The following is a 288,358-nucleotide window of genomic DNA, read 5'->3' on the forward strand; positions in this document are numbered from 1 at the left end:
TTAAGTTAAGTATTCGGAAAAATTCCATTTATATGATTTACAAGAATAGGCAAGTCTAATCTACGGTGATAGAAATCAGAACAGTGTTTTTTTTTGGAAGGGGGACGACAGGAAGGAAACACAAGGGCGCTTTCTGGGGTCATGGCTGGTTACGTGGATTAAACGAGTAGACACGGTGTATAAAGCATGTAGAACTGCACACTTAGGATTGCCTATGTCTGTGTGCGCTTTCCTTTTTCCTTTCTTACGTAGAGTATTATCTTTCACTATGGATCGTAGATTCTGAGTTACTTCAGTAACACTAGCTGCTGAACATCCTCAAAATATATAAAGATTCAAATGTAATAGAAGCTTATTTCTGCTTGTACCCAAGTCAGGGCGCTCTATTCCGAGGAGCGATCCGTGGAGGCAGGCTGCTTCTATGCTGTGCCTCTTCCACCCTCTCGAATGGGACAGTTGTTTGCTCCATGTAAGACGGGGCTAAAAAAAAAAAAAAAAAAAAAAAAAAAAAAAAAAAAAAAAAAAAAAAAAACAACTTGGAGGAAATATATCTTCTTTAAAAAAGCACACATGGCATGGCTGGAAATGGCACACATGAATTCTGGTCATCTGGGGGTGCCGGGGGGCTCGGTCGGTGAGGCCTCTGCCTTCAGCCCAGGCCATGATCCAGGGTCCTGGGATCGAATTCCGCGTTGGGCTCCCCAGTCAGCGGGAGCTGCTTCTCCCCCTGCCCCTACTCATGCTCTCTCGTCCTCTCTCACTTTCTCAAATAAAATCTTAAAATAAGTTCATCTTCTTTTCACTGGACTTACCTAGACCCAGGAGACGCTAGAAAATGTAGTAACTGGTTTAACAGCCACTTATAAATGACAACTCTATTCTGTGAACGGGAGAACAAGAAATTCGTGGAATATCTCAGAATTTCTGACACAATATGGCGTCGCTCTCAAATTTCCTCCTTAACAGTATGCGTTCTTCCACGTCAATAAAGGTTTGGTTCTAAAAGAAATTAATTCTAGTTTTCCACCTTTGCACTATGCCTTGTTTATTTAAGTTTCCCTCACTTTGCATATTTCCCTTTTCTTCAAATTTCAATTTTGAAATAGTATTTAAATTATTGTTGTAAAAAATATTGTATTTCGTATCAGTAGCATATTGAGAAATAGTATTTCTACAACTCTCATTTTCCTTGCAAATTAAGGCCAGTGAATGTGGTATTCGAAGAATAAACACTATTTTTTGAAGGCTCCTGACAGACATTGACTTCTGGAAAGATTATGCCCATTTTATCAGCAAATAACAGTATTGAACAGACCTCATGTCAGGCAGCCGCTGATATTACCGCCGATGGTCAGGGCCGCTACATTTCCTCTCCGTTTCCTCCGCCTCCATCTTTCCTCCTGCTGTTGCTCGAGAATCAGTGAGTACTTCGCAAAGCAAGACACAAAGTTCTCCAAGGGGGAGGGGGTGTCACCTTGTCTGCGTTTATCTGTGGATATATTTGATTTGTGTTCGACTCTTGAATTTAAAATTCATGTTAAAAGAAATGCAGTCAGGTTGGCCTTTGGCTTAAATATCGAACAAGACTTACGCTTCAGAGTTTTACCCTTTAGGTGCAAGGACAATTTTGCGTCAGAAATCTGTTCCTAGGACCAGAAACAAAATTTTCTTTTCTTTTTTTTTTTTTTTTCATGAAAGCATCAGTTTTTACGCACTAAAATCCCTGAGGCAGAAATTAGCCGCACCTCATGGCTGCTCAAGGCTCACCTCACTATACTGTATCTTCTGGAAGCCACAAATATGTTTCTGAAAGTTCTCCTGCATTTATATCGCAGCTATCCTTTTAGAGGAATCACGGAAACGCTTTCTACTTTACCACCCGCCCCCTGCGTCCCCCAATAACATTCTTAGGAAAGCGTGTTTCTTAGTCTTACGTAGAAAATGTAGACGGCCTTTTTCATATAAACTTTAGCTCCCTATCTCAACCAGCCACGAAGCATGGGAACAAGAGTTTTTGGAGTTTTTCTCCAAATACCCCAGGTTCATCCCTACTGTTGGATTTTTCCACTTACGGTGTGTCCTTACTCAAGAACTCCTAATGCCCCCGTACCCACAATTTAGCTTAGCTGTGTCCTTCTTATCATTAGGGATTCAGTTAAAACCAATTTAAATTAACTCTGTCCTTCCCCTTTCTGCACAATGCGCCATCGTATTTTCTTCCTAAGATCTATCGCTGGCTGACACTATCTTAATAGTCATCTTAATAGTTTAAGCCTTACCAGGACAGAAATTTTTGTCTATTTTGTTCCCTGCTGTCAAGTCTAGTTCCTGGATTAGAGCCTAATAACGAATGGATGCTGAGTGGACGGGGGGCGAGGGGGTGTTAAATAAACTAATAGAAGACTGAAGTCCGTAGGCTGGTTTACTTTGCGATAGCTCATTAAACTCCATCCTACCATCCGCGTATTGTTTTAAAAATCACAAAACTCGCTCACAGGCACTGTTCTTCAGGAAACAGAATCATCGGGAATATTGAATGCCGAACTCAAGGAGCAGCCACACGAGCCTCTCAGTTTGCTCTGCCCCCGTGTGTGCATGCACAGCCCACACGCACCCTGCACGCTGATACACACGTTCCACTCACCCCCCAGCACCCGACGCCCGGGGCTTGGCAGGACCACTGTGCTGCTCTTCCAGAGGGGGAGCCAGGAAGGCTCCAGGTCCCAGTGTGTCCCCTGGCCCCATAGGCCCCAGATCCACCTGAACCCCCAGAGGCAGGGCACCGGATCTCCTGGGCCGCCCTGGAGGCCTCGGGGTGGCAGGCCGAGGTCTAGGAGGTCGGTGCCTGAGGGCACACCTGGCTGGGGTGTCAGAAGCTGGCACCGAGCCGGAGGCAGGCCCTTCCCCGCTTCTCTTGGTGGACGTGCACAGCTCCAGTGGGCCCCGGGCGGGGCCTAGGTTGTGTCCCTCTCTGTGCCGTCACCCCTGCTTGACCCCCTGCCCCTCGCCCTCCCGCCCGCTGCCTCAGGTCCTGAGACGTGTTCTCTTACCTGAAGCTTTGCCTCAGCCTCTTTTTCCTTTTTCTTCTTGGAAATCTGGGCTAAGAAACCGGTCCTTGACTTTTCAAAGCATTTGAAATATATTTTTTTCTTCCAACCCATGTTGCAGGACGTTTTGATGAACAGATGCAATTTGATTAATCTCTTGTTGAATCAGAAGGGAAGAGAATAGGGTGAGCCAGGCTGCAGTCCAGGTACCAGGGTCCACGTCTGCGGCAAAGCTTTAGTTACCTGGGAAGGGATTTTTAAAAAAAGGCAAGCTGCAGCCCCCCCCCCCCGCCACCGATCTAGAAAACAGTTGTGTCACGGAGTTGCACATGTCCCCAAAACATGCTTTTTTTCCCCAAGAATACTTTTTAACATATTGAGCACTGATTATTGACTAAGAAGGCAGTTTGGGGTCAGGAGGACCCGTCTCAGGTGGCAAGTCGGCTTTCTCCTGCACCACAGATGGGAAGTCACTGCATGTGCCTCTGAAAGGAAGAGGACAGAGCCACCTCGCTAGACTATTGCAGTGATCACATGCGACGATGTGAATAGGGAACGTAGCCCAGTTTCTAGCTCCAGCTGAGAGGGGTCCGCTTTGCCCGCGTGTAAAGTTTTTGGTCATCTTAGAATCGTGCCTCTCGCAGGACGCGGAGCTGCGCCTTTGCCCCGACTCACCCAGGAGGCCCCTGTCTGTAATTCGTTACCAACGGGACAGAGAGACGGGGCCTCGGGAAGGTAAGAGGTCACAGAAGGTCAGAGGCCGAGCAGCTGTCGACGTGAGACCCAGGACGGGGCTCAAAATGGGGTTCGTTCGTTTTCTCTCCTCAACCACCTGTCGAATCTTCCTCATTAAGGAGCTGGTAGTGGTCACAGGGAAAGGGCACGAGAGGATGCCCTGTGTCGGCTCTTACCTGAGCCCCCCCTTGCTTCATTGTGGGGGCCGTAAAATCCTACCTAATACAGAAATATATATATTATGTATATAATAGATCTCTTTCCTGTTTGTTAATAATATGAACTATTCTTATTTATTATTTTAATCTTAAGCCTATTATAAATCAAAGAAGTTAATGGAAATGTAAAATTTTTTCTAGGTATCAAGCTTACCAATAAGGTGAGAAACTTCATTCTCCAGAAATTAGAATGCCGGGGGGCACCCGGGTGGCTCATCGGTTAAGGATGCGGCTCCTGATTTGGGCTCAGGTCATGGCCTCAGGGTCGTGGCATCCAGCCCGCGTCAGGCTCTGAGCTCAGCCCGGGGTCGGCTTGCGCATCCCCTCCCTCTCCCTCCCCACACTCACCCCACTCATGTGCGAGCATGCTCGCTCTCCATGAAATAAATACATCCTTAGACATTAGGATGCTATTATAGCATTTTGTCACTTCTCCGAGTTCATGGGGATTACCGGTTATAGCTCTGATTTTATTTCTCCCTTTTGTAGAAATAAAGGAAGACTACTCAAATGAAAACAGGCGCAGGGCACTATCCAGAGCTTATTAGGGCAAGAGAGTCAGCTGCCATCCCCTGCATTTGGCAAAGGTTCAAAAACAGACGGGGATGTTCGAGAGCTTCACAGTGAGAAGCAGGGGGTACTTAAGATTTCCTTTTTTTCTTTCTTTCTTTAAGATTTTATGTCTTTCTTTGAGAAACCAAGCACAAGCAGGAGGGAACGGGAGAGGGAGAGGGAGAAGCAGGCTCCCCCCTGAGGTCGCCACCTGAGCTGAAGGCAGGTGCTTAACCGACGGAGCCACCCAGGGGCCTCCGACCTTCTTGCGTAGGCTTTGCTGGCCTGAGGAGGCTGGAGGTGGATTAACTAGAAGCAAGGCCCGTTACGGGATGGACAGAGGAGGACAGTTAGCCTTCTCGGCTTGGTCTGGTGTTGAGAGCAGAGCGACAATCGGGGAAGCCGGGATTTAGAACCATGTTCCAAGCATCCCCAGCTGGTTGTGAGGCTGTGGTTCGGCCTCTGGAGTGGTTGCTGCACAGGTGACGGTTCAGAATTCTTCCGTGGCGCATGGCGTGGCCAGGGCCTGCGCATTCAGTCTCTTGCGGTTCTCACAGAACTGAGAACGAGCTTCTTTCCATGGTGGAGCACGCTCAGCCCCTGCTACTCATCATCTCTTCTCTTCTCTCTTTATGTCCTTTTGTAACTTCGTGATTAAAAGAAACATCACAGGAAGCTGCTGCTTTACAGCTCTGGGAGAATTTCTAGTCTTTTTTTTTTTCCCTCCTCTTCGGTCATTTTCTACTTTCCTTACTGCATGTGGAAATGGCTTTGCTTGAGATGGTTCACCTTGGCAACATCTCACCAATTATTACCTACCTTTTCATAGTTTAGATGTTTAATGCTTGCTCCAGCTGAGAGAAAGCCTAGAAATCTCTTTTTTGTTGTTGTTGGGGAGGGGGCAGTTTCATCCCTTTTAAGAAACCATTTCTTCCTTTCAGAAAGGCCCCTAAGCAAGGGAACAGTAATCATGGTCTGTGATGATAGAAAATAAAACACATTTTTTAAAAGGTCAGTCTTTACCATCACAGTTGTATTCCTGTCCCTCCTCCTCTTTTTCTGCAATGCAGACTTGATAATTGTGTCTGTCCATCGGGGTGGGAAAGAACAAAAACCAACCTTTTGGCCTTCTTTATTCTGGTTTACATGGGCCTTTAATGCAGATTAAAGAATGATTTCTCCAGTTGTTCCAGCCTATATCACCAGCGTTCTTCATCTGGCTGTGGGGACATAATGTCAACCAGTAATAAAGTTTTGCTCTGCTTTGCTCCATCCTTTGTGTTATACGTCTCCCTAGAAGAATTCAAGAGAGGGAATGCTGGCCAAATGCCATCTCAATTTCATCTCACTTTATTATTTCCCAAAGAACAAACTAGATAACATTTCAGCTCCCCGTAAGAAAGCTAATTTATGCAGATTCAAAACAGAATGCAAATGACCCAAGGCTGACAAATGAGAAAAAAGTCTGAAATCCACTTTTGAAAGTTCTTCTTTATATCTTTCTTCCACAGATTTCTTTGTTCGTGTCCATGATACGCTGGGCAGTCTTCTACGGGCAGCGGATACGGCGGGGGGCAGGACAGTTCTATTCTCTACCTTACTTTTTAGAAGATGCTGGAAAACAAATTAACACTAACTTAATATAGTGATCTGTCCTTAAAAACAAAAACCTGTAGCATGGTTTGTCTAGTAAGAAAGGTCTCCAGGAAAGGTACTCTCTTCCCTCTCTCATCCCCTCTTGTCCGGGTGACGGTTTTTCTCATGGAGTGGTACGTGAGCAGGGATCTGAACAGACGAGGGCCCGTCCGTGCCCGTTGAGAAGGACATCACCAGCAGAGAGAACAGCATGCGCAGAAACCTGGGGTCGAATCAACTTTGACATGCTCAGTAAACGGGAAGAAGTCAGTACATCTGCACTAGTGAGTTAGGTTGAGGGTGAAGCAAAGGACAAGAAGACAGGCAAAAGCCAAAACACTTAGGGTCTTGGTGGCTTGTCACTCTTTTTATCTTTGACATCTAAAAAAATAATGATTCAAAAATTTAAATATAAATAATAATAATGATTCAATCATGGTGTGACCTAACACTGTTTTCTCCGCATTTCCAGCCATGATTTCAATTCCTGGAAATCTCTTGTATTAGAAGGTCACAAATCATGAAAAAAGGGGTTTAGGATTTTTGTTCTTTAGATACCGATATGTATGTAGTATCGTACAATTTTGTGCAATAATAAAACTATTTTAGTGTTTTCTCAGATGCCTTTTTCACACTATCAATGTATTTCTCCAACTCTGACCATCCCTGTTCTTTCTCTCCCAATTGATCAATGGATTCAGCATAACCATAAACAAAATCTGTGCAGGCACTGCAGAGAAATTCAGTATAGAAATTCGCAAGCTGATTTTAATATGGAAGTGAAAAGAACAAAATCTGGCCAAGACAAACCAGCAAAATTAAAGAACGCACTTGGAAGGCTACCTGATTTTAAGATACGTGATAAAGCTAGAGTAATCAAGACAGTATGAGATTGGTATCATCGCAAACAAGTCCATCAATTGCACAGAGTTGATAATCCAAGACATGATATATGGAAAACTGATTTTTGGCAGAGGTGCAAAGGCAATTAAATAGATTTTAAAAATAGCCTTTTCAACAGATAGTGTTGGAATAATTGAATATTCATAGCCAAAAATCATTGAACTTTGGTCCATATGTTTAAAAATCTAACTCCTAAATTTGTAGAATTTTTAGGTAAAAACATGGGAGAAAATCTTTGTGACCTAGGGTAAGGCAAATTCTTTTTTTATCAAAGTATATTTGACATACAATACTCTTAGTTTCAGGTGTATGTCATAATGATTCAATATTTTATGTATTACAAAATGATTTCTCGGGTACATCAAAACCATGCTTTGTATAAAGAAAAAATTGATAGGTTGAACTTAATTAAAATTAGAAAACTTCTACTTTTCAAATGGACTGTTAAGAGAGTCAAATTGCAAGCTATAGACTGAAGGAAATATTTTCAAATCATACACCTGATTATACTTATGTGTCCAGACTATTCAAAGACATCTCAAAACCAACAATGAGGAAAACAAACAAGAAACAAACAAAAATAATAAATGGAGAGAGGATTTGATTAGACATTTCACCAGAGAAGAGAGAGCATGAACATACAAAAATATGATCAAAGTCATTACTCATTAAGAAAATGCAAATTAAAAACCACAATGAGATATTACTACATACCTATTAGAGTGGTTAAAAGTAGAAATACTAGCCATATCTAGTGTTAGTGTGTAAAGAAGTAAAGAGTGAGTATTAGGAGTGTGTGGGGAAGAAACAGAGCTCCCGCGTTACCTTGGCCCCTGTTTCCCTCTGTTGTCCCTGCAGTGTGCGTACACTGGCACGGATACGTAATGGCAGCCTTTATTCACTGTCCTATACATATGTATTATATAAAATATATAATGTCTTATATTAATATCATGCATAACACATATTAATATATTTATCACACAACGTGTAATTTTATGTAATATTATTATGTTATATTAATTATATATTATAATATATCCGCATACATTTTTTAAATCGTTGCTAGCACTCTTCTTTCCTTTGTGTAGATCCAAGCTTCCACCTGGTATCATTTCTTTTTTTTTTTATTTTTTATTTTTTTGGTATCATTTCTCTTTACAAAAAAAGTGTAAGATTTCTTAGAGTATAGGTCCATTGGGAACAAATTTTCATGACTTTTATTTGAATGAAGTTATTTTATTTTTCATCTTTTTCTTTTCTAATGATATATAATGGATATTCAGTTAATATCACTCTTTTCTGTGTCTAGTTCTATAAATATAGGGAGTTGTATAACTATCACCACCATCAGGTTCCGGAATAGTTCCATTACCCCACCCCCATCTTCTTTAGGTCCTTTGTAATTGTTTTAAAGGATATATTTTGCTAGATAACAATTTTAGATAAACAGATACTCCTTTATCCCCCCTTTCAGTTGTTTAAAAATGTCATTCCATTGTTTCCCAGTTCACATAGTTTTTTTTCAAATGCCTTCCGTTTAGTCTTCCAGTCATTCCTCTGTACATGTATGTCTTTCCTCCACTGATAGCTTTTGAGATTCTTCTTTCTATTCATGGTTTTCAGAAATTTTATTAACGTGATAAATCTTGGTATGTTTGCATGCATGTTTATACTATTTAAGCTTATTGAGATTTTCAGATCTGTGGGTTTGCAATTTTCCCCCAAATGTGGAAATTTTTCAGCCACCGTATTTTCAAATATTTTTGTGTCTCCCTAGTCTCTCTGATTCTTCTAAGAGACCAATTCTATGTACTGTCTATAGATGGCTTAAGATATTATACAAGTCATAGAGGCTTTTAATTCTTTTCATTCTTTTTTTCTCTTTATTTCATATTGTTTTGAGTCCATTACTGTGTTTTCAAGTTCTCTTAAATTTTATTCTGCAGTATTTTATCCATCAATTCCACCCAGCAATATCTTAATTTCAGATACTGTTTTAATCTATTGCAGTTCCATTCTTTAAATATCTTCAGTTTCTCTCCCCACTATCTTTATGTTTTTACTTAAGTTCCTGTTCATAGATGTAATAGGTATTTGACATCTTTGTCTATTATTGTTTCTTTCATTTCTGTGTCTTTTTCTATTGCTTTTCTTTCTTGGTTATGGGTTACCTTTTTTCTGATTCTTGGCATGTATAAAGTATTTTGATTGAAGGATGGATTTTATGAATCCTATGCTACTGTTTTGGCAGTTAATTTGGGCACTTAGTCACTGTGGAAAAATGTATTACCTTGACCCTGTTTTTAAGATTTTCTAGGGTGTATCTAAGTAGACTTCACTCTAGGGATAATAAAGCCATATATTGGAGATATGACTCTCTTGAGGTCTCCACCAGATGACCTGGCTGATCACCAACGATGCTGGTTAGACTTTGAACAACGGCCTACCTTATTCGAGCTTTGCCATTTTTTAAAATCTTGTAACTTACTGATATTTTTGGCCAAGCCTTTTGGAATTTTACCATGCACATATAGCTAAGTATTTAGCAATGACAAAAGGGAACCCTTATGCAGATTTTTGTAGCTGTGTTTCTACATAGTACCCCTTCCTCCCCTTAGCTCTGTTCTACTACTTCAGTCACTTAAGCCTCCCTAAATCCTGGTCTCTATCTCCTCAACTCAGTGAAATGGCCAGGTTCTTGCTTGTATTCTTGCCCCTCTCTGTGAATGCAATCTAGACATTGCATCTAGGCAAGAAGTTGGGAAAACTGTAGGGTTCAACTCATTTTTCCTTTATTTCAAGGGTCACATTCTAGTATTGTCCAATATGTGAAATCAGTTGTTTGATATATTACATGGAGTTTCATAGTTTTTTTTATGGTGGGAGATTAAGTTCTGTTTCTCTTGCTTCTTCTTGTCCAGAATCAGTTAATGCAAGTCCAGTGTTCATGATCTTCTAATGGCTTAAAAGTGAGAATAACAACAACAACCACAACAACACATACACTCACACACAAGTAAAGCTTGCTGTGGCCTGCAAGGACCTGCATGGTCTGGCTTTAGCTCTCTCTCCAACAGCATATGCCAACAAGCAGTTCTTCTCTCCATTAGCTATGGCCAGAAAGTTGTCTTTCATTTTTCCCAGAACAAAATAAGCCTGGTGTAGGCTCTGAGAACTTGCATTTGGGGTGTCCACTACCTAGAATGCTTTTTTTTTCCCCCAGACGCCTTCAAGGCTCACTTCCTCAATTTACTGAGGTCTCTAGCTAAAGTTATTTGATCAGAGACCTTCTATTACTCCACTACCTAAAATAACCCACTCTCTTTTCACTGCCTTTTCCCTACTTTACTTCTATTTTTCTCAAAACATTTTTCACCACCCAATAATATATTAGAACTTATTTGTTTGTGTTTTTCTATCTCTCTCACTAGGACATATGCTGGTTGAGGAAATAGAATTTTTTTATTGGTTGTCATATTCCCTATGAGTATGTAGTAGTTCCATAATCATTTTTGCTTTAAAGAAATAATACATTTCTTGGATACATACCACCTGTTTGGGATATGTGACTTAAGATATAAGAGGTAAATTAATCAAGATATCTTTCTTATAACAGAAAGTTTCTTAAAATTTGTGTACCTAATTATTTTTTTATGTTGAGACCTCATATTTTTAACATCTCTGTGACCTTTATAAATATAAGTTGTTATTCCTCCTTCTAGTGTTGCAGATTTTAACTGTTACTGATAAGAACATGTTCTGTTTTGAGAGTTGTTCTAGAAGATACTGCTTGTGCTAATTTCAAATTAAGCTCCTTTCACCTTTATTGGTTTTTGAGAACTTATTGAAAAACTACCCTTGGAGCCTCTGTCCACATACAGAGGTGTAAGAATGATCCACTAATGAACAGTGAGTGTTCACTACGGAACTCACTTGCTTCAGTTTGGTACAAACTCTGAGGTAAATTTACTTCCACAATTCCCCCGAAAGATTAGGCTAAAACTATCCTGAAATTTTACCTTTTTTTTGTTTTGTTTTTTGGCTTTTTGCCTTCTGTGTCTACTCCCTTACCAATTTCTTCTGATGGGAGATTTTTAGGAAAATAAGATTCATATGAATCTTTATCTAGTCCAATAGGTCTATTTATCAGGATAGGCTAGTGTCATAGTGCCTTACCAAACAATCCCCAAATCTCAGTGGCTTAATATATGAGGTTTATTTCTTCCTGATGTTACGTGTGCATCATAGGCCCATTGGAGGGAGGCAGTGTTCTTACCTACGTAATACTCCAGGACCTGGTCTGGTTCTATGAGTCAGAGGCTCAGCAGGAAACAAGTGGCATATTTAAATTACTGTAATTCAAGGAATATTTAATAGAGTCAATTTGCTAAGATGTGCCAAGTGTCAGGGGACCACAGGAGCTAGTGCGGTATTAGCAGAGTTGAAGCCATCTTTCACCCACCCTACCTGGAGCATGAGGCTTCTCTGATTTTCAGAGAAGGAAGAAAGACAGAAATCAGGCATCAGCTTTACTGAAAATAATGTACATCAAATTTCTCACACTGTATTAGCCAGATCTTGTCATATGTACCCACCTGACGGTGAAGGGACCAGAAACAAACATTTCCAACCCCTATGGTCTTATTTCTTTTAAATATAATTTATATTGGCATATCTAATATGCAAACCTCAAAGTAAATTCCTTCCCAGAAAGTTGATACTTTTTGCAGAAATTGTGCATTTTCAAACATACTTATCAACTTTTTGAACTTTTATCAGTCTTTAAAGTTAGGTGCCTTCAGCTGTCAAGTTATTATAATCTCTATTTTTGATCAGTATAATTTTTAATTTTTGATCGGTGTCATAACTGAGCATGGCAGATGGGATTCTGGGTAAAATTAATAATTAAATATTTTAAATTAAAGGATTTATAAAGTAACTTTATTTTTACATGATCAAAGTGACAACTTGTTGACAGATAACTGTTACATGCCCTCCAATCTGATGAAATGATCTTTTTGAAGGAAAAGAGCATATCACATCAGTTCATGTTTAATATAAATGCATTCAATATTTGATATTTTATTTTCAACGTATTGCTCCAGAAAATATAAGCCATATATTTCTTATAAATAAAAAAGACAATAAATGTGTCTCTCAGGACAGGTTAGAGTATGCTGTAAGGAGCAAACAGCTCTAAAAATCTCAGTGGATTAAAATAACGAAGACTTTTTCTTGCTCATGATACATGAATAGTACAGAGTAGCCAATAGACAGATTAGGTCTACACCACCCTCATTATGAAGTAGATATGAAGTGGATTCAGTGTCTAGCTGTGCTATCATGCTTGCAAAGACAGAAAAATTAAATATGGGTAATTGCACAATAACTCCTAAAGGTTTCCACCTAGAAGTCATATATGTCATTGCCACTCATACTTCATTGGACAGTATCAGTCACACGGTCACATTGACTTCAAGAGGCAGGGAAATGCGATCCTACTGTCTCAGTGGGAGGAGAACCAGAAGCGTTGGGTGAACCATGCTGAGGAGCCGCCACAGTAAGATATGAAATGTATCCGAATACGTTGAGAATCGCTCTTATCTTTTCAGAAAACTGAAAAATTCATTTAAGTTCTGATAGTCCTATTTAAAACGTGGTTTAAATATGTAATTCTAAAAGAGATTTATTCATCTTATGAATTGATTATAAAAATAGTACAGAGAACATTTTATCTTTTTAAAATAACTCGGGACCACATTTATTTATGTCAATAATTTTATCCTAATACTGGATCGCTCTAAACACTAAATGAAAATGAGGTACATACTGCTTTAGCAATTTTTCTAACTATGAAAAGGAAATTATTCTTTCTTTGAAGCAAAATCAACCAATAAAATGATGTGGGAATTCAGAGAAAAAGAGAATTTATCTGTCCAGGGAAATCATGAATTGTTCATAAAGGGTATGGGTTTTGAGTTTAAAGGATCAGGATAACAATGGTGGCTTTCTGCCGCTGATTTTTTTTTTTGGCTTTAGCTTTTCATTTTTTAGTTGCTTTATTAAGGTATGATTGACCAAAAAAAATAGTTGTATTTATTTAACAGATGCAACTTGATGAGTTTGGAGACAAGTATATGTCTGTGAAACCATTCCCACAATCTATACTATCACCTCCAAAAGTGTCCTCCTACCCTCTTTATTTTTTATTATGTTTTTGTATCTGATAAGAACACTTAAGATATAGTCTCTCAGCAAAATCTTTAAGTTTATAATTCATGATTGTGAACCGCAGGCCCTGCTGCATAGATCTCCAAGACTCAGTCGTGTGGCATAACTGAGATTCAGGACCCTTGGACTGATACCTCTGCATTTCTGCCTGTCCCCCCCCCCCCACCCCAGCTCCTGGAGACTAGGAATCTATGCCCTGCTTCTAGGAGTTTGACTATTTTATCTTCCTCATATATGTCGTATAGTATGTGTCTTTCTTTGTCTAGCTTATCTCCTTTAGCATAATCCATGTTGTCACCAAAGAAGGATTTGCTTCTTTTTAAGAAGGAACATATTCCATGTGTGTATATTCCGCACTTTCTTAATCCATTCGTCCATCAGTGAACACTCAGGTGGGTTCTCCGTATCTTGGCTATTATGAATCGTACGCCAGTGAACGCAAGAGTGCACATAACTCTTCAGGATCCTTTTGCAGTTTCTTTGGATATATAAGTAGATGTGGGATTAATGGATCATATGGTAGGTCTGTGTTTAATATTTTGAGGGACTCTCTCACAGTTCTCCATAGTGATTGCACCAGTGCCATTGCACCTTTAATGCTCCCTTAAAAAAAAAAAAGAGTTGAAACTCAGATACAGTGCTACATCCCTTTCTAAACTTTTATTCATGATAATTTAGATTTATAGGGATATAGCAGGCAGTAGAGGGTTCCCACGGTCCCCAAACCTCATTTCCCATATCCTTATAATTAGTAGGATATATTTGTTACAATTGATGAATGAATGTATTATTATTAACTAAAGTTTGTATTTTATTAAGACATCCTCAGTTTTTTTTTTTCCTAAGAACCTTCTTCTCCTATAGGATCCTGCCCCCGATACTGTTTACGTTTAGTTATCATGACACTATAGCATTCTTTGAGCTTCGAAAGTTTCTCGTACTTGCCTGGTTTTTGATGACCTTGACGGTTTTGAGCAGGTATTTTATAGAAGGACCCACAAATGGGATTTCACTGATCTTCTCGTGATTAGGCTGGAGTTTTGGGGGAGGAATGCCACAGAAGTAAAGTGACATTATCATTAAATCATATCATTATCATCAAATGGTATTAAATCACATCCTTAAACCATTATATATCATATCAGTATGATTTATCACTACTGATGTTGACCTTGGTAAGATAGGCTGAGATAATATTTGTGAGGCGTCTTCACTGTAAGAAGTGAAGAAGGATCTTCTTTTCATAGTTTTCTCCTTAAAATGAAGTCATCATATCTGGTTCATACTTAGGAGTGGGTAGCTATGATTCCTTCCTTGATTATTAAATTATTTGGAATTATTTGTCATGGGAGATTGGTCTCCTCTCCATTTATTTATTTTTGTTGTTATTTATTCATGTCAGTAAAGACTTACATATATTTATTTTATACTTGGAGTTATAGTCCATTACTACTTAATTTGTTGGTTGCTCAAGTTGTCCCAGCTTTGGCCACTGGGAACTCTGAGTTGGCTCCTTTGTCCCTTTAACATAGACTTACTATTACTAGGGGTTTTCTTTTTAGCATTTCCTTAGTGTCTGGCACTAAAAGACATTTCAGATGCCTATATGTCCTTTTCTATTTCTAGGATTAGTTATTTCCCCAAGGACCCCCCCCTTTTTTAAATTAAAAATGGTATTAGGGACCAAGAGCTTAACACAAGATGAGCTCATTGCTACTGGAGTGTTGTTGCTTCTAGGGCGGCGGTGACAGCTTCTTCTTCTTCTTCTTCTTCTTCTTCTTCTTCTTCTTCTTCTTCTTCTTCAGGACTGGAGGGGCAGAGGGAGAGGGAGAGAAAGAGAATCTTAGAAGGCTCCACAGTCAGTGTAGGGCCCATTGTAGGGCTGTATCTCACAACCCTGAGATCTTGATCAAGAGTCAAATGCTTAACCAACTGAGCCACCCAGGGTTCCACTTCTAAGACTTCTTAACTGAGCAAGGAAATATGTGAGCACACGAACATGTACATATACACATATTTATAATATTTATAATTGTAGCCATTTGTATCTATATATAGATGTCACCAGGTAAACTGATGTCACCAACTCTAATCCATTATCACATGGATTATTCTAGCCTTTTCCTCTTGCTTATCTGTACCTCTTACTTCAAAAGTGGCTGCCACTATCTGCAGCAATTATTTAATTCCATTATACAGGTGTAGTGATTTTGAATTTTTAACCTGTAATCCAATGGGAGACAACTTTATTGACTAAAGTACCATGCATATATACAGTTTCTTTTTGCCTTTAGTCTTAGAGATTTCACTCACTTCCAAAGTTATTTAATTCAGCACCTTATTCCCCCCCCCCCCCAGTAAGTTGTTCCATACATTTGTCAGACAGGAAGTTCTATTTTTGGTCACATTCTGTATTATATTTTTAGAACCCCAGCCTCCTAATTTTTTTTGTATATTTTAAGGCTCTCTCTATGTTCTATAATTGCATGCATTTGGGAAAATGTATATTGTCATGTATCCGCTATTACAGTATCATACATAAACATTACCCTGTGTTTCACCTATTCTCCCCCAACTTCTGAATCTAGGCCAACAGCTGACGTTTATCATCTCTGTAATTTTGCTTTTGCTAGAATGTTATATAAGATCATATAGCATGCACCTTTCTCAGGCTGACTCCTTTCACGTAGCAATATGCATTTAAATTTCATCCATGTTTATGTGTGATTTGATGGCTCATCCATTTTATCATTGAATAATATTTCATTGTATAATAAGTGTTCTTACTGCCTTCAGCAGTGTCTGCTTTGGTAAACAATCTCAGCTGTCTTTCTGGAAGGATTCACTGTTGATATGTATATCATTAAATTTGATGAAGATTCTATTAATCATTCTGATTATATTTCATGTTGTATAAAGGATATCCAGAAATAAAGGCCCAAATAAAAATAGTGAATACTTTGTAGGTACAATTTATTTAGAGTTGTTGGGAACTGACAGCTTGTATTATTTTACTGGTGTCCAAGTCCTTTCAAAATATTGATTTGCTATACTGTTGATAACATAAAGTGCAGCTTTAAGATCAGATGCATGCTTTATTATTTCTTTGTTCTGTACCACTCAATTGTCTGCTAACTTGATTTGTTGCTATTTGATTCACTTGCTTAATCAAAAATCCATGTCACCTACCGGAACCTGGACTTCACAGGATTCTACAGTGTTTATGCTGACATAGAAATTACTAACAATTTTTATCAAGAAGGGCAGCCAAATGAAAATTTGTTAAAGATTCACCGAACTCAACTTGCATTTATCTCAATTGATCGATAACACTTACACTAGCAATTTTCACATTTGTTACAATACACACAGAAAAGAAAAATAGCTAAGGTTATAAATTAGTTCATATTTGCTCTAACTACAAACATGAAAGGGAGTACATTAAAGCTAATCATCCTTCTATTACCTTGTCATTGCCACATTTTTACTGATACATGATGTGAAATGTAAAACAGAGAGCTTTGGGAGCATGATAATAATGGAGTGCATGAACGATCAGCTTGTCTTCCTGCTTGCTTCAGCATCTTGTTATTTGGGTTATTTAAATCTGGTTTTAAACCATAGCATTTTGGCCTTTATGACAAAAGATAAAGCCGGGCTTGAGAGGGAGTGAATGATGGAACTTATAAAGTGTTAATATTTTCAAACATTGTCTTCTATAAAGATCAGAAATTCACCATCTCAACTGCATAAAACATTGGCTGTTTAAGAGATTACATACCTATCTCAAAAATTAGAAATGAAATAGCAACATCTAGTAGAAATTATTAGCAGAATCCAATTTAACTGAAAATATGTGTATCAGTATTCAAAGTTCTTGAAGACATAATATTCTTTAGGATCACTTTTTGCCATAAAGTGGAAGCAAGATAAGATTTGTAATAGATGAGCTCAAGTAGATACCAGCAGCCAGACTCTAGTAGGACATTGCAAATAGACTTCCATTCTGAATAAAACAGGAAGACATTGGAAGAGTCCGAATAAAGCAGCTGCAGTTTTAATGGGACCCTTTGGTTGCTGTTTTGAGAATGGAATGTAGGGGAAGGGTAGGAAGTGATACATCACTTAGAAACCGTTGCTATTTAATCGAGATAGGAGATGATGCTGGCTCTGACAAAGGAAATTGTGGGGTGAGGATCAGAATCTGGATATGAGGTTGAGATAGATGATAGATAGATATAGAGATAGATATAGAGATGGGGGGAGAGAATAGAAGGGAGAGAGAGAGAGAGAGAGAGAGAGAGAGAGGAGAGAGATGGACTATATAGATGATATAAACTATCTGTGTGTATATATACAAAATTTGTTGGTGGATTTGGTTGTGGAACTGAATTCAGACTCCATAAGGACAGGTCTTCATTCTGGAGAAGAAAGCTCAGGGAGTGAACATGTATGTATCATTAAATATTTATGAGTAGTTTTTCAACATTCTAGGGGGCCTATTTTTCTTCTACTTGTGGGTGGAAAAATCAATGTCATTTGACAAAAAAAATATAAGATAAATATAAAATAATTACAAAGAAAAAAAGCCATATAGTTATATTCTAACAAGACTATTCTTTTTCAAGGCTCTCTGCCATAAACCTACTCTCTGTTAGATTATGTAAGTTTTAGAATGCTGTTCAGGACATATCAGTGCCAAACTGAATCTTACAATACATTCAAAAGAATTGAAAAATGAAAGATGTCTTTCTCAACATTTTATTTTCTTTCATGTTTTGCTCTCCTACCAACTAAAATCATTTTATGGGTCACATATGGGATGAGTTTTGATCTATGTGAAAAACTGCCCACAGCATTAATGTGCAAGTATATGTAGCCTCACAGTTCTTCATGTTTTTCTTTATGAATTCTGCATAAAATTTATGCATGATTTGCATTAGAATTCTTTCAATTCCTTCCCTGGCCTTTTGTCAGGGCTTCAGCCTTCATCATGATATATTTACAGTCTCCTTATGGGTCTCTGAACAATTCACATATTATTTACTCCTGTATCCTAACCATTTACAGTGAGAAATTAGTTTTAAGTTACTTTTAGGCAACAAAAATCTTGATTTTTTATGATAGAATATAATTTCATAAGAGGTTATACATTTTTAATAACTAGTAATCGAATGTAAAATTATGCTTTTTAAAAATCTATTTCCTGACATAATTATTTAGAAACTGAACTTCAAAAATGAAGTCAGTCATGATTTGCCTCATATGAGTTTACATATTTCCTGTCCCAAAGGCAAATAATGCATCGATTTAGTGAGAACTGACAAACAGAATTTTGAGGTATTTCTTAAGTGCAAAAATATTAGGCACACTTGGTAAAAAGTATATGAAATAAAAATAAGGACTCAAAATAAGAACTACTGATACAAACATTTGTCACTTATTATTATATTTTACATTGGGTAATTCAGTTTTTATTAAGTAACCATTTCCCTTCAGTTAAGTATTGTTTGCATGTATTAGTATCAGAATCACTTCTTACTATTTCAAATCACTTTATGTTCATCATTGAGTAAGACTACCCATCACACTAAAATGTGTTTCCTTGCTGCCATTTGAATCCAGAAATTGAAACAGATGATTGAACAGATTAAAAATGACTGGAACCATCACACACACACACACACACACACACAAATACCAGAATAGTTTTAAATGTTTGTATTTTTTTTCCTCTAAACTAAAAAAATCTTGGGGAGAAAGAGTGTGGACCTTACTACTATGTGCCCAGTGCTTAATGCAGTGCCTAGTACAAAGTAAATCCCAAATAAAAATGTATTCTCTGCAGTGAACAATAGTTCATTGATTGAGTGAATGAATGTTTAAATAATAGTGTGTTTACACACTAATAGGTGTGTTTACCCAAAATAATTTGAAGGAATATTTATTTTTCTCCTGACCACATCCATACTTGTATTATTTGGGTAAAATAAATAAATAAATAAATAAATAAATAAATAAACAAATAAACAAATAAATAAATAAATAAATTTGCATCATGTTTATGGTGAGTTGCGTTTGCAAAAAATATATCTCTTAATTATAAAAAAATAAATAAAAATAATGAGTCATTTCTCCAGCCATGTGAAATTCCATGCATCCTTCATGTTTCAAGAGATAAATGTATTTATTCTATTTCTATACATGAAACTCTGACAACATGATAGCCATTTTATCATATGTTGTGATTTTGTGGGTCAGAAATTCAGGCAGGGCTCAGCTGGGTGGTTTTTCTATCCTCTATGGTGTTGTCACCCTCTGGGTGGTGGCCCGTGGTCTGAAGGGCCCAAGACAATGTAATTCACAGGTCTGATGCCCTGACGGGGAAGGCTCATGTCTCCATTTGGGTAATCTCAGGGTCATGAGACCTCATTTATAGTAGTTTAAGACTTCAAGCGTGAGTTTTCCAAGAAGAAATGCAGAAGCTGCCTAGCCTCTGATGACTTAGCCTCAGAAGTCACTGTGCCACTTCGGCTGTGTTTTAATAGTTAAAACAGTTACAAGCCTGCCCTGATTCAAAGGGAGGGAACTCACCAGACCTCTCATTGGGAACAGTGTCAAAGAATTTGCAGTGATGTTTTAAAACTAGTGGTTTATCTCTAACATTAGATAGATCTCCTGAAATAAAGTTATCAAACACCCTAATTCTATCAAAATGTTACATATCGACAAACATAAGATAACATTAGCCAAATTTTGCATCAAACTATCAACTGTCTTTTATCTTAAAACAGTGAAACCTGAAGTCACATGGTTCTGAATTCTTGCTAGAGTTCCTGAATTCAAGGTGGAAGACAGAGCCAGCCTGTATAAAAAAGCCACTGTGTTGTTGAGCCATGTGAGGCTCGCCATGACTGCAGTTGTGAGCCAAACAAATCCCTAAGCAATCTTAGACCTCGTGGGGATTATGCGAGAAAGCTTTTCTGCTCATCTCCTTGGGTGAAAGACAGGCTTTACCTATTCACAGGTTTAGATGGCTCAGCCTTGAAGCATTTATATGGTTTCTGTATTTCAGTCTAAAGGCATGAGAATAATATACTTTGAATGACTGGACCTCATGACAGTACGGAGCAAACTGACCACTTTACGAACAGAAGCATTGTGAAAGGGTAAGGGAAGAAGAGCGGAGAGCTAAACCTGAAATGTTAGACACAATCAGTGGATCCAGAAGAGAAAACATTTTAATGTTTGTGGACTCTTAAGAGTAATGAGTTGACTCAAAAGGGGAAAAATACAATTATTAATTCTCTCATTTGTGTATTCATGGAGAGTTTAATTTCGGATTAATGGTTTGGCCTCTGAAATCAGGGCAGCAGATGGCCTCATGTTCAAATACTGAGTCCATTTGCTATCACCGTGTCCTTGGGCAAGTTCCATAACCCATCTGACTTGCATCTATCTCACCGATAGAATGGAGATGGAAATAGCATAAAGTTGATTGGATTTAGATTAAATAAATTATATAATATATGTATTAAGAAAGAGAAAATCAATCTCTGACATCCAGGAGCTAGCCTGGCACTTTTGCTAAGCTTTAGTGTTGCTACGCATTTTGGGGGCACTCACTGCTAGACACTATCCTTCAATATCAACATCAGACATAGCCACTCTAGGGTCATGATGGCCAAGACGAAAGCCACTCCATTATCAAGGCTAAAAACTGACCAAACATGAATATTATCCAAGGCACCAAGTACTAAGCAGCCTTTTCTCCTAGCTGGTATGAATGGCTGTTAATTTTTTTTTGACCAAATACAGCTTTAGCCTCCCTTTATTAGTTCACCTTCCCTAAAGATCAGACTTATTGAGAACCCTAATCATAGAACTATCCTTGCTTTCTGACATCCCTCGACCCAGTGCAAGTCCCAGCTTCTTTGGGCCCACCCCAAGTGAACGAGAGCACAAATCCTATCATAAGTCCTACCTACCACAATTTTACTGAGTGATCCCGTGGTGTTCCATGGTGTTCATGTGCTGTGAGTAATAAACTGACTTTTTCAAGCATAGGCGTGCTCCTGGTGGCTTCTGATTGGAGGTCACCGACAGCATGATTGTATGTGAAGTGCTTAATGAAGTAATTATCAATTAAGGTTAGCTGCTCTTACTGCTGGCATCAGAATTCACACTATATCTTCATTTTTCCTTCCTTCTTTCTGGCCATGATAATATATTACACATAGATTATGTGCCATGACCTGTAGTTACAGGAAAGATATTGTTTTAGGATGTGATGCTTGAACGTGCTAGGTAGTATGAGCAAGAGAGAATCTATGAGGACAGAAAAAATGAGGAATAGAAGTATGCGTCAAGGCATGGGATCATAAGCACATGACGTATATCAGGGACAGTAGAAATCTGCCCTAAATACAAATTTCTAGGAAAATTTTCAGTTGAAAGACTTCATCTGATATATTAAGAACACTAATTGTAGTCAATGAATTACAAATAACTACATGGACTAAATGATAGTATGTTGCTTTTTCTGGAAACAAAGTTAGTTCTAATTAAAAATTTATGGTAATTTATGTTTGGGGAATTTGAAGGCAGTTCAAAGTCAATGGCAATTTATCCTACTACATGATCAGTATCATTGATTATGTAATCAGCATATTAGCAAATGCATTCAAAATTTCCTAATATTCATGCAGCTTTAAAGCTTTACTAAGAGGCATAGTTAAATCACTTTGAAAAGAATAGAATCTTCTTAATTGGGGCCTTCCAGTGAATGTACTAGTTTGCATAGTTAGGTGATTTTCAAATAGTTCGCATAAGTTAAACAATCTGAGACATGTTAAACACTATGCCAACACATCTTTAATGAAAAATAAAATATTTTAAAACGTAGCATATTTGTAATGGCACTTGGCGGTCACAGTGCTGGAGCTTTGATATATATGGTTGTAGAACTCCCTATTTATTCACACCTCCAAGTCCTTAACATTAGATTTGTGGAAACAGCACCGAACTGGACTCAAACCCACCTGAATTTTTAATCCTGACCTGCTGCTGACGCTTGTGGCAGCTTTTGTTAGACTCTCTGTGTCTTAGATTTCTTAACTGAAAAATTAAGATCGTGGTATTCAATATGCATACTGACCACGCCTGCTGAGAAGAAAGAATGCCGTATTCTCAGGATTTAGTGTTGCCCACTTAGAGACTAGTAACCTTTCTCTAGGAAACAGAAGCATGTTAGATTGTAAGATTAAGTGTCAGCTGCCTTGATCAATGTGCGTCCACATTCCCATCTCACCAGCATCGGCAACGTTCTTGACCTAAGTGCTAAGTCAGTGCATCTTTGGAGGCCCAGAGATCCAGGCTGAAAAGATCTTATTACAAAGCTGTAGAGTCTTTTTCATGAGATGGTAAGCTCCTTGGTGGTAGGGGGTCCATCCTTGCATCACTACTATTCAGTTTAGTGCAACACTCATTGTAGACAGCCCGTGTTTTTTTAAAGCACAGAACCGCCAATTTTAGGTCCTTAATGAATCATGTACTCTAATTACCTTGTTACTAGATTGACTTGTTTGATCTCTGTGAGCTCCACTTGCCTATTGTTCATCATTGTCCAATATCCTGGAAAAACGTCCTCTCTACTTCACTGATGGTAGCATAAATAGTTACAGGATACAGCATGACCTACTGCAGTGGGTCACCCATGAATTAATTGATGATTTGGGACAAGTCCAGTGAAATCAATCCCCAGGCCATAAATTTCAATCCACAGACATTCAGTGGGCTTTTGTAAAATTGGATGTGAGCTGCTTGAGGACCCATTTTCTCAGTACCTACTTCCTTTTTATATATATCATTTTTTCTTTTCTTTTTTTTAAAAGAGATGCTCTGGTGGGAGAACTTCCTATCTTTCTTTTTAAGATTTTATTTATTAATTTATGAGAGACACAGAGAGAGGCAGAGACACAGGCAGAGGCTCCATGCTTGCTTGGAGGGAGCCCAACATGGGACTTGATCCCAGGACCCCAGGGTTACAACCCGAGCTGAAGGCAGACGCTCAACCACTGAGCCACCCAGGGGCCCATAAACATATCATTTTTCAAAAAGGACTTTTGAAACTTCCTTATAAAGAGTCCTGAGCAGAAAAGGCAAAGGTGCTTCCTTGTTCCTCTCAACAAACACGAGTTGTCTAACCCCACTCCATTCCAAAAGCCACTGGGAACGTGAATTTGCTTTCCGTTCCTCCCCCAGACTAATTTTGTTCTTGTGAAACATCTGCTTAGCTTTTAATCTCCTGGACTAACAGGTCATCACTCATTTGTTTACGGACCAAATGATTCACATCAGCGTAAATAACTCCTGTAATATTGTTCTCTCCATTGAGTGACTCTTCAACAAAGCAATAATGAGTAGGATGTGTAACTTCCGCTCATCTTGTTTATTGTTTGTGGACCATGCCAGCACTTTCAGTTTATTCTGATTTCTGGCAGGAGAACAGGACTTGCAGCCTTCCAACTACAGAGAAGCCTACATTCTTAAGAATCTTGGTAGACATGTTTAAATATAACACTCAAAGCTACAGAATTTCTGCATTCTCCTAGCAGCTCCTAAAGTCTTTATAGTTCTAATCTGCTTTTAGAAATTAGAGCTAAACCGTAACATTTGGCCACTGTCCTCTTGGAACCCAAGTTTTTATACTCTGGCCAACCATATGCATTTCAAGTAAGACTCCCTGATGAGAGGAATTAGGTTCTACATTTCAAGATAGGCATGCACCACTAAATACTATCTGCCTTTTCCCCCAAAGATATTAAAAGGTTCTCTCACACCCTTCCATTCCTTTATTTAAAGCAACATGTTTGCTATTTTCAAGACCATGTTGGTTTGAGTTACCTTAAAGAAATAGAATAGATTAATCAGAGTGGTGACCGGGAAAATTCAAAAAATTTAGTGCATTCTAATATTAATTATGCAACGTCTATACAGCTCTAAATTGTTTATAAAGCATTGAACGCGTAAGGTCAACACATCGCACCTGTTTGATACTCCTGACTCCATTTGTATGAAGTGACACAACAAGAGCAGCTCCCTTTTTGAGATGTTTTGAGGGAAAACTTCTTGGGCTGATGGAAATGTTCTATAATTTGGTCTTGCTGACAGTTAATAAGTGTTTATGCATTTATAGAGTTTCACTGAGCTGTAACCTTTTTCAATTGACATTTTTTAACAAACAAAGAGATTTTTAAAAACTGCCAAAAACGGGGATCCCTGGGTGGTGCAGCGGTTTGGCGCCTGCCTTTGGCCCAGGGCGCGATCCTGGAGACCCGGGATCGAATCCCATGTCGGGCTCTCGGTGCATGGAGCCTGCTTCTCCCTCTGCCTGTGTCTCTGCCTCTCTCTCTCTGTGACTATCATAAAATAAAAATAAAATAAAATTTAAAAACTGCCAAAAACAGATCATGTTCAAAATAAGCTTTTTTATACAGATTTATAACATATACAGAGAACAATCCTAATATTTCAATATTCCCTATGCGTATGCTGTCTTTAACTTATAACAAAAGAATTTTGAAATAAATCAGTAACCAAACGGCTTGTTACGTGCCCACTTCGTGATGGGCACTGCTGGCACCGGGGGCAGAGAGGGAGCGGGCAAAGGCAGGCACAGTCATTGCTCTCACAGGGTTCATAGTTTAGGCGGCCCTTGAGGAACGAGGACAAGATGCAGGATTCCGAGATTTAGAGAGAAGGACGTGACGTCCTGAAAGGGAAAATGGTGCCCATTCTTGCCGCAGCATTCCTGCAGACACGAAGCCCCGACCGGACCTGGAGCTCGTTAAAAGAAGGGGCCTAGGTCCTGGGTTTTACGGGCCCCAAAAGTGTATGCCTGAGCCTGGCACAGAAGACATTCACGCGTGTTTGTCAGACGAGCCCATGAATGCGTGAGAGACACAAAACTACCCCTGAAATACCAAGGAAAAATTAGGGACATTTCAACACAAAGCATCCTTTGATACAGATCTTTTAAGTAAATCACCGATATATCATATAGAATCAGATTGAAATGAGCTCTTGTTGGGACGCCTAGGTGGTTCAGCACCTGCCTTCGGCCCAGGTCATGACCCTGGGGTCCCAGGATCGAGTCCCACGTCGGGCTCCCTGCAGGGAGCCTGCTTCTCCCTCTGCCTGGGTCTCTGCCTCTCTTTCTCTTTCTGTGTCTCTCATGAATAAATAAATAAAATCTTTAAAAAAAAAAAAAACCTGTCTTGTTTTATGTGGGCCTTAAAGTTCCAAAAATCCTCTTGAGCAACGATTCCAAAGGCCAGCAGGCTGGAAATGCTTCATGTCAAAAACCTACACGGGCCTAGAACAGACACGGGGAAAATCAAACCTGAGCGGGTTCGGTGCAAGAACATTGGGACTGGGCCTGTGTTTTCATGGTTCTAATCCATCATAGCCCAGGGGAAGGCAACTCTTGGGAGCGTTAACAAATGTTACACACTCTTTACTTGGTTTGTGTGTGAAGCACTTCATATCTCCGTCCCTTTAGAAGAGAAGCCGATTTGAGCCGAGCCTGGAAAGCTCAGAAACCCACAGAGCAATATTAATGGTTTCCAAGTCTTTGGTGCGGGAACAAAAATAAAATGAAGGCGAAGTTGGGCCCTGAAGGAGTTCGTCGAGTTAATGAATGGTGGCCTCCTTCCATCTTCTGATATTCGATTGAGTCGCAGCAGATGGGCAGGGGCTCCACGGGAAAAATGAATTATGCACATCAGACTGTTGCTACATTTCTCACAATCACATTTTCATCACTTCACCTGTTGTATATCTGGGGCTGATTAGTTATGCATCTCATCTCATGTTGGCAGTCCTGGTTCAGAGACAATCTTTAATTGGTTTTTCCCTCCCGTCTGTGAATCTGTTGAAGGTTTTTGTCTGTTTGTTCCCCCCTCAGACAAAGGCATGTGCCTTAAATTATTTTGGAGAGGCTGATGATGACAGTTGTGATGTTAATATTAATTGAGGGTGGAATAAGTTGTGAGAAAGGTACATTTATATATATATATTATATTGCACAAGACACTGTGTGAACAAAAACAACGGAGTTGGCAAAAGTTACTGTATCAGGGTTAGATCAGGTGTTAGATTAGGCTCTTGCTAAAAGGCACATTCACTTGCTTTTTCTTTGACATCTGCACAAACGCATCATTTTCTCCTCGTGTGACTTTAAGAGCAGATAAGCATTTAATCATCAAGGGAAGCAGGATTGCGTCGTGGGAAGACCTGAGTTTGGTGTTTAGGTCTGATTTTGGATGCTTATTTATAGTGTAGGAGTAGGCAAGCTATTTTACCTCTTTCTAAACCTCAATTTCTGAATAATACTTCCACCTCTAAAGGGCTGATGGGAAGATAAAGCAAAACTGTATGAGTAAAGTCCCTCAAGATACTTGAAGGGGAAAAGAAAGACAAAAAGAACAGATCCATTCAATAAAAGGTTGTTGGACCTGGAAGGATGTAGTAGAGAGTGAATCAGACAAAATAAAAAGTCAATTTTTATCTGAGCCTTTTCTTCAATATTAGAGGAGCAAGTACGTCTATAGAACAATTTTTTTAATGACACAGAATCAGTAAACAGGTAAATATTATAATGATGCTGTTGAAACATGGGTAAGAAGGCCCCATCCCCACCGGTCTGGCTCTCTCCTTGTCTCTACGAGCTGCTGCGCTCTGACACTTTGGCGAAGCAATTTCCCAGATCCTTTTCATCTCTGGAGTCCTCTGAGAAAATTGCAATGCATCAGTATTTCTTTTTTTAAAGATATTTTGTAATGGAAAATAAAACCCTCATGTTGACCAGAGTCCAACCAGGAGAATAAGAGCCACTAAAAGTACAGAAGTCACAGGAGATAAAGTGCTGGGACTCTGTTATGTGGCTGATAGAATTGCTAAGAAGCCAGAAGACCCTGGTGCAACCCAGAGATCGGCAAAAGCGAAAAGCCTGTGCCACCGAGGCAGGAGGAACCAAGAGAAGGACAGGATTGAACTGGAATCACTGACGTGGTTGAGGTGCTACGCAGACCCAACCCGAGGCAGAAAAAGGGGAAAGGAAAATCCCTGGATTCTATTCGTCCCACCCACCGCCGGTCCCCCAGGAGCCAGTGTGTGGGCTCAATCTCTGAGCACAGCTCCAAGTCAACCCACCTGGTAGCCTGCAGAGACGGGCTTCCCTGTCACGTAGGGAGCAGCAGAAAAGGAGCAAGAAATAGATCTGAGGACAAACAGGTCAGGGGCTGGCCCAGATCACCCGGTGCATTAAAGGTAGAAAAGTATTATTTACTATGGGCTTTAGTTAAGTGAAGGGGTTACCCCAAGGCCTCCCAAATCAAGTCCTAGTGGTCACCTCACGCTCTTGCATTACCGGCTGGATAAGTACGTGTAGACAATGCTGCCACATCTACTGCTCTTTTGCTGTCATTGTATTGTGTTTCAGGAATAACCTCATGCACCCACAGAGTGTTGATTGATGATTTTCTCTCATGACTTATTTATATTCATTTATTTTTATTCTGTGACATACTACGATTACAAGGTAATATGGGTTTTTTTTTAACAGATTTATTTATTTTAAAGAAAGAGCACTGAAGGGCAGTGAGGGAGGGGCAGGGAGAGAGGGAAAGAACGTCTCAGACAGACTCTGTGCTCAATGTGGAGCCCAGATGGGGCTCGATCTCACCACCCTAAGATCATGACTCGGGCTAAACCAAGAGTTGGACACTTGGCCGACTGCCACCCAGGCACCCCACAAGGCAATGGTTTTTAAAACTGTTTTGAGGGATCCCTGGGTGGCGCGGCGGTTTGGCGCCTGCCTTTGGCCCAGGGCGCGATCCTGGAGACCCGGGATCGAGTCCCACATCGGGCTCCCGGTGCATGGAGCCTGCTTCTCCCTCTGCCTGTGTCTCTGCCTCTTTCTCTCTCTGTGTCTATCATACATACATAAATAAAAAAAAATTAAAAAAAAATAAAACTGTTATGAGCAAGATTAATATAAGGACAAAAATAATATCTTGAGATCTCAGATCCATTATTTTTTAAATTAATTTTATTCATTTTCTCTCCCCTTCATTCATTGCTTAGGAATGCACACTATTATTTGAAGTACTCTAGTAAGTCCTGCAATTAAAAAGCCTAATTTAATTTAACTTAGAGTTTTCTGATCAGATTCAATGAAAAAAAATTTTTTTTAGAAGCCCCATTAAACCTAACCCGGATCTACTCTTCCATGGTACACACCTTGGGAATATAAGTATAAAATATCTTTGGAAATCTTTCACTTGACACTTTCTTGCCTGAAGTACCTACATGATAGAAACTCAGTTTTATATGAGATGTTCTGTTCCACTTTTGATCACATTTGTAAATTTTTGAAGTAATTTCTTTTATCTTCCAATCACTGCTTTTGTCTTCTTGAAGCAAGTTAAAGAACTAGTAAATAGAAAGTAGCTATTTTCAAGTATCTTGTGAATGAAATCTGTCGTTTGCCCACCTCACATGGGCTCATTCAGAGCTAAACATCACCACTTTCTCCTTCAAACCCCACCAAGTGCTTGGTGTTTTCTTCAACATTTCCACAGAAATGTTACTATTCTCAATATCCCTTCTAATCTATGATTTTCAGATGCTCATACTATGTCAGGTAGGTTCTTACTAACAAAAACTTTTTTAACAAAAAGTCAAACTGAACTATCATTCCATTTCTCTCATTTAAAAATGTTAATTTCACAAAGTTGGTGTGAGAAATCACATTGTGGGGTTACATATCAATTTTGTCAGCCGAACTAATAGAAGGAAACAGACTAGGAAAACGTGGAAGACCCCATGTCTCTTATTCTGTGTAAGTCAGAGTCAGAGATGGATGAGATTCAGGAATCTTGATTCTTAGATTGTTTAATTTCCAGGAAATCTGTGTCTGTCAAGAGTGGGCAGTACAATAGATATTCAACAGATACATCATGTCCCCATGCTCGAGAATCTGGCATTTCCCCATATTTTGGGATAACTGCTATAGTGAGCCATTGTTTCTCATGAGAAGGTGTCGTGTTTCTTGAGTCTGTTGAGGAAGCTAAAACTTCACATCAGCACTTCTCTACATTGTCCTTCGGCCCTCACCCCTGTCATCTATCAGGACCTGATACGTAGGTTCAATTGATTTCCACTGTATTCTGCATGGCCATTTCACTTATTGACCATGGACGACCATCTGATTCAGACCAAGCAAAAATTTGGGTATTTTGTCCTATTCCAGAATAAGAAATACAGTCCCAGTTCCCATATTAAATTCAGAGGCTCAGGGGAAGGTCACAAATTTTAAGTCCTGAGAATTGGAACAAAATAGGAGTATTAAAAACCATAGTTATGATAAAGACAGTGCTGATTTGGGTGGTCTATAAATAAAAATTTCTAGTATGTATATTCTTGCTTGAAAAATATTGCCTATATTTTCTAATACCTAGGCACTGATATACCCAAGTGTATTCTGAAAGGCAGGAAGTGCAGCTTACTAGTACTCTATAAAATGAATAATCATGGGCAAATTATCAAATTATTCATCTAAATATCTAAGTGTGGAATGTGTGTGTGTGTTGTGCATGAATTGGACCCGCCTTATATAGTACACAAAATTCAACTTGATATGGATTTAAGACTTAAACATAAGACCTGAAATCATAAAACTTCTACAAGAAATACAAGGTAAAATCTCCCTGACGTTGATCTTGGCAGTGATTTTTTTTTTGGATATGACACCAAAAACATACATAACAAAAGCAAAAATAAGCATATAAGATTCCACAAAACTAAAAATCTTCTGCACAGCAAAGGATACAACTGATGGAACGAAAAGATGAACTATGGAATGGAGGAAAATATTACAAATCATGAATCTGATAAAGGATTAATATCCAAAATGTATTAGGAACTTCTACAACCATGTATCTATTATATAATATAATACATAAAATAATGTATATATCCTATAACTCTATTTTAAGAAATTGGTCAAAGGACCTGATGATAGACATTCCTTCAGAGTAGACAGGCAAATAGCCAACAGGTATATGAAAAGGAGGTCTCAGCAAATATCCCAGAGACATACACTGAAACCACAATGATCTCCTTATATCCATTGAAAAAAAAAACAGCTATTATTAAGAACACAAAGATAAAAATGTTGGTGAGGATGTGGGAAAAAGGTTATCTTGGTAAACCATTGGTGGGAACGTAAATTGGTATATCCATTAGAGAAAAAGGATGGCGATGCCTCACAAATTAAAACTAGGACTACCATGTGCTCTAGCAAGCCTACTTCTGGGTAGTTATCGAACTGGACTGAAATCAAGATCTCAAAAAGATAACTTCACCCCCTTGTTCATTGCAACATTACAACAGCCAAGGTATGGAAGCAACCAAAGTGTCCATTGATGGGCGAATTAATAAAGAAAACATGGTATATACATATAATGGAATATTATTCAATCTTCACAGGACGATCCTGCCATTTGTGACAACATGGATTAGCCTGAAAGACAACGTGCTAAGTGAAACATGCCAAATACAGGAAGACACTTACTGTATGATCTCACTGATGTGTGGAATCTAGTAAATCTAGACCCATTGGAGCAGAGAGCAGAATGATGATCGCCAGAGGATAGGAGGAGGGGTAAATGAAGCCATAGTCAAAGGTACTGTGGTCAAAGTTTCAGTTACACGAGAGAAAAGCTCTGGAGCCCTTCCTACTGCACAGTGCCCATAGCTGACGATACTGCCTTGTATGTTGCTAAGAGGTTAAATCTTAAGTATCCTTACTACTTATGTGACTGATAACTGAGGCCGGAGGAAACCGGGTGGTGATAGGTATGTCTGTGATCTTGATGATGGGTTGGCACAGGTGTGCACTTATCCATGAACTCATGGAATTGTATATATCAGATATGTAGTCGTCGTTACCTGTCGAGCATACCTTGATAAAGTGGTTTAAAAATGCCTACTTCATACGGGCTTTGTGGACAGTTAAACAAGGTACCCCGTGTATCCACGTAACGAGCTTAGCTGGCAACTTACTTTGCACTGTCTTTATCGACCAGACTCAGCCCTAGGCCCAGGGCTTCATTTTGCTTCACTTACGACAATCATGTTCTTAAAGTTGAAGAAACTGAAGCTCGGAATGGCCTCACTAACCAATGTTGACATTTTCTGGCTGAGTAACTGAGGGTGGAGGAGGCTAAGGAAGTGGGGCTGCAGTCACTGACCACAGTGCCTGTGAAATCATAAAATGGAAGAGCCAGATGGTACATTTTTCTGTTCACTAATTCTGTAGAGTGCAGGTGCCATGCGAGCTGGAAATAATAGCTACTGTGACAACGGCTTATGTGTGTTTGCTTCTTTAAAAAAAAAAAAAAGGTTTTACTTATTTATTTGAGAGAGAGAGCATTCAAGCACCCATGAACTGGAGGAAGGGCAGAGGGAGAGGGACAAGCAGACTCCTCGCTGAGCGTGGAGAGCAATGTGGGGCTCTATCCTGGGACCCTGAGATCATGACTTGAACCAGAGTCAGAGGCTTAACCACCTGAGCCGCCTGCCTGTTTGCTTCTTGATGCTGCTTTGGACAAAATAGCCCCTGCTAAGAATTTAACTTCATGGAAATATTAGTAGACTCTAAAAAATACCCTTTTCCGAAGAGCGGTTGGCCATAATGCATGGCTTACAGGTTTAGGGAGCATAAACTGAGGAAGTTAGAACCTTATATAATGGGAGTCTTATATGACGGTTACTTTGTAGAAAATATAAAACCAATTCTCCTCAATCTGACCTACGCTTTCTCAGTTTTAGAACTGAAAGTCTTGTGTTCCAGAACAGCCTCAGTCTTAGACAAACCAGGACACACGGTTGATCATTATAATCCAGAATGGGATATTTGGGTCATAACTGCATGGAAAACTGTCTTCGTGTATTTCCACGGTCACCATCTTTATTGTCGATTAGACTCCTGGGTTTGGAGTTTCGGTAGCTTCATAGCTGCACGCCATTCTCTGCCAAATAAAGATCGAATCTGTTATTTCCTTCAGGATTTCGTCGTTACTGTTCTCCTTTCTTGTCTTAGTGTATTTGGAATACCAAGTGGATGTTAAAGGTCACGGCATTTCTGTTTGGCCTTACAAGGGCAAAGTCTTCTGCAAGGCCTTCTTGGAAGCCGTAACAGGCACAGGGAGTTTTCTGAATTTAATGATTTGTTATTCAGAAACTGGGAGTGTTAACGTTGTGGCAATGGTACGGCCTTGCAAATAGATCCAGTGGTTTGAACATCGAAAAAAATGAATTTCATTCTTGACTTTTTAATCAACAACCTGCATCTCAAGCTTCCTCTGACTGAAGAGGTTAGTTTCTGCGGGGATAATCAGGTCTATTCTTCTATGAAAAGAAGCTGCCCGTTACACACTTTGAGTTCTCTCTGTTTTTTCCTAAATGGCATTTCCACAAGTGCAATTAATCCTGTGTTGTAACCCGTGCCCCTGGATTTACACCCCACTCCATGAAGCAGTCACAGCCCTGCCTTATGAAGCAGAGTGTTTATTTGATAACTACTCAGTATATATTAGTTGAGTGGCTATGTCGGTGGAGGAGAGGCGGGTGGGCGCAGGTGTGCACGCACCCATGGGTGCTGATGGATGGTTGAGGCGCCGCTAGAGCCAGCCGACCGTGATCACAGGGTCGGTTACAACACTGGCAGGCCCTCGCCATGGATGCACACCTTCCCTGTTTGGATTCGAAGGATCTACCCACTGTTTTCCTTCTTGCCTCCTGATCGAGAGCAAATGTGTGTAAGTGCTACCGTAGCCACACATGGCAGGACAGGAAAGAGTCAGAAAACGTACACCTTCTGCTCAGGATTTAAATGGACTCCTCGTAACGCTTGCGCACTAGTTCTGCCCCCCTTCACACTGGGAAGCTTGAAGTTGAGAGAAATCCTCCAGATCAAACTACTCAAAAACGCTTTTTGAAGGATGAGGAAAAAGAGAACCGGTGTGTTAATTTACCTGCTGAAGGTCCCATGGTACATGGTTGAGGACGTCAACGAGAAAAGCCAGACAGGCCGTGGCCAGCTCCCGGATTCTTCATCCTGTCTCCTCACATGGTCGTAGACCTCTGTAAGGTTCCCTCATTGAGCCCGACTCCCTGAACCGATCCCTTGTCTGCCTGGCCCAGGTTAACAGAATTAACTGGACTTTATTCTTTGACGCTACCTCTTGCTAAACTACGTTTTTCGCCTTCAGCTTCTTCTGGTCAAACTAAGTCCGATTCTCGGGGCCCCGGGGAAAGCATCAGGGAGACGGTTTCAGACCTGTGACACTTGAGAAAAATAACAGCACACCTAGGAAGACTTTCCGGGCGAGCAACAATCCAGTAATCCTTCCCACAAGGATCACACTCCGAAGGATTTCGCATTCACTTTCAAAGCTATGCGATTTATCCATACTTCACGCAGAATTCCGGATTTATATGGAAGACCTCTTTTTCCTATATTCTCTATGAATTGTGAATGCTGTTCCTGAGTTGAAGGTTATCCACAGTAATAGAAATGCAGTCAGGTGGAAATTGTCTACAGCAGGACTATTACTGGGTCCATGGCGTGATATCTCTACATACAATATGCTTTGGGCATAAATGAGGGGAGGAAAAAAAATGGCACTGAAATAGGATTTCCCCTCTAACTAAGGCCATTCTAACTAAGGAAGAAATCACTTTATTGGAAAGATGCCACTAGCTTCTATTCAATATTCATTTAAAAGGAACATTTCTGATAGCTTCATTTCTGCACACTTTCAACAAATAACAATCCAAAGAATCGGAACTTGCCATATTCAATTTTGTGCAGCTCACTAAATGACCAATAAGAGAAAAAGTACTTCTAGCTTTTTCATGCTTAGGTTACTCCAAAATGGGACAATTAACAAATGTAGGCTGCAAGATTTAGACTCTTTTCTTCCAACATTTTGCAGAGATGCCAAAGGCAAAATGCAGACACTTTTGGAAGGCATTATATTTAAGAAAATAATTGGTCTTTATTCTAGGAGCTAATTTGATTGATAATTCCAAACAGGTGGCTTTCGGCCCTGTAAGAAGTAGTATTGTTACTTTGATGGAGAATATTTTCTGATTTTCTTCTAAAAAGTTGGGCAGCCTGGATGCTTAAACTCCACTTAGGCCTGGTACAGTATGAGAAAATGTTCTTGTTGGCTACTTGACAGGGTAAATAAAATAAGGAACTACTGGGAGAAGAGAATATATTGCTCCCTAAAGGTGCAAGTGTTTCTTCGAGCTGAAAATTACACATTTATGAGAAAAGCCAAGTGCCTCCCAGTGGAGAATTGGGTGTCTCAAATCAGCTAAAGTTAAATGAAATACATATATTGACTGGATACGTAAATTCCACAAATGGAACTTCAGGAGATGCACTTTCCCTTGTCAAAACATTGCACATAGATTCAAATAATTAGTGTGAAGCATCATTTCATGGAATTAATTCATTTGAAATAAGTTGGTCAAAAAATCAAGAACAATATTTTAATCAAATTTTTTTCATTCTCTCCCTTTTCCAATTTTCTGTCTCTCTTTCCCTTCCTAGAGGTTTCTAAGAGACTTTGACTAAATACATATCAACGAGTTTTCTAGCTGTTTTCACCCACGGTTGAGATCCCTCAGCTGCCTTTTTGCTGATAGCAAATAACATACATACGCTCCATTTCTTGTTATTGTTCCAAATGTGATTTACACTAGTAAATCAGCACACAAAAATTAACACATCAATATTTAAGGCATCAAAATTTTTTAAATATAAAACAAGCAAAATGGGAAAGGCATAGTTTTGTCCTAAGTACCAAGTGAATGCACGGAGTATCCACCTGGAAGGTCTCTGCAACAAGAGGTGGCCCCATCCTGGCCGTCGAAAAGATCCTGTGATTTTGAACATTATCTCTTTCAACTTGACTGCCTCTTGGAGTTATGTCACTTTCTTTTCTTCCTGTACAATCTCAGCCATCCTGTGTCCTCATCTATTAGTTTTCTCTGATAGTCTCAATGCTAGTGCCCAGATTTTAGACTCTGCTTCTGAGAAGAGCCTGTAGATGATTCCAGCTGGATTTTTGCTGATGTTTCCTAAGTGTCATGTACAAACCTGAGCTCAGGACTTCGTATATGGGCCATGGCCTGTGGTGGGCGTTCACTGTGCCCCACCAGTGAGCTGTGTCAGTTGGAAGGAAGGGCCGCCTTTTCCTCGGCATAACGGCATGGCCTGGTGACCAAGCCATGTGCTTGTGGGACTGCATTTGCCCGGGGGGGGGGGGGGCTGTCTTTTCCCATTTTGCACAGCAATGCTCTGTAGGCTAGTAGGGTCTTTGACTGGACTTCTTTCTTTTCTTTCTCACTCTCCTCTCTTTTTAAATCTCCCATTTCTATTCAAGGTGATCCAAATTTAGAGACTGAAGTCATTTCCCTTACTTTTATCTTCACCTCTCTCCCTATCCGGTTGGTTTCTAGCTTCTGTTAGAGATACCTTACAAATGTATCTGCTATCATCACGGAGGCCTTTCCTCTGTGGAGGAAATGGGAAACTGCAGCCAGGGTTTCACATTGAACATTAAGGCACGTGGAATAAGGCATTTTTCATCAGGAGCTCAGAAACTGCCTCTTTTTTCACTGTTCCCTTTCCTCTAGGCTGGTTCTTTTGCAAACTGGCTCCCACCGTACCAGAGGATTCCTTCTAAAATATAAAGTGCACCACACATCATCTCTCTGCTTACAATATGTGGTAAGCTGAATATTGGTTTCCAGAAGATGTTCATATTCTAATTCCCAAAGGCTGTGCACGCCTTTCACAGTTAAAGGGCTCTGCAGATGTGATTAAGGATCTCAACGGGAAAATAGCCAGGATTATCCAGGTGGGCCCAGTGTAATCACAGAGGTTCTTATCACGGTGAGACAGGAGGCTGAGTGAATAATAGGAGATGTGATGAGGGAAGCAAGCTGAGGAGTAACGTGAGGAGGGGACCATGAATCAAGGAATGAAGGCCAGTCTTGAGAATATAAGAAAGGCAAGAAATCATAATTCTAGAGGAGAATGCAGGCAGCAACCTTTTCGACCTTAGCGGCAGCAACTTCTTATAAGACAGGACTTCAGAGGCAAGAAAAACAAAAGCAATCAGGAACTATTGGGACTTCATCAAGATCAAAAGCTTCTGCACAGCGAAGGAAACAATCAACAAAACCAAAAGGCAACCTATGGAATGGGAGAAGTTACTTGCAAGTGACATATCAGGTAGAGGGTGAGTATTCAAAATCTTTCAAGAACTTATCAAGCTCAACACCCAAATAACAATCCAGTCCATTAATGGAAGACATGAACAGATATTTCTCCAAAGAAGACATACAAATGGGTGACAGACATACGAAAAAAATGCTCAACATCACTCATCATCAGGAAAAATACAAATTAAAACCACAATGACATACCACGTCACCCCTATCAGAATTACTAAAATCAACAACACAAGAAACAACAAGTGTTGGCAAGGACGTGGAGGAAGGGAATGTAAGGGGAACCTGCTTAGATTGTTGGTGGGAATGCAAAGTGGTGCAGCCACTCTGGAAAATAGTATAGAGATGCCTCAAAAAGCAAAAAGTAGAGCTACCCTAACACCCAGCAATTGCACTGCTAAGTATTTACCCACAGGATACAAACACAGCGATTCAAAGGGGCACATTCACCCCAATATATATAGCAGCAATGTCCACAATAGCCAAAATTTGGAAAGAGCCCAGATGTCCATCGACTGATGAGTGGGTAAATAAGATGTGGTGTTAGATGCACAATGGAAGATTACTCAGCCTTCACAGAGAATGAAATCCTGCCATTTGCAATGATGTGACTGGAACTAGAGTATATTATACTAAGTGAAATAAGTCAGAGAAAGACAATTACATGATTTCACTCATGTGGCATATAAGAAACAAAGCTGATGAACATGGGGGAGGGAAAGGCAAAGGAAAATAAGATAAAAACAGAGAGAGCAGCCCTGGTGGCTTAGGGGTTTAGCACCTGCCTTCAGCCCCGGGTGTGATCCTGGAGACCTGGGATCAAGTCCCACATGGGGCTCCCTGCATGGAGCCTGCTTCTCCCTCTGCCTGTGTCTCTGCCTCTGTGTGTGTGTGTGTCTCTCTCACGAATAAATAAATAAAATCTTAAAAAAAAAGATACAAACAGAGAGTGAAGCAAACCATAAGAGACTCTTAACTCTAGGAAACCAACAGGGTTGTTGAAGGCGAGGTGGGCGGGGGGATGGGGTAACTGGGTGATGGGCATTAGGGAGCTCAGTTGATGTAATGAGCACTGGGTGTTGTGTGTAACGGGTGAATCACTAAATTCTACCTCTCAAATTAGTAATAGGCTGTATTTTAACTGACTTGAACTTAAATAAAATCTAAAAAAAGAAAAAAAGAAAAGAAAGAAAAGAAGAAAAAAAAATGTAGCGAACTCTCCACTCAGAGCCTCCAGAAAGTAGCCAAGATGACATTTTTTTTTTTTATTTTAAATGTTTTATTTATTTTTTTTTATTTATTTATGACAGTCACAGAGAGAGAAGGAGAGAGAGGCAGAGACACAGGCAGATGGAGAAGCAGGCTCCATGCACCGGGAGCCCAACGTGGGATTCGATCCCGGGTCTCCAGGATCGCGCCCTGGGCCAAAGGCAGGCGCCAAACCGCTGCGCCACCCAGGGATCAGGGATCCCCCAAGATGACATTTTGACTCTAGGCCAGTGAGACCAAATTTGGGCTTTGACTTCCAGATACGCAAGATAATAAATTCATATAGTTTAAAGCTACTAACTTTGTAGTAATTTGTTATAGCAGCAAGAGAAAACTAATTGCATTATCTTTCACTGGCTCTTTACAATTTTCCAAATAAGTTTCAAGCACTTATTTAGCACCAAATTCCCCGCATGATGTAACAACGCACAGCTCTCTGACCTTATTTTCAGCCATTCACCAAAGATATTTCTTTCTCCAGCTCTCAATTACTCTTAGTTTCTGGAATTTTAAGTTAATAAGCCATGTCAAACTGCTTCCCAGTAAAGGGATTAGGACTACCTCCTCCCTCATTTTATTTTTATTTTCCTCACTAAAGTCTGCTTGTCATTTCCTTCAGGAATCTTTCCTGATACCCCAATCCAGCGTGGAAAATGCACAAATGAAAGAAAAACAAGTAAATAAAAAGTTCAGTGAACAGAACACTTTTTAATTCAACCATTTTCCACAGTTTTAAGGTTCAATTTTTGTCGCCATCTCGATGGAAGTAGAGTTTAAATCTCAGTCTTCGTAAATCATTTTCACACTTCAATGCCCGCTCTTGTGGGGGCTGATTTTCTTTTTTGGAGGATTCATCAAGAAGCAATACACAAACTGTTATTGGAGAAGAGTATTCCTTAGTTCTCTGGGGAGATAATTTTTGTTTCAATGGCCAGGGTTAAATTTCTAGCTTGTGATGATCATTAGAAGATGGTGTCAGATATATGACCCACCCGACTTTTGTTCCTACTAGAGTTATAGTATCCAGAGCAAGGCCCCCATCGAGAGAAACGCCTCTTCTCTGTACACAGCATATACAGCGTGGTGGTGTGTTCTTTGGGAACATGCTGTGGGATCCCCCATTAGAAGGACACTTTAAATGCAACAAGATTCCTCGAAAGACAGCAAGTCTAACAAGAGGGAAGTTCCATTTACACTTAACAATATAGCGAAATAGTAAGTCTGGTAAGCATTAAAAGGGATTCTTGAATATTTAATAGGATCTAATTAAAATTAATAGGAAAAACAGTATGACAAAGTTTAATAAGTACATTTTTCTAGCCCTTTATGAGTGTAAATGTCCAATTCTTAAAACAGACTACTCTAATGCCCGTTTTCAACTTGCCCACGTTTGTTTTCTTTGCTAGCTTTCTTTGTCAAACAATCTAATGTATTTTCAGTCAGTAAACAATTCATGTGATATTTTAAATAACCACAACGTGCTAGATTCTCTGTTAGGTGCTTTTATCATCATTGTCTCACTTTTCCTTTTTCTTGAAACATTCACACAAATGCTAAACGTAGGTGCCATTTTATTCAATATAGAGAATAAAGGGAAATAAATCTCAGTGTGGGCAATGAGGTAGCAAGCAGAAGAGTCTAGTTAGATTTAAATCCGTTTCTCGTTCTTCCAGCTTTAGGGTTTCTCCCCTACTCTACTTTGTCTCTCTTAATAACATCACTGCCAAAAATTTAACTGCTGTTATTTGAGCTAGAAGTTCCCCTATTCTTTCCAGAAAAATTAGTGGATGCCTGTGGCCTAAATACCCCTCCCTCATGTATTGATTTTGACTTCAACACGAGGCGCATTTTCTTCACATTCCAGAGATGTGCCTAATTATAACACCTGTGTAAAGTAATAATTCATGGGGCAGAAAATTGTAAGTAATCAATCAATAAATGTTGGCTTCTGCCATTTGGAATTGTTTTCGCTTGGGTACAATCATGTCTTTCTAACGAGACTTATCAAAAATCATTTATAGTAGCAAATTCCGATGTCAACCACATAATAGATTCTTACAACCGATGAGAGTCAGCATGGGCAGTAGAAGAGGAACTATCTTTAGACACATTGGACATTATTTTGAATCTCCTTGGGTTTTGTTGTTGTGGTGGTGGTGGTTGTTTTGTTGTTGTTTTTTCATACTCTGTGAACTTGGTGTGGTTACACAGTCTGTCTTTGCTTCGTTTTTCTCTACTTTAAAATGAAAGTAGCAATCCTTCGCCTGCTAAGTACATAGGAACTAATATTTTGGTTCTTCAGGTAAAGATAACATATCACATGCACAGGATGCTTAGGCTGTATGATTTCTAATTTAAAATTTTCACAATTGTTTGTCATGGGAACACTGTTCCAGCAGCTGGTAATACCCTGTTTTCAGAGTGAACAACTTCTAGTCTGGCATCACTGCTGTTTCATGAGAAAGGAGAGGGTGGGGGTATTGGACGTGGGAAAAGGGCAATGGAGAAATAAGTCATTTAAGTTGCTTGAAAGAAACACATTCAACCATCTTTTAAAAAGCATAAAGGGTATACAAGAGACTATATGGTTTAAATAATTTGCTTGCTATCTGTATTCACGGCATCATTTCAGATTCTCTCTCTGCCACGTATTAGCTGCTCAAAATCTAAGATATTTAATATCTATTTTCTTCTGTTATTGTATGAAGATATTAATACATACTTCATCAGTTGCTGAGAGCCTTACATGAAATAAAGTATTATTTCTGTCATGCAGCAGCTATAAGGAAATAATGATAATACTAATAATCATCAGGCATAAATGTTCATCTGCTAATGATCATCTTTGGAAACAGAAGAAGATAATTTACTTATCACTCTTTTTCTCACAGGTAGATATTGCTCTTTGTTTACTCTGTGTTATGACGCCCTGTTTCTCTCTCAATTTAGTTTTCTTTATACTGAAATCTATCCTTTAATAGTTCATTAAGTTCATTAAGAGATGCTTTGTGGATATTGGTAAATATTGTAAGTCTTTTAGGACAAAAGTTGTCTTGATTTTACTCTTAATCCTGGATGGTTATTTGGCAGGGTATAGAATGCCAGGTTGACAACCGCCCATGTCACTTAGAAGACACTATTCTATTACATACTTTCCCATCTCTTGCTCCTATTAAATAATCTGCTTTCCACCTTAGAATTGTTTATTTGTACATAATCTATCCTTTTGCTTCATTCAAGATCTCACTTTGCTCTTGTGCTGTCCACGAGAGAGTCCAGGTAGAGAGTAGTCTTATTTCTCTTGCTTGGGACTTGATGTGCTTCTCTGAGTATTCATACTTGCCTCATTTTGGAAAATTCTCAGCCATTATTTCTGCCATTATTCTCATTCATTATTTATATTTTACATTTATATTATTTACATTAAACATTTACATTATTTATATTTTACATTTATATTATTTACATTAAATATTTACATTATTTATATTTTACATTATATTTTACATATATATATGAATATATACATATATATATACACACACATATTTTTTTCCTGCCTTAAAAAGAATAACTTGCCTCAAGATGTAATGGCTCTAAACCACAAACATTTAATGATAGCTCATGATTTTGTGCTTCTTGGGCCCTGCAGGGCTCAGCAGGGTGATGTTTCTGTTCCACGTGGCATAGAAAGAAATCACTCAGTGACAGTCAGCGGTTGAACGGTCTGATCTGGAAGGTCCAAGGAGGCTTCTCAGAGATAATTTGCAGGCCAGCCTCCCCATATAATTTTACGGTCCCTCCAATATGTTGTGTTCAGCCTAGGGCTCCGGGCAGCAAGGGGAAGTAGCTTGTCATCTTAAAAGGGAAGCACAAAACCTGTTTCCTTTTACTCTATTGTTTAAAACAGTCACAGACCAATTTATATTGGACCAATTTATATTCAGTAGGAGGAAAAATGGGTTCTACCCCATAATGGGAAGAATGTTAAAGAGTTTGTGGACATCTTTAACGCTACCGCACTTTTCAATATTTCCTCTTTCTCGTCTCTTTCCTCCATATTTGGAGGAAAAAAATATACATATATATATATTTGGAACAGAAATATATATATATATATATATTATATATGGTTTACATTTCCTCCATATATGTGTGTATACACACACACACACACACACAGACTTCTAGTTCTTAATATGTCTAAATCTCTTTCTGATACTGTCTCTTCATCTCTGCTGAATTGGTAGTCTTCCTAATGATCTCGCAGTCCAGAAATTCTTCAACTGTGGTGAATATAATAAATTTATGTATCCAGTTTTTCAAATGATACAGATATTCATTCCCTGAAGTTCTCATTTGTGTTGTTAAAAATAAGGCTTTTAAAATAATGCCACCTTCTCTTCTCATGACTTAAGGTATATTTGAAGACTCACTTGACCTGAAACCTCAAGTCCCTAGAGTACCAGGAGTAAGCATTCACTCCTGACTTCTACATCTTCCTCATCACCGGGGACACACACACCCCTGGAGTGTGAGATCAATTCAAGTACTTCAGCTCTGTTTCTGGTAACTTTGTTGTGCCTACCAGCTTGGGGATTTTCTTTTTTTTTTTTTTTTTGTAATATTACTTATTTTAAATATTTTCCATGTAGCTTATCTAGCATTTCAACAGACTTGTAGTGAAAGCATATTGATGGTTTCTTATAGGCCATCTTGCTTTAGTGAGAAATTCTGTTTGTTGTGTAATTAAGGAAAAAATAAAGACCATGAAATCAGACTTTATGTTTTCATTTATACCACAACAGAGTGTATAAAAATGTGAAGATCTATAAATTTGGGAAGAATAAAGTCTTGGATTGGTATGGACAACCGAAAAGAAAATCTCAATTCAAAAAACAACCTTTTGAATGAGTTCTATTTAATTAAATAATGGTGAGTTTGAAGCAAGTTCTTTCTGAGAGAGCTTCTTCACTTGATGATGTATGAATGGATATTTTTATAGAAAAATGTTTTACCAAGTTAGCTGCTCTCTGCATTAATATTACAGCCAGAATAATGGAGAACAATAAAATTAGTTCCTGCTACCTAACGTCTCATACTGCATTATGACAAAATAATGTTTCTTAGTTATCTTTTTTCTTTATGCATAATCTTCTGACAATCCCAACTTTTCTTCTGTACATCTGCAACCAAAGAAATGATCAGTTGCTAATAATTTAGCACAACATACACCATTTAATGAATAACGTTGTTCATTTACAAGACCAAGTAATTTTATCCATCTAATAGTTCCCTCAGAGCTCCTCCCCAACCCTCACAAAAAAACCCAACTATGTCAACAATACATTGTTTGTGGGGATTGCAGGGATGCTGTGTGAAAGATTCAGTCTCTTTCTGGCTTTAAGAAAACTGGTATTAGGGGGCACCTGGGTGGCTTAGTCTGTTAAGTGTCTGCCTTGGGCTCAGGTCATGATCTCAGCCCCTGCTCAGTAGGGAGTCTGCTTCACCCTCTGCCCCCACTCTATCTCTTATTCTCTCTCAATAAAAAATAAAATAAAATCTTTTAAAAAAAACTGGTATTAGGAATATTATGACAACAAATATATCAATATTCTTTTCCTTTCAAAATGTGTCTCTGAATAATAGTGCCACTACTACTACATTTTTTGAAGTGAAAGAAAAATGAGTAAACAAAAGAAAAAATATCAAAGTTCAGCCCCAGGCCTTTAAAAGAAGCTAGTTTACCCGCTTCATGGTAATGAACACCAGAATTTAGTAAATGATCTTACTGTAAGCTTCCCAGTCTTGTCTCTAGAATTTGCCAAAAATAATTTATTTTGTCTGCTTCCCTTAATTCCTGTCTTCCTCTTACTGATTACAAAACTTTCTTGTCTCTGTCTCAATATTTTAGTCTCTGCATCAACTCCTTGATCTGCTCTAGAGGAAGTGTAGTCAGAAAAGCCAGCTAAAACTAGGTCCCTTTTAAGAAATTATTATCCTGTTCCTCTGCACAACACATCGCTTTGGTAAGACACATAGATTCCACTAAACACCGCCACAAGAATGACTAATAATTTAGATTATTTTTCCATGCCTTTTTTTTTTTTTTTTTACTTATCTCTTCCAACAATTCTAATTCTCAATTTATGTGCCACTTCCTTTAGGAAGCTTTCCCTGAAAAAAAAAAAAAAAAAAAAAAAAAGGAAGCTTTCCCTGAACTGTGAGGTCAGAGTCAAAGGTACCTGTTTTTAATTCTGTATTGATATATATCACTCGTTCTTTTTTTATAAGCAGGAAAAAAGTTTTTTTTTAAAACAATTGCATATTCTGCATAGAATATGTATAGAATGTATAGCTGTGTAGAATACATAACACAATCACATTTCTAGCATGTAGTAGGCAATTGGAAATTATTTTTAAATGAATAAAGATATCAATCGGTTCATTAATCAACAAATTGACCAAAGATTGTCACACTTAGTGGACAATTAGAATGAAGAAATTTCTGTTAAATATAAATGAGATTTTAATTAATGAGTGAAAACATATAGCTGGTTCTCAATGTCTTCTCAATAAATTCTCAATAAATGATGAGTCTTTTTTTAAATCTCAGTATGTATGCTTTTAATATATATATATATAGTGTGTGTGTGTGTGTATGTGTGTGTGTGTGTGTGTATTAATGATCATGGGAATGAGATCCAAGGGAGAAGGTCATATAAGAATAAAATTCATCTTTGGGCTTATGATCTCCTATTTAGGGCATCTTGTATTGTCATTTTGTCATCCCAGAAATAGAATAACAAGGCTTCTTAAAAATAAAAACTAAGATAATCGTTTTATAACTTTCATAAAACTTTCTGTCTCTCCCTTTCTCTTACATGCACACGCACATACATGCACACACGTGTATGTATATTTCTCACTAGCTTAAAATACTTCAAGAAAATTGCTTGAAAGGGAAGGCAGTAGCCATTGGTGTGTTTTATTGAGGCAGACCAAACAAGCACTGATCACTAATATTTCTTTGCTGGATAAAGCAATTTAAGAATAAAATATATTTTAAAAGACGCCTAATTTTATCTTCATGAGAACTCATTGAGACAGGCAGGGAAAATGCTGCTTTTGTCATCATATTCATGAAAAAGTGGAAGTAAATTCCCTTTATGACAAAACCAATGAGCTGTATACCTGGGGCTTGAACCCCCATCTTCTAGTGATATCAGTAATAACCACAATTATTGAGCCACTTTTATGTTCCATGCTTTATGCTATGTGATTTAAATACCTATATATTCTTTAACTTTCCATATTGAAATAATCATATATTCACAGGAAGTTCCCAATGGTACGGAAAAGGCCCCAATTTCCCCTCAATGGTAGCATCGTACAATACTCTACTACAAAATCAAAATCAAGAATATGGTATTGGCATCATCCAATCCAGAGTTTATTCTGGTTTTGTTGATTCTGAATGTACTCATTTTACGTGGAGGAGCGTGTGTGTGCAACTTTAACGCGTGTAGATTTATGTAGCACCTCCACAACCGAGTAGCTGTTCCCCCATGGTACCTCTTTATATCAACACCCGTTCCCTTCATCTTCTTTTATTCTTAACTCCTGAAAACTACTAATCTGTCTCTACTTCTATGATTTTATCATTTCAAGAATAATCTGTAGAATATCAGAGGGTTTTGATACTGACAGTCTTAACTCAGTATGGTTCTCATGAGGCCCATTCATGTGGGGCATATTGATGGTTTTGCTCCTTTATGTTGCTGTGTAGTATTCCCCGTATGAATATAGCACAGGTCAGTTAACCGTTCACCCTGGGAGGACACATGGGTTGTTTCTAGTGTTTGGCTATTGTAGAAAAGCTGCTGGGAAGAGACACGTACATGTTTTTATATTGGCAGAAATTTTATTTCTCTGGATAAATGTCCAGGGGTGTAGCTGCTAGAACAGAGCTTAAGTATGTTTGTTTTATTATGTTTTTATTTATTATTATTATTATTATTATTATTATTATTATTATTATTATTTTAAATGTCAAACTACTTTCACAAGGGCTGTGCCATTTTACATTTCCATTCACAATGTGTGAAAGATCCAGTTTCTCTGCATCCTTTCCATCATTTGGTATTGTTATTATTTTTTTCTTTTTTCTTTTTTTTTTTTTTTGCATGTGTGTGTTTTAATTTCAGCTGTTCTAATAGATATGTAGTCCTATCCCATCATGGTTATAATTTTCATTTCCATAATGAATTATGATATTGAACAGTTTTGTATACTTACTATTCATGCATGTATCCTCTTTGGTGAAATGTTCACTTTAAAATATTTATATGTAATAGACCTACTTAAGTATATCTATAATTACGTACTCACAATGTTGACCATACCATATCTTCCTTTCATGGAGGAGGTGAGAAAATTACAGAGAAGCCGAGTCATATGCCCAAAGGCACAGTACTAAGAAGCAGCAAAACTAAGTTAAAAATTCCGATTTAATATCAACCTGACTCTATTTCATACACGTATCACACTTTGCTGATTTTTCCATTTGATTATCTTATTGAGCTGGCTACATTGCAGAGATGGCAGGCCAAAATCTTGAAGAAAGAAAACACGTTGCATCTTTACTATGTACTTACAAATATCACTTTTCAAATACTTCACAAGTTAAAAAAATTAGAGATGACAGTGCACATGGAATAGGCATTATATGAGCGTTTTAAACACGCCCTGTATTAATAATCCAGATTAAAATTTACTCTGAGTTTTACTTCACAACTTATGATAGGAACCTAGAATAGAAATATCTATTTAAGGAAATGAAGAAAACAGGTATTTTATTATTTAATTGATATTCTTGAAATCCCATTTAAAGCATGGTAAGAAATGTGGAGTGGGAGCGGAAGTTTGAGAGAGTGTGAAATAGAAGAAAGAACACCGAGAGGCCTGTTTGCAGTTTGCCTTCATTAATCACCTTGCATGTCCTTACGGCAGTGGAGGACTGGAGTGTGGTAGGTGCACATGTTCTTAATTACAGACGGGCAGACCTTCTCCAGCTGAAATCAATTAATTATCTTTCTCTGGGTGGGAGCGGCCCAGTGTGGTTTGAGATGTAGGGTCATGATTCCCTGCATTGGGTTTGTATTTGATTATATTAGTCCTGACAAGCTTTTCACAAAGGACATTATATAGTTCCGTCAATGGCGATATTATTCTTCAGCTATTTCAACACCAAATTACTAAAGATTAATCTTTGATAGCCTTGGTGCTCTGTTTTCTAAGATTCTGGCTCTTGTTCATTAAATATACATATTTTTTCGTTTTTATATGCATTCCTACTTAGAATTATCGTCTGGTGATTGGCATGTCCTATATGAAGATAATTAAACCCTTTCTCACCACATGCAATTTGCAAAAAAAAAAAAAAAAGACAAAAAATGAGGGGGGCTTATTTTAAATCTGAAAGATTATAAATTCTATCGTGGCTAAGCTCGGAAAATCAACAAATGAACATATTAGTACATGTTGTCAGCACATGTCTGGAATAATTCATCCATCCATCCATCCATCTGTCCGTATTGTTGGGCATTTATTAACCAAAGCCATAGGCACACAGTGCTCTCAAGTGGAATCCTACAAGGAGGAGAGCATGGAAGGGCTGGCCAACAAAGCCACAGGGTGCTACCGCCCAACAGCATGCTTGATATTGCCATACAGGAGGAAACATAAATGTCAGTATCTTCTTTTCAGTGGGGGAGCCTTTTTTAGGTCACATACAACTTGGAAGTCATTCCTGTGTGAGTCAGGATCTATGGCAGTCACTGTGACATCAGAGGGTTCTCGGAATAGTGTGAACTCAAACACAGGTAGAAGGTAAATTGCAGCAGGTGTTTTCCAAATCTGACAACGGGAAGTCAGCTCAGCATAGATATTTGCGGTAACCAGTCTGCAACAGGCTGAGTGAATGCGATTGAAATTATCCTTTTTAAAAACATTGAATGTAGTTGAAGAGGTTGAAATATCCCTATGATAAGTATGCCGACTGTATATTGCAGTGAGAACGAATGACCTGAGACACAAAATTTAAAAATGAAGCAGAGAGGAATCAGAGGACAATCTTAGAAATCATTGGTTAAAGAATTCGTCATGATGGATCCCATTGACTCGGCCCCAGGTGGCTAAGGTTTTCTTTAGTGAAGATATCTTAAAAGTTAGTATCAGAATAGTACTAATGTGTAATCTCTCTCTCTCTCTCTCTCAGATTTAATTTATTTTGAGAGGGAGAGAGATGAAAGAGCACAAGTTGGTGGGGGGCAGAGTTAGAGAATCTCAAGCTCAAGACTCTCTGCTGAGCCCAGAGCCAGACTTGGGCTTGATCTCACGACCCCAAGACCACAACCTGAGCAGAAACCAAGTCAGATGCTCACTTGACTGAGCCACCGAGGTGCCTCTCCCTGTCTCTTTATATATCTGTATATACAGCTGAGAAATCAGGCCAGCTGGCCACAGGCCCATCCCAGGTCACAGTCTGCCTTGACTGGTGTTCCATGATGCAAGCTCTGCTCTTCTCCCCAGAATCAGCTTGGTAAAGGCGTGGTCAGGCAATTGAGAGTTCATCAGAATCACGGAGGCTTATTCCAATGAACTGAATTCAAGGCACACTGATGTTTATGAACCTGAATTCCTACTAATTTTGCTTAATGAATATTCCTTTCCTGTAATAAAACATATGTACAATACACATGGCAAATATTCCACATTGTTGAAGTACCTGGGAGAAATAATAACGAGATAGCTTTTGCTACGTGTGAAATCATGACTCGTATAGTCTTGGCTGTAGAAATCCACAGCGAACTGAACGACTTTAAGTTGGTAGACTCTCAGGCGGCATTTACTGACAGTCTCAGCATCACTTAAAAAAGGTGACATCCGTGTGGCTTGAGGAACTTCCCAACTCTGGGCGCAGCAAGACCTAAAGCTGTGTTGATGTGTGCTTCTCCTTCAGGCGACTCATCTTGTCACAGACTTCGTGGAAGTATGACAACGAGCTTGCATTTTTCCCTCACCTTAATCAATCCAGAGGTCTGGAAAATAATGTCGAAACAGTCACCATGGATGGTGATGACTTTTAGACTAGAATGCCACTGGAAGGTAGGGTGTTTGAGCTTTCATCTTTAATGTGAAAAAAAATGCTATGAAGCACCATACGTACCTTTGGACAGTTATTAAATTTCACTCAATCTAATCAGAAAATTGTTAGGAGAAATAGGAAGAGGATGAGTATTCAAGGAAAAAGATAAATCAAGTGCAAAGGTAGCAACAGATGAGAAAATCTGAAACATCAAGATACTGTAAATAAATTAATGCAAAAGGATGGTAAATGGTATTTCATGCAAATGGGAAATGAAAGAAATTGGGGCTAGTGTTGCTTATAACAGACAAAATGGACTTTAGGCCAAAATCAGTAGTAGGAGATTAATAAAGTTTGTTATGTAATGATAAGGGAATTAATTCAATAAGATATAACAATCAGGAGCACCTGGGTGCCTCAGTTCATTTTTAAGCATCTGACTCTTGAATTCGGCTCAGGTCAACATCTCAGGGTTTTTGAGACTGAGCTCCAGGCCAGGCTCCATGGTTAAGACTCTCTCTCTCCCTCTCTCGTATATATATGACATATCATATATGCATCTTTCTCTCTATATATATAACAATAATGAACACATACACACATAAATATGTTGAGCAAATACTAAAGATGTGAAGGAGAGAAATGGACAGTCACACAGCAGTAGTAGCGGCGTCAGCACGTCGCTTTCAGCAATGGACGGCCATCCAGACAGAAAACCAGCGAGGAGACATTGCACTTGAGCCGTATGTTAGGCTGGGGGACCTGACAGGGATGAGCGTGGAAGCACTGAATCCACCAGTAGCAGAATATACGGCCTTCTCCAGCGCGCTCCGAGGGACGCTCATGACTGTTGGTGGGAATGCAAGGTGGAAAGTAAACCCATCGTGGAGAACAGTGTGGAGATGCCCCCAAAATTACAAATAGAAATATCACATTCAACCATCCCACGTCGGTGTGTGTGTATCCAATATACTTGCAGGCCGGGTCTCAAAGGTGCACCCACGTTCGTGACATATTCATTATTCGCAAAAGCCAAGAAGCGAGAGCAGCCCGAATGTCCCTTATTGGATGAGTCGGTGAACGGAATGTGGTACATCCACACGAGGCGGTGTTTCTCAGCCTTCGAAAGGCAATTTTGTCACATGACATAATATGGATGAACTGAAAGCACATTACGGTGAGTGTAACAAGCCAATCACAGAAACCCAAACACCGTATGATTCTGCTTGCATGAGGTACTTAGAGTCGTGCACTTCATAGGAACGGAAAGTAGGATGGGGGTTACCCACGGCTACGAAGAGGGAGGGAATGGGAAGCAGCTGTTTAATGAGTACAGCTGCAGTTTTGCAAGATGAAAAAAGCTTTAGAGACCTTTTGCACAGTAATGTGAATGGTCTTAATGCAATTGAACTGCACACCTGAAATGGTTAAGATGGTAAATTTTGTTATGTATTTTTCACGGCAATTGAAAATAACAATCAAGGAAGAGACGTAAGTCCCAAGTGCCATCAAAAGTTCAGTGGGTTCCTGGGGCACCTGGGTGGCTCAGTGGTGAGTGTCTGACCTCCTTCGGCTCAGGTCATGATCTCGGGGTCCTGGGATCAAGCCCCAGTTTTGGGCTCCTTCCTCACTGGGGAGTCTGCTTTTCCGTCTGCCCCTCCTCCTGCTCCTACTCTCTGTCTACTCTCTCTCTCTCTCTCTCTCTCCCTCAGAAAAGTAGATCCAACCTTTAAGAAATAATCATAATAAAAAAGTTCAGTGGGTTCCAAATGTGATATGGGCACAGGAGTGTGTGAGCGCGCACGTGTGCACGTAGTGAACTGGAAGTGAGGAAACACACTATGTGTTTCAACAGATCTTTGTGAAAAGAGCATTTGAGTACATGGTCTTTCTGTTCCATTTCCATGGGTTTCCCTCAGTGTCCTCTTTCAGGTAGACTTGGACTAGTCATTAAATGTGACTAAGTGTATGTGACCATATTACAATATTAAGGCCTGACCCAAGCCCACAGAGAAATGGGGCTATCTAAGTCGGCTATATGTCTCAGGGAGAGTAGATGCTCTTTTTTTCTGTGCAATCTGAATACTGAGCAGGGTCCGGGATCCCTTGAGAAATTCTTTACCAACTAATAGAGAGCGTTATGGAAAAATCATCAGGAATATTCAAAACTATTCCCACTTGATTTCATTTCACCACATCAGTATTTCCCCAGAGCTATGTGTCAAAGTGTCCCATAAATTATAGGGATCAGCTTCAAATGTTAACCATTGAAATTGATATTCTGTTTAAATTAGTGTTATATCGCTTCAAGGGGATTTGGTTTAAATACTTTAATCAGACACAGAGAAAGGAAGGAAAAAAGAAAAAGATGTGTTTTAGTGTTTCAAGAGCATCAGCTTAGAAGTCAGACAACTGGGTTCCGGTTTTGGCTTGGTCACCATACGTGCTCCTGAAACTTCTTAGGTCTCTATTTTTCTTAACCTGTAAATCGCAGAGAGTAAGTCATACCTCACTGGGTTATTATGAGGTTATCTATGCTCATTAGAGGATCTAGAACACACATGATATTTAGTAAATCATAATAATAATTCCTTATTATTACTGCGTAGTAACGACAAAAGGTAAGTGATTTTAACAGTGATTATAGCATATCACTTTTAAAAGCTTAAAACTATGAAATCAATGTGTAGCTATAATAAATAGTACCTGTGGATTAGAATGATAAATAATATTTATAAATAGTAATGGTACACACGGGTGTTTTAACGTTTACTATTTATCTTCCTGGTTTTTTTTTTTTTAAGATAAGAAATGATGATAAAGTAGTAACACTGAGGATAAATCAAAGCTGCTCTGTGCAGGTTAGACCGTAATCCATAAGTAAATTTCTGTGTCCTTCCATGCACTGTACGCACGATCAGCATATCCCTGAGAGTCACCGCATCAAAAAGAAGGACCCGCCTCAGCCCCCCCGGGGGCTCAGTGGTTGAGCGTCTGCCTTCGGCTCAGGGCATGACCCTGGGGTCCTGGGGTCGAGTCCCGCATCGGGCTCCCTGCATGGAGCCTGCTTCTCCCTCTGCCTGTGTCTCTGCCTCTCTCTGTGTGTCTCTCATGAATTAATAAATACAATTTTAAAAAAAATAAGGACCACCCTCATATCCCTGCCATCCTGTAACTCTCTATGAGATTGTAGCAAGCTGCCCAGACTGTGATTCTGAACTTGGTGGTGATGGTGCTAAAACTGTTCGTAAAATCTTCCCCTGCTTCTCTACACGTAGTCAGTCAATCCACAGCATTTATTGGCCAATAAAGCCAGCGGGACAAGAGCGCGCTCAGGTTTACAGCATAGTAAGACTCTTCCATATTTGCATAACGTTTTGACCATTCATAAAGCTTTTACACGTACGGTAAGTTGTTTGAGCTTCACAACAACTCTATAATTACCTCCACTTTATGACTGAGGAAATAAAGTTCACCAGGAAGTGAAAGAGCTTTCCCCAAATGAGGCAGCAGTGAAACCTTTGACTTGGAGTTTGATCCGTGTAAGTCCAGTGCTTTGTCCGTCATGTCGTTTCTCCTATAGAGCAGAACGTCACCAGGACCACGCTAGAGAAAACTTAGAAAGTCACTGATTTTAGAACTTTTCCAAACTTCCTATGGAAAAACTTTTAGAGTTTTTCCAAACATCCTATGGCAACAGAACTTGCAAAAACTAAAATAAATTTCTGAGACTCTCAATTTTCTGAACTTAAAATGGTATTATTTATACTCATCCTACAAATCAATAGAGGGCGATGCTTTCTTCCCGGTCTAGATCAATTCCAGTTAATCGTATGGAAATATATTGTCAGGAATTTATTTCCTGATCTGCTCGTTGTACAAGTTTGTACAGTTAGCCCCCAGTTAACCCCCACGGTCCGCTGCCTCCCTCATGACACTCAGCTGCGGTGGGCTGCTTGCGTAGTGTGCGGGTCACCGTGGGATTCTTGACAATAGCTGCCCCAGTCATCATACTCCTCTGCATTTACCTCCCTTAAAATGTGAATTTTAGGTTCCTGCATCGTGTCAGATCTGAGCTTCGGCTGTAAGAAGGCTTTCATGTTTCCTTTTTGCCTCTACCGTCATTAGGAGAGGAGCATATGCAGGCAAGCTCGCCAGTCACAGGAAGCGGATAAAGAGTAGCACAGGGCCCGAGTCAGCGGACCTTTAGCTGGTGCCTGGGTATGTGAAAGACCGTGTCAGAAAGGGGTGGATTAAAGACCTCCAAAAATTCTCTGCTGTCTTCCATGAAAGCAAAGGGCACACTGGAAAAATTAGCAATTATCAGAGTGAACATTTTCAGTACTCTGGAAACTCGCTAAAGGCTTGCAGCATTTGGGGGAGCATTCGATTCAAGAAAAATGGCTGACCTCAATAAGGGCAGCGGGCTTTGCTGCCTTTCGACTTGCCTCACTCTCATCATTTCCTGCCCAGCTCCATAATAGACTCAGAAACCTGTAACCCACAATCATAAGAAAACCAGTCGTCCGGCAGCCCCTAGAGGGGATAGAATTGGGTTGGAACATCTTCAAAGGCCCATTTCCAGAGAATTATGATTTTTTGACCTGAGTGGTGGTTCTTTGGGTGACCCCATTCATAATGGGTCCTTATTTGACCTGGCTCAGGGGTTTATCACTGCAAAAGCTTTTTGTCTAGGAGTATTTGTTGAAAAGAAAGAGGCAGTTGTTGAACATCATGGCTTCCTGAGGTAGTGCTTGTCAGCTGGGGAAAACAGCATGTTGGTCAGAATCATAAAAGCCAAATATGTGGAACGACAGGTCCATAGGAAGTTTGGAAAAACTCTGACCTATTTCAGGGAATATAGACACGTGTAGGACTGTGTGAACGTCCAGGAGAGGCCCGTGACAGCCGTACCTGCTCACCTATGGCTTATCATAGGTCCCCGCATGAGCAGGGCGGGAAAATCACGGTGGAGCTGCAAACTGCCCGGCCGAACGTTGACGCGTGTCATCACAGCTACACAAATGGCTCCTGAAAAGACTTGGGGGTTTGTGCTTCTAAAAATTTAAGGCAACATCTGCCCATTCCTCAGCTGGCTGCACACTGGACAGAATTCAATGCTGACGTACAGAAAGGATACAGACTTTACAGAATTGGTTCAGGAAGTCGCAACACAGACAATGAAAGAAACAAGAGTTACAGACTCTGAGGAGAGAGCAGGATCTGATTTCCTCAGCTCTCACATCACCTAAAATGTTCGATTTGCAACACAACAGTTATGAAATATGCCAAGAAACGGGATGTACACGACCCATTTGCCTTAGAGGAAGCAGTCAACAGAAACTGTCTCTGAGGAACCCCAGATGTTGGGCTTACTAGAGAAAGACGTTAACTCAGTCATTCTAAGGATGTCCAAAGCATTAAAGGAAATAACATCCAAAGAAATAAAAGAAAGTCTTTGGACAGTATCTCATCAAGCAGATATCATCAACGAAGATAGAAGTTCTTTTTTTTTTTTTTGATAAAGGAACTGATAGAAATTATAGAGTTGGTAAGTACAGCTGTCATGAAAACTTCGCTGGAGAAGCTCATTATATTTGAGCAAGTAGGAACCTTTCGATCTGCAAGGTTGACAACTGGTCATTTGGGTTGTTGGAGAGAGCCAGTCAAGGGCAGCAGTGCCACTCAGTGGAGCCTCACTTTGGCCAGCAAACACTCAGCCAGTCCCCAGATGCGTGCACTGAGTAAATGCATACCCTCGTGTGCTTCTGAGGTCAGATGCTTGTTATGCAGCATCATAGTGACCCTACGTACTGTCTGGGACACAGACGGTAGGCATTCGGAGGGGCGCTGCTACATCTTCTTGCTCAGTGCTATGAATCCAATGCCTGGCACATAGCAGTTATTCTATAAATATTTGTTTAGAATGATTTGTTTTTCATTGAAAAGTGTCCTCTAATTTTAGCTTTAGTCTCCTCATTCATAGAATAAATATACTGATTTTTTTAATTCTCAGAACTTAAATTGTCAGATTATTTATAAGTTTTCTCTAAAAACTTCATCTCAGCTTCAATTACATTGCATGAAATGAAAAAAGAAAGTTGCACATAAATGAAAGAAAGATGTATTGAATACCCCTAATGACAGATATTGGAAGAGACATGGGAACTATGTCAATATGAACTATGTCATAGGTTTTCCTATGCTTGGGGAAAAAAAAAGAGAAATGTATAAATGGGATATATCTTGTTAATCTCAAGGCCTGATATTTCCTAAATACACAATATGTCTTCTCTGTTAACTTTCCTCTATACAACCAATATATGCTTAGAGGAAAAAAAGACTTTGTCTCTGCAGTTATATTTCAACAGTAACATTTCAGTCTAACTTTATATCACAGTTTTCCTCAAAAAGGTTATAGCCTTGATGAAAAATCAAACTGCATTATTAACTATAAAAGTGTGTTACAGATTTGACTGTAATCCCTTACTGTTGGGGTAAGACAATCTAAACACCCTGTCAACGTTAATGTACAAGAATCAAATTCCTTGGTATATTGTCTGAAGTGTAGCATTTTGAAATTCAGTTCAATATTCAAAACTTATTTTATCTGTTTTGTTAGTCCCAGATGACATCGCTGACAGACCTATTTCTTAAAAGTCACTTTTCATAATTTATACTTAAGACATAATATCAAATCTGTCGCAGTTGGCTGCCTCCTCTTAATTTCAATTTCCTTGTTTCAACTGTAGTTGAGGTGAGACTTACCCATGGTAGAGTATGGAGGTCTTGACCATCTGAACCCTCAGAATCCCTTGTCCCTCTGGGCCATTTCCTATCTTCCCAAATGCAAATAACCCAAATATTTTCTCAATGGATGCTTAACCCCTAGTGGTTCGGAGGCTCAAGATAACGTGCGTGTGCTTAGCACACTGCTTGACATGCTTGACAACTGCTTGCATTGAACATTTATTATTATTTTATTAGTGTTACTCATCGGGACTGAAAGGTGGAATTCAGAGCATATTCTCTCTAGCCATTCCACTTCTCTCCTGGCTTCTTACACTTCACGCTGTCACATTTTCCAGATCTGTTCACAGCACGTTATCCGCTACCTATCAAAAATTCCATGCAGTCTCACTTTATCAGAAGATATAATGTGGTGTATTCATTTCAGTTTCCCATTTAAATGTTGTTTTCCCACAATTTTATTTTCAAGAATATTCATTGGCTCAATGTTCTGGGGATATCTGACTGATCCCCAGAAAATGAGGAAGTAAGTCTGATGATAATTCTATCTTCCTTCTTAATAAGCTTCTTAGCTAATTTGTTGGGGTTATAGTTCTTCCTCTTCCATCCCTTTATCTGGGGAATCATCAAATTCCATTGGCTATTGGAAAGAAGTCCCATATACTCATTATTCGACCAGTGCAATGGTTACACTGTTTGGGACTGGATTTGTACAACATCTTACTACTTGATCATTGTAACTTCAGTCTTCCATATTTCATTTTATTCTTCACTTATCTGACAAATCTTCAAATTTTATGTTCATGTCATACAAGGATCTATAAGAACATTTATGACAGTTAGCTATAGAGTCACCAACCATCACAGTTTTCCTTGAACTGAGAAAGTTCTAGGATGTGAAGCTTCCAATGCTAAAAACAAGAAACTCCTAGGCAGATTGGGAGAACTGGTCACCCTGCCTATGCCTCACCAGACGCACTGTCAGTTTAGACTTCTCTATGTTGTCAGAATGAATCTCATTTTTCCAGCTCTGCAATAGTGATTTTGCTATTTAGAATTCCCATTCCAAAATTTTTCCCACCATGTTTACTTGTAGCAGAGAAAACAGATGAAAAGAGAATATCATGCAGTTAAATAGAATACAATTTAGGTCAATTTTGCAGCTTAAATCTGATTCCAAATGGTGTGTTCTTAGTACTATTCCATACTTCTGGAAATAGGTTCCCTCCCCTCAGGTATGTTCCAGTCTAGAACAGGAGGAACAAAATGGACATTGTTACTTATTTTAAAATGTGCTACTTAAATAAGTACAGGGTACAGTTTGAGTCTAAGATGAAAGAGACTCCAATTTTGCTGGGGAAATAAATCAGGAAAGGTTTCAATGCTGATTAGACATTGAACTAGATCTGTAAATTAGGAAGTAGGACATAACTGGGGCATAAACAAGAATAAATACAAAGATCAAGACAGAGATTTCAGATCAAGGAAAAAATCCAAATAAAAGTATGTAAGTTGGAGACTCAGAGTGCTTTTTTATTTCATTTTTAAATTTCATTTTGAACTTCTGAACCTGATTTTCTATATCTTCAGTCTGAGCTAAAGAATCTTGATCATTTAAGTCCTCTTTACCTATTATTTTGGAATATTTGTCCAAAGTGATGTTTACCATGTGGCAGGGCTGGAGGCAAGTAGAAAGAACTGGATATATCAATTCGGAAGCTGAGTCAGTAACCCAATAAAGAGGTAGCAGTAATACTGTGGTAGTCTATTTGTAAGTCAGAATTATAGGACTTGAGAGAGGATTTTTGACTCTTATTTTTTTCTACCATACATAATCCTTATTTATTAAATGACAGTGATCTTATAAGCACTGTGCTAGGTGCAGCAAAACAAACTTAATGTGAAACATTTTCTTCCTTAAAGAACCATATACCAGAAGAAATAAAAATACACACTATTTATCATAGTCTCAGAAGTCTCCAAGTGATGTCAAATACTTTTTAAAGATTTATTTATTTTAGAGAGAGAGAACATGTGCACAAGTGGGAGGGAGCAAAGGGAGAAGGAGAGAGAATCCCAAGCAGACTCTGCACTGAGCATGGAGCCTGATGTGGGACTCAATCCCAAGACCCTGAGATCATGACCTGAAACCAAGAGTCAGACACTTAACAAAAGGTGCCACTCAGGTGCCTCTAAGCTATATATTAATGACAGATACTCATCCCTTCCTGGGAGATTCAGAAAATGCACTCTGGAAGAAGAAATGCCTGAAATTATTTTTAATCAACTGTAGGAGTTAAGATGCAAAAAAAGAGGAAGAATAACATACTGCATATGTCAGAGATAGAACTCTCAGGCAGAGTGAGCAGTAAGAGGATTCTGAAGCTCTGGCTTTTTATGATTTCACAACAAGAATTAAATGGTAAGAGATGAAACTAGAGAGATAAGGATAGGTAAGCAGAGACCAGGCAACGGGAAAACGTTGTATACCATGATAAAGAACAGCGTGTCTCCTTTCTGGAAATCACAAAGCACTGATGGTATAAGAGAAAAAAAATAGAAGAAGAAGAAGAAGAATGACATGGTCAGAGTTGTTTTTCAGAGAGTACATACCAGAGGTCCTATAGGCAATGTTCATGTAACTAGGTCAAAGCTGGAGGCAAGTAGACTAGCCAGCAGGTATTTCTTGTTCACTAAGAGAAGAAGGGGAAAAAAACACTTAATGATAGCCATAGTAACCTTCTATTTTTGAGGTTTTATTCATAATTCTACATGCAAATGTCATATTTGATGGCTCAACCTCATAACTGATATTTTGTTTAGAATCTTCTTTCATTTTACCTAAATCTCCTCAGTAATAGGCCTGTCTAAAGGAGGGGTTGGTGAGTCTACATTTTAAGAATGGCACCCAGTAACTGAACAGACCAACGAATGGCATTCAATTTAAAATCTGGGCTACTTACCATGCAACAGCAAAGGCACATAAGCTCCCAGAAGATGATTCTCCATGCTTCTGAATACTTTTCCTCTCCTTTGGAGTTGATTCACCGTTCCCAAGAGAGCACACAGAGTGCAAGTTTCAATGCCCCAGAGGGTGATATCAGCAAGATGGAAGAGTAGGAAGTCCCATCCCTTGTTGTCCCACAGAAGCAATGATTTAACAACAATATAAAGAGCAAACCACCTTATAAGAAATTGAGATTCCAGTTAAGAAGTTGCAGTATCCTCAGCAAGCACAGAAATGAATCACTTGTACTTAAATGTGTAAAAAAGCAAATAAACTTTACCTGTAACAGGCCCTTTCCTAAGGCAGGAAGACTCCACCCTAAGAGATCTTGACTATTTCCAGGGGAAGGTGAGGAGAAAGAATGGAGTGAACATTCAACATTCTGGGTATTTCTGTGCACTCCCACAGGTCAGGCTTCTGTCCCGTCACGCACAGGGCACTGAAAGAATGAGCATAGTTTGGATGCCTGGAGCAGCTGGGAGAAGGATATCTTCCTGCAGCCAAATTTGCTCTGTAAGTATCAGAGAAGATACAGAACTGAGGCTTCTTCCCTCACTGGGGGTAGGGGAGGGCGGTGGGAAGGCAGGAGTGGTGTATATACAGTTCCAGGGCCCCAGATTTTCAGTGTGCTGCTTGAGGAGCTAATTTCTGCCTGAACTAAAACAAGAGTTTCTGTAAAGAAACTGACAATAGAGGAGATGAAGTGTGCTGGGAGACATCAACAACAGATTAGGCTCCTGGGACAGCCAGTAACAATGAAGTAATCTAAAGGCAGCCTAATTGGTGAAGGCCTTTCTCAGTCAAAACCAGTCCATGAAGACTGGGAGAGGTGACTCTTTTTTCAAGTGTACAGACATCAATGCAAAGCTAAGAGGAATACAAAGAATCAGGGAAACATGACACAATCAAAATAACAAACAACCCTAAAGCAAACAACAGCAAACAACCCTAAAGAAATGGAGATTTATGAAATAGGCAGTTGACAATTGACAATAAATTGAAAAAAAAAAACAAGTCATCTTGAAGAACCTGAGTTACAGTAGAATGCAGATTAGAAACTAGATAAAATCAGGAAACCAATGTATGAACAAATGAGAAGTTAAATAAACAGATATAAATAATAAAAACAAATTATAGAACTAAAGAGTATAATACCTGAACTAGAAAAACAACAACAACCAAACAAACAAAAACACCTCACTGGAGGGGTTCAACAGAGTTGACCAAGCAGAAAAAAGAATCAGCAAAGAATCAAAAACAAGCCATTTGAAATTATCCAGTTAAAGGATAAAAAAAAAAATGAAAGTGAAGAAAGTCTAAGGGAATTATAAGACAACATTGATCAAAACAATATGTGCGGGGATCCCTGGGTGGCGCAGCAGTTTGGCGCCTGCCTTTGGCCCAGGGCGCGATCCTGGAGACCCAGGATCGAATCCCACGTCGGGCTCCCGGTGCATGGAGCCTGCTTCTCCCTCTGCCTGTGTCTCTACCTTGTCTCTGCCTCTCTCTCTCTCTGTATGACTATCATAAATAAATAATTTTAAAAAATTAAAAAAAATTATAAAAAAACAATATGTGCATTATGGGAGTCTCAGAAAAATGAAAAGTTAGAGGTAAAATTATCTCTCTTTGTAGATGACATGATCTTGCATGTAGAAAATCCTAAAGACTCCACCAAAAAGTTGTTAGAATAATCAAATTCAGTAAAGTTGAAGGATATGAAATCAACATACAAAAATGAGTTATGTTTCTGTACACCAACAACAAACTATCCAAAAAAGACATAAAGAAAATCCTACTGTAATAGCATCAAAAAGAATAAGATACTTAGGCATAAATTTTCATCCCCTAAGGGGATGAAAGACTTACTGAAAACGATAACTAACTGGTGAAAGAAATTTAGGAGACACAAATAATTGGAAAGACATCCCATGTTCATGGATTGGAAGATACACTATTGCTAAAATGTCCATACTACTATCCAAGAGCAATCTACAAATTCAATGAAGTACCTATAATCCCAATGATAATTTTTACCGAAATAGAAAAAAATCCCAAAGTTCATATGGAACCACAGAAGATTTCAAATAGCCAAGGGAAGAACAAAGGTGAAAAGGAAGGAAGGAAGAACAAAACTGGAGGCATTACCTTTCCTGATTTCAAATTATATTATAAAGCTCTTGCAATTAAAACAGCATGATACTGGCATAGAAACAGACATACAGACCCATAGAACAGAATAGGGAGCCCAGAAATAAACCCAGGCATAAATGGTCCACTCATCTTCCACAAGGGTGCCGAGAACACACAAGGAGGAAATGAGAGTCTCTTTAATAAAGGGTATTGTGAAAACTGAATATCCACCCGCAAAGACATATAATTGGGCACTTACCTTACATTTTATTCAAAAATCAACTGAAATTTAAAGATTTGAACACAAGACCTGAACCTATAAAATTCCTTGAAGATACTGTAGGGGAAAAGCTTTAAGGGATTGAGCTTGGCAATGATTTCTTGAATATGACACGAAAAGCACAAGCAACAAAAGCAAAAGGAGACAAGGGGGACTACCTCAAACTAAAAGGTTTCTGCACGGTAGAGAAACAAAACAGCAGTTAAAAGGGAAAGAAGTACTTGCCCACCATACACTTGATAAGGGATTGATAACCATAATATAAAAAGAATTCCTACGAGTCAGCAGCAAAAACTAACTGGATTAAAGATGAACAAAGGACTTGAAGAAACATTTCTCCAAAGACATACCAACAGATACGTGAAAAGGTAATCAACATCAATAATCGCCGAGGAAATGCAAATCAAAACCACAAGATATCGCCTCACACCTGTCAGGGTGACTATTAACAGAAAAACAAGGGCAGCCCTGGTAGCCCAGTGGTTTGGCACTGCCTTTGGCCCGGGGTGTGATCCTGGAGACGGGGCGTCCCGCATTGGAGTCCCTGCATGGAGCCTGCTTCTCTCCCTCTTCCTCTGCCTCTCCTTCACTCTGTCTGTCATGAATAAATAAATAAAATCTTTAAAAATAGTAAAAACTATAAAAAGTATTGGTGAGTAAGTGGAGAAATTGGAATACTTGTAGACTCTCGGTGAAAATGTAAATTGGTGAAGCCATTATAGAAAACAACGGAGAGCTTCCTCAAGAAAACTAAAAAAAATAGAATTAGCATAAGGTCCATCTTGCTCCTGTATACGTCCCCAAAAGAATTGAAATCAGGATCTCACAGAGGTAACTGCACTCTCGTGTTGGCCGCAACAATATCCACAATAGCCAAGATATGAAAAGAAGCTAAATGTTAGAGGATGGATATGGATAAAGAAAATGTGGCATATACATACAATGGAATCGTATCCAACCTTTAAAAATAAGGAAATTCTGTATTTGCGGCAACATTGTTGAACCTAGATGACATCACGCTAAGTGAAAGAAGCCAACCATAAAAGGACAAAAGCTGCAGGATTCCACTTATAGTGTCAGACTATAGAAGCTGAGAATACAACCGGTGGCTACTCTGGGGTGGGAGGAGGGGAAATTGGAGTTTGTTCAATTATATAAAATTTTAGTGATGCAAGAAGACTAAATGCAAAATGAGTAAGATCCGCTTTACACTACGGGTACAGTCAGCAGTACTGTGCTGTGCACTCAGAAATGCATTAGGGCCTTTGGTCTCATGTTCTGTGTTCTTACCACAAACACACAAAAAAGGGACACGGGGAAACTTGTTGGTGGGGGATATGACTATTATGTTGATTGTGGTGATAACTTAATGGGTGTATGAAATATATTCAAACTCATCAAACTGTGCAGTTTTTCTGCACATCAATTATCCTAAATAATGCTTTTTTTTTAATAAAAGGACACAGGGAAACTTGTGGAGGTGTTGGATATATCTATTACCTTGATTGTGGTAATGGGATCGCGGGGGTTTGCATATATCCAAACTCATCAATTTGTGCAAATTAGATATGTGCAGTTCTTTGCATATCAATTATGTCTCAATAAAGCTGTTTTAAAAAAGTTTCAATGTCATAGAATAGGATTTATTTTAGAATAAAAGAATGGAGTGAAAAATAATCTTCATGCAGCAAAATCTCTTTAGACAACTAGAGGGCCTGCTTCGCTTTTAAAGAGCAAGCACTTTGGTCCTTACAAAGTCTGTGAGAAATACATTAAGGATAAAGGGTTAAAAAATTAAAATGCTTTTATTAGAATAGGTATATTTGAAAAATGAGATATAAATACTAAAAAAATGATCATTTTTAGTTTTGGAATTGATTTTTTTGTTCTCTACCAGGATCTTGCAGGAAGGGTGAGAATTCATTTGTTTTTTTTTATTTTTTTTTATTTATTTATGATATTTACACACACACACAGAGAGAGAGAGGCAGAGACATAGACAGAGGGAGAAGCAAGCTCCATGCACCGGGAGCCCGACGTGGGATTCGATCCTGGGTCTCCAGGATCGAAGGGTGAGAATTCAAAAAAAGATACTGACCAACTGAAATCCAATTAAAGACTCTCAAGAGACCATGTAGTCATTCAGGGGAGAGAAAACTGCCAGGTTAACCTCTTTCATTATGCTTGATACTATTCTATTGGAGAAGGTCCACTAATAACCATGCAAAATATTGAAAATCAAACAGCAGAGGCTCTAAAAAGAACAAAAAAAAAAAAAAAAGAAAGAAAGAAAGAAAAAGAAATCTATAGTTCTTGGCCAAAGTACTAAGATAAACTCTAACAATAATTCTCATTAGTCATTAAGGACCCACTGTGAACCAGTGTTAATATGCATTTATTGTCTTAATCCTCTCCGACAGCTTCACAAGTACTTTATAGGCCGACACGTACATTAAGAGATGAGTAAGTGCTTTTCCAGCTCTGACAAAGGAGGGTACGAGGACTACAACACGAATCTGGCTGTTGACTTGAAAGTTCACTTTTTTTTTCCTTTTTTTTTTCTTTTTTTTTTTTTTTTTTTGTTAGTTTCAGAAGTAGAATTTTTTTTTTTCAGAAGTAGAATTTAGCGAATCCTCGGTTGCACACGACACCCAGTGCTCATCACATCACGTGCCCTCCTCCATGCCCATCCCCCATCTACCCCACCAGCAACCCTCACCCACCTCCCCTCCAGCGACCCTCAGGTTGCTTCCTAGTGTTAAGAGTCTCTTATGGTTTGACTCCTTCTCTGTTTTTTGTCTTGTTTTATTTTTCCTTCCCTTCCCCTTTGTTCATCTGTTGAAGGTCTGTTTTCCATCAATATACAGGAAGCGTGTCTTTTAAATCACAATAATTACTCTTTTCAGAAAGGACTACAACGTGAAAATCCTTGCTTTAAGGTCAGTATTTCCCGAATAATAAATATCTATTTTCAGCAAGATGGAACTTGTGCATTAAATGCCACGATAGCAAAGCCAGGTGGGCTGTGTCGTCTCAGTGCTCAGCAAAATTCATTCGCCAGCCAGGGGACTCTTTTGGAACTCCGTCGTCGATGCACACATCTCAAATTTGAGCACCAGGAAAATGACAAATCACCGCATGTCATGTGTCTTCAGGGATGGGCCTGAATAGTCAATGCTATCCTGTTCCATCAGTGAAAGCCAAGGCCCTACTCAATGGCTGGAGAGAAAAATTAGCTATACACAACCCTGAAAGGAATAGAGGTAATTAAAAACACCATGACTTTCAGGATGCTGTTGTTTAATGAGTTAATAATAAAATAACAGCTTTGACAGTGAAGCTGTTTAATCTGCGCAGGAGCAAAACCAACCCTTGCCAGTTATTTAAATGCTTCCAAATCCTTTCAGGCAACCTGAAAACCAGGGTACTAAACAGTTCACGGAAAACTGGAGAAATTTGGGGGCAGCTGAGATAGGGAAGGCTGCTGGCAGAGGACAGAAACAGGAGTAGGGTCGTAGATTCAACCTTTAAAACAAGAATGTACAGAGTCTTTACTTTCAAATTACAAAAAAAAAAAATAAATAACCTTGATCCAACCTCATTTTGAGGACAATAGTAACAAACAAAATCCCAAAAACAAAAACTAGTCCATGTACACCTAGAAAATGCTCAAGGCTCATCAAAAAAAAGATAATTTATGAGGCAAAGAGCTATTCTGTACAAATATAATCCCTGACCACCACTATTTTTGTTATATGGGTTACCGGAGACTCGACTCACATCCACCCCTGAAAGTCTGCAGTATTTAGGAAGAAGTCTCTTGTATGAATGTCTAGTTGAACCCTGAAGTCCTTCCCACCTTGTATAACGAAATAATCCTGAGAAGACCGATGGATTCCAGCCTGGAGAAGAATTCCAGGAAGATCGTCTGAAAAAAGTTCGAGTGGCATTTGCATGACCTCATCCTGTGCTTCCAAAAACCAGCTCGGAGCTGGCTGCTGCGGAGTGCGGAGAGAGGAAAGAAAGAGCAGAGCGCTCGGGTGGAGACAAAAGAAGTCAAGAGGAAGGCACAAGTAGTTTGCTCGCGATTCTCAAGCGTGGTGTTGATATACCATGAGTTTTGCCTTAAATAACTCACCAAAAAAACGCCATTAGAATTCTGGAATTTGTGGAGGATTTTTGTTTTTATTTTTACTATAAATCGGAGCAAAATGAGGGTTATTCTTAAAATGGGTTAGTCTCCCCACAAAAGAGGATGTCAGGGTGTGAGTTAGTGAAAAGAGTGTCGAGAGGGGAGGGTGTGTTTAATAGAGCTTGTAAGAGAAGCTGTCAGGTTTTCAATCAGGGAAGACATCCTATACCAGGGAGGAGACTGCCTTGCAAGAGAAAACCCAAAGTCAGAAACCTTCAGTAGATTCTGAAGAAGGGGGGATTTATGTTTTAAGGTCGCCCCCTCTTTGGGAAGCTGGAAGGAGCCAGAGTGGTGCCAGGGTCCTAGAGGAAGGGGCCTAGGCCACCACGCCGCCCCCTCTTCTTCGGACGGCGCCTTTCCCTGGAGCAGACTCCTTGTCTGCTCTGCTTCTTCCACGTACACGGACACTTGGTTCACATCTGCACCAGCACAGAGAAACTGGAACCCAGCGGGTCTGTGGTTCTGCGCTTGACAATGACGATGACCCAAGAGCACTTACCTGACCCCCGTCGGGCCTGTCGGAGGAAACCAGTCGGCTGGCCGAGCCGGGTGATCACGCTGCTCCGGGTCATTTGTGACATGCGTGGAAATGGCAGCTCCGACGCCCACCCTGGATCCTCTGCTATATCCCATCGGCTGAAGAACAAGGAGGTGCAGCTGAGAAAAGCGGGTGCAGTCCTGGGCAGACCCGGTAGGGAGGACCCCCCACTTGGGCTGCCCCGATACACATTCTCCCTTCACTCATGGGCTCCATCCTCTAAACATCTCTTAATGCCGCCCTTACCTAAGTTTTCTGTTTAATGTCACGTCAGTTTATCTTTTCTGTTTGTATTCACTGTCTCAACCCCGAGTACTCAGTACCTGCACACTGAAATCGTGCTCAAAAGAAAACCGCACTCATGGTGCGAGGCCGGGGGTTGAGCTACACTCACTCCAGGCGCTACCTGCTTGTGGCTGTCACCCCTCCAGAGCAAGGCCGGGCAAGGATCCTGGTGCTGCATATTTTTTGTTTGTTTGCTGTTCCTGTCAGTGTCGAGCCAGCAAATTTCCAGTCCCCAGATTTCCCAACACTCGCAGTGTCAACCTCATCACCTTCTTCTGAAGCTGCAGGATCAACAGCTACTGGTTCCCACCTGGATCCCAAGCAGGTGGGCCTTCCTCTGAGCTCACAGGCGGTGCCATCCGGCTGGTGCCCTCTCTCCGAGGCTGCATCTCTGCTCCAAAGGGCCCCGCACGCAGGCGTCGGAGGTGAGAACCGCAGCCTCCTCCCTTGGTGTCCCCATTCCTAGGGACGGTAGCTGCTTCCTAACGTTTAAACCCTACTTGAGGGTCCTCTTCCTTCTTTTCTGTTTGCTAACAATAGTTTAGAGTAAATGAAATCTGCGTTAAAATAAATGATGTGACCTCTGTTTCCTGACTGACTCCTACCTGACGGCAAGCTAATTTATTCCAGGGTTCACGTCATACCACCTGGGGCACTCACGCCCCAAACGCTTCTAATGAATATTTACTCGTCTGTTGTACCTGGAATATTTGTGTGTTGGGCACAATGCCCACACTCTTCTGATTCAAGTGAACATTTACCAGCTCAACCTTCTAAAAAGGAAAGTTCTGTAGTGTATCAGAAAAGAAAAACCCAGGGACGCCTGGGTGGCTCAGCGGTTGGGCGCCTGCCTTCGGCCCAGGGCGTGACCCCAGGGGTCCCGGGATCGAGTCCCACGTCGGGCTCCCTGCATGGAGCCTGCTTCTCCCCCTGCCTGTGTCTCTGCCTCTCTCTATGTCTCTCATAAATGAATAAATAAAACCTTTTTAAAAAGGCTCTTCTAGGACACTGTTTCTACTGGAAGGCTACCATTGGTTGAGCACCTGCTCCTTTCTATGCCCCATGCTAAATGGTTCATAAACAGATGCAAGATTTTCATGGAAAATAATACTGAGATTCATTTTTTTAACAGTCCTATGAAAAAGCACAAGGCCACATGCTAAGCGACAAAGGGAGATTTCAGTCCGGGTCTGCTTGTTGGATTGGAGAGAATATGGGTCTTGGGGGGGGGGGGTGGTCACCCTACTCTCACCTGAGCGGACGTGTGTTCAGGGGCAGCCTGTGTCCGGCCTTCCGTCATCCTGAAGGAGGGATAGGTCTTCACTGACAGGTTTGCAATGCGGTAGCTGAAGGGTTAACACCAAGGCCACAGAAGAATCTCTCGACGACGGAGATTGTTCAATGACTCTTTAGTGAATTTACCCGTAGAATCGAGGAAAGGTATGATCGAAGTAACAGAACCGGAGGGAGGCTCCGTGAGCTTACTTTGTGTGGGGTTCGGGACAAGAAGAGTAGAAAGATTGATTCTAAATCCAAAAATTTTCGAGGCCCCAAATATTTTGCATTTGAAACTCTAAATTAGAAGTCACAACGATAACCATGCAAGCCACACATGCCGTAGAGACGGATAGAAACACGTGGACACGCCCAGACTTAGCTAGAGACACAGACAGAGGTGCAGGCACGTAGTTAGTTTTCGCCCCAGCTGGGTAACTCCCTCCTTTCTGGAACATACACGTTCCTGCCTAAATCGATCAAAATAATATTATTTACTTTTCCATCTTTAATGAATACTGCCTTCTTTAAACAATTCAAGAATGCTTCTTCCCTTTTGCTTTTAGAGGAAAAACTCCTCAAACCAGATGGTTGATCTTAATTAATTCTTATCGCAGAGACATCTTTGTCATAAAGTATTTTTCACAGATGAACAGGATTATATAAGCGCCTCTGTTTACTGAATTACTAAAAGAATGACTTTTCATGAGGGAAGCAGTCACTGTAATTTTATCTTTTATTTCTTCAACTTCCTTGGCACTTAAAAGCAATTATAACATTTAGGCTAGTGAGTCTTCACTGAAGCAAGAGACGTATTTATTTTAAATGCTTATGTTTTCAAAAAAAAAAAAAGAATTTTTCAGGATTTTTATGTACTGCAGTGTTTAGTTTCAAAATAAATATTGGAAAGGCCACGTTCGTCAGTAGGCGCTCCATCTGTACACTTAAAACCCACACTCATCTTCAAGGCACCCAGGGGATGTTGGGAGTTTTCTTTATTTTTCTTCTCTCCCCCTTGCTTCCCTTCTTGGCCAGAATAAGACCAAGGGAAGCCCATTCCCAGATATTCAGGCCATAAGGAAACAGGACTTTCCTTCAGAGACTGACAGGTACGTAAGGCTTCAATTTGGCTTCATCTAGGAAAGGTGATACAGTTATGATCCATATATCTTAGGAAAACTTTGAGAAAATAAACAACAAACTATGACAAGGTCACATATACACACGCAAACACACACAAAAACTCGGGGTTAAACTTCCCAGAAGAGGGGCTCCTGGGGGGCTCAGTGCGTGAGCGTCTGCCTTGGCTCAGGTCATGATCCCGGGCCCTGGGTTCGAGCCCCGCGTTTCTCCTTCTGCCTGCCACTCCACCTGCTTGTGCTCCCTCTCTCTCCCCGCCCCCCTCTCTCTCATTCTCTGGCAAATAAAATCTTAGTAAATCAATAAATCAACTAAGCAAATTTCCTGGAAGAAGTTTCCCCAGGAGAACCACCCATATGGAAAGAGTGAGTTTCGTGTTCTTCCACATTAACTTCAGTTTTCAGAACAAGCCCTCAAAGTAGGATAAGCGATATCATATGCTGAGTAAATAATAAAGTCGGGATTTGAACACAGATTATATGACCCCAGGAGCGAAAGTTCTCTGCATTAGACCAACCGTGCCTCCATTCCTCTGTGACTGAAAAATATGTTTTTACTGAGTCTCTATTTTTATTTCTGGATTAATGAGGGATTTTTATACAAATTCAAGTAAAAAGAGTAAGTTCATTTTTTTATCTAAATGTCTCATCAGAGAAATATATTCAAACTCATCAAATAACTTTGAATTAATGTGCATGAATGATGGATGTGTGTGTGTGTGTGTGTGTTCTTCATGCTTTATTCTCTTTATATAAAAGCATCATTTACTTATTGGTTAGTCTTATTGGTTAGTGAAGACTCACTCTGTCTTCTTTGCTTCGAGTCATCGTTGACATTTGTCTTGTCAAGTATATTAATTTATCCAAATTTATTCCATTTGGGGAGGATAGTTCACTTACTGATCCCATGGAATACCTCCCCATATTGAAATATAAAAATAATATTATTTTCTGAATAACAAGCACTGAAAATGACAAGAGAGCTTTGTTTTTGTTTCTGCTTTTCCTTTTTCTAATCCACTCCCCCCTTCACTTATTACTTATACTGGAGAAAATGTGGGAGACGTTCAGGGGGATGAACATTTACAAGTTTAAATTAAAAAAAATGATCGATTCATCCACCTAGCAGATACTTAAAAATGAGTGGCTTCTTCGTGCCGGTCATTGCGCTAGGATCAAAGCTGTGATCGTGAGCCCAAACAGGCAAATTATTACAGATTTTATAAAAATGCTTAAAAGGGCCTATAGAAAATGATGGAATACAAAGCACTGTGTGACACTTACTCGGGGCTTTAGTACTTTTTTGAGAGCAAAATAATTTTCATTGTAAAAGGTATAAGCCAATTGTCAACATCATTATCTTACGCATTTAGAGCGTTTGAAATATCTTAAATAATTTATTCAAGCCGGCCAATTAAACCCATAAGGGAAACTATATTGTTTTACAATAACTGACGAGAGGCAGGCATAGGGCACTTTAATCACAAGCAACCTGAGAATTTAAGCTCTGGATGTTCCAGAACAAGAGATGCCTTTTCTGGTTGTTTTGCCTCACAATCAGTGTTGAATAGTACCAGAGGGAGAGAGTACCTGTGTGGCCGTCAGGCACGGCCCACTCTGTTTGGACTTGAGTTTTCTCCTTGGCTCCCAGTGTCCCACATGTTGCAGTTCAGTGGTGAGTGGATGACAGCTTGGGCGCCGACTGTCAGTACGAATTCAGTCGTGTAAGCTGCAAATAGATCACCATGTATAAAATGCCACACTTTTACCTCTGAACTTGTAACAACCAACGATTTGGCTTTTTCTCTGCAGAAAAAAATCATTGGCATCCCTTACATCATTCTCAGTAGTAATTAGGAATTATAATTGCCTTGTATTTCTGAATCCAATGAACCAACTGTTGCAAAAGAGACATTTTATTGTATGAAATCCTGTAGCGGTTACTCTTGTGCTTCTTGATCACACTGTGAAACACTTGAATAGTGAGACCACGGACTTTACCTACATACTTGTATGGGCAGAGAAAAAAATAATAATTTGCAGATATAGAGAGTGTAAAAAAAAAAAAGAAATCCACCTTAAGATTTTGATCAATATTAAAATGTATTATTTTAAAATAGGATTTTTTTTAAATTAAAAAATACAGGAGATGTATTTTGTAAGGAGGTTTGTATACGCTAATGTGTGCCTGGAAATGTTAATGTGTGTTAATGTGTGCCTGCCATATTTTCCTGGTGGAAACAGGAATAATTGTAAGTCAGTAAAGCAGATGAGTACATCTCACTTGACAAGAACGAGTCTTGGTCAGCAAGATTCTTGGAGATCCAGGCATGACGAGAGGAAGAATGCATATATTTAGGATGTTCTTATGGTGGCAAGACAGGAAGATGAACTGGGTGGACTTCGTGAGTCTAAAAACAGGATTGGTTTTGAGGGTCTATACATATCAAAGTTGAAAAAGAATAAAAGCATGCTCAAGAGGGATGATTTTAGGTATTTGATGAAATTTTTATATTATATATATTATGTAGATATTTTCATATAATATATATATAAATATCTAGGTAAGATAGAAATAACAAAGGGTATCCTGTATAATACTTAAAGTCAGTAGCTTAATTTAAATATTAAACCTTGGATATATCACATGAGAATATGAGATTAAAATATCCACCCAAAGATAAAAGATATGATAAATGAAAATATGATAGGATAAAAATATATCATTTTCATCAGTGAGATGCCTGAAGCTACATCCAGATTTGCCTCACTTCAAATATCTTACTTCTTTTTTTTTTTTTTTTTTTTTCGTTGGGACATGGTGTATCAGTTTTCCTCTGAGCAGGTAACAACCAGTGAAGTTACTTGAAGAAGACAGACTGATTTTAGATCAATAATGCTGGGCTGGGATGTCTATGAAAATATCTAGAAAAAGAGAAAAAAAGTGTCATCAGAGGAGAGAGATTAATCAGCTTGATTCAGAGAAAATAATTGGAGAGAGGGAGTGAGAGTGTTGGTACCTATTGCCCTTCCGAACAGTGTCCTTTGAAGATCATTCTTTGATTCATGGATAGAGCTTGCAGGTTCTAGTACCTTCAGTCATCCAAAAGGACGACACCTATCATTGTTCAATACCCTGTAAAGCAGGTCACCTTCAGGGCATGCGCATGATTGTTCTTGGAAGCTGGGTCAGTCCAAGTCGATGCTAACATACGGCCCCTCGCTTTCCCTACTGTTGCTTCATATTTTGACTTTAAAATATTACCTTTTGAAAATTCAACTTTGTGAAATTATTACTTAAAACCTTTTGAATTCCAAGTTAGTGTATCTATCGACATGTATATCAACCATTCAGTGAATGTGGGCTATCATTAAGCTTTTTACACATGATCTTTTATTGACTGTTTATTGAGCATCTATGGAGTTTGCTAACATATATTCTCCACAAAACTGTACAAATTAGGTATTATTTCTTTTAAAGATTTTCTCTATTAGAGCGAGAAAGAGCATGTGAGTGGAGGGAGAAACAGAGAGAGAGAGGAAGAGAGAATCTCAAGCAGACTCCGTGCTGAGCTTGGAGCCCAACTCAAGGTTCAAGCTCCTGACCCTGACATCGTGAATTGAGCCAAGATCAAGAGTCCAATGCTTAACTGCCCCATGAATTAGGCATTATTATTCTACCTAGAAAATTTTAAAAAAAGTTAAAGCTTAGAAAACTTCTACACCTGTACGATGTTCAGCAAATTAGTAGTCAAGCTAAGATTTGGCACCAAATTATGATACCAAAGATTGAATTTTTAATTACTGTTTTACCAGAATGCAATGATATTTCAAATGTGGAATTAATTCAAAAGCAAGTCCACAAGTCAGTTAGCTGAAAGCTATCAGTCTCATACTCCAGTCAGATTTTCATAGACATAATGCATGGCGCAGTCCGTGCGTTGTGGTGGAAACAGCCTATTACCGAGGGCCAGACTAAGCAATCAATGACCTTCCGTTCCACCACAGAGGATGAGTGTGTGAAATCATGAATCTCACTAGATGGGTTTGTTTCTTTATCATTCATGATAACAAAACTGCGGTTGAAGATTATACTATGCTTATGAAGTTCAGAAATCTATCTACCGCTTAGATATTTTTTATGTATTTGTATATATTCTATATTCAGGCTAAAAGAAGGTAAGGAAATAGAAAAAAAACACAAAGAATTGATGGCATAAATTAAAAAAAACACGAGAGTAAGCACAGGTATTGTCTAAACACTTCAGTTAAAAAACAGAAACTGTAATCTGTTAGGATATGAAGCAAGACTCAAGTGCATACTTTCTAGAAGAACTAATTTTAAATAAAAAGATACAGAGACCTTAAAAGCAATGATTTTTAAAAAGCAAAGCATATAAACACTAATCAGGAGAAAGTTGGAGTGTCCTGTTACTGTAAAAAGCAGACATCGGGAAAAGGAATATTATCTAGAATAAAGGTTACATTTCACGATAAAGGGATCAGTTCATCACAAGGACATCTATCACCTAAATGTGTGTGCACATATTAATAGAGCTTTAAAATGCCTGGAGTACATACCGATAGGAGGGAAAGGAGAAACAGACAACCCTACATTTATAGCGGATATTTCATGCAGCTTTCTTGTAAATTCATGTAAAACTAGACAAAGAATAATGACATAGAAGATGTAAATACTGTTAACTAATATGAAGTAACTGGCCTCTACAGGACACGAAAGGCCTATGAATATTATTCTCTAACTTGAAGTAAGTGTCATCTGTAGAAATGCCACAAAGTAACAGAAAAATGCACGTCCTTTTTAAATGCACCCATGAATCTACCAAGATAAAGAGCACATTTTTGGTCACAAGGTAAGTCCCAACAAAATTAAAAGGATTGAAATAACGCAGAGCATATTCTTTTACCACAACATAATTAAAATAAGAATCAATACCAGGAAGATATCTGGAAAATCTTTATGTGTTTGGGAGATTAAACAACAGAATTCTAAATGACCCATGGGTCAAAGAAGAAATCAGAAGGGGAATTAGAAAATATTTTGAAACTGAGTGGGAATGAAAATGCAGCACATCACAGTGTGTGGGATGCAGCTAAGCAGCATTTACAGGGAATATGGAGATTTAAACACTGAACTACGAACAGAAGAGAAGGCTAAAGCCAATGATATAATCTTTCCTGCTAAGCCAGTGAAAGAAGGGGAAATTAAAATGAGAGTAAGTAAATGAAAGCAAATATGGAAGATAAGATAGTTATAAAGAAAGTGGGCAGACAATAGGAATGATCAATAAAAACAGAAGTTTATTCTATGAATGAATCTGTAAAATTGATAAAATTGATAAACATTTATGGACTGATCAAGAAAATGAGAGGACACAGACGATCAGTCCTGGGGAGGGAAGGAGAGATCTTACCTGACTCCTGAGGGACATAAAAGGAATAATTCAGGAATATGATAATTCAGGAATATTATTAACGACTTTGTGCCAATATGGTTGACGACCCAAATGAAATAACTAATTCCTTGAAAGACATGATTATTCCAAAACTGATTCAGGAGTATAAAATTTGAATTGTGTTATATCTGCCACCGATATTTAATTCATAAATAAAAGACTTTTCAGAGAGGAAATGCCAGGCTCAGATGGCTTCACTAGTGAGTTCTGCCAAACATCCGAAAAAGAATATTAGCATTCTTTTCATCAGAAAATAGATGAAGAGGGTATGCTTCCTAACTTATTTATAAGGCCACCATAACCAAGATATCAAAAGTGAAGATGTCACAAAGGTAAAAAATACACAGGCCAGTATCTGTCATGAGCACGGATGCAGAAGTCTGACATGGTATCAACAAGCAGAAGCTCAGCATTAGGTGGGGCTAGCTTCATTCAAGAAGGGCGAGCGTGATTCAACGTCTAGAAATTAAGGTACTTGCCCGTATTAACACAATTAAGGAAAGAACCATGTGATTATCTTAATAGAGGAAGAAGAAAAACCACTTAGGGGGGATCCCTGGGTGGCTCAGCAGTTTAGCACCTGCCTTTGGCCCAGGGCGTGATCCTGGGGTCCCGGGATCGAGTCCCACGTCGGGCTCCCTGCGTGGAGCCTGCTTCTCCCTCTGCCTGTGTCTCTGCTTCTCTCTCTCTCTGTGTGTGTCTCTCATGAATAAATAAATAAAATACTTAAAAAAACATCTAGTAAATTTCAGCATACATTCACGATAAAACTTGAAGCAAACAAGGAATAGAAGGAATATTCCCTGCTTGATGAAAAATATTTATTGGGACGCCCGGATGACTCAGTGGTTGAGCGTCTGTCTCTGGCTCAGGGCGTGATCCTGGTCCCTGGATCGAGTCCCACATCGGGCTCCCCGCAGAATAAATACATACATGAATAAATAAATACAGTCTTTTTAAAATAAATAATAATAATATTTATTTTTTAAAATAAACACAATCTCATGAATAAATGCAATCTTTAAAAAATAAATAATAATATTTATTATTATTATTAGTATTATAAAATAAATAATAATAATTATTTTTTAAAAAATAAATACAATCACATGAATACAATCTTTAAAAAATAAATAATAATATTTATTTAAAAAACAACAAAAACTTATGCCTAACTTGACACTTAGTGCAAAACTAACTGCTTTTGATGTAAGATCAAGAACAAGGCAAGGCTACCCCCCATCACCACTTCCATTCTGCTGTGTAGTGCAAGGCCTCGCCAGTGTACAAGCACAAGACAGGAAAATAAAAAGTGTATAGAAGGGAAGAAAAAAAACAAAATTGTATTCTCAGACCACTTGATAATATACATAGAAAATCCTAGGAAAGCTATAAACAAGGCACTAAAAATAAAAAGGTGAGAGGAGGGGCGCCCAAGTGATGAGCTGCCACGGGGGAGGGAGCCTTTTCATAAAGTGTGGTCAAGATGTGGACACGTAGGTGCGAACACCTGAGGGAACCCTAGATAAATGGAGGGTTAGAGGCGTCTGCTGTGCTGATGGTCACTCTGGCAGGCGGGCTGGCGACGGCTGACGGGTGTGGGGCTAAGTGAACCTTGTGCTTCAGCTCTGCCTGCAATGCTGGCCACCGTGCTCCCGGAGACGCCGCCTCCTGGTCTCGCCCGTGGACATGCCGAGGCATACCTGACCTGTCCTCACTTGGTCTAAGAAGATAGAGGATGCACACACTTGCACACACGTGTGCACAGGCACAGGTAAGAGAGGGCAAGTCTGGGGCAGGAGCGAATGACCCAGCAGATGCTGGCAATGAGTGGATATCACTAAAGCACAAGGCGGAGGTATTTATTTGCCTTACTTTTGTGTTTTTCGGACTTTTCTGTATGTCTGAAATTATTTTCAAAAGAAAAACTAAAGTACGATCCTCGAATGTACGTGACCAACAAGCAATGAAAAGATCAGCACCACAGGACGTCGGTGAAATGTTCAATTAAGTGACTACGATTGTCTAGCACATGCGGATCTGAGTGATTGAGGTTGACGAGCGAGACTGGCACATGGTGGTGAGGACACGGGGTGGCCTGGATCCGCTGGGGAGAATGCAGAGTGGTGCAGGCACTTTGGAAACCAGCCTGGCGGTTTCTTAGAACATGAAACATCTACTCCATGACCCAGCATCTACTGCCAGGTCATCAGGTTAGGGAGGTGAGACCGTGTGTCCCCGCAGAGATGGACTCATGCATGTCCACAGCAGCTGCGCTCACCAATAGCTCCAACCGAGAAAGGGAGTGGCCCGATGACACAGTCGGTGACCTGTGTCACGTTCAGACACAGAGCAATGGAAAGGGACAGTTCACCGACAGACGCAAGGTGAGGAGCCTCAGAAACACGTGTGCTGTGTGATTCCGTTCACGTGAAAGTCCCAAAGAGGCAAACTCCTCTGCAGTCCAGGAAGCGCACAGATGGTTTGACCGCGAGGTATGACGTGCACATCTCCAGGGAAGCAGCAATGTTCTTGTAAGAAAAAAAAAAAAAGGATTTTATTTGTTTATTCATGAAAGACACAGAGAGAGGCAGAGACACAGGCAGAGGGAGAAGCAGGCTCCATGCAGGGAGCCCAATGTGGGACTCTACGCCGGGACCCGGGGTCATGATCTGAGCCCAAGGTGGACGCTCCACCCCTGAGCCCCCCAGGGGTCCCTGGACAGAAATGTTCTTTATTTCAACTGGAGTCTCGATTACACTGGTGTATATAAACACTGGTCAAAATGCACCAGATTGCCCATAAGGGCATGCTGCTAAGTGAGGGAAGGCAGACAGAGGAACACCAATGCTGCGGGTTCTCGCCCATACTGGAATCTGAAAAAGCCACCCTCAGAAATAGAGTCGGGGTCGCAGAGCTGGAGGAGGGCAGGCTGTGGGAGGATGTCATGACCCGTGCGGCTCCCAGCTGCGAGGGACTGTGCTCTGGGGCTTTGAGGGGTAGCAGGTGATGTGTGAACAGCTCGCTATCACACGCTTGTCGTTAGGAGAGCAGATGATGAGATGTTTTCACCACACACACACACACACACAAGGGGGACTGGAGAGGTTGACCAATCGTGCTGTGTCATCATTTCATAATATAGACGTGTGTCAGGTCATCATGTGAGATACCTTAATTTAACATATATTATGCTGATAATGTCTCAATAGAGCAGGAAAAAAGAAAACTGCCACCCAAGAAAAGGAAAAAAGGAAGGGAGGGAGGGAAAGAGGAAGGGAGGGACAGAAGGACAAAGGCATAGAACGTTTTATCAAAACGTTCTTTACCAAAAGAAGGAGGAAGGAGAGAGAAAGCCAGTAAGGAAACTTCTTGCTGAGATTTAAATGGCCTGCACCCTGGTGCTCATGAACAGTCCTGCGCTTACGAAAGGACGACGTCTGCCTCCCGCGGCATGTACCATCGGTCAGGACTTGGAGCTTTGATTAGCCATTTCCAATTCTTCGGTTTTATCCTATACCCAGGACTACATGAAACGTCCCCTCAGGGTCAATATGAAAGGACGTCTACGCGCATTTTCTCAAGGCCCGACTCAGATGCCTGTGTCTATGGGAAGCTGTCGGCAGCTCATTCAGGGATTCTTGATTTCCCCCAATTTGACTCAATTCATACATTTTCTCCATACACGGACTATAATACAGGACTCACAAAGTCCACAGAATAGGAACGGAGACAACAGTCTTGCTATGATACTCAATGGAGAGCATGGGAACTAAATTTCTGAAGTCCTTCCTATATTCCGGGGCCCTTACACACATTGCCTCTTGCAGTCCTCACGCTCTGAAGTCTGTTTTATGATCGTTCTTTTACAGGTGAGGAGCCCGAGGCTCAGTGCAGTTAAGTGGCATTTCCACGGTCATTCAACTAGAAAATGACAACGCCTGAAAGCGACCCTACGTTTTTATGATTGCAAATCCCACGCTGTACTTGAAATACACAAATAATCACATAATTTTAAAACAAGTTAACATGTGCCCTAACAGAGACATACAACAATTTAATTTTTCGACATTTTGTGCAAGATCTATATGTTCCTAAGTTGTATTTCCTGCTACTTATGATGGGACAGATCACACTGTTAAATTTGCCAAGCGGCGGATGAGCAAAAGGTGGGTAAATGCGTACACATTCAGACAATGTCTTCTATTCAAGGGAGTGTAGATAAATTCACTCATTCAAAAAATAAACCTTTACACTATATGAAATATCCAAGGAACGTTCTCTATCAAAAGGAATGGTAATTCCCTGGTCAGTGAGAGTGGGACGTTTCAACGTGTCTCGTGGTCTTGGAGAGTCCAGGGCCCGGTGGGAGTTGGGTGTGCTGACTCTCTCCCACGGGATGTCTGCAAGTATATGCCGACAGCACTTGCCTGAGGCTCCTCCGAGGTACCTGCTGACGTCCTCGTGAGAACCCGGCCTCGCCAGGAGACGGAAAGAAGTGTGGTCCTCAAAGCTGGGGCATGAAGTACGGGAGCTCACGGAAGACATGAATAAACACAAACAAGCAAACAAATAAAAGAGCATGTAGCTGAAAAACACAGATTTCTTTTTCCATGTCTACTCTTTTTTTTTTAATTGTTGTATCCTTCAATTCCTATGACCTTGTTTCCTCACCTTGTCCTCTTGCTACTAAGTGACATAAGAGACAAACAAAAATATAAGACACAAAAATAGAAACCGTTCTATGTCCTCTTAGGTCGGCTGTGAATCATAGTTTTCCGATTTCCTTCCTCCCTTTCATACCTTGCTCTGAGGTATCTTCATCACCCTGTTTAAGTGAGTCTTGGAATTTGAAATCATTTTGAAGTTTCCCGAAGAACAGCTTGAGGGGAAAAGAAATAAAAAGATTACCATGCAAAGAAATATTCCATGCTTGTTTCTGCCATACTTCTGAACTCCAAATGAGCTTTCTTTTCCCTTTATAAACACCCAAATGATGTGTATATAGAATGAAATCCTACAAATCAAGCTCTCCAAGTACTCTCATAGTATAAAACATAAAACTAAACTCTCTTGGTATAAAACATAGTATAAAACATAAAACTCAGTAATATTACACAATAGTGATGGCTTTTGCCTTGCTGTACGCTTTCATCCATTCAGGCTACTCTAATAAATTATCATAAACTCGGCGGCTCATAAACAACAGAAATTTATTTCTCATTGTTCTGAAGGCTGGAGGTCCAGGATGCAATTGCTGCTGTGTATTCAGGTGAAGGCCCATTTTCTGGTTCAGAGCTGCATCTTCTCACTGTGCCCTCCCGCAGTGGAAAGAGCTAGGGGCTCTTTCGTAAGGGCACTAATCCCGTTCATGAGAACTGCAGCCTTAGGATCTGACACTTGCCCACAGCCCCATCTGCTAATACCATCAACTTAAGATTTCAACATAGGAGTTTTGGGAGGACGCGAACTTTCAGAACATAGCACCACCTAATATTTCTTAAATAAAGATCGGCTGGTAAGTGCTTCTAGACTTTATTGTCAACAAAAATACATATCAGATGGTACTGCTTTCTGTTAGAAAAAGAGACTCATAACTCAACAAATTTTCCTTTTAGTGTTAATTTCTAGGAAGTACAGAATGATAGTTAATACTACCTAATAATTAATGTAATAAATACTATATTCCTGGTCCCTAGACATTCATCTACCACTTATTTGGCCAAATTCCCCTTTTTAATATTGTTTAAATCATGTCAAATCCCTTTTAGGTATAGAACATGAGATATTAATGGGATCTAACAAAATTGTGCTGCTATAACCCAACTCAGAGTCTATATGAGTGAGAGAGGATAAAAAAAATTAAAGCTAGGATGGCTGAAGGGAGATCGATTAAAAGTTCAGCATCATCTTTAGCTATATGGAAATGTGTTTGTGGGATCCATAATTTTAATTTATGACTAACTAGAACATATATATTTTTGATTGCCTACAACTACAGGGGCATATTAAGTGCTTTTTTAAAAAGCATCCCCATGTCAATTCTTACATAAAAGAAATATTACTTTGTTTCTCTGCCTCAAAATTCTTTTAAAACTTGGGGCCCCTGGGTGGCTCAGTTGGTTGAGCATCTGACACCTGATTTAGGCTCAGGTCTTGATCTCGGGGTCATGAGATTGAGCCCCGCGTCAGGCTCTGAGCTAGGTGTGGATCCTGCTTAAGATTCTCTTTCCCTTACTGCTTCTAAGTCCATGCTCCCCAAGCCCCGACGTCTCCCCAGCTCCACCATACAGGATCTCTCTCTCAAAAACAATTCTTTTAAAAATTATGTTTTAGAGATAGACAAGCCAATATCTTGCTTCTTTGTTCTTAAGAGAATGCGATGGTAAAGCATCCTTCAGAGGATAAAAGAAATGATCTGTATTCCTTCTTTGGCATGAATGGTTTGGATGACCTTCCTCTTACTAGCGGAGTGTATCGGGTGGCTCTGTACCCACCCCTTTCGTTTTAAATTAAGGAGTATGTTTGTCTCCTTTCTGGATTCTTCTAAATTACTAGCATTCAAGTTCTTCATGATTTCCTTTCAACCCAGCAACAGGGATAGGAAGAAGAAATGTTCTCTAAAGGGCATTTTCCTCATAGGCTCTAGTCATGGTAAGAGGTGAAGCACTCTCTAAGCTAAGAAACCTTCACTTATTTTTAACAGCAAGGAGAGAGGTTTTGTTGTTATTGCTGCTATTGTTGTTGTTTTAAAAAAATCTACCTCAATTTGTATTGGAAAAGGGAGGGAAGAAAGGAAGAAAGAAGAAATCTGTTAATTGGTAAAATTGTGCATCAAATAACTTAAAAATCTACATTCTTTTGTGGCAGTTATTATCAGTAAAAGTAGATTACAGATCTATTCTTAGATATGTGAGCAAATATGTACATATAAGGCTATTGTAATTTTAAAAGTGAAAAACTTTAATAAACCTAAAAATCCAATTAAAGGAGATCATTGAATAAACTCTGGTACACTGATTATTTTCAATCTCATATTATCAGGAAATCTTAAATGAATGATGTTTTATACTTTCTTCCATGCTATATAAACAAGGATAAATATAAATGTAAAAGATGCATATACACATAGAAAAATTTGAGTTATTTCTTAGAGGTAGAAATGAATTTTCAAACTTTTATGTGATACTCAAGAGAACACTAAATTATATATATATATATATATATATATATATATAATAATTTTGGCTTGCATGATTGTGGAGACTGACGAGACCCAGGGGTTGCAGTCAGCACGCTGAGATCCAGGGGAGCTGACACTGTAGTTCCGGCTGAAAGTTGGCAGGTTCCAGACCCAGGAAGAAGCTAACCCTTCGTTTCCATTCTGAAAGGATAAAAAAAAAAAAAAAAAAAAAAAACAATGTCTGAGCTTAAGGTAATCAGGCAAGAATAAATTCCTTCTTGTTTGAGTAAGGGTCAGCCTTTGACTCTATTCAGACCTTGAGTTGATTGGATAAGGCCCACCCGTATTAGAGAGGGAAATCTGCTTTACCTAGTCCATTGATTTTAATGTTAGTTATCCAAAAACACTGTCACAGAAACATACAGAAAAATGTTTGTCCAAATAATCTGGACACTCTGTGGCCCAGTCAAGTTGACACATAAAATTAGCCATCACACAGAGATTCCATTTGAAAAGCAAGTAGCTGCATGCATATTCATAAGGATCATTGACATAGAATTATGGCTGGCCTACTGAATCGCAAGAAAGCATGGATTTCGTCAGTGCTTTTCCTGGAGACAAAGCAAGTTGACACATGTTCTAAAATTGTGTTTTGGGGTCCCTGGGTGGTTTAGTGGGCTAAGCATCCAACCCTTGGTTTCTGCTCAGATCATTATTTTGTGGCTGTGGGATCACGCCCCACATGGAGCTCCTGGCCAAGCACAGAGTCTGCTTCAGGTCCTCTCTCCCTTTCTCTGCCCTTTCCCCCACTCATAAGCATGCTCTCTCTCTCTCTCTCTCTCTCTCTCTCTCTCTCTCTCGCAAATAAACTAAACTAAACTAAAATAAAATAAAATAAAGAAAATAAAATATAAAACAAAATAAAATTGTGTTTCATTCTGTGTATAAGCACTGACCCCTAGTCTTGAGGTTCAAGACTCCCTTCGATGCTCGTATTAAGCCTTCTAAGTAAGGTTTACCAAGACATAGGGACTGTCCATTCATCCCAGTTATCACCAACCTTCTCTCTAGCTTATCACTTTGAAGCTACCAGGGCAAGCTGTCAGAGACCTGGAAATGGGCAGAAGAGAGCGCTAGGTGCACCCTCTAGGGATTACCTGCTTACACAGAGGTGTCTTTCATTGTCTTTGATTGACTAAGCTATTTTATGACTACATAGGGTTAGAAGAAAACTAATAGTAATGTAAATACTTCCTGTCCAGGGCAATGTAAATTATTTCTATTCATAATAATGAACTAAGTTTTGTTTGATAGAGTAAAAATCTCTGTGAATTAAATTCTCATTTGAACCAATTTCAATGTATTTCTGGTTCCCTCATTAATTAACAAATTATATAAAAACTTTGACATATGTTCATTTTATATTGTATAAAATATTTATATTTGCATTGTGCCTTGAACTTCTTTGTTAAATTCACTGTTCTTGTAATTACTTGCTCAAAAATCTGTTTTAGCCAGTGGATTACAAGCTCAGTGAAGGTAAGGACCACATTTGTCTTGTTTATTGCTGTATCCCCAGGGCTTACTATCAGGAATTTAGTAGGGCTTAGAAAATATCCTCATGGTTCCCTGAATTAGTAAATGCAAATGAATCAAAGATATTTCTGAGCAATCAAATGAGTCCCGGGGGAGAAAGTTTCAGTAGTATTAAGAAAGCATTGAATGGCCTCATTAAATCAGAACATGCAAAGTGTTTACATGCAAAATTTATAATGAAAAAGCCACTATTTAAAGAGCTCTTTGAACACCATTGCTGGGAAACTGCAATGTTTTTGGAGAGGAGTCCAATGGTGCCAAAAAGGCACAGACTACACACCATTACAACTTGGAACAGAGACATCTTTGGATAATAATGCAAGATCTTTTTTTCCCCTCTTCTTGTACCTAGGGATTTATCCACACGTTTCTTACTCATTTTCCATCAATTTTTAGATTTTAGTTTTTAAGGATGATTTTTTTGTTATTTTTTAATTAAAAATTTCTGGTTGCGGGATCCCTGGGTGGCGCAGTGGTTTGGCGCCTGCCTTTGGCCCAGAGCGCGATCCTGGAGACCCGGGATCGAATCCCACGTCGGGCTCCTGGTGCATGGAGCCTGCTTCTCCCTCTGCCTGTGTCTCTGCCTCTCTCTCTCTCTCTCTCTCTCTCTCTCTGTGTGACTATCATAAATAAATAAAAATTAAAAAAAAATTCTGGTTGCTAGAGAATATTTTGCAAGGAATTTTAAAAGTCAAGCCCATGAAATATTTGAGTTTTTAACACTTCATCTGGTCAGACTTAGATCTTTTGCAAAAAAAAAAAAATGCAGTTCATTGAGTACTACATAGATGATTTTATAAAGGTTGGTGGAAACTGAAAATGCATCTTTCCTGACAGACTCAGTATTCTTGTTAATATTAATATCTAAACACATAGCTTTCAATAAACATTGGGGGAAAAAAACCTACCATTTATCTGCTCTGTAACACTGGTAATGAAATTTATTATTCTGTGTCTAACTGGTGTTGGTATGTTAGACAGACAGGGAGATGAGATTAAAAGGCTTGCTATGGATGTAGTGCATTTCTTCCACAAAAGACAATAAAAAGAAAAACAACAGGGAAAAAAAGAACTTTGAAAATCAATTTGTAATTCTGATTAGGCATTAGAAAACCAACATTCACAGACCATTAACTTTACATTAAGGTGTTAAAACATCCAAAGATCTTTCCAGTATTGTATCTCTTTACAATTCCTGCTTTAGAGCCACATACATGTTACTTATTGAGAGGTTGTTTTGCCTTGCATCCATATATTCAGCAACTATGAGAATCTTAGCTGCTTTTTTTAGCACAATTCCTGAGTACTTCCTTTTATTTTTTTCCTCCTATCCCAAAACATTTCTGATGAGTTAATTATCAATTCCAAGTAACAAATATCTCCCTCCAATAAATGATATTAGGTAAATTAAATCTGTGATTACCATCTAGATTTGTCTAATTAGTAATTAATATGTTTAAAATTCTAATAAGATGGAAATGGTCAAAGAAAGTGGAGATGGCCTCATTTGCTGTCATGGTTTCTTTTATCTATTTATAAATTCATAACCTGCAGAGATCTAGAAAAGAGACAGCTTGTCTAAGCAAACTTTTTAAATGGAAAATCATAAGGCACTTTGCATCATAATGAGGTGTTCTTCTGGGTGCGTGGAGATCTGAGGTTGAATCCTGAACCCACTCCTTAACCAAGGCCATACAACGATGAACTTCAGAGACATTAACTATAGAAATGGGTTTGGGGAGTTGAATGGGGAAATACATATAAAGCACACTGAACGGTACCTGCCCCATAGCCTGCACTCAATATGGTGGAATCAATGGACTTTGTTAATACTATTGATTAATGAAAGGAGTTGCTTTTGTTACCCAACCCAAGTTCAGGTGCCTATTGTTCAAGAGACTAATACTCAAGAGATGACTACTGATTGGAAAGTAATATGAGCTTTTATTCAGAAGGCTGGCCCCCTGAGGAGAGGGTAGACTGTTGCCTAAAGGCTAACTCCAAGGGTTTTACGTGGTCCAGGGGTTTTTAAAGGGGTGTAGGGTAGTTAGTTCATCAGTAAAGGGAATGCATTGGTCTCTAACATTTTTTGATTATGTGCAGACTCACTGATGCCAGCTGCAGACATTATCTCAGGGCTCGGAGGTTGTGCAAGGGGGTCTGGTTCCTGTATTGTGATTACATAAGTGCTCTGTTCTTTCTAGAAAAGAATGCATGACCTATAAATATACAAAGGAAGATTAGTTAATTGATCACATGGGCTAAGGGCATTTGCTATAGTTTAAAGACTACTGGGTTAGCTGGAGATGATGAGATAGCTTTACTATCTGTCTTCGTAACTGAAATAGTTACTTCAGCCAAAACTATTACACAGATTTCTTTAGAACTAAATAGAAGGGACATCCAGGAAGACTAACCAGAGAGAGAAACAAAGGAAATCAAAACATAAAATGAAAGCCTGATGAATAAAATAAACAAATTGAGACCAAAATAAGATGATGAAGGAAAGAGGAAAAAAAAAAAACAGTCATATTTTGTGTCGAACTAAATTGGTAGAGTTACTCATTTGTTTTTTTTGTTTGTTTGTTTGTTTTTTATAAATTAATTTTTATTGGTGTTCAATTTACCAACATACAGAATAACACCCAGTGCTCATACTCATTTGTTATTTGATTTACTAGCAGTTATATGGCAATGCAATTTACAGTCGAGAGAACTGGATAGTTTGCATAACAACAGAACTGATGGTCCGGAAAACTGAGAGAATTCAACTGTTTATGGTCTGTGTATCTTCAGGCAAGACACTTGATCACTCTGGGTTACTTTGTTCATTTGAGGGTTTTATAGCAAATGCAAACTTAGCTTCTTTCCAACTTGAACATTTCTATAGTCTATGAATAGTTGAGTTCTATGCCCCCAATTTAATCTACTGTGCTGAGTTTTATCTGAGCCATTGGTCAAGTAGTCCAAACTTATACTCTTTAAAGGATTATTTCTACTCCTGTTCCTTTTTCTTAAAGGAAATACTCTTGGTTGGCTTGTGAATGTTGGGGAGGAAGAATTTCCTCTACCATTGAAGGTCCTTCTAGCTGGACTAAGAGTCAAATTGACATGAGACAGATAAAAGATTGATCAAATTTAATAGTGCACATATGGTGAGTCCACAGAAACATGGAATCCCAAAGACAGGCAACATGATACTTATATGAGCTAAGGAGAGGGATAGGAGTGTGAAGATACAAAGGGGAGAAAGACTATTAGCAGAAAGGTGAGAGAAGATGTTTGGAAGATAAAGATTGCCCTGTTTGGCAGATAAGTTTCCTAGGTAAAGAAAAATCTCTGTTCATAACTCTCTTTCTGGTATAAGCAGACAGTCAAGGGGAGGTAATGAGCTTTTTTCTAAATCTTCTAGGTTTGGATTTGAAACATGAATAAGGTTTATGCCAAAGTGGGCCATTTGGGGGCAGCCCGCTCTTGGCCCCTACGCTAGAAGAGGCATATGCATACTTAGAAAATATCTTCAGAGTGAAATGGTGCTTAATCACAAAATTCTTCTGTTATTAATTTGGAAAAACAATGTTGTAATTGGCCAGCCAACCTCACAATCACATGGAAGACAAATATTACAATATTTGTTGTATACTAATGCTGAAGGAAGCCCATGAACTGATTATCTGTGTGATATTGTACGGTCAGCCCCCCTCTAACCCCCCACTGTTCTTTAGAAAACAAAGTTAGAGTCTTGTATCTGTGAACCTCAGAGTTCTAATATGAAAAGAAAAAAAAAATAGGAAACTAGTACATTTTGTGGATCTATTTATGCTTTTGAGATAGATTAAGTGATTAAAAAAATCACATAAGGTGATTGCTGCCTTTTACCATTATTCCCAAACTACAATGTGCAGACAGGTCACTTGAAGGATTATTAAAATCGTGCAGATTCTGATTCCGTAGGTCTAGGGTAGGGCCTGGGCTCCTGAATGTCTAACAAGCTCTTAGGCAATGTTGATGCTGGGGTCAGAGGGCCAGGCTTAGAGTGATGGAGGCCTACATTGTGCATTCAGCCTCACCTGAACTCTCTGTAAGTGCATGTTAAGGTGAAGTAAACATAACCGCTCTACTGTTTTGCTGGAGATGTGCCCGTGTGTAGTTGTTTGGTCTTTCAGTTTCCTTCTTTACAAGAGGATGCAATTCTACTTGTTTTGGCAAACCATTATAATATTCAATGAACACTGATACAAAATGTTTTCAAATGTTGGGTCCCAATCCTTTTAGGAGCTTCCTGGATAAAATCTGAAAATAGCCCCTGTATCTGAAGGGGAGGGAGAGACCAGAGAGAGAGGCAGGCCACTCCAGGTTAGTAGGTGGCAGGTTTCATAAGCAAGGAGAACTTACATAGTAGGCTTCTCTTGGGTGGTAGCGAGACAAATGGATCCCTGCATCCACGAAATCTTAAAAGTTTTATGGCACATCACTGCCTCAGGTCCCAAGATCTCAGCATCATTGTGAGGATTAAATGATATTATGCACATAAAAGATTTTGCGCTCTGGTCATATAGGAAATGTTGTTGTTTTTTTTTTTTTTTTAAATCTAACTGTGAATGTACATATACACTCATCCAAACAAAATAACCAAGTAAGCTAAAACAAAACAAAATTAAACCTCCTGAAAGGGAAGCTGCTTCCTTTGTTAGTCTCCAAGAGCTTAGTTTAAGAACAACATATTTCAAGTATTCATAAGGCAGTCAGTATTAGACGCTGCCAAATTGTTTCTTTTCCTTGAAATCTGGTTAATTCCTGCTGTTTATTGTGCTGGCCACAGGGATGCACTGTGCTTCTTTCAAAATCACTTTGAAAGCGTTATCATTTTGGCTGATGGAACATTTGAGCCAGAATGTAAACTGAGGAAGAACAGCCTGGGAAGATAGTCAATATATAGTAGAAAACACTTGGGACTTAGAGGCAGAGAGATCTGGATGGAAATTCTGGTTCTAGCAAGTGTCAAAACCTCAACAAGTTTCATCTGTAAAATGGAGGACACAAACCTCACTTCAAAGTGAAATTACAAGGATGAAGGCAGAGTGGGCAGAAAAAAATACAAAGGGGATGCCAGATACCTGGTAGAAAATTATCTTGGAAAGCTCCTCATTTTTGCAGAGTCCTGTATGATGAGAATTTCACTTGAGCTTTTCCTGATCCTCATTTCTCAGAGAAATTAGAATTCTGTGACCTAGAATCTCCAAGAGATTGAGGTAGTAAATAAAGGGGTTTTCTGTTCACTTCCAAGTAACTGAAATATCCACCATGTTCACAATCACTTGAATTACTTGAGATTTTGTAATAGGATCACTTCAAAATTGGGATTCACAAGTTAGGTGCATCCTTAACTCTTGCTCCTGGGCTGGTGCTGGCAGCAGAATATAGTGCTCGGCAGCCTATAATCTTGTTTCATTGTCCTTCCAAAGGTCTATGCTTTTCAATATTGGCTCCTCAGCCAGGTGTATTGTCCTGCATCAGGCCATAAGACTTTTCAACATAGAAAGGTAAAACCTGAGATTTCGGATATAGTCAAGATTATGTCCTTAGAACGTTCTCTAAGCCTCAGTAAGAAACACATTTTCAGTAGCACAAGACTAGTCAATATTCAGAGATTTGATAAAAGGACATGCTGATCAAGACATACGATGTGGCACATTTTCTCCTCAAATCTGGGAAACAGATTTTTCCCTTTTTGTCATAATATAACGTACTTTCAATACTATAGTGGAATCCTCTCAGGGTGAAGCCATTTATCACAAGACTAAATGCATGAGCTGTCTTGCTTCACTCTGATCCTCAGACTGGAACTTTCAGTGGACTCTAAAATGTGTAATTAAGATTTGTTTCTAACATTCTGAGGATAACTTTTCTCTCCAGTTCTGACTCCCGGCTACCAGTATAAATTCCATGAATTTCTACCCTAAAATAAAGAAAGTGTTGTGATATAGATAGTAGCTTTTTGCTTATTAAAAAATACAGTTTAAGATAACATGGATTTTAATTTCAAAAAATATGTTTTTGTGCCTAGTTAGCCATAAAAACAACTACGACTATCATTTTTGAGTGAATATGGGTGAGGTCCTTTGCTAAATGCTTCATACATAATTTTGGTTAGTTTTCACTAGAACCCGGCCAGGTAAATGCTTATAGCCTCATTTTATATGTTAGGATACTGAGAAAACTTGAAATCATAGTCTAAGCACAGGAGTGTCTGGTGAAAATGTATATGGCTATTTATGAAGTTTTTCTGAGACTAGTATAATTAGGAGACTTAGAAATGCAATTCAGAGCAGAAACATGTAAAATGAAATGAGAGTATTTCCACTTTGGGGCATATGGAGTAGGTGTCCTTTTTCCAATTTCTCTTGCTATATACAACTAAAACTCCTGAATACACAATAAGACTCTGAAAGTTAAAAGAAAGAAGGCAGACTTACTAGGAACTTTGGGACCCAAGGCATGACACTGTGGTGGGTTCCTTAGATTTTCTTTTACTTCATACTTCTTAGATTTAAAGCCGAAAAAGCTGGCAATCTGGAAATTCCAATAGACAGAAAAAAAGAGTCCAACAAAAACCTATTTTCTCTAACTAAAAGACAAAGGCAGGATGGGCCTACCAAGGCAGAAAAAAAAAACTTTAGACTACAATAATTTTATTTTATCCAAAAAATCTCAGAAAAAGCTGTTGCCCCACTCCTACCCCTACAATTGCAGGCCAAGCGGGGAGCCTAGTTAACACTCGGCTTTAGTGAGGCCAGTGGGGTGGTGTCCAGGAAGCCCCAGTCAGGAGCTATGACTTCCATGACTGCCATGAATAATGAGACCACCCCTCCTTCCCTCTCAGTGAGACCCCATGGGAAGCTTAGACTTGATCCCGCTCTGCAGCAATGGGGTACTTTTCCTCTTGCTCTCCATACTGAGGTGGTCTGACAGGAGACATATGAAATAATGGGGACATTTCACCACTGCCCAGTAATAACAAGGGCACTTCCCAACCTTGGTCTGAGTGAAGTGCACATAAAGAAGAGTGACAAGGCACACCGCCACTACCCGGCCAAGAGGTGTTGGTGGAAGTCTAGTGAAGAGGTGAGAGCTCACTTGCATCAGCTCTAAGGAGGAGTTCCTTTCACGGGTATCAGTGGAGGCCAAGCGGGGAACCTGGATGACTATCCCTGGCAGGACTGAGGCACTGCCACTCCTCCCATTTCCAGAGTAACGTCAGAAGAAACCAGGTGAAGCACATCCAGTCATGATCCAGAGTCTCATAACACACTAACCCCAGTTTCCAGGTTCCAATAAAAAAATCACCTGCATTACCGAGAACCAGAAAGATCTCAAACTGAATGAAGAAGACAATTAACAGACACCAGCAATAAGATGAGAAATGTTCAAATTATTTGGCAAATGACTTAAAACAGCTGTAACAAAATTGCTTCGGTGAATGATGAATACCCGTGAAATAAATTAAAAAATAGAAAGTCACAGCAAGACCTAAACATTCTTCTTAAAGAAATAGAAGAAATAAAAAAGAACCAAGTGGAGATTTATAAAAGTTTCAGGAAATTCAGTAACTGAGATAAAAATACCAAGTGAACTGACTCAACAGCCAAATAGAGGAGACAAAGAGGAAAAAAAAAATAATTGAACTTGACAGAACAATAGACATAACCAATCTGAATAACAAAAAGAAACTACACACAAATAATAAGGGTTTCAGAGACCTATGGGAATATAATAAAAGCTCTCACTATGTCACTGAAGTCCTAGCGGAAGGAGATAAAGAGGGAGGGACTGAAAAAGTATTTGAAGAAATAATGGCTGAAAAATATCTAAATGTGTCAAAAGAAATAAACCTGTAGATTCCAGAATCTGAGAGAAACTCAGGCAGGATAAATCCAAAGATATCCATCCCAAGACATATTATGGTCAAACTTCTAAGAAATAAAGACAAACAAATCTTGAAAGCAGACAAAGAAATAATGCTTTATCTATAAGGGAGAAATAATTCAAACCGCAGAGGAAGTGACACAACGCTTTTTCAAATACTGTAAGAAAAGAATTTCCGACCTAAAATCCTATTATCAGGCCAAAGTTTTCTTCAGGAATGAAGGGAAATGAAGACATTCTCGATGAAGAACGCCGTGTATGATTTTTGCTATTTAGCCCACCTCAAAGCATAGACACATGCACAGTGCGTACTAGTTTGACTGCTACTCTTTTCCTTTCATGTTAGAACTCTGAGGTTCACAGATACGAGATTCTAATTGGTTTTCTAAAGAATGATACAGGGGTGTGGGTTGGTGGGGAGGGCTTGCTGGTAAGATACTACCACACAGATGGTTATTCCATGGACTTACTTCCACATTCGTTATGACCTGTATCTTCTGTGTGGTTGTGAGGTGTGGGTAATTACAATTTTACCCATCCCGGGATATCACACCGCTGGGTAATAAGGCCGAATTCATGTCCTCCTTCTAAGAGCAAAGCTCTTTCCACCACATTTTAATTTCTGAGATGGCCGAAGAAAAAAGAGCTTTCTTCTATGCTTCCCTTACGGTTATTTTCCCCATCGTGTTTAGCACATCTCTTATGTTGTTGAAGCTCAGTAAGTGGGAGTTAAGGAGAATGAGATCATTTTCTTCATGTAGGGCACCTCTCTCCCATATCATGGTCTTACCACCTCATAGTTGAGAATGTAAAACTTGGCAATTTCTATTCACAGCTTTGAATGATTTAGAATTCTATTTTGCATTTCAGTTTTGTCTGAACCCATATGGCAAAGTCAGAGCTCCAAACAAATGTGATAAATTCCATCTTGTGCTAGCCATTCCCTGTGGCTTGGTAAAGCACCGCAAGTTTTTCATTACTTAATTCTTCTTTATTCCATGACCATCTGTATCTCCGTCTTCAGACTTGGATGGGTCTCACAATTGTCTCTGGAAGTCAGTGTAAAAGAGTTCCAGTATGTTCATTTGTTAAGTGTGAGACTTTAAGAGACCAAGACAGAAAATAAACCAACTTGAAAACACAGAGTTTGTAGTGCTTGTGCAGCACGGTACTTCAACACAGGTATGTTCACCTCTACGAGATGGTTCCCAGAGCTAGAGTCCATATTTAGAGTTCATAGATCGTCACTTGGTAGGTAGCATAGATATTTACCAAGTAATTAATATTTACCAGATACTAAGGACTTAGCATATACTGTTGTATTAAATTCTCCAGACAACCCTTTGAACCAAACACTGATGTTATCCCCACTTAATCCTTAACTTAATTTCTTTATAAAAGTGCTGGGCACCCAAAAACTGAGTTATTATTTCCCACAAAGTGTAGGTTGTACATATGAACACTCAGACCAAGATACGGAGGTAGGCTTCAGAGAAGATTTTACATCTGAGCTGTGTCTTGAAGAATGAGTGGGATTTGCACAGACAGAGCATGATAGAAAGGATATTTGGGGATGTAAGACCAATCTGTACCAAAAAATCCAATGAACTCACAATTGAATGGTTTACTCAGACACCAACATGGCAAATCTGTGGCTAGAGAGCATGTGAGAAGGTGTCTGATGACTAGGAAAGTCACTCTGGGCTTCTTGCACGCGGCCTTGAATATGCCAACCGTCCGGGCCTCATTCTCCAGGTGATGGGGAGCTGAAATGGGGGATGCTGTGACTCTGTGGCAGCAGTGGGAATGACCCAACGGAAAGGAATCAGAGACAGGAACACGAGGTAGGTCTTCTCAGACTAATTGGTTGAGGGCGAACATGAGCTTTGAGCTCATTAATATGCTTTGCTCTCTATTAGACTTTATGTCCTGTGGCTCATTAATTCCCTGTTGATATAGCTTCAGGCTGTGTTTCCTTCTCACTGGGTTCATGGGGTAAAGATTTTCCTCTCCCCTTAAAACTGTATCAACACCAAGCTTCGCTGGGCTGTGCAGCATTTGCCAATTCTTTTGTGAGCACCTCTGACCCATAAGTGAGTTCCATTTCGAACTTTAACTCAAAGAGCTAGGGGGAAAAAATTAAATGTGATGAGATTGGGCTGAGATATTCACATCTATTTCTGAGACTTTTTACAAATGAGATACAGTTTCTTTGTTTGTGTCATTGATCTTATTTCTCCAGAGGGTAGAAAGTGTGATCGTTCGGTGCTTTTATCATTCAGCGTGTTTATGTGACGAGAAGGGAGAGACCAGGCCAAAGCAAAGGCCTAGGTAATTGTTTTCTTTTAGAATAAATTGAAAATGCTTATATAATGTATGTGGCTCTTGCTATACATAAACACATAAAATAAAAATAAATTTAAAAAAAATGAATGAAGAAATCAGAATAACTGGAAAACGAGACAGAATGAGATGATAGAAAAGAGAGGAACAGGAGCACTGACGTGGCTCATCCGGTTAAGCACCCAATTCTTGATTTTGGCTCAGGTCATGATCTCAGGGTTGTAGGATCGAGCCCCGCATCAGGCTTCATGCTTCTCCCTCTCGCTCTCCTTTTCTCCCTTTGCCCCTCCCCCGACCCATGGTCATTCTTTCTCTTTCTCTCCCTCTAAAATAAATAAATCTTTTTAAAAAATGCAAGTGATGATAGTACCCACAATGTTGATCTTAAAAACCGGTGTGCCCGTAAGTGGTGGGCCATAAACTGGGTTATGAGTCTTCTTTAACCAACCCAGGGATCCTGAGCCTTTCCAGTGTCCATTAAGCGAGGAAAAGAAGTAAACAAAAACCAAAAGCTTGTAGTCGGGAAGTATGTGATTTGTGTTCTGAGTTCTCCAGTATTCAGTGGTCCCCAGGGGAGTATTACAATCTATAAGGAAAACGGTCCTTCAAAAATGCCCGTGTAGTACAGCTGCCACTTCAGAGAATCCTTCTCAGCTCTACCCATTGGTAGGTGACTGAGATACGTTCAATAACAAATGCTATGAGGTTGGTGGTGGAAGAAAGAATTCAGCAAGGCTGTTCAGATATGAAGTTTTCTAATCATCTTGCATAATAAGAATAGATTTTAAAGCAGCTATCCTTCCCCTCAGGTGATATTGGTCTCTGGAGAATCTTTCCAAGTGTGGGTTGGGGCCCAACACAGATCCATTAGAACATGTCATCTTGGACCAGGTTTCTTTCTGGGGTACCCCCAAAACAAGCTGGATGCAAAACATGCAGCTAAGGAAGCAAACTAGCTAGTTTGAGATATAATAGTAAGCATGTCAGTTCGAATTGGGAGGCCTGGCCAGAATTATTGACTTCGATCTTACAGTGATTAGTTGTGATTTTTGACTTGTTAACTAGGGTGTTTTGACTTCTCCAGGAAATACTCAACTTATTTCTGAAACGAAACCTATGTACAAGGTATTTCTTGGAGTAAAAGACAAGGTGATGAGAGAAAATACTGTCCCTAAGGATCTCAAGTACGTACTACATAGAGAGCTGGGGAGAACTGGAATGGTTTAGAGGCGGACCTCTGCTGCACAGCCTTGCAAGTGGCGATTCCAACTAATGAAACACGGAAATTGGACCCCATCCAGTGGTAGGCTAAAAAACTGGAGAGAGTTGTATTTCTTGCTTTCTCTACTGAGCGTTTTCAGCATCTTTGCTGCACACCCTCACAAAGTTATTTACCACAGGTGTGCTGGTAATTATGATATATTATAAACATTTACGTTGTATAATGGTCCTCAACGTCTTCCACCTGTGACCTGGTGCCTGCATACCAAGCAGTCATGCAAAGCAGGTAGAAAAACAGGCTGCCAACTTAAGATTTGTTTTTCTCCTTTCAAATGTGCCTTTCTCTTAGGGCACGAATGTTTATCTAAGGATTTTTCCCATCGGTTTTCTAAATTGTTGCGGTTAATTGCATTTTTTAAGTCTTAAAATATTAACAATTTAAAATAGAAAACTTTCCAGATGACATGCATGCTTCATTGTCTTCTCAAACCAAGTAAAGTCCAAAAAAACAAATCACGCTTATCTTCTAAATGGCCCAGATCTTATGTTATCAATAATTAGGCCATGATGAAATGAGTCTTTTCAGTGGGTGTTACTGATGCAAAAGCAGGTTTTCCTTGAGCTAAGTGGTCACATATGTCATTGTCTTATGAACGCTCGCCTTTGTTTTTATAATAATAACGAAATCTTCCACTACAGTATGGTCCTACTGCTATTTAGCAGGTTTGTTTGGTGATATCAATGTTTTCGCGTTTGATATCATGCTCCCAGTCCATCCCCATTATAATGAGCATCTCTTTTTCTGAAAGCACGCCTACTAGAATAGCAGCGGCAGTGGTAACAATCAACACCCACAGCACCTAACCAGGGCTAATGGAGTCCAGCGACTCCAGGAGAAACTTTACAGCTAGTGCCTCACTGTCACTCTCTATTGTTTATGAGCTAACAATAGCTCTATTATTAACCCAAGTCAGGGATTTTTTAATATCAGAGAGTTGAGACAAAGAGAACATTTCATGTGTTTGCAATTACTCGGAGTGGAAGTTGGTAGTAAATACAAGCTCCCGTTTCACTATTTTTGAAGCAGCAAGTCCTGAGCATCAACACTTTTGAAAAAAGGAGATAAGAGACTTTACCTCCTGGCTCCGTGGGATGGAGGATATTGGAGATCTACCCTCCAAAGGGGTAAGATTGAATGTGCGAAAATCCTGTGAATAAGATGTCAGATTTTTTTTTCTTCTTGAGAGATCATTAAGTTGCCAGAAAATTAGAAGAGAACACAAATTAACACAGCTCTAGAATCCAAACATTTCAAGATAATAATGTGGTGTTCACAGAGGGGGAAAAGAAAAACAAAAACCCTGAAACAAACACAACAAAATATTCTTTGGAAGGAAATCCATGAGAGCATCTGTCAGACAGGTAGATAAACTAAACCAAATATATCTAAACAAAGAAACTCAAATCCCACACTCACAGGAAATTCCATAGACATGTGAAATGTACATCTACAACATAAAACGATGTAAATTTTGGATTTTCTCAGAAGATAATTGTTGTCTTTAGCTTGGTTCTGTTTACTAACTCCTCCTGAAATCCAGCCTGAGGGTTGGAGGAGGGCCAGGGGTATGGTGAGCAAGAAAGATGAAGAGGCCAAAAAGTCATGATGAGAACACGGTCCTAAGTGCTCAAGATGCTAATAAGAAGCTTCAAGAATCAAGAAAGGGAGTTGGTTTGGGAAAAAGAAGCTCAGTTATTGGCATGTTGATTTTGATGTGCCAGCAGGACATCAGGAAGGCATTCTTCAAGGGCAGTTGGTCATTCTGTTCTTAGGATCCAAGGGAGGAATAGAGTTGGCCCTGGTGACTCAGGAGATGCTTTCACGTGAGAGCTCTGAGAAGGAGATGAGCAGGCGAAGGGAGGAGACAAGAACCCAGGCTAATGCCATATCACAGAAACCATGGATGGAGAAGATCAGAAAAGATGGGGGGGGGGGATGTGTGGTCAGAACTGCCAAATTATTCCTGGAAAAAAAAAATCAACGTATTTTTATGTGAGAATGTGAGTTGAACCCCAGTGTGCTCAGAGAACGTCACGTTTCTTATGGAAAATTCTAGCCTCCCTTTCAAGTTTGCAGTCTTGTTTGACCACTTGTTGAGAACAGTCTGTGAATCCAACTTGTCATGCACCCAGGCCCTCTGGTTTCTAACCTACGTGCTTATCATTGATGCTTTTTACCTTTTTGTCGCTCCTTATAATTACCACTAGGGACCTCTGTCTCAGTTTCCACTTTAACTTCTCTCCACGCTTTTTCTGGTTACTCTTCACCTTGAATTTCTTACAGTTAAAAACGTCCCCTTCACCTGTCCATCCGGTACCATCCTCACAGACGACTTCCCGTGGGACACAGATGTAGACCGGACACCAAAGAGGCAAAACCAGCAGTGTACACACACAACCGAAAAACAGCACAATTATTTTATTAATCAAACTTTTAAGCTGTATCAGAGCCTAAAGGACCCATTTTTACTGTAAAAATACATTCTAAGTACTTATATGTGAATTATGCTCTTTTCCCATTTTATATAGTTGGTAACACTTAGAAAACCTGTTGCCGCCGAAATGTCACATTCTTGTTTTGTTCTGTAGATGAAAACTGAGATGCTTAGATCGAAGAAGACAAAGTTAGCTTCTGGAGAGGGAAATGGGTGTGATCAAAATGCACAGTCTGTCCAGGGTCTTAGCAGCTAGGGCTGCTGTAACAAAGTACCGGAGACTGGGTGGCTTAAACAAGAGACATTAAATCTTACGGTTCTAGAGACCGAGAAAGCCAGAAATCCAACTCACAATGCATTTGATGTGTGGGGAGAACCCTTTCTCCGGCTTGCAGGTGGCATCTTTCTTGTTGTGTCCCCACACGGCCTTTCCTCAGTGCGCCAATCCCATCCTGGGGGTCACAGCCCCATGACTTCACCGAAATCTGGTTATACCCAGAAAGGTTTACCTCCAAATACCATCTCGTGGCAATGAGAGCTTCAGTATATGAATCTGGGGGGAGCCCGAACTTTTAGTCCGTGAAATGCAGTGAGATGAAAATCTCCCACTCCTCACTTCACTTTCCTCTTGTCTCCTCCTCCCTGGCTGACTTCGGTTTCGGTTCGTTTTGTGGTTTTATAAACTGTCACAGCACTCCATGCGGACTGAGGCTCCAGGCGATTGCAATTAAATCAGGAAAAAGATATGCATTCACCAAGGTTAACACAAGCTGCAGCTTAATCAGGACGAAACAAACAGATAAACACATCCAGGACCTCAAAATAAATAGTCTTCTCAATCACATTCTCCTTAGTTTTCTCTCCCCCCCCCCCAGGCCCCCCCCCCCGGTAAACTTGGAAAAACATGCAAAATCAATGCCTAAGTAAATAACTTCCCAAATCAATATATATGTCACTAAAATTTTCAAGCTACAAATGTAATATGTCATTTCAAGTTATGGGCTATTGCTTTGAAAACAGGTTATGCCAGTATTAAAGGCAAATATTGATACAATAGAACCCCCTTATCTATAAATCCAGACAAATACACAAACTTAGTTTTGATCTAATTAACAGATAAATACCTATAATGAGCTCAGTTGCCTTAATCTGTGTTTGAATACACGTGTCCTTTCAAATTTGATTTTCAGATATAAATTTCAGTAAGTCTCATTTGCCGCTTTCCCTAGAGACTTACCTGTCTTACACCTAAGTAGGTGTGCATATCACAGAGACGTTAAGGATGGTCGTTCAAGTATAATAGGAAACACAAACTTGATGTTAATAGATCCTTTCGACGTGGTATCACATGACATTCCTTTGCCATGGTTCTTTAACCAGCCTCCTGTTTCACTCGGTGCTTTCATTCTCCATAAGGAACTCTCCTCACTACTGCCAGTTATTATGCTTAAAAACACAGATTATTTTATGAACAATGTTTTATGTGCCCCTATTTCCCACATACTTTGTTCTAAATTCTTTAGTCTAACTGCTGAAACCATCCATGTTGTGTCCCACACTCTCGTTTTTCCTGATCGAATCATTTTATAGGCATCCACTCCCACGAAGCCCAGACCACACGCGCCTGATAATATTATCTTTGACTTGGCCTCTAGAGCTTGGAGCAGTATCCGCCCTACCCCCATCTCTGCCAATTGTCTACTCTTTCTTCAAGACTGGAGTCGGACCTATCATCTCTGTGGTGCCCGCCTGATGCTCCCGGTTGGGGTTACGCCTTCCTTTCACTGCTCAGCAGTACTTTGTTTATACTTTTTGAAATAGCTTGTGTCTCATCCCCCTGCCTTAGGCTTAGCCGTTTACACGTGCATCTCTTGATCTAAATCTTGAGCATCTTAAATGGGCGATATCCCACTCGTTTTTATACGTGATCTAGAATACCTTCACCGAATCTGGGGCACAACTGGTACCTGGTAGATGCACACTGATTAATTTATCTTTTCATCCACCCATCAATCCACTCATTTAGTCATTATCTCCCACATATGATATCCAGTGGCAATGAGGTAAATGAATAAAAATAGTGGTGATACCTGCCTTAACTTCAATGATACCCTAGCGCAGGAGGCAAAGTAACCAACGGGTAACTGCAGTGAAGCGTGCAGGGGGTGTCAGGCATCGTTGGAACTTTAGGAAGAGGAGAACACCATAATCTAGGGGTAATAAAAGTCCTCCTTGACAAAATGATCTTTAATTTGAATCTCGAGAGATTTGATAATATCTGCCCTTCTAGGAAGTGACAGGAGGAAGAATATGGAGCATTTGAGTACGCTATTCACTCTGAAGAAAGAAAGAGAATGTGGAAATTGGAAAAGATGGAAGGAATTGTTTATGGTTGTTTTCTGAAACAGAAAGTGGAAGGAAAGAGTGAAATAGAAAGACAGAAGACACTGGATTCAAAGTTTTATGGAATAACGTCTCCTAAGGAGGTAGGGAAGCCATTTAAAGTTCCAAAATACGGACGTAAGTAGTAGGATTTGAAAAATATTATATTATGACTTCCCCAAAAGAGGGTGTAAAGAGGATGCTAAGCAATAGTTACCTTGTAAGAAAGTAGGGAAAATAGGAAGTACTTCTTTCTAAAACAGCTTCGGTAAGGCCAAATATGCTTGTTAGCACCAAACAAGACGCGCCTGTGCACTAAACTGGTTGTTCTTGGTAAACTGTGTTCCTGCTTGATTCTCCATCTCAACGACAAGACCCAAAGCTTAGCTGGTGTCCAACAAGTGACTGTTGAGTGAGAGTGAGCATACACCGTTTTGTATATCTTCCAGAACACGTGGCGACTTTAGGGTCGCGCGTTTCTATTGCACCTGTCTGCTCCGTTAGCTTCCAGCCTTGTATTCACACTGAGAGGTCAGCCTGAGAGCAGAATTAGGCGACAGGCGTCTCCCTACGTCAAATGCTATACGGCTCCCCTGCTGCACCATTTCTCCTCAGTGCCCATTTTTTCTGACTTTTCTGATATTAGGATTCTTGACTCTCTCCCTTACCATTCAGGTCTAATGTATTCTCTAAAAAATTACATTCAAGTCAGAATCAGTTCGTATTAAATGCTACCATTTTTTCCTTCCTAATGCTGCCTTCTTTATTTCCTCTTCTGTGTGCTTTCTTTGTTTTTGAAAGAGTTTAAAAAAGCAACTACTTCCCCTCCTTCTCTCAGGCTTAAATCCCCTCTGTGGTAATGCCAACTAGTGGTCATTTCATTCTGTTTAAACAAGTTAGTTATGGAACAGATGGTATCTAATCCCCCAATACTTTGGTGCAGAATTAATTATCAAGATAGTCTTCATTTTAATGAACTGAGTTGGTCTCTTTGTAACCTTTGTAAAAATCGTTCTCCATTATAATCTCCGGAAAAATTAAAATTATTCCCTTTCCTACATCATAGAATCCCAGTATTTTAAAGCAATCTGTATAGCATCGTATCTTCCTCTAAAGACAATCTGGTCCAGAAGACAGGTAAGGTGTCTTGAATCTTTGAGATTTTCATACCTTTATGTCAACCCCTATCTCTTGTTCCATAGAAGTCTAGGTCAACCACCAATGTTTCTGGGATTTTATGGGTCATCTGCATTTTCAGAAGATACCTATGCCTTTGAGCTTGTGCTACCGAATATAGTCGTTTTTATCTAAATGTCGTTAAGACAGAGAACTGAGCACTTTCCTCAGTTTCTTGATTTCGTTTAACCCAAATGATTTACTGAAGAGTGGGATATAAGAGTGGTCTACTTCCCAGCAATGCATCTACTTCAGACTAAACACTTAATATCCCTTTTTTTTTAAAGCCATGCTCTTTTTTTTAATTTTTATTTATTTATGATAGTTACACACACACACACACACAGAGAGAGAGAGAGAGAGAGAGAGAGAGAAAGAGAGAGAGGCAGAGACACAGGCAGAGGGAGAAGCAGGCTCCATGCACCGGGAGCCCGACGTGGGATTCGATCCCGGGTCTCCAGGATCGCGCCCTGGGCCAAAGGCAGGCGCCAAACCGCTGCGCCACCCAGGGATCCCAACACTTAATATTCCTATTCTCATCTCGTCTTTAACTACTCCAAGGCATTTTTCAATGACTGACTTTCTTTCATGTCCTTCTCAACTTCTTTGTCTTCTCATTGGCTCGTCTTCTCATTCTACTATCTTGTCTCTATTCCCTCCTCACTGAAACTGCAGATTCTCTCTTCTCTTCCGTCCTTCCTTCCTTTCTTCCTCCTCCTTTCTCCATCCTCCTTCTCATCTCTTTCTTATTTTACTATTAGTTCTGTCTCACAAATGTAGGTATGAGACTCAAAGAAGTTAGGAGACTTGTGTGAGACTGCCTGGCTAGCAAGTAGTAGAACCAGGATTCAAATGGTCTGTTGGTTTATTTTGGAATAAACGTTACACCGTTTTCAACAGTTAGTCATATGTCATGGTTCAAGGTGAAGCAAGGCAGGACACCTACCTACCTATTGATGCATTGGTGTAGTAACAGCAAATGCTCCTATAGCACTCATTAAGTACTGGATATATAAACCCACTATATCTATAACATATTTAATTCCCACACCGCTCTAAGGACATATTTTTTATCATTTTAATTTTTAAAGGAGCAAATGGACACACATACAGGTTGAATAACTAGCTCTAGTCCTCTAGCCAGTAGGCAGTAGAGCTAGGATTCAATTTCAGGTATTTTAGACTGCCAACCCCTCACTCTTAACCACTATGCTGGGCTACCAGACTGAGGCAGATATTTTTGATATCTTTGGACTGGCTCATTCATGGTCAGCATGCTAGCATACAGACATTGTGTTAAGATGCACACAGATGCTAATAGACATTAGCTTATTTAAATTTTATGTCAGAGATCATGATAGACAAACAACAAAAAATATGTGCTTTCTCTGTATTTAGGCTTATAATCCGATGAAGGAGGTATCCACAAACAGGTATATGCACTCACATTTAATATGTGGACTTCTCATTAGATCCTATGGGGGCTCATATGTGTGGGGACTTTGCAGGTACTCAGAGATGAGAGTGACAACTACTGACTTATAAAATCTAATGAAATATTTTGGACAAAGAAAAGTTGGAGTCCTACCTTGAAAGAAAATATGCATTATCAGGACAACTAGAAGTGGGAGTTTGATGAATGTGATGTCTCGAATATTCTATAAAACCTAAGCTGCATGATCTGAGGCCTGAAAGAATGAGATCAATAGAGGGCAACTCTTTTAAGGCACTTTGAACTTAATTCAATAAAAATTCCCATGATATATCTATATAAGTAGCAGTAATTTTAACCTTGTGTGTGTACTTCTATTTTTGTTTAATTTGACCTTCCTAAAGTTAACGTGGTTAAATCTGACCCCTGATGCCTGCCAGATATATAGTAAGAGACTAGTGGGCTAAATATTTTTTTATCTATTTGGAAATGTAATCAATGTGTCATGGATACCCCTAATAATGAATTGAATAAAAGGCACAACTTTTACTACTGAAGTGAACAAGAGTAAGCTAAAAGCCATATGCTATATCACTGGAATCATTTTTGTTGAATTAAAGTTTTACTAATTAAAGTTCTGACAGAAGAATTGGAAATAGAACATCTTTTTAAACTAGTTATATATTTTACTTTTGGATAACAAAACATGGAAATGAAATACTATACCCGTCATTGTTCCATTGTCTTTAACTTTGAAACTAACTGATGTGTTTATGTAGAAATAAAAGCCTGTTAAGCCACACATGCTTGTACGCAGCACAGAGCTGTGATCAGGCATTTATATGACACATACTGCCGCATAGATTTTCTTTTATATGTCAAATATTTTGTTTGCAACTTTACTTTTGATATAACCACTTTACTTTTGATATAGGAAACTTGCAAACCCCACATTCACATTTCAACAATTGCTTGTTTTGCTGGTTGTGTGTGAAGGTACGTATAAGATAGATGTTACTTGTAAAATAAGCTGCATGATCTAGTTTTATACACACAATTTTTAAAACAAAATATTGGAGAGAAAGTTATAGATATGATGCCTTTTTCCTCTAAATTCCTCACTGCACAATTTCTAAGAGCAAAGGCATTCTGTTACATATGCCCAGCATAGTGATCAAAATTAGGAAGATAGACACTGATGCCAGGCCATTATGTGGTCTACAGTCCATACTTAAATTTTGTTAAGTTTCCCAGTAATGTTTTGTATAGGTATTCCATTCCCAATCCAAGATCCAGTCTGGGATGACCCATCATATTTAGCTTTCGTGTGTCTTTTCTCCTTCATGTGCAACAACTTGTCTACCTTTCTTGGCATTTATTGACTCTGAATTTAGAAGAGTACTAGGTAGTTATTTTAAAGTTTATTTTATTTTAGTTTATAATTTATTTATTTTAGTTTATTTTAAAGTTTATTTTATTTTAGTTTATTTAAGTTTATAGTACTAGGTAGTTTATTTTAAAGTTCTAAATTTGGGTTTGTTTGATTACTCTTAATAACTATATTCATGTATTTGGAGTGCTTGAAAGAATACCACAGAAATAGTACTGGATTCTTCTCAGTGTATCATATCATAAAGCACGTGATGCCAATTAGTGCCGTTATTGGTGACGTTAACTTTGATTACCTGGGGTGTCAGTGGGTTTTCTCTACTATCAAGTTACTACTCTTGTTTCATAATAAGTCATTTGCAGATAAATATTTTTAAATGATTTAACTGTTCTTTTTTCTATCGTATGGTTATTCTATAATTTTAGCAACCATTGGTGATTTTCCAAATCCAGCATTCCCTCTATATTTATTAATTGGCATTCATATATAAGGAAAATCTTTCTTTCTCTATCATATTTCTTTATTTATCCGTGTTACTATGCATTCACGAATCTGTTTACTTCTCCATGAGTCTGTTACCTATTTTATTTTGATGTTCAAATTGTCTCAATTTTGGCCAGTAGAAGTCTTTTCAAACTGGCTACTGTGTGGACATTTGGGACATGCACTTATCCTTCTACAGCCCCTCATTTCCTGGCACATCAAGAGCACCACGTTTTTTGCTAACTCTCCTCGATCCAATGCTGGATTCAGCCTTTCCCCCTAAGTCTCCTTGATTCATTTCAGAGAATAGTCATATTTATTTCTTCAAAAAAAGATTTTATTTATTTATCCATGAGAGAAACAGAGAGAGAGAGAGAGAGAGAGGGAGGCAGAGACACAGGCAGAGAGAGAAGCAGGCTCCATGCAGGGAGCCCGACGTGGGACTTGATCCTGGGCCTCCAGGATCACATCCTGGGTTGAAGGCAGATACTCAACTGCTGAGCCACCGGGGCATCCAGAGGGCAGTTACATTTAAAAGGCAGGTATGCTTTGTAGTACAACCTGAAATCTGGCATTGTGATGCCCCCAGCTATGGTTTTCTTTTTTAAAATTCCCCTGGCTATTCGGGGTCTTTTCTGATTCCACACAAATCTTAAAATAATTTGTTCTAAGTCTCTGAAAAAAGTCCATGGTATTTTGATAGGGATTGCATTGAACGTGTAAATTGCCCTGGGTAGCATTGACATTTTCACAATATTAATTCTGCCAATCCATGAGCATGGAATATTTTTCCATCTCTTTGTGTCTTCCTCAATTTCTTTCAGAAGTGTTCTATAGTTTTTAGGGTATAGATCCTTTACCTCTTTGGTTAGGTTTATTCCTAGGTATCTTATGCTTTTGGGTGCAATTGTAAATGGGATTGACTCCTTAATTTCTCTTTCTTCAGTCTCATTGTTAGTGTATAGGAATGCCATTGATTTCTGGGCATTGATTTTGTATCCTGCCACGCTACCAAATTGCTGTATGAGTTCTAGCAATCTTGGGGTGGAGGCTTTTGGGTTTTCTATGTAGAGTATCATGTCATCGGCGAAGAGGGAGAGTTTGACTTCTTCTTTGCCAATTTGAATGCCTTTAATGTCTTTTTGTTGTCTGATTGCTGAGGCTAGGACTTCCAATACTATGTTGAATAGCAGTGGTGAGAGTGGACATCCCTGTCTGGTTCCTGATCTTAGGGGAAAGGCTCCCAGTGCTTCCCCATTGAGAATGATATTTGCTGTGGGCTTTTCGTAGATGGCTTTTAAGATATCGAGGAAAGTTCCCTCTATCCCTACACTCTGAAGAGTTTTAATCAGGAATGGATGCTGTATTTTGTCAAATGCTTTCTCTGCATCTAATGAGAGGATCATATGGTTCTTGGTTTTTCTCTTGCTGATATGATGAATCACATTGATTGTTTTACGAGTGTTGAACCAGCCTTGCATCCCGGGGATAAATCCTACTTGGTCATGGTGAATAATTTTCTTAATGTGTTGTTGGATCCCATTGGCTAGTATCTTGTTGAGAATTTTTGCATCCATGTTCATCAGGGATATTGGTCTGTAATTCTCCTTTTTGGTGGGGTCTTTGTCTGGTTTTGGAATTAAGGTGATGCTGGCCTCATAGAATGAGTTTGGAAGTACTCCATCTCTTTCTATCTTTCCAAATAGCTTTAGTAGAATAGGTATGATTTCTTCTTTAAACGTTTGATAGAATTCCCCTGGGAAGCCATCTGGCCCTGGACTCTTGTGTCTTGGGAGGTTTTTGATGACTTCTTCAATTTCCTCCCTGGTTATTGGCCTGTTCAGGTTTTCTATTTCTTCCTGCTCCAGTTTTGGTAGTTTGTGGCTTTCCAGGAATGCGTCCATTTCTTCTAGATTGCCTAATTTATTGGCATAGAGCTGTTCATAGTATGTTTTTAAAATCGTTTGTATTTCCTTGGTGTTGGTAGTGATCTCTCCTTTCTCATTCATGATTTTATTAATTTGAGTCTTCTCTCTCTTCTTTTTAATAAGGTTGGCTAATGGTTTATCTATCTTATTAATTCTTTCAAAGAACCAACTCCTGGTTCTATTGATCTGTTCCACAGTTCTTCTGGTCTCAATTTCGTTGAGTTCTGCTCGAATTTTAATTAACTCTCTTCTTCTGCTGGGCGTCGGGTCGATTTGCTGCTTCTTCTCTAGCTCCTTTATGTGTAAGGTTAGCTTTTGTATTTGAGTTCTTTCCAGTTTTTGAATGGATGCTTGTATTGCGATGTATTTCCCCCTCAGGACTGCTTTTGCTGCATCCCAAAGATTTTGAACAGTTGTATCTTCATTCTCATTAGTTTCCATGAATCTTTTTAATTCTTCCTTAATTTCCTGGTTGACCCTTTTATCTTTTAGCAGGATGGTCCTTAACCTCCACGTGTTTGAGGTCCTTCCAAACTTCTTCTTGTGATTGAGTTCTAATTTCAAGGCGTTATGGTCTGAGAATATGCAGGGGACGATCCCAATCTTTTGGTATCGGTTCAGACCCGATTTGTGACCCAGTATGTGGTCTATTCTGGAAAAAGTTCCATGTGCACTTGAGAAGAATGTGTATTCAGTTGAGTTTGGATGTAAAGTTCTGTAGATATCTGTGAAATCTATCTGGTCCAGTGTATCATTTAAAGCTCTCGTTTCTTTGGAGATGTTGTGTTTAGAAGACCTATCAAGGGTAGAGAGAGCTAGATTGAAGTCACCAAGTATAAGTGTATTATTATCTAAGTATTTCTTTACTTTGGTTAATAATTCGTTTAAGTATTTGGCAGCTCCCACATTCGGGGCATATATATTGAGGATTGTTAAGTCCTCTTGTTGGATAGATCCTTTAAGTATGATATAGTGTCCCTCTTCATCTCTCACTACTGTCTTCGGAGTGAATTTTAGTTTATCTGATATAAGGATGGCTACCCCTGCTTTCTTTTGAGAACCATTTGAATGGTAAATGGATTGGCAGAATTAATATTGTGAAAATGTCAATGTTACCCAGGGCAATCTACACGTTCAGTGCAATCCCTATCAAAATACCATGGACTTTCTTCAGAGAGTTGGAACAAATTATTTTAAGATTTGTGTGGAATCAGAAAAGACCCCGAATAGCCAGGGGAATTTTAAAAAAGAAAACCATATCTGGGGGCATCACAATGCCAGATTTCAGGTTGTACTACAAAGCTGTGGTCATCAAGACAGTGTGGTACTGGCACAAAAACAGACACATAGACCAATGGAACAGAATAGAGAATCCAGAAATGGACCCTGAACTTTATGGTCAACTAATATTCGACAAAGGAGGAAAGACGATCCACTGGAAGAAAGACAGTCTCTTCAATAAATGGTGCTGGGAAAATTGGTCATCCACATGCAGAAGAATGAAACTAGACCACTCTCTTGCACCATACACAAAGATAAACTCAAAATGGATGAAAGATTTAAATGTGAGACAAGACTCCATCAAAATCCTAGAGGAGAACACAGGCAACACCCTTTTTGAACTTGGCCACAGTAACTTCTTGCAAGATACATCCACGAAAACAAAAGAAACAAAAGCAAAAATGAACTATTGGGACTTCATCAAGATAAGAAGCTTTTGCACAGCAAAGGATACAGTCAACAAAACTCAAAGACAACCTACAGAATGGGAGAAGATATTTGCAAATAACATATCAGATAAAGGGCTAGTTTCCAAAATCTATAAAGAACTTATTAAACTCAACACCAAAGAAACAAACAATCCAATCATGAAATGGGCAAAAGACATGAAGAGAAATCTCACAGAGGAAGACATAGACATGGCCAACATGCACATGAGAAAATGCTCTGCATCACTTGCCATCAGGGAAATACAAATCAAAACCACAATGAGATACCACCTCACACCAGTGAGAATGGGGAAAATTAACAAGGCAGGAAACAACAAATGTTGGAGAGGATGCGGAGAAAAGGGAACCCTCTTACACTGTTGGTGGGAATGTGAACTGGTGCAGCCACTCTGGAAAACTGTGTGGAGGTTCCTCAAAGAATTAAAAATAGACCTGCCCTACGACCCAGCAATTGCACTGTTAGGGATTTACCCCGAAGATTCAGATGCAATGAAACGCCGGGGCACCTGCACCCCGATGTTTCTAGCAGCCATGTCCACAATAGCCAAACTGTGGAAGGAGCCTCGGTGCCCATCGAAAGATGAATGGATAAAGAAGATGTGGTTTATGTATACAATGGAATATTACTCAGCCATTAGAAACAACAAATACCCACCATTTGCTTCAACGTGGATGGAACTGGAGGGTATTATGCTGAGTGAAGTAAGTCAATCGGAGAAGGACAAACAGTGTATGTTCTCACTTATTTGGGGAATATGAATAATAGTGAAGGGGAATATAAGGGAAGGGAGAAGAAATGTGTGGGAGATATCAGAAAGGGACACAGAACATAAAGACTTCTAACTCTGGGAAATGAACTAGGGGTGGTGGAAGGGGAGGAGGGCGGGGGGTGGGGGTGAATGGGTGACGGGCACGGAGGGGGACACTTGACGGGAGGAGCACTGGGTGTTATTCTGTATGTTGGTAAATTGAACACCAATAAAAATTAATTTATAAAAAAAAAAAAAAAAAAAAAAAAAAAAAGGCAGGTATGAATGCTGGGCGTATTGTTGCTGAGTATATGTAGTTCCTTTCAACCTCTTTCAGTGGAAAAGCAGGGAATGTATGTGCGTGTCTCAGAGGGAGAGAGAGAGAGAGAGAAATCAAAAGGGGAATAAAACATTTACATAATTCTCTCATAAAATGATAAAGCCCATGAATGTATATCTATTCAAGAAAAAAAAAACTCAAGAATTATAACTGGTCTTTAAACATACAGTGTTCTGATTGGTCCCCAAAATATTTCTTGGTTGACAGCAAAAGCTGTTTCTGAAACCCAGTCTAATAACAGTACGGGCTCAGACCTCTTTCCAGAGATTTGGCCAAATCCGGTAGAGGCAAATGAAATGAAAGTGATGAGGTTTCTAGGATAGAGCATATTTTAAAAAGAGTGAGTTTAAGAATAAGTCTAGGAATCTTGGAATATTTAGGCTTTGACTTTAAATTGTGCCCCTGCACATATGAACTAATTTAGGAAATATAACTGACATTTTTGAGTCTCATTTTTCTTTTGTTATTAGCTCTTCTGCTCACTTTCTGTTACCTAAGGCAGATGCCCACCACCATTTCATCTGTAAATAACTAAGATTTCGTTGTCTAAAAAGGCCTTTCTCTGAAAAGTATCCTTAACCTTTTTCACTCCATTCTGATGACCTATAGTAGGGTTTAAAAATTCTATAAATTCGCTTTTTATTCAAACACCCTCTGATGAAATCACACTCTTATGTTCTAGAAAATCATAGTCTGTAAAGAGCTAGGACCATCTGAGCACCTGGGTGGTGCAATGGGTTAAGCAGCTGACTCTTGGGTTCAGCTCAGATTGTGATCTCGGGGTCCTGATATCAAGCCCAGCATTAGGCTCTGCGCTCAGCGGGGAGTCTGCTCGAGATCCTCTCAGTCTCTTCCCCTTCCCCTGCCTCTCCTACCATAAATAAATAGGTAGATAGGTAAGACCCTCTGAGATCTCCCGGTTAGTACGTGGCTGCGTCTAGACTGAAACTTAGCTCTCCCAGTTTTGAATTGTGTGTAACGACTGCCACCACTGTGTCTCTGGTTTTATGCCATGAGTTCCTCCTCTGGATATCAATGGTACAAGTTCTTCCTCAACAAAATGTTTCATGCAAGAACCTCAGAGCAGAACCGCAGCAGATCCTCTCTGGCTGTACATATATAGGACTTTGTTTCTACCATATCAAGTTGGAAGGAAGGAAAGCATTCAGGAGAGGGCCTCTATGCTGCTAGATTGATGTGGAATTTAAATCAATATCTATTAATTGGTGTAGCCTGGTGCTATGCTGGGCACTGGAGAGCGAGTAATACACAGGGACACAGGGCCTTTCTGCATTGGAACACAAAGACTCAGGAGGCCCATGATAAATATTATTTTGCAAACATAAAATATGATACAATGAAAACAGTGAATGATTAAAGAAGGAGTCAGAGAAGCAAGGCTGTCTGGCCAGCATTTTGAAGGATGACTAGGATTTGCCACAGGTAGAGAAGAGTATAATATGGCTTTGCAAACTAATGCGGACACTGCGGTGTTGTGCCCGCACTGCCCCTTAGGACTGAGGCCTTAATTCTCCCATCTGCTTGGACCGCGGTGTGTTGATAGCTCGTAGCTGAACATCTTTCTGTGATTTGCTTTCAGACATAGCAAGATGCCCTGCCCCACGTTACCCCCCTCCTCAGAGTCAGACTACATTCCCTGACAATACTGGCTGAGATTAGGTCAGTCTCCTATTTCAAAGGCTTCCCATCTTGCACTACCCAGTTCTACATCTCTTCATTCATTTTGTTCCAGAAATCACATCCCAATAAATCTACAGTTCCAATAAAGTTCTCTCTGCCTAACACATGGAGAAAGGGACGGTTTTGTTTGAAGGACCAAGGGGATTCAAGAGTGTGGTTGAGCAAGCACAATGTATGGATTTGGTGGGGTTGGAGGAAGGGACGGATAATGTAGCTAAGGGAGAAGAATATAGCCTATTGGCCCTGCTGAAGGCTTCGGAGCTAAGGTAGTGTGTCCTAGGAGACTGGGAAGGTTTTTCACGTGCTAAACAACAAAAAGAGGAAGATCCGTCAAGTGGCCAGCCATTGGCAGGAACACAGATTGCCATGGATCCCAGTTCTGTTTCCTCTTCCCTCATTGGAAGTTTCCATACTGAATCTTGTCTCTTGCTGTTGAGAAAAAAAAAAAATTACTTTTAAAAGATATTATTGCAGTATGTGAAGCAGAAAGTGAGATCTTAGTTTCTCCCGTCAACTTTCAGAAATTATCCGGGTTGCAAAGTATAAGGGAAAAGGTTCACACACAAGAAGGAGAAATACCGTGGAGGGATTTTGAGGAAGACCATAAAAGTAGTCTATGGAAGGATTTTCAGAGCATATTAGATATTTCTTACCCGTCAGGTCTCAGGGAAAATATCATAGAAGACTTTTTTTGTTTTGTTTCTATCAGATAAAAATGTTGTCTTCTTCAATGATATTTTACCTGAGATGGAGGGGTGAGGAGTATTTGAATATTTGAATCAGTCTTTCCACATGCTGATTTCTTTCTCTCTCTCTTTTTTAAAGGTTTTATTTATTTATTCCTGAGAGATGCAGAGAGAGGCAGAGACACAGGCAGAGGGAGAAGCAGGCTCCCTGTAGAGAGCCCAACGTGGGACTCGATCCTGGGACACTGGGTCACGGCCTGAGCCCAAGGTAGACGCTCCAGCCCTGAGCCCCCAGGGGCCCCTCACGAGCTGACTTCACATACTGTTTTCCTTCTTCCTGTCTGGATTTTGTGGTGCAAGGGGCTGCCACGGAAAAATCTCTAGATGTGGGATCACAAGACCTGAATTCTAGTCCCATTTCTTTGTTTTCCCATTAATGCCTATCTAATATGCATAATGATTATCTTACTGCAAGTTTTACATTTTAATAAACACAGCTGTGTTAGTTGCCTCTAGATTTTGAGAAGAATCACTTACTCTTTGGAGCTTCAGGTTTTTGTTGGTTTTTTTTTTTTTATTTTGTTTGAAAGAAAAATGGGGAAATCAATCCTTTTTGGTGTACATCTCAGGATCAAAATCTTTCACGAAAAGCATACGATATAATATGGCTGGGAACCAGGACAGTAAAGTCCTGGACAAATCAAGTAACTCATTTCACAAAGTGTTGGATGACTGAGTTTTAAAGCTTCGAGCTCTTAATATACTATTCAACACCCTGAAAACATAAAGTCGAGAGAGGAGAAAAAGGAGGGAAAGGACTCCAGCTTCTGGGAAGGGGACCTGAATGCCCATTAAGATGCATCTAGCAGAGGACATAAAACCAATGAGAAGGAGCAATTTACTTTTACGGCTGGGGCAGGAGTCATGCAACTATTTTTACTAACTATGGCTGTTCCCGGGTCTATCGGGGTTCCTCAAATATTTATGAGAGCTGTGTGTCTGTGTGAGGCCGTGTCGGCTGCAAGCAGAGAAGCTAACCTGTGGCGGAATGGGTTTGCTGTCGTTTGCTCATCTGATAAGGAAAGCAGTGGAAATGCAGAGGGGCTGAGCAAAACCCTCACAAAACACATCAAGAAAAGAAAAAACAAACAAAAAAAAAACAACCAGGAAGCTGTGGCACCATGCCAGGAGTAAGAGCCCTGCCAACTTGGCACTTTGCCTACGTCGACTTGGGGATTACCCGGTAGTACATTAAAGTATCAGCTTTTTAATTTACCATATTATTTTCCAGATGTTTTTGGTAGAAAGGGACTTCTCGGCAAACACTTGAGTGCTTGTCAGAGAATTACACATTTAATATCACACTACTCATTATTTTAATTAATGACAGGAAGAACTTGCTTGAAGACAATTCTTAGTCACACACAAAAAAAGGATATTAATATTTTATGAGGGGAGGAAATTATCTTTAGCATTGATGAATTAGAATGTTCAGAAATTATAATAGGAATATTACTGAAAAAAAATGGGCCAGTTGTAGTGCTGTTTAATATTACAGGCTAATTCTGATAGAAAGCTGGTCCGCAGACGTCACGATGCAATATTAAGAATAGTGTATAGGGAACTGGCGTGCACCGTGCCTGAAGGTCAGCAAATAATAGTTAGAATTTGGAAATAGATCTATAAATAGTGATGGCTGCAGGGCGCGTAGCTCCTGCCCGCTGGTGTGAGCCTCTCGCGTCCACACTGCCACGGGCCTTGCGGAGCGCTCCCTGCATGGCCTGCCTTGTGTCCTCACTTCACATGCATGTTAGAACTCACGGGAGCCGCTTGTTCTTGCTGAAGAGAGTGAGGCTCATAGAATTTAAATAATTGGTTCAAGTTCATTGAGTAAATAAGTGGGCAATCCATTCCATAGCCTAAGTTTTGAACAGTGTTATAATTACCTTTCTAGGTCTCCTAGAAAAAAATAAATTAAAAAAGCTCAGTGTCTCCAGCTTTCAAGTGAACTGGCTGCTATAGGAATCCAATTGGATCTTGTTTGGCTGTAAAATCCCAAGCTTTCGTGCTCAGTACGAATCTACTAGCTCCTGCTGGACTCTGCCGAACACTGTGCGGCCTGGTCACTGTCATTCCAGGGCGCGCACCACATTCGTCCTCCAGGTCCGAATGGGGTCAGCTGTGTGGAAGCTGCCTTCCTCCTACAAATATCTGGAAAATGAGATGGTAACATTTATAGATGCTTCCCTGACACCGCTGGGGCGAGAAAGAGAAACATATATAACTTGAGACGCATACGATTCCTTCTATAGAAGCCTAACTTTGCCAGATGCTACTTTGCCCACTAACCTCCTTCTGAGTTTGCCATAGAAAGATCAGTTATTTTGATCCTCCTTTGTTCTTTTTAACCAGGCACCACTTTAGTAGCTCTTCCAACAGTTTTTTGTCTTTTTTTTGGGGGGGGGGTTAATTTTAAAGATTATGACCTTCATATTACTTTATGGGTGAGGTGGATCTTGAGAAATGTGACACTAGTGTTAACTGTACCAATCAACAACATGAAAGGAACACCTACTCAACGGGAGAAGATATTTGCAAGTGGTACATCCGATAAGGGGTTACTACCCAAAATATATAAAGAACTTAGAAGCACAGCTCCAGAACAACAAGTGATTCTTTTAAAGAATGGACAGAGGACCTAAATAGACATTTTTCTGTAGAAGACATACTGATGGCCAACAGACGCATGAAAAGATGCTCAACATCACTAACCATCAGGGGACTGAAAATCAAAACTACTGTGACAGGTTCCTGTCAGAACGGCCTGAATCAAAAAGAAAAGAAATAACAAGTGTTGGTGAAGGTGTAGAGAAAAAAAGGAAACTTTGTGCACTATGGTCACAGTGCAAATTGATGCAGCCACTGTGGAAAACAGTATGGAGGTTCCTCAAAAAATTAAAAATAGAAAGACTATATGGTACAGTAATTCCACTCCTGGGTATTTACCCAAAGAAAACAAAAACATGAATTTGAAAGCATTTGCATCCCTATGTCTATTGGTACATTATCTACAATAGCCAAAATTTGGGAACAACCCATGTCCATCTATAGATGAATGCATAAAGAAGATGTGGTGTACACGCAATGGAATATCTCCGAGCCATAGAAAATAATAAGATCATGCCATGGAGACAATATGGATGCACCTAGAAGGTATTATGCTAAGTGAAATAAATCAGACAGAGAACGACAAATAGCACATGATTCCACTCCTATGTGGAATTTAAGAAGCAAAGCAAATGAAAAACAAAGGGGGAAACTAAAAGAGATACACCAAAAAAACAGACTTCTAAATACAGAGAACAAACAGGCGGTTGCCCCATGGGATTTGGGGCGGGCAGGATGAGTGAAATCGATGAAGGAGATTAAGAGATACACAGTTTCAGGCGATCCCTGGGTGGCTCAGCGGTTTAGCGCTGCCTTCTGCCCAGGGCCTCATCCTGGAGACCCAGGACTGAGTCCCACGTCGGGCTCCCTGCATGGAGTCTGCCTGTGTCTCTGCCTCTCTCTGTCTCTCATGAATAAATAAGCAAAATCTTTTTTAAAAAATATTTTAAAAGAGATACACAGTTTCAATTACAAAATAGGTCAGAAAGATGAAAAGAACGACACAGAAAAGTTTCAGTAAGACTGTAGTCATGTTGTTTGATGGCAGTGGTGACTATACCTACTGCAGTGAGCACCTAAGGATGTAGAGAATTGTTGGATCATTGTATTGTATACCTGAAACTAATAACTAAACACTATGTGTTGATTACACTTCAATAAAAAGAACGAAATCTCCTACGAGAGTGTCCTAGTACCACGAGAGCAAGCAGAAGGGAGCGGCGAAGATACCAGGGGCTCTCAAAGCCTTTATTAAGAGGCATTTATTTAAAAAAAAAAAAAAAAACAATGAAATCTTAAGATTTACAACTGTTGTATTCCTTTATTAGTGAGGTGGATATTAGTAACAAGAAATGTTAATAGTAATGTTGGAAGATGATTTCTTTTCATAGTAAACTAATGCAAAAGCAAGTAAGACCCGCGAGGTCACTCTGTAATATAGTGAGACTGCTGTAATACTTGCAACAGGCTCGAGATATAACTCGGTCTTCTAACATGCACATTAGTAGATACAGTCATGGAATTTATTGTTCATTGATGTAAAAATCAACCATCATGTGTTTTGCACTAGAAAAGGGTACGCCTGGTGGCTCTAGCTAAATAGCAAAGTCAATGTGCCTTTTTCTGCAATCTTATAACATTGAACCCATCCAACAGTGACTGCCATGCAAGTTTTCTTTAGGGTCGTGTCATGGGCTGTGAGACTAATACCAACCCTGGCTCATCCCAATCCAAACCACATTATGAGAGCACGTTGAGACATCGATGTTCTACTGCCACCTTCACGCTCACAGGCTTGGCCGATCCTGAGGTTCACTTGTATTCCTGGGTCTCCTTGGCCTAGCGCAGTTCACTTCACCACCCAGCCCCCAGTGCTGGCTTGTATATCACCTTCCTTATCCTAATTACTTTGCTCTTTAGAATGAATTTTTTCTCTTTTAAAAATAATTGTTTCAGCATTTGGAAAGAATCGGATGGAGTATACTTGATGGTTTAAAGGATTTATAAGCAATAAAAGTTTACTTTTAAAACTCAGTGCAAGAACTTTGTGAGCTTTTAGTTCCTCAGCTGTGTAGGGAAAGCCCAAGACAAATGCTGCTTTTCCCATTTCATGTAAATGCTCACATATGTACTAAATAAATACCAGAAGTCAGGCATTAGTAATATTTTAAGGGATATCTGTTATTTAGTTTCAGGACATGAGAGTTAATGTGTAGCTGTCACAAAAACTCCACCTACAGTTCAAGTGTTAATGTCCCCAAATCCATTAGCTGTCGAGTTCTAGAATAATAGTTCTTCTGCCAAGACACTAATCACACTCGAGTCTAAGATGGTTTCTGTCCGTCTTATGAGGAAACTAAACTTCTCAAGAGAGACTAAATACAGTCCCAGCAGTGTTTTACATCCATTTTAGTAGATTATAAAGACACTGGATATTATAGAAGCCAGTCTCATTGCCAGCAAATTGGATAACCTAGAAGAAATGGGTAAATTCTTAGAAACATACAACCTGCCAAGACTAAATCATGAAGACATAGAAAATCTGAACAGACCAATAGCAAGTAAAGAGATTGAATCAATAATCAAAAGACCTCCCAAGAAAGAAAAGCCCAAGACCGGATGGTTTCACTGGTGAATTCTACCAAACATTTAAAGAAGAATTAATGCCAATCCTTCTCAAATATCATGGCTAATCAACGGGAGATGCAATCAAGACCACAGTGAGCTCTCCCCTCACACCTCTTAGAATGGCGAGCATGAGGAAGAAAAAGACAAGAGGTAACAAGTGTTGGCAAGGATGTGGAAAAAAGAATATTTGTGCACATTGGGTGACAATATAAATTGAGGTAGCCACTATTGGAATGATGGTTCCTCAAAAAAGTTAAAAATAGAATTACCATCAAGTATATGATCCAGCAATCGTATTTCTGGCTTCATAGCCAAAGGAAATGGAAACAGGATCTTGGAGAGGTATCTGCACTCTCCCGCTATAGCAGTATTATAGCTTTATTCAAAGTCACCAAGATATGGAAAACAATTTAAGTGTCTGTTAATGGACGAGGGGGTAAAGAAAAGATGTGGGGTGTGTGTGTGCATGTGTGTGTACTTGTGTGCATGTATATGTGTGTATATTATTCAGACGTGAGAAAGAAGGACATCCTGCCATTTGCGACAACACAGGTAGACCTTGAGGGTATTATGCTAGAGTCACAGAGGAGGACAAACACTGTATGATCTTATGATCTTATGTATACATGAACCTTAAAAAAGTTAAGCTCAGGGGTGCCTGGGGGGCTCAGTGGTTGAGCATCTGCCTTCAGCCCAGGGCATGACCCCGGGATCCAGGATCAAGTCCCACATCGGGCTTCCTGCATGGAGCCTGCTTCCCCCTCTGCCTCTCTCTCTCTCTCTCTCTCTCTCCCTCTGTGTGTGTGTGTGTGTGTGTGTTTGTGTCTCACATAGAAATAAATAATCTTTTTTTTTTAAAAAAATGGTCAAGCTCATAGAAACAGAGAATAGAACGGTGGTTACCAAGGCCTGTGGGTCTGGAGAAATGGGAAGATGTCAAGCAATACAAGCTTCCATTTATAAGATGAACAACTTGTGGAGAGCTAATCCAGAGAATGGTGATTATAATGAATGATGCAGTATCATGTATTCAAAAATTGTTAATCTCTCTGACCCTTTCAATGTATACTTAACCTCTCTCAAGGCCCTCCACGCCCCAAATTAAAATCCTATTTAAATATCCACTCAAATTCAAAAATCTTATCCTCTGCAGCAGGTCCAGGCATGGATGAGTTTCCTCAGGTTCCTTAAATACAGCCGTGCTAGTGCAGCTCTTCTCAACCTATAGAGATAAAGAAACAAGGCGTCTGCAGCCCCTGTGCACACGGACACAACACATAATGATGGATCTGATGATACAGGGTCACTGCCATAGAGATCACAATGCCAGGATCTCCTTGATTAGGTCTCCAGGACTAATTCCTCATGTCTCTTTCCTCAATCCTCCAAGATTTGATTCTGACTTCTCAGTTACCCTTCCCATTTCTTGGAAGTTATTACGTGTTTGCAGCTGAGTAATCCTCTCTGCCTACTTCTTGTCAATATAAAGGTGTCTTTTCTGTACTCTTATTCCATTCAGCCCAAACATCTGACTTTTAAAAACTTGGTGGGCCCTCTGTGACTCTTCCTAGGATCTACTCCTTTAGAAAAACAAACACATAACTATCTGTGAGGTAATCCTTTGTCTCTCCCTGCTGCTGGGATTGCTGAGGGCAGTGACCTGAAGCTTCCTCAAAGCTCTACGGTTTGACTCAGAAGATACACACCTTGTGTTGTGTTAGGGGGTAGCTCATCTAGGGCGCTCTGAGGGCCTACCGTCCATCTTTCCGAGGTCTTTTTTTTTAATTTTTATTTATTTATGATAGTCACACACAGAGAGAGAGAGAGAGGCAGAGACACAGGCAGAGGGAGAAGCAGGCTCCATGCAGCGGGAGCCCGACGTGGGATTCGATCCCGGGTCTCCAGGATCGCGCCCTGGGCCAAAGGCAGGCGCTAAACCGCTGCGCCACCCAGGGATCCCTCTTTCCGAGGTCTTAAAGAAAATATGTTCCAATCATACCCTCAGCTTTGACTTTGCATCTTGCTGTTTATCTGTAGAGACTGACGATTTTCAGTCATCAACTTCTGCCTTCTTTTTATTTAACTGTTAATCTTTTATTTTTTCCATCTTCTCTCACGTTTCACTGAAAGCAGCAGGAAGAAACCACTGGGCATGTTCACTATGTTGGAAAATCTCTTTAGATTGCCTGCTTCACTAGGTGCATTTTCCATATTCTGAGTAACTGCAGGCGGCGGTGTTGCTGAATATTCGGCACCTACATAGTTTGCAATAACCTTTACCTCTCTCAAGCCCTCACTGGAATAACTCCTTCAAGACACAAGGCTTTCCCTAAAGTCCTTCTCGAACTCCAACTCCCAGTTCCAAAGCCACGTCTGTATTTCAGATTTCTCCAACAGCTTAGCTCCACCTCCAGGTCCTAGAATCTGAGTTCCTTAGCTATTACAGCACAGCAAATTACCCCAAGATTTAGCAGCTTAAAAGAAAGTATTACTTTACAGTTGTTGTTGATCAGGAATCTGTTAGCAGCTTAGTAGCTAACTGGGGATCTCCCATAAGTTTGCAGTTAAGCTGTTGGCTCTCTTGGGGATGGGAAATCAATTTCCAAACTCACTCACATGGTTGTTGGCATGGGCTCTTGCACAGGGCTGCACAACATTGCAAGTTAACGGAGAAGAAGAGAGTGTGGAGGAGAGAGTGCCCATGACACAAGCTGTGGTCTCGGGAGTGAGAGAGCTTCACTTCCGCTTTATGCACGTGATCACACAGGCCAGTCTTGCCACTGCCAAGGGGTGGTGATAACTGGGGACCACTGTGGGGGCTGGCTGCCAAAGTAGGGCCCAGTCACAGGCAGAGCTTGGGTAGCGAGAGAGATGATGCAGATAGATGACTAGAATGAGGATATTGAAAGTTTACAGAAATTAAATTGATGCCAGGTTCATCCTTCACTGCATTAAAGCTGAGATGCTCAACAGGTTCCAAAGGGACAGGTAGGTGGCATATATGTATCAAGTTAATCTAATTTTTTTGTGTAATAAATGGCTACTAGGGACCCAAGAGCAATTTAACAAAAGACTAACTATATAGAAGATTTAATACTCGGTATTTTTATACAGTGAGACCCTATCGTCTAGTGAGGTGTGAGGCCTATATCCCCAAACTTCGAATGATAATCCTAATATCCCCACTTAGTTTTTTACTTAGTTCCACTTATTTCTCCATTGTGAATCTAGTAATTAAGATACTAGAATGTATCTGAGAAAATATCTAGTTGTCTTCTCACAGATAAAGGATCCTTATAAAGGATTTGATTTGCTCTAAAATGTCCATCCTCGTAGGGAGTTCCTCGTGTTCTGTCCTATATATCCAGAATTAGGAAAGGACTAGGCATGATCAAGTCAATTTATATTTTTCTTAATAAAAAAAAGATAGATTGAGGATGGGTAGTTGTGGGAGAGGGTGGGCAATGGATTTCAAAGGAGCTTTCACTAGTACATTAATTCAAAAATTGTTTTTCTTCTATGATTCCCCAGAACATTCTTGTATATACTAATTCTATTTTTTCCCCTTCACGTGCTATATGCTACATCTCTCTATTCATGGAAATACCCTTTTCCAGGATATAAAACTAAAATACACACTTAAAAGGAATTAAAATATATTAATAATATAGATTAATAAAAAATAAATTTATTGAGATATGCTTGTTACAAAAGGGTCCTAAACAACTACTTTAATGGCTGAGTTATCCAGATTTCTACATTTGTGAACAAGTAGAATATTGACTCTCCTAATTGTGTACCTGATATGAAATTTGCAAAGAAGATGGAAGTGAATATTTAACAATTCGCATATTTACAGGTTTTATATTTTAAAGTAATTCCCTCATCAGCTCTTTTTTGGGGCATTTGCAAATTATAGAAGTCCAGTTTTCCAGTTCACACTAATGCTGAAGATTTCTCATAGTACTTTGGTACTGAATAAATCCAAAAACTTTTCAGAGTCACACCTTCATAGTTATTTGAAGAAGTTAAGGAAAGAAAGAAAAAAAAAAGAAGTTAAGGAAAGAGAATTACTTGATAAAGGTAGGCAGCGTAAGCATGATCTATATTTTCCTTTAAAAGATCAAATATTCTCTGCCAGGGGCTAAAGAATTATTTATTATCTAACTTGGCATGATGTCACAGAGTAAATAATATGGACAAATCTAAACATAAACACTTATATCAAAATTATCGAGGACCATTCATACCTTGGAAATTATTTTACTGAGATCATTAGTTTCTTCTTTAATGTCTGTCTCCTTTATCATTTCTTAAAGATAAAGTAAGGATTCCTTTCAAAACAGTTCTGATGCCTTGACAGCAGAACACATATTGAATAAGGCTCATGGTGTCTTATTCTTGGGGTATTATACTTATCTGGCATATAAGCATGTACATTTTTGTGTCACTGAGGAAGTCTCAATGGGAATAATTAATAGAAAAATTATTCCACTTTGGTAAGAACAATTTTTTTCTTTCTTTCAGTGGAGGACATTTTTTTTCTGATTAATAATTCTCTCTGTACAAAAATATTTCCCAATTTAATCACAATTTTTTTTCTTATTATTATTTTTTTTAACCTCAGACAACTGAGGGAAAGTGATTATGTTGACTGGATTTCAGGGTCTGTTATAATTATATGCTTAACTGCTGTGAATGACAATATAAACCCTTTCTATTGTAGTGCTGAGGAATTATTTTCAGTCCTGATAAAATATTTCTCATTTTAACACACGCGGTGCTTTACATTTGTTAACTGTCGCGGTCCCCATTTTTCTGCAGGTGTTGCTTTTGTTGCTGAACAATAAGCCTAGAGATTCTCTTTGTCACTTGCTTGATTAAAATAATGGAAAACATACAGTGGAAAGAATATTCCACTGCAATTCACTCATTAGCAAAGCTTCCTTTTAGGACCATCCCTCTTCCAGTAGCTTCACAAAGAATATTAGTCTGTGTGCTCAGAGGTGATTTACAAAACTCATTAAAGATATGGAAATTATTTTAGCAGCCATCTAAATTGAATTTAGGAGGGTAATAAATCCGATGTATGATTTCAAACAATACACATATCTTGTAAAGTAAAGCTTTTCAATAAATATGGAAAAATGAGACAGGGTTTTCCAAGACAGACAGCATTTTTAAACTGTTTTTCATGATGCCTTCTTCTAAATGGGAACTCAAAAAAATTGATCATCTCAGTTAGGAAAGAGAATGTGGAAAAGTAGCTAAGGCTATTAACTGGTGGACCAGTTCTACCCTTCGTTGGTTCCTGAATACTATTTACTTCATGGAAAAGGACATATAGTCATTCCTCTGTTTGCACCATTCACTGATTGGCCATTACTCCGAAAAGCAAGATAAAAAAAAAAAAAAAACACAGTTATCTAAGTGGCTCACTAAATCCTATTCACACGTCCGCCTTCTCTGTTACTGTGCACATTCTTAAATCCCTGTAACAACAGTCACACTGAACTTTAAGTCCCACAAAGCGCATGATCCCAGTGCTCTTGGGTTGTCCTGTGAGCTGAAATATTCTGCATTTCCTGATCTCACTTGGCAAACTCCTAATCATACTCCATCCTAATCAGAGTTTCCTAGTGTAAGTAGAATCTAAACTGAACAGGTCTTGCCTTCTTGCTGTAGTCCCTCGTCCTTCCATAGACCATGTCACGTTGAAGTGCATTTTCCTATTCCCTGACCAGAGCCCTTTGATGCATGGAAAGCAGTGTGAAAGCAAGTACCCTGTCTAGCTGGTAGACATTGCATCCCTTACACAAAGATGGTGTTATGGAAAAAAAAAATCAATACTATCAATGATAGTATTGGTTACCTAAAAGAGCAAAGAAAAGGGCCAGTGATTTAAAGAGTCTAACCTGTTTCCCCTTTTTAAATACTTGGTTAAGGTTTGTTAGGACAGTCAGCCAGTTGCCTATTTCCAATCAGTCTCAAGCGCTCTCTCTCTTACCCTCTTCTCATTCTTTACTTCCTCTTCGGGAGCACAACCCTGATATTATTCATGGGTGAAATGTGCCATTTTTCTCCGGTGTGGTCAAGACGTAATGTTTTGGCTAATGTGCTACAAGCAGAAGTGCTGCATGAGATTTCTGTGAAGATTCAAGATTAAAGGCAGAGGAGGTGGGAGGAGCCGTGTTTGCCTCTCTACTTTCTTCCTCCTCCTCAATTCTATGAAAAACAGAATGATTGGAATTCATGGTTGGAAATCTAGTCTCCATCTCCAACCATAGTGACCTTGAAAATAGAAATGATGGCCTAGGATGGCAGAGCAGAAAGGTAGCACAGCTCGAGTCCCTAGTGTCACTAGGAAGCCAACAAACCAGCCCTGGACTGGCTGTGTTCGGGCTCCTTTTACATGACATAAAAGGAGATTTTTATTTTGCTTTAGTTCATGCTGTTTTGCAATGTTCCATTTTCTGCAACTGAAATTTCATCTAAACTTAACATTCTTAGTGAAAATCTCTTGAAATAACCCATGTGAAGTTATTAATACAATGCTGTTAAACATCATTATATCTATTGAAAGAGAAAGAGACATTGTTCTTTTTGTTTTTCTTAAAAATAAACTACCAACCAACTTTATGAGGAAGGGAAGTAAATCTTTATAGCCAAGTGAATAGCCCTGGTCCATGGAACTCATCTTTGAGAAATTACTCTATACTCCCAACCTTATCAAGATGTGGTTAAAATAAATTCTAAAAAATTTTCTGCGAACAGATCGGTGTGATTTTGTAGAATTCTATCCTACATTCTATCCCACGTACCTTAGGATCAGCATAAACATACAGACTGACTAGGCTGCTTTGGGGATGATAGTCATTGAGCAAATTAGGGAAACATTGCAAAAACACAAAGCCCGGGTTCAAACTATTGAAGCCTCATTCACAATAGTCAGTGGATTATTGTCTTAAATATGCAAAAATGCATATTTTTGTTAGTTCCTTGAAATGCTTATTGATAAATGTTTATTTGTACTCGCACTTTTGTCCTTGATTCCAAAGGTACTCTCTTCATCATAAGCTGAAAAAAATGTTTTACTTATGCAAGATGACTAAATTCTAGAGATCTACTATACAACATTGTGCCTGTAGTTAAGGTTGCTGTTTTGTACACTTAAAATTTTGTTGGATGTAGAACTCATGTTAAGTATTCTTAATATGATTTTTTTAAATCTAAAAAATGTATACCTTTCCTAATAGCTTCATGGATTTTTATGTCAAGTGAGTAGATATAAGTAATTGCCTTCATCTGATTTACATGCAGTTTGAGCTTAAGTTTTTATTCATATATTTAAGCCTAAATCACTTCCCCCTTTTGTTCCTAAATATGCAAAAATATAAGCATCCCAGAAAGTACCACCACAGACTATTCCCCTGTTCCTCCAGAGCAGAATGGGTGTTTTAATGACATTTATATTTCAAGTAATATGCACAGTGCCCAGCTTGCTGCAGTACTAAAAAAATATACTAACATGATAGCAGAGTACTTAAAAAAATTATTTTCTTATAAATTTGTTCCAACAGATTAAGCTCTAAATTGATATCTTGTTTCTGATCATTCAGGCTTTTCCAAAGAAATCCTAATAGATTTTCCTTCACCTCTCAAATTATCATCCTTAGTCAGTATTGATTAAGTATCTTTTTTAGCTCTGTTCCTTTGTACACACTGTGCACAAGTTCAATCAGCACTGTTTCTTCTCTTAAGGAGTTTATGCATAAGAGACATACCAATGGTCATTTTTTTGTAAGGTGGTTTTATTAAGGTACAGGGACAGGACCCACAGGCAGAAGGAGCTGTCCCAATGGTCAACTCTTAAGGGACGTAAGGCAGCACATGGTATCCCATTTTTCACCCCAGAGAGGGGATATTTGTTTTTTTTTTTGTTTGTTTGTTTGTTTGTTTTGTTTTATGTTTTGAGAGGGGATATTTGTGAAGCGGAAGAGGGAGAAAGATAGAGATTGAATCGGAGATTTGTGGCTTCCTTGGCTTTGGGTCTTTCTGCAACTCCAACTGCTAACGTCAATGTCTCTGTGAAGAACCAGAGAATATAACACTGTTCTTTGCTTTGAAGAAAACTTCAACTCTGTCAAAGTCCAAGATTTATGATACTGCTTTAGACATAGCTGAGTGCGTAGAGAGCATTCGCTGAAGATGTGATCTCATTTTGTCTCTTCGGGGGCAAGCCTATGATTGTAATGATAATTGTTTCAGGTCCCCTTCTTAGGAAACTCTTTTTTTCTATGTCAGTTTCCCAATTAAACATTTGTGCAGATAGGAGTGAAACCCAGCAGTGAATAGGAACAATGAGTTAAAATGCTTTTCATGCTACGTTTGTAAGAAATTGAACATCATAAAAATCTTAACAATGCAAAATATTTTAAAGATAATAATGGTGATTATGATGTTCACTACAGTCGGTAATATTATCACCAGCGTTTTAAGCTCATACTGGGCTCATACCATCTAAAACGCTCTGTAACTATTATCTTATGTAATTTTTTCAGTAACTCTACATCACGAAGGTCTTCAAGCCAGCTTGGCTACAAAAATTCCTCTAGCGATTTTTCTCTAGATATATTTTTTCTTCACTATAAACCCTCAGTTGGGCAAGGAAGGTTTGTGGTCGTGATGGATATGGTGATGCCCTGAATTCATCTTTCCTGTCAGCAGACAATTTATATCGCCTTGCCAGAAGTTTGTTTTGTTGTTTGTTGGCAACTTGATCTCAGAGGAGAGAATGAAATAACAAACAAAAATGTATCATACATTTTGTGGAATTACTCTTCATGGTAGTAAGCCATGAAAATTCAGTATCAGTTCTTGAAGTTTTTACAAGCCCACTTAAAGTAAAACATGACCAAAATAGACAAAGCAGTAATTAAGTTTTTAAGCATTCATTTTCACAATTATTCTAACCTACATTTCTTCATAACATATTGGTTTCTTCTATGTGTACTTGCAGATTATCGGAAACTTGGGGTTAGTATCATTTCTCAGTTTAAGTGCACTGTATTCAATAAACACTTGAAATAATAGTATTCATTTCATTTTTTTGTTCATTAATGTAATAGTATAGTTCCTATTTGGAATGCACTCCCTCTAAAGGACAAATTGGCAGAAAAATAACGCAGCCTACATAAATAAGCATCAAGGCTGCTAGCTTACAAAATGTCAGGCTGTTCTAGCCAGTAGAATAAAGAGAATATTTACTGGTTAAAAGTAAATATCAGAAATATGCCACAGTGATACGTGGATGTTGTTCACAGAACCCATTCAACATATGTGCTAGCTTCTAAAAAATAATATTATGCTAAAGTCTAGAATAGAAATACTACCATATATTCAGTGAAGAATAGCAGATACTCTTATAGTTCCTTATATTCATTTTTTTAATCCTTGTATAAATCAAATAGTTTAAAGTGTGTTTTCTACTAATGTTAATTTTTCTTTTAAGCCATTCCTTTATGAGGTTGCTATAAAGATTTAAGTATAACATGTTCCTGTGACTCTTACTGAAGACAAACCAAAGGCATCTGGATGGTGACCAAGTTGAACAGTTAGGATATTCACTTTACTTTATATGATGATCCTCTACGCCAAGGATGATGTTACTTGAAATAGAGGTTATATTATTGTTGTTGTTATTCTCAGATACTGCTAACTTAAGATCCTAAAATTTTAATGCTGATGATAGTGCAATTAAAATTATTTTATATGATTTTGAAACGGTGTCCTCAAAACAGAAATTTATGTTGAAAGTTTCAAATCCATGCATATTGCTTTCCACCTAACATATTCAGTGATTAAAACAAATCAATCAGTGAAATTTAAAGCATGTTTGTATAAATGAAATAATTTTATTGGGCTGGTATCTGAGTAATTTAGTTGAAATTTTAAAATGGATGATAATTTTTTTTAAATTCATGCAAATATATTTGATTATTTGGGAGCTCCTGAATTTGCCATAGGTGCATTACAAAATTGACCATAATTTCTTCTCCTTTCTCTGTATCCATGGCCCTCGGAATGTAAGTTTGAATCTTCCGTGAAGAGGTTACATTTATTTCTCACCCCTTGAATCTGTGCTAGCTTTGGGATTTGTTCTGGCCAACAGAATGTGTGAAAGGCAGTGTTTCGGTGTGTGTTTTCCCTGGGAACCCAACCCATTGCCGTGTAAATGAGCTGAAGCTAGTCTGTAGGGTGATGAGAAATAAGTAACTCAGTCACCCCATTGGCCTAGCCAACTGCCATCCAATCAACAGGCATCTGAGTGAAGCTATTCTAGACAGTTCAGTCCCCAGCTGACCTGCCACCGAGTGCTGACTCATGAGCCTGGCCCGAATCATCCTGGTGGCCAATGAACTCATGAGCAAGAATAACTACTTACTCTTTAAAGCCACAGATTTTTAAGATGATTTTTTTTTGAAGATGATTTTTTTACAAGACCTGACTAATACAGCATTTATATGAGAAAAAAAGACTTTAACTTATTTAGAGGATAACAAAAACTTACAAAGAAGTAGTACAGTAACTGAAAACTTATAAGCCTCCTGAATGGAGTCTGTGCCATTTCCAAGAGTTGTGTTTGATTGTCTAACTAAAAGTATTCAAGAGATAAATATCATTTTTCTCATTCCACTAAGGGAAGAAACCATTAAAGATGGAAGCTTAGACTGAGTTCACATTCAAAAAAGCCCTGTGACACTGGCCAAGAAAGGCGGGGATCCTGATATTAACCGTGATTTTGCTCATGACTATAAAGATGACAAAGAACAAGAAACAGCTATCTTGTTACCTGGCTCCATTGGATGAGGGCAAGCATCTGCCCTTCTCAACTCTGGGCTCTTAACGTTTATTGATTTAACTGGCAATCTACTGAGACAGAGAAGACTTTGTTTGAAAACTGCCTTAAACATCTAGGTAATGCAGTGAACTCAGTAGGAGCTGTCATAGGACAATGGGCCTCCTGTTCAGAGAAAAAGAGCGTCAAGGTGAAGGAACATCATTTATCAATATATAAGTGTAGAGGCAAAGATGGGAAGTTTCGAGGGAAGGTATTTATCATGAGATATTGTTCTATTAAGCTGGCTTTATTTTGGTTATGTCAAATGATTGATGTGCTATAGATGTAATCATTTTGTCGAAAAGATGTTAGCCCTGCAAAGTGTCAACTGTTCACTGTACCATTATTAAACAGCTGCATTCTGATTGACTTCTGAACAAGAGACTTTCAAGCTTCTGTTAATCAGAAATAGGCAATCCAAAAGCAAAAGCAAAGTCAAATGGAGTGACAAAAGTACTTGATAGACTTTTAAAGTGTTAAGAGAAAGAACTACATTACATTAAATACAAATTATCGTTAAAGAAAAGGCCAAAAAAATCACATAAGGCAATAATTGGAAAATCATACACTCTGTAACTTTTTTGATAATTGACTTTTTATCATTATCTCTCTTGGGGAAGATAATTAATCTTGGGAAATTGTTGATAGCTTTAAAATTAAATTTCTTTGAAAAAAAACCAAGTAGTAGATTTCATATTAAAAAAAAAAAAAAGCTATTCTGACCTTAGACCTAATTCAAACTGAATATCCTTGAGTTGCTGACATTTAAAAAAGAAAAAAAGAAAAAAAAAAACAGAACTAAAAACAAGAACCTTTGACATTGGGCGAGTCTCCCATGACAGAGACCAGACGTTGAAAAATGTTTCCCTAATTTAAAAAATATAATTAACTTATTCTGAGAGCCTATCCTGAGTGCCACACAGAGTTTCAGGCATTGAAGATGTAACGGTGAATAAAAATGTGACAGTGTAAGGTTTAATTTCCTTTCTTCCTGAATTTAACCAAATTGACTTTGGAAACATTTGATAAGTGCTACTTTTTAAAGACCCTACTAAGTATACTCATGGGTGCCAAACTCCAGGTGGAGCTATATACTTTAGGGATGTAAGTCAGGGAGTTTGGGAAGTATGTGCCAAGAAGTTAGGTCAATCCACAGGATTGATTTATGGCTTCATCATTTCCTAGCTTGTGAATTCTGGCAAGACATAGAACCTTTTTCTCCTCCTTCTTCATCACTAAAGTGGGGATTGTCATCCTTTCTTTATCAGACCATGAAGAGAATCAGGGGTACTTGTTCTCAGTTTTAAAGAAAATATGTGCTAAGTGACTAGGACAGTGACTGCATGTAACAGTTCCTCAACAAATCAAAGTTAATATAAAGTCTTGAGGAAGAAGGTATTTAGATTTGGGGGTTTTATTTGAGATTCTTAATTTTGTTTTTCCTTAAGAAATCCAATATATGACTTGGCTGGGTAAGGGAAGGTGTGGAAGGTTTTAAGACTCATTCCACTATGCGCAACCATGTAGAAAGGAGAGTAGTAGATGTAGAAAGATCTCTAACTGTGCGGAAAAATGCTTTCAAAGGAGAAGAAATTATTTCTGTGACTTTGTTTCGGTCTCTTACGTCCTTCGGTTTTCAGTCTCTCTGTTGGGAAGTCCAGGGTTTGGTCTACTGCGGGGAAAGTGAGATAGTGGCCTCAGGGACACAATTCAAGGAGAAACCAAAACATTCAGCTTTCAAGGTAAATAATATTTCAATGCAGTTTAATTTTTAATTAAAATTAATGTTAAAAAGTCCACAGTTAACACATTAGGATTTTTTTTTTTGAAGACCGACCGAATCATTTAATTTTCCTTTTGTCTCAGGCAACGTATACAGCAAATAGTGTACATTTAGTTTACAGCTCAGTGGATCTCATGGACTAAACACAGTCTTTGAACCTAGTGTTCACTTCAAAACACAGAACATGGTCAGTATTTCCAGAGTCTCTTCATAGTCTCTTCCCATCCCTAAACCCTTTTCCCTGGGGTTACCAAAATCCTGACTTTTAACACCATAAATTAGTCCCACTTATTTTTTGTAATTTATATAATTGTAATCCATCAGTAAGTTCTTTTTTTTTTTTTTTTGGTCTGGCTTCTTCTGCTCAACATCATGTTTGCGAGATTTATCTGTGTTTTTGTGCAGTTACAGGACATGCATTCTCATTGCTGGACAGTGTTCCACTCTGGGAATATAACACATTTTATTCATTTTACTACCGACGGTCATTCGAAGAGTTTCCTGTAGCAACTTAAAAAACAAAAAGAAGGCGGAAATAACAAGACAACAAACAAGTAAACAGAAAGGCAAATCAAACCAAGCAAACAAAACCAAAACACTGGTTATAGGCATTTGCTTCCTTTGTCCTTTTTGTTTTGTTTTGTTTTGTTTGTAATATCCCCTCAAGGATCCTTTGGGAAGCCTCTCCTCCTATATTCCATATTGTGCTGAGGGAAGTCTTTATAACAATGTTTTTTTTTTCCCCCAACTCCCACCCAGGGTGATTTTTGTAACCCAAATTAAAACAAACCCTGGAGGATTAAGGAATGTGCTTGAAGAGTACTGGGTGATGCACGGCATTGTTGGATCACTGTAAGTGTACACCTGAAACTAAAATCATACCGTATGCTAACTAACTGAAATCAAAATAAAGACTTAAAGAATACTAAGATGGCAAAAGAGAGGAAAAACCCAATTCTTGGAATTAACTTCTTAGCATAATAATGAGATTCAGCAAATGATAGCACTAAAAAGAGATGGTGCACAAGTACTTGCTACTCATGTCTTTCAGTATGCCATGATTCTCCTCCTCCCAGATAGCCAGTTGTTCACCTTTCCATTTGATTGTTTGGGCTCCCCAGTGTCCTTTCAATCAATTGCTTGAAAGGATTAAGCTAGCCAAGTTATGTGTCTGTTGCTTGTGTCCAAAGAATCTTAACAGAGAGAGAGGAATTAGAGCATTTCACATGGGAAGAAAAAGACAGCTAACTTGAATAGATATAAAAGGCAGAGAATGTAAAACTGTGTTACTTGTATGTAGGAAGAGTCTTAAAAATTCCCTTAGTATGTATAACAGTATGAATTTAAAATATTTGAAAGATCTAATGAGGATTTATGCTTTAAATGGAATTTTAATCATCACGGCTGGCATCCCGTCTCTGCAGGCTTCGGAAAGTGTAATGACAGTGACTTTTGGAAATGTCTATGCAGATGTTTTTTCACATATTTATAACGGTGTTTCCATAAGTAAGAGCAGGGCGAGAGCCTTATATGAGCAATTCAGTGAGCAGTGTCCTGCAACCGTCCCCTTCTTAGGGACTACACAGCATCTGATCATGGAGACAGGCCTTGGTGTGGCTTCCCCAGGCGGAAAGCCCGTCGGAAACACGATTGGGCGTGACTTTAAGGAAGCACCAAGCCCCAAACGTTGTTGGTAAGAGCTTAGAATACAATCTGTCGCGTTTAGTTTCCCGTCCCTGAAGACTTGGAAACATTCCTGCGGTTTTAAAGAGACATACAATTAGCTCCTCATGGATTGTTGCAGAAGGACTCGTCAATCCAATGAGACTCAGCCGCTTGTCTCTTCGGGATTCCGGGGAAAGTCACTATTCTATTATTTTGAAAGGTAAATATATTTCTTTCTGCCTTTATCTTTTTAAGCCTTTAGATAACTCCTATAACCATGGTACCTGAACTTTCCCTATGATGTCGTGTCTTCCGAGCAGTTGTCAACCATGAGAACATATACGAAAGTCATGGAATAGTCACTAGGAATCTCATCTACTTCATCTCTGTTCTTTTGCATAGAGGAAAAGGCTACTTAATAGAAACCATATGTGCCAGTGTGGAATTTTGGAATAAATAGCTCCGCATTCAAAGGTAGATATTTTGTAGTCAAATTTAGGATGAGCTTTGCATGTAGAAGTGAAATAAATGGAATGCGGTATCTATTTTTTTCTACTTAAAACAGGTTGAATCATCTTGAGGCATCTGTCAGCTTTCTTAAATAGTTTCAAAGCTAGTCTTTGCTTGCAAGGAAAGTGTAGGATGCTGGCTGACTTCTAATACCAGTACTTAATTTTAGTTCTACAAATGAATCACGAACAATACAGCTCCTTGGAAATTAATTTGGACTTTGTAGATGCAGGATAACTTTATGTATCTAGGTTGCTTAAATATTACCTGTTCATCAAATCGGTAGGCCACATGCTCCAGGAAGTCTCCTATGATTGTTTGTTAGTAAACTCAGTAGTCCAATTCCAATCAGAAACAGGAGGTCTGAATTCAAATAAGCTTCTGGTAGTTGTGTGACCTTGAACAAGTCGTTTAGTCTCTTTGAGCATCTGTGTACTTATGTGACACTAGAGGTAAAAATACCTACCTCATTCGGTAGATATGAGGATTAAATGTGATAATATATGTAAAGTGACTGGAAAATGTATGAGGCTTTACATGCTTTTGTGCCATGCTCTCTTCAGCCTCAAAGCCTTTGCATATACTGTTCCCTCAGTCTAGAACGCCCTCTGTCCCCTTCTATTTTCACCTACATAACTCCTATTTATTCCAGTTGCTTCTTAAATGTTCTGAGCCTCCAAACTGAGTTGCATATCATGTGCAATCAGAACCTCCTTAATAGTATTTCTCACAGACACTGATTAGAACATAATATGCAATGTACTGCATTAAAACGCTGAGACTATAAACTCTCTAGTGATAGAGCCCATGTCTATTTTGTTCCCCATTAGATCACAGGATAGAGTTCAGCGTTTGGAACATGGTGGAGGTGGAATCCTCTCTCTTAAAATCACTGCCTTCCCTTAAAGGCCAACATCTCTTCTACTGGTCTTAATTTTTCTGAACAAGATGGTAGTGGTGATGTTGGTAGCAAAGATTTCTATCACTTGAATAATCCCTGGATTGTCTTGGTGAATGAGACACTTTAGATGAGACTTCATAAAAGAACATGGAGGAACTTTCTTGGCCTCCTTCTTCTTTCATAAATTACACAGATCGAGGGTGGAAAAGAGTTTGGCCTGTTGAGATGACCCGATAAGCTGATGCAACAGAACGAAAAGGAAGAGTATCACAGAAGTATTCTTGGGTGGAATCATGGGCTTCCTTTAAGCTTCAATTTGCTTATCTACAAAATGGAGCTAATGGTGATTGCCTACATATCTGATAAAGCTGTCAGAAGACAATGAGCACCCAATATAAAGTTATATGTGTGTTTTAATCCGATACATAAAATGCTAGGCAGTCACATTATACAAAATCACACACACACACACGCATGCATGAATTATATAGTGAGAGAACAATGCACAACCTTGCAAATGGAAAATGCATCTATGTGGAGCCCATGCTCAAGGTCTATGGAACTGAACTTAATTTTTTTTACAGAGAGGGACCCAGATAAGAAGAAGTTTAGCATTTGTTCCACAGCTCACAAGCTGATACTATAGCAAGACTTTAAGCAGGGTTTATTTCAGACCCAATTTGAGCTATTGAGTACATACCAATACGAATGCCAGCATTCATTAGATTTGGGGAGACAGATGGTCTGGACTGAGACAACCAATTAATGTAAAATGTGTTCTTTGTTGGCACTTACCACAAAGGAAGATCTTTTTTTGAAGTACCTTGTTCTTAAAGTTTATTCTATTTTCAGACTAATGTTCCTTTATGTAGAAAGTAAAAGTACTTAAGACATTTATAGGTAAAATTTTACCTAATTTTTATGACATTTATAGAAAGCCAGTGCATATGAATTTACATTTTTTTCATTTTAAAGAATATGAAATAAGATGCTTGTAATATTCTGATATTTCATTAATCACATTTTTTCATCTGGTTAAAAAAAAAAAGCATAAGGAAATTGCTTTCCCAAAGATTGCTCATTGAGGTCCTTTACTGTCTTCCTAAAAATCTTTTATTCAATTGTACAGGTGTCACAGGTTGTAAGAATCATTCTGGGTTGTTTGCAGAAGGGAGAAACCACAAATGCACCCTTTATTTACAACACAAACGCTTTTAGATCCTGTCTATGTGATCAAACCATGGAAAACATTTTTATAGCTAAAAAATGTTCTCAGGGCTCTTTGCCAAATGTCCTGTTATTTAAGTGGTATTGATGCTTGGGTCACACAGTGAGTGTCCCCTTACCCCCTGACCCATGTCAAATCCATGCACAGGAAAGCACGTTTATCTGGAATGACAAAAAATGGGTAGGAGGTAGAACTGGGGCAATATCTTGGTGTCGTGTATTCCACGTTAGACCCTGAAGGCTAAAGTTCAGAGACTGAATGTTATCTTCTGAGTCAAGTGAGGTGAGAAACAGACTTTATTGGGCTGCGGAATGAAAATACTAGAGTATGTTTTTATATATCATCTTTTAAATTTTATTTTTTAAAATATCTTTTCAAATATTTTATTTTCTGCATGTTTTATAACATACAGACATATCCGTGTGGCTGTCAGTCCTTATATATTATGTGCAAATAAACTTGTACATTGGTGATACATGCTCACATATTTTACTGATGAGCCACTGATGAAAAAAGATAAGAAATCACTGAGCTAGGCAAAGGGCAAAGGTATTGCTTTTAGAAAACAATGCAGAAAAAAGAGAAAGAGAGAAAAGGTAGAAGAAATAAACATATATGCATATCACACATCACATGCTCATACATATCAGATGTGTGTAGACTATTAGCGGGTACCATCAGGTATCTGGAAACAACTCAGTATATGGCCCTACAGCACATGAGCATCATAGACGTGAACCATGTTACTCTTTAAAATCAGCTTGATTTTACTCAGCGTGCAAGGAAAAGGTCGTGTAGGCCTTAGATGTCATGTTGCTTTGTGATCCACCGTATGCTGCATTTGTATAATTTTTGTAGTTATTATTTTAAGATTTTATTTATTTGAGAGAAAAAATAAGAACCTGAGCAGAGGGAGGGGTAGAGGGAGAAGGAGACTTCCTGCTGAGTAGGGAGCTGGACTTGGGGCTCGATTCCAGGACCCTGGAATCATGACTTGAGCTTAAGGCAGATGCTTAACTGACTGAGCCACGCGGGCACCCCTGATTTTTATAGTTGTTAATATGCAACACTAGAACATTGTATCTCAGTATAATAGTAGCAAGAAGGTTGAAAGTGCTAAGAAGTGGCTCAAATTATTGCAGAAATGAAAATGGAGATGATGATGCTAAGTATAATTATCAATTCAAAATAGTGAGATTAAAAAAAACAAAAAAAACAAAATGGTGAGATTAATGTTACCTGTCATTATGGAACAAATGGCTTAATATAAAGAATAATTGTGAAGGGGAAACAACAATTCGAGCAAAATATGAATATATCTATGCCTAAGATGTAGGAAAAAAAATATTTGGGGGAAGTGAAGAACGTTACTCTTTGAATTGTCTGATCTCAAAAATTATTCATGGACACACATATATAAACAATATAAAAGAGCTAGATGCACTCACAGCATGTATTTCCCAGGAAAATATAAATGCTGTGGACAGAACATGAAATTTAAATTCAAATGAGGAACTATCTATCTGACTCCAAAGTCTGGCACTAACAAGCTGTTAAATTTGGAGAAGCTACTTAACCTCTCTGAGTTTCAGGTCCATCATCCATTAAGTTGGAATAATAAAATCCAGCTAAGAGTATTTTAAATGATTCATATGAAGTCCCCCGCTTGTGGGAGTATGGGAGGTCTTCAGTGAGTGGAAGCTATTACTGGAAAATGTCTTCTAAGAGTGCAAAGGACCATAAGGGAAGGAGGGGAAACTGAATGGGGGAAAATTAGAGAGAAAGACAAACCATGAGAGACTCTTAACTCTGGGAAACAAACTGAAGGTTTGCGGAGGGGAGGTAGGTGGGAGTTGGGGTAACTGGGTGACGGGCACTGAGGAGGGCACAAGATGTAATGAGCACTGGGTGTTATACTGTATGTTGTCAAATTGAATTTAAATTTTTTAAAAAAGGAAAATGTCTTCTAACGTATAACCATAATAATCAACTACCATAATAAAAATAGTAGGCAGAGGAATATTTCACCATTCCTGGCACTCAGGAAGGCATGCAGTGAATGTTAGTCTTTTCACCTCCTTTTTACTTGTTCTATTAATTCAAGCAGGAAATGCCCCCAAAAAACTGTTTCATAGGGAAATAAAAGATTAATTAGTAATAACTTGCTCATTCTTATACAATGAATGACTGAATTTTTCTCATTTAATGTTTTTTTTTAAACAGTCCCTTCCTAATTCAGAAATGATAGTGTTTTGCCTTAAGAAATTTGATTAGTAAGGAAATATTGGTTGATAGGACTTCTTTTCCATTTTCATTAGAATGGATTTTGCAAAGGTGTTATCAAAAACATGTTTAGACAAAGACAGAAATGGTCACACACTGGGAATGTACATAAGCTCGTGGCTATTAGAGCTGAGCAACGATGACCAGAAAACAGAGCGAATGGGAGAAGACTTTTTAGTCATCGCAAGATTTCCTGAATGTACCTAAGCTAAGGAGCACAGGTAATAGTACACAGTTAAAAGTGGCAGAGCTGGGCACCTGGGTGACTCATCAGTTGAGCGTCTGCCTTCAGCTCGGGTCGTGATCAGGGTTTTGGGATGGTGCCCCGTGTCGGGGTCTCTGCTCAGCAGGGTCTGCTTCCCCCTCTTCCTCCGGCCCTCTCCCTGCTCATACTCATTCTCCCTCAAATAAATAAAATCGTCTTTTAAAAAAGACATGCAGAAAAAGGTCCATTTTGGCGGAGTCAAGCATACTAATGATAGCTAGATGAAGCTGTTTGAGGGCCGTCTACACTGATCTTCTGTTGCGATTCTGGTGGTAAACTAGCACTGGAGTGAAGGAAGTACATCCGCCAGTCTTCAAAATCCCTTGATCTGATTATTTCATCTTTCATTTTATCACGATACTGCACTGAGTTATCTGGGATGAAAATACTTTTGTTATTTATTTTTTTTTAATTTTAATAACATTTTATTTAACCCAGTATATCCAAGATATTATTTCAATAAGTAAACAATATAACAATTATTAGTAAGATATTTTACATTTTTATGCTGAATGTTCAAAATCCAATGTATATTTTACACTCACAACAGATGGCATTTCTTTTTTTTTTAAATAAATTTATTTTTTATTGGAGTTCAATTTGCCAACATATAGAATAACACCCAGTGCTCATCCCATCAAGTGCCCCCCTCAGTGCCCGTCACCCAGTCACCCCCACCCCCCGCCCTCCTCCCCTTCCACCACCCCTAGTTCGTTTCCCAGAGTTAGGAGTCTCTCATGTTCTGTCTCCCTTTCTGATATGTTTTTTCTTTTTATGAAAAACTGAAGGGATCCCTGGGTGGCGCAGCGGTTTAGCGCCTGCCTTTGGCCCAGGGCGCGATCCTGGAGACCCTGGATCGAATCCCACGTCGGGCTCCCGGTGCATGGAGCCTGCTTCTCCCTCTGCCTATGTCTCTGCCTCTCTCTCTCTGTGTGTGTGTGTGACTATCATAAATAAATAAATAAAATTTTTTTTAAAAAAAAAGAAAAACTGAATATTTAATGAATACGGAAGTTAATAAATTTCCTGGACCTTACTCTATGCACTGTACAAAGGAATTTCTACGTGAGCTCGTGTGCATGCGTATTTGCCGTTTCTGAGAAGCACATGGCTGCAGCAAGTGCTGTAAGGAGGGCTCCGTAAGCAGGCAGGAGTGAATGGGGACGCGTCACATCTAACATAATGGCTTTCTCTAGGAAAGGGGGACTGCCCTCTTGTTGACTGAAGAGTTCCAATATGTGTTAACTGGCAATGTATGTGTGGTAGGGGAGATGAAGAGGACTTACCACCAAGTCATTCCTTCGATACCGTATTGCTTTAAAGGTCATAGGCAGGCAAAGGTTATGAATATACTTTCAAGATTAAGCTTCAGAGTATCCAAATTAAACTATGACTGGCGTCGATTTTAAGGTTCACATCAATTCTACAAGAGAAAGTGTTGGTAGAAAGTGTTACTACCATGGGGCAGAGTCACAAACATAGAGTATTTTTTTTTTTTAGAGTTTTTCTAATAGATGCAAAGGTTGCGTGTAGATGGAGTGCCCCTTAGTTGGCAGCCCCTACATTCACACTGATAAACCGTCTTGGCGCCTACTACCTACACCCCTCCGATTTTCCTATATTCTTCACCCCTTGCCATCTTAGACAAAAGCAATCATCTCTAAGGGGCCTGACCAGAACTTGGAGGTATCTGAATTCCTCTCCTAAGACGAGGAGTTCATGTTGTTCCGACTTGACTTTAGAGAGAAGGACACAGTTGGTCCTAAAACCTTAGAACGGAGATGGAAGGTAGTAGATGAAAGCACCCACTTCAAACAAAGGAAGAGCATTTCTGAAACAAAGAATAAATTCATGACTGGTTGAGAGGAAGGGATCAGAGAAACAAGAACACACTCAACTTATTTCCAGGAAGAAGGACAATTTTAAGCAGCCCATAGACAAGGCATGGGATTTTAAGAAATCGTTGTTTTGAGAGGTTCCCCCCGAGGTGGTTAACAGAAGCCCTTCTGAAATTCTATTACCAAGAGCCAACACCTTGCGTTACTGTAGATCCAGTGCCGCGTTCTATTGGTGACTCTAGTGGTGTCTGGTCCGGCGGTGTGATGGAGTGAATTCTGAATAACAGAATTAGAGACAAACAAGATTTGTGAATTGGCTCAAGTCATTTAGAGATTTGCTACTCAACGTGCCAGACCGGCACATTGGAGCTTGTCAAAAATGCAGCATGTCGGGCCCTGCCTCAAGATTGTCGCATCAGAATCTGGGCTGTAGCGGGATCCGTAGGGGAACCATATGCATAATAATTTCATGAACGTGGGTTTAGAGAACTCCTCCATCCCTTATGTTGTTTTTTTGTTTGTTTTTTGTTTTGTTTTATAATTGTTATTGTTGTTTTTTTTAATTTTTTTCTTGTTTCTTTTTTTCTTTTTTTTATTTATGATAGTCACAGAGAGAGAGAGAGAGAGAGAGGCAGAGACACAGGCAGAGGGAGAAGAAGCAGGCTCCATGCACCGGGAGCCCGACATGGGATTCGATCCCGGGTCTCCAGGATCGCGCCCTGGGCCAAAGGCAGGTGCCAAACCGCTGCGCCACCCAGGGATCCCTGTTGTTTTGTTTTTAAGTGATCTCCGCACCCAGTGTGGGGCTCAGATTCTTGACCCTGAGGTTAAGAGTTGACTGAGCCAGCCATGCGCCCCTGAGAAATCTCCCATTTTTTAATGAACAAGTTGTTAAGTGTCTGGCGAGACCTTAGGGATAGCGGCTTGGGTGCATCCTGAACCGGCCCAGCGTCCAGTCACCTCCAGTCATACACTTTAGATTCTGTCCATTGAAAGAGCAACAAAATCCTGCCTTGGGAATCTTGGCATTTGCTTCATTTGAATCTTTTACTAAAAGTGCTAGTGATGAGGTTGGCCTCACAGACGAAAGCTGAGTTTCAACGATCCAAAGTTAGACTCCGGGGGTTTACGACCGCCGCCCTCGTGTAACTAAGAGTGTCCTGTGTTACCCTCAGACATATCTGGCTTGGGGTGGCAACGTACACGGTCACCCGACGAACGGGCCATGTAATTGTGACTTTCATATTTACTGGCTAATAAATGGTTAGGTAGTAAGTGTATGTTTACTTACAAAAAATAGAATGAACACACACAAGACTCTCAAGCTGTTTATGTAGACCACACAGAAAGGTCTCGTTGGCAGCGGTGGGTAACAGAAGACGAGCTTGGGAGGGATACGAGCTGCCCCCCCGGGAGCGGGCCGCCTTCACCTCTGTGCCCCTCCAAAAGGGCAATTCAGCTTGTTTTCCAGGGACAAGTGACAGTCCCCCGCAGACGGCCCTTCAGGCCTCGGACTCTCTCAAGACAGACACATGTTTCCCATTTTTGAAATGTCATTTCTTTGCAGATTCTTCTCATTTTTGGCCTCAAAGGCTTTAAAGATTGTTGGGTCAAGTTTTATTCGGAGTTCAAGTTGAAGGCATTGTGTGCTCCCTGCCTTCCACATTCTCTGAGGGAAGAAAGATTTACCAACTGTTTGGCCAAAAAGCTCAGTCTTTGATGACACGGGTGAGATTTTATTTCTCACCTCCTTTTTGTGTGTGTGTTAGAACGACTGCCGCGACCCCGGTGACACCTTTTTCATGGGTAGTCTAACCCGCTCTCTCAAAAAAGCATTTCTACTTGCTTAAGGGTGAGCGTTGTCACCTTTATTTCTTCGTACCATCTCATTTCCTTTTAAAGTCGAGTAAACCCGTTAGTAAGATCATTATTTTCTCCTACCATCTCCAACAAGGATTTCGAACAAACAAAAATGGTTAGCTCAAGACAAGAACAATGAAGAGAAGAAAACTCCAATGTGAGCCATCTACAGTGAAACTCACATCAAAGGAGAATCATGCACCACAATAAATATTTCTAATAGGGTTTTTTTTTTGATGTATTAAATACTTATTCCACGCAAATCTCAAAATATTATTTGGAGAGACAGAAACATAGTGAAATGGTAGGCATAGTTTTGTAACTAAAACAAAACAAAACAAAAAAAAAAATTCTAGGAGCACCTGGGTGGCTCAGGTCAGGACCCCAGAGTTGTGAGATCGGGCCCTGTTGGGCTCTGCACTAAGCGGGGAGTCTACTTGAGATTCTCCTTCCCTCCCCTCCCCACCATACATGCTCACTCTTGCTCTCTCTCTAAAGTAAATATTTTTTTTAGAAAAATGCTATTTTCCTGGGACAAAGCCAGAAAAATAGTAACAAAGTGCACTGTGCAATGATAATCAATACTACCCATGTGGCCACACAGGCAGTCACCCAAAGTCACTGTTGGGAAAGATCTCTAACACAACGGAGCACGTTCTCAACGTTAGCACCCCCTCATTCTGTGTTATAACCAGCGAAGAGGGCTCGTGGGTGGCTCAGTACTTTGGCTCCAGTCATGATCTCAGGGTCGTGGGAGCCAGCACCCTCCACCCCCACCTCAGGCTCCCTGCTCCGCGGGGAGTCTGCTTCTCCCTCTCCCTCTGCCTTCCGCTCCCCCTGCTTGTGTGCTCTCTCGCTCTCTGTGTCAAAAATAAATAAATAAACAAACAAACAAATAAATAAATAAATAAATAGATAAATAGATAAATAGATAAATAGATAAATAAATAAAATATTTAAAAATCAGCAAAGAGAATAAGATTACCAAGAAGAAAAGATTCACATCAGTACCTGCCTGTATTCTTGCCTTTCCTTTGGAATTAATTATCTGACTCTGGTAGGTGTTTCGTATGTGTTTAAAATCCACAATCTGCTTCTCTTCAAGGCATTCGGAACCGATTACAATAAAGCCACTTTTCTACCACCGTAGAGGGCAGGCCGAGATTCGGAGAAAGAGGGAAGGTGTCGTCAATAGGAGAGCGATGATGCTCTCCCAGGGGCAGAGCTGATACATGGGCCCAGCGTGTTGCACCTGAGCTCCCTGGCAGCCAAGGCAAAGAGGGGGAGGGAGGGAGAGAGGGAGGAAGAAGCAAAGGGGAGAAACGCGGAGAGGAGAGGAGTCTCCTGGTCACTAAAACAGGACAGCGGACGGCCTGCACCTCCCCAGAGAGCTGCACAACTGGGACGACGTCCCCCTGCGGCCCCGGCCTGCCTGTTGGCGCTGTCGTGGGCGAGGAAGATCCATGCGAGGGCACGTGCGTTGCCAGAAATATGGCCCCGTATTTCACTTTCCGGCTTATTACTCACATTTGCTCTTAAATACAGTAGTTTTAACAGCTGTCTCTAGTTTCTATCAAAGTACCCTAAAAATCCTATAATAATGTTTTCCACCTCATTTCCTCCTTTCTTTCCGCGGCGTTGTGATAAAGCACTGTGTCCGATAAGGAAAGTGACAGCCTTGTCAGGCTCTCCAGCAAGCATTTGCATACTGTTATTTTATTCAGATGATTAGAGCAGCCACCAGAAACTGAAGGAATTTACTTTCCCTAAATAATACATTTTCACTGATTATGGTGTTTTATCCTATAATCTGTCACTCACAGACTACCTCTTTTGTAGCTCTGTTTTTCTGGTGGATTTTTTTTTTTTTTGGTAGGGAAAAATGTTCTTTATTTTTTACTATAAAATGTGTTGTTAAGGAAACAAAATCGAGAGAGAGAGAACACTGGGCACCCTCCTTATTGCTGATGAGGGAGTGGGTAACAGTCACTGATGCCAACACAGGGATAAACCTACCAAATAGTCCGCGCCTTTAATCCCGGAAGCTGAGGGCGCCTTACAAATCTTAGGCAAATACTGTAAAGGTCAGTGGTGCTTCTTCAAGAGGCTTTAATAGCTGCTTCAGAAAAATCTTATTTAAAAAAAAAAAAAAAGAAAAAAAGAAAAATCTTACTTCTTGTCCACAAGTCACTTCATAGGACATTTGATCCCTCGCTCACATGTCTCCGTATTACTCGTCCTCAAAAGAGCAGAGTATCTTTTAGTGTTTTCGAGCTTATTTCTCGGGTTCATTCATTCAAAACATGAAACTGGCAGATTCAATGATTTTTCTCATCAGCTTCTGCTGTAGTCGGCCTTGAGGGCCCCACCCGAAGGCTCTCACAGAGATGTGCCAAGAGCTAGGTCCTCCCCTTTAATGACTGTGTGACCGTGTGACGACTAGAAGGCCTACTGCAGGAAGGAAGTGATCTTTGTAGGAGGGGACAGAGGTTTTTACAAATATTCTATGACTTTTGCTTAGAGTCATAGGCCCAGTTTCAACTGTAGTTCCTGTCATTTTGTCCGGTCACGTGCAAAGAGTGAGCGCTGGGATCACACCTACCTGCGTTCAGATTCCTGGCCCCCGGGGGCTCAGTGGTGGAGCGGCCACCCCCAGCTCAGGCTGTGACCCCGGGGTCCCGGGATCGAGTCCCACGTCGGGCTCCCTGCATGGAGCCTGCTTCTCCCTCTGCCTGTGTCTCTGCTTCTCTCTCTGAGTCTCTCATGAATAGATAAATTTTTTTTAAAAAAGTGCATTTACGATTCCTGTTGTTTCCTTGCTGGTTCTGTTTCCTTGGAAAGCCACTCACGTTTTCTGAGTCTATGTTCCCATGTGCAAACTGGGAGAAGCTGCCTGATGGTATTTCTCTGCCGTGCTCAGGAGGGTGTCTTGGATCCGTGACACCGGCAGGTTCACTGCGGGTGACGAGTTCAGGCAAAGCAGTCGACATCCCAGGTGACACCGGACTTTTCTGAACCAGGGGCCTTCATCATGCTCTTCAGCATCCGGGGGCTTCTCTTCAAGGCGAAGCTGCCGTGTGTCTGCGTCTGTCCCTCCGTCTGTCTCCCACTGCAGCCCGACTCGCAGGGTCCTGCGTCCCGGGCGGCGAGGCGCGCACCTGGATGCAGCCAGGCCTGCTGCCGGCCCCGCCGTAGCAGCTCACTGGGACTCGGCGCCCAGCGGCCCAGGCGCAGCGCTGAGCAGCACGTCCCGTATCTGTGAAGCTGGGTCCGTGAGCAGGACGGCAGCGCGGGGTTGGGAGGGTTCAGTCGAACAACTGACATTCGTGACGCAACAGGTGAGGACCGTGAGCCTGGCCCTCGATGGAATGCATGACCCTCGGCGACCCTCGGCGACCCTCGGCTTGCACAGGAGGCCACCGGGTGCTGGAGGCCTGAGGGCCAGGCGGGAGCTCTTCTCCATCTTCCCCTGCACCCCCCCGCCCCCCCCCGTCCCCCGGCCTCTGGGCTCAGGACAGCGTCTGGGCCCCCTCAGCCTCCCCACCACCTCCCTGCCCAGGACCGGTTCCTGCTTCGTGGTCTCCGTCACCCCTGTCACTCCGTCGCCCCGAAGCCAGGAGGCCCCTTGATGACGCTGCGGGTGCCTGAGTCTTGCCCTCAGCGCTGGGTGACAGGAGCGACGGGGCCACGGACTCCCCTCCAACTGGTGGCTCTGGGGCAGGAAACCACAGGGATCTGGCGGGGGACAAAGTCCTTCTCCGACCTGCACCCCCTCAGCCGTGGGGTCTGTCAGGGTCGCCTGCACCCCTCAGCCGTGTCCGTCTGTCCGTGGCCCCGTCCCGCCCCGGGGCGTGGGCCGCAGCCTCGGGTCCGACCTTGGCTTCGAGGAGGCGGAGCTGGTCCTGCTGTCGCTCGAGCCTGGTCGCGTGGGGCGGCCCCGGGGCAGGACCCGGTCCCCGCGGACGCTGGACAGAGGAGGCGCGCGTGGCGAGCAGGTGGCGCCTGGGGCTCCTGCGGGGGCTGCTCAGGGCCCCGCCCGGCGCGGGGCAGGCGTCGGCGGCCTCAGCGCGGCCGGAGGAGGCCGCAGCCGGGCTCGCCCCGCCCAGAGGAGTCCTCAGGGCTGCGGCTGCCGCTGAGCGAGCGGCGGGGGCCTGGGCCGGCCCGTGTGCCTGGTCGACGCCTAGAATTTCTGATTTCACCCAGGACGGAGGCCCTGGAACCCCGTGCGCGTGCGTGCGTGCGGGTGTGGGTCGTTCCGCTCCTTGAGTGCGTGGCACGTGCGGCTCAGCCGCTGCTCCCCAGGCCCGGCGCCCCCTCCCCCGTCCGTCCGTCCGTCCGGCTGCCCGTCCGGCTGCCCGTCCGGCTGCCCGTCGGGACAGGGCTGCGGGCCCAGCGGGCCTGCCTTAGGGTCGCCAAGGCGTTGGGACCCTGTCCCGGTCCGCGGAGGATCCTGATGCCGTCGCTCCTCCCGGAAGGGGGCAGAGTCACCCCTCCAGGCGCGGCACGCGGAGGCCGCGGTGTCCCGGGCGGGGACGAGCCGTCTCCCTGCCCCCGGCGGCCCCTCGACTCTGTCCCAGCCCAACGCGGCCCCGCCTGTTCCCGGCTCGGGCGAGCAGCTCTGTCCTCCCCGCAGGAGGCTTCGTGGCGGGCCGAGCCCCACGGGGCCTGCAGGCGGCCCTCGCCTTACGGAGCGGCCCCGAGGGAGCCCGTTCCCTGGCGCCTGCCCGAGAGCAGACCCGGTGCAAACAAGTCCCTTAGGTCAAGGACCGAAGAGGAGCCGAAGCCGCGCGTGGGCCCGCACAGCCTCAGCAACGGAGACGCTCAGGGTCAGGCGTTTGCGGACCCGAGGAGACGCTGCCGGCAGCTCGCGAGGAGGGAGCCGCGCTGCGACCGAGCGGCCGAGAAGCGGAGGGCAACGAACTACAGACCTGCAGGCCCGTGTGGCGCCGCTGCAACCCGGGAGCGGGCAGGGCGTGACGGGAGGACAGGCCCAGCCCGGGGCTGGGAGCCAAACGTCATCGGCTTGGAATCTCGGCTCCGTGCTCCCTTCGCTTTAAGCCCATCACTTAAGATTTCCAGACCGATTCTTTTTTTTTTTAATGTTTTATTTATTTATTTATTTATTTGTTTATTTGTTTATTTGTTTGTTTGTTTGTTTATTTATGATAGTCACAGAGAGAGAGAGAGAGAGAGAGAGAGAGAGAGGCAGAGACACAGGCAGAGGGAGAAGCAGGCTCCATGCACCGGGAGCCCGACGTGGGATTCGATCCCGGGTCTCCAGGATCGCGCCCTGGGCCAAAGGCAGGCGCCAAACGCTGCGCCACCCAGGGATCCCTCCAAACCGATTCTTGTGCTGCTGTGGTCATTAAACACTGTGATTCAAAAAAAAAAAAAAAAAGAATAAAGAATAAATGAACACTGTGATTCTTACCCACAACGGTTTTGAAGGATCGAACCAGAACATGGGAGCCAAATGCCTAGCGCTCTGTCTGTGGCACCGAGTGGGCCTTCAGGGAGTCCTCCCTTTCCCACTGCTTCTCTCAGAAAATCACACCGATCCTGCCGCCTGTTTTCCCCACCAGAACACTTTGCTGGGACTAAATTAGTCCCCCTCCGTGTTAGCTTCTGACACGAAGGCTTTATCATTTCCCGTATCTCCCCTAATTGTGTGTATGTGTGTGTCCATTCAGTTGCTCTATTTTCAGAGATTTCTGACCTAGGTCGTGCGGGCGACGCAACAGTAAAATTTCAATTTGCAGAGGGAAAATGTGACAGAAGGATTGCTTTGCAGCTCTTCGTTGTCATCCATCAAGAAGTCACTGGTATGTTTTCAAGGGAAATAGCCTTTTTAATTTGTTTTCCTTTACGAAATAAATTATGGAAGTCTGTTTCTTGAAAACTGCCAACGATGGGGAACGTCTCCCATTATTAGAAGTCCATAGAATTATCAGTTCTAATTATTTTGTGTGTGTGTGTGTGTGTGTGTGTGTGTTTCTGACTTTTAATGAAAGTTCCATGGCTCCTATCAGTTCTAATTATTAAAAAAAACAAACAGACAAAATCTTTGGAGTAGGCCAAGATTGTTGCTTCCGAATGCAGAATTATTAGCACTTACAAAGAAGCCTTAAGAAGAAGACACTATTTGAAGAACTGTCAGGGTACACAGGCATTAGAAAAAGATAATTCCCCCTACCTGCCATCTTCTGAATGAAAAAAAGATTTTTATTTATTTCCAAATTGGGTGTAACTTTGAATGACGCATTAATGTTCTAATTCTGGCTTTATAAGCTATAGAACCTTGGGAACTTTTACTGACTTTTCTTCGTGATTCTGTTTCTTTTTTTTTTTTTTAATTTTTTTAATTTTTTATTTATTTATGATAGTCACATAGAATGAGAGAAAGAGAGGCAGAGACACAGGCAGAGGGAGAAGCAGGCTCCATGCACCGGGAGCCCGACGTGGGATTCGATCCCGGGTCTCCAGGATCGCGCCCTGGGCCAAAGGCAGGCGCCAAACCGCTGCGCCACCCAGGGATCCCGATTCTGTTTCTACTTACATGGAAAGTAAGACACATGAAGTTGCATGTAGGCCATGGGGCATCGGTGCCCAATAAATGGTCCTACGGATACCAGCGGAACGAGGGCGGTTGTCTTGTTCATTTCTGACGGAAGTTCTGTGTATTAGACGTTTTAATTCTTGATTTTTCTACTTGGGAAACTAGAGAACTTAACTCAAGGACACCAAAGTAGTCAGTCAGTGGTGGAACCAGGAGCTAGAATCAAGTCCATCACCATCTTTCATACCGTGACACCGTGAGGGCATTAAAGAGTGAGAAGATGGCAAACTCCGCGGTTTCTGAACGGTCTACCTTGATCGGCGCCTGCATGGCCAAGTGAGAGGTAAGGGGGGATGCAGACCTTACACCAAGCAATGTTGTCAACCACACCACACCCCCATATGATCTCTGTGGATGATGAGGGGGGTGAATATTAAGCAAACACAAAAGGTTTGACATTCATCTGTCCACGGCATTTCTGCTGCTTTTCGTTTTTCATTACAGCTTATTGAGATTATTTTGGATCTTGGCTCTGCTATTGATTTAAGATTCACGTGTACGTCGTTTCCATAATTTTATTTAAGACCTAGATCAAGACAAAAAGATGAGACCCCGTAGTGAAATCTATTACAAAGCACTTGCTGAACGTGGTTCTCAGTGAGCTGTAAGGCATGGTTTTCATATTTATGGCGTATTTAGAAGCCCGTTTATCTGGCTCACAGCCTTTTAATGTAAGCTTTTGCTGGTTAAAATAAAGGCATGTTACATCTGTGTCATTTACTTATAGGAACTCTCTTTCAAAGACAAAGGTGGTAACTAATATTCAGAAACAAAAAGGTCCAGGAGACATCTGGTTTGTCAGTTTTATCCCTGGTGTCCAGCACAGTATCTCACAGACATAATTGCTCAATTGATATTCATGAAGTGAATTATTTTTATCAAGCCATAAAATTAGTTATTATAGGCAGTACACCATGATTTGTCCCCTTCTTCTGCTTTCATCTAAGTGCTCGCTAAAGGGACTTTCATCAAATATGTGATGCCAAACAACGCAAAACTAACATCATAAAATTCCTTAAAAAAAAAAAATGTGATGCCAAACACAAAACTAACTTATCATAAAATTCCTAAAAAAAAAAAAAAAAAAAAAAATTCAAAGTCTGTTTTAGGCCATAATAGAGTTAAAACTTGACACTTTGCCCTGTGATCATCTGTCTTTGGCTTCCATAAAACTAAATCTGAATTATAAGTCTTGGGCTCAAAGACCTTGGAGAGATAACCACTGCTTAAGATATATATTGTCATTCAGTCCTCTAGATGTGCCACTGAGGTGTGTACTATTTCTGACCTAGTTTTATAGATCAATAAAATTAAGTTCAAATAATTTGCATTTATCAAGGTCTGCTATTGCTAAGTGTTTATTCTTATGATTGTGTCTTACTTGTAGAACTTGCAAGAGTTTTGAAAAGTTTTAAAGGTTGAAGATGACAAATAAGTGATTAAAAATGAATTTCTCATTAGTCAACTTTCCTAAGCTTGGAAATGTCTATTTAGTGGGCATTAGGAGAGGGGGGTTTCAGGTAAAATAGAGATTTGGAAAATAAAATTTAGCCATTAGTAGATCCAATCCCCACCACCACCACCAAGGAAAGAAATTATCACGAACGAAGAAATGAAAATGTCTAGTATGTATTATCACAATTCACAAGAGAAACCTCATCCTGGTATCAGTATCCATATTTTAAAATGAAAACAAATGTGTAAATAATTTCTCCATTATTTCTTTTGCCTTTACAAAATGAAATTGGTCCCACCATTTGCTTCAATGTGGTTGGAACTGGAGGGTGTGATGCTTGAAAAAAGCCAATCAAAGGACAATCATCATATGGTTCCTCTCATATGTAGAATATAAGAAATAGTGAAAGGGACCATAAGGAAATGGGGGGAACTGAGTGGGAAAAATCAGAGAGGGAGACAGAACGTGAGAGACTCCTAACTCTGGGAAACAAACAAAGGGTCATGGAAGGGGAGGTGGGCGGGGGGACGGGGTGACTGGGTGACAGGCACTGAGGGGGGCACTTGACAGGATGAGCACTGGGGGTTATACTAGATGTTGGCAAATCGAATTTGAATTTTAAAAAATGAAATTGGTTTCTATAAATATATTGTTTTTATTTTCTTGCCATGAAATTACTATTTCATTATAAAACATTTTCCAATATTCTATATACTTACTATTTTGAGAGAATCATGCTCTTATACTATTTTCCCCCATTGCTCAATTTAAGGACAATCACTTAGAATTATGTTTTGACTTTTATCGGGATGATCACACTTTATGAATTTATATACATTATATTGATACACATTTAAATTTATGAAGATATTTTAAAATGTTCTAAATTAAAAAAAAACACTGTAATTAAAAAAACTGTCTCTAGAGGAATTTTTTTTTTTTGTTTTAAGATTTTGTTTATTTATTCATGAGAGACACAGAGAGAGGCAGAGACACAGGCAGAGAGAGAAGCAGGCTCCATGTGGGGAGCCGATGCGGGACTCGATCCTGGGGCCCCAGGATGACAACCTGAGCCAAAGGCAAGTGTTCAACCACTGAGCCACCCAGGTGTCCCCTTAGAGGAATTCTTAAATTGAGTGTCACCAAGTGCTTAATATAGGGTTTGCTAGATGGGTACGCGTAGAGATGTATCTTTTTATTATTATTATTATTTTAAGAGAAGTCACAGTCAGAGAAATGAATGCTAAGGAGATGCTAGCAAAGCAAAAAGGTTAGCATACGTGTCTTTTAGTTAAATGAGCATGCTGTGTGGAAAAGGGATCACTTACGGGTTAATTCACTGAATGGAAAATTCGCTCATAGCTACTCTGAGTTCAATGAAAGTTTGCTTCGAAAGCATTTTAATTGAGTGCTACTAGTTAACTAGAATTGTCTTTATAACATAGATGGTTCTTTCTAACTATTAGATAACATGAGAGTTTTACAACAAAATGATCACTACCTTTATTATCAGTGACATTTTGTGATGCAGATGTTGCATTCTTATGCAAAATGTAATAGATAATTGTTATAAAATACTATGCCAAAATTAGGCTGATTATTCTATTTGATTTAAAATGTCATGTAGTAAAGGTTATTTTCACTCATTAAGATTAAATGCAAGTGGCCATATGTTAGAACAATCTTTTGAATTGAAAGTATACTCAGCTGAAAATTGTCAACAAACTCAGAAATATCCAAAGAAAAATAGCATTCTTTTTTATTTGCCAAAGCATCTTCTCTCAATTACAGTGTCATTATGTTGTACTCATGGATGACACTTCATTATGACAAATCTGATCTTGAAAACAGTAAATCATTCTATATATAAATTTGATGGTGTTTGGATATTAAAAATGCGTAAAATGTGTCAATACTTCAGAAATGGAACATCAGCAAAGAGGATTATTGGTCTACTCAAATAATAATGTAACTGTTAAGAGGATAGCATTTTCCAATTGCAATTACATGCCCTAATTTTAAAGGGGCTATCATTTACAATAATTTGGCAGATTTGGTCCATATTTCTTTCAGAAATTCATTTCTTCATTATGCCTCAAAACAATTTATGGTGCATTTATGTTGGTGAAGATAATTTGCTTATTTTATTGTGAATGGAAATCAGTAATTACATACAATCCCATTTTCTGCAGACATAAAGTTAATTCATGGTAGTAATTTTATACAGAATATTAGCTTGCGTTAGTTATGATGAAAATGTAACTGTGGTAAATGCCTCCGCTATAACTGAATTTCCTTGGACTTGATGGGAAAAGAAATGTTGACTTAGTACTAACAATTCCATAGATGATTTTCTGACAAGCCCGTGGATCACTTTGCCCTCCTCGAAGTGTTTGGGCAAAATTAGAACTGAGTCTGAATCCCACCTTCTCTATTTCTATGCTTTGTGACTTTAGGCAAGGGACAAGGCTTGTCCAAGTCTTAATTTTATCACCTGCAACATAGGAACAGCTGTAATAGCTATTTCATAGGGTTGTTGATAGGGTGAAGTGAGCAGATACATAGTTTGCTTCCCATGTTTATGGGTATACAACCAGGGTTTTAAAAAGTCCTGAAAATGCATTAAAAATATTTATCTCCACTCAATTATCTGACTACAAGATGTTTATATTGGAGGAAAGCACACAGTAAAAGAGAGAAAGACATAGGAAGGAAGGAAAGACAAAAGAAAGAAAGATGAAGAGAGGAGAGGGGAGAGGGGGGAAAGGAAGAAAGAAGCTAAAAAAAGGAAAGAAGAAAACAATGTTGAAAGGAGTAACGGGAGGGATTATTTGAGTCTGGGCTTGCAACCTAATGTTAAAAACAAACACAAACAACCAAACACAACCCCAAAAGGCCCAAAATGGAGTCCTTTGTGTTAAACCTCAAGTCAGCAAAGCAGGATTGATGACCTAACCTAATTGCAGTTTCATTCTCTCCCATCACTAGAATTTTAAACCAATCAGTCTGGAATTGCCTGATTCACACTAGTGAGGAAATCTGCATCACAGACTCCCATTCTTCTCCTAAAGGTACGACCTTGCCTAAAACAATCCTTTCTTTGGTTTATGACTTCCTTGTCCCTGCCCCATTTGGTCTGTAAAAGCCTTCCACTTAAAAAAAAAATCATTGTTATTATTTTTTATTGATGTGTAGTTGACATACAAGGCTACATTAGTGTCAGTTGTGACACTCACCACAAGTGTAGCTACCGTCTGTCACCATGCTACCGCTATTACAATACCACTGACTGTGTGTCCTAGGCTATACCTTTTGTCCTTGTAACTCATATATTCCTTAGCTAGAAGCCTGTACCTCCCACGCACTCCTGTTCACCCATGTTCCCATCTGCCCTTCCCTCCCTTTGGCAATTATCAGTTTCCTGTATTTATGGGTCTGTTTCTACATTTTTGTTTGTCCATTTGCCTTGTTTAGATTCCCCATATAAGTTAAATCTTATGGTTTTGGTCTCTGACTTATTTCACTTAGCATACAATCTTCTATATACATATATATATATCTGCATAATAGATTTATATGTATATATGTGCACACACACACGTATACCACATCTTCTTTATCCACTCATCTATCAGTGGACACTTGGGTTGTTTCCCAATCTTGGCTATTATAAATAATGCTGCAGCAACTATAGGGGTGCATATATCTTTTAGAATTCGGGATCCCTGGGTGGTGCAGCGGTTTGGCACCTGCCTTTGGCCCAGGGCGCGATCCTGGAGACCCGGGATCGAATCCCATGTCGGGCTCCGGTGCATGGAGCCTGCTTCTCCCTCTGCCTGTGTCTCTGCCTCTCTCTCTCTCTCTCTCTGTGTGACTATCATAAATAAATAAAAAAAGAATAAAAAAAATATGTTAAAAAAAACTGTTTAGAATTCATGTGTTTGTTTTCTTTGGGTCAATACCCAGTAATGGGATTACTGGACCATTTGGTATTTCCATTTTTAATTTTTTGAAGAACCTCCATGCTCTTTTCCACAATGGCTGCAGTAATTGCTATTCCCACCAACAGTGCACAAGTGTTCCTTTTTCTCTGTGTTACTGCCAACATTTATTGTCTTTTTGATTCTATCCATTCTGACTGATGTGAGGTGATATCTCATCATGATTGTGATTCGCATTTCTCTGTTGATGAGAGATGTTGAGCATTCTTTTGTGTGCCTGTTGGCCATCTGGATGTCTTCTTTGGAAAAATGTCTATTCGGGTCTTCTGCTCATTTTTTAACCAGACTATGTATTTGGGGTTGAGTTGTATAGTTCTTTTTTTTTTTTTAAGATTTTATTTATTTATCTTGAGGAGAAGGTGTGTGAGTGGAAGGAAGAGCAAAGAGAGAGAGAGAGAGAGAATGTCAAGCAGACTCCATGCCGAACAAGGAGCATGATGTGGGACTAAATCTTACGACCCTGAGATCATGACCTGAACTGAAACTAGTAGTCAAATACTTAACAAATTGAGCAACCCAGGTTCCTGAGTTGTAGAAGTTCTTTATACATTTTGGATATTAACCCCTTATCAGATATATCCTTTGCAAATATCTTCTCCCATCCAGTAGGTTGCCTTTTGGAAACATTTTTTTTTTTTAAGATTTATTTATTTTAGAGACAGAGAAAGAGAGAGAGCATGAGCTGGGGGAGTCGCAGAGGGAGAGGGAGAGAGTCTTGAGCAGACTCGGCCCTGAGCATAGAGCCCTGAGATCATGACCTGAGCTGAAACCAAGAGCTGGATGCTTAATCCACTAAACCACCCAGGCACCCCTAAAAAATTTTTTTAAGATTTTAATTCTAGTATAGTCAACATACAGTGTTATATTAATTTGAGGTGTACAATATAATGATTTAATAATTCTATATGCTATTCAGTCTCATCATGATCAGTGTACTCTTAATCCCCTTCATAATAGATTTCCTTTTCATTTTGTTGATTTTTTTTTTTTTTACTATACAAAATCCTTTTCTTTTGATGTAGTACCAATAGTTTATTTTTGCTTTTGTTTTCCTTGCCTGAGGAGATAAATCTAGAAAAATGTTGCTAAGGCTGATGTGAAAGATATTACCATCCATGCTGTCTTCTAAGAACTTTATGGTTTTTGGGTATTACATTTGCCTCTTTAATCTATTTTGATTATGTATGATTATTTTGTGTATGGTGTTAGAAGGTGATCTGGTTTCTTTTCTTTCTTTCTTTCTTTCTTTCTTTCTTTCTTTCTTTCTCTTTCTTTCTTCTTTCTTTCTTTCTTCTTTCTTTTCTTTTTTCCTTTTTTTTTTTTGCATGTAGCTGTCCAGTTTTCCCACTTATTGGAGAGACTTTCTTTTCCCCATTGTATATCCTTGCCTCCTTGTCATAGATTAATTAATCACATAAGCATGAGCTTATTTCTGGGCTGGCTATCCCATTGCATTAATCAATTTGTTGATTTTTGTGCCAGTACTGCTCTGTTTTGTAGTATATCTTGAAATGTGGGATTGTAGTACCTTCAGCTTTGTTCTTTCTCAAGATTACTTTGTCTATTCAGGATCTTTTATGGTTCTATGCAAATTTTAGGATTATTTTTTTCTCATTCTGTGAAAAATACTATTGGTATTTTGATAGGGGTGGCCTTGAATCCGTAAAAGCCTTGCACTTTCTACAGCATCTTGGAGCTTCTTTCTATGTGCTAGATAAGATGGCTCCTTATTCATGAATCACTGAATAAAGCCAATTAGATCTTCTGTTTTATTCAGTTGAATTTAGTTTCTTAATACTACTAATAAAGAATGGTTCTTAAAAACATTTTATTATTAACAATTGTACCTCTAAAACAGGAGAAAAATTAAAAGTTCATAATATAAATGGGCAAATTACAGGTGGAGTCATTTACAGAAAAATAAAGCATCTTCAATGTAGATGTTCAAATATTAAAGGGGAAGGTAAAAATAATGTGGTTTAACTTTAGATGACAGATCAAAATCCAGAATACATTTTGTAAACTGTATTTCACAGGATACATTGAACAAATTAAATTATAACATTGAAATATACCTGACCCCTGAACAATGTGGGGATTAGGAATGCTGACCCCTCTCATAGCACAAAATCTGCATATGACTTTTGACTCTCCCAAAACTTAACTACCAGAGGTTTGCTGTTAACTGGAAGCCTTGTCAATACCATAAACAGTCAATGAACACGTATTTTGCATGTTACATGTATTATATGCTGTATTCTTACAATAAAGGAAGCTAGAGAAAAGGAAATGTTATTAAGAAAATTAGGAGGAAGGGAAAACACATTTACAATGAGTAAGAGACAAGCAGAGCTGGGTAGGGAGAGATAGGAAGGGGGTTATGGGATCAGGCAAATAAAATAAAAATAAAAAAATAAAAATAAAAATAAAAAATATAAATATATAAATATAAATAATATAAATATAAATATAAATAAAAAGTAGGGTTGAAAGGAAACCAGAGATAAAGAAACAAACTAGACCATCCTGTCTCAGGAGTCAGAGGTGGGGTCTTGTTATAACAGCTTCTCCTGACTAACAAAGAATTACCAGACCCTAAAAAGGAAATAAGCCATTAAAGGTGTTATCACTAGTCTTTAGTCAATGATGCTATCAATAGAGATGTTAAAAGGATTCAAGTTACCTGGTTAGCTTTCAATAAAAGACCAACCCAAAGGTCCTCAGTGACAACCCTGTCGGACCCTCTCACTCTTGAGAGCTTTTTCTATATTCTCACTTAATGAAGCTCTATCACTTTACTTGTCTTCTTTTGTCCTTGAGTTTCATTCTTCAACTGTGTGAGACAAGAACCTCGCTCTCCCACTTCCTCAGTACTGTATTCATTAAAAACTATCTGTATATAAGAGAACCTACAAAATCCAAACCCACGTTGTTCAAAGGTCAAATGTACTATACTCTCTTCTTGGAGACCGTTTTTTCTTTAACTTAACACATTGCGAAAAAAAAAAATTAGAAAATAAATTAATGTCATCTACTCCCTGAGATTGTTAGGAGGAAGTGAAGTCATATATATAAAGTTCTTAAAACACACCAGAAATTCAAAAACTATAAATGTGAGTTATTAAATATTTGTATGTGATTTTCTTTCTTATCTTGGCTCACCAAGATTTTGGGGAGAACAACAATCTCATAGGATAGTTGTTACTATAAAAAAAAAAAAAACCCGGATGTTAAATGGCCAGTCCTTCAGCCAATGACATACCTGCAGATTCTTCATATCCATTGTCGAAAGAACTTATTTCTATTGGAGTGAAGCAGAGAGGGGGCCTTGTTAAACGATTCGTTGGTGGGGTAAGAGTAGTTTTCAATTTTTTGATAAATATATTCACATTCATGTGTGTCTGTGTATGTTCTCCATATATATGGAATCCTGCTGGACATCTCTTTGTCACAACTCTCGATCCACTGGCTATGTTCTTTCCCATATCCTTTGCCCTAGAAGCCTGACCCCTGTGAACTATGTCAGTGATTTTCAAAGTGTGTTCCCCAGACCAGCAGCATCAACGATGCCAGGATCCCTATAGAATATAAATTATTCAGCTCCACTCATATCTGCTGAAACAGAAATTCTGAACTGAGGAACAGCAATATGTGATTTAAAGCTGTTTTGGGTTCCTGGACCCAGTTCTACTGCGTGGGGCCAGTGGGATTCCACCTCCACACGCCACCAAGCAATGTTCAGGACACCGAGTGGGTGTCCTACAATCTCCCCCACTTCAGCCACTAGTCATAAACCCAGGCTGTCACATGTGCTTCTGATCTCCCGGCTGTTTATCAGAGGTTCCCACAACCCCTCCTTGAGTTTGATTAATTTGCCAAAGAGTCTCACAGAACTCAAATATTTTCCTTATTACATCACCAGTTTATAGTAAAAGGATATAATTCAGGAACCCCAGGTGGAAGAGATACCTCGGGCAAGGGATAGGGAAAGGATACAGCGCTCCCATGCCCTCTCTTGGCTCACCACTCCCCCAGTTCTCCATGTGTTGACCAACCCAGAGGCTCTCTGAACTCAGTTTTGGGGCATTTTATGGAAGCTTCATTAAATAGGCCCAGTTCATTAAATCATTGGCCAAGGTCAGGGGAGTGACTGGAAGTCCCAACCTCCTTTAAAAAAAAAAATATATATATATATATATACATATATAATATTTTATATATATTTTATATATTATATATAATATAAAATAATTATATTATATTATAATTTATATATTATATTTTATATATTTTATATTAATATATTTTATGTATTTTTATAAATTTTATATATATATATATATTTTTTGTTTATTCACAAGAGACACAGAGAGAGAGGCGAGACACAGGCAGAGGGAGAAGCAGGCTCCATGCGGGGAGCCCGATGTGGGACTCGATCCTGGGACCCCAGGATCACTCCCTGGGCTGAAGGCAAATGTTCAACCCCTGAGCCCCCCAGACATCCCTGGAAGTTCCAATCTTCTAATCACAAGGTTGGTTTCCCAGGTACTCAACCTCCACCATTAACTGAAGTGCAGATGTCAGCTTAGTAACATAACAAAAGAGACCTCCTTGGCTCTCATCTCTTCCGAAATACCAACGGTTTTCAAAACTCTGTGCCAGAAGCTTGGACCAAGATCAAATGTATACATTTTTATTATAGGTCACAATACCACAAAGTCCTTTAAGTAATCCTGATGCATGCTACACTTTGGGGAACAGTGAAGTACAGAGACAAGATGCCTTGGTTTCTGCCCGAGGTCAGCCAAGGAAGGAACCTGCAGAAGACTGGAGGAAGGAGGGCGGGCGTTTACACTCCAGGATCTCTGCAGGATGACCTCCGCCGGCTGCAGCACGCCGCCCGAGGCTGGGGCTCCTATCAGATTGCTTCAGGTGCTTGTTCCTTCTCAGGAGTTTGGTCTCACTTCCCTCTCCGACTCTTTCATTCGATGAGAGAAGGACATGTTGGCAAGGATGTGGAGTAAGGGGAACCCTCTCGCACCGTGGGTGGGAAGGCAAACTGTGCAGCACTCTGGAAAACACCATGGAGGTTTCTCCAAAAGTCAAAAAAAAAAAAAAAAAAAAAAGTCTACCCCTCCATCCAGCAATTGCACTACTAGGTATTTGCCCAGAGAATGCAAAAATAGTAGTTCGGAGGGATCATGCACCCTGGGGTTTGTAGCACATTATCCAACAGCCAAGTTTTGCAAACAGCCCAGGCGCCCACTGGCCAAGGAATGGATAGAGAGGAGGCGGCACGTATGCACAGTGGACTGAGACCCCGTCGTAGGAAAAGAACGAAGTTGTGACGTGGGGAGAGCTGGACAGTACCATGCTGAGCAAAGTAAGGCGGTCAGAGAAAGACAAACACCGTATGATTTCACTCATGTGTGGAATTTGAGAAACAAAACGAATGAGCAAAGGAGGAGGGGGCAAAGGGGAAAGAGGCAAAGCAGGAGACGGACTCTTAACTACAGAGAAAGAATTGACGGTCCCAGGGAATGTGGGGTGGGGTGGGTGGACTAGGAGAGCCCCGGGTGTGGTGTGGAAGTGTTGACTCCATATTGCACGCCTGAAACTAATATATTTTTTTTTTTAAAAAGATCTTTATTTAAGAGAGGGAGAGAGGGAGGGAGGGAGAGGGAGAGGGAGCCAGGGGAGGGGGCGACCGAGGAGGGAAGCAGACTCCCCTCTGAGCAAAGAGCACAACTCAGGGGGGCTTGATCCCCCGACCCTGGGATCAGGACCTGAGAGGGAGGCAGAGCTTAGCTGAGGGAACCACCCAGGGCCCCACCTGACACTAGCACCACACGGCGGCGTGTCCACTACTGGAATCTGAATAAAAACTTGGAAAACAAGGGAGGGCACCCCACTGCTAATAGCCCTGGGGTGCTGGGTGCCTGCGGTCCTCCTGTTCCAGTGCCTGCACCCCCGTGAATGACCCTTCATAGGAACCTCCTGGGGGACACGGGTCCAATGGGCGGGTTCTTTCTCCCCTCTCCTCCCCTCCCCTGCACTGCCCCGACGGCCTCAGAGCCCGGGACGTGAGGCCTTGAGACCGGGGCCTGCCCCGGAGTCGCCGGGCCCTGCACCTGCTGCGTCTATGGCTCGGCCCTCACATCCAGGAAGAGAGATTCGAACTCCCTAGATCTAACGTGACTTGGGATCTTCCTGAGAGTGTGACTCACGTAGGTATAGCCCGTGTGATGGTCTTGACACACGCGTATGCTTCTGCAGCCCACACCTTAAAACCTGGACCTTCCGTTTGCCCCCAAAGCCCCCTCCCGCGGCCTGGCCAGCCTGCCCAGCCCAGCCCACCCAGCGGCGATCACCTGTGACTGGCCTCGCCTGTCCTAGGGCTTCACGCAGATCGAACCACCCAGAACACCCTCTTCTGTGTCTGGCTTCTTTCACTCACCGTGGAGTTCCTGGAATTCATCCATGTGTTGTGTTTCTCAGTAATTCCTTTTTATTGACAGCTATTTCTCCACGGTCGGATTGCACCCTCATCTCCAAATCCATTTCCTGTGCGTGGACGTGTGGATTAGTTCCCCCTTTTGTCTACTCTGAGTAAGCGGACATGGACACTCATGTACCAGGGTCTGATGGACGGACATGTATCTACTTCTCTTGGACTCAGGTTTCTGGACCCTGTGTGTATGCCTTCAAAACTGCAAAAAAGTTTTCCAGCGTAGCTTTACTATTCTACACTGGGGCATTCATTGCATTTTTTTTTGACGATTTTTATTTATTTATTCATGAGACACCCAGAGCGAGAGAGAGGCAGAGACCCAGACAGAAGGAGAAGCAAGCTCCCTGCAGGGAGCCCGCCGTGGGACTCGATCCCAGGACCCCGGGGTCACAACCTGAGCCCAAGGCGGACGCTCCACCGCTGAGCCCCCCAGGTGTCCCTTCATTTGTATTTCTAATAATATTGAGAACTTTTCCATGGGCTCTTTTGCCATTTACACATCTTCTTTTGTGGGATTTTCTTTTCAAGTCTTTTGATAATCTCCCTTTTTGTTTGTTTATTGGTTTTTAATACTACAAATCTTTAAATCTATATAATTTGAATACCAGGACTTCTTGCAAAAGTTTTCTTTCCTTCTACGCCTTTCTTATTCATTTCTCTAATGGTACTTCTTTGAAAAGAAAAGGTAAATTTTTATGAAGTATCGTTTATCAGGTATTTAAATGGTTTTTATTCCCCGCTCTGTCTCCTAAGCTGTTGCCTCTTCCATTGGTCACAAGATATGCTCCTATGTCTGTGTCAAAATCTTTGAATTTATCTCTATAGATGGATGTAATCCATTTATTTTATTTCAAATTAATTTGTGCATGTGCCGTGAGGTAGAGAGTAGGGTTCGTTATTTTATTACATGTGATACTATACTTATTCTAGCATCACAGTTGTTGAAAATAATTTCCTGGGGTGGCTGGGTGGCTCAGTGGCTGAGCATCTGCTTTTGGCTCAGGTCATGGTCCCAGGGTCCTGGGATCGAGTCCCACGTCGGGCTCCCTGCGTGGAGCCTGCTCCTCCCTCTGCCTGCGTCTCTGCCTCTCTCTGTGTCTCTCATGAATAAATAAATAAAATCTTAAAAAAAAAAGAATATCCTTTCCCAGTTGAATTATTTTGGAGTCATTGGTCACAGTCAGTTAATATTATATACCTATTTGGGGATTTTTCCAGATAATCTTCTATTAATGACTTCTAATATAACAGAGGATATTCTCTGAGTTCAATCCTCTTGTCCTCTTATGCTTATTGAGACCTGCTTTATGGTCCATCTGGAATACTTGGGGAATATTCCTTAAACATCTGAAAATTCTATGTATTTTGCAGGTGTTAGGTCGCGTGTCCAATAGATAGCTAGTGAAGTTGTTTGATGATCTTGTCCACACGGTGAAAAGAGAGTTGTCTGTGAACCTGGAGGCAGATCTGCACCAGACACCGAGTCCGCCAACGCCCTGACCTCGGACTTTTCCACGTCCAGATCTGTGAGAAGCAAATGTTTGCTGTGTGAGCCCCTGGCTCTATGGTGTCCTTGCGGTGGCCCACCTCGTGAACTAGGATGCCGTGTTTTAGTTTGTTTACACTGGTCCCCCAGCAAAACGGTTGGGATTTCAGTCCCAACATTGTATATATATATCGTGATGATTGTGTGAAGCGTGTACCCCCTGGTACCCTACCCCAGCGCAGTAATCACACCACGGATCCCAGGTGGACCGCACATTCAGTGAGCACTCATGTCGTTTGCTCCAAGTCTGTGCATCTGTTGCTCAGGACACACCTAGGCAGCAACGTTTGGAACTGTGTTGCCTCTTGCCTCTCAGTGATAAAGCCATGATATACGTTTCACTAACATGGATAATGGAGCTGCCCCATAAAGATGAAAGTGCTGCAATAACGTTGAAAGTGAAATTCAAATGAAGGGGAAGTGGAATTATAGAAGAAAGAGGGGCTCATGGGTGTGTTGCTTTGCTGCTGCCACTCAAGAGATCCGAGGTATGCAGCCATGGCACTCAGCGGAGAAGGAAACCCACCCGCACCAATGAAAAAGTGGCTCGACGAACAGGATGAAGATGTCCCAGGAGAAGCGACGGAAGCAAAACATCTCCACGTGACATTGAAATTGCAAAGGAAGAACTGTTGGAAGTTGATCTTAACTAAAAAGGGAATGTGACGATCTGCCAAGGCATCGGGAAAAACGTTCATTCCGGAGTGTGTGTTGTACAATGAGATGAAAGTAAACACTGTTCAAATTGCTACTGAAATATTTTTTACCAAGAGTAAAATATTGTCACTCTCACCGATTCCAATATTTGAGTTTACAGCCTACAAAACACACATTAGCTTTACCAGAGTTTTTCCTTTCCGTATGCATTACAGTTGACCCTTGAACAACACAAATTTCAACTGTGTGTGTCTACGTATGTGTGGGTTTTTTTTGCGTACAGTGAAGTAATGTAAATATATCTCCCTTACGACTCTCTTAATAACATTTGCTTTCCTCTAGTTCACTATAAAAATACAGAGTATAATATATATGCAAAGTATATGTTAATCACTCTATACGGTATTGATAAGGTCAACAGTAGGCTCTTAAGAGTTAAGTTCTGGGGACTCGGAAGTTACCTGTGGATTTCCACCTGCACAGGGAGTTGGTGCCCCTAATCTCCACATCGTTCAAGGGCCAGCTGTCTAACCAAATGTGAGTTTGTGACACTTTACAAAATCTTAAAAGGTCGTGAGCGATGATAACCATTCCTTCATTACGAAGATTATTTCGCACAGTTCCGGTTTTGAGGTCGTTTTGATGAGCCTGCATTACCGTACAGAGTAAGGCTGGATTTAATGACTTTATACGATGGCATCAAACTGTTTTCCAGACTGGCTGTACCATCTTGCGTTCCTGTCTGCATTGCATGAGATTTCCAGCTCTCTACTTTTTTCATCAATATTTTATATTGTCAGTCTTTCCAATGCTAGCTATGGTAATGGATGAGGGTAGGTCGTGGAGACTCACTGTGGTTTTAATTTGCATTTCTATGATGCCTGATGATGTGGAACATCTTTCATGTGCTTTATTGACCATTTGAATAGAGGTGTCTTCAGATGTCCCATCAATGTAATTATCAGATTGTCTTCTTGTTACTGACCTATAAGAGTTCTTTATATTCTGGATACAAACCCTTTGTTGGACGGATAATTTTCGAAGATTTTTATCCCAGGGTATGACCTTCCTTTTTCTTTTTCTGATGTTATCTTCTGACTAGGAAAGCCTTTAAATCTTGATCAAAATGTGCACTTGATCATTTTTCCTTTTGTAGCCTGTACTTCTCTTTCATCCTTTAAAAAAAAAAAAATCTGCATGGCATAACTCACAGGGATTTTCTCCTTTATTTTTTCCTAGAAATTAAATGATATTAGCATTTACATTTAGACCAATGATCAGTTTTGAGTTAATTTTCCTATACGGGGTGGATAGGTTGAGGTAAATTTTTTCATACGAATTTCAAGTTCTTTCAATACCATTTTTTGAAAAGACTCTCCCCATTGAATTATCTTGCTGCCTTTGTCAAAAATCAATTGGCCATAGAGGTGACATCACTAAAATGGCATTGTAGGAGACCCCAGCCTCTGACCCCCCCCCCGGAACATCAATTGTGGGTCATGATGGAGGTGTAAGCTAACACCGTAGTGGTAATCATTTTGCAGTGTGTATATAAATGTATCAGACGAACATGCTGTATACTTTAAACACACACCATGCCATCTGTCAATTATATCTCGATTTTTAATACTTTGAATTTACTACTCTGTTCCGATCTATTTGTCTGTCCTCAGACTAACACCATAGTCTTGCTTATTGTAAATTTACAACTTGATTTTGAATGGAGGGTAGTGTAAGTAGTTGACTTTTCTTCCTTTTAAAGGCTGTTTTCATTATTATAAATGCAATACACTTCTATATGCATTTTATAATCAGATTTTAAATTTCTACGGAAATTATTCTTCCCATTTCGTTAGGAATTGCACTGGCATATTAATAATAATGTCTCCAATCACCAATATTTTAATTCTTTTATAAATTTCTCCAAATAGGGATGCCTGGGTGGCTCAGTCAGTTGAGCATCTGCTTCCAGCTCGGGTCAGGACTTATTTTACTTAGCATAATACTCTCTAGTTCTATCCATGTCCTTGGAAATGACAAGATTTCATTCTTTTTATGGCTGAGTAATATTCCGTTGTGTATATAAACCGCATCTTCTTTATCCATTCATCAGTCAATGGACACAGCTGCTTTTATAATATGACTGCTGTAGATAATCTGCCATAAACATCAGTGTCCTATCTCTTCTTGTTTTGTCCTTCTGACTTTTTTGTATTAACCAAGTTCTTTTTTTATTATTATTCTATGTATCTCAGCCGTTCACTTTTTTTTTTTTAGTTTTATCTGTTTGCTTTTAATTTCAGCAAAGGATTTATTCTGAGGATTATAATATTCGGTGTCAACATCTGCAATCTATCTCTATTGGAATTTACCAACTTCACATAATATACCTCACTTCCCAACCATTTTCCTTTTTGTTCAGCTGCTTTTATTCTAATTCTACACTTATTATAAGTCTCCATACATTACTATAGTTTTGCCTTAAACAGTCAATTATCCTTTTAATATTTCTTTTTCTCCACAGGGAATGACTAGTCCTCTATATTTACATACCTGTGTACCAATTTTCTTTTTTGTCACTTAGATGGACCCGATATAGTGTCAGATATTACCTTCCTTTAATCTGAAAAACTTTCTCTAATACTGCTTTTAGTTCCAGTTTTCTGGTGTCAACTTCTCTCAGCTCTTATACTGAAAAATATCTTAATTTTGCTTATATTTTTTAATTCTATTTTCTCTGGACTTATAATTCAAGGATGACTTTTTATTTTTAGTAATTGAAAGATATTCAGTTGGCTCCTCTCTTGCATTGTTCTGATGAAACAGCCCCCATTCTTATCAATATTCTCTTGTGTATGTTTTCATCTTTCTCCATCTGGTTTTATTTTCAAGATTTTCTGGCTCTTCAGTTTTCGGCGACTTAATCAGCAGTGTGCTTAGATTTGTCCTTTTTGCTTACACTGCTTGAGATTTGTTTTGCTTCTCAAATCTGTATGTTAATATGTATGTGAAATTTGGAGATTTTTTTTCTTTCCAAACCTTTCTTTATTTCCACATCCTTTTCTTCTTATTAAATCCTTGAACGTATTCACATGGCTGCTTTAAATGACTCCTCTGCTAATTTTTACAATAGTGTCATCTCTCAGTCTGTTTCTATTGATTGTTTTTTCCTGGTAATGTGTTACAAATTTTTTAATTGCACCATATGTATAAAAAGCTAGATTTCGTACTCAAGAGCTTTGGGTTTTGCTCTGTTGAGCCCCTAATCTACTGTTTGATCAGCTTAATTTCACTGAAGCTAGATTGCAGTTCTGTTCAGAACAGTGTAGAGCAACTCTTATTCTAAGATTATATCAGTTCTATTTATAGGGAAAGCCTTTTCCAGAATTTTCATTGAATGACAGAGTATCCAATGATGTCTCTCTAAATAGTTAATTAGAACTCAAATTCTTCCCAGTACTGTTTGATTTCCGTAAAGAAAGCTGTTCTCTTCCAGTTCTCACAGAATTCCATCCTGCAAATTTGAAGTTAGTATTTGAGGCCAAAAGCCTCAAGAACATCACTATCTAGATATCTGTCCCTCTTCCTCTGTCCCACATTTGCTTGTTCAGCAAATCCCAAACTCTGATTTCATTTCTTTTGCATGAAGTTATTGCTCTCACTCCCCTAGAACAAAGTCTGGAAAAATGCCTCCAGACAGACAGAACCCATGGTAGATATGTAGTTCACATCATGTATTTCCATTCATTTTGTTGTCCAATGCCTACAAATAGCTGCTTCATAAATTGTACCCATTGATATAGTTGTTTATGGTTGGAGTGTGTGTAGGCTATCCATAACTCTTGTCTTCGCCAGAATGGGAATGTAGGTTATCCATAACTCTTGTCTTCCTCAGAATTGGAAATCCATTTTAATTACATTTACTTCCCATTAAATTCTTTTCAACCTATTCAGCATGTTAAAGTAATAGCCCTCTGTTAGGGAGTCTCCCTTCGTTTATATTAGTAAAAGGACTAGATTATTTGGCCAACGTGGATAAATTTTCTGATAAGCATCAGTGACAGCAGGCTTTGAATATGTGTATAGCTTGAAAGTACAAAGAGTCTTTAGACTTGGCAAAATGAAGCCAATGTGTTGTTAAGTGGATTGTCAGGGTTCACAGGACAGGTTTAGTAGGTGAGAGACAGATGTGAGATGAAACCTTAGAACTTCCAAACTCATTCTCTGAGCCTTAATCTTTTGGGCTAAAGTTAGGATGAGGAAATAATAGGAAGTAGCATGGGATGAAGTCACTTAAAGAATGCCACTATCATCAGAGTTAATTGAAGTACATCTCATTTCACACATTGCATCCTTTGTGTCAGATGGGTTAAAAGAATATGTTACACTTGAACTCTGATCACCAGAAAAGAAAAAAACAAACACTTAGAGTTTCCCTAAACTCTTTGTCACACCACAGCGTGTTTCTATGTCACATTCTGTGGCTATTGTTTTGTGTTGTTGTTATTAAGCACCCGCCATCATACATAACCACCAAGATATTTGCAAATGCAGAATCATTGTTTTACTTTTATTGGGTACAGGGTAAACACGAGGACTTATTTAAGGGATTTTCATTTCTTCATCTATTTAATATTTGAAAAATACTATTTAGAAATAAGAGTTAACTATCAATTAAAAATAAAGATATTCTAAGAGAAAAATTCTGATATGATGTACTGCAACTGTAGAATGTTTTCTTGTTCTCCTTGAGAAGTTCTGATTTACATAATATTTTAACTATCACACTTTTTTTTCTTTTAGATAGAAAATTCCCATGCTGGAGTTCTGAATGTGTAACATTAAAAGGCTTGGAATTCATTTCTTTTTTTTTTTTTCTTTTTTAAGTCACTAACTCTGAAGATATAAGAAACAGACTGACACTAACCACTTCAATGTTTTGCTTAGAAATGGAGCAATGGATGGTGCACAATGCAGTTCATTCATGTTAGCAAAGGACTGAACTCCTCAGGGATCCAAAGTGGCAACATTTCTCTTTGTACAATTTTTCACAAATGTTGGACCTGTATTAAATAAAGTTTTTGACACGATGCCCTTGAAAAATTCCAGCCTATTATCAGCCAAGTTCTAGCTAGTTCTAATTATTTTTTTTTTCACAATTTGAGGGACTTTTTCTTCTTCTTCCTCTTCTTCTTTTTTCTTTTTTTGCCTCATAAGACACTGCCAAAGTAGAACTGGGGATGATTTATCTAGAGGGCATGATGATTTGGTTGGCAGAAGCCATTTTCAGAATCCTCTGGGTACATGAAATTATACTTTACACTTTTGACGATGGAAAAGATGCCTGCAGCCTTCTAGGGGGATGGTTGACCCTTTCTGCATATAACTATGAAGGAGATTTGCAAAAGTTTAGCTGAAAATTATTCTACTGTAAACAAACATTTAAGTAGCAGCAAGTTATTTGACCTAAGTTAAAGCCCATTAGTAATTTCAAACGCTCTGTATTACAGTCTTTCCTAGAAGAGGAGAAAGGATGTTGTGTGTTCTTCACAGGGTCAGAATATTTCTTCTTTAATAGGTACCTAACATGAACCCCAAATGATGATAGACAGTTTATATCCATTAATTCTGATTCTCACAAGTAGCCATCTCTTTGAGTTATAATAGCTCCATTCTATACACGGAAAAGAACGTCAGATTAAGAGATGTGTTCCAGTGCATGGAGTGAGTGATGGAACAGAACCCAGATGCAGACGTTAGTAAATGCGATCCTGACCTGACACCCTTTACAGTATACATATTAATTAAATATCTAAGGAGTTAAGAAAAATAACTTAATACCCCCCAAACTAGTCCTCTTTTCTTCTTCACATTTACTGTACTATCACCTCCTCAAACTCAAAAATTTTAAATGATCACTGCTTTTCCCCATTAACATAGCACCCTAGTTACTGCTGTATTCAGTGCCTCTCCCTTATATGCTCTCTCACAAAATGATCATTGGGACCATCTGATTTTTATCCTGTCTTCCTCGAGTTCACTGTGTATGTTTTTGCCTCTTTATGCCCTCTCTCCTCAAAACATAATCCTCCTTACACTTTGTTAATAATCCTTAAGATTTGGGGGGTGCCTCAGTCAGTTAAGCATCTGACTCTCGAGCTGGGCTCAGGATGTGAGATCAGGATTGTGGGATTGAGCCCCCAGTGGGGCTCCTGGCCCAGCAAGGAGTCTCTCTCCCTCTCCTCTGCCCCTTCCCCTACTCGAAAGTGCTCTCTCTAAATATATAAATGATCTTAAAGAAGAATAATCCTTAGGATTGTAATTCCCACCTCACCAGCCTCATCTCTCATCATGTCCTCCAAATCTCTCTCAAACTTGTAACACAGTCTTATTTGCTCTCTGGCTTGTTTATACGTGTTTGTTTCTGTCTCATTTCTAGACTAAACCACAAGCTTGGGGATGATGGGTTTTCTACGCAAACAACATAGTATCATAAACCCATAAGAAAAAGTGGTAAGGACCACTTGGGTGGCTCAGCGGTTGAGCATCTGCCTCGGCTCAGGTTGTGACCCCAGGGACCTCAGTCCCAGGATTGAGTCCTCCCTGCAGGGAGCCTGCTCCTCCCTCTGCCTGTGTCTCTGCCTCTGTGTGTGTGTGTGTGTGTCTCTCATGAATATATAAATAAAATCTCTAAAAACCAAAAGAAAATAAGAGAATAAACATTTTCTGAATGTTTTTTATACTTTGGTGAGAGCATAGGGCTAATTCCTTATGTATTATTTTAGTTAATTCTCTATAAAACATCCAATGTAGATATAAGGACTCTCGTTTTAAAAACTATGAGTGTTTAGTACTCTGCTTTGTTATCCAGATAATGAGGCTGAACCTTTTTTTTTTTTTTTTTTTTTTTTTTTTAAGCACTGGTCTCTCTATTCCAAACCTATGGCCACTTTATTACACCAGAGAGCTTCTTTGACATTTCTGGCTTTTTAACTTCTGTGTTAATTCAGTTTCATGGTGATAGAGGGAGCTTACAAGTCCAAATATTTCAACATAGCATGCCAATTCATACTGATGTTAATGAGTCTAGAAACTCTCAGAGCATGTATTATGAATTTCAGCACTTATTGACAAATCATATAAATTGGAAGAAAATCACATTCTATATAAAATAAGGAGTGTGGAAAATAGAATCAAATAATGAAAAGTATGGTATTAACATGCATCACTTCAACAATATAAGCAGACTCATTACCAAAACAATGAAGTTATTCTAAAAGGTTTCATTAATTTGTAAAATACCAGATTAATTTAAGACTAAACACTAAATTAAGACCATACACACTGAAATCTGTTTGAATTCTTAAACCAATGGAAAGAAACTATAACTAACTTTAAGGGAGATTTGAAGGTGTGAGATGTGGCCTGGGTGATAAATTGAAATCTTCTGTCCTTTTTTATTCATTCTTCTTCATTTTCTGTGGGTAGACAAGGTTTACAGCAAAACCGGCCCAGTAGATACACATACTAACAAGAGGTTATTCTGGCAGGAGAGGTTTAGATTAACTTGCAAATCAAAGGAATTGTTACCAGGAGCAGGATGAGATCAGATTTACTTCTTTAAGCAAAGTTTCTGGAGCTGTGTGTTTATGTCACTAAATAGGTGGAGGCCAACATAATTTACAATGAGAATGACAAAATTTAGAGGAAATAAACTCTATCTATCTTACTAAGCCACAGAAACAGGATTTCAAAAAACTAAAAATAAAAAAGACGAATGAAGATGAAGATGCAGTTGATTTATTTTTTGCATTTTTAAATTTAAATTCAATTTAATTTAAATAACCACCAGCACTCATCCAGTCAAGTGCCCCCCTCAGTGCCCATCACCCAGTCACCCCGTCCCCCCACCCGCCTGCCCTTCTGCAACCCTTTGTTTCCCAGAGTCAGGAGTCTCTCGTGGTTTGTCTCCCTCTCTAATATTTCACAGTTAATTTATTTGGTATTTTTTACTTAAAATACATTGTTTTCTCAATATACTCAATTGTATATTTAAATTTTTTTTTAAATTTTTATTTATTTATGATAGTCACAGAGAGAGAGAGAGAGAGAGAGAGAGAGGCAGAGACACAGGCAGAGGGAGAAGCAGGCTCCATGCACCGGGAGCCCGACGTGGGATTCGATCCCGGGTCTCCAGGATCGCGCCCTGGGCCAAAGGCAGGCGCCAAACCGCTGCACCACCCAGGGATCCCCTCAATTGTATATTTAAAAAAATACCACTAGATCGTCATGTATATTATTTTTAAACATTGCTGGATTTGAATTACTGGTTTTTGAGGATATTTGCACCTGTATTTATAAGAGATTGGGAGTACAGTTTTATTTCCTTGTAATATTTTTGTCAGGTTTTAGTAGCAGGCTGATACTGGTCTCAGAGTGAGTTGAAAAATGTTCTTTCTTTTTCTATTTTTTGAAAGACTTTGAGAAAAATAGTATTCATTTATCTTCAAATAGTAGGATTTACCAGTGCAGCTATTCTCTGGATCTGGCCTTTTTGGGGGGAAGGAAAGTTTTTAAATTGGTAATTGAATATCTTTACTAGTTATGTATGTTTAATTTATTCCTGAGACAGTTTTGATAGTTTCCAGGAATTTTTCCATTTCATCTATATTATCTAATCTATTGGCACAGGGGTTTGCAGTAATTCCTTATAGTCCTTGTTTTATTTTTACAAGGCCAGGAGGGATATCCACTTTCTGATTTTAGTTGTTTGAGTTTCCCTTCATTTTTTTCCTGGGTTGGTTAAGGTAAAGACTTTTCAATTGGACCGACCTTTTCAAAGAACCAGCTATCTCTTATGTTGGTGTTCTGTGTGTTTTCTTTTTTTTAATTCTTCATTAATTCCTGATGTGGTCTTTATGATTTTTTTTCTTTTGCTTTTTCATATTGTTTTCTCTTCCTTCATATTCTCCTCAGGTGAAACGTTATTTTTTTGAAACATTATTTTTTTATTTGATAAACTTCCAAAATATATGCATTTACAGTTATAAATTCTTTTCTAAGCATCATTTTAACTGTATCCTGTAAGTTTTGATGTTTATTTTTTCTTTGATCTCAAAGTATTTTATAACTTTCCTGGTAATCTCTTCTTTGATCCACTGGTTATATAGGAGTATGTTGTGTGATTTCTGCATATTTATCATCCCCCTCCCCACCATTTTTTGGAGTTGCAATGATTTAGACTAGTTTAATTTATAATTTTTTAAGTTTTTAATTCCAGGTAATTAATACATAGTGTCACATTTGTTTCAAGTATACAGCATAGTGATTCTACAATTCCATATAAGTCCCCTCCCCATTTTTGAAAACTTCTAATTTCATGTCACTGTGGTCATAATAAATACTTTGATTTCAATAATTTTAAATTTATGGAACATTTTTATGACCCAGCATATGATCTGTTCAAGAGACTGTTTCGGGTGCATTGAGAAGCGTGTGTACCATGCTGTTCTGAGGTGGAGGGTTTATAATGTATTTATCACGGTTGATTCAAATTCTCCGTTCTTATTGGTCTTCTATCTAGTTTTAGTATCCATTATTAGTGGGGGCTCACTCACGTTTTGATGTTCTACTAGTGACGGTTTTTAAGTTTCTCTCTGTCTTCACTCTAAGCTGATAGGAAAGCTCGGTCTCTCCTTCCTTTGGCGTTGACAGGTAGTGTGCCTCTTGCACCTGAACTTCCACCCCTGCTCTACCCCCAATCAACATAGAAACTCCAAGCCCATCTCCTTTCTCTACTTTCAAGCCATTTTTGGACTTTCGGGGGAAGGTACTCTTGTTCTCCCCAGACAACCTCATTATGTGAGCAATGAACAATTTTACACTCTCTGGGTGTATATGCAGTCATCGGTCTCGACATCCATGCCAGTTCATAGGCGGTGGCCCATCCTGCATCTTTGGGAAGACCACAGTAGAGATTGAACTCTTTGACTGCTGTTGCTCAGTTGTGAATGTCTTCCCTAATTCGGTCAGTTTCTTATTAATATGTTTATGGGTTCTGTCGTTCCATGCACGTATGTTTATGTTCGTTATATGTTCCTGATGGATTGCTCCTTTCGTCATTACAGAATGTCCTTCTTTATCACCGGTAACATTTTTGTTTTGTTTTATAGTCTAAACTATCTTTGCAATTTTTCTGTAAATCTAAAACTGCTCTAAAAAAGCAGTTTAATGAATGTCAAATAAGAAATTTTGTTTTATAGATGAGGAAACTAAGTGCAGAGAAGTGAAGAGAATTGGTAAAAAATTCCAGGATTACTAGATGTTGGTGAAAACTTTCGATTTTCTCACATCATAGTGTACATTACCTCTAACTGTAGCCAGAAAAGCTAATTTCCCTGGGTTTACTTCAATTTCAACCTTGGGAAGAAAATAATTTCTTGCTGCCTAAAGAACTAATGACTGTTAAAAGTCTAAAAGCAACCAGAATAAGATCATTTTGCATGATCCTAAAACAAATAGTCAATTCAATTTAAAAGATTTATAGAAACAGGAGCATCTGAGTTAAAAAAAAAAAAAAAAGCTGGTGCCACAATGATTAAATATGTATTTCTTCAACAAACACAAGAGTATGCCCAGCTTTGTGTGAGATGAAAAGGCAGTTAGGGCACTAGTCCTACCTTTGATGAAACAACATTTGCACATGAAAATGACAGACTGGTGATGTGCAACAAATCAGTCAGAATGAGAAATCTTTTTGCTTCCTTCAAGTTCTCCGTAGTCATCTGGTAGACTTGAAGACCTCAGGTTCAACTTGGGGGATATTCTGTGGTGAGTGAGAATGAAAACAATTTGGGGGGGAACCCGGGGGGCTCAGTGGTTGAACGTCTGCCTTCGGCCCAGGACATGACCCCAGGGTCCTGGGATCGAGTCCCACATCAGGCTCCCTGCAGGGAGCCTGCTTCTCCCTCTGCCTGTGTCTCTGCCTCTCTCTCTCTGTGTCTCTGTATCTCTCATGAATAAATAAATAAGATCTTAAAAAAATAAGAAAAGAAAACAATTTTTTTTTCTGTCAGATGTCCAAATAGGACCTGAAAATTGGGTAGATTACAGAAAGAATGAGCAGAAAGAACTGTTACTTGGATAGTGTTACAGACGTCTAGCCAAGTATTTTTACAATTCGACCTTTATAAGTGATTGATGGAATGTAATTATGTGTTCAAAATTGGTTCAGTTTTGATGTCTCCAAGGAAAAATATATTTGCAAATAGTCACAATATTTCAGCTATCTCTACGAACATCAAATATATAAAAATAATTCTCATGTAAACATTTTATTTTAAAAAGTACACATTATAAAATTTGCATATATTTAGTACATTGCAAAGGGTTTAACATTGAAATCAATTTTTTTTTTTTATTATCCCACCTTTCTCCTTCATTTCATCTGGACTCTTCAACCCTTCTCTGGAGTTAATCACTGTTTATATTTTACTTTAAATTTCTTAAAAGACTTTATTCTAAATTATCTTCATTCTATATAATTGAATACATATTAGTTTCCTTATGAGCCAACTTAAAAAAAAAACTGGATGTTATGTGTCTAAATTCGGAGAAATCACCTTTAAATGTCAAGGACTATATCTGAACTAATTGATAATATATTTGCATTTATGTCATGGTGGCATATTTTTCTGGTTTCTTTTACTGATTATTTAAATTCAATCAGGGTCTTTTTTTTTTAATCGATCCATAAAGACACTAATACATCAATTTTTTAAAAACAACTTACTCTTTTCCAGAATTTTTGATAGAAAAAAAAATGTGTGATCAGATTCCTTCCCATAACTCATTTTGTCTGACTCAGTTCGCAGGCTAGAAAGTAGTTATCTATATTAAACATCAACCACCAAAATGGGGAAGAATTAGCACATGCTAATGCTAATATGAAATCGACTCAGAACTGAATTACCCCATAGTTTGTTGAAGTCTTGACGAAGCACCATGTATGTAGACTATAAGAATACTGTTTTCTGCACTGGTCTCCTACCACATAAAGTCAAAGTGTTCTTGTTTAATTTTTTTCACATCTCTTTAAATTCAAACATTTAGATAAACAAGAATTTTCAGAAGGATTAGATCATAACATCAAAGATGATAGTAATAAGAACCATCTAGTTTCCAATAAATAAATGTTAAGTAAGTACTTAGAATATTGTACTAGATTAGAAAAAAATACTGTCATATTTCACATTGGGCCTACTGGGGAATTTTAGAGCATCAGAATGGTCCTAGTAACACAAGATGGTCTTTCTTTTTTCCACTTTTGTCAATACACTAAACGAAACATCAACATGAAAGTTTTACATATTGCAAGGTCTTCCATATTTTAGGATTTCCATACCTGATTACTGAATACAGATCTTTCCCAGAAAGCTTCATACTAATGCAGTTAATCACTAACTTTTAAAAAGCTCTGAAGTATATCATTGCATATAATTTTGCTTTTTAAAAAAATCTGTTCTGTGGAGGTTTGGGGAAACTTGGAGTAAGTGAAACTATTCTTTTTTGTTTCTAATTCCCCATGAAACCATAGTCATGCTTGGGCTAGTTCATTGCGAGATCGTGAACAATATTTTCCGTACCAGGCGTCCTTCATCTTAAATAAAACTAACACATTTTCTCCACACATAATATGCATTCTCTGGGTGCTTTAAAAATACTACCTGAATAAATAACATTGTTGTGATTAATTAGGCACATCTCAATTTTTATTTAACCGTCATTGGAAAGAATCTGGAATTTTATTAGTACCATCTCCAGCACCCACTTGGTAACAGATATAGCTCTCAAAATAATTGCATATTGTACTTACAGCCCTCTCCTATAAATTCTCCTCACTATCTATAAATAAAATTTAGAGTGAGTCGAGAAAGGACAAGGTAATAAGTCCTTTCACAGATGAAAGAAGACATATGTCGATTTAAATCATGCAGTATAGATGGCAAATATAGACAGGCATAATCTGTAATATAAGTCAATTTACACTGTTTTTCTTTTTTTCTCTTTAACAAATAATATGCCATCTAGTGTGTTTGAAATATCATCTGTTAAATAAAAATATCAATTTGTTCCCTGCTGTACTGGTTATAAATTGCCTAGACATAGTCACGTGTTAACTTCAGAATCTCTTTGCTGTGTAGTATTTTCTACTAGTTCCAATGAAGGCAGGGCACTTATTCAAATGCCTCCTCCCCCCATTATGCACCCAGAAACCTGTATTATGCATAAATCATCTGTCTGAGCAGGAAACAGAAAGTAGCCTCTAAATGATTTGCTCATACAGGCCTCCTAAAAATACAAATTTTGTTTTTGTCTTTTTGGCATCAGCCGAACACTAAATCTAATGCATTAGTTATAGGCCGTCCAATTACATGATTCTGCTTTTGAGGAAAAAAAAAAAAACATTTTTCAAATATTAAAAAAAACGAACCACACGCAAATACTATATAAGCTTTAAAAAAATAAAAAGAACCTTCTCTGTGTCTAGGAATTGCAGAATTACAAGTTTAAGTAATGCCACAGAACACCTCATCAGAAAAACTGATTATCTGTCAATAGAAAAATTGTGAAACAATAAGAATGATAACATTTCAAAATTTTCCCTCTACAGCTCAGAAGTGTTATATTTTAGTAGAGCACAGTTTTAAAACTCTTGTAGGCATATTTGTTTTCCAAAGATGTTGAGCCAAATGTATTTATTTTTAGGCTGACTAAGGAAATATGGGGGGGAAGCAAGGTGATTTGGTAATGCTTATACACATATTTTTGAATAGGCAATAATTATTCAAGTGATGGGATTAAATGCAAGCCTGAAAAGGTTGCTTTATATTTGATTTGCTAAAACAATGAGAATAATCATTCTTGAAGAATGCTATAAAGGTCACTAGACTCGGTAAAGGAGTGCTTCTGCAGTTTCCTTTCCATTGCTCTGTCTTCCCTCATTAATGCATATGATATGTAATTGGGGCTTGGGGTTAAGCTGTGAGTAGATTGTTTTCTTCCCTGCCACCTCTTAAGTATCTTCAATCAATCCTGTTTCTTGGAGACCACAAAAGATAAGTAGGCAGGTAGATGGTTAGATAGATAGAGAGACAGGCAGATAGATTCTTTTTCTTTTTTGCAATGATAGACTCTTTTAAAATTTGAAGAGGGAATCCTGTGGGAGACACCCTGAAGGAATAGCTTTGGCCGTACTCACACACTGGCCACGAGTCAGAGTTCTGTTCCATCACAAGAGCAGCCCAAAGACAGATGCAAAAAATAAAAAGTAAAATTAAAAAGTACCGCGCCTTCTAACGACGGGCGGATTACCTTTCCTTCCTCATGACCTCTTTGAGAAAAGCTGAGTCTACCAACTGCTGCTTCTGTGCTTGGAGTAACTCCACCAGGGCCCCCAGGTCCAAGGAAATTATTTTAGTAAAAGGAAGACTGTTTCAGAAGCTAAATATTCGTGTGCTAATGAACCAACCTGTTTTAGATTTTCTATGTCTTACTTGCTGATCCACTTTTGTCCTAAATACATGTACATATGGACCTTGATACTCCTTTTTTTTTTGTTTGTTTGTTTGTTTGTTTGCTTTGAAAATGTTAATGAATTTCTCAGGGTAACCATTGATTTGAAAAGGACTAGGAGCCCAAGTCATGGTCTGTTGTTATCTGGGCTTATCTACTAGAAAAAGCAAAGAGTGTGAAATGAGGACACCCACACACAGTCCTCTAGCCCGTGGAGTCCTTTGTAAGCATTTAGTTCAAATTTGGTTGAAAAGTTTAGGATAGTGTTCATTTAATTAGGGAAAGTCCAAGCAAGGCATCCAGGATAATATCTGGTAAAAGACTCTGCTTTAAAAACATAGTCACCAGTTTTCAGGGTAATGAAATGGTCTAATATAACCAGTGAGAGTATCTTCCTGGCAAAGATGTCAATAGTCAAAAGCTGGCCTATATTTTTAAACAAACTTTTATTTAAATACAGTTTTTTCACAGTGGTTTTTCTGGGCTCTAGAGTCTACCTGTCTGGGTTTTTATTCCAATATACGTCACCTCTTTGTTTTCACTCTCTTCTTTTAAGTAATGGACATTATTGTTTACCAACATGAAATGGTCAAAGTGAGGACTGACATTTAATTATCCCATGTAATTTACTCTATAACCTATTGCCAGGACATCGGAAAGTGCTCAATAAATTCTACATAATAATGATAATAATCATGACCACAACAATTACAGTGTCTATTGTCTGCACTCAACATTCAGGCATCTAGGTTGAAAAGAAAGAGAAAGAGAAAAGAAAAATAATAGCTCTATCTTTCCAAAGTGCAAGAGTCATTGTAGACAAAAATAATAAAAATTCAGCAACAATTGTGTGACTGAAGTGGAATCTAATCTAATAAAGAATGCTCAAAATCATTACTATCTGGGACTTATCATCATGAAATATTTCCCTCGCCCACTTCAGAATAGATTTTTGCTTGTTGTTCTTTCTTTATTTGCATACAACTTGAAAATGGGTATACGTGGACGATTAGAATTTTTGGAGACTTCCTCTTCTATCTAAAATTGAGTAGCAGGGGTCAAATTTATTCTCCCACCTGAAACAAGCAAGAGATATAGTGATCCTTGGAATATAGGAACAAATGAAGTCAGCTCCATAGTGGCCATGCTTTACCACCTTGAGTTCCAAGCTGAAAGAAATCAAAGATCTAAGCAAACGGAGAGAAATAGCATGTCCATGAATTGGAAGACAACAGAGTTAAGATGCTACTGCCTCCATGCTAATATATATATATATATATATTTAATATAATTTCTATAAAAATATCAACAATATTTTTTGTAAATATAGACATGATTATTCTAAAATTTTATATGGAAAAGAAGAGGAGCTAGAATAACAAAAATAATTTTGAGATAGAAAAGTAAAAAGGAAGAAATCAATTTATTTGATCTTAAGACTTACTCTATAGCCATTGTAACCAAGAATCTGTGACATTGGCAGAGATATAGCAATGGGACAGAAATAGAGAATCAAAAAAAAAAAAAAAAAGAAAAGAAAAGAAACAGAGAACTGAGAAACAGACTCAAACAAATATGCCCAACTGATTTTTGACAATAATACAGGAACAATTCAGCGGAGGAAAGATTACCTTTCAAAAAATGGTTTTGAAAAGACCATGAGAAAAGAACTTTGGCCTCTCATCCCTTACACAAAAAATTAACTCAAAATAAATATAAACTTAATGTAAATCATAAAACTAAAACTATCTGAGAAAAAAAAATTGGGAGATCAAGGACCTGATAAAGAGTTCTAAGATTGACACCAAAAGGACAATCCATGAAAGGGTGGGGGTGGGGGGGAGATAAATTGGACTTTATCAAAATTAAAAGCTTTTCAACATGATCTTTCTTTAAAGAGGGTGGAGACAATAAGTTATAGGATGGGATAAAATATTTATAAACCACATATCCAACAAGGCACTAGTGTCTGGCATATATAAGGAAGTCTCAAAACACAACTATAAGTAAATAAGTAATCCAGTTAAAAATTGGGCAGCAAAGTGATAAAAAAAAATGGCCCACAGTTAATAAAGAGGATGACCTGAATGAATCTCTGAGGAATTATGCTGGATAAAAATAACAGCAAGTCCCATAAGCTTGTAGACTGCATGATTCCATTTATGTAACTTTTTGATATGACAAAATTATGGAAACAGTAAGAGATTAGGAGTTGACAAAGGTAAAGAAGGTGGGGGAGGCAGAAAGGAAACATATGTGGATTGAAAGGGGAACGTGAAGGACCCTTGTTTTGTAAGATGTTACCGTTTGGGAAAGCTGGGCAAAGGTCACTCAGAATTTTTCTGTACTATTTCTTATATTTTCACGTAAATCTATAATGATTTCAAAATTTAAAAGTCTAGGGATCCCTGGGTGGCGCAGCGGTTTGGCGCCTGCCTTTGGCCCAGGGCGCGATCCTGGAGACCCGGGATCGAATCCCACGTCGGGCTCCCGGTGCATGGAGCCTGCTTCTCCCTCTGCCTGTGTCTCTGCCTCTCTCTCTCTCTCTGTGACTATCATAAATAAATAAATAAATAAATAAATAAATAAATAAATAAATAAAAAAAAAAAAACAACAAAATTTAAAAGTCTAATTGAAAAATATCAATATGAATTTTTAAAAATATACTTAGAAAAATGTCAAAATTTAATAAATTATCCTCTAACAAAGAAAAATACTACTAAATAGAGATGTTACACTCAATATATATATATATATTTCACTTGAGATTTAGTGATTGATCCTATAGAACAAGTGAATAAATTGTATCCATTTAAAATAGCAAAAAGATTATAAATCTTAGAAATGAGGGGATCCCTGGATGTGTCTCTCATGAATAAATGAATAAAATCTTTAAAAAGAAAAAAAAGAAATGAAAACATGTGCATACTCTGAATATTCAAAAATTAGAATTGATGGAATGAAAAGTGAACATTTTCTCTTTCCTTCCCATGATTCCTAAATCCCCTTTTAATAGATAACTAACTACTTATAAGAAAGGAATTTAGTATAGAGTTTGGGAGAGGGGCGGGTTTTGTCAATATATTAGCTATTTTCTCTGTGGTATTTTTTATTCAACATGTATTTAAAGACATTTTTATTCATTATATATAGAACTACTATACTATGTACGAAATTCCATAAAACAATACATACTAGGATCTATTTAATCATGACCTTACTTTAAGACATTTGTGGGGTTTTTCTTTTCCCCTCCTATTTAGTAATAATAAAATATTAGGACAATTCAGTAGTGCCCAAGCGGGTACATCAATGTAAGTACACATGGGACTGCTTCTTTTGTTTAGGTTCCAGAAATACATTTTCGGATCTAAGTACATATGCTTCTTTTAAACGTCGTTAAAATGTTGACATCCTTGCTCCCGTACAGCTCTCTGAAAGCGTTCCCTCCGACGCTGGCTCAGCTCTGGGTCAGCGTCATATCTGTTCTTTTACAGGCCCTGCTTTCCACCGGTGGGGTTAAAGGTCCCCAAACCACATTAGGCCACCTGGCAAAGGAAGCAAGTGGCAGGCTGGAGCGTGTGGATTTCTATCCAGGGTTAGTAGTGACTTCTCAAGATTTGCAACAAAAACTCCTTTCTTGAAAAAACAACAACAACAACAACAAAAACTCCTTTCTGGTTGTTGTGTTCCTCCGGACACTCCCACTTTCTTGGTTTTGCTCTTGCCGCCCTTCTTCCAACGCTTCCTAAGAAGTTGCTCCTTCCAAAAACATAAGGGAAATAAGTGCTGTTTCATGGGTGCAGAAGCTCATAGCAGCCTTCCTTTTTTTTTTTATCGATTTTTTATTTATTTATTTATGATAGTCATACAGTGAGAGAGAGAGAGAGAGAGAGGCAGAGACACAGGCAGAGGGGGAAGCAGGGTCCCCGCGGGGAGCCCGGTGCAGACCTCGATCCCAGGACCCAGGGTCACGACAGGGGCTGGAGGCAGATGCTCCACCCCTGAGCCCCCAGGAGCCCCTGGGGACACTACTTTCTTTTTTTTTTAATATTTTATTTATTTATTCATAGAGACAGAGAGAGGCAGAGACACACGCAGAGGGGGAAGCAGGCATCATACAGAGAGCCTGATGTGGGACTCGATCCAGGGTCTCCAGGATCACGCCCTGGGTTGCAGGCAGCGCTAAACCGCTGCGCCACTGGGGCTGCCCATGGGACACTACTTTCTTTCAAGAGACACAACCTCACCCCCAGCACCCACTAGCCCCCCCCCCCCCGAAGAGCTGAGCAGAGGGATCCATGTCGTTGCTGAAACCTGGGCAGTTCCCCGAGACGTTCCATGAAGTATAAATCATTTGTTTTACTTTGGCTTTTTCTTTATATATGGAGCTTTTTTCTTTTTTTTTTTTTTGGATAGCAGTTTCCAATTTCAAGGGTGGAATTCAACCAAAACGTGCATGTTCCTGGGGTATAAGGACTGTGAACGGCTTTTCTTTCTGCTAAAACTACCAAGAGTATGTCAACAAGAGCGAGTCCAATTTCTTGAGGCTAATAGAGAAGCTTAAATCCCTCAGTTGAAAGCTAAGTTTCACTTTTATTTTACTGAAATAACCTGCCTGCCTTATCCTCAGCCTTGTGGAAAGCAGAGCAAGGATCAGGGAGAAGGATTTCTCAAAATAGCCCTATCTTAAAATGCAAAGATTGTTTTCCGTGGGTTAGATCAAATGAGCGGCCCGGCCTCCCGTGTACCTCCGAGCGGAGGCTGCCTCATTGGCTCAGCCGCCTGTTATTTCCCGCTCACCTTTGTACTTGGCTGTGAGTCTTGAAACGACATTAGAACTCTTTATGTTTGGAGATCAAATTAACTATTTAGCCGAATCACTAACGTGGAGGATGTAATGCTCAGAAGTAAGCATTTCATTTGCAAAAACGCGCGTTATCTAATGCAATAAACGGTGATAGTGTGTCTTTAGGCCCTGGTTGTTCCAGTGTTTGGGGAAATAATAAAGACTTCTTATTTTCTCCCTTAGATCATAAGTGCTGTGTTATTAGTGCCGTCTCAGCGTTAAACCAGGTTGCAAGCTGCTTATTCTTCAAAATGAAGCTTTATTTTTCGGTTTAATTGCTTTTTCAGGAGCATTATTAACTTCCAGAAGGGGAGAAAAAAAAAAAAATTAAAGCAGCTGAAGCTGTGGTTCAGTATATTTGAAGCTAAAAAACACATTTCAAAAACCTAATGCAACAATACCGTACCAATTATCAAGAATAATATTAGGGAATATACATAGTGTGATAATTATAGAAAGAAAGATCTCTTAAATACCATGTGTGAACACCATCTGTATTTTTCTGTTCGGAGCTCTTAACACGATGAATAAAGAATCCTCCTGCTATCCTGAGAGACCAGATAATGCCCAAGCGCCCTGAACTTTTCCAAAATAAATCTCCGATCAAACTTTCCATCCCGATCAATCACCAAGTTCTGGACTAAAACAGAAAGCCGGTGTCTAGAATTTCACAGGCGGACGTAACCATCCTTTTGGCTCTCTGGTTTTGAATGGAAGGTTCAAGCCCTGTCTGATATGTCTCCTTGGCTCCAGTTAGGGTAACCTAAGCTCCGGGGCTCCGCGTAGCCTCACCCGGTCACTGTAGGCCTCAGACCTATTACCTGCCCTTGTAGAGCAAGACGGAAGACGGGATGAGGAGGCTGTGAGGCGAGGCGTATGGACAGGCCCAAGGGGGTGGCACAAAGTGCAGGGAGCTTCTATCACAGTCAATGCCTGACGGAGAGCAGGCACCAGAAAGAAAGACAAGGAAGAGACTGGAATGACTCCGGCACTGGGTATCAGCAAGTCTCTGGGGCTTGATCTGCGGACTTCTGAGTGGAGGAGTCAGCGCTGCCCTTGGCCAACGAACACCTGAGATAAGCTTCATAGCCTGGCTTCCCTCTTATCAAATTTGGTTTAGGTCCTGCTAGGGCCTGATGCTCAACCTGTCAGCACAAGGGGCCCATACTGTGCCTCTGATTCGCTGCCGCCCTTCAGGAGAACGGGCAGCCGCTTGATATGGGAAATCGGTAACTGGGCATCCTCTGCCTGGGAAGGGCAGTGATACCCCGTCCCCAGATACTGGCACGTTCTCCACGTGTGCTTGCCTTTCCCGACCCCAGTGCCTAAGCACGAGTCAAGGACTTTCAGAGGTTCTGACCTGCTGACATGAGATCCCGCATGATGCTGCTTTGGACCAAGGAATGGGCCCACTTGAAGACAAAAGAGGAAGAGGCTGGGCACGTGGCCTTGAGATCCACTGGGTGTAAACCACAGCATCTGGGAGTCGCTGCCCTGGGACAGTGGCAGGACGGCCACTGCCACGCGCCCGAGGCGTAGCCGTGAGATGTTGCTCCCTGGGTGTTGCATCTTTCAGGACAGAGTACAGACCTTCAACTGAGACAGATACGTCAACAGGTAGGAAAATGGGTATGGGAGACAAGATTCGAGAAAAACAGGGCCGCTCTCACCGTCCCTTCTACCAATCACTTGACCTATGGGGACTTCCTGCTCCTTCCCCAAATGTGGGTCTGTGGGTCTAGGTTTCCAGGTTCCCGTCTAGTGACTGCTCTTCACATGGAGGACCGTTCCGCTCAATGCCATGTCTGCTCCCTGGCCCCTTTGGGATTGCAGGCCCGCAGACAAAGAAAGGAGTTACAGGACTTTCAACAATTATGCTGCAATATGATGCTGCCAGGGAAGGATAGGTTTGCACCCGGGTGATCCGCTGATATATCTCTTGATATTCCTCAGCCCCATTTAACTGTAAATGGGCAAGGGCAGCAACGATAGCCTGATAAGGGCATGGTAGCAAGGATCTCGTGCCTCTAGGGACGAAGAGTATGATATTCCACCTAGAAAGCGTCTGCACCAGTAGAAGCCCTTGCCAAGGGGGAGGGGAAAGTACAAAGGCAGTGGAAACTGGAGATAATGTGTCAGTTATGGCTTGGCGACCACTGTAGGAACAGAGGAGACTGTCCTATCCACGCTCCTCCTTCACGTTTCTCCCAAAATCATAACCGGTGGGAATCATGGAGAAACCGTGGCTTCATGGAATCAACGTAACGGGAGGAGCAACTCGAGCTAGTGGCGCAGGGTTGTCCTGCCGTAGATGTTGGTGCCTGTCGGGGATCACTGAGGTGGGGCAAGTGTGCCCCTACCCCAGCTGCTAAGTGCATTCACCGTTGACGTCTCACAACTGCACTTTCTATGGAGAATTGCTTTAAGGAGCCATCTCGCTGGGAAGTACCTGAGAGTTTGTGTCCCTCCCTGGGGAAGCTGGCACCCAGTAATTAAGTGATACGGAAATGCACAAAAATCTCTGTCTCCTATTTCCAGGCAGCTTAAAACTATGAGGCCATGTAGACCGCGGAGCTGGGATCAGCCTGAGACAAGACTACAACTGACACTCTATATTTCTTTTAGCTTCTTTCTCTGCTCTATACCGTTTGCCTCACTTTCTTTTAGGTTTCTCCTAAGAACACTCAATAAATGGTTTTCATAAGAACCCCCTCCTTAGGCTCTATGTCTAGGGAAACTGGCCTAAGACATCGCGTCTTTATGAGAGTGAACATTTTAACTCACAAGCATATTTAAAGGACATTGATACATTTTTCTTGTTCCTTAATAATCTACATTTTGGGCACTTAATATTGAAGCCCCATCTTACATTGCAGCTGGAGGGGTTTCTGGTTGTCTTTGTTTTTGGTTTTGTTTTTGGTTTTTCCTTTTCTCTCTCTCTCTCTCTCTCTCTCTCTCTCTCTCTCTCTCTCTCTTTTTTCCTGGTTGTCAAACCATGAGGCTCTCAACTAATTGGCTCTCAAACCATGAGGTGTAGACACTAGTACCCAGAGGAGCAAGCTGAGCAGGTTACCAGAGTGAATGGATGAGTCTCCATCGCATTTTCCATAGCAGTCTGCCTTGGTGAAGATGTCATGAGCAGCGAGGTCACAAGAGTTTGATTACAAGCGCAGCAACCACTGTGAAAGTGGGATGGATGCAGTCAGGTTCCAAGACCCTTAAGGGGTCGCGACCCTCTGGTCGCACTCATTGTCTTGCTGCTGGATATCCCCTCTTTGTACTCAATTTATCTTTAATAGAATTAATGAGATGTTGGTTTTCTAAATACCATGTCACTCTCCTTGGAGGTAGCGTAGTGTTGCTTCTAACGTGCACCAAGAAATACGCCTGAGACCAAGTTGCCTCCTAGGTTTTTTGATAGATTTTTTTTCAATAGTAGCTCTAAAATTGGTTGAAACAGAACTAATGACTCTGGAATAACCAGACATCCATATGCAAAAACACGAATCTAGGGCAGTGGTTTGGCACTGCCTTCAGCCTGGGGTGTGATCCTGGAGACCTGGGATCGAGTCCCACGTGGGGCTCCCTGCATGGAGCCTGCTTCTCCCTCTGCCTGTGTCTCTGCCTCTCTCTCTGTGTCTCTCATGAATAAATAAATAAAATCTTAAAAAAAAAAACCCAGACACAGATCTTCCTTCCTTCACAAAAATTAGTTCAAAATGGATCATAGACCTAAACATAAAATCCCAAACTATAAAACCCCTAGAAGAAAACACAGGAGAAGGCCTGGATGACTGGGATACGGTCATGATTTTTAAACTACAACACCAAAACCATGTTCCATGGAGGAAATAAACAACAAGCTGGTCTTCTTTAAAATTAAAAACTTCTGTTCTACAAGAGACTATCAAGAGAATGAGAAGGCGACCCACAGACTGGGAGAAGTTGTTTGCGGAAAACGTACATGATAAAGAGCCGTTACCCAAAACATGCAGAGAGCTCTTAAAACTCAACGTTAAGAAAGCAAACAACCCGACTGTAATACGAGCCAAAGTCCTGAACAGACACCTCACTAAAGAAGACATTCAGAAGACAAATAAGCACGTGAAAAGATGCTCCATTTGCATTTAGGAAAATGCAAATTAGAACAATAATGAGATATCAGTCCCTGTCTAGCAAGATGGCCAACGCGCGGAGCACGGCCGGTCCCGAAGGCTGTGAGGGCTGGTGCACGTTCACTGCCAGGGCCGCGTGAGGAGGGCCAGCCATTTGGGGGGGGCAACCGGCAGCTCCTGACAAACGTACTGCCACCGCACCATCCAGTCTCAGTCCTTGCTGTTTAGCCAAAGGAAGTGGAAACTTGGGTTCACACGAACACCTGCACGTGCATGGTCACAGCAACGGGGCTCATAACTGCTAACGTGAGAAGCGACCAAGCTGCCCTTCAGTCGACAAATGGATAAATAAACGGTGGCACCTCCCGACAACGGACCATCCTTCAGAGCTAGAAGGAAACGAGCTATTATTCCAGGAAAAGCCACGGGGGAGCCTTGCATTTACATGACTAAGAGAGAGAAGCCAATCTGAGAAGGCTGCACGCTGTGTGATTCCGAGTGCAGGACGTTCTGGAAAAGGCAGAACCACGAGGTTAGTAGAAGGAGCCGAGGTTGTCGAAGGTTAGGGCGGAGGAAGGGACCAGTAGGCAGAGCGCAGCTAACTTTTAGGGCAGTGAAGCTCTTCTGTAGGAAGCAGTGAAGGTGGATACATGTCACTAAATCCGTGCCAGCCCGCGGAACGTGCACCTCCAGGGACGAGCCCTCTTGCACACGCTGAACGTTGACGGTGACATATCAACGCACCAATGCAGGGTCATCGGCAGCGGCGACTCAGGTACCGAGCACTGTGCCCAGGTGGTGTTGAGGAAGCCCGTGGGCGTAGGGTGGCAGCGGATTGCAGGCACGCTCTGCGCCCGTGCCCCACTTGGCTGCGCACTAAAATACTCGAAGAAAGTTAAGTCTGTTTAAAAAATTGGATGCAGCTGAAGGTGGCATTGGAAAGCCATCCGCTCCTTTAGTTATTCCGGCCTCTGTGAGAGAGAGCAGGAAGAGGGAGTCAGTAAAAAGGTATGTATGTCAGTTTAAGAATTTCTTTAAGCTGCCATTCTAATTAGAATCTTCCTTGCCGTATTCATAAAACATCTCGCGCGTCTTATATGTTTATGAAAATTCTCAGTTTTAGTTCACACTTTACGGTAAAGGTGTTTGCACATACATTAGCTTTTTAAGGCACTTCCAACAAGCTGACTGTGGTTTCCCAGCGTCACTTAGTTCTTCCGTGATGGAGATGGGGCACAAACGGATGAGCTGACCCTTTTCTCAAGGGCGACGATGTGAAATTCAACTCAGACACAGAATCTGTTCCAGAACCTGAAAAACAACAGGCGTGTACTAAAATTTCAGTGTACTTGCTAAATAGGTCTAGTCCTCTTTCCATTCTGATTTTCCAAACCCAAGTAATTGGTGGACATTTGCTAGAACATAAGACTAATTTAGAGACCTGTGCTTTCTTGATAAATACATCCACCCTTGAAGGTGTCTAGCGCTTCCAAACTTCATAAATGTTAACGTTAATTAAATACATGCTCCGAAGGAAAAGAATTTCCTTAGATAGCATATGTTACGGTTCAGCTATTTTTGAATATGGTGCAGAAGTTTTATAATGACTACTCTCTGGAATATCACATTGTTTCCCAAACTGCTGGTCTGATGCCAACCGGTGTGATTTGCCACCATGTGGTTCACATGCCCGGGGAAATGTCAAAATCTCTCTGAATTAAGCAGTCGCAATTACGTGACCGCCTCCTCTGCCTTGGCATCGGTTTTTTGAGACCGTTACGTAGAATATCATTATTAAATGAGAGACGTGAGTTTTAAAAGTCTCCACTGATCTCTCAAGTATTAAAAAATCCAGCCATCCTTCTGTGCCTTCCACGTATACATGATGGAATATCTGATACGTTCCTTACCCGGCGGGGCATACGGAGAAAACCTCCACCTTCGCGACCTAATATCCAGAGATTGTGGTTGCAAACACTTATGGGATTCTTACCACGTGTAGGGCAGGAGTGTGTCAGAGGGTCTCTAGCAGATAATTGAAGAAGGGTGTGTTTATATCCAAAGTGAACACTTGAAAGTGCCCGGCTATGCTGTAGGGGGCTACGGGGTGGGGGTACGAAATCCTCAAGAGCAGCTGCGCTGTTTCCGTCTCCGAGCCAGAAGGGATGCGGCAAATCCGGAAAGCAGACGGGGACAGTCGTGTAAGGTCTGGCTAGGCAATCCGTGGTTCACAGAATTGCGATATCTGTGTCACCTTGAAGCTAAACAGGACGGAGAAAGCTCCACTCCAACCCTAGACCTAAGCGTTAAAACTGCACCTTCATCATCTCCCAACGTAATTTGTGGGCACATTAATGCTTGAAAAGTACTGGCATACGGGATGCCCTCCGAAGGTGGTAACCCGGTTGACCTGGGACGCGGCCAGCTCAAGGGGATCGCATACAGGGAACACGGTCCTACTTTGGTGCTTTGGTCCCTGGTAGAGATTGGCACTGACCAAACTTAATAGGATACAAAGAGCAAGAAGAGTTGTTGTGATTTACGAAGATCCGCCACCCGGGGCAGAAGAGTGAAGGAGACAAAGTCCACATGGCCCCGAAGTGCACCTGGATTCGAGCCGGTCCCTGCAGATGTAAAGATGAACAACATGGTCCCCGGACCTCAAATACCCCAACACATTTTTTTTTTTCCTGCAAAGTCATTTTTTATGTTCTGGGCATTCGTAATACTGGAATTGTGATCAAAGGTGGTACTATTCTAACATAATGCCCGGTGGCCTGTTCATCTTGAAGACACTTTGCATAATCCTTTGGCTTTAAGTAAAGATATAAAAAAATGTTCTCTCAGAACAAGCCAGACTGGCTGGAATTCTCACATATATTCTCCTGTTCAACTTCACTTTCAGAAGCGTAGTTTAATTTTTTTTTCCCCCTTACCTTTTGGGAGTGAGTGCCTCATTACTATGATTTCTGATGTCTGGGATTCCCTGCTATGTCTGAGGCTTATTATGTTAGATTAAAAATCTTAGGTACTTTTATCAAGCCAAATTGAAAGTCTGGTAATATGGTAGCATTTCCCACTGTTTGAGCTCAAGACTCTAATCATTCTGTTTCTCAAAGCCTGAATTTACTAGATGAGAGCTTTTTAAATGACGAAATATATCACATAATTATCTGCGCTGGTAAACTAGAGGTGGTACAGGCTCTGCTAAGAAACCCCTGGGGTCCCATGCATATTACCTCCCAAAATGAGATATGTCTTTTATACCAACCGTAAATGGTTGAGGCCGGAAGCTGAGGTTGAGTGGGAATGGGATCCCAGTGAGCACTTACGTTTAATAAGACCTTGAGCTTTCACAAGAATTGGGGCCGGTGTCTGAACACTTTGTCCCTGCAGAAATGTAATGATACAGTAGGACATTAAAAATAACCACTGTATTAATTATCGAGTGCGAGATATACGTCAAGCACATGCAAAATGCTTTATGTATATTGCCTTTTATGCTATTTAAAAACAATTGTGTGCGATGGGTGCACTCACTCAGTCAAAATCATCCTACAGGGACACCAACAGCATCAATGAGAGACCATCCACACCTAACTGTATTTACTTGCTTCTCTCATTAAGCGTGATCCGTACGGGCACGACCTCTTGCCCATCAATCAATCAATCAATCAATCAATCAATCATGTTTGTAACAAAGATCTATTTTTCTTCAAGATGTAATCAGGGTGGATTTTTGATCTATTTGATTTGAGTTCCTTGGGAGCATTGCTTGTATATTATTTTACCTGAATCCTAGTCCTCCAATGACTAGAGCCGTGGACAGAGGATAATGTCTATGTCAAATTACTATGTTGTACACCTGAAAGTAATATAATTGTGTATGTCAAATACACCTCAATTAAAAATAAAAGAGTGTAATATATTAGCCACATTCAAATTTCTAAGGAGAACTCAACATTCCCTCTTTCTCATGTGGAAAAGGCTTCCTTAAGATCAGTTAAGCTCCTTTATGGGATGAGCGTACAGAGAAATAGTTCACTGATCGTAATATTCTATTTCATAGATAAACCACAAATATACTAAGGTAAGTTAAGTTTTTTCATTTGGTAAATGAAAAATTCAGCTTCTACTTTTGTGCTAGAATATTTTGAAATAATATTTACTTTCAGAGTAAATTAAAGTTTACAACAGCATAGTTGCTGTAATCGTGATTATGGAATTATACGTTTTTTTTTTTTTTTTTTTTTTTTTGCATCTTTTCCTCTCATTCCCGTTCTGATGAGTTTCTGGCAGACTGGTGGTAGTAGAGTACATATGAGAATGGTTATTAGGTTGGATGGTAAAAGTCATTATGATTGGATTTTAGAGACTTGTCCGTGTGACCCTACACACAATAACTATCAACAACACCACTTCCTTGTTTTCCGATCCATTTGAATGAAGTATCAGAAAATTGAGGGCTCTAAATATCATCATGTAACATGAAGTAAGAAAAATCCAGTTCATGAGTGGTTTATCCCAGAGAAAGAATATTTTTCCATGAATAATAGACAAAGGACAAAGATCTAGACAGGACAGAGAAGAGACCTCTATTTCCCACTTAAAAGGTAAAGACAAAAATCGAATCGTGGTCAAGAGGCCGAATTCAATGGCCTCCGATTGTGGTTCTGCTCTTTCCAAGCACTGAACAATACCCTGAAACTTTTAATAAATACTTCCATTGTTTATACTTGAGTCTGTTGAAAAACATGCGTCCATCAAGTCAGCTATTAGGCGCCTACTCTGTGGCAGACCCTTCGCCGGTGTTATTGGCGCGGCAGTAGGGAATCGGCTTCTCTGCCTTACGGGAGCTGCACATTCTAACGGAAGGAGACATCACAAGATTTTTTATTAACACCTTTCAGGCGGTGACAGGTACCATGATAAGTCGTATCATGATAAGTGAGTTGGTTAGAAGGGGCTTTCTGCGAGGGAGATACCTGAGTGCGTCCCTCAGCCCAGGCCTGCTCACCGACAGCCTCCTTCACCTCGGGCAACAGGTGCTCACCGAGCACCGTAGACATCAAGGAACGGCAAGCAGGCGCGTTCTGCTCCAGTTCAGTACAAGTGTTCTGTGTTTTTGACTGATTTGCTAAGCCTGGCCACCTTCCCTGAAGGCCTACCAGAGCGTAAGGGTGCTGACCTCCGCTCTGAGTGAGATAGGGACCTATTGGAAGCCCTTTTAGCATCCTGTTTTGTTTTTTTATTTTTTTTATTTATTTATGATAGTCACACACACACACAGAGAGAGAGAGAGGCAGAGACACAGGCAGAGGGAGAAGCAGGCTCCATGCACCGGGAGCCCGACGTGGGATTCGATCCCGGGTCTCCAGGATCGCGCCCTGGGCCAAAGGCAGGCGCCAAACCGCTGCGCCACCCAGGGATCCCCTAGCATCCTGTTTTGAAAGGAATGCTGTGTGTCCTGTCGGGAGAAATCTAGGGAGTCCAGAACAGAGGCAGGAGAGCAATTTAGGAAACAGGGAAGGATGGCAACTTTAACCAAGGTCTTAGCATTATATTTTGCCAGGAGAAGCGACAAAATTTGATGAGGGTTTGCATGCGGTGTTGTGGGAAAATAGAATACTCAAGGAGAGCGTCGATTATTTTGTTGGAACGACTGCGTGGAAAGTTGTCTTCATCTGCCCCTTAAGCCCTGCAGCTTTCTGTCTGCCATGCCAGACCTTTGACTCTCAGGCTGCAAGACTTTGCTCTGCTTCCTCTCGACTTGTTGCTAGGAGTCTCATAACGTGGATCTCGGTATCTAGCGGTGGAGGTCGCGAAGATAGAGGGAAATTGCATCGGCAATTATAGGATGATCTGTAGGCTGGAAGGCGCTACCGGTTAATTCTGTGGGTTCTGTGTGTGTGAGTGTGCACACACATACGTGTACACCTCCTACACCTCCTACGGTTAGCCCCTGAGCAACGGGGATTTGAACTGCGCGCGTCTACTTACATGCGAACTTGTTTTTTTTTTTTTTTTAATTTTTTTTAATTTTTATTTATTTATGATAGTCACAGAGAGAGAGAGAGAGAGGCAGAGACACAGGCAGAGGGAGAAGCAGGCTCCATGCACCGGAAGCCCCATGTGGGATTCGATCCCGGGTCTCCAGGATCGCGCCCTGGGCCAAAGGCAGGCGCCAAACCACTGCGCCACCCAGGGATCCCCGCGAACTTGTTTTTGATAAATGCAGCATAGTACTGTGGATGTACTTTCTCTTCCTTATGATTTCCTCAGTAACATTCTCCTTCCTCTAGCTTTATTCTAAGGGTACAATATACACACGTATGAAAATATATGGTAACTGCATGCGTTATCAGTAAGGCTATTTGTCAACAGGCTATTCATAGTTAGACTTTGGGGGAATCAAAAGTCCCTATACGCAGATTTCTGGCCGTGCAGGGTCCGTGCCTCTCGTCCCCGTGTTGTACAAGGGTCACAGGCATTACAGATAATACGTACGTTTTATATGATTGTATATATACACCCTTCTCTATTTATAAAATTAAGTAGTATTACGAACTGCATGTTTTGGGGGGTGAGGTGGGTGTGCAGCTTGTTTATCTGAAATATAAGTGGGATTTTTTTCAAAGGCAAATGCCAGAAGAGGGGCTATCAGGGTTACTTGTGTATGTGCCTATAGTGCACATCTTCCTTTTACTGAAAACCACACATACCAGGTAGGATTTCAGGCCCGACACACACGGCGTTTAATGAATCTATACAGGAATCTTGACGTGGAAGTCAGGGCTAGCGTTTTTACGTTTTAGTTATAAAATGTAAGAAGAACACCAGAGAAGTTTTTTTTTAAAAAAAAAAAAACCACTTTGTCTCAAGATTACAAAACCAGTTAGTGGCTGGCATAGCTGAGATGAAACTCAGGAGTGCCCGGCTCCGACCTGAGCCAATCCTAAAAGGCCGCTCTCCCCTTTGAGTGCTTGCTACATAGGTTATTTGTACTTTGTCCAGGAAGACCATGCAACTTGTCTTTCTAACTCAGATATTTTGATCTAGGACAGATACTAAACAGGGTAGCGGGGCAACAGGTGTGAACGGAGACGGTTCCAGACATATTGGGACGTGCAGGCACCCTCACTGTATGCAATGAATGTGTGATTGAGTGAGATCACATAATATACCCACCTCGTAGGGTTCTTCTTGAGAATCTGAACTCTTACCTAATCTGCATTTATAAAATGTAGTCTTACAACCAATTTGCAGGAATTATTCATCACAAATGGTTGATTTCCTGCCTTTACTCAGATTTGTGTAAGTGACTCAATTATAATCAAGAAACAGCAGAGCCTGCAACGTAACTGTGCAATCATCAATATGGATCTCGAGCTCTGATGGGACGCTACTTTGATATTGAATAAAAGCTCAGCGGAGGACAGAGAGTAAATGAGGGACTAGCACGTCACAATTTCTGGAACACGAAAAATGTGTGTTCTTTATTTTACCGGGGCATTCCTCAAATTTGCTCTTTTGGTGTATCTAGGTATTCCGGGGGCTTGGGGGGGGGTGGAGAATCAGTGTATGAGTAATAAACAAGCATTGATAGTGAACACTGCAATTATAAATACTGCGTAAGAGAAGTAAGGTTCATCAGTAGTAAAAGTCGATCACTGGCAAATGTATCTTTCTCTTCTTTTGCTGGCATCACATAGGAGAGCTCAGAAAATGATAGGGCTGCCTGGCATCCCATCCCAGGCTTCTGCCTTCTAGAGGGACCTTGGGAATTGCACTCTTCCTCTCTGGACTTCTGTAAAATAAGGCATTTGATCAGTAATTTCCTTCCATAGTGGATTCTAGGAAACAGACTATCAGGACTGCTCTGATCCCAGGCTCATTTATCCAGAGCACTAAAGGAGCAAGGCTTTTCCGGTCCATGGTCTCTTCCATATCAAGACACCTACTAAATGGAACCGGGGCAGCACGCAATTACGTGATCCCTTAGCTGTAGGGACTAGCACGGAGACGGCCACAGTCCCCAAGGAGCTGGCAAATGCAACAGGTTTGGATTTCCAGATTATACCATCTCCTCAAAAGGTCCTTTAGGGGGCACCTGGATGACTCAGCTGGTTAAGCATTTAAAGTCTTGCTCTCAGCTCGGGTCTTGATCTCATGAGTTTGGGCCCCATGTTGGGCTCTGCACTGGGCATCGAGCCTACTTTATTTTTATTTTTTTGAGCCTACTTTAAAAGAAAAAAAAGCCATATTTTGTGCAGAGTAGAAAGAAGAAAGCCCTTTTTGCCAAATGCAGTTTACCTTAAATACCAACATCCTTGACAAACCAGATTTGTGGGTACACCCCTTTGCCCTACCCATGCCTGTCAGTGTAGGAAATGGTCTGAAAGCAACTTTGTACCTCTTAGGCCTTCTTTAGTGGTGACCTTTAATATCCTTAAGGTCAGTTGGTGTCAGTTGATATTAAAGTCAGTCCCTTTTTTTTTAATTTTTATTTATTTATTTATGATAGTCACAGAAAGAGAGAGAGAGAGGCAGAGACACAGGCAGAGGGAGAAGCAGGCTCCATGCACTGGGAGCCTGACGTGGGATTCTATCCCAGGTCTCCAGGATCGCACCCTGGGCCAAAGGCAGGCAGTAAACCGCTGCGCCACCCAGGGATCCCTTCATTCCTTATATATACATATTTTTTCAGCTTTTGACATACTCTGTATTCATCTGATTCTTTAAACAAATTCTTATTCTTTGTAAAACAACCTACAGCCTCCTTTAATATCATCTTATTTCCTATTTGTGGGATGCTTACCTGAGAGCAGGAGATAGTCCCAGGATCCTTCCAGAGAATTAAAAACTCAGAGAGACTAATTCCTTAGCCTGTAGGAACCCAATGACGGATGGCAGGCTTGGAATTGGATAACATGTCAGAGTCAGGAGATTCCAAAAGGGTTTTGTTCGTTTGTCTGCTTCCCACCACACCACGACATCTCTGGGTGCTGAATGTAAACCCCACAAAGTCAAAGATTCTGTGCGATTCCTTCTCGGCTATATCCTTAATATCTAGAAAAGACGGAAACATACAGGAGCGTTCAATCGACGTTCGTTGAAACAGTCACGTTTTCACGGCGTCAGTCAGGAGAGGAATGCCAATGCTCAGATCACCAACAAGAGCATATTGAAGCCAAGTGTTAGGGAAGTGACGTGACCTCAAGATTAAGTTCCTCTAAAAAAAAAAAAAAAAGATTAAGTTCCTCTTTAACATCTGCCTCAAAGTTGAACGCATTTTCTTTTCTGGATACATATTTGTACCTTTTTGCAAGTCTTTCAGAAAACACACGCAACTATGAGAGGCCGCAATCTCCTTGCAACTTTCACAAGGGCTGTTGTGCCCTATAACGTAAGAGGGAGGCAGGTTACGATTCTGTGGTTCTATGTTTGGGGGGGAAATTAGAAGACCTGTTCATTTCACAGGCACCACGTTTTATACACACATTTAAAAGCATTGGAGGATAGCGGCAGAGACCAAAGGAAGATGGTTGGACAGGAAATGTCAAAGGACTCGGGGCATCAGCCTCGAGCGTTAGCCCAGAGAAGAAATTAGCCTCCACCTGATGAAAGCATCTGACTTGGGGGTTTAGAAAGAAACTTCCAAACAATAACCAGAAGAAACAGTTTTAAAAACTTAAAATGGGTTCCCCCCAGGGAACAGATAGATCCCGATGGTAGATTGGGAAAGGACAGAAAAGTCTGTATTTTATAGGGTTGTTCCTTCTGTGTTTAATTTTTGTGTTTTTACTTATGTGTATTTACTCTATTAAATATGTCTGAAAGTGCTTTTTTTTCTTTTTAAAGATCTTTTTTATTTATTCACGAGAGACACAGAAAGAGAGGTAGAGACGCAGGCAGAGGGAGAAGCAGGCTCCGTGCAGGGAGCCCGACACGGGACTCGATCCCGGGACCCCGGGGTCACGCCCTGGGCCAGGGGCAGACCTCAACCGCTGAGTCCCCCAGGCGTCCCTGAAAAGTGTTTAAAAGAAGGTTACGAGTAAATTATTTCCACTGCCGATAAATCGTTCTTTAGGTTTGCTGTGAGTCTGCTGTGGGATTGGGCGTGAAGCATAGATCTTCAGGCCAAAGTACCTCTCGTTAGTGACCAGAGAAGCTCTAACTCTTAAACCTGCGTGAGCCTGGGCCCTTGGTTCTGGGCCTTTGGAACTCACCCATGGCCTGATCCTGTGGCGTCGATCTCCCAACGGGTCTCGCTCCTTGTAGTGGTGCCATCGGTCACCCGGTCATACCTGTACGTGAGCCTGGGCTCAAGGAGAAATGGAATTTTACCCCAAGAAGGAGGAAATGGAAATTTACCCCAAGAAGGAGGTAAATCACAGGCATCAGCCGAAGGGGTTTTGTTTGTAGCACATCAAGGAAAGAGAAGTCTCAGCCTGTTACCACTTTTCTTAAAGAATCACCGAAGTTGGTGCTTACTCGGCTTCCTATACTCCAGCACTTCCAGAACATCTGTCTGCTTGTAGGGTATGTATCTTTGGGGCCCGGCGGGAAGTGTCCGTGGGAGGCAAAGCCTGGCCCCCGGGGGACATCTATAAGGCGCCCGGGGTACCTACCTCCCCCGCAGAGGCACTTGGCCTACGCAGCTACGGCCGCTGACCGGCTGAGCTGAAAATAGGGGGTTATTCGGGAATACCCGGGTGGCCCCACAGAGACACAGGAGCTCTCAAGAGCAGAGGCTTTCCTCCGGCTTGTTGCGGAACAGGCAGGCAGGAGGGGCAGCCGGAGAGCCCGCAGCACCGGGAGCACTCGACGGGGTCACCGGCTCTGGAGACCGGCAGGGCCGGGACCGCAGTCCAGCCGCCACGGACAGGCGCGTTCCGGCGACAAGGTGCATGGCCCCGAGCTCCCGGAGAAGCACCCAGACGGCGGGCACCCTGACTGGGTGCTGTGAGGCTCGAAGCAGAGAACGCAGCTCAGCCTTCCTGGGCCTGAACTCCCAAAAGCCCCGAACCTGCGAGACAATCCGTCCTGTTCCTTGGGGCGCCCGGGGCCCAGCGCTGGAGCACCTGCCTTCGGCCCAGGCCGTGACCCGGGGTCCCGGGATCCAGTCCCACAGGGAGCCTGCTTCTCCCTCTGCCTGGGTCTCCTCCTCTCTCTCTCTGTGTGTGTCTCATGAATAAATAAATAAAATCTTATATATATATAAAAAATATACGTCCGTGTTACTTAAACTGCTGAATTTGTGGTGATGCATCATGACAGCCACAGGAACCGAACACGGGCTCGGTCATCCCCTCATTGAGTTGTAACTGAAATAATGTTTGCAGAATGAAATAATTCATAAATACCGGTGTCCGCGTGCACAAGGCTGGCTGGCGCCAGAGAGGATTCAACTAAGATCTGATTCCCGAGAATTTCGTCTTTGGCTGTAACTTTTTTCTAGGCATAGATTCCTGATTTTTAAGATTCATTCATTTATTCATCCACAACTCGCTGCCTAGTGCTCTGGTAGGCCTGAGCGGTGGTGGCTCCAGGGTCCCAGCTGCATGGATTTACGTAGTCTGATCGGGAAGCCCCATCGGTCACACTAGATGCTGGTAAGAAAGTAAAACGAGTGCACGGAGGGAAAGGGGCCAGAGACAATGAAAGCAAATACCGGAAAGAGCCAACGTAGGCGGAGACGTGGGGCAGAGCTTGCCGGAGGGCCAGGCACCGTGACTTGGATCTGGATGTTGAGCTCTGGCTTCACTTTGCCCACACAGGGAGGTTTCGGTGTGCGAGGGCCTGTGGCCGGAGGAGACAAAGTCATGTCCAAGAAATGGAAAGAGAATGGCTGGGGTGGTCGCTCGCCCACGTGTGAAGAAGGAGCTGTCGGAGCAGAAAAGGCCGCATGGGTCCTGCTAACCGAGGATTTTGATTTTACGCTGAGAAAGAGGAAGCAAGGCCTGCCTAAAAACAGGGGCGCTGGGCTGGGCTGGATGGTTGCTGGGCGCTTGGTGCTGTAGGTGGGCGATGGATCACTGATCCCACGCCAGAAACTGACATTGCGCTGCACGTTCACTACCTAAAATCTAAGTCAAAAAATAAATTCTAAAAATAAAAACGAGATGTGAGGAAATGACGAGGGCAACGAGGAAGGTCTGGTATGGTTCATTTTACGACGTAAGACGTTCACCGCAGCCCCTCAGCAGAGACTAGAGGCGGGAAGTGAGCACGGGCCCGGCGCATGCTCCCGTGCAGATGCGGAGGTCTGGGTGGGAGACGATGGTGGCCCAGCTGGACCCGCGGTTCCCAAACAGGGCGACGGGTTTACACGGAGACTGGCGTGGACCTGGACATGGTCCCCGAGGCCCCGGGGGAGGTCTGTCCTGGGCACAGCGGTCTCCAGACTGGGGCTCTTGCTCGGTCCTGTCCGGTCCCCCTGGGCCTCCTGGGTCTGCCACGGGGACCTGATGTGCTGCAGATCGGGAAAGTGCAGCCCTTGGGATCAGACAAGGTCAATGTGCGTGTCCCCCCCGACTGGCTTCCCCGCACCCCCGGGTTCTTGGCGACAACCAGACGGCCGTCCTAAGTCCCCTGCAGTGACACGCGGGGACAAAGTGGGGGGACGGGGACGCCGCGGTGCCAGGCACCTCACAGCCGCCGGGCGAGCCAGCTGCACCAGGTGTCCTCTGTGACTGCGGTCTCCTGTGTGTCCCCACGTCCTTTGTGTCGGGGGCTGCTTGGAAGGGGTCCTCGGCTTGGGTGCATAGCAGCGATGCCACTGAGCAGAATCTGAACACTAAGGCCCGGGCTCTTCGCCGTCACGCCCGTGTGACAGGCCGGCACGATTCTGACCTGCTCCATCTGCTCCGCCTGCTGGGCACCTGCCACAGCCGCGCCTCGCTCCCCCCTGCTGGGCCACCTGTGGCTGCGGGGCTCCTGCCTCCATTGCACCCCTGGTCCCCCACGATCTCCATAGCCCCCCTGGCCCCCCATAGTCTCCATTGCCCCACTAGCCCCCCATGATCTTCATCACCCCCCTGGCCCCCCATAATCTCCATCGCCCCCTGGCCCCCCATAATCTCCATCGCCCCCTTGGCTCCCCGCAATCTCCATACCCCCCCGGCCCCTCCGCAATCTCCATCGCCCCCTTGGCTCCCCGCAATCTGCATCACTCCCCTGGCCCCCCGCGCCTCCATCGCCCCCCTGAACCCCACAATCTGCGCACCGAGGGGGGACATACCCTCTTACACGAGACACCTGCTCCCAACCATGCGCTGAGCTGGTTACAAAAGTCGCCTCATCGCGCTTCCCAGGCCCCGCACTTTCCTGCCACGACCCTCAGGGATTTCCCCGCCGCAGCCTCAGCTCCCCGTGACCCGGCCTCATACTCAGGGCTGCAGGTGCCCAGCCGTGGGCACCCCCGGGGCTCACCACCCCCTGCCCTCGGCTCCGCCTCCCTAGTCTCCTTTCTTTGCCGAAACAGCTGCTCAACTGCAGCACTTCACCCGGTGTCACCTCCACGGGTGGCCCCCCCGGTCCTTTCTCTCTGCCTCTCACTGTCACCTGATGGCCACGGTCCCCAGAACCAGCGTGCTGAGCTGAGGCCACCCACGTATGAGCACAGCCCTGAGCCCGGCTCTCACCTGCACCCGCATCTCCAGCATCTCCAGCATCTCCAGCACCTCTGCGGGGAGCGGCAAGCCCTGGAGCACTTGCGGGAATGAGCATCGTGTCCCAAGAAGGCAAAGAAGGGAGGAGAGCAAAGGAAACCACGTCTCTTAGTCTTTCTGAGCATCCCCCCGATGCAGGCACCGTGTGAGGTGCCAGGAACTCAGCATAAGCCGAGCCGCGCTTCTGGACATTGAAGATCCAAAGGAAGAGAGAGACGTGAGCACTGACAATCAGGACCCTGTGGTGGGGGCAAGCACAGGCTGCCAGGTGAGCCCGGAGAAAGCTATCCAGGTAAGGTCCCTGGAGAGCAAGGGACGCACCTGGGGGCAGAATACAAGCTTTGAGTTGCTATTGCTATTATTATCAGCTCTACTTAACTAACATTCAATGCTTCTCGCCCTTGACTGAGTTACTGAGGCCGGACTCTGCACCGGGTTGGGTTCCGGGCCTGCAGGATCTTACCTCTGACGGCAACCCCAGGAAGTGACAACGCTGCTTTGCTATTTTATGGCTTGGGGAGGTGGGTGGGGAGACACTGAGGCACAGGGAGGTTATGAACCTGTCACCAGGTCACACCTCCGAAAGGAGATGCAACTGGATTAGAACACGGGCCTTCCTAAGGCCGGAGGCGCTTCAGTTCTCACTGTTCTGCTACAGAAATGTCCCTCCCTCTGATTGAGGACGTTGATCAGGGGAAGAAGGGAGAGAAACATGCACAAAAAGTGAGGGAATTACTTGCAGGTGAGGGGACGCGCTGTGTTTGGGGGAGCTGTAAGGAGCTCGGTGTCGGGGGAGCTGTAAGGAGCTCGGTGTTGCTCAAGAGCTCAGACCGCATAGGAAGTGAAGAAAGAAAGAGAAAGAAAGAAAGAAAGAAAGAAAGAAAGAAAGAAAGAAAGGAAGGAAGGAAGGAAGGAAGGAAGGAAGGAAGGAAGGAAGGAAGGAAGGAAGGAAGGAAGGAAACATCAAAGGCCCAGCCCACTCCAAGCCCGCCCAATCTCATCCCCCCAAGGGGATGCAGCCCCCAGACCCCCAAGGGTCGCACCCTGTAGTGGGCAGCACTGAAGAAAGTAACTGTTGGTTCTCTTGTGTAGAAAGCGCCGCACTGTCCAGGTGTCCTGGAAAATGACAGAGCACCTGGGCCCTTGCTCCTCCTCCTTCGCTGAGGCTAGAGGGGGAGAACGAATAACAGGCGGAAGAAAAGATCAGTGAAGGCCTTGCCTGCAGTGACAGGGAGAAAGTCTCTGGCAGAGGGAAACCATGAATGCGATGGGGCCTCGTTCTTCACCCTTGGAACTGGAGGTCTCCCCCGACCCGAGCATTAACGATCGGCCGTGGCTCTTGCCCCGAGCACAGGTGTCCTCTCCTTACCCAGCGCCCTGCCACCAGGTGGCACGGAAACCCTTTCTGCAAACACCGTGGAGACTTGCCCTGACGGCTAATCCATAAACCTCACAGAGGCCACATTGATCTATCCGGACTCACGCCGCCGACGTTGTACGCAGTAGGGCAGTTACTCCCTCCTTCTTCCCTCGGCAATGACATCACATACAACAAGTTGGCGGGGACCAGGGTGCCCAGGACAACCATCCAGTCGTTTCCCTGCCTCTCTGCCGTGATGGGTGCAAGCGGTCGTGGTTTTCATTCTGAGCTGCTGGGTCCCGTTAGGTTGTGCTGTGGGATGACGGGGCTCCCGCCAGGGCGGGTCCTTGCGCGTGCTGGAGTGAGGCGCTGTCCAGCTGGGTCCAGGAGCCCTTTAGGAACGGACGGGAGCCCTTTGGGGAGCATCCTGGAGAAGGAGCCGAGCGGGTGGGGGAAGGCACCAGAGGCGTCCCCAGGATTCGGTTTGTAATACATCGTCTTTTTTTTTTAATGATGAAATTATTTTTTATTGGTGTTCAATTTGCCAACACACAGAATAACACCCAGTGCTCACCCCGTCAAGTGCCCCCTCAGTGCCCGTCACCCATTCACCCCCACCCCCCGCCCTCCTCCCCCTCCACCACCCCTAGTTCATTTCCCAGAGTTAGGAGTCTTTATGTGCTGTCTGTCCCTTTCTGATATTTCCTACCCATTTCTTCTCCCTTCCCTTCTATTCCCTTTCACTACTATTCATATTCCCCAAATGAATGAGACCATACATGTTTGTCCTTCTCCGATTGACTTACTTCACTCAGCATAATACCCTCCAGGTCCATCCACGTTGAAGCAAATGGTGGGTATTTGTTGTTTCTAATGGCTGAGGAATATTCCATTGTATACACAGGCCACAGCTTCTTCATCCATCCATCTTTCGGCTCTTATATGGAGATGCTCATTTTAAGTAAAAGGCCTAAAAATCTATGAAATCGTGGAGAGGCACATAGCCTGGGAGACTGGGAATCTCTGTCAAGATGTGTGCCGCCCCTAACGCGACCGGCACTAGATCGAAGTTGCTTTATTATTTATTTATTTATTTATTTATTTATTTATTTATTTAATTTTATTTTTTTATTTTTTCGAAGCTGCTTTTCTTCCTCAACTTCATTAGTCTTCTCTCCACCCTGGGCCTAAGGACACTTGTCATCGTCCACTTCGTAGAAGTCCAGGGAGGCTCAGCTGAGATCCTATAAATGAAAGCACCGTGTTACCTGTAGAGTGATGAGTAACTAATAGCAAAACTAGCCACCGCCTTGGGGTACTTCTGGTTACTTGAGCTCCCTTATTTGATGAGATACGTATTAGCAAACATAGTTTACTACATTTTTTTTTTTTTTTGAATCGGTCAGTTCCCACATCTTGTGTGTTGGGGGCAGTGCAGGGAGCAGGAAGGAAGATGCTTAATCCGAGGAAGGACGGTTGTCCTGTCCTAAGGACATTCTCCCACGTAGGGAGAAACTGAGGCAGCCGGCCAAGGACCAGCACCAACTTGTCATCCATGTGAGGGAACCGCCTGGAAAGCAAATCCTCCGGGCCTAGACACACAACTTCATTATGTCCGCGGAATCTTCACTTTGGTAAAATGAGAAAGATCATGAACTCCTTGCAGACGCCCGGTACGTTCGATCCTATGAGAGGATGAAGGTACAAGACTCGACATAACACAGGTGCACGAGGTAGAGTCTCCGTCGTTTGTGTTCGTGTGTCGCACGCTGCGTCTTCCGTGGGAACGCGGGCCTCAGTTTCCCCGTCTGTACGACGGGGATCGTGACACTGACCTCTCTGCGTTGTCGTGGGGTTTGCTTCCCACGTGTGTCGTGGTGAGGACATAGTCACCCACAGCCCTTGGGGTCCACGGGGTCCCAGGTCAACAACGATGGGCACGGGGGTGTCGGGGACCGTTGTAGAATGAAAAGCCCAAGTCCTCTGTCTCGTCTGAGAGTCCTCACCGGAACCTTACCAGGCACCTGATATCCTGTGTGTTTTACAGAAATTGAGTTTGAGGCTGTTTAGGCAGTTTCTGGGAGACCACACAGCTAGGGACCAGGGGGCCAAGATGCCCGTCGGCGCTGTGCGTCCCACAGCCCAGAGCCTCTCACCCCAGAATACGACAGAAGTAGTCGCAATCGGTATTTTTGCAATCTCAGACATTTACAAGAAATATGGGGGATCCCTGGGTGGCGCAGCGGTTTGGCGCCTGCCTTTGGCCCAGGGCGCGATCCTGGAGACCCGGGATCGAATCCCATGTCGGGCTCCCGGTGCATGGAGCCTGCTTCTCCCTCTGCCTGTGTCTCAGCCTCTCTGTCTCTGTGTGACTATCATAAATAAATCAAAAAAAAATCAAAGAAAAAAAAAAGAAATATGGCAGTTGTTTTCCTAACAATCCTAAAAATCCACGGTCCAATGAATGAAAATGTCCTTACCTCCCAATCTGGTTTAATTTGCCTTATTTTTCACCTTAAGGAAAAAAAAAAAAAAAGCAACTTTCTTTTTTCGAGTAACCTCTAGGCCCAACGTGGAGCTCGAGCCCAACGTGGACCCCCAAGATCGAGAGTTGCATAGGCTCTACCGACGGAGCCTTCAGAAAGGCCCCAAAAGGACTCTTTTGACAAAGATTTCTCACCCGTTTTCGTTGCGAGGCCTGCCTGCCTGCCTTCCTCTTTTTTGTTCTTCCTTTCTGAATCTTTTTTTTTCCCCTCTTCTCCACACAAATATTATCTGGCGAGTCTACAAAGTACCCAGGAAAAGCCAAACTCCTGAGGTGACTCAACCCCCTAACTGATGGGGACAGGCGACTTGGGGACCCTCCCCTTCCGCCATCTTGCCCCCCCCAACACCCTAATTGAGAGGCAGGTGAATGTCCGGCGAATGTAATAATTTGGGAAAGTGACATAACATAGGCTGCGGGCTCAGGGCCCTTCCACCTCCACCCACTAGTGTCTCTGAGCGGTGGCGGGACGGTGACAGGTGGTTCAAACCTGAAAGTTAACCCCAGTGCTCCCCATGCGCCTGTGGGGCAGGTTCCACTGCGGAATCCAGGCCGAAAGCTTGGAGATGAACACGAAGGAGCCTGCCAGGGCAGCCGCCCATGAAGTCTTCCTACAGCACATGGCACTGGTGCCCGGAGTCTTGCCGCGGCTTCCTCTTGGGGACGTTTTAGAAACAGCCGAGGAAGGCGTCCGAGTCCTAAAACTGAAGACTGAAGCTGGAGCGGCGAAGGCCTGGGTCCATCGGGAGAGCAGCAGGGCTGCCCCGGAGCTCTGGGCAGGGAACCCGAGATCCTGCTCGGTGCTACCTGCGTGCGTCACTGCAATCCCATTACAATTAGGTTGTCACCGTAGCTAAGGTCTCCGGTCACCGTGCTGGGTGCTGAGTCGATTCCAGCTCCTGACTGATGTCCAAGGTGGCCTGCATGGCTCCGTGGCACAGGAAAGGCGCACCTTGGGGAATTAGAAAGCGCTGCTAGAAACTAGACTGCTGGTCGATCGCACCATTTGTGTGGGGTGTTTTTGTTTTGTTTTGTTTTGTTTTTTTAAGATTCTTTAACTGGGTTTTACCCAAGGCTGCCTTTCAAGAAATGTTGATTCAATTAGGAGGCGAAACGCCCTGTTTACACTCTTCGTTTCTGTGAGTGAATACAAACCACCCATTTGCATAGCAAGAAGGTGTGAAGGTATATGGGATACACGGGATACACGTCTCTATTTTTTTGGGGGGGGGAATACACGTCTCTAAAACAAGGTTCTAACCTATTGGAAAAGGTACGTTACGGAAATACAATCTGAATTGACGCCCGCTGCCCTGCCCCCCACGGATTGATGGCAGGACAATCTATGTAACGTTCTGTTCTCTTTTTTTGAATTTATTTATTTATTTATTTATTTATTTATTTATGTATTTATTTATTTATTTTATTGGTGTTCAATTTGCCAACATACAGCCTAATCCCCAGTGCTCATCCCATCGAGCGCCCCCCTCAGTGCCCGTCACCCAGTCACCCCCACCCCCTGCCCTCCTCCCCGTCCACCACCCCTAGTTCCTTTCTCGCAGTTACATTCTGTTCTAAAGCGACTTTCCCAAACACATGCCAGTTAGAAGAAAAGCAAAATGTTTGAGCCAAGGTCTGCTTCGATTTGATCTCAACCCACCTTTGGAGGATTCTCTCTTCCTACGACGGTCCGGGCATCCTGTCCCTCAACCAAGCCGACCCACTCGCCAAGAAGTTCTGAACTTCTTGCAGCTTTGCCTTTCGCTTTTGCTGCCCCCCCTGCCCCCAGCGTCTGCCATCAGCCCCACCTCTACCCCAATTCTGGAATCGTCTCTATCAGCAAAAATGCCAGTTTCCTTCCGTCTCCTTGCCCAGCACCTCTTCCCTGCCCGACCTTTAAATGCTAGAGTTCCTGAGGGCTCAATTTCAGCTCCTCTAATTCTGAGCCCCTTGCCCAGATAATTTCATTCTCTCAGTTAATTGCCATCTATATGCTGCTGGCTCCAAAATTTATGTGTCTAGCCCAGACATTCCTTCCGGCTCTATCGTCTTGTATCCAACCCCTGGTTTGATGTGATCATGTGAATATCTCCCAGACACCCAAAACTTGGCAGCGTCACAAGCCACACTCCAAATATGATCATTCGCTGGTGGTCTCTGAGACTCTTTCACTGACCTAGTAGCTTGTGCTAAAAATGTGAGAGGTGGTTTTTCGTTCATTTGTTTTTACTACATGTCTTTGCCCCTCACCTCACACTGGATTTCATTCTCGTTGGGTGAGCAACCGGTGTATGAGTATCCGGGTGAGCCTCATCCTTCTATTTCCATCGACGCCCCTCTGACCCACGTCACTGTGTCTTGTTTTAAACATTTAAGTACACTGATTATCTCCTTTGGGATTTATCTCCATTTGATCTATTCTCCACAGATTAGGGGGATCTTTGTCAGTGCATTTCGGGTCCTATCGGCCCTGGAATGCAACTTTCCAGCGACTTCATGTTGCCCCGAAGGTGTGATCGGAAATTCAAGGCAGGTCTACAAAGTTCTACGTAATCAGCCTCCTGCCAACTTGCCTGCATCTCCAACGACTCTTCCTTTACCCTTTCACGGTGAATTCCTGGAACAGGATACTCTCCTCAGCTTCCAATCCTTCTTATAGGCTTGTCCCTCCACTTGGGATGCTTTCATCTCCTCCGGTGCCTCAGTTCATCTTAAATATTACTTCTTCGGAGAAACCTTCTCTAAACCCTAGGCCAGGTTAGGACCCCTTGCTTCTTCTAAGAAAGATCAACTTTTACAAACAGATTCTGTATAATAATTAAAGTGCATCTTGCCCACGAAGTTAGAGTCCGTGAGACCCAGTGCTTTGCCTAATCTGCTGACCATTTAGTCCTCCACCCCTAGCCCAATGGCTGGCCAATGGTCAGCACAAAAATACATCTTTGTCCCTGTTTTTATTGGTTGAATTGTGTCCCCTAAAATTTATGCTGACAGTCTAACCTGCAACCTTATTTGGAAATACGGTTTTCGGGGATCCCTGGGTGGCGCAGCGGTTTGGCGCCTGCCTTTGGCCCAGGGCGCGATCCTGGAGACCCGGGATCGAGTCCCACGTCAGGCTCCCTGCATGGGGCCTGCTTCTCCCTCTGCCTGTGTCTCTGCCTCTCTCTCTCTCTCTCTCTCTCGCTCTGTGTGACTATCATAAATAAATAAAAATTAAAAAAAAAGGAAATACGGTTTTCACGGATGTAAACAGTTAAGACAAGGTCATATTGGTCATATTGGAGTAGGGTGGGGACTTATTCCAATATGACTGGGGTTCTTAAAAGAAGATCATAGGACGGGAGCACCTGGGTGGCTCAGTCGGTTAAGTGCCTGCCTTCAGGTCAGGTCATGATCCCAGAGTCCTGGGATGGAGCCCTGTGTCAGGCTCCCTGCTCTGTGGGGAGTCTGTTTCTCCTTCTCCTTCTGCCTCTCCCCCTGCTTGGACTCTTTTTGTGTCAAATAAATAAATAAAATCCTTAAAAAAAAAAAAAAGACCATGGAGGAGAGGAGGGAGGCAGAGATTGAAGTAGTACAACCCTACAAGCCAAGGAAAGCCACGGATTGACGGCTACCACAGAAGCTAGGAAGAAAAACCAAGGAGGGTTTTGCTCAGAGTTTGCTCAGAGGTTAAGACAGAGCCTTGCACTACTGACTGTTTAATTCTGGATTTCCAGATTCTAGAACCACAAGAGAACACTGTCTGTTGTTTTAAGCCACTCAATTTATGGTACTTTGCTATGGCAGCCTTGGGAAACTAATACTCTCCTTATGTCCATGCATCCATGCATTTACTTAATACACTATGCATTATTCATCTCTGAGTCCTTAGTGTCTGGCACTGCTTGCCACAGAATATGTACTTAATAATAAAATGCTGATAGAGTAATTATGTAGAGACACAGTCAGAATCTATCCATCTGCTTACCTGTGGATAAAAACAAGCAGTTAAGAGCCAAAGTTAAATTTACACTTCCAACGTGACCCCAAAAATCTCACTCCCAGGCCTCTGTCCAAGAAAGCGTGAGTTTATATATAGGAATATTTGTAACGGCGTTCTTCATAGTAGCTAAACACTGGAATCAACCAAAATGTCCTTCAGTGTGTGAATTCACAATCGTGCGCCTTCCCTGCAATGATAGACTACTCAACAATAAAGAGGAGTGGACAACTGGCAAACCGATGAGACAGATGAGTCCCAAATGCATTCTGCTAAGTGAGGGAAGCCAGACTCACAAGGTCATACACGGTACGAATTCATTTGTGCAGCGTTTTAGAAACACTAGACGAAACTCTAGGGGCAGAGAACAGATAAGTGTGGCCTGACTTTGGGGGCGACGAGAGCGTTTGAACACAAAGCTGCAGCACAAAATAAACAGATAAATAAATAAATAAATAAATAAATAAATAAATAAAATTAAAATAATTAAAATTAAAATAAAAAAAAAAGCTGCAGCACAACGGAATTCTTCGAACTGTAGCAACTGTTCTCGTCCCGATTATGGTGGTAGTTGTGTGAATCTAAGTATGGGCTAAAACTCAGAGCGTGGCGTACTTACTTAAAAGCTGAAAGAGAGAAAAACATGGGAGCAATCACAAGAAAGGACATCAGATTAAATGTATGAATTAAGTATGTTTTTTAAAAGAGCTAAAAGAGATGGCGTTTACTACGAAGTGGCGATTCGTCATGAGAAAACGGCCTCGGTCTTTCTTGGACGAATGTCTCTAATTTCAAAAGACGCGCCTAAGGCCCGTGAACCTGGCTAAGGCCCGTAAGCTCCTACGGGGAAGGCCTGGGCTAGGCGGACGGCTTCTCCACCAGCCCTCCCGCTCCGTGTGGCTGAACGGAGGAGGCCCCTCTGGGGCGTTTGTAGAAGTGCTCACGGCGTTTGAGATTCCTTGGCTGGCCCTGAGCAGTAGCGGCTGCGACCCTGTGACCGTTGCCTCCCATTCTGCGGGCTCCGGAGGGTGAACGGCTGGGTGCGGTCCAATTCCTGAGGGACAGGTGTCTCGTATCACAGATGAGCCCTTTGTCACCTGCCGTCAGGCTCAGTGGAGGCCTAAGAGAGAGTGAGCCTCGGAGGCTAAAACACCCTATGGGATGGTCTTGACTTTGACCACTTTTGGTTTTGTCCCCTTCCTTGGTGTTCGCAGACCTCGTGTCACTAGGGACTGGCTCTGCCATGGTTTGCGGAGGACTGGAGCCTTCCAAGATTTTCCCAAAAAAAAAAAAAAAAAAAAAAAAAAAGGGATTCAGGGCCATCGAGCCAACACCTGTTATACAGCAAACACAGAGAGAGCAATTTTCGATCAACTTCTCTTTTTTAACGACCATAGTAAATGCGGTTTTTCAGGTCTTAGTTTCTCTATTAGATCACTTGATGCTGTTTATTTTTCCTTGAACCATTCGCGTGATACCGGCATATCCCCTCCCTTGCTCCAAGGTGACGTTGGCGTCTTCGACATGGTCCGTTGGCGGTGTCTTCCACATCGTCTCGCCACGTGGGCAAGTATGACGGTCCGACTGTTTCCCGCAATCACTGAGGCAGGCAGGCAGGCTGTATTTCAAGATTTCTAGGGCGACATTAACTTATTTTGGTCACTATGACCGAGTTAGTCGTCAGCTTGGCAGGAAGTGAAATTCAACATTGTCAGTGTCCCCAGATGGATAGAACCCAGGAGGCTGACTCCAACAAACAACCTGAGAGAGTGTAGCAGCACCCGAGGATGCATAGGAAGAGCTTGTGCATATTCAATTAAAATGAACCCATTCTGCTGGTTAGAATCCTGCTTTCCGCAGCGTTTTCACCCCTGCCCTCCTCAATGGTGAAAATGTGTGTGGAGAAGCCGACAGTCTCCTGAGGGGTAGATGTGACACCCCTGCCTCCGGTTCAGAGCCACCTATCTTGACCCCTCAGTGAGGACGTGGGGGGTAGCACCGAGCACCGACGCCTTTAAAGGTTTGGATTGTATTGCTTATTTACCGTCAGAAAGGCAGTTGTGTGCTATGGTGGAGGCATTTTCTAGTTTGAGTTACTGCACTGTCTTCTGATAAGTCTTCCCTTCCCGGCTGCAGAAGAAGATCAAACCCTCGGAGTAAGTATCCGTGATCCCCCGACAAGGGCGAGCGCTCCCGCTGCCGGCAGCCCGGCACGACGTGCTCAGGCACAGAGGAAGAAGGGGCAGCCGCTCGCTCAGCCGGACGGAGCGCACCCCGTATTCCTTCCTTGACCTTTCAAGTCTCGGCCTCTGCCTTGTAGCGGGAGAGACGCAGATGGTGCTGGGGGCACCCCATGCGGCACCCAAGTCCGCTGAATCTGATAAACCAGAAAACCCGGTTAAATACTTCTTTGCTGATTCCACGGACATCCTTCGTCCAGTGACTGGGCCGTGTAGCAGGTCGACCCTGATCTCAGTGGTGCCGGCCACATCTGGGCAGGTGATGGAATGGGGCGTGGGGTCCCTGGGGTCATCACCGTCACCATAGAGACATTCCCAACGGGAGTGCACTGGTGAGAAGGGTTTCCAGGTAGGACAGGGCCAGGTGTTGAGGTCTGGGGGCGAGCTTGGGCCCACGGCCGGAGTCGATGCGCTCCTGCTCCATCCCTCCCGGCCGCTGCCTCCTCGGACTTGCTCTGCGCCTATTTCACCACAAAACCCTCCTCTTTCGGCTCTTTCTGTAGCTCCGCCAGCCCCCCGAGACTTGCCTCTGCCTCCCCAGGCTCCGCGAGGCCCCTCGGGCGGCGCCGCGGCTGTCCCCAGGCCCCACACCTTTCCGGGCGGCCGGGCCTCACCCCTCCCCGTGGCTCCTCTCATCCATCGTGTGTGCATTTTGTCTGTTTAATTCTCAAGACAGAAGCTGTTCCTTTGGTTCGAATAGTGAATGTCGATGTTCTGCCTTTGGACAATGTGGCTTCCTCGGTGTGGGTGCTCGCGCGTTCCATCTATGGGCTCCCATGGACCAGCTCTAATTCTAAGTGACACAAGAAAATCATTCTGGGGACATGCTCCTTCTGGTTTGCTTTCTCACGCTTGAAGAGCCTTGGGACTTTCCGAATAAAGGTGCGCTTTACGGGACATTTAAAGGAGATGGGACTGATTGCTCGAGGATAAAATCTAAAGATCGACTCAACCGATGCTTCATACGAAAAAGCACGGATCATTTTTTCTATCCTTATTTTTAAGTGTCCAAATATAACATTCTTTTGAACATGAACTGTTTTTTTTTTCTTTTTTGTTCTCATCGCTAAGACAGAAATAAAGCTGATAATATTTCTGTTAAATATGGCACCTTGGGAAGAGGGGCGCCTGGGTGGCTCGGTGGCTTAACTGTCTGCCTTCGGCTCAAGTTGTGATCCCAGGCCCTGGGGTGGGGCCCCGCGGTGGGAGGGGGGGTCCCTGGTCAACAGGGAGCCTGTTTCTCCCTCTTCCTCTGCTGTGTCTCCTGCTCACCCTCTCTCTCTCCCAAATAAAAATAAATAAATAAATAAATAAATAAATAAATAAATAAATAAATAAAATCTTTAAAAAAAATATGTCTCTTCCAATGAATATACACATAGAAAATACATCCCCATGGGAGGAAAAGAATTCCTCTTCTAAAATGTGTGGGAGATATCAGAAAGGGAGACAGAACATAAAGACTTCTAACTCTGGGAAACGAACTAGGGGTGGTGGAAGGGGAGGAGGGCGGGGGGTGGGGGTGAATGGGTGACGGGCACGGAGGGGGACACTTGATGGGATGAGCACTGGGTGTTATTCTGTATGTTGGTAAATTGAACACCAATAAAAATTAATTTATAAAAAAAAATTAAAAAAAAAAAAAAAAAGAATTCCTCTTCTACAAGCCCTTGCCCAAGCACCTAGAGATCGCTTCTTAAATGTGATCAGATCGTCTCTGTCAGATGTATAATGAAAAAAATATGTAAAAAAATATTTTACATATTTAAATATGTAAGATAACAGCAACGAAAATGGACTTAGGACAGACATGATAGAGGGAGCACAAAAATGTTAGAAAATCTAGCAATTAATATCTTCAGAGAGTGAAGAAAAATCATCACAGGCGTGACTTGGGAAGGCAATTCTCTCTTAAAGGAAGAATCCAAAGACAAGAATAAAAAAGGGCTCTTGCAGATTGAAAGTAAAATAGAAGAAGTATTAAGGGGAAAGAGAAAGAATGTTGGATGGTAGAACTGAGGTAGTAAGTACCCCAGCAAGTACAGCTCAAGACAGATTGAAAATCCAAAGGAAAACAATGGGCAACTTAGAAAACTATTCCAGAAGGCTTCATAGCCAACCGATAAAATTCCACAGTCCCTCTTCTCCTTTCCATCTCTCCAGAATTCCTATAAAACTACTGAGTACTCAGCGATTAGAAACGACAAATACCCACCATTTGCTTCGACGTGGATGGAGCTGGAGGGTATGATGCTGAGTGAAGTGAGTCAATCGGAGAAGGACAAACAGTGTATGTTCTCATTCATTCGGGGAATATAAAAAATAGTGAAAGGGAATAAAGGGAAAAGGAGGAAAAATGAGTGGGAAATCTCAGAAAGGGAGACAGAACATGAGAGACTCCTGACTCTGGGAAACGAACTAGGGGTGGTGGAAAGGGAGGAGGGTGGGGGGTGGGGGTGAATGGGTGACGGGCACTGAGGTGGGCACTTGACGGGATGAGCACTGGGTGTTATTCTGTATGTTGGCAAATCGAACACCAATAAAAAATATTTTTTTTTTAAAAAAAAACTACTGAGTACAAGGAAGCATCTCTGAATTTAGGATACCTTTCCATATTAAGAGGACTCACTCTGTTCAGTGAATGATAAAATAGTCCTGCAATAAGGTGTCCCACCATGAAATTTTAAACACCTGACACAGAGAAGATCTTTAAGAACTCAGAAAGCATTGCGATACAGAAGGACGTTGGATTTTTCAGAGAAAATCTGAAAGCCAAACGATCATGGAGCAAAAATGTTGAACACAGAGACATGGATACTCAAAATTAGATTTTTTTTTCCCCCTCAAACTGAATCCAGTGGAAAGAAGAAATGAAGATACTTAAAAAAAAATGAAAATACTTTTAAATGTGCAAAGTCTCGAAACAGAATTGTCTCTCATAGGCCATTTCTCAGGGGAAACCTAGAAATTTCTTCAGACAACAAAGTAGAGCAACAAGCGGGAAGAAAAGGGCTCAGTGTGGAACCTGCAGCACACGAGAGAAACGAGCACCCGCGGAGAGGGGCAGCCTGGTTCCAGGATGACAGCCCCAGGGCAGGAGGGGGCACCGGTGCAGGCCCGGAGCAGGGGCTTCGGGAGGGCGGGTCAGGCGGGAATGGACCGGAGAGGCAGCCTGGCAAGTCAGCTATCCGCGGGGGCTTGGGATGAGTGGGTGAGAGGTGGACGTCAAGTCACGAAGTTTGGACATTACGACACGACCGTGTGTCCCTTCTGAGCAAAGCGGTTTACTAGGATCACGTTGATGCTACGCTATGGGCATCGCTTTGTGAAAAGTGACCGTAACTGCTCCTTATTTCACCCATCGGAGTCACATAACAGTAGCGAGCGCTTTGTGTGAGGACATTATCGTGCATTTCTTTTTGGAAAATTAATGCCCGACATTGATGAGAGAGGCCATTGCACTGCACACACTTTCAGAAAGTACATTAGGAGAGCTCAGTACCAGAAGGAAGAGCTAAAACAATTCCAAGAACGGTTGCGTTCATAAGCAGAGTGGAGGCTTTGCTCAAAAAACTGTATCGAACTCTACTATTTTGTCTTCATAACTCACGTATATTTTCTTTTTTTTAAGATTTATTTATCCATGTATTTATGATAGACATAGAGAGAGAGAATGAGGCAGAGACACGGGAGGAGGGAGAAGCAGGCTCCATGCCGGGAGCCCGACGTGGGACTCGATCCCGGGGCTCTAGGATCAGGCCCTGGGGCAAAGGCAGGCGCTAAACCGCCGAGCCACCCAGGGATCCCCTCATGTATATTTTCTAAACTGTTTCTTATAGATAAGTTGTTTTTGTGATATATTGGTCATAAAACTGATAAAATACGTGAATATGTATTTAGTAATATTTTGCTAAAATAGTATTTACCATGCCATGTAAATGATTATGTATTTACAGGAAAACATTTAATTATTAAATACCATATAGAGCTTCATAGATGCTACCTTTTATCATGTCAGTTTTTCTGAAAATAACCAATTCCATAATATGTTACTAAATATAAAGTTAATATTAAAACTCAGCTTCAGGGGATCCCCTGGTGGCTCAGCAGTTTAGCACCTGCCTTCAGCCCAAGGCATGATCCTGGGGTCCCGGGATCGAGTCCCATGTCGGGCTCCCTGCATGGAGCCTGCTTCTCCCTCTGCGTGTGTCTCTGCCTCTCCCCCCCCCCATAAATAAACAATCTTAAAAAAAATCTTTAAAAAATAATAATAAAAAAATAAAACTCAGCTTCAAGTTTCAATGACCTTTTATCTGCACAGACTTCCCTAAGTACATCTTCCCACCAATGGATCCAAGCTGGGTAGTTCCTCCTCTATTTATCTAAGATGACAAATTCACACCTTGCTTGGAATCAATACATATTCCCATTTTTTGCATCTACTTTTTGAAAATGAGCCAGCCAATGCCACATCATAAAACAGGCGGGTCATGAGGGGTCTTCGATGAGCAAGAGCAATTCCGCCGTGCAAGGTCTTTCAGGGCAGAGTCACCCACAGGCACAGGAATATAGAACTTGAGTTTTATGGTCCATATCAATATTTTACTGTGGTTACAAATCTGACACAGATGCCAAGATATTTTATGTTGCCAAATGGTTCTTTTATTTTGCGGCACATGTTGTGTGTTCTATTTAGTAGTGAACACATCTGTTAGGACGTTTTCCTTTCCTCTCTCCCTGCATTTTTTTTTTGTTGTTGTTGTTTGTTTGCAATTCTAGTTCCTCTGAAGATACAAACGCATCCATCAGCCCAACACATGTTTTACGACCTATAAACATCGGTAAACGACGCCATTCTACACCTGTGGGGGCGGAAATCGCTGCTTTGGGAAAGGTCCTCTCGGCGGGCGGCAGGGGTGCTGCCCTGCAGGTGGGGCCCGCTTCCGAGGTGGCCAGGGGAGCCTCCGAGGTGGCCAGGGGAGCCTCCGAGGCGGCCAGGGGAGCTTCCGAGGCGGCCAGGGGAGCTTCCAAGTTGGCCAGGGGAGCTTCCGAGGCGGCCAGGGGAGCTTCCCAGGTGGCCAGGGGAGCTTCCGAGGTGGCCAGGTGAGCTTCCCAGGTGGCCAGGGGAGCTTCCGAGGTGGCCAGGTGAGCTTCCCAGGTGGCCAGGGGAGCTTCCGAGGTGGCCAGGGGAGCTTCCGAGGTGGCCAGGGGAGCTTCCGAGGCAGCCAGGGGAGCTTCCAAGGCGGCCAGGGGAGCTTCCCAGGTGGCCAGGGGAGCTTCCCAGGTGGCCAGGGGAGCTTCCGAGGTGGCCAGGGGAGCTTCCGACGTGGCCAGGGGAGCTTCCGTGGTGGCCAGGGGAGCTTCCGAGGCGGCCAGGGGAGCTTCCAAGTTGGCCAGGGGAGCTTCCGAGGCGGCCAGGGGAGCTTCCCAGGTGGCCAGGGGAGCTTCCGAGGTGGCCAGGTGAGCTTCCCAGGTGGCCAGGGGAGCTTCCGAGGTGGCCAGGTGAGCTTCCCAGGTGGCCAGGGGAGCTTCCGAGGTGGCCAGGGGAGCTTCCGAGGTGGCCAGGGGAGCTTCCGAGGCAGCCAGGGGAGCTTCCAAGGCGGCCAGGGGAGCTTCCCAGGTGGCCAGGGGAGCTTCCCAGGTGGCCAGGGGAGCTTCCGAGGTGGCCAGGGGAGCTTCCGACGTGGCCAGGGGAGCTTCCGTGGTGGCCAGGGGAGCTTCCGACGTGGCCAGGGGAGCTTCCAAGGTGGCCAGGGGAGCTTCCGACGTGGCCAGGGGAGCTTCCCAGGTGGCCAGGGGAGCTTCCGAGGTGGCCAGGGGAGCTTCCGACGTGGCCAGGGGAGCTTCCGTGGTGGCCAGGGGAGCTTCCGAGGCGGCCAGGGGAGCTTCCAAGGCGGCCAGGGGAGCTTCCGAGGCGGCCAGGGGAGCTTCCAAGGCGGCCAGGGGAGCTTCCGAGGCGGCCAGGGGAGCTTCCAAGGCGGCCAGGGGAGCTTCCGAGGCGGCCAGGGGAGCTTCCGAGGCGGCCAGGTGAGCTTCCCAGGTGGCCAGGGGAGCTTCCGAGGCGGCCAGGTGAGCTTCCCAGGTGGCCAGGGGAGCTTCCGAGGTGGCCAGGTGAGCTTCCCAGGTGGCCAGGGGAGCTTCCGAGGTGGCCAGGTGAGCTTCCCAGGTGGCCAGGGGAGCTTCCGAGGTGGCCAGGGGAGCTTCCCAGGTGGCCAGGGGAGCTTCCGAGGAGCTCGGGATCGCAAGGATGCGGAGGAGCGCGGGGGTGCCAGGGCACGAGCGGCACCTGGCGGCACAGGGCCGCTCCCCCTCCGCACCGTCCCCGGAGGTGCAGGCCCCCCGGACTCCGCACCCGCAGACACCCCGGGGACAGAGGGGAGGGAAGTTGCCCAAAGAGGGGGCGGGGTCAGGGTGCAGAGCGCGGGTGCAGCCTCTGGCAGGTGCGGCCTCGGGGCTGCTGCCCTGCACACCTGGGGGCCGTGACCCCGCGGCCGCGGGCGGCTCCAGGGACCCAGACGCTCAACCCCTGGGCCCCGGGCACCCCTCATGATCCGGGTCAGGGGCTGCTGGCCCGATGCTCATCTCCTGCCCCCTCCATGACCCGGGTCAGGGGCTGCTGGCCCGATGCTCATCTCCTGCCCCCTCCATGACCCGGGTCAGGGGCTGCTGGCCCGATGCTCATCTCCTCCCCCGCCCCAATGACCCAGGTCAGGGGCTGCTGGCCCGATGCTCATCTCCTCCCGGGCCTGCTTTGGGAAGCAGACGACTGCGCTCGCGGGGTTGGGCAGCGGCCTCCGTCGGAGGCACCCAGGCCCCGGGAGGACGCGGGCAAGGGGACCCGGCGGTACCGCTTGAGCCGGGGAGGCCACCTCCCTGGTCCTTCCTTCCGTTACTGTCCGGGAGACCTGCGAGTGTCCGGGGCCTTGGGCCGATGGCAACGGGGTCCCTTGGGCACCTTGCTGAGGAGGGGGCGCCGGAAGGAGGTGCCGCAGGCCCGGACAGCGCGCTGGGGAGGCCCAAGGGCCCTGAAACACCAGCTCGCCTGGGACCATCACACTCGGGAATCCCGAGTCTTTAGTTTACTTTTTTTTTCTTTCCCCCAAGGGTCCTATCTTAAGATCCAGCCGGGCTGATTTCTCTTCCACAGACAATGCAGCCAACAACTTGGCCCATTTCGGATTCGGGTGACAGGGAAGGGTTTTTTATTGTTATTACTTTTAATATTCACCCTCCCGCTGTTGATGTGGGCATGCGCAGGGTTGTGGAGCCTCAAGTAAGAACTGGCCCTAGAGCCCTGGGACGTCGTCAGTTCCTTCAGGTACCAGCCCCGAGTGACCCTCCACAAGCGCGACTTCATTCTGGAAGCCGCCCTTCCAGGGAACCCAAGTAAACTCCTTTGGCAAAAGCAAAGCTGTGAGTGGAGACAACCTGTTGCGTCCAGCGGCGCCTCAAACGCTGAACGAGCCGCTTCCACCAGGACAGAAGTCCGAGCTTCAGACTCAGGGATCCTTGGTTCCGCACCCTGATCCCTGATCTACCCTCCCACGTGAGCACCTTGCACACCACGCACTTGACTCGTACTTAGACGTGTCCAACCGAAGAGTGAGCCCGGCGCCAAACACCTACGAGGCCGCGGAATACGGGGTCCTTACTGGAAGCCGAGTCCTAATCCTTGACGTAAGACTAGGTTGGTATTTAATTGTATTTGAATGTCGTTGGTAGTGTTTGACTCAAAGTGTTTTTTTTGGGGGGGGGCCTGGGGGGCGTGGAGTGGGGAGGTGGATTTATGGCCGGACTGTCGTGGGGATGGCACGGAGCAGAGACCCCTCAGTATCAGATGTATGTCGAGGTGCTGCTACTGGTCCCCCAGAAACACGGAGCCTCCGGTTTCGGAGCAGGGTGGTGCTCATCACACCTGCTGAGTCTCACTGGCTTGTGGCTTTGCTGTAGGGCTCCTGCTCCCTCCAGGGGAGGTGGGGGGTGCTCCCGACTTAGCTGAAGCCACAAGATGGTGACAACTCCATCCTAGCTTGTTGGCTGACAATTCTGAACAGATTAGACGAACATTTTGAGCATCGAAGTTGGTGCACCAAGGTGGGGCAGGCGAAGTTTTACAGGCGCTTGCGAGGTGTCCCTTTGGGGAGCGTCACATAAGGGAGTTGGGAGTTGTGCCTTTTTTTTTAAATTTTTTTTTATTTTTTTGACAGGTACACGCCAGAGAGCCACCTGCTGGCTTTCACAAAGAAACACATCCCGGATGTCTCCCTTTGGAAAGGGGGTTGGGGGGGGGGGTGGTGGTGACAACAATAAGAACGGCGAGCAAACCATTAAAAAAGAGTCGGCTATTTCATGAAGGAATGTAGGAGTCGCTGTACTTAATTCATTCCTGGCCTACCTTGCAGGACTTTTCCTATTCCCCCTTAAAAGAAGTGGTTTGTAAAAGTGAGTTCAAATCCATACAGTGTGGCAATAAGCCCCACCATGGTGCTTCAGAAGCGTTTCCAGGGGCGCCTGGCTGGCTCAGTCTGCACAGTGTGCAACACTGGGTCTCAGGGTCGGGACCTCGAGCCCCACACTGCGTGTGGAGATCATTAAAAATGAGATCTTTAGGGGCGCCGGGGTGACTCCGCCGGTTGGGAATCATCTGACTCTTGATTTTGGCTCAAGGTCCTGAGATCAAGCCCCACCATGGCTGCCTCTGTGCTGAGCAGGGAGTTGACTTCTCTCTCTCCCTGCCCCCCACCCTTTCCTCCACTCATGTGCTCTAAATAAATAAATATATGAATTTTTAAGATCTTTAATATCTTATTTTTTAATTTTTATTTATTTATGATAGTCACACACACAGAGAGAGAGAGAGAGAGAGAGGCAGAGACACAGGCAGAGGGAGAAGCAGGCTCCATGCACCGGGAGCCCGACGTGGGATTCGATCCCGAGTCTCCAGGATCGCGCCCTGGGCCAAAGGCAGGCGCCAAACCGCTGCGCCCCCCAGGGATCCCTAAAATCCAAATTCTTGTGTGTGGCGACGTAGGCCATGCATGATTCGGGCGTACTCGGTTCCCCCATCCTTCCCTCCTGTCGCTTTCCCCAGGGTCATGAGGTCCTCCCTAGCTCGGGGCCTTATTATTTCTTCCCTCGAGGTGCTCTCTCCGGCTTGCCTCTGTGCGCTCCTCTCGGCGACTGCCAAGGGGAGACGCTGCCATTCTGGGGAAATAGCCTCATCTTCCCTTCTAATCGTTATCATCTTCCAACGAACCTTCTTTTTACTTCCCAAAAGCTATCTGAATGTGTAAGTGGGCTTCTGGACGTTTCCGTCTGCACTGCGGGTCTTGTCCCCAGCCCCGAGGCAGCTGTCCCTCTGCCCGCAGGCGCCCCAGCCCCGCCTCCTTCCAGGGGGCCGGCCTCTGCCCCTAGGTGGGGTGAGCTCCCCGCGGGCAGATGCAGGAGCCCCGGTTCACAGGTGAGGAACCCAGGATGTAGGAAGCAGCAAATGCTAGACGCCTAGCGATCGGCCAACCTCCGTGCCAGCCCAGGTTCTCCGACCGCACGGGCTTCTATCCTTCAGGCCCAAGTGTGCTCGGACTGGAAAAGAAAGAAAACACACTCTGGTGGAGACAGATGGAAGCTCCAGCTCTAGGGGCGCCGGGGCCCAGCGGTGGAGCATCCGCCTTGGGCCCAGGGCGTGACCCCGGGGTCCGGGATCCAGTCCCACATCAGGGAGCCTGCTTCTCCCTCTGCCTGGGTCTCCGCCTCTGTCTCTCTGTGTCTCATGAATAAATAGATAAAAATCTTTCAAGAATGGAAACCAGCAAGTCTAACTTCAGAATTCAAACCCTAGATGACACAAAAGGAATACAAGTTATTTAGCGAACCTACTGATGTACTTGTCATGCGTGAGGCTCTACTAGCAGTTCCCAACATTCTTTTTTTTTTTTTTCCGTATCACTGGAGCAAAAGGAAAACGTCCTATTTTTAAGGCTCACGGTGATAAACAGATGAGGTTGCTCTTAGCCAGAGGCGATGCGCCCTGGGGCTCTGCCGTAAGTCCCTGAAGACTGAGTGAATCAATATCTTGGTGCATATCCACGTTCACTAGGGTGCGCTGGACGCTGGTTGAAAACCCTATTAATAGGAAGACACACCGTTGACGAATTTTCTCGTGCCTCAGATCAGGACTACGTGTTCCTAAGACTGGCTGACAATGCCCCTTACTGCAAGCCCAGGAACAGCAAAGGCCAACTCGGTAGAAGCGGCTCCACCAGAGGCTGAAAGATTATGGCCCAGGTGCCTGGATTTGTGATTGTCTGGCCGGGTCCAGAGAGAAAATTTACCGTATCTCGAGAAATGGCTGGATTGCTTATCTTTCAAGGAAGGTAAATCCCCTCCACTTGATAAAGCCTTGAGTAATCAGGAAGTGAAGGGGACTAATGGATTCACCCTTGATGCAAATTGACACCCACATGCGAGTCTCAGGGAAAGTGAATTTCCCAGAAAAAAAAAAAAAAAAAAAAAAAAAAAAAAACCCTGCTTGGGTAATGTAAATCAGGCCTGGAAGGCGCCATTTGTATGCAAACAGACTTAAGTTAAGGATTTAGTGCAATTGCTTTCTGTCATCTGGATCACAAACAAGATGAACAGATTTAAAGTGAAAAGGCTTATCTATAAACCTGGTGGAAAATAGAGCTAGATCATTGCGCGAAGGACCAAAGGAACGTAAAGGGAAAAGCAAACGTTTATCCGGTAGCTGGGAAGGAGGAAGGTGAGGTAGGCTTGTCCACAGCCTTGGTGTTCTTTCCATCCTGGTTATCATCCATATTTAACTTTATTTCCGTAAAGGGCTAATTTTTTTTTTACGATCTTCGCAGTTGTTTGCTCACTTATTTAATGCTCATTTATTTTTCGCACAAGACCCAGGGGAATAGGAGAGAGAGAACTCTATAAACATCTACACTCAAATGTTGGGACGTTATGCGTTCTCTTTGTGTGGTTTAGTGATTTAATGCAAGATCGGAAAAATCGGTCCGTCGGCTGATTGTTGGCTGGTTATATGCATTTTACGGCCAAAACACCTCCGTCACGTGCTACCTGTCAGGTGTCCTAACTTGTATTATCCTACCTAGATTCAAGAGAATATGGGCGTGACTGGGTAATATCAGTGCAGACATCTTACCATGGCTGAATCCCGTATTAGCCTGAGCCCTAACTCGTCCTGCCCTGTGAGGCCAAGTCAGAAGAACCTGGTCCACACCGGGGAGCATCTTGGTGAGGAATCTGCGAACTGGTGGCAGTTTCTGCGACCAGGACAGAGGCAAAGCAGGAAAGAATAAAGAGGGAAAATATCTTCTATTCTGCATGTGGAAACAGTAGGTGAGATTGGTTAGGGTTTGTTGTTGTTGCTTGCAAATGAGGTAAAATCCTATTATTCAAACTGGTTTAAGTCACATGGAAATTCGTTGGCTAGAGTGAGGGACAGGAGCGGGACTCAGGACGCTTGCATCCTCCTTGGAGGTCTGTATGGCAGTGCTTGCTATGGGTTCCCGTTGTTAGAAGAGCCCCGCGGCTTCAAATGCACCTCAGGAGTCCTGGTCCATCGCGAGGATATGTGGGTCCAGCCGTCCTAGCCAGGCCTTTGTGTATAACAAATATCATTTTTATGATATTCCCAGACCCTCACCCTAAACCCACGTTCTCCTGAAATCCATAATTTAGAACTGGTTTGACAAGGTTGGTTTAAATGACCAGTGAAGCCATTAGAAGGATGAAACAATATTTCAAAGCAGATTATAATGGGTCAGCCCAACGTGTTTTATTTATGCGCAGCTAGAAAAAAATTATTCCTGCCCAATAACCTTCTCCTAATTCTTTACCGGGTGAATATCCTAAAGTTCATTTTTTCTGAGTTTGCTTAGTAGAAATATGAGATTAATCACTAATGTTTGGCAGTGAAGAGGAGATGGCAGTGAAGAGGAGATGTACCCGGGGGGTACAGGCACACCTTGTTTTATTGCACTTTGCTTTATTGCAATTCACTGATACTATGGTGTTTTTTTTTTTGTTTTGTTTTGTTTTTTGTTTTTGTTTTTGTTTCTTCTTTTACAGATTGAGGGTTTATGGCAAGCTGGTGTTGAGCAAATCGAATGTGCCATTCTTCCAACAGCATTTGCTCAGCTGGCGATTCCTGTAATATTTCAGACTTTTTCATTATTATCGTTCTGTTATGGTGGCCTGTGACCGGACCTCTTCGATGTGACTATGGTAATTGTTTGAGGGCACCAGGACCTGTGCCCGTGTAAGATGGTGACTCGAATCAATAAATGTGTGTGTTCTAACTCCTCCACCGACTGGCCATTCCCCTGTGGCCCCATCGGCTACCTACCCTGGTCCCCGAGAAACAATCGTGAAATTAGGCCGATTGACGACCTACAATGAATAGCCTCGAAATGTCCAAGTGGAAGGAGGAGTCGCACACCGCTCACTTGGAATCAGAAGCTAGGAATGATTAAGCCCGGTCACTAATGCCAGAGGCCCCGACAGGCTGAAATCTAGGCCTCTTGCTCCAAACAGCCAAATTGTGACTGCAAAGGAAACGTCGCAGGAAGAGGTGAAAAGCGCCACCCCAGTGAACACGGCGGCCAGCAAGCTAGGGCTGGTTGCTGATATGGGGAACGTTCTTATGTCCCGGACAGAAGATCAAGCCGCCACAGCATTCCCTTTAGCCAGAGCCTAATTCAGAGCAAAGTCCTAATTCTCTTGGATCCCAGCTGGGAGAGGTGAGGAAGCTGCCGGAGAGAAGTTTGCAGCGGGCGGAGGTTGGTTCATGAGGTTTAGGAAACGAGCCGCCTGCGGCCCAGAAAACCGCGAGGCGAAGCGGGGAGCACTAGAGGGGAAGCTGCTGCACCCCCAAGGCGGGTCCTCCCCCAGCAGAGTGACAGCTCACTGCAAGCTCCGATGAGGACCAGCATTTTTTTTTTTTTTTTAGAATAAAGTACCCTTGAAAGTAAGGCATGCACATTTCCTAGACCTGCGTTGCACACCGAATAGGCCACAGTGTAGAGTCCGCAGCTTGCATATGCCCTGGGAAACCTGGAAGTTCAGTTGACTCACTTTTTTGTGATATTTGCTTTATTGTGACGGTCTGGAACTTAACCCACAGTAACTCTGAAGCGTGCCTGCGTGTACAATTCATGCTTGAACTAAAGGTTCAGTAATATCACAAAAGAAGAATCTACCAATAAATCTCCGGCTCTTATAATGGAGATGAAATCTTCCATCATTATCCCTTTTTCCTTTCATTGAAGGGGCATTCCCCACACACTTATTAAATTTGTATCTTAAAAAACATTTTTTTTTTTTTACTTTTAATCTCTGGGACAAAAATGCTTCCTAGTTTCCCTTAGCAATGTGTACTGGAGGTCATGAATTTATATAAATCTCCTCCATCTCTTAAAATTGGTTTTGTGAAATTAAATCACAGAAATACCCTCATATTCGGTTAAATTATAGAAAAGAGGGGCACCTGGGGGGCTCAGTGGTTGAGCAGACGTCTGCCTTTGGCTCCGGTCGTGATCCTGGGGGGTTTGGGATCGAGTCCTGCATCGGCTTCCTGCGAGGAGCCTGCTCTCCCTCTGCCTGTGTCTCTGCCTCTCTCTGTGTGTCTCTCATGAATAGATAAATAAGATCTTTTAAAAAATTATAGAAAAGAGATGATATCAGACCATATCACTTAAATGATTTAATGATTTACTGCTAAATTGACTTGGTCACGAAACAGTAACCTCATCTAAAAATGTACTTCCCTGGTTTCCCACATATGCCCGTCTCCTTAAGATCCATAATCCTGAGATACAAACACCACCGCCACCGGAATCAGCTCTCCCCTCGGATTAGGCATCGCACCTCGAAGCCCAGGGTCAGGTTGGGTTCCTAATCCTGGTTTGCAGTCCCGCGGGCCATCTTCCAGGCACATGCATCCATGCCGCTACCCAGGCAAGTCCAAAATAAAACTCGGAACACAGAGGACGCATCAGGCATCCTAGAAACTGTGAGTTCTGAGAACCTATTAAAGCTGACAGGGAAGGGAGCTTGCGATTGGTGAGCACCTGATTACACCTTGTACTTTATTCCCTGTTGACTTTGGATATGCCATACCTTTCCATTTCCTAGAGAAATAAATTAAAAGTCAGAAGTAATTTGCCTGACGGAGGGTGCAGGTGGAATTTTGCTCAGAAGAGCCTTTGCACACTGCGAAATCCAATTTAACCCCTTGATGCGGGATAGCTTATTTTCTTTTGTTGACAGCTTTGTGGCAGCTAAAATAGGGACCTGATTACATAGAGACGGTGAGAGATTGAGGTCTTGCTCTAACAGCAGGGGGATCAAGGCCTCTAATCTTATCTCCCAAAACACTGAGATGAACTGAGAATGGAGGCAGAGGGATGCGTAACGGGAGGGCAAAGAGCAAGAGGGGACGTGTAGAAGGAGCAATGCACAACCATGGAAAAACTGCATCATCCGCAATTAGAAAGTCTAAGCCACACACTTAGAGAAAAAAGGAGCAAAAAAAAAAAAAAAAAAAAAAGAAATCCTAAGTTAACAGTTCGAAAAACCTCGCTTCTTATAATTTCGTCCTCTGATAATTGTTTCTTAAGAATTGAATGATTTTCGCTGGTAAAATAAGGTGAATTTTAAATTTATTTAAGAGGGGATCCCTGGGTGGCTCCGTGGTTGAGCACCTGCCTTCGGCTCAGGTCATGACCCCGGGGTCCCGGGATCGAGTCCCACGTGGGGCTCCCTGCATGGAGCCTGCTTCTCCCTCTGCCTGTGCCTCTGCCCCTCTCTGTGTGTCTCTGATGAATGAATGAATGAATGAATGAATAAATAAATAAATAAATAAGTAAGTAAATAAATAAATAAAATCCTTAAAAGATTTATTTAAGATACTACAATTTTATTTTGTTCAATTTGTGCGTTGCAAGTATCTGATAAACTTACGCATGCATGTACCACGATTAAGTGAAACCTGAACAAATACATATCTGCTTCATTAATTCACAGATATTGTGCTTTGGATTCACCAAGTCCTGTAGACAGTTTCCTTCAGGTATTGATAATTTTTTATCGATTCATCTTGCCATTCTTATTCAGAACGGAGAACATACATTTAACACTTGCTGATTGCTCTGAATTTCGGTATTTCAGTAGGCCTCAGTCTAAGTAAGTGCTTTCATTGAGGGTTTAAGTCTGGAGTCGAAGAATCTAACAATTATGTCTCTTTCGAGAAATACTGAAAATCACCTTTCTGACTGGGACTGTGTGATTGTTTTCTACGTGGCTTTAGCTGGACTGAAATTTTTGCCTCTGTGCATTTCCTACCATATTTCCTCTATAGAGCACTTCCGTCGGCCCTGTCTAATTTTGTCTATTAGTCGATGGGGTGAGAGGTTGGGTGAGGTCAAAATTGGTTCCTCGAGGTTCCTCACAATACCTGTAGATTGTGAATAAATATAGAATCGAATAGATAGAGATAGAGAGAGACTCAGATACATCACAACGCGCGCGCACACACACACACACACACACACCTGGTGCATAGACCTGAGTTAAGCTTTCTCAAGTTTATGGTAAACTTTTCCATTTTAAAGGGTCTAAGGAGTCCCGGCGAATGTGAACGGCAGCTCATGAAGAGCAAGCCGGTTAAACAGCATTTCCTAGACTGATGTCACAAGGGGAACATCGCTCAGCTCCAGTATATTGGAGGCCATACTCCTCTAAACGCCCAAAGGCCCTTCTACTTCTAGTGGCGTTCAGGTCCTCAAATACCCCCTCCGGGGGCCTCTGTGTCCCCAGCCTACACTCATGGAGCCGCCACACCCAGGGACAGGCATGGAAATGTGACCCGGGTGAAGGACACTTCTGTTAGCTTTAAACAGAGCAAAGGGCACTTTTATTTAAGTCAAACATGAGTTTATTTGGAAATAGCGGAGGAATTGCAGTGAGGGAGGAGTAGGCCACGGGGAGCCATGGGCAAGTCCGAAGAGACAAAGGGAAGGTCCGCGGTCCTTAGGTTTTAGGAGGAAATCGGGGAGCGATGCTTTGAACAACAGCTTCTTGGAGAAGAACAAAGGCTTCAGGCAGCGGCTGGTGCGCTGCTGGGCCAGGGAGGGATCGTCCTTCCTTTTCTTAAGTCAGGAGACACAATTCAGGGTGCTCTCGGGTCCTGCCGTCGGGGGCCCTGCGGACCCTGCTTCCAGTGAGGCCTCCTTGGTCCGGGGTCGCTCTTCACCAGCTCTCCCCTCCGGTATCCTTTCTCTTTTCCAGATTTCTCTTCTCCCCGGGTTGTCATGTGTCTCCACGTCAGCTCGTTATGCTCAGCTTTCCCTTTCAACCATGAGTGTTTCCAGTATAAGCAAAATGATTTTATGGGAAAATGATCTTCCCGACGGTTCTCTTCAGGGGGCATCCGGGAGCGTGTCTACATTTCTGCCTTCATTGGTTTGGTGCAGTGGTTTGGCCAAAGGGCAGACTGTGTACCGCGTGCTGCTGGGCTACTGAGTAACTAGAGGGAAGTAAGAGTCAGGGGGGCACACACGGGGCTTCCGCAGCGTCACAGAGCAGGTGGCTAAGGTCCCGGAGTATAAAGACGTGTGAGATGTCATAAAATGGAAAAAGTACGGATTTTGATGCTGAACAGTGTTTTGAATGTTGAGAGGTCGTGACACTCGCCTGGGCTCAGCTTTCGGTTTTCTCGTGTCTCCAATGGGGTCCGGCGCCACATCTCACAGGGATGTTAGGACTTCAGTGGGATCAGTGAGGCTCTTACTACCCAGCCATTCGCTCTGTTTTTGCCGTTGTATATGCCGATCTGCTTAAGGGCCGCTTCCTTTTCATACCAGAGGATTTCGATGATGAAAATATAATCTCCGAGTGCATTGAAAATTCCTGTGTCTTCTTTGTAGCCTCAATTACAGCAGAGGCTTCACAGCGTACTTAATCTCTTTCCCTACAGAAAGATGGTTCCTGAACACCAGCTTCCTGAATGATATTCCATCCCTCTTCAGGAACTCAGAGGAGGGGAGATTAAGAGCCGCATTCTTGAGCGTCCCCGGCAGATGGGGGGTGTGTGTGACTGTGTTTGGGCTCTGCCGACCAAACAAGCCGAAAGCAACCGACCTAGCAGGTGACTTTCTAAGTTTGAAGCTTCCTGATTTTGTCGGGGGCAATAGCTCCTTTTGTGGCTCTTGGTATGAAGCTCTATAAGAAAATATATCTGGTCACTGCTCGCATATATTCGATCTTCATGTCCGTGCGGGGTCCGTGGCCCATAGCTCCCCGAGCCCTGGAAGATTCCAAGTGCTGAGAGTGATAGATGTGTCTTCTGTTATGGCAATGAGTTGACCTGCAGACCACAAGGAGGCGGGCTGGCCGTCGGTGGAGCTGACTGTGTGATTGGAGGGTTAGAAGTGTCGCTGAGATGGTGGTACTTGTCCAAGTGCTTAGACAGGATAGAAGAGAAAGTTGTTTTCAAGGCAGAACCACAGCACAGTTCTGAGAGGATGGTCTCGTATGAAATGTGGGGATGACTGCATTATTTTGGAGAATCTCAAGAGATTTACTTTGCCAATCATATTTTCATCAAGTGTCTACTGAGTAGTTAGTATGTGTCAGTCATGATGTCTTATTAAATTCCTGGTGGGGAAATTGTTCTTTAAAATTATTTCTGAAGTCACTTAGTTATTCTTAAAATAAACCAACAACAATACTGAGAATCTGTTGTGATGAGTAACTCTGCCTTTTATTTTAATGTGTTTAAAATAGCATGATTTGAGGGACACCTGGGTGGTTCAGTGGATGAGCACCTGCCTTCGGCTCAGGGCGTGACCCCGGGGTCCCAGGATCGAGTCCCACATCGGGCTCCCTGCATGGAGCCTGCTCCTCCCCCTGCCTGTGTCTCTGCCTGTGTGCATGTGTGTCCCTCGGAATAAATAAATAAAATCTTAAAAAATTTTAAAAAATAGTATGATTTGAGTCTTTCTCTCTGGCAACATTCCGAAGTATATATAAATGAATCTAGTTAAACAAATAAGACACTCATTTATCTTAGAAATATAGATAATAAAAATCCTTAAAACCTGCATGTCACTGATGTTGAATTAAATATTAGAGTCTGATCTTTACGAATAAATTATTTTTTTAATCTATGGGGAGTATTTCTCTTTGGCTCATTTCATTTTCTAAAATTATATGACAAAAAATTCTGAAACTGAGCAGAATTAGGCCAAATGTCACATATGCCCAATTCCACCCATGAGTGCGTGTTGGGACTTCTAGATTTTAAATACGATACAGCTCAGCTCTTGTTTTCTTGACTTTCGTGACTTAGCATCTTGAAACAAAATGGGATAGGTATTCCAATCGAGATTATCTGAAAGATGAGCTGATGTCGGAAGCAATGCCTACTTCAGAATATTTAATCAGTCTTCTGACGTGGCGATCTTCCAAAAATGGCATTAATTAATTAATTAATTAATTAATGCATTGATTTCCAACAATTGGTACAGAAAAAGTTGGCAGTCTCGTAACTTCTATATTCCATCTAGACTAAGGATTCAAAAATGTATTTACCCAAATATCATAATTACTTAAATTTCTCATTTGTGGTAAAATTTATGAGAATGTAATTACCGAATAGCTTAATGCCTTTATTCATATGGTTTTCTTTTTGGACAGAAAATATATTGATTTCTCTGCTATGGAAACTTGCTCTTAATCAAGTCTTGATTGCTTTTCTAAGTTCATCTCAGAAAAAAAATATGTACAACCATTTAGTATAAAGAAAATACTGAATAGATAAAACCAGGTCGATGTATTTCAGGGGGTGCAAAATGAGGCACCGAGACTGACCTGCGGACGCGCCTGTTTCACCGGTGTCCTGGGCGGCACCCGTTGCCCTAACAAAGCAGCATAGACCTGCGGGCTTGTAAGCAACAGAGATGGTTCTTAAAGTCTGGGATTTGAAGCCCAAGATCAGGCCGCCACAGGGTCCGTTCCGGATGAGACCTATCTTCTGGGCTGTGGACTCCAACTTCTTTTTCTCTTTGTATCTTCGCATGTTGGAAAGGAAGCTAGGGACCTCTCCGAGCTTTCTTTTTGATAAGGACACTAATGTCATTAATGAGGGCTTCATCTTCTGTACCTAATTACCTTCCAAGCGCCTCGCTTCCTAACGTCATCACACTGGGCTTTTAGATATCAATATAGAAGTAGTAGGGGGAACAAAAACAGCCCCTTACAACCAGCAAATGCCTTTGTTGATGTTCAAAAATCTGGAGATTTTGCATACCATGCAGAGATTTCTTTTCTTTAGAAATCTTAGAACATCTGAAGAAATTAGGTTTGACCTGCATTTCTCCACTGTAATTGTATGTTGAGACAGAGTAGAAATATCCCTTTAGATAGATGATTCCTGGTTGTGCATTGGAGTTGGCTCTAGAGATCTGAGAAATACTAATCCCTAGTTCTCATCCCCAGAGACTCGATTTAATTAGTCTGGGGTCTGGCCTACTGAAAGACTCCCAGGTGATTTTAATAAGCACCCAAGGTTAAGAATTTACTGCTTTAGACAGAAAATGACTTCTCTAGTTCTTTATCTATTCACTTGCCTCATTTACATTATCTGCCAAGTTCCTCCAAGTATTTGAATTTTTCAGACATGGTCTTTTAGCAAATGAAAAGTGACATCTCATACTTAAAATGTTGAAAGGAGAATAGGTAGTTTTTAAGGAGGTAATGGGGAGTGGTCAATCAGAATGAAAACAGAAACTTTAGGGACAAGTTCCCAGGGGACAGTTATGGTGATCAGACTTAGGGTGATGGCAATAGAATAAAAAAGAAAGTATATCTCAGTGCAATGAAGTGGAAAGCACCCTGGACTTTGAATCCAGTCACAGATCCATTACTACTTAGCTAACTGACCTCAGGGATTTATTTCCATTCTTTCCAAAATGCAAAATAAAGATAAGTATTAGTTTCCTATGGCTGCTATAACAAATTACCACAGGCTCAGGGCTAAAAAACACATACATTTATTCCATGATGGGTTTTGTGGGTGGGAATCCAAAACCAGCATCCCTGGGCCAGGACCAAGGTGCCATCAGAGCTGTACTTGCCCTGGAAGCTCTGCTCCGTCCCTTACCTCTTCCAACTAAATTGAGTATGGGCACCTCACCTGAGTGTAAGCCTCTGAGTTGACGCTGTCTTTCCTTTGTGTTTGTATTCTCTCCTCTTTTGTCTGTGTGATCTCCCTCTGCCTCTATCTTATAAGAATACGTTTGAGGCCTATGTGATAATTTAGGTTAATTCCTCTCAGGATCCTTAACTTAATCACAGCTGCAAATACTCCCCTTTTAAAATTAAGATAAAAATTACAGGTTCCAGGGATTAGGGTATGAGTATTTTTGAGGACAGAATACTTCTTAGCCTATCACAAAAAGGATTGAATTTAAGGGGATCAGAGCTTTTTAGATGGCTTTCCCCAAAGACCCTCCAAGGATTGCTTTAGAAATTACTAGAAACAAGTGGAGATTAGCCTTTAATTGCCACTAATTCAATATCCCATTTGTTATGGTTATTTTATATCAACTTGACTGGGCATGGGGTACCCAGATTAAGCCTTATTTCTGGGTGTGTCTGCCAGGGTGTTTCTGAACCGCATTAGCATTTGAGTTGGTGGACTACTCAGTAGGGTAGAAGGATCTTCTGAGGACGTCTATAGGCATCACCCTGTGTGTGTGTGTGTGTGTGTGTGTGTGTGGATAGATAGACGGTTGTAGTTGTATAGATAGATAGATATGGTGGATTATCTTCCTCCTTTTTAAATTTAACTTAATTATCTGTTTAGTTTACCTGGGTATAAAAACCAGACTCAGAGTCCACCTGGGTTGTTATAACCCATGATCATCAGTGTTAAGACTCAAACACAGTTTTCTGACTCCTAAACCTGCTTGTACTTTCTAGCAAAGCAAAGATTGATAGAGGATATCCTAAACCGAGCAGATTCAGAGTTACAGAAAACAAAGTCCCTCTCTGGGGAAGGAACTTGCTGATTTTAAGTGGTTATAAAACAAAGGACTGTTTGTGGTTATTAATCATAACAAGGCCACAAGAACAGAGTTCAAAGTCCAATTCAAATTCCGTATTGCAAACTTTACTGTGGACAATAACTTCTGTCACCGGTAAATGTTTGATGTGGGGTTTTATTCATGTTGCTTTTTTTTTTTTTCTACTCAAGGTAGTATTTTTTATATTTGTTCTTTTGGCCTTTTTAAAATTATCTGCTTCCGGGGCAAATTTACCCCAAGGCCAGTGATGAAAATAACTACTTCTGTGGTCATGATGTTTTAAAAACAGAGGACCATTTGCTTCGTGCTTTTGATGACCACATTTGCTCCCTGTGCCTGGGGTTATTCTGACCCGTAGAGAAAGGAAGTGGTTTTTAACCAGGGTGACTAAAGATGTCACTGTTTTACTACTCTTCCTTCCACATGTCACAATGGGAAGTGAGAGGAAAGGAGAAACAATCATAGAAGAGCAAGGAACACCATTCTGGAGAGGGAAAGTGCATGTTCCACGATGTTTCACGTTAACGTCCACTAGCAGACATGAGTGCTTTGCGCAGTTTCTGCCACATGATTTCTGGAAGGTTTTGACAGTACCAGTGGCCAAAGAAAAATTGCTTTCCTGCGGGAGCCCTTCTAAAAGGAGCTCTTTAAAATGAACCTGTTGACCAGTTTTCCACTAACTAGTCATTGAGTGCTAAATAGCTCTAAATGCTGATGGGACAGAAAATTCCAGTCTGCGAGAAAACCATCCCTCCGACTCCATAGAGGGGATGGGCACCAGATGTTCTTTAGGAACAGCTCTCCTTACCATTAAATTGCGGGGAAGCTCAGGACTTCCTGCACCGGGAAGCAAGGGAGACGATGCAGCTTGTATTCCTAGACATACCGTCAACTTATGACCTTGGCCCCTTGATTATAATGGGAGCTGTCAACAGTAAAGTACTATCGATGTTCAACATTTTACAAGGATTTCTTCATTGACTCTTTAAAGGCATCTCAGGCTGTAGGTATGATTATCATCTTTACATCAAGAAACGGAGAAACAGAGAAGATATGTAATTTAGCCCGGTTGTAGCAAGTCGGAGTGAAGGCAAAACAAAACCTAATCCTGTCTGACACGTCTTCTGGAAGACAAAAATGATAAGAAAAGAGTCTCGTACATTTTGTATGGAATCATTAAATTTCCCCTCTGTTGTCTCTTTTTTTGCTGCTATTATTTGATCTAGTTATGAATAGTTTTAAATTGATTTCTTCAAATTTTTTGGCATAGTTTTTTTTTTCTTTTTCCTTTAGTCCCCCTCCCTCAAAGCACAACATTTGACAGATCCTTGTGGGTCCTTTCAGAAATATCCTAAGCTTGTACGTGCATATATGTCAGTAGCTTTTTGTACACAAATGGAAACGTGTTGTACACATGTCTTAAGTGATTTCCCAAAGGTCACACAGCTAATAGGAGATGGAGTTGAGACTTGCAATCAGAAAACCCTAACACTCGAGCCTGTGTTTTTAATTACTATGTGAGCCTATTATGAATAAAAGTAAAAGGAAGTAATACCTTGTATGTGATCCTTATAATAGTTGTGTCCAAGTAGCTTATGGTTGCCTCCCCCTCCTGTGCGAGGAATTTGAGACTCATCCTGGGGAAACAAACTCCTCAGGTCATACTGTCGGTATGTAGTGGACTTGGACTACAGGTACACTTCTATGTAGACCCAAATGCACCTGCCTTGTGTGGCATTCTGTTCCTGACTACACACACACACACACACACACACAGAAAAAAAGAAAAAGAAAAAGAAAAGAAAAGAGGTTCTTTCTTTTATGTCTGCCTTCCTCCATCAAACAAAAACAAAAAAGGAATACAAACCCAGTCAAGCCAACTGGCTTTGACTAAGGGTCTTAAAAATAGAAAACAAATTGATATTCCTAGTTTTTCTAGTAAATCTCAGTGTTTGTTGCTATAATATTTAGTAGCAGATTCTGTTCTTTTCTCCATCATATCCCTTATTGATGCTAAAGAGACAAGATGGGAATGACAAACCACCTCGAGTACCTCTCCAAGGCATATATATATCTTGAAGATTATAGACTAAGCTATATACAAAATCAATCTATTTTTTTCAGCATTGCTCTGTGGATTTGTCTTTTCTTGTAGAGATATTAATTGGACCAAAGGGGCTCTGAGAAAGTGCTTTAGTGGGACTTAAAATCTATCAGCAAATATTTATTGAGCGCCTACTTTGTAACATATTGCCTTGCGAACATCTTGCAAAATTCTTCCCGCGCTGATGCCTTATTCGTATGTGTTATAGAAAGGGGCGATGGGAAGAGATTAAAGTGAGCAATTTACCTCTTTATTCTGTTCACCGTGTTCTCCATAGAGCTCAGTATTAATGACTTCCAGAGTGTGACCTTGTAGCTCGGTAGAGGGAAGAAGAGAAGCAACCAACAGGGAAGGGACATGAGCAGGAAAGTAAAAAAGATGGGAGAGAAGAAAATAATCTTCTCAAAATGAGAACGTAGAAGGCATTTGCTGTGCGCCTTCCACCATCTATACCCTTCATATAGAGACCCCTATTCTCCTAGGCCCATCCCATGCTACCGGGGGGAGCTTCAGGCCTGAGCACTTGACCAGTCCAGGCATATCAGCCCACAGGTCGCTGACCGTGGGAAGTGACTCCGTGATTGGTAGACACATGATCCAAGCCAACAAAATTATAGTGAAACTTGTGGCTTTTGGAGGAACTAACAGAAAAAAGAGCTCCTTTCAAGAGGTTCTTCTACCTGGAAGGATTTGAAGATATTGTCCTGCAGTCATTTTAACACCATTTATACCCAAGAATGAAGGAAGTAACATGAGGAAGAGAGGAGAGTGAACCAAGTATGGACATAGAGCAGTTCCTAATACTGAATCTAACCCTGAACTCTTTCACCCCAATGGCCGGTATTGTTTTGTTTTGTTTAATCTAGTTTAGGTTGATTCTCTGTCCATTGCAATTAACAGATAAGTAATCTATAGAGGGAGAATGCAAATCCAGCGAAAAGATAACACACCCAGGTCAGTTCCAGGCAAGTTCCAAAAGATGATCTGAAGCATAGTATCAGAATCCCATTGTAAAAGTAGGGTGAAGGTAGAAGTCGGGGGGGGGGGCAGGTGCCTCTGAGACACACCCTGCAAATAAAAGCCCCCTAAGCCACGAAACTCTAAGGAACGGGAAAGAAATAGACCATCAGGTACTGTGCTGGGATCGTAAGCAAGGGCTTAGGTGAGGCAGGCAGGTAAACTGATTGCTGGGTGTAATAAGCTAAAGTGGCGAGGACTCACAGGTGATTGTCACAAATGTTTTCAACCCTGTTAATGCTGTGAAATACGATGATTCTGCAGAGGGATCATTGACTCTTAGAGGCAAGAAATACTGGATATTGCCTTTGGAAGAGAAGGTGAGATGAGGTGGTTTCATGAATTGAAGGATGATAAAACTACGTGCATAAAAAAACAGAGCGGGATGGGTTTTTATATCTATAGAGTTGACGGGGAAAGTGAACGGAGAAGAATCTAAAAGGAGATCCTTTGAGGTTGAGTCTATATGGGAAAATACCCAGTATAAATCTGCTGGTGGACTAATTTATATCTTCAATGCTTGATGTTCAACTCCGTCTTCTTGGTTGTGATTTGCTAAAATTTCTCTTTCAATTTTACCCCAAATCATTACTCAGTCTGCTTTGCAGCAAATCCTTCCTGGAGGTGTCATTCCTTTTTCCATTTGCCCAAAAATGTATACTTAGTTCCTTCCTCACATAGAAGAATTCCAGAACGGAGGCAGATGTGAGCATGGAGATTCTAGTGCGCCACACGGAGTTTTGGAAATTCATATGAAATGGGGATTTAAGCAAGGTTGGTGTTATAATCCCAGCTTTTCTGGGACAATCCTGGTTTAATTCTGTAATCCTTCGCATGTGTTGCAGTTCATAAAATAAACGACTTGGATACCTAGATTTAAGTATATCTTCTTATATTTCAGGGGACTGAGAGGGGCCCCTTAACAATCTCACATTGGAGGTATTTAGCAGAGTGTTTGGTGCATAGCAATTTCTTGACAATAGTAATGGCGCGTAATATTTAATCCCTCGGATTCCCCAAGGTTCCCGCTCTTCATTTGTCAGATGGGGATAATAATGCAACTGACCTTTCAGAATTAGGTACGTTCTCCAAGGACAGTTGCCCACTCGGTTATTTATTGACTGACATGTTCACTCAGTCACTCTCTCATTCTCTTTTCGCCAATTCAAACAATTAGCAAGAGGCTACTCCATGCTTGGGAGAAGGCTAGGGCCTAGGGATAAAAAGGTTAATCCAGAAGGGTTTTCGCTTTCAAGAAATTCATGGTGTAAAGGGAAGGGAGATGAGTGAAGTAAATTGAAATGTGCAGTGCACCAAATTTGCAGAACAGATGATGATAAAGGAAATAATAGCATTGATTCCAAGATAAATTAAATATGTTTGGACAAAAGTCAATATCAATATCAAAGACAAGAACACATATGTCACGGATAATTTATTTTTCTTTTATAGTTTAACCACAGCTTTCCATGAGTCTCTACTTTCCAGTAAAAGGACATAGTTGCGGGGCTCAATAATTCATTTCCAAAGAAGTAATAGGTGTAATTGTTTGTTTTCTGAACTCTCAAAAACAAATGTGACACGTTTATGTCAAAGACGGCATATTTTTTTTCTGAATCTGATATGAGCCAATATTCTCTAGAGTTTATTTTACGCCATTACTAAAGACAGATGATAACAAAAATAGAAGACTCTCATTTCTCTGGATTGATCACTTACTTATATCACAGACCCACACACAATTAACCAAGAGAATTTAAGGTTGAGATCATGGCATATCTGGCCTTAATCAATCATTGGCTCATGGAAATTCAGAGAATGTAACCTCTATGAGGCTACATTTCTTAATCTTTTAAGTGAACATATGAATATATCGCTTAAAAGAAACCTCTAATTATATGCGTGTTGTGCATCCATGCACCTGTCTGCGTGTGATTCCTGGGATATATAATCCATACCTGGAAGCTATTATGTAGGGTGAACATGTTGATTTCTTCTTTTTTTAAATTTTTATTTATTTATTTATGATAGTCACAGAGAGAGAGAGAGAGAGAGAGAGAGAGAGAGAGGCAGAGGGAGAAGCAGGCTCCATGGAGGGAGCCCGACTTGGGACTCGATCCCGGGTCTCCAGGATCGCGCCTTGGGCCAAAGGCAGGCGCCAAACCGCTGTGCCACCAGGGATCCCCAATTTCTTCTTTTTTTAACAGAGAAGGTAGAGATTGCAGAGATACTGTGGCACGGACACAGGCCAAATCTAGACCTTTTTGGTCCTGGTACTATATCACATTTGGTTTACCAAAGAGATCACTAAAGATTAATGACGGGGCCTAATGCATTTAACTTTCTGTTAGGAGGGCTAGATAAGGAAATGATTATTAATGTGATATCCAGAAACCCAGTACTTTAAAGGAATCTTGGCTTGGCTTCCGGCCTTGTCTCCTCCTCCACCTGCTTCTTCCTGTCTCCTTCCCTCTTCCACTCTCCTCACAAGTTGCTTCATACCCTCTCCCCCTGACCCTTGTAATTCCTCCACCTGGAATGGCCTTCTTATCTAATTCTATTGCAATAAACCCAAAACCCCTGTGTGTCCTGTAAGAAGCTTCTGAAACGTTATTGCTTCTGTGAAGGCTCCTATAAATCTCCAGGAAGGGGCGGTCACTGTTTTTTTACCCAAATTGTCCCTCGTAACCGCCTCTTTCAGTAGCTCGTAGTTTACAGGAATGCTGCTAGGTTTTTGTGTCTCCTCCTTGACGGTGAGCTTTTGAAAGTTAGTAAAAGTCAGTTTCTCAAAGTTGGCTCTGAATTCTTTAGAACCAAATGTCCTTCAAATTTGTCATATCAGAACTTTTAACCGTTTATATTCTGAAGTCAGCAAAGCATAGTCAGGAGTCTTGATTAATGGAAGTAAGTGAATGAGCGGGTCATCACTGAACTTAAAGCATCTGTTGACAAGGTAGTGACGTCATCTCGTAGCTACTGTTGCTTGCCTCATTCAAGATGCCATTAGCTATAAGATGCTCGATGATTTTATACACCAATGTAAAGGAATCTACTGCCAAATATCCTCCAACGCCATGCTTTCTTAACATTCGGAACAAATACGGTAACCATGGGCTTGTCTTGTAGACTTTGGTAACTTTTTATCGTCCCTGTGTGTGTGTGTGTGTGTGTGTGTGTGTGATGAAATGCACTAGAATCAGAGTATTTATAAAGTACCCTAACCCTCAGGGACAGACTCCTTGAAGCTTTTGGAAAATTTAATAATAGAGTTGTTAATGTTCCCTTATTATCGCTCAGCACCATCCTTTGTGCCATCGAAAGTGCTGACCATGTGGCATTTTCTAAAAGAGGGCTTCTCTAGGAACACCGGGGTTTGCTTCCAAGCTGCTGATGTTAATTTTGCTTTTTTTTTTTGAATTGAGGTGAGATTCACACAAAATTAATCATTATAAAGAGTACAGTTTTTCTCACTAGTCTACTTTGTTTCTATGGATTTACCTATTCTGGATATTTCGTATACATGAGATCGTAACATGTAACTTATTGTGTCTGCCTTCTTTCACTTATAAAAATGTTTTCAGGGATCCCTGGGTGGCACAGCGGTTTGGCGCCTGCCTTTGGCCCAGGGCGCGATCCTGGAGACCCGGGATCGAATCCCACGTCGGGCTCCCGGTGCATGGAGCCTGCTTCTCCCTCTGCCTGTGTCTCTGCCTCTCTCTCTCTCTCTCTGTGTGACTATCATAAAAATAAATAAATAAATAAAAATGTTTTCAAAGCTTATCTATGCTGTGGTATATATTCATATTTTATTCCTCTCAATGCTGAATAATATTCCATCGATGCACATATCATTATTCACCTATTGGTTGATGGATATTTGATATGTTTTTACAACTATTATGAACAGCGTTGCTAAAAACCTGTGTACAAGCATTTGTCTGAGTGCTTGTCTTTAGTACTTTGGGGATATAAATGGGATTTCTGGGTCATATGGTAATTTTATGTTCAGTTTTTGAGGAACCATGAAATTATTTTCATTTACGGCTGCACCATTTTAGATGTACCAGCAAGGTACAAGGGTTCAGATCTTTCCACATCCGTATCAGCCCTTGTTATTTTCCTTCTTTTCTCTTTAATTATAGTTATAGTGGGTGGGAAGTGATATTTCATTGTGGCTTTGACTTGTGTTTCCCCAGTGACTAATGGTTTTAAACATCATTTCATGTACTTGCTGACCATTATTATGTTTTCTTTGGAGAGATCTACATTCAAATCTCATACCCACTTAAAAATTCTGTTGTGTTTTTGTTGTTATTGTTATTGAGCTATAAGTGTTCTTAGTTTTTAGTGTTTACAGGATTTTACTTCTTTATTCATGAGAGACAGAGAGAGAGGCAGAGACACAGGCAGAGGGAGAAGCAGGCTCCCTGCAGGGAGCCCGACGTAGGACTAGATCCTGGGACTCGGGGTCACGCCCTGGGCCAAAGGCAGGCACCCAACAGCTGAACCACCCAGGTGTCCCTTAATGTTCTTAATATATTCTGGATTATGTACTCTTACCAGATATATGATTCGCCAGTATTTCTCCCATTCTACAGTTTATCTTTAATTTTTTGATAATGTTCCCTGAAGCACAAATGTTTTAAATTTAATGAAGTACTGTTTATTTTTTTTTCTTTTGTTGCTCATGTTTTTGCTGTCCTACTAAGACTCCATTGCCAGAATCCAAGACGTACCAAAAGGTTTGGTTCTAAGAACTTTATGGTTTTATATTTATGTTTGTTGATTCGTCTTGAGTCAACATTTATACGTAATGGGAGGTGGGTGGTCCAATTTTATTCTCTTGCCTGTGGGTATCCAGTTACTCCAGCACCATTTGTTAAAGATACTGTTCTTCCCCGATTGAATGGTCTTGGCATCCTTGTTGAAATCAGTTTTCCATGAATATATTGGTTTATGGCCAGACTCTCAACTATTTTCCATTGATTTACATGTCTAGCCTTATGCCAGTACCACACTGTTTTGATTACTACAGCTTTGTAGTAAGTTGTGAAATTGAGAAGAGTGAGTCTTCCATTCTTATCTCCTTTTTTTTTCCTGTGGGAAGGAAAAAATATGGTTTTTATTTTTTTAATAAATTAATTTTTATTGGTGTTCAATTTACCAACATACAGAATAACACCCAGTGCTCATCCCGCCAAGTGTCCCCCCCAGTGCCCGTCACCCAGTCCCCCCACCCCCACCCACCTCCCCCTCCACCACCCCTAGTTCGTTTCCCAGAGTTAGAAGTCTTTATGTTCTGTGTCCCTTTCTGATATCTCCCACACATTTCTTCTCCCTTCCCTTATATTCCCTTTCACTATTATTCATATTCCCCAAATGAATGAGAACATGCACTGTTTGTCCTTATCTCCTTTTCAACATTACGGACTCCCTCGTAATTCCACAGGAATGTGAGGATTATCTTTAATCCTCAAGGATTACCTTTAATCTTGTTCCAACAGCAAAGGTAGGGAGATGAGTTGGAATCATGATAGAGATTGTATTGAATCTTCGGATGACGTCAGATAGTACTGCCACCTTAACAGTAGTAAGTCTTTTCAATTCATAAACACGGGATAACTTTTTATTTATTTAGGTCTTCTTTAATTTCTTTCAGCAATATTTTATAGGGTTCAAATGACAAGTCTTTCACCTCCTAGGTTAAATTTATTTCTCAGTATTTTATATCTTGGGGTGTTATTATAAACAGGGCTGTTTTCTTAATTTCCTTTTCAGTAGAGAAGCACAACTCACTTTTTGTATGAGGAAACTTGTACTCTTGTACTTGATTGAATTTATTTATTAGGACTCAAAGCTTTTTTTGTGGATTATTTGGGTTTTTATATATAAGATCCTGTTGACTGCAAATAAACATAAGAGTTTTACCTACTCTTTCCCAATTTAAATGCCTTTTATTCTTTTTCTCATCTAATTGGTCTAGCTAGAGCTCCCAGTACAAGATTGAATGGCAAAAGCATAATGGCCTCTTGGTTTTGTTTGTAATAGTAGGAAGAAAATTTTAGATTTCACCATCGAGTGTGATGTTGACCATGGATTTTTCATAAATGTTCTTTATCAAGTTGAGGAAATCTATTTCCTTTGCTAATCTGTTGAACACTTTTATCATGAAAGAGTGATGGATTTTGTCAAATACCCTTTCTGTCAATTGAGATGATCATGTGTTGTTGTTGCTATTGATGTGTTTATCTAGTGTATTACCTTGTTTTTTTTTTTTAATGTTGAAACACTTTTGCATTTTTTTAGGATAAAACCCACTTGGTCCAGAGGATATAATCTTAATCATACTGTTGGACTCAGTGCACTCCTATTTTTTGAGGACTTTTGCATCTACAGTTATAGGGGGTATTGGTCTGTTTGGAGTTTTTTTCCTGTTTGTTTTTTGGTGTCTATCTGGCTTTGATACCAGGTTAATGCTGGCCTCACAAGATGAAGAAAGAAGAGCTCTCTCTCTTTTATTTTTAGATGAATTTTAGGTAGAATGGTCTTCATCCTTCATTAAATATTTGGTGTTCATTTGGTGTCTGTTCTTTAGTAATTATTTCATGGAGTTTTTCTATGAAGTCACCTGATTCTAGATTTGTCTTCAGGAGATTTTTGATTATTGATTCAATCTCTTTACTTGTTACAGATCCATTCAGATTCTCTATTTCTTCTCTACTTAGTTTTGGTAATTTGTGTGTTTCTAGGAATTTGTTCATTTTATCTAGTTGATCTAATTTCTTGTATAGAGTTATCCATGGGCTTATTTTATGATTCTTTTTATTTCTGAAAGATGAGTAGAAATTCAAATTTTAGGTATTTTATATTCATATTTTAGTTATTTTTAACTTCTTTCTTTTTTTTCCTCAGTCATCTTGGTTAAAGATTGGTAATTGGTCTTTTTAAAGATTAACCAACTTTCAGTAAATTGATTCTCAGTAATATTTTTCTATTCTTTATGTTTTCTGCTCTAGTCACTATTGTTTTCTTTCTTTTTCTAGCTTTAGCTTTACTTTACTCTTCTTCTACTTCCTTAAAGTATAAAGTTAGGTTTTTGATTTGAGATCTTTCTTCTTAGTATAAATATTTAGCTATAAATATCTATGTATGCACCGAGTTCATTCCTTTCATAAATTTTGGCATGTTGTATTTTTGTTTGCATTCACCTTCAAGAATGTTTTTAAATTTCTCTTTGATCTATTCTTTGACCTATTATTTGCTTAAGGCTGTGTTGTTTAATTTGTACATATATGTGAATGGTCCAGTTTTCTTTCTGGATTTCTAGATTTCCTCCATTGCAATAAGAGAAGATATTTTCATGATTTCAGTTTTAAAGAGATCATTCAGGCTACTTCGGCAGCCTGGTATATGGTCTGTCCTAGTCATCACTATTCCACATGCACGTGACCACTTGAGAATAATGTGTCTTGTTTTGCAGTGGAATATTCTATACATGTTAGGCTTGGTTGGTTCATAGTGTTATTTAAGTCCTGTATCTAGTTACTGACCTTCTATCTAGATACTCTACTCAATCCTGAAAGTGGATTGTCGAAGTCTTCAGCTATTACTTAAAACTCTTTAATTCTGTCAGTGTTTCCTTTATATGTATCGGGGCTCTCTATTTGGTTCAAATATGTATTATTGTTTTCTCTTGATGAATTGACCCTTTTATAATGACCTTTGTCTTTAACCATTATTACTATAGTTCTGTTTTATTTACTAGAATAACTATTCCAGTTTTCTTTTGAAGAAAACATATAGTTGTATCATGTTTTTTTTAATCCATTCTGTATTATGTAAGTGGTGAGTTAGTCCATTTATGTTTATACTGGATTCTAATGAAGAAGGAATTACTAATGCCATTTTGCTCTTAGTTTTCTACTTTTTAATGTTAGTTTGTGTTCCTTAATTCCTCCAATACTGCTTTCTTCTTTTCTTATTCTATTTTTTAAATAGTATGCCATGTTTGTTTCCCTCCTCATATCTTTTTCTGCATATCTGTTAGTTATTTTCTTTATGGTTACTATGGGATTAAAATTACATCCCAGTTTTGCAGCAGTTTGAATTGATACCAACCTAGCTAAATAGTATACAAAATGTCTCCTGTACAGCTATTCCTCCACTTCATATTGTAATTGTCACAAGTTATATTTTTATTCACTGTGTTTCCATTAATATATATTTATAGTTACTTTTTTGTGTGTGTGAATTTATTTTTAAAATCACATGGTAAACAAAAAGAGGAATTACAAACCCCAAACACAGAAATAATGACCTTTATATTTTCCTATATAGATAACTTCCCTGAAGTTCTTTATTTCCTCATGTGGCATCTAGTTATGGTCAAATGCCTTCTCATTTCAGGATCCCTTTTAACATTTTGCATAGGGAGTTGCTACCAGTAAAGGGCTACCTTAGGTTTTGTTTATCTGAAAATGCCTTGTTTCACCACCATTTCTGAAGGTTAGTTTATTTTGTCAGTTAAAGAATTCTTGCTCAACTTTTTTTTTTTTTTCAGTACTTTAATCTGTCTCTGACTATCTTCTGGCTCCCAAGATTTCTGATGAGAAATTACCTAATAATCTTTTAAAAAAATATATTTATTCATTTATTTAGAGAGAGTAGGGGGAGGGGCAGAGGAAGAGGAAGAGAAAGAGAGAGGAAGAGAGAGTCCCAAGCAGACTCCACATTAAACATGGAGCCCAACATGAGGTTTGATCTCAAGACCCTGAGATCACACTTGAGCTGAAACCAAGAGTTTGTCACTTAACAGACTAAACCACCCGGGTGCCCCAAATTAGCTGTTAATCTTAATAGTATCCATTTTATGTGAAGGGTGGGTTCTTTCATTGCTTTCAAGATCATCTTTTCTTTGGTTCTTAGTAGTTTGATTATAATGTGTCTTGGTATATATCCTTTGAGTTTATCCTACTTGCTGTCCATGGAACTTCTTAAATGTGTAGATTTTCATCTATTATTTCTTTAAATATTCCTTCTGCCCTCTGTTCTCTCTCTTCCCTTTCTGAGACTCCCATAATATATACATTGTTACACTTGATGGCATCTGATGGGTCAGCTAGGCTTTGTTCATCTTTTTTCATCATTTTTCTGTTTGGTTCTCAGAATCAGTGATTTTAATTGTATGGTCTTCAAATTTACTATTTGCCTGCTCAAATCCATTGTTGAACCCCTCTAGTGAAATTTTTATTTTAGCTGTTGACTTTTTTTCACCTATTTACGTCTCCAGGATTTTTATTTTGTTCCTTTTTATGCTCTTCTCTATTTATTTGTACATCATTCTCCTGGTTTCCTTTAGTTTGTTTCTCATGGTTTCCATTAGTTCTTTGAGCATATTTAAGACATTTGATTTAGTCTTTGTTTAGTAAGTCCAATGTCTGGACTTCCTCAGAAAGTCCATTCTTATTTCTTATTTTTCTTTTTATGTGCCTGGGCCATCTTTTCTTTTTTCTTTCCTTTTCTTTCTTTTCTTTTCTTTTCTTTTCTTTTCTTTTCTTTTCTTTTCTTTTCTTTTCTTTCTTCTTTCTTCTTTCTTTCTTTCTTTCTTTCTTTATTTCTTTCTTTCTCTTTCTTTCTTTTTTTGTATGCCTCTGCTTTTTGGTTGAAAGCTAGAAATTTAAAATATTATGTGGTAAATCTGGAGACCTCTGTAGTAAACCTGGATATTGTCTCCCCAGAATATTCTGTTGTTGCTTGTTAAGTGTTATAGTTATCAGTTTAACGCCTTTTTATACAAACATATACATATAAAGACTGCATTTTTGTTATGTGTGGTCACCAAAGTCTCTGTTGTTTTATCTTAGTGGTAAGCCAGTGACCTGACAGAAATTTCCTTAAACACTTGAAGCAAAAAAGGAAAAAACGAAAGAACAAAAAACCCTCCTGGTCTTTGCAGAATAGCTCTGAGCTGTGGCATTTGTGAAATGTTTAGCCGGGACACCTGCGACTCTGACTTAGTGTTCACCCCCTGCTTGCACAGAGCTAAAAATTCAACCAGAAGTCAAGCCTAGAGTCCTCTTAGATGTCTTTTCTGAGAACACACATGACTCTGAGCACCACGGCATACTCAATAGCCCTTAAAAGGGCTTACTCCCTAGGTGCTTGCCTTCTCAGCCTTCTTCTTTCCAGGATTTTTAGTCTATCTGCCTCTTGTTAACCTTGCCACACCCCCACCCTTGTACCAGTCAGCTACAGATAGTATGTGTCTTTAAATAGTTCCATAGAAAATAAAAAATAAAAATAAATAAATAAAAATAAATAGTTCCATAGACATCAACTTGGGAAACTGCTGCCATCTGAGGAGAGCAAAGCAAAGGCAAGCTTCTGTGCTCATCCCTCAGACACATCAAAATGCATAGCCACAATATTTTGGTAACAAGGTCTACACTGCATCTTCTGGCACCAGTGAACGGCATCAGGAATGCGGTCCATCATTCCTATGGTTATTGTTGAGTTGGGGGAAAGCGGTTAATAGGTGAATAAGCAAAATTATCACATCTTTTTTTTTTTTTTACCAAAATTTAGCAGCTTCTTTCATCATTAAGAAACCCTGGTTTCTGTAATTTTTTTTTTAGATTCCAGAATTTTCAAAAAAGCTGATTCTATCAGTGTTTGTCAGTGTAATAGTTGCTTCAGTGGAAGGAGCAATTCTTAAAGCTTTCTATTCCATTTTCTATTACATTAATTTCAGGGTTTTGTTTTGTTTTATTTTGTTTGATTGCTTGCTAGCACTTCCTTAATCTTACCAGAAAATCTAAATGGAATATTTTCAGATGACTAGATTTATATTTGTTTCTCAGATGGTTTGTTATTTTGGGTTTGTTGACTGAAATATGTAGGGGTTGCTATTATGCAGTTATGCCCCCCGAAACTACAATAAAGCCTATGTATAGGCAACGGTAGGTACATTGGGAAAAAAGAATCTTAACTTTGGCATCAGACAGTTTCCATCTTGTTGAGAGTGACTGTATAAAGCCGCCTATTATATGACTCATCTTGATTTCAGAGATTGAATGTGAAACAAATATGCAGTTTGAATAAATGAACTATAGAGGATACTGTGTCTGCAAGTTAAGACTCTATTAGTGTTTTCATTTGTATTTATCCAACTTGTAACATTCATTATTTCAAAATTATAAATTTCAGTGAAGGTATTTTTTTTAATTTTTATTTATTTATGATAGTCACACAGAATGAGAGAGAGAGGCAGAGACATAGGCAGAGGGAGAAGCAGGCTCCATGCACCGGGAGCCCGATGTGGGATTCGATCCCGGGTCTCCAGGATCGCGCCCTGGGCCAAAGGCAGGCGCCAAACCGCTGCGCCACCCAGGGATCCCTCAGTGAAGGTATTTTGTTTTGTTTTCCTTAAAGCAGTGGTGATCCTTAAGAAACTCTACTTTCTCAGCTATCGTTACTGTACAGCGATCTGAACGGAGCCTTTAAATTCTATGTATAACCAGACATTTTTTCCACTGGGGTGAATCTACGGAGTCACTCTTAGCTGTTGAATCTGAAAAATTTGTACTTTGCTCAATATTGTGTTTGGTTTTATAAGCATGTTTACTTTATTCTTTGAAGAGGTACTCTTTTCTCCCTACTTCTGGTAAGGTTGAGATGGGCTATGGCTGACTACACAAAGGCGGGTTTACTCTGCAAGTGAAAACAAAACAACACAAAACAAAGAGCAGATTTAATCATTGCACTCCTCCTTCACCTAGCCAATGCATCACATAGCTGAAGACCCAGGTTCCTCTCCTACAAAAAGGAATTGCTAATAGTACCTCTCCTCTAGGCTTGAGGCTCTATAATTAAGGTGCTAAAAAATTAGTAAATGATTCTGCTTCTCTTTCTCCCATCCCCTTGTCTCCCAGCTTTGACCTGCATGGCCTAGCTCTTGCTTTAATCGCTACTGCAGTTTTCCAGTGGCTGTAAATCTACTGGTTACCAACACAGCGATTGTCCACTAATCCTCTATGTGTGTGTGTGTGTGTGTACATGTGTGTGTATATTCTGGATTTGGCCTGATGCGGGGGTAGTGATCTTTCCCAGCTGCAACCCACTGAGCATTCAGGAAAGCAAAACTATATTCTTTATCCTTTCTGCAACTATGTGAATGTTAGATTGAATATATGTAATCGTTAGTCGACATTAAATTCTCCAAACTCCAACCTGATTTAAAAATAATAATCGTATTAAACATTGCAAAGAGGCATCATATCATGAGCTAATGGTTTGCTGCAAAGCCAGAGGGATTTACTGCTTCTTAGAAAAATGTCGGAAATGGGTATTTCTACATACATATAAAACAATGGCAAGTGCATATTAAGGATGCCACCATCGAAACCAAAAATGAGCTATCACTTCACACCCACTAGAATAGCTAAGAGGAGAAAGTGATCAATAATAAGTGTTGGTGAATATGTGGAGAGCACGGAACTCTCATCATTTGCTGGTGGGAATATAAGTTGATGAAGGCACTTTGAAAAGCAGCTTCAAAATGTTAAACAGAGAGTTATCATAGAACTCAGCTCTTCTCCTCCCACTCCCGGGTGTATAACAGAACTGGAAACATATTCTTTATGGGGTGATGATCTTCTGGAATTAGGAAATGCTGTGATGACACAGCTGTATGAGTACAATGAAAACCATTGAATTGTTACTTAAAAAAAAAGAATACCACTATTAAGATGTCTCAAGTCGCACGCAAACTTGTTGTTAATGTTATGTTCAGTGTGTGCATGTGAAACCATTTTATGTTCATATCAAAAATCTGTAAAGACTTTGGGGAGGAACATTATTTATAGCATATGTTTTCCCAAACTAGTTTTTTAAATCTATAAGATCCTAAAGTCTGTTGATCATAAAAATACTCTACATAAGGTTTTGAGGTAGATAACTACCAGCGTAAGAAAGAAATACCTTTTGCCTGTGATCAAGTCAGTGCAATCCGGATTCTGATTTAATCGAATTGTTTAGAACAATCTTCAGTATGCAGTGGGAGCGCCCGGGCAGTGAGTGATTCCAGTGCAGATGCTCTCTAGCCGTTTCAGGCTGGGTGTACAACAGGAGCAAGCCTGGCGCGGAACGATGGGGGAGGTGAAGGGGAAAGAGGAATCTAGGAATCTTCATAGCGGCCTATGATGTTGTCTACTTATTGCCATTTTGTAAGCAAGGAAATTGCCTCTGAGATGTGAGATATTAGAGAATCTTAAGTAACAGTGTCAATAAATGGAGAAGCCTTGATTCAAAGCTAAGTCTTCGTATCTCAAAGATTCTGTGCTTCCTGCTGGGTGTCTATGATAGGGGCTTTAATAAAGGATTTGAGATAAAGACTCAGGCTGTCCTTCTAGCTATTTTTTTTTTTAATTTCAGATGTGGAAATAAAGGCACATTGCTGGTCCAACCACAGCTTGCCTTGGGTACTTGGCCCCGGGGTGTTGTGCACACTACTGGGTTCTAAATAATCAACTGTCTGCCAGCTCCCGTGACATCCCTCTGAATTGGCAGGAAGTGCCTCCCTGCACCTACTGGAGCTGGAGCCCTTGGTGCTGCTCTCCCAGCTGGGGAGGGATCGCCCTGGAGAGGAGCTGGAGAAGCTGGTGTTCTTGGTGCAGGACCGAGAAAGGCACCTCTAGAGTGTGGCAGAGCGACACCGTCTGCCCTTCCTTCCGCAAGTCCCCAGCTTAGCCGCTCCTGAGGAGGGAGGAAAAGCAATTTAAAATGTTTGTGTGGCCCATTCCACCTAGGTGGTCCCAGCGTTTCTCATTAGCTGAGACCCACCGGGCTCATTTCATTAGTCAGGTGCCTAGAAACACAATTGCATGAGGTGAAGCCATTCAGGAACGAATTTGGAGACTTGCCCTGTCTAGCGTCATTAGAGACTTCCCCAAATCCTGGATTTAGGGGAAGAGCTACCGCATTTCAGTCATTCAACAAACGTAATACACCCACTCTGTGTTAGGAGCTGCCGCGGCATGGGGAACATAATAGGGGAAAGGGAGGTGAGAGTCACCGCCTTCTTAGAGAATAACAGTCTATCGGGAGAAGGAACAGTAAGCCACACAGTTCGAGAACAATGATTACTATCAAGGGATGTGCAGTGATTCGTCACAACCTGGTTATAGCAATCCTACTTTGACCCCTCATCTTATTCTTATTCCCACACAAATCAGGATACAGTGGGTTTGTTTATTTATTTTGTTTTGTTTTAGGGGGAGACGTTGGTCATTGGCTGGAGATTGTGCTCATTGAGATGATGGGATTTATGAAGACAAAGAGGGAAAAGAATTTGCGACAGAGGAGATTTCTCAGTAGGCACCAAAGAGGGCCGAGCACTTTTCGGTAACTCCAGCTTCTTATACCTGGAGGGTAGGCGAACTCCGGGAATAAGCTCAGGAGGCTATTTTATGTCACCTTTACCATAGGGTTCTGTAATATTTTGGAATAAAAGTAAATGTCACTTACAGATAATGCCTTACATACTAATTTATGGCGGTATTAGCTTTCTCGATCTTTCTGTATCTATCTGAGAGATCTTAATCTCTCAGTCTCAGTATTTCTACCAGTCTTTTTCATACACATACTCCATTTGCACAATCGTACAAATAGTAGATATTTTAAGAGTAAAGGCTGGCGTATTTTCCAAAATGCAATGTTTGAAGAGTGGTTTTAAGTTAGTTGTGAGAAACTAGGTGATGTTTCACTACAGCATAGAGACTGAGGAGGAAACACAAAGGAGTCAAAAGACATCTACCATGGAGTGAAATTGTCTCGAATTTAAATCCTGATTCTTCCATCTACCACATGTCTGAGCTGCGGCAAGTCACTCACCACTTGTATCCTATGTTTTGTCATGTGTAAAATGAGGATAATAAAACTGCTATCAGGCAAAACTTCCACGTGAATTATTTGAAATCACTGGTGTCAGGGGTCCTGAATCCATTTATATGCACCCCAGGATTTTATGCAAAGTATCATGTTCATATGCATTTGGGGGACCTGAGTAGGTATAAACCTTATCAGATTTATCAGATTGCCTGAGTCATTAATCTCAGAGCATCCAAGGCTGAAAAACAAGGGTTCCAAAGAAGATGATTTCCCTACTCCTTTGTCTTGAAAATATTATATTTATAATTTTTCAAATAGTGGATATATGTCTATATTTTTATTGGAGGCATAGTCAAAGTACGTGACTGATTTCCCCAATCAACACAATAACAAGGCAGTTGTCAAGGTGGAATGTTGCAAGTGCTCAGAGTTCTAATGAGGGGGATTTATTCATCAGGCTTAGAAGTGGTATGGTTAAGAGCTAATACCTTGTTCTTCAGAATCATACAATATGAATTAAATACCCCATTATGCCCCTGATGGCAGCTAGCGTTTACATAAATATTATAGCTAGTATCCAATATATCTTATTATATTAAGCCTCTGACATGATTTGCTAATGTCTAACGGGTGACTAAGTGAATTTGTGGGATATGCTTTCTTTTATCAGTCCAAGCCCAGGCTTGGATGACTCTTTGGTGCCCGTACCGCTTTCAGACGGCCTTAGTGTGTTCTCCAGTCAGACACAAGTAAGGAAAGGAAAGGGCCCGTATGGAAGACCACCTGCTCTTAAACATGTTGCTCAGAAGTTAATCCCATTGCCACATCTAAGTTCAGGGAAAGATGGAAAATGTGGGCTAGCACCCCATAAATGAAGAAAATGGGTTTTGATGAACTCACAATGCACCCAGTCACACCACCTTTGTTGAATCGAGCAAGATATTTCTTCTCTCAAGATCTCACTTTTCCTACCTGTATGATTAAGAGCTTAATAGAACTTTCCTCAGGTCTTCTGAGCAATGGATGTACTCATCATCGTAAAGCTTTCACCTTGCTACCTGTCTACTATAAATGTTCAATAAATGTCCTCTATCACTATATTACCATTTCTTTTTTTTTTAAAGATTTAAAAAAATCTTTAAAGAGAGACACACAGAGAGAGGCAGAGACACAGGCAGAGGGAGAAGCAGGCTCCCTGCAGAGAGCCTGATGGACTGGATCCCAGGGGATCCAGGATCAGGCCCGGGGCTGAAGGCAGGTGCTAAGCCGCTGAGTCCCCCAGGGATCCCCTATTACCATTTCTATAAGCCATCAGAAGCACCTCAACTGAGCAAAGTTAATGCTGCCTGGGTGAATACAGGGGTCTCAACAGCAAAGATTCAAAGGAATTCAGAGCCTCAAAAGGCTTCCATGAAGGAAACAAACAAGCGAAACGTCTTGACATCCAGGGCTTAGAGGAGGCTTTGTGATCTCTTCTCACGTTCAAATAAGAGCTTGCTCCAGCTCCCGGGATGAGAAAGAATGGATTCAAATTTTACTCTTTGATGAAGTGGTTGTCACCCGGCCTAATTGCTCCAGGCACCATTAAATGGGGACTGAATTAGAGCCCCACTGCCTTCTCATTCAGCTTTGTGGTTTATGACTTTGCCACCAGCTTCAGGTGTCTGGCTGCTGGAGGAAGGGGAAAAAAAGACACAGCACCCACCAGGAACCGAAGGGCTGTAACCACAGATCATCCTGAGTTTTCAAAATGTAATCTTGGTACAGTTGTATGATATAGGATGCAGGCACATTTCCCCTGGCAATTTCACGTAGAAGGGAATGTTTGCAAGGCATATTTTGATCTGGCACAGCCGAGCAGCCTTTGCTCTTGGAATGTTTTTGTTTGTGTAATTCAGCTTCTCTTCCTCTTCTTTTTGATACCCTTCCTTCCCACGCAATCAATCATTAGGTTTCCTAATCATACACAGAACATCTCAGCCATCCTAAAATAGGCAGGCACAATCGAAGGCCATTTAGCGAATGTTAGACAGAAAAAAGAAGGCCGAGGAAAGCTTTTAAATTGACTGTAAGACATGAACGCTTAGAATTAGAATCAATTATAAAGCCAGAACTCTGTAAGGGGAGTTCCTTGCCTGTTTGTTTTCCTTCTGGGAAACAGAAGCTTGAGTCCCATAGTCAGGCAGGGCCCATGCAGACTGGTCTATCATCTATCTATCATCTATCTATCTACCCCTATAATAGATAAAATACATAGCATACCCAGGAACCGTGTATTATATAGGTAGACGTACATACCTCTGTAGATTCTGTATAGACGTGTCTCTATCGATCAACTGACAGATGTAGATGGGGAACTGGGGAGCTTATTTAATTAACAGAGTAGTAAACGACAGGAAGACTGTTGGCTAAGCATAGGTGAGCCATCGACGTGAGAGGACAACTCCACGTATCTTACTCTGATGATAGTAACTGATGTTGATTTAGTTCCTACTTCGAACCAAGCACTTCGCCATCAGCTCTGGGTGCACATCATCCCGCTCACAGTCATCCTGTGGGATGCGCTTTCTCATTCCTTTTCATGGGTGAAGTGGGTAAGGCTTGGTGACATCGGTTTGCCCAACTTCTCTCAGACGTCAGGCTCTGACTCCAGATCTTTCTAACCTCAAAGTCTTCACTCCTCTCCCCGTACAGCATACAGAAAGATGCGTTGTAGCACACTCTTCACGGCTTCTGCTCTCACTTACTTTGTATTTTGTCCGCACTTACAGACGCTAGTGAATCGTGTGTGTCTGTGTGTGGATGCGGGTGTCGCTTCCGAAACTGAACATTGTCCCTTGAATACCCTCTGGTTGCCTCTCTCTCCACTACAGAGGAAACCGCAGTCCTGCGTGTCTGTAATCTCTCTCTCTCTCTCTCTCTCTCTCTCTCTCTCCCTAAAGACATTCACAATTGTTGTTTTTCAAGTTTCCTTCCCTTTCTAGAGCTTGTTTCCTCTAAGTTTGGTCTGTTTGTCTGTTATCCTACCTTTATCTACTCTATTCATTTTGGCTTCTGTTACTCTTGTTAGAGAATTTTCACAAGTCTGGTGTTTGTTGACTTTTTTTTTTTTTTTTTACATCTTAGGAGTAGGGCAAGCTGAGGGGAAGCTCTGGAAGGGACTTCTTTAACGTGGACCATACCGTGGAGGGATCTGGCTGGTCCATTTCCCTGGGTGATGTTGGGCACTAGTGGTTTAGTTTTAGATTTTTCACTCGAGCTAGCCAGATTTCCCAGAGAAGACGTTTCTATTTTCCAAGTTGGCACATGAAGCCTTTTTGCTGGTATCCTGAGAGCAATTAAGGAAAAGCTTGGGATAAGTTCTTAGAATTCAACATGCAATCTTTTACTCCACTCCTCCCTCCGTTAGTAGTAATTTAGTTGCTCTTTTTATCTCTTCTCTTTGTCTTTATGAGTATATGTCTTTTGTGGCTATTATCCTTTGAATTTTATTATGCAAGTCTTTTTTTTTTTTTTGAAAAAACATTTTGTTTATTTATTCACAAAAGACACAGAGACACAGGCAGAGGGAGAATCAGGCTCCCTGCGGGAGATGCGAGACTCCATCCCAGGACCCCGGAGCCACAATCTGGGCCAAAAGCAGTGGCCCAGCCACTGAGCCAACCAAGTGCATCATTATTATACAAGTTTTTGAGGAAGAAAAATTGCATGCGTGTGTTAGTTGACCAACTCTAACAAAAATACCCTCATCATGATTTTAATTTGCATTTCCTTGATTACTGGTGAGGGAATATATGTATCTACATCTTTTCTGTCAAATGCTTACTCAATTTTCACATTTTAAAAATCAGTTGTCTTTTTATGCTTCTGTAGGAATTCTTTATATTCTAGTACACATCCTTTGTTATATGTGTTCCAAAACAGATAATAATTCTTTAACCATCACACATAATGAGGGAATGTACCGAATAAATATAAAGACAGTAATAAATAACAGAATGTATCATTTATTACATCTAATCTTCACAATAATGGTACAAAGAAGGTAAGACTTTCTTTTCCTGTAGATAAGAAAGTGATGGTCTAGAACATTAATGACTTTATGCAAGTGCTCCCAATATTTAAGATAGACCAAAGTGTAAAACTCAAATCTAAAACCACTCTATTTCATTTACGATTTCGATATTGACTATTCACAAGAGGGTAAAGTACTAGGCCATATCTTTTTGTAAATGGTCTTTGATAGACAAATTGGAATAAAGCATTTTCCTTCTACATAGAATTAAATAAAATTCTAAAATTCTGAAATACAAACTATAGTTTTTCCTTCTTCTTTCTCTTTTTTCAAGAAACAAGGTCAATCAATCATATTTTGCTCAACTAGGACTTACCTGTTACTGAAATTCAAATCCACCACCCGGAAATTTTGTTTGGACAGGAAAAGAAGATAGGGAAGTACCTATCAAATTCTTTTTATTATTTGATTAATTCTGTCATAGTCTCCTAGCATTTTCTATTACTCCAATATTGCATCAATTATTTGAAACAAGTCTTAGAAATCAAACTGGGAGATAAAATGCTGAGTTCTATGTGAGTTGTTTTATTGAGCAGTAGAAGCCTACTATAAAGTATGGAAAACATATAAAATATGGGAAATTGTTCAATAAGCTAAAATGCACAGCTTTTGTAGTGAAACAAAAAAGAAAAGTTCCTTTTATGGCATGTTATAGAAACTATGGCTGCGAGATGATAGCAGAAAATGCTCTCAGTGTTTTCTTTAAGATCACAAAAGTGTTCTCAGGTTGTACAGAGCATGAAAGAAGTCAGATCCAAATCTATATTCACAGGGCAATGCAGTGGTCTTTCAAGGATGTTTTCCATGGAGAAGAGACCAGAATCATAACTAGGATCTAAGACTGCAGGTGGAAGGGTAATTACCCACTAAAAGAATGCACCACGTGTCATTTCTGAACATGGGAAGGGCTCCCAAGAACCCTGCTCTTGATCATCTCATCATGTGGGATAGTCGCATGTGCCGTGTTTGAAAAACGTAAGATAATGAGCTGGAATTCATTCATTCCCCAACTTTACTTCTTTAGAAGTTTAATGGTTTGGGGGAAAGTCAATAAATGTCTTCAAGCTTTAATTTCTTCACCTGTAAAGTTAGGAGGGAAATCTCTGCCACGCATCATCATTATAAGAATCAAATTATAGAATTACCTGAAAGTGCTTTGTAAGCAGTCAAACACTGCACCAATTAGGTTATCATTAGTACTTTGATTAGCTAATCTTTGTTGCTAATTATGATGCATCAAGTGAACTTTGCCATAAAGGCTTAAATACTTAACCACCTACATGACTCAATAATTGTGTGTAATGGATCAGGATCATGGCATCTCTGATGAGTAAGGAGACAATGGTGTTAAAGTGGAGACCTGACTATGAATTACACAGACTGGCGTTCCCCTTCCATCTCTTTGCCTATTGGCTGTGTGTCCTCGGGCAAGATTCTGAGCCTCTCGGATTTCTGATTTCCAATCTGTAAAACAAGGATACTCATTTCTACCTCTGAGTCTTGTGATGGTTAAATAGGTTGACAAACAGTACCTATATCCAAAGTTTCTGAAACTTACTGGAATTGAAGTACAGTTGACCCTTAAAACATGGAATTGAACTTCATGGGTCCACTTATACACAGATTTTTTTTTTTGGTAAGTACAATACAGTACGGTAACTGTATTTCTCTTCCTCATGATTTTCTGTACACTTTCTTTTCTCTAGCTTCCTTTCAGAACACAGTGCATAATACAAAGAGCATACAAAATACGTGTTAATCGCCTCTGAACATTATCTGTATGGCTTCCAGTCAACACTACGCTATTAGGAGTCACATTTTCGGGGAATCAGTACTTAGGCACATATTTTCCACTGTATTGGGGTCAGTGCCCCTAACCATCAGGTCGTTCAAGGGTCAACTGTAATTATCAGTCCTGTTTCTTCTCAAACCCATTTTATTCTACACATGGTTTGAATGTTCAGGAAACATTTTGGGTGATTCTAATGTTGGATGAAGAATTTAAGCTAAGACAGGCATGATAATTTGAAGACAAGGGTAGACTTCTGACTGAAAATGGCAAATACTCTCTTTGGATTTGGCCACATTTTATGAAAATAATAAAGTTGAAATGCTAAACGGTATGATAGTTCTATTCATTTCTCAAGAGTTAGTGAGAACTTCAGTATCTCTAATTACGAGATCCTCTGTCTGGGTTCTTATTGCCTTTCATCAGTTAAGGATAATTGATCATTTACTTTGCTCTAACCATACTGGACCCCACAGCATTTTTCAAACAGGATAGGACTGAATTATAGGCCCTTAATAAATGTTGTGAAGGAATAAAGATATTCCTATTTCAATTGTTGATTAATTGGTTATGTTCTCTCCAACACAGAGACTATCGCTGTTGTTATTGATGATGATAAAACATTAATAAAACCTTTTGTTTGGTTAACATAACATTCATGCACTGTACTGAGTTGTTTGTTTAGAAGGTTTAACAAAAAAAAAAGTCATGCTAAACAGTAAATAATTAGCTGTGGCAAATGACAAGACAGTTCTCCAGACTTCAAACAGTTGATATTTTATAAAGGGTGGGAGAAAGAGACAGGCAGAGAGGGAGAGAGACACGCCATGTTCAATGGCAAACGTGTGTTAAAGTATCTATCAGGTTCGCTTTATTCAATATTCAATACTCATATAGTACTAGCTCAGGTTATGACTTGTGTTTGCCTGTTTTCCTGATTTTTTTTCCTTAAAGGTTTTATTATGTATATAACCATCTCTACTCTGCACTATATTTTTATGCCTGTCATTCTGGTTATTCCCTGATATGTAACTGTATGTTTACCTTATAAACCTCATGTCATGTCAGCAAGGCTATGCTCAACTGTGTTCTTCCTATTTTGAAATAAGATTTACCACATCCTTTCACCAACACAGTATTGCCAAGGCCTCGAGGCCATATCCAGAAATGTGAATCGCATTGATTGAACTTTGCAAGGATATCCTTTTGCTTCACCAGGATCAATTATTTTTCTTCCAAATTCCCAACTACTGCAGAAAGAAGTGATACTTCTCATCTCATCAATTTCCTTTCTGTGGCATCTATAATGGCATCACTAGTCTCTTGTTGGTCTTACTAACCACCACAGGAATCTGCAGATTAAATAAATCTGGTGAACTTTTCATATGTCCTGAGTAACTGTTTTAGAAAGAGAGCAACCCCTTCTTCTCTGCCATATTCTTCCTTCTATTTTTTCCACTATTTGGTTTTCTCCTTGTTCCTTTTAATAAGGATACTTAATACCTAGCACAATATCTGCTGCATAGTTATTACTTATTATGTATAAGAATTCTGAATGAATGTGTAGTTTTTATTTTTTAAGGATACCGTTTGGTGCATAGCTTTGCATAATTACCTAAGTGGTTGTTTAAAGTACTTATTCTTAGCTAATCACAGTCCACTCAGAGTTAATATTTGTGCTATGTCACATAAAATGTGAAAAACAGTGGAACTCTGTAGTCCTATTTGTCCCTCATTCCTTGTGCTGTTAGTGTCATATACAATATAGCATATCAATAGGGTAATAATCCCTAGGATATGGTGGGATTTGTAGATCTTATAGTAATTGGTAGGCATGTCTGTCATATAGCAATTAGGAGGAGAAAACATACTATTTTCTACATTTACACACATATCCGCCATTGTTGATGTTCTTTATATATATTTTTTTCTTTTAGATCCATGCCTCTATGTGGTGTCATTTCCCTTCAGCCATAACGTGGTTCTTTAGTGTTTCTTGTGGTGTAGGTCTGTTGTGATAATTCCTCTATTATCACATGGCTTGAATTTGCTTTTTTTTTCAATTCTAGTTTCAAGATCTAGAATTTTGGCATGACAGATATTTAACCCTTTTAACACTGTGAAGATACTTTACCATTGGTCTTATAGGTGACACTTTTATTCTAATGGGAAATCAATCACATTTCATATTGTTGTTTGCACGTATGTAATGGGATTTCACTTTTCACTTCTGGACTTGGCCATGTTACATGAAAATAATAAAGTAGAAATGCTATATGGTTTGATAATTTTTATTTATTTCCTAAAGGATTGGTGAGAACTTCAGTGTCTCTGATCATGAGATCCTCTGTCTGAGTTCTTGTTGCCTTTCATTAGTTATGTGTAACTGACCCTTTTCTTTGGTCATGTACCCTTTATCTTTGGCTTTCAGTCTTTGACTCTGGTACACTCAGGTATATCTGCTTTTGTTCTTATCTTGTTTGGTGTTTGATGAGTTTTGTGTTTTATTTTGTTTGAAGTCAGCGTGTTTCACGAAATCTTGGAATTTTTTAACTATTATTCTTTCAAGTGGTTTTCTGTTTGTTTTTTCAGTTCCATTCTTTCACTTCTCTCCTTTTGAAACTCAAATTGCATATATTTTAGATAGCTTCATGTATTTTTGTATTCAGTGGTGTTCTATTGTTTTGTTTTGTTTTTTTTGGTAAAATATATTTTTCTTTTTTTTTAGCTTGGATAATTTCTATTTGTATTGATCTATCTTAAGGTTCACTGACCCTTTCTTTCACTATCTCAAAATTGATCTGAAGCCCATGTAGGGGATTATTTTTTAATTCAGATGTTGTATGTATAGGTCTAAAGTTTTCATTTACTGCTTTTTATTGTTTCTGTTTTTCTCTTATTATTCCCCATCTATTTTTCCATTTTAACCAACTTATCTTTGAGTTATTGCACATATTTATTATTAAGTCCTTTAAAGTTCTTATCTGCAAATACCAGCATCTGGGTCTTTTAATTGTCGGTTTTTATTTTATTTTATTTTTCCCTGGACCATGGGTTAGATTTTTCTGTGTCTGTTCAAATCTAGTATTTTTTAATTGTTTACAGGTCTTTGCAGGCATTGTATTCTGGAAAGGCTCCAGATTCTGTTTTCTTTTTCTGAACAATGTTGTTTTTTTTTCTAGAAGTTTAGAAAAAACTTCATGACTGTACTCAGACTCTAAATTACATTTCCTCTGAGGTAGGCAGCAGATGAAATATCTAAGGTTCTATCTTTCTCTTTCTTCTTTCTTTCTTTCTTTCTTTCTTTCTTCTTTCTTTCTTTCTTTCTTTCTTTCTTTTTTTCTTTTTCTTTCTTTCTTTCCTCTTTCTTCTTTCTTCTTTCTTTCTTTTTCTTCTTTCTCTCTTATTCTCTCTCTCTCTTTCTCTCTCCTGTCTTCCCTTCCTTTTCTTCCTTTCTTCCTCCTCCCAGTCTTCCAGGCACTGCTTTTGCTGGAAAACATGGCATTTCTCATGCATTAGTATGTCTACTTTCAGACTTAGCTAGGGATCTGGGTTGAATTCTTGAGCAGATCTTGAACATTCTCCTCTGTGGTTCCCACCATTCTGGGGTTTCTCTGACACACTGCACATACTCTGACAGACTCAAACTCCATCCTTCCATATCTCAGGACAGTAAGTCTGTGGATTTCTGCTTAAAGTCCAGCTACATAGTCCTGGGTATGCTGGAATGTCACATAAACATGAAATTTACTCAGTGCAGTTTTCTTCTTTTCTTTGTTTTCTGACCACTTTTTCTCTTATTCCGGTATGTTCATATAGTTGGGTGGGGGAAGGTTTGATCAAGATTTTATAATCGCTGTCTGTGAGATGATTAGTCTAATACAAGCTACCCTGTCATTACTAAAAGAAGAACTATTTCTTCTACTACAATTTTAGTCTTCATTTATTTTTTTTGATTAAAGCAACCTCAATGAGTTTCTTTTTTTTTTTTCCTTCCTATTTTTTTCTGATATAGTGGCATTGTGGCTACAGACTGGCGGAACTGGAAGTTCCCAGCTAACTTTGCCAAGAATATAGAAGTTAATGGATAGCAAGAGGATATGTAGAGAAGTAGTGGTGCAGTATATTATATAATAGCTATTCTAGTTCATTGGTCTCTTAGTGAGATTTTTAGTTTTGGTGACACTGAGTAGTCAGAGTAGATTTCTACCTGTACTGAGTGATACGAGTCTACCAATAATGGAAAGTATGAATTTTACTTTCTCACAAATCTGAACCTTACTTCTTTGCTATTCTTTTATATATAGCTTGTTTAGAGATCGTTTATAGCCGTGAACAACCTTAATATTGGTTAAAATCATTGGACTTTCATGTCTCTGAAACCAAACTAATTATTTAATCATACCGCATCTTCACATTTTCCAGGATAAGTGAGTCAGCACACACTGATCCTGCACTGCTTTCTTCCTTCTGTGTTGAAGCACCCCAGAAAAGGACTTTTCTGTAGCTAAACATCTATACTCAATAATCTTACTCATTTGACAGCTTGAGAAGGACGGTATAGACATATTTCAAAAATTAAGTTTTAATATTTCATAGAAATGTACTATAGTGTTTGCAAACAACAAATAATCTCCTGATCTATGAATATTAATTTTTATTTAACTAGGTATTTATTTAAATGGAACTATCTGGGGGAGAGGGTAAGAGTGCAAGAGCATTATTTATTAAAGCCATAACACCTATACATAATTCTACTTCAAAAAATGATGGCTAAGCAATCACTCCCGTTTTGATACTTATTTAATGTGAATCTCCCATTGAATCCATAAAGATTCAGATCCTTTATGGATCAGAGAGGATGCAAAGGTGATAAGCCGATATATCTTACTAGGTAATGCCTTCACAACAAACCAAACAAACCCCTTCTGGTGTTTCTCATGCAAGCTATGTTTTAGTTCCTATCTCCTGAGAGGTTAAACCTGTGCTTTAATCATGACCCTCCTCTCATTCCCACAACACCCAAATGCTTAAATTAACTGTATTATTTCTGAGAGCCATCTGTCAACGTTTTGTTCTGAACAGAGCTGAGCTGTGGAATAGCAAGGCCTGATCCTGCACGTACTACGGGCTGCTTCATCTCTAGTTCATTCCTGGGGCACCACAGGCCATTTTTCAAGCAAGCAATAATCTACGTGACTAGATCATTGATCAAAAGATCGTGTCAGGCAGGATGACTATTGTAGGTAGCAGGGAATAACTAAAATGAACACAAACAGCCATTCTCCTTGGCCCATTTAATCTTTCTTAAACTCAGACAAATCTTTGCTGCGATCTATTTCTAAATCATGTCTACTAGCATGCTATGAGGTAGCGTGAAGGTACGGAAGCATGAAACAGCAAATGCATTTGGAGAAGTGTGAGGAGCCAGGGGTCGGAGGTAGGGAAAGGGCACCTGAGGTGTAGTCGAGAGAGAGGAGTTTGAAAAGGTCGTCACAAACGGTGTAATGTGGGGCCGATGTGATAAATAAGGGGAGACGGTCATTTAAGAATTTTGGCAAGGACCTGACATGATTGGATGTGCATTTTCAAAAAGGTTAGTCCTACAGTCTTCTCAATTCAGGGCACTATTGCTCAGGGGGAGTGTTTGGAAATGTTCTGTGTGTGTCCGGGGAGTGGGGAGGGCATTTAAAAAAAATAAATGTTTCTATTTTTGAATAATTTTAGATTTACAAAAAAATTTTTTTGCAAGGTTAACATGGTGGATTCCATGTATCTCTCATCTAATTTCCCCTGTTGTTAATATCTTCTATTACTGTGGTTCATTTGTCAGACATAACACTGGTGCGTTACTGTTAACTAAATTTTAGGCTTCATTAGAATGTCACCAGTTTTTCCATTTATGCCCTCTTTTTTGTTCCAGGATCTAAATTAGTATATTACTTGCCTTAAATGGTCATGTCACTTTCATGTCCTCTAGGCTGTAAAATTGCTCTACTTTTCTTTATTATTTGTGACCTTAACAGTTTTAGTGGTACTGACTGAACATATATTTCATCAAATGCCCCTCAATTTGGGTTTTTCTGATGTTTTCTTAATGAATAGATCACAGTTATGTCTTTTTGGAAAAAATATCACAGAGACTAAGTGCCCTTTTCATCAGAAAATATTAGGGGCACATTATATCCATACAGTGGTACAAGTGGATAATATACTTTATCACATGGTTAAGTTGGTGTGTCCCAGCTTCTTCCACCATAAAGTTACGATATTTTTCTTCTACTCGATTCACTGGAAATCAATCATAAGTCTAGTCCAACAGCAGTGGAGGAGGGCTGAAGCTCCACTTCCTGAATGTGGAGTATCTGCATATACTATTTGGAATTCTGTAAGGACATTTTGCCTCCTTTCTTAAGAAGCTTTTTTTTTTTGTCACAATGACTACAAATATTACTGATATTTATTGAGCAGGATTCAAGGAAGCTAAGGATCCTGTGATCTGTGGGTCATTCCTCTACAATGAAAAGTTGTATGTCTCTAAACACCAGTAGCCTTTCTTTTGAGAGAAACAGGCTAGGACGTGCATTCTCAATGGGAGTGATATTACCTCCAAGAGTGTGAAAATTGGTTCTAAGTGGCAAATATAAAATCTTCCCCTTATTATGTATAAAGTACAGATGCTCAAACAATCAATGAACAGATATGTGGTATTCCTGTAATATTAAAATTTCACAGAGGATGGTTAGGAAAAATACGTCTAAAAAGTATTCTTAGGAGGTTTATAATGGAGGGAAAAAGATAGCATTGGCCTCACTAAAGAGGGGCAAATGTGTATAAGAGGAGAGATAGGGCAAGGTGGGCCATGAGTAGCAAGGGACATACTTCAGTTACCTCCTGGTGAGGGATATTGTGGGCATCAGTAAAAACCCTATTTCTTTTTGTTTAGAATTGATTTGTATGTGATTTTTATATTATTACTTTAAAAAATTTGGTCACTCAGAATACAGCATAAATTTATTAAAAATATTACAGGGAAAAATAACAAATTGTATTTCATGTGATAATTTTTTTCAAAGTCAATAGAATTTTGAAATGCTCTGTATATATAACACAATTCCTTATACCTTCCCATGTGTTTTGCTGTAATTTCCCTGTGGCTTCCCAGACATTTTCTGGATAGTGGAAGTTCCTGAATCCCTGACTTCTGGAAAACAATGGACCAACCATTGTCTGTATGTTTATATATTTATTTTTATATATTACATATGTAATATGTTTTTTTTTAACTCTTTTTCTGGATTAACTCAGAAGTCTTGAGATATGGCTTCAATATGTTGTGGTTTTATTTTTTTTAAAGAAAAAATCAGAGGGTTCAGCAAGTAAATTTAATATATTTTAAAAAAATTTTATTTATTTATTCATGAGAGACCAGAGAAGAGAGACAGAGGCAGAGACATAGGCAGAGGGAGAAGCAGGCTCCGTACAGGGAGCCCCATGTGGTACTTGATCTCAGGTCTCCAGGATCAAGCACTGGGCTGAAGGTGGCGCTAAACTGCTGAGCCACCCGGGCTGCCCCATAAATTTAATATTTTTGATGGAAGAGGTAGAAAAGAATAAAAGCCAAACATTTAACTTCTTTTAATATTATCTTGCAATATGTGTTTAGAAAGTTTAGCAAATAGAGGAAAATATAAAGAATAAAATAATTATGCCATATAATTTTATTATAACTAAAGTACTTTACTCTCCAGTATTTTTCATTGAATATATATATATATATATATATATTTTTTTTTATAATGCTTTACTTTTTGGTAACTATAATATATATATTTTTTTCAATCAAACTTTCTCTTCCTATTCATTATTCAGGGAATTCTTTATACTCAAATAGCCTCAACTTGATATTATTTGCCTTCATTTATGAGCAACTCTATCATTCTCCCTTTTCCAACTTCATGACCTTTAGCTATGTGAATTATCTAAAGCTGCCCTTTAAACAGCATTCTTCCATGGACAAAGCACAGAGAGATCTTAAAAAAAAAAATCAGTGAGTCTTATTTAGTACAATGCAAAACCTTGAATGATCATGGAAATGAGTAGTTATATTTAATGCATCTCACAGTTAGATGTGTGTATACATTATAATGACACCAAAATAGAGGTCTTAAATGAGTTCAAGAATCCCAGTCAGGATTCATGACTTCCCAGGGTACTGAAATAAGTATGAAATTACATTGCCAAACCACTGATCTTTGAAGAATAATAGCGAGTGGGAGAGGAACAGGAGACTGAGAGCAGGAAAGTGATACCCTGATTTTCACAAACACAAGGAAGTTACATTCGTTAAACAATGAGCTGTGAGCAGGACATTAATACCCAACGAAGTTGACATTTTTGTCACATATGATCCCTTAATCTACATTCCTACTTCCTAAGGCTATTACAGACTTTCTTTCAAATCTATCCTTTCTCTGAATCTCAGGCCATAGGATTTGGTGGTTGTAGTAGTGGTTGTGATGGAAGCTAACCCTACCTCTGCTCCTGTAGCGGGGTTCTGAATGACTTCAGACAGTGCATTTTACTTCCCTGTTCCAAGAGATTTGTCTATGTGTGGGCATGGGGCGTACCTGGACCAATGACAGATAGGACCGGAATTTGTTTTACTCACAGAAGAGAGTAGCCTCTCTCTGAATTAGAGCTTATGGATCTGAGGGAAATGAGGTCTGTGGGTGCTGGAGTCTTAATGGGGCCACAGAAGAGAACATGGTAAGTAGTGAAGCCAACAGAAGTGATGCGATAAGCAAAGGAGAATCCGGTCTTGATGTTGTCATGAGAGCCTTAGTCTGACCAGGGCTGAGGACAAACCAATTCTTCAGATGTGAACTTATGTAATTCAAACGCCTCGTTTGCCTTGCTTGCTTCAGATTATCTCATGTTCTTGGCTTGCTCTGGAGCATGAGTTATCCTGAGTATTTTTTTTTATTTTTCTTTAAAAAAATATTAAAAATCTTACTGTACTCAAGAACATCCTTCTTGAGTAATATTACCAATCTCCATAGTTTCAGTGATAATCTTCATACTGATGATGCCCAAATAATTACTGCTATTTTCTTAAGTGACAAATATCTCTTTCCAAGAGTCTCCTGGATTCGTCTAATTGAGAATACTTCAGAATGTTTTATCTTCTCCCAGTGGTGACATGCTCCCCTCTAATCTCAATTTCAGTTAATCGAATCACTATCTACCTATTTTCTCTGAGTACCACTTACAACAACCTTGATACATCCCAGCATTATTCACCCCCTAATCCTATCTTTTATCACATTAGATCAATTATTCTCAAACTTAACAGACATTAGACCTACTTGAGGCACCTGTAGGTGTCAATTTTCTCTCCCTCTGCCAACATTTTGATTAATTTAGTCTGGGTTGGGATATAGGAATGTGTATTTTTATCAAGCACCTCAGGTGATTCTGATAAAGTCATCTATAGACCATACTGTGAGAAAAATAACATTTAGATCATAAATTATTTGGGACCAAGTTCATGACATTAAATTAGTATCCCCAGTTTTTGGAACAATGCTTTATACATAGTAAGTGATTAAAGTATCAGAAGAATGAATACTCAGTACAGCAAATAGAAATGTCACAAATTTGCCCATTTCTGTCATTAAATCTGCCACTGCTTTTATCCACTAAGAATTAATCTATGACATTAAAATTAATAGAATTTCTGAGTGAGGTCTGAACATCTGTGCTGTTAAATCCCTGCCTAAATTATTTTTAGGAGAGACAGGAAACCAAAAGTTTATAGAACCAGTCGACTACTCCCTCATTACATTTCACTCTAACTCTCAAAAATATATGCCTTATCAATAGTTTCTCTTTATTACAACCAATTCCCATACTTCTGTGGGAGCTACTTTTGGAAAACACAAATCTATATATGCCATTCCTTTTTGCAAACATTTATGTAGACTCCTCATTCCCTAGTGGATAATATCTCTCGATGCCAATCTCTTTTTTGACTAGATGCCTTTGTATGTGATGCCTTTTTGGAGCGGCTCACTCTCTCAATTAAAAAAAAAACACATATAGATGTAGGTATGGGTGGATGGATAGATAGAAAGATACACAGATACATAGACAGGTCATAGGTTGATAGGTAGCATCCTTCTGTCAAGATCCAGCTAGATGTCCCTGGGTGGCGCAGGGGTTTAGCGCCTGCCTTTGGCCCAGGGCGCGGTCCTGGAGACCCGGGATCGAATCCCACGTCGGGCTCCCGGTGCATGGAGCCTGCTTCTCCCTCTGCCTGTGTCTCTGCCTCTCTCTCTCTCTCTCTTTCTGTGACTATCATAAATAATAAATAAAAATTAAAAAAGAATTAAAGATCCAGCTAGATGGCACCTTATCAGTGAGTCTGTGACTGGATCCCCAAACCAGGCAAACTATCTGCTTCATCCTAAGCAGCGCTGAGAAGAGCTTTCTTTATGTCTCATGGTACACGTTGTAAAGTTGTAGTCTGTTTTTCCACTTGTATACTTTTGTTTGTGAATCTGACAGTTCTACTTGCCAGGGGTGCTAAACATCTGGGTAGTAGTCAAAGATTTCAGTCAGGCTCACACAGCAAACTAACTATTAGAGGCTTCCTTGGGCAGGTCACAGAACGAATGTCTAAAATCCTCACGGCTCATGGCTGATGGTGTTACCAATGTTCCATGGGATGGATGGTGAAGGATTTTCTAAAAGAAATCCTTCTAGGATAGCAAAAATTAAAATATCCGCTACACAGTACTTTTAGGATAAACACAAAGCCCTTTATTTTTTTTAAATATTTTATTTATTGAAGACAGAGAGAGAAAGAGAGGGGGAGCAGAAGCAGGAGGAGCAGCAGGCAGCGGGGGGCGGGGGGGGAAGAAGACTCCTTGCTGAGCAGGGAGCCTGACGTGGGTCTCGACTCCAGAACCCTGAGATCAAGGCCTGAGGCCAAGGCAGACACTTAACTGCCTGAGCCACCCGGGTGCCCCCCAAGCCAGTCAGCATTGCACGCGTTCTCATTGTCTAGTCACTGCCTCCATCCCCAACCTCATCTCCTTCTCCTTTTTTCTCACGCTCTGTATGGTAGCCATAATGAACTGTTCACCAGCATCTAAAACAAATGCAGCATCTCCTTCCTCTTTGCTTTTGTATGACTGTTTATTACATTCAGGAACCTCCTCTCTCCTGTCTTCCATCTTCCCAGGTGCCTTCTGAGTTCAGCTCAGGTCCCCCGTCCCCAGGCACAAGCTCTGTGAGCGGCCTCGCTGTGTGTTGGTCTGTTGCAGGAGGCCGTCCCCGTGCGTCTGAACAATCACCTGCCATCTCCCTCTTTACAACGGAGGCTTGTCTGTGAGCTTCATTACCCCTGCAACAACCACAAACCTGAATAAAGTAATTAATGCCGAATCGAATAAGTAACTGACAATTAATAGCAGCTAACATAATCTAGTCTTAATACGTCAATACATAAACTGATTATCATTATAGGTTCTTCCAAGCAAGGACAGAAGAAGGCTTGATTAACTCTGCCTTCGACCCATCCCCGTCCCTCTGCACCCACTTCTGGGCACGCAACAGCCTACTGGCCACTCATTCAAACAAGTTCATTCACTCATAGTTTCTAGACCTATGAAATCTGCAGATTTTTCCCAAGACTGAGAGAGAAGATCAGAATGTCACATCCCGCTCTATGAACAGGAGAGTATCCCTGAGCTCACTTTCACTAATAGTTTTCTTATTCTAATTTTTTGACAATCTGTAGGAAGACTTGGTTGCTGTTTCTGTGAAAGCGCAATTTGGGCTTCAATTTGGACAATGAGATCTACTCAAACAGGAAAGAGATAGGACCTGTACAAACCACCGATCCTTTAGACAAGGGTGATCATACTCCAGACCGCGGATAGGGAGGCTTCCTTTCAGGTATCAGAACTGTGCAGTGCAGCCTGCCTTTCAGCTCTTACCGGGGGATGCCTGACACCTGTCAACCTCAGAGTCCTGTGACCTCATTTCTACGTTAGGCTTATACACGTGCATTAGATAGTCTATGTCACTGGGTCTCTTACCTAGAGTGGGAACAAGGTTCTGTAAAACTCTCAGGAGGTAACCTACTGAAAGACTCTGATGCTTCTTTCTTCCCGTGCCTCCCCCCGACTCTACTTTCACCTCCTCCTTCTTTTTATTCTCTTCCTAAGATGCCAATTGAGGCACCTCTAGTTAAATGGTGAGATGGAAAGGCCTATGTGGTCCTAAATGACAGTTTTTTGTCTTCCATCTTTTTATTCATCGGTAGGTTCCTGGCCTCTGCTTTTGACCAGAGAAATTTGTTTTTTTGGGAAAAAGCTATGGTATGTGCGACACCAAGGAAGAGGGAAACACCCTACAAATGGGACCAAATGAGTATTGCAGTATTTCCAGAACTATACTGTCTCCATTTGGTTGTTTAAATTAATCACATGCTAATAAAATTAAAAATGCAGCGTGCTCACTCCAGGCTATGTGGCAAGTGCTCAGTAGCCCTCCAGCCAGTGGCTCCCGAGTTGTAGGGAACACCAAAGACGGAGCTCGGTCATTTCATCCCCTGAGGTGCTCTAAGCCTGACTTGCTCCCGCCTTTCTTCAGTGACCCTGGGCCACGTCTCCTCACCCTCTGCTCTCACAGGACCTCTCGTCCTTCCTTTCACATTATGACCACAAATTGCAAACACGCGTTGAGCCGTGTTGGTAGCCAAATCTCCACTGCTCTAAGCTCTCGTAAGCAAAGTACTGTAATGGCAGATTGATCCCATAAACGGTTTTGGATGGGTGAAGGGATGGGATGATAGACTGTATGGCTTGGGGAAAAGCCAGCAAAATACTGGAAGGGATGTGGAGGTGAGAGAAGAACTTAAACTGGGTTAAAACTTCACAATTTAATTGTGAGGTGAAACGGTTTAAACTCCTAAGTGGGGGATCCCTGGGTGGCGCAGCGGTTTAGCGCCTGCCTTTGGCCCAGGGCGCGATCCTGGAGACCCGGGATCGAATCCCACGTCGGGCTCCCGGTGCATGGAGCCTGCTTCTCCCTCTGCCTGTGTCTCTGCCTCTCTTTCTCTCTCTGTGTGACTATCATGGATAGATAGAAATTTAAAAAAAAAAAAAAAACTCCTAAGTGGCTGCTGTAAGGATGCAAATTTTCTCTTTCTTACTCGCCTTCTAGGTGCTCTGGTGGAGGCCTGGCAAACTGGACCGATGAAAGGCCAAGTGACAAGAGAGAAACAAGCCGAAGGGTACTGGCGTGTGTGCGGTGCCACCACGGGAGCCCCGGGGACGAGTGGGGGGCAAGGGGCTGGGTCCAGGCTGCCCCACGCCTCCACAAGGGCACCGCACATTGTCAGAGAAGGGCCAAGACCCAGGGAAGGACTTAGGTTTCCAGAAGGGCAAAGTGCGAGGAGGCAAATACAGGGCAGCTGATGGTAAAGCAAAGCTCCTCAGTGAAGTCTCTCGCAGGTTTTTCTGGTGGCACCTCTCGGCTGGCAAAGGCCCCAGAGGGTCTTGAATGACTAGCGTTAGTCCTTCCCGGCAGGAGGGAGAGGGATGTGCCTCCTTGAGGCCCCTGGAGGGAGGCCAGAGAGCTGTTCCTGTGGCTGCGGATAGGATATGATTAAAATGACACATAGGCCAAAGGGACACATCTCGGGGTGTCACCCTCTGCCGCCGCCCAGCGCTTAGTGCCCTTCGCCCGCACCCCCACCAGCCACATCTCAGGCAGTGGCCATCTCGGCATCGCACTCGACAACTTCCACAAGAGACACGTGTGTGTCTGCGCACGTGGGTGCGACTACCTGCCTCTCTATGTGGACATGCGCTTTTTTCCCTACAGCATTAAGAAAACCATGTGGGAATCTTGTTAGGAATTCATCCTGGGATTCGAGAAGATACTTCAAAGGACAGGCTTGAAGATGCTTATCTCATATACCCTACAGACAATCCTATAAAAATCCCACCCAGGACTCAAACTACATTTATTATATTCTTTAATAAAGCAATAATTTTCCTTTTGTCCCAACTACAGAATGATCTTTATTTTTAACTTTCAGATATGGCACGATTATCTGACTTTATGAAGTTACAAAGTCACAACTGATGCCTCAGAATGCTTAATCAGCCTCAAAAAAAAAAAAAAAAAAAAAAAGAAAAACCCTCCAGGTTGGACACACTATTTCCCAGTTGGTAAGCAGTAAAACTGCCACTTTTTTTTTATTTGATGAAATATGATGGATGAGAAAGTATTTAGCTACCAGTAGAGAAATACTAATGCTGAAAAAGTCATGCGTTCAAAGCCTAAGGAATATATTATTCTTAAAAAAAAATACAGCTAGTGCTACTTGTCGTTTTCTACTTAATAGGACTTAAGCATTTTTCTTTGTAAAAAAAAATATATATATATACATATACATTCCATAACTCACTTATGGAATCTCACTTCTCGGATCTATCAAATATCATGGTTTCAGAGTCATCAAAAGAGCTTTATTACTGCTGTTTCTTTGTAAATTCTGGCTCGTCGTACGACTTTTGTGTTAAACAGCCACATGACAAGAAGAATGCACGGAATTATTCAAGGTCTGGGTGGTGAGTCACAAGCTCATTGCCAGGCAGGTGACATTTTACTAAGGACATCGAATACACATTTTTCTCGGAATTCACAATGTATGATATGATTAAGATAGCTAAGGGGATAATGCCGGGTAAAAGTGTTGTCCTAGCAAGATACTAAGGAAGTAAAGGTCAACATTTTTCTTACCGGCAGCTGTAAAACTCTCACAAGCCTTTCTCCTCCTTCCTTGCCACCTCTTTTGGGTACATCCTTGGATAAAACACCTGAAAACGAATGGATCACGGATTAGACATGGATTGTACCCTTCTCGGTGTCAAGTGCTTGTGAAGAATCTGATCCTTTAAGAAACAATCTATGTAATGAGGCAGGATTTCTCTGTTTTATCAAATAGTAGGTGAATTGCAATTTTGATGACCCTGCAAAAAATAATCGTTAATTGTAACCACACTTCCATTTTCTGAGGCAAAATTATGACCTTATGTCTTTGAACCTAAGTCCCTCTTCTCCATTTGAGACTTATAATAAGCTATTGTTTTCTTCTCATTAAAAGCTAATGTATGAAAATCACGATGAAAAAATGAGAACAAAGTTACATTTACTTTTTTAATTAATTTATTTATTTATGATAGTCACAGAGAGAGAGAGAGAGAGAGAGAGAGAGAGGCAGAGACACAGGCAGAGGGAGAAGCAGGCTCCATGCACTGGGAGCCCGACGTGGGATTCGATCCCGGGTCTCCAGGATCGCGCCCCGGGCCAAAGGCAGGCGCCAAACCGTTGCGCCACCCAGGGATCCCTACATTTACTTTTAAATAAACTATCAGCTATGCAATTCTGTTTTCTCAGGAAAAGAGAGGCGGTTTAAGTGGCAAAGATAAAATAAATACACTTGAATCATGACTTTAGGATCATGTAAGAAGAGGAAGTTTTTGGTAGAATAATTCAGCTGCAATTTTACCATTTTTCCTGATGGTTCAGACAAAACATCGAAATCTTACTTTGGTATTTTTGTAGGGAGGGGGCCTCATGAGGAAGGGAAGTTGCTGAGCCTTCCGGTATGTAACGAAGGGTAGATTGCATCTGTGATCTTACCTCTGTGATGGACATATAAACAAAAAACTAACAAAACAAAACGAAACAAAACAAAACAAAACAAAAAAACCACTGTAGTGGGAAAGACAACAGGATGATTCAGGAGATTAGAGTCACTCAGGAAAGAACACGATTTCCTGTGTCTGGACCGTCTGTCAATACATGTCTCCCAAGAGAGGTAATTAGGGGCATCGGTATTAAAAGGAGGACAGATATGCCGATTTTGTATGAAGGTACTTCCCGACACGGAGGGCTGTTCCTCGGTTTATTCCATTACTAGGTACAGACGAGGAGTCGCAAGCCCTCGGACCCTGGGATGGTGCGCACTCAGCAGGTGCGGCGGCCACTCAAGACGGTCTACAGGCCTGGGCGCTCAGAACACCTCACCGTGAAATGCACCCAGCCAGTGCAGTGTAGTCGTCACTAGCCATGCATCATTTGTGAGGGGACCCTGAGCTGTCACCGGAAACGCTCTGGTTTCTGTGAGTGGCAAATCCACAAGGCAGCGGGACAGAGTGAGTACAGACCACGGCGGCGTGGCTGTCACCAAGGGCTGCAGCTATAGGCACCGATAAAGACTATTTAATTAATTCAGCCGACAGCTGCATTATTGCCAAGTGGAAATTGAGCCAAGTTCGACCAAAAACTTGAAACGTAATTCAGCCAGTAAACTATGGAAAACCAATGGGGGGGAAAAAGTACTTTCCGTGTACTTGTTTTTAAATATTCATGCTATTGAACCGTTCCCACGAAATGCATACACGACGGCGTAAGATCCAACTGTAACAGTTGGCGGAAGCCATTGTAAGTAGCAGTTTAACAAACAGAGATGAATTTTAATTTGCGATGCCAGTTGAGCTGTAATAAAAACTAGTCTTCCAGCTGTGAAAAAAAAAAAATACCACACAGCTCAGTTAGAGTTATTTACAGGTTTTTTGTGTTTTTTTTTCTTTTCTTTTTTTTTTGACTTTACAGTACAATGAAACCATCTTGTTTCTATCCACACCAGAAGTTTGTTAAATCCCAAAACATGTCTTAGGAAATGAGAAAGGCATGTCTTTAGGGAAATAAAAATATCTTTGTTGTATTAGATTACAGTGTTCAATTTAGTACAAGTTCACTTAGCAGCTGAATGTGCTATAGTTTTTGCACAATTTCAGAAATTGTAAAGATCACTTTAGACCAAATGGAAAATTTGGGCTGTTACTTTTGAAGTAAATGGAAAACAGGTATTGTCAAGCCCTGGAGTTTACAAAATATGTATTTTTTTTTTTTTTGCAATCAGCACTCACTTCCTGCATTGATACTTTATTAACAAAAATACCAACTTGTCATTTATCAGGAAAGCATTTGCAGAGACATCCCCGTACATTTCTGGGGTAGGCGCTCGGTCCTGTCCCCACGGTGAGAGTCTCACTGTGAGCAACGACTTCGTCCACATCAGTGGGCACCAGAGATCACCAACTTGGTGTTTTTTACTGTGATTTTTAAAATCAGGCTACCGCCTTGGAGAAAAGTCTCTTAGGATCCGGTGGGGGTGGTGATACGGTTTTATCTGTTTTTAAAAACGAATTGACAAAAGGATCTCTGGGGTAAAAAACGTAAGAATCAAAAACGGTATCCGCTACAGGAGGGTCCCTTGTCTGCTTTCCGAGGACGTGGGGAGGCAAGAGGGGTACTTCGTTGTGCCGAACGGGAGGGCCCTGCGGCCGCACAGGGGCAGGATGGGGACACGCCGCCCTGTGACACGGGGTGCCGCTGGCCTTGGGCTCAGGGCATGGTCTGGGTTCTAGGTTCGAGTCCCGCGGCGGGCTCCCCACTCAGCACAGTCTGCCCTCCTGCAGCTCGAGCTGCCTCTTGCGCTCTCTTTCAAACAAATGAGTAGAATCCCCGAGAAGGGCATGTCCCTTGGCAAAGCTCACAAAGGGCGACGGAGGGGAGGGGAGGGCGGCAAGGCTGGAGGGGTACAGGGGTACAGGGCTGGAGGGGCTCAGGGCTGGAGGGGTGCAGGGGTGCTGGGGTGGGGTGCGGGGGGCACAGAGAGGCCGAAGAAGCCAACGCGTGTCCGGGGCGCACAGCCGCCGAGAAGAAGGCACGAGGGGGAAGAGAGGAGCTCTGGGGTGTACTGGGTGCTCCGCTTGGCAAACGCTGTGTGAGGTCACCGACCGCCGGAAGGCCCCGGGGCGGTTTCGCGGTCATCAGCGCGGTGCTCGGAGACCTGAGACGCCTCCCAGGAGGGCCCAGGACCAGCCGCGGCCCAGGCGATCCCCGAGCTCCTGCTCCAGGGCGCCGGTGCCCCGCAGGTCCTCTGACCGCCGCCAGGCAGGTGTCACCGAGTGTCCCGCCGCCGTGGTGCATCCGATGATCCGAGCAGGCGCCCAGCTCCCTTCGCCTGCACCTCAGGGCCTGGAACGCAGCAGGTGCGCAGCGAGACAGGTGGAGGGAAGGGAGGCACACACGGAGGCTTCTGGAAGCGCGGCTTTGATCTCGTTCAATAGGATCATCATCGTCGTTACTATTGTAACGAAGTGTCTTGGGGCCTTTTTGGGTCGCTCTGCTCTCCGGACGCGGTGTCGCCCGCTGCTGGCTCAGACACCGACGGAACAGGTGCTGCCCGGCTGCTCTGCAGGTGGAGTAAGGCCTCCAAACGGTGTCGCTGACAAGCGTCCGCCAGAGCTCGGGGATGCGGCTGTGACGTCCTGCAGGGGCCCCGGGGAGGGTGTCGGGCCACGTGGGAGGCTGACGGCGGAGGGAGGCTCGGCGGCTGCGGGTGGAGGCTCGGCGGCTGCGGGCGGAGGGAGGCTCGGCGGCTGCGGGTGGAGGCTCGGCGGCTGCGGGCGGAGGCTCGGCGGCTGCGGGCGGAGGGAGGCTCGGCGGCTGCGGGCGGAGGGAGGCTCGGCGGCTGCGGGCGGAGGGAGGCTCGGCGGCTGCGGGCGGAGGGAGGCTCGGCGGCTGCGGGCGGAGGGAGGCTCGGCGGCTGCGGGTGGAGGCTCGGCGGCTGCGGGCGGAGGGAGGCTCGGCGGCTGCGGGCGGAGGGAGGCTCGGCGGCTGCGGGCGGAGGGAGGCTCGGCGGCTGCGGGCGGAGGGAGGCTCGGCGGCTGCGGGTGGAGGCTCGGCGGCTGCGGGTGGAGGGAGGCTCGGGGGCACAGCGCCCGGGGGACAGTCGGGGAGGAGCGGGCGGCCCACCTGCAGCGGCGCTCGGGACCCCGCCTGGGCCTGGCGGGGGAGCCGAGGCGTCCGGGAGCCAGCGGGACCCGCTAGACGGCGCGGGGGCGGGCGGGGCCTCGGGGCCGGGTCGGCGGGGTCGGGAAGGCCACCGGGCCCTGGGGGGGGGCAGCGTCTCCCCAGCCCGAGGGCGGCTGCGGGGCGCTCCCGACGCCAGCACAGAGGGAGCATCGGGCTGCGGCCCCGACGTCCGCGGCAAAGCACCGGGAAGGGCCTCTGGGGCGCCCCCGGCGTTTCCTCACAGCTCGGTTACTTCCTGACAAGCGCGAGCGCGGCGGGTCCGGTCGGGGTGGGGGCGCCCCGGGGCACGGGTGCTGCCCGGGCTGCGGCCTCCCCGCCCCCGCCACCTGCGCGCACCGAGCACCGGACCGCCCGCCTGCGCCTCGGTCCCCAGCTGTGGGCTGGGGGCGGGGGGCTCTCTGCCCCGGATTCCCCCCGGGTACGGGTGTCCACGCCGCCCAGGCCGGGGGCCTCTTGCCCCCCCGGAGAGCACCCGAGCCCCCCCTCCCCCCAGCTGGAGAGCACCAAGGGCCCGCCCGCCTCCCCAGGTAGTCCTGGGAGCCTAATCCCGGCAGGTAGGGGGCGGCGAGGCGGGCTGAGCTGCGCAGAACAGCCGAGGACAGACTGACCGACGGCTTCCCGCGGAGGTGGCAAGGGTCGCCGCGGAGGGTCCCCGGGAAGCCGGCTGCACCGGTCGCCCTTTTGGACCCACAGCTCGTTCCTGAGAGGCCCGGGGCGGCCCCGCCTGCAGGAGAGCCTCGGCCTCGGCCTCCGGGCCTCCGGGCCTCCGGGCCTCCGGGCCTCCGTGAGGCCGCAGCCGGGACTTCCCCGCCAGCCTGAGGCTTCCCCACCCACCGCCACGTCCTCCCGGCGTGAGGGTCACATTTCTTAACCTCCCGAAACCTCAGGGTCCGGGCGTGGGAACCAGAGATCAAAACAGAAGCTGCCGCGGGGTTTAGAGCAGGTGGACGCCAGATGGATGCCAGGTGGATGCCAGGTGGATGCCAGGTGGACGCCAGATGGATGCCAGGTGGATGCCAGGTGGACGCCAGGTGGATGCCAGGTGGGCGCCAGGTGGACGCCAGGTGGACGCCAGATGGACGCCAGGTGGACGCCAGGTGGACGCCTGGTGGATGACAGGTGGACGCCCGGCCTGCGTGCGGCCTCTGCCTCGGTGAACGCCTTCCGAAGCGCTACCCACCCTCCAATGAGAATGCTTCCCGCCCCTGCTCGGTTGCAGCACGGAAACACAGGATGGGGGTCACCTCACCTCGTTCCTTTATTCTCACCGCATCCCGTCCCTGCCTCAGTGACACTGTCAGCTGCGGACGACCTGTACCCCGAAAGACAGGAAGGTAGGCTTGCAAGACTGTATTTTTGTCACTTTGGGAAATGCTATTTTGCATCATTATACGTTTTACCATGGAGGAGTGTCACATAGCGGAAGGGTCTTGGCTTTTGGAACCGAAAAGCCTTTACCGTCCAGCCCCACACTAAGAAGGACGTTGCTAATCTCATTTTCTGGAAGAAGCACAGAAGCATCTAAGGTCCCACAGCACAAGGCTGGAACACGGATTCAAACCTAGATGTTTCTGATTCCAAAGCCCATGAATCACTTGAAGTTCCTTTTACTCCTTATCAAGGAAGAAAGAAGAAGGATCTTTTGCCGCCTGTTAGCCTCCGCCAAGTTCCTCCGGATCCGTAGGTCTGAGTGGCTCCCTACATCGACCTGGGCAGATTACACATCAGATGCGTTAAGGTTCTCCAGTGAAAAGGCCAAACAAGTTTAATTACAGAAGGACGGCATGAGAGTCCAGAAGGCACAGTCAGAGACCATGAACATTACAAACCCGAGACGGGTCCGGAGGGGACCATGAGGAATGTAGCCTCCTATCAATTAATTATCACAAAAGATGAGACCACACCGGCTGCCCCAACCTTATTATTGAAGTCCATGTATTTCCTCGGAATAAAAATCTAGCAATTTTTTCGATTAAGATTTCTTATTTTCAACGTTGCCCAATCCTAACAGTTATATGAAACCATCATTCCACATTAAGTAAACTCATTTCCATTCTTTCTGGGAAGAAAAATAATAAAATCTCAGCTGCACTAATGCTAACGGCTTATCTAGCGTATTTCGAGTAAACACAAAATTGTTATGATATTCTTTTTGTAATTTCATGGCAATATAATAAGGATTAGTATATGAACACTAGACTATAGTAAGAGGGGAATTAAAATCACTCTCATATTTGCAGCAGGTAAACCTCTGAAAATAGGTTAAAATGCTCCCTTAGACATCATAATTGGAAAGTGTGGATGTTTTCCGCCTTGAAATCCCACTTATCAGCATGTTACAGAAGGTAAAAAGTATGTTTTTGGGTACAGGGAGATTGAAGACACCAAAGTTAAGGAATGGAAAAAGACTCCTATCCTTTATATTATAAAATTAAGAAAGAAAAAAAAAAAGACTTCATTACCTGCAGTTCTTGAGAAGGCCTGCCACCCACCAGTGAGAACCTAAAGGAAAGATACCCAGGAGTGCAGAGGTTCAGGATCTCCCAATGTTTGCTGTGTTTTGCTTGAACTCTTACCTCTGGTGAAGAACCTCAGCTCGTGCCCTGCTGCTCATGGAGTTTGCTCATTCTACGTGCTCTCCTCGCTCTTTCCCGCAAGCACCTCTAAAATGCCCTGTCTTTCTCCTTTACTTCTACGGTGGCCGTATTCCTAAGGAGAGAGATTCACGGACCCGCTCTCCGTCCCCGTGAGGGTGGCCAACAGTTCAGGATTTCCTGATATTGTCCAGATTTCAGCACCGAAAGTCTCACTTCCAAGGAGATCCCCTCATAACCGGGCAAACCATGGGGCGAGGGGAGGAAGGTCATCTCTTCAGTCAACATTTTTGTGAAAATAAATGATTGGCTTCTTTCTTTGCTATGCATTATACCACGTTGATAGTTTTCATCTTCTTACGGTGGTGGTGACCAATACGATGATTATGATACACTGTATTCTTGTTTTTAAATCATTTTTTAAAGATTTTATTTATTTATTAATGAGATACACAGAAAGAGAGAGGCAGAGGGAGAAGCAGGCTCCACGCAGGGAGCCCGACGTGGGACTCGATCCCGGGTCTCCAGGATCATGCCCTGGGCTGAAGGTGGCGCTAAACCACTGAGCTACCCAAATCATTTATTTTTAACAGCCCTTTGGATTTGGGGGGAAAAAAAAATTAAAAAAAAAAAAAAAAAGGTCTCACTTTCAATTTAAACCAAAATGTCAAAAAAAAAATGACTATTCATTTTTCAACCATCATGCATGTGATTTTCAAGAAATTTGAATATATGAAGAACATTTGGACTCCATCCTTACAATAAGGACCAGTAAAGAAAAATATCTTGGAGACTGTGAATGTCTGACAGGGGTAGAGATGAGACAATTCAAATAATTCCTCTGAATTTTAAGTATTCTCTTTACTCTGAAATCAGTTAATTATTTATTTCCATTTTTATTAACTGTTTTGGAAACAGTGGCTTGGTTTTTAGTTGCTGGGAAGGAAACTCATAGCTATGTATCTAGCACCCAGGAACAAAATTTGTTACTTGTGAAGAACCTCCAGGACATCCATTCATCTGAAGTTGCATCCCTGGATCCCTCTGTCTGGGCCTAGGATACAGCCAGGAATAGAACGAAAAACCTTCAACTGCAGTTTTTCAGAAAACAGAACTGGCATTCAAGCAGGCACTTCACATTCCAAAGAATTGTTTCACTAAACAAAAAGCACTTGATAATCAGAAGCATCTGGAGATACGATCATGATTACTTATTATGGGGAGAAAACCCCAAGACTCTACTACTACATATTGGACTCAAGTCCATTTTACTTCCACAGGGTTCCATATATATAAGGAAATCCGAAGAAACTTAGTGGGAGGGGACTGTCGGGATTGTAGTTATCAAATTAGTGTTACTTCAGTGAAAACATAGACTTACCAGACGAAAGAAATCATCAGCCCCAGGAACATGTTCCGTGTGGCATCCTCTTCCGCAGACACACACCTGATTTATAAAGCACAATTTTAGATTCCACAAAGGGTGATTCCAGCAGAGCTCCGATCTCCTATGTGTACACAATTACAACTGTGGTGTCAACATTTTCTCTGGTAAATAAAGTGTCAAATATAAAAAAAAAAGTGGTACGTGCAATACACGAATTTGAGTTGCTTACTTTGTTTATATTAAGTGAAAATATTCTTCACACTTTCAGAACCAGGACAAAGGCTATTGGTAGTAACAGTTCAGACAGGCAAGGCCATGGAGCATGTTTCCCAAACCTTCTCTCTCTATATATGACATATATCATGAACGCATACACCCCCACACATCTATTAGTGATAGAAATTTTGTCAAAACCCTTATAAAGGGATGCCTGGGGGGCTCAGCAGTTGAGTGTCTCTCTTGGGTCCAGGGTGTGATCCTGGTCCTGGGATCGAATCCCACATTGGGCTCCCTGCAGGGATCCTGCTTCTCCCTCTGCCTCTCTCTCTCTCTCTCTCTCTCTCTGTGTGTCTCATGAATAAATAAATAAAATATTTTAAGAAAACTTATAAAGATGAAACTTGTGAACATTCATGATCCTACAAATATATAAGCTTTCTAGATATTTGGCTTATTTTCATGAATGTAGTCATTTGAATGATTTTGAGAAAACTGGGACAATCTTAGGCACACAGCATTAATACTCTTCACGTAGTTATTCTTTATAGAGAACTTCCACTGTTTTATAACTTATCACAATCATGAAGGCTTCTGTCATGGATAACCGACTGGATAAATGTTTAGACACTCCCATGTTCTATAGTTATGTCATTAGAACGAGAAATTTATGTAATTAGCATTGATGCACAAGGAATGCTTTTTTTTTTTTTAATAAAGATTTTATTTATTTACTTGAGATAGAGAGACTGAGCACAACTGGGGCCTGGGATTCCAGGAGCCTGAGGTCATGACCTGAGCCAAAAGCAGACTGTTAACCGACTCAGCCCCCCAGGTGCCCCAGGAAGGCTTCTTCTAGACCTTTTATATAGCGATGCCTCTTAAACTTAGTGGCCATCAGAATCCACGAGCAGCCTTACAAAAACACAGAGGCAGGGCCCCACACAGAGCTCCCGAGTTTCCACACAGTGGATCCGGGGTGTTTATGTGTCCAAGCTCCCTGCGGATCTCGTGCTGCTGATCCAGGGTCCACACTGAGAAACACTTTGGCATACGTAGTCAAATGCTGAAAACTTTAAGCCATTTGAATGACTCATGTTAACATTTATTGTTTGAGAAAATACATCCATGCCTGTGACTCGTAAAGCCGCTGCAATGAGAGGTCTCTAGGGTTCGGGATAGGGTGCCTGTGTCATGGGTCATTGATTTCCTGCCAGTGGATGCTGAAACAAACCAGCCTTCATCCCTTATACTTCGATATTTCTCTATTGCCTTTTGCACACCAGATCTGTTTGCTGCTGGACAAACCCTTCGAGTTAGCTTGTGACGATGCTGACTGAGCAGCACAGCCCATCGTCACAGCCTTGTTACCGGCTGGGATTGCTAGACAAGCCTGTTTTTCATATGCAACAAAGTGTGTACAAACACGCGCGTGTATCGTGGCCTCAGGCTCTGGATGGGGGGGACAAAAACCGCGCAGATGCTAGCAGCAAGGGCTAGGGGTCTGTGAGGGAACGACCGGAGACACATGTGGAAATAATTAGGAGAGTCCAATACAAGAACTAATCGTTTCCTCTAACAGAAGAAACTACTTAGCCCGTGTCGTGCGCACAAGGAGCCTAAAGTGGCCGGCTCTGCGTGCCACCGCAAAACGGGAAATTAAGGCACGTGCATGTGTTGCAAATGTAGCATCTGATGGTGCTAAGGATGTGGCTTCTGCTTCCTGTGCAGAGCCAAGGAGAGAGCCCTGGCGGGCAGGGCGCCGTGTGGAGAGCCGGGCCGCAGCTCGCACGGCGGAGATGCCACTCCACCGAGGCTTGGGCCCGGCTCCTACGTCCTCCACCACCACCTTCCTCGGTAGGACTTCCAGGCCGCCACCCCTTCGGTTCCCGGGTGACTGCGCAGTCTCTGCTTTATGCAGCTAATCGTTAGGAAGGAGCTGGAACCTGGAGAATGATGGCCAGGCTTGTTGAGACAGGGTCAGCAGGTTCGTTTCCCACATGGTTGCTGGAAGCTTAAAGAGCATCTGCTGTGCAGGTGCCAGAAAGGGCAGGTGAGCAAGGCTTTGTCACCCCTTCCCGAACCGTCTCAATCCCTCCCCTTAGTCGTTTCAATCGGTTCTGTGTAGCCAGTCAGCTTATCAAACCCTCACGGGGACACGGACAAACGGGCAGGGGCCGGAGAGTGCAGGCCTCCCGGATATGGGGTGAAATGATCCTCCTCCTCACTGGTCTCGGGAGAAATACTCAAAGAGCAGAAATTACCAGCACCCAGTCTCCCCGCTCCAGCCCCGCATTCACACAAGTGCACAATTATGTCTAGAAAGCAGATGCAAATTTTAACTCTTCTAACAAAGTTTATTCAGCATCTTTATATTAGACAAAATCAAGATTGCCTGGCATCATACATTTGTACAAAATGCCCTCGGAAAAGAAACCATGTGAAGAGCTTTTTGAATAGGAGTGGGGGTGGTATGGGTCCAGCTGGTGGAAGGAAAATTTTTTGGTACATCCCACAGACAAATTCTCCCCCGAGCCCGTCTATATATGAAGAACCAAATCGTGGACAAAGCATGTCTATGATTTAGGCACTGATGTGCGAGGAAAGTGCTTGGTGCAAGGAAAATATTTTTAGCGTGGCCTAAACCCCATCTGAGTTACAAACGCGGGGGGCAGGGCAACAAGCGAGGGGGCAGGGTAGTTGGACAGCTGAATAAAAACTCTTCCTGGCACAAGTGACAACATGCAAGTGTCACTTCAGTGCCCGGCGTGTAATACATTTCTGATCCCTTTAAAGGAAACATTCATGGAGACAGTAGGTGTACGAGCCTCCAAATGCTTGAGAATCAGGAAAAGAAGGGCACATCGCGAGTGATCCCTGTGCCTCCCCCTCTCATCTCCCATTGATTTATATCTAGGAGTCTCTACACAGCATTCCCCAAGTGGGGTCTGGCACTACCAGTGATTTGAGGCACCGGGTGAGGGGAATTTAGACGTCACATAGGCATGGCCTGGCATGCTTGGAATCTCGTTACGAGGGAAAACGGGTTTTTGAGATCATCCATAGCAAATGCACTGGAAGGACTTGTCATTTTGTAGCTACTGTGACTTTCGCGTCTAAATTAATACTTGTCGGGGGATCCCTGGATGGCTCAGCGGTTGAGCATCTGCCTTCAGCCCAGGGCGTGACCCCGGGGTCCCAGCATGGAGCCTGCTTCTCCCTCTGCCTGTGTCTCCGCCTCTCTCTCTGTGTGTGTCTCTCATGGATAAATAAACAAAATCTTTTTAAAAATTAATTAATTAATTAATACTTGTCTATGTGTCTCTCCTTCACGTGCATGACACGTATGTATCCCAGCCCACACGTGCACGTGCACACGCACCTCAACCAAGCGATCCGACTGCGTGTTCACGTCCTTAGGCGACAGAAGCTGAAAGTCACAACATCTTTGTACACAGTGCATTAGTTTTTTTTTTTTTACAAGTATCTTCCTTTCCCATAACTATTCCAAACATAAAATGAATATCATGTGCATTTGCCTTAACATTTTCTTTCAAAATACAGTTTTATAAGTGAAAGTTGATTTTTGTTTAGAGGAAAAAAAAAATAAAGCAGAAACTATGCAGGTAGCGATGCGTTTTTGGAATAGGGTTGTTGGAGTTTGGGGGTCCAGAGCCGACGGCCAAGAAAGAATTCTTGTGATGCCCTGGTGCAAAATAGTGGGTTTTTAAAAAATGTTTTTTAAAAGATTTTATTTATTTATTCATGAGAGACTCAGAGAGAGAGAGAGGGAGGCAGAGACACAGGCAGAGGGAGAAGCAGGCTCCATGCAGGGAGCCCGATGCGGGACTCGATCCTGGTCTCCTCACCCTGGTCTGAAGGTAGATACTCAATCACTGAGCCACCCAGGTGCCCAAAATAGTGGTTTTATTAAAGCACGGGGACAGGACGGGGCCGGGGGCAGAGAGAGCTGCTGCCCTGGGATTGTGAGGGGCAGCCGACCCTGTACTCTGGGGCTGGGTGGAGCAAAGCTAAAAGCAATTCCAAAAGGACTTTCATTTGCTAAGGAAGACCCAGACCCCTCGGATCCTGGGGCCTTGCTATCGTCCAACTCAGGGTGTCTTCCCCTCTAGCCAGGCCTGAACCCTAAGGCAGCCGGGAGGCCCCTGCAAGGATGCTGTGCGCTGCCCCCTCAAGTCAGTGGACCTGAGGTTACAAGGACACTTAATTTTATCTACATTTTCTTCTCCCTTTGTTCCCCACAACAGGGAGTTTAAAGGAATCGTGAAGAAAATGAGTAATGTAGAAAAAGGAAGTTTGGGGACTATTTGTCAACAGATATTAAATTATTCATTAGAATAGCTAATAGTCACCTCAAAATGAAAATAGCCAAAGCAGAATTAATCTCTGAACCTATCCACCCCGCCTGCTAAGCTGTCTCCTTTCTTTCCTTCCTTAAGCTGAGTCATCCCTGCGTCGGCTCTAACTCAAGACTTCAAGGTCTGCTGGAGGCCGCTTCCACCTTCATTTCCACAACGGGTGCTTCATAAAGTCCCATTTAATCTGCCTCCAGAACACCTGGAAGCATCCAGTCTCTGGAGACCATCAGCTCCTCTCCAGCCACCTTAGCCTGCTCGCCTCTGGCTACCGGACCCCTGCTTCCATGGTTGCCCACAGCCTCCATAATGGGTGTCCTACAACCCCAGGGATTGTTTTCACATGTTTTGGATTATTCCCCTCCATTGACTTCCCTCTACCCTAAGAATAAAGTATACACTGCTTGGGGCGCCTTGGGGGCTCCGCGGTTGAGCGGCTGCCTTTGGCTCTGGTCGTGATCCCCAGGTCCTGGGATCCAGTCCCTCTGCTGGGTCTCTGCCCCTCTCTCATGAATAAATACATACAATCTTGCAGGGAAAAAAAAATATATATATATATACATACATATACATATAAAGTGCTCGTGGCCTATAGGAGCTCTCGAGTCTCCCCCCTGCCCCCCGTCAAACTTCTCGCCATGTTTTCCCCATCCACCTTGGTTCTGCCCTTTATGTCAGACACTCCAAGTTAATTTTTGTCATTGAGCCTTTGTAACCGTCTATATGTCCCACCTCACAATGTTTTGTTAGCTTGTTGCTTCTCGTCCAGATTCCACCTAGATATTAGTCACCTTCACAAAGAGGCTTTTCTTGACCATATGATCTAAATTCTCTGATGAGTGATTTGCCTTCAAATGCCAAATTTTAATTACTTACATGACACTTAACGAGTATTTTTGGCCTGTATATTGATGTGTTTACCGTCTACTTCTCACCAAGACATAAATTCCAAGGTAAAGGTGCCCTAGTCTGTTCTGTTTGTCCTGGAACAGAGCCTGACACGTAACACAAATCATCCGGTCATTATTAGTTGCTGTCATTGTCATTGTTTTTGTCATCAGACATCCTAGAATGGCCTGTGTTCTATAACATATTAGTAAATAAATCGGTTTAGGGGGAGTGTATTAGTTTCCAACGGCTGCGATAACAAATCACTACATAACCTAGTGGCTTAAAAATACACACAGTATCTCAGGATTCTAGAGGTACAGCGTCAGCCCCCACCTTTGCTGTTGTTCTCCTTTTTTGTAATTCAAAAAGTTTTGATTACCAAGGTATCCATTTCAAAGACAGCCATCTGGCATAAACACACTGCCAGCCCCAGAACCTGATGAAGTGATAGCTCCCCAACTCCTTCCCCTACAGCACCCTGCGCCCCTTCACAAGGAAGCTCCTGCTTTAGAGATATTGGTCAACTTCCATAATTGACCGTTTGGGCCACTTGACTTTTCTCTTCCCATGTTAAATTCCCACTCTAATGCTTTAAATTCACCAGTAAATAATTAACCAAGGAAACCCTACGCCTCCACTCTTGACCTCAATAAATCTAGAACCTCCGGCCCATATGCTCTCAGGCTCTCTCTCTCTCTCTCTCTCTCTCTCTCTCTCTCACCCCCTGTGAACTCACTGTATGGCCCCAGGTGTGTCATATAATTTCCAGATCTTATAAGTAATAAACATTCATTTTTTCCAAAGTTCCCTGATGGTTGTTGCTGAAGGGAGTCTTGCCATCATCCTAAGAACCACAAGGCTCTCTCTAGTTGGAACATTGGTTTGGGGTGGGGAGGGGGTGTGTCTATGAGAAGCTTACCAGGGTTCAGGTGAATGCCCCTAGGCATTTCTAGCCAAGAGTATTATCACAGATAGGCTGAAACAGGCAGGAAACAATAGGGTAAATCTAGTTGGCTTAGGTAATTTCTCAGCGTGGAGTCTCCCAAGACTGAAATCAAGGTATGAGCCAGTTTACTTTCTGGTCTGGGGCCTCTCAGGAAGAATTTTCTTCTGTATTGGTTCATGTGGTTCGCAAAATTCAGCTCCATGTGACCTCCAGGACCGAGGTCTCCCTTTCCTTGCTAATTGTCAGCTGGGAGTTATGCTCAGCTTCTGGAGGTCACCTGCGTTCCCCGACTCAAAGCTAGCACGGCAGATCAAGTCCTTCTCACCTTCCAATTTGTCTGCCTTATCTCTCTATCATCTTCCTCTTCCACCACTTCTCTCTGACCCCAGCCAGAGAAACTTCTCTGCTTTGAAAGCCTCGAGTAACAGATTGGGCACACGAGGAGAATCTCCTTATTTTAAAGTCCATAACTAGTTTTATCATCGACGTGTCTTTTGACATGTTAAGAAATATATTCGTAAGGATGACAGCAGAGGTTAAAGCTCATAGGTGCCAAATTCCGGTCAACCCCAGGGAGTCTCCATTTGAGGGGTGGACTGTTCCTGACTTTACTGGTAAAGCCCAGCATCTAGCAGTTTCAGGCATGTTGCCTCATGGTCACAAAATGGCTGCTGCACCTTTGAACATTAAGCATGTGTTTGAGAAACTGGAGAAAAAAAAAAAAAGGCCTTTTTCCTGGAGTAAGTCCCCTCTATGCCCTACCTGAGCAGACTTCCTACTATGTTTTACTAGCCCAAGCTGATATACGGCTACAGTCTTTAGAGACGCCACAGAAGTGAGTAAACAGCATGTCACAGCTTCCACAGTAAAAGACCAGCAAGGGAGAAAGGAATAGGTAATAGCTTTTGGGCTACCTCTCTGTCTGCCCCCGATACACTACAGGGGATTCAATATAAAAAGAAGGTTATGATTATATTAGTTTCTTAAGAAAAAAAGTCAGCTATTATTTCCCAAGTTCCACCTTCTTTGCAGAATTTATTGACGGTATTCTGGGCTGTGTTACCAGCTGCTCTAATATTTCTGTTTCTTAAGGAGAAGGAGCAATTTCCCCATGCTATTACAGATGAGACGCATCCCTTGGAAACTGAGAAGGCAGGGAATGATTGACACTCGGCCTGCATTCTTATTTTATTGAGATGTTGGCATGCCACTCATTGGGAAGTAGACCGCTAAATGACATTCACATTTAGCAGATGGACTGTCAAGGTAGATGCGGTGTCATCCCCTCTCCAGAATATAACTCAACACCTGATGCCATTTTGTCAGGAGTTTCAGATTTGATGTTCCAGAATAAGTTGGCTCACACCATATAAACTCCCTGTGTGTTTTCCCGCTTGGGTTAGACATGGTGCAGCTCTAATTTCTCATCTGAAAATTTACACAATGCCAAGAAAAATCATCCTCAGTCTGCTCCATTTAACTGCATCTTCTCAACATTATTGGAATATTTTTTTTCTAATATTACAAGTGTGACCTGCTGGAACACTGTGAATAGGGAAATCCAGTTAGAAGTCATATATGAGTTAAAATCCCTTAACTCAAGGGATTTTATTTATAGACCTCAGCATTCTCAAATCTTTTAGAATTTGAAAAGCAAGAAACCCATGATTGCATCTCCTCCTCTGCAAGAGATAAATAAGAGCCTTCCACAGACCCCAATTCTGAGACTATCTTCTTTTTTTGAACGAATATAAATTTCAAAGACAGAAATTAACTTCAAATCTATTACTAAGTAGGAACAATAACGATAAAAACTGACATTATATCTCTTGCTTCATGTTAAATACTATTCTCACTTATTCAATTCTTATAAAAATCCCATTCACTAAAATCATATTTATTGCTCTATTCATTTTACAGATTAGGGATCTGAGGTCTTGGTCTACTTGGGCTGCCATCACAAACTATTACAGACTCAGTGGCTTAAACCACAGAAATTTATTTTCTGACAATCTGGAGGCTAAAAGACTAAGGTCATGGTACCAGCATGGTTGGGTTCTAGTGAGAGCTCTCTTCTTGGTTTGCTGATGGCAGCCTTCGTGCTGTGTGCTCATATCACCTTCTTGAGCAAACTCTCTGGTGTCTCTTCTTATAAGGGCACTGATCCCATTATATGGTCCCTCTCTCATCCTACATTACCTAATTACTTCCCAAAGGCCCCATCTCCAAAAGCTGTCATATTGGGAGTTAGAGTTAGGGCTTTAGTGTATGAACGTTGAGGACACAAACATCCAGTCCATAACAGGCACAGATAGGCCACATATCTCAGTCAGGTCCAAATAATGAATAAGTGAGGAAACCAATATGGAAACCCACAGAATCAGACTCCAAAATCCTTATTCATAATAAATATATGGTATAGCCTCTTTGGTGTCACACAACCATGGGCCTTAGTAACTGGAATAGAAGGAAATAGACACAATGGATTAGAGTTTGTATGGAATTATAATCTCCATATTATCTTCCTTCAACATGTCTTATCTGTCAAAGTAATATATTTACTCTTTCAGCATATTGACTACTGACTCTGTAGTCAGCCTTTCCAAACATAAAGCCCCCAGACTTTAAACATTCATAAAATTATAATTAAAATTCATTATTAAAAAAAAGTCCAAAAAAAGGTTCAAAAGTCCACCCAGATTTGTTAACAATTCTCTGAAGCCTTTAGTCCTTCATTTGAGTTAAAGTCACATTAATTTGGTACAGTGACACTAATTATTGAATCCTGCTAATAGGCTCTGATTGGCTTTTCTTAAAAAATCAAAGAAATTTCTTGGAGGTAATTGAACCTGGTCAATCTGTGTAATAATAAGCAATAAACTCCTGCCAGAGGAACAACCAATATGATACAAGTAAAAATAGGGGATAACACTGAGGGTTTATATGCTTAGTGATATTATTTATTATTTATTAGACCACGGGTCTGAGACTTAATATAGCATGCTATTGTGAATTCTTAACTATTTTAAAGCATAGTGTATTATTTTTGCTCTCCATTTTATAGTTGAGAGTCAGTTTTATATGTCTGATTAACAGGATGAATGCTTGTATTCATCAGCACAATGATTCTACTTTTGTGATCTAATCTAAATCTTAATTAGGTCTATGGGGTTAACATAAGGGTGGAATCGAAGCCAAAGAATAGTTGTCTACAGGACACATCAGACACGGTACAGGCAGTGAGAGGTAAACTTGGGCTTTAAGGTCTGAACACTGATTTCTAGGAGAATAGCTCACCTCACTTGCTCTGTGGTCTTGCATTCAACATGTGTGACATTTAGGGATTAGCCATGAGAACAAAATGGATTCATTCTTAAGGTTCTGTTTGTGTGACTTAACTATTAGAGTTATCACTTCTGTGTGTAAAACTTCCTTTGAAGATATTTGAAAATGAGTCCCAAAGACAATGTTTGGGTAGTGAGCATTTGGAAGACCAAGATGTATTGTATATTGAAGATGATTTTGTATTGTTAACAAGATATCTATGAAAGAATATATTTTTATGGTGCACAATGCGATGATTTAATGTACATATACATTGTGGAATGATCACCACAATCAAGGTAATTAATACATCCATCACCTCACCCAATTACTTTTTTTAATAATCTAAATATACAATTTTTATTGTCAATCATACCTCAATAAGGCTGGGGAGGAAAGAATGTTCTTATGATCATATTGTTTTAACCTGTTCCCATCCCCCAGCAGAGGAGAGCCTGAGATATTGGAGTATAAATCATTTATTTTAGAAAGGGAAGGCGGGGGTATGTAGGGAAGAGTGGAATGCTGCAGAGACTGAAACAGGAAATGAAAGAAAGCCGACATGAAAGTCCTCGAAAGGGACATTGTTTTTCCTGATTATGCAACATCTATTGGCCTTCAGATACCAACTGGAACATCAGCTCTGCAGATTTTTGACTTGCCAGCCCTCACAATCATGTCAATCAATTCCTTGTAATAAACCTTCTTACATATATAAATATATGTGTGTGTGTATATATATAATAAATCTCTATATAAAACCTTTCTATATATGTATACATCTATGTATGTGTATATATATGTTTATGCATATATGTATATATACACACACTATTGTTTACAAACTATACACACACATAATCTGCGTATATTCTCTCTCTCTCTCTATATATATATATGCATACGCACATACACACACAATTGATTCTCTTTCTCTGGGGAACTATGACTAAAATAGGGTATCAACTTTTTTCTAGACTGGAAGTTGTCTGAGTCATTGGCAGATACATGCAGATGCCTTTTAGATAAATCTGGGGCAGACCTGGAGAATTAAGTGATGCAGCTCAAGTAAAAGTGCCCTCAGGTTATATCTGTGGGAAGCTGGTTTGTTGCAAAAATTGTTGGATTAGAAATTAGGTGGAGAGGATGTGAAATGGGGTGCCAGAGGCATTTGGCACATTTACTTACAAAGAAAAGTTGTATAGCTTCTAAGGTTAAATTTAAGCAAGTCACATAAGCTCTTTTATCCTCCTATATGAAACTGAAGAACTCACAATTTCCTTGTTTATTTCAATATTGTTTTTCCTTCTCTAAAAATCTGATTCTCAATTCCATTGAAATTGTACGTGAAATTAGACATCATAATTGTTTACGCAGAAAAGCATCAATGGCTGAAAAGAAAGGAAAAAAAAAGAAGCAAGTAAACAGAATATGATGTGTCTTTGTCTTTGGTGACAGGATTTTTATTCAATGCATGATTTATTAAAGGAATTTGAGCTATTAAATCAGGGCAAGAGAGAATGAAAATTCATATCCTGTTTATAATGAGGCTTTGAAAATGATGCCAATTCATTAAACAGTCACTTGATGAATATTTATTAAAAACTTACTATATTCCAGGAATTTTGCTACGTAGGAAACATTAGTGAATTGGACAAATGTACTTCCTTCCCGTGTGGAGTTTACTATCTGGTGTGGAGTACAAAGAAAATCACCATGTGAACAGCTTCCCGGGTACACGAAGGTTAAAGAAAGTCCTCCCCAAAGAATATAATATGATCTTTGCTCTCCAGAAATACAGGGCTTCAATAATAATAGAACTCACTTACATACAATTGCCAAGAGCCACAGACACATTATTTTAGCTTAGATAATGGGAATTTCATGTCAACAGGATCACAAGTGCTAAAAAAAAAAAATGTAAAGAAAAGAAAGGAATGAAACAAAGCCTTGATAGCCATAGTCAATTCTCACTAAGAATTGGAATGTCTTTCCAAAAGTTAGTCTCTCTTACAATTATTTATACATTGAGTGTTTAGTCATCTGGTCTCCTAGCGGTACCTACTCTAGTGTTTTTCCATTAGGGCAGCTTAGTCACTGTCTCTTCTTCCTCTATACTTTGCTGACTTCAACTAATTGCTTCTCTGTATAACTCTTATTGTGGGAGGATGATTGGGCTGCAAATCATCCTTTTGAGTAAGCCTATTATGCCAAGTCCCTTATAGGCTTCTGTGCAATTTGTCAGAAGGCAATGTGTGTTGTGGCAATGGAAGGTGATGGTGTCTAATGCAATAGCCTGCAGCTACTTCTTTCAGAAGGGAAGGCAGTCATAAAACAATAGATTTCTACACTGCAGAGACAAGATGGGTAAACACATTCTTTCATTCTCTCTTTCAATCCAAAAAATAAAAAAAGTAAAATAATAAAGATCTGCTCTGCACCAGTGTTCTAAGACCTAGAAAAATCAAGGATGTCCTTGATTCTTTAAAATTCTAGTTCTCCATTCCATTGAATTTGTTAATAAAATATAGCTCATGACATCAGGGAGCCTCATTTTTGTCTAGCAGGTAAAATGGGCACTAAAATAGAATCTTACAAATAAATATGCACCTGAGAAAATATTAGAAATCCCTATGCTCCTCAGACCTGCTTACAATAAACTTCCACCCAATGTTTGATTTCCTGTATCTCCCCCAATTTCTGTGAGTTCCTGGGATATGCTACATTAGTCTTGCCTTTACCTGTATACTTACATTACTTACATGTTCTCTCATCTGGCTTGCTTCTATACTATGAAAGATGTATGCGTAAAAGTCAGTTGTTTCATAGATTTCCAACAAAAAAACCCTATTAGTTCCTAACCATTTGAAGTTTATTTTTATTGATAATTTTATGAGTCATAAGTTAAGGTTACATCTCATAGGCCATGACCTACAGAGTTTCTCAGTCTATTTAATTTTCTTATTTGGCCCCACATCCAATGAGAGGCTTGAACTCATGACCCGACGAGCAACAGTCACATGCCCTACTTGAGCCAGACACCCTACCCAGCTTCT

Source organism: Nyctereutes procyonoides, unplaced genomic scaffold, assembly GCF_905146905.1.
Source record: "Nyctereutes procyonoides isolate TBG_1078 unplaced genomic scaffold, NYPRO_anot_genome, whole genome shotgun sequence".
Lineage (NCBI taxonomy): Eukaryota > Metazoa > Chordata > Mammalia > Carnivora > Canidae > Nyctereutes > Nyctereutes procyonoides.